General features: G+C 41.7%; 5 protein-coding genes across 17 annotated transcripts in view; 2 read left to right on the top strand and 3 right to left on the bottom strand.

Moving 5' to 3' along the window:
* Window positions 1-64,239: 64,239 nt before the first annotated feature.
* Window positions 64,240-64,908, top strand: LOC101287169 (60S ribosomal protein L13-like). Its single transcript, XM_004280180.4, has one exon. It carries the CDS (start codon window positions 64,280-64,282, stop codon window positions 64,892-64,894), a length of 615 nt encoding a protein of 204 aa, XP_004280228.1. The 5' UTR covers window positions 64,240-64,279; the 3' UTR covers window positions 64,895-64,908.
* A 29,637-nt stretch (window positions 64,909-94,545) lies between these two features.
* SOWAHB (sosondowah ankyrin repeat domain family member B) lies at window positions 94,546-98,563 on the bottom strand. Its single transcript, XM_004280179.3, has one exon. It carries the CDS (start codon window positions 98,234-98,236, stop codon window positions 95,846-95,848), a length of 2,391 nt encoding a protein of 796 aa, XP_004280227.2. The 5' UTR covers window positions 98,237-98,563; the 3' UTR covers window positions 94,546-95,845.
* A 90-nt stretch (window positions 98,564-98,653) lies between these two features.
* Window positions 98,654-216,911, top strand: SEPTIN11 (septin 11). Of its 10 annotated transcripts, none has more exons than XM_049709389.1 (11): window positions 98,654-98,782; window positions 103,388-103,461; window positions 169,769-169,883; window positions 179,320-179,515; window positions 188,238-188,424; window positions 191,544-191,705; window positions 196,510-196,606; window positions 197,825-197,993; window positions 204,810-204,942; window positions 207,613-207,800; window positions 213,601-215,464. In XM_049709389.1, the coding sequence occupies exons 2-11, from the start codon at window positions 103,447-103,449 to the stop codon at window positions 213,623-213,625; spliced, it is 1,287 nt and encodes a 428-aa protein (XP_049565346.1). In that variant the 5' UTR covers window positions 98,654-98,782; window positions 103,388-103,446; the 3' UTR covers window positions 213,626-215,464. The 10 variants fall into 10 exon arrangements, with proteins under 10 accessions (XP_049565346.1, XP_049565345.1, XP_049565344.1 ...); XM_049709388.1 differs by having other exon boundaries at window positions 98,675-98,782; window positions 103,354-103,461; XM_049709387.1 differs by lacking the exon at window positions 98,654-98,782 and adding an exon at window positions 98,811-99,268.
* Window positions 216,912-223,022: 6,111 nt separating this feature from the next.
* Window positions 223,023-254,838, bottom strand: CCNI (cyclin I). 4 transcript variants are annotated; one of them, XM_033406488.2, is made up of 8 exons: window positions 254,287-254,835; window positions 246,981-247,137; window positions 243,073-243,147; window positions 233,931-234,059; window positions 231,410-231,484; window positions 231,127-231,267; window positions 230,595-230,825; window positions 223,023-224,580 (listed from the first exon to the last, which is right to left on the bottom strand). In XM_033406488.2, the coding sequence occupies exons 2-8, from the start codon at window positions 247,092-247,094 to the stop codon at window positions 224,137-224,139; spliced, it is 1,209 nt and encodes a 402-aa protein (XP_033262379.1). In that variant the 5' UTR covers window positions 247,095-247,137; window positions 254,287-254,835; the 3' UTR covers window positions 223,023-224,136. The 4 variants fall into 4 exon arrangements, with proteins under 4 accessions (XP_033262379.1, XP_033262380.1, XP_012392335.1 ...); XM_033406489.2 differs by lacking the exon at window positions 230,595-230,825 and having other exon boundaries at window positions 254,287-254,838; XM_012536881.3 differs by lacking the exon at window positions 243,073-243,147 and having other exon boundaries at window positions 254,287-254,834.
* A 19,541-nt stretch (window positions 254,839-274,379) lies between these two features.
* The window catches only part of LOC101285807 (peptidyl-prolyl cis-trans isomerase A-like), a 790-nt gene continuing 519 nt past the window's right edge, over window positions 274,380-274,650 (bottom strand). Inside the window, exon 2 of the mRNA XM_012536875.1 lies at window positions 274,380-274,650. This exon is cut by the window's right edge and continues 64 nt beyond it. Coding sequence (XP_012392329.1) covers window positions 274,380-274,650 — 271 coding nt within the window.

Genomic DNA, 274,650 nt, shown 5'->3' with positions numbered 1-274,650 from the left:
GCTCTTGGTGCTGCAGCCAGGAGTCAGTGCTGTGCCTCTGACGTGGGAGAGCCAACTTCAGGACACTGGTCCACAAGAGACCTCCCAGCTCCACATAATATCAAACGACGAAAGTCTCCCAGAGATCTCCATCTCAACAACAACACACAGCTTCACTCAATGACCAGCAAGCTACAGGACACCCTATGCCAAACAACTAGCAAGACAGGAACACAACCCCACCCACTAGCAGAGAGGCTGCCTAAAATCATAATAAGGCCACAGACACCCCAAAACACACCACCAAACGTGGACCTGCCCACAAGAAAGACAAGATCCAGCCTCATCCACCAGAACACAGGCACTAGTCCCCTCCACAAGGAAGCCTACACAACCCACTGAAACAACTTTAGCCTCTGGACAGACACCAAAAACAACAGGAACTACGAACCTGCAGCCTGGAAAAAAGGAGACCCCAAACACAGTAAGATAAGCAAAATGAGAAGACAAAAAAACACACAGCAGATGAAGGAGCAAGATAAAAGCCCACCAGACCTAACAAATGAAGAGGAAATAGGCAGTCTACCTGAAAAAGAATTCAGAAAAATGATAGTAAAGATGATCCAAAATCTTGGAAAGAGAATAGAAAAAGTGCAAGAAACAATTAACAAGGACCTAGAAGAACTAAAGAGGAAACAAGCAACGATGAACAACACAATAAATGAAATTAAACATACTCTGGAAGAGATCAATAGCAGAATAACTGAGGCAGAAGAATGGATAAGTGACCTGGAAGATAAAATAGTGGAAATAACTAATGCAGAGCAGAATAAAGAAAAAAGAATGAAAAGAACTGAGGACAGTCTCAGAGACCTCTGGGACAACATTAAATGCACCAACATTCGAATTTTAGGGGTCCCAGAAGAAGAAGAGAAAAAGAAAGGGACTGAGAAAATATTTGAAGAGATTATAGTTGAAAACTTCCCTCATATGGGAAAGGAAATAGTTAATCAAGTCCAAGAAGCACAGAGAGTCCCATACAGGATAAATCCAAGGAGAAACATGCCAAGACACATATTAATCAAACTATCAAAAATTAAATACAAAGAAAACATATTAAAAGCAGCAGGGGAACAACAAATAACACACAAGGGAATCCCCATCAAGTTAACATCTGATCTTTCAGCAGAAACTCTGCAAGCCACAAGGGAGTGGCAAGACATATTTAAAGTGATGAAGGAGAAAAACCTACAACCAAGATTACTCTAGCCAGCAAGGATCTCATTCAGATTTGATGGAGAAATTAAAACCTTTACAGACAAGCAAAAGCTGAGAGAGTTCAGCACCACCAAACCAGCTTTACAACAAATGCTAAAGGAACTTCTCTAGGCAAGAAACACAAGAGAAGGAAAAGACCTACAATAACGAACCCAAAACAATTTAGAAAATGGGAATAGGAACATACATATCGATAATTACCTAAATGTAAATGGATTAAATGCTCCCACCAAAAGACACAGACTGGCTGAATGGATATAAAAACAAGACCCATATATATGTTGTCTACAAGAGACCCACTTCAGACCTAGGGACACATACAGACTGAAAGTGAGGAGATGGAAAAAGATATTCCATGCAAATGAAAATCAAAAGAAAGCTGGAGTAGCATTTCTCATATCAGACAAAATAGACTTTAAAATAAAGACTATTACAAGAGACAAAGAAGGACACTACACAATGATCAAGGGATCGATCCAAGAAGAAGATATAACAATTGTAAATATTTATGCACCCAATATAGGAGCACCTCAATACATAAGGCAAATACTAACAGCCATAAAAGGGGAAATCAACAGTAACACATTCATAATAGGGGACTTTAACACCCCACTTTCACCAATGGACAGATCATCCAAAATGAAAATAAATAAGGAAACACAAGCTTTAAATGATACATTAAACAAGATGGACTTAATTGATATTTATAGGACATTCCATCCAAAAACAACAGAATACACATTTTTCTCAAGTGCTCATGGAACATTCTCCAGGATAGATCATATCTTGGGTCACAAATCAAGCCTTGGTAAATTTAAGAAAATTGAAATTGTATCAAGTATCTTTTCTAACCACAATGATATGAGACTAGATATCAATTACACGAAAAGATCTGTAAAAAATACAAACACATGGAGGCTAAACAATACACTACTTAATAACAAAGTGATCACTGAAGAAATCAAAGAGGAAATAAAAAAATACCTAGAAACAAATGACAACGGAGACACGACAACCCAAAACCTATGGGATGCAGCAAAAGCAGTTAAGAGGGAAGTTTATAGCAACAGAAGCCCACCTTAAGAAACAGGAAACATCTCGAATAAACAACCTAACCTTGCACCTAAAACAATTAGAGAAAGAAGAAGAAAAAAGCCCCAAAGTTAGCAGAAGGAAAGAAATCATAAAGATCAGATCAGAAATAAATGAAAAAGAAATGAAGGAAATGATATCAAAGATCAATAAAACAAAAAGCTGGTCCTTTGAGAAGATAAACAAAATTGATAAACCATTAGCCAGACTCATCAAGAAAAAAAGGGAGAAGACTCAAATCAATAGAATTAGAAATGAAAAAGGAGAAGTAACAACTGACACTGCAGAAATACAAAAGATCATGAGAGATTACTACAAGCAACTCTATGCCAATAAAATGGACAACCTGGAAGAAACGGACAAATTCTTAGAAATGCACAACCTGCCAAGACTGAATCAGGAAGAAACAAAAAATATGAACAGACCAATCACAAGCACTGAAATTGAAACTGTGATTAAAAATCTTCCAACAAACAAAAGCCCAGGACCAGATGGCTTCACAGGCGAATTCTATCAAACATTTAGAAAAGAGCTAACACCCATCCTTCTCAAACTCTTCCAAAATATAGCAGAGGGAGGAACACTCCCCAACTCATTCTACAAGGCCACCATCACCCTGATACCAAAACCAGACAAGGATGTCACAAAGAAAGAAAACTACAGGCCAATATCACTGATGAACATACATGCAAAAATCCTCAACAAAATACTAGCAAACAGAATCCAACAGCACATTAAAAGGATCATACACCATGATCAAGTGGGGTTTATTCCAGGAATGCAAGGATTCTTCAATATACGCAAATCTATCAATGTGATAAACCATATTAACAAATTGAAGGAGAAAAACCATATGATCATCTCAATAGATGCAGAGAAAGCTTTTGACAAAATTCAACACCCATTTATGATAAAAACCCTGCAGAAAGTAGGCATAGAGGGAACTTTACTCAACATAATAAAGGCCATATATGACAAGCCCACAGCCAACATCATCCTCAATGGTGAAAAACTGAAAGCATTTCCACTAAGATCAGGAACAAGACAAGGTTGCCCACTCTCACCACTCTTATTCAACATAGTTTTGGAAGTTTTAGCCACAGCAATCAGAGAAGAAAAGGAAATAAAAGGAATCCAAATCGGAAAAGAAGAAGTAAAGCTGTCACTGTTGGCAGATGACATGATACTATACATAGAGAATCCTAAAGATGCTACCAGAAAACTACTAGAGCTAATCAATGAATTTGGTAAAGGAGCAAGATACAAAATTAATGCACAGAAATCTCTGGCATTCCTATATACTAATGATGAAATATCTGAAAGTGAAATCAAGAAAACACTCCCATTTACCACTGCAACAAAAAAAATAAAATATCTAGGAATAAACCTACCTAAGGAGACAAAAGACCTGTATGCAGAAAATTATAAGACACTGATGAAAGAAATTAAAGATGATACAAATAGATGGAGAGATATACCATGTTCTTGGATTGAAAGAATCAACATTGTGAAAATGACTCTACTACCCAATGCAATCTATAGATTCAATGCAATCCCTATCAAACTACCACTGGCATTTTTCATGGAACTAGAACAAAAAATTTCACAATTTGTATGGAAACACAAAAGACCCCGAATAGCCAAAGCAATCTTGAGAACGAAAAATGGAGCTGGAGGAATCAGGCTCCCTGACTTCAGACTATACTACAAAGCTACAGTAATCAAGACAGTATGGTACTGGCACAAAAACAGAAAGATAGAACAATGGAACAGAATAGAAAGCCCAGAGATAAACCCACGCACATATGGACACCTTATCTTTGATAAAGGAGGCAGGAATGTACAGTGGAGAAAGGACAGCCTCTTCAATAAGTGGTGCTGGGAAAACTGGACAGGTACATGTAAAAGTATGAAATTAGATCACTCCCTAACACCATACACAAAAATAAGCTCAAAATGGATTAAAGACCTAAATGTAAGGCCAGAAACTATCAAACTATTCTATGACATAAACTATCAAACTATTCTATGACATAAATCACAGCAAGATCCTTTTTGACCCACCTCCTAGAGAAATGGAAATAAAAACAAAAATAAACAAATGGGACCTAAGGAAACTTCAACGCTTTTGCACAGCAAAGGAAACCATAAACAAGTCCAAAAGACAACCCTCAGAATGGGAGAAAATATTTGCAAATGAATCAACTGACAATGGATTAATCTCCAAAATTTACAAGCAGCTCATGCAGCTCAATAACAAAAAAACAAACAACCCAATCCAAAAATGGGCAGAAGACCTAAACAGACATTTCTCCAAAGAAGATATACAGACTGCCAACAAACACATGAAAGAATGCTCAACATCATTAATCATTAGAGAAATGCAAATCAAAACTACAATGAGATATCCTCTCACACCCCTCAGAATGGCCATCATCAAAAAATCTAGAAACAATAAATGCTGGAGACGGTGTGGAGAAAAGGGAACACTCTTGCACTGCTGGTGGGAATGTGAATTGGTTCAGCCACTATGGAGAACAGTATGGAGGTTCCTTAAAAAACTACAAATAGAACGACCATATGACCCAGCAATCCCACTACTGGGCATATACCCTGAGAAAACCATAATTCAAAAAGAGTCATGTACCAAAATGTTCATTGCAGCTCTATTTACAATAGCCTGGAGATGGAAGCAACATAAGCGTCCACAATCGGATGAATAGATAAAGAAGATGTGGCACATATATACAATGGAATATTACTCAGCCATAAAAAGAAACAAAATTGAGTTATTTGTAGTGAGATGGATGGACCTAGAGTCTGTCATAAAGAGTGAAGTAAGTCAGAAAGAGAAAGATAAATACCATATGCTAACACATATATATGGAATCTAAGAAAAAAAAATGTTATGAAGAACCTAGGGGTAAGATGGGAATAAAGACACAGACCTACTAGAGAATGGACTTGAGGATATGGGGAGGGGGAAGGGTAAGCTGTGATAAAGTGAGAGAGTGGCATGGACATATATACACTACCAAACGTAAAATAGATAGCTAGTGGGAAGCAGCCGCATGGCACAGGGATATTGGCTCGGTGCTTTGTGACCACCTAGAGGGGTGGGAGGGAGGGAGACGCAAGAAGGAAGAGATATGGGAACATATGTAAATGTATAACTGATTCACTTTGTTATAAAGCAGAAACTAACACACCATTGTAAAGTAATTATACTCCAATAAAGATGTTAAAAAAAAAAAAGTAAAGATATATCCAGGGTAGACAAATCCATAGAGACAGAAAGTAGATTAATACGGGGGTTGTCAGGGGGTTGAGGGAATGAGAATTTACTGTTAATACATATGGGTATCTTTTGGGTGTCATGAAAGTGTCCGGTGATAGTTGTGCAACTCTGTGAATATACTAAAAACCACTGAATTGTCCACTTTAAATGGGTGAAATTTATGGTATATGTAATATATTTTAATAAGGCTGTTAAAAAAGAAAAATAATAATAATCATAAATACATATGCACCTATTAGAACATCAAAATACACAAAGCAAAACCAGACATAATTAATGAGAGAATACAAATTCGTAATCATAACATCTCTCCCTCATCAACTAACAGATAAACTAGACCAAAAACTCAGTAAGAACTTAGATAATTTGAGTCCTACCAACCACCTTGACCTAACTGCTATTTATAGAACATTACACCTAACAATAGAGGAATATAATTCTTTTCAATTACATGTAGTATATACACCAAGACAGACTATGTGTATATGACCATAAAGCAAGTTTCAATAAAATTAGAAGGATTAAAACCATACAGATTATGTTCTTTGACAATGGAATTAAATTAGAAATTAATAAGATACTTATGAGAACCCCAAGTACTTGTAAATTAAACAACATACTTCTATATCACAGCTGGGTCAAAAAAGAAATCATAAGAAAAATTTTTTAATATTTTATACTAAATTATTATGAAATGCATTTTAAAAAATCGTGTGACATATTGAAAGAAGTGAACAGGGGAAATGCAGCTTTAAATGCTTATGTTAGAAAAGAAGAATGGTCTAAAATACCTAAGTTTCCACTTTAAGAAGCTAAAGAAAGAGCAACTGTAAAATAAAAGTAAGGAGAAGGAAATAAAAAGGCAAAAGTAGAAATCAACAAAAAAAGAAAACAGACAAATAATTGAGAAAACTAACAAAGGAAAAGGCAACAAAATTGGGAACCTTCCAGTAATCCAACCCAGGGAAAAAAAGTGAGAATACAAATTACCTATGTCAAGAAAGATCTACAGATCCTATAAATACAGATCCTATAAATAAGAATAATAAGAGAATATTATGAACAACTATGCCAAAATATTCGATATAGATGAAATGAACATTTCCTTGAAAAATGCAACTAATACAAACATCTTATAATTAACATTATACGTAATGATAAAATATTGAATGTTCCCTCCTAAAACTGGAATTGAGGCAAGGATATCCACTGTAATCACCTCTATTTTAGATTGTACTGGAGGTCCTAGTCTGTACCACAAAGCAAAAAGAATAAAAGCCAAAAGTTCGCAAAGAAATAAGATTATCTCTATTTGCATTTAACAAAATTGTTTACACAAAAAATCCCAAGCAATTGACAAACAACTATTAGAACTAATAAGTGAATTTAACAATGTTTCAGGATACATGGTAAATATACAAAAACAATTGTATTCTTATAAACTAGCAGCAAACAATTGAAAATTGAACTAGAACTAGTGGATAAATGTCCTGGAGATCTAATGCACAGTCTAGTGATTATAAACAACAATACTGTATTATTATAAACATCAAACTTATTGATCTTAATTGTTTCCTCCACAGTATAGATATGGTAATTATGTGATATGATAGAGACTTTAGCTAATGCTACAACAGCAATCATAATGCAGTCTATAAATGTATCAAATCAACATGGTGTACACCTTAAATTTACACAATGTTACATGCCAATTATATCTCAGAAAAAAAGAAAATTGAACTAGAAAATTTAATTTATAATTATGTAAAAAAAAAAAACTAGGAATAAATTTAGCCAAAGACATGCAGGACCTCCATACTTATAAAACTTTGCTGAGAGAAATTAAAGAAGTTTAAATAAATGGAAAGATGTCAACTCTCCCCAAACTGATCATATATACAATACAATACAATCGTAATCCCAGGAAACAGTTTTTTAATTGACAAACTTGCTCTAAATTTTATATGGAAATTCAAAGCACCTAGGATACCTAAAGCATTTTGGAAAATAACAAATTTGAAGTATTTCCATTACTTAACTCCAAGATTTGCTATAAAACTAGATGAATCAAGAAAGTGTGGTCCTGGCTTAAGGATCAACAAACAGATCTATAGAACAAAATAGAGCCCAGAAATAGGCTGGCACTTATATGGTCATTTGGAGGGGAAAAAAAGTCACCAAAACAATTAAATAAGGGGAAAAGTCCTTTCAACAAATAATGCTATAATAACCAGAGGTCCATATGGGAAATAAATGAATCCAGCCCCTCTTCACCATACACAAAAGTTAATTTTAAATGAGTTGTTCTAAATGCAAAGGCTAAAATCATAAGTTTTTAGAGGAAACCTAAGAAAATATTTTTGTGAGTTGGGGGTAGGCAAAGTTTTGGTCACAAAACTCAATAAACATAAAATTTTTTTAATGCAGATAGTGGGGTTTGTTTTTTGTCTTTTGGTTTTTTTTTTTTTTTTTTGGCCATGCAGCATGTGGGATCTTAGCTCCAGACCAGGGATTGAACCCACGCCCTCTGCAGTGGAAGTGCAGAGCCGTAACCACTGGACCTCAGGAAAGTCCCAACATAAATTTAACTTCATCAAAATGTAAAAGTTCTGTTCATTACATACAATCATGAAGATAATGAATATTGAAGCCACAGATTGGAAGAAAACATTCACAAATTGTATATCTAACAAAAGACTAAATATATAATATTAAGAATATTCAGGGACTTCCCTGGTGGCGCAGTGGTTAAGAATCTGCCTGCCAACGTAGGGGACACGGGTTCGAGCCCTGGTCCGGGAAGATCCCACATGCCACGGAGCAACTAAGCCCATGTGCCACAACTACTGAGCCTGCACTCTGGAGCCCGTGAGCCAAAGCTACTGAGCCTGCATGCCACAACTACTGCAGCCCATGTGCCTAGAGCCTGTGCTCCACAACAAACAGAAGCCACCACAATGAGAAGCCCACACACCACAACAAAGAGTAGCCTCCGCTCTCCACAACTAGAGAAAGCCCACGCACAGCAATGAAGACCCAAAGCAGCCAATAAATAAATTAATTAATTAAATATATTTTTTAAATGTTTAAAAAAAGAATATTCAGAATACATAAAGAACTTTTACAACATAAGAAGACAAACAACCAATTTTTAAAATGGGCAAAAGATTTGAACAAATGCTTCACAAAAGAATACAAACGGCCAATCATCATATGAGAAAGTGCTCATCATCACTAATCGTCAGAGAATGCAAATTTAAAACACCATGAGTTATCATTACACATCCATCAGAATGGCTAAACTTAGAAAACCTGACAATTCCAAATGTTGATATGTGGAGCAACCGGAACTCAAATACACTGTTGATGGGAGTGGAAAATCGTACAATCACTTTAGGAAAAATACCTGGCAGTTTCTTTTAAAACTAAATATATACCTACCCTTATGACTCAGCAATTCCAATATTACATATTTACCCAGGAGAAATGAAAACATATGTCCACAAAAAGACTTGTAGAAGAAGGTTCATAGCATCTTTACTCATTAATCCCTCAAACTGGAAACAGCCCAGGTATCCACCGATAAGAGAACACACAAACAATTTGGTGTATTCATACAATGGAATTCTACTCAGTAATACAGAGACATGAAATACTGATACAAGCAACAACAGGAAGGATCTCAAAAATATTACACCATGTGACACAAGCCTTTCACGAAATAGTATATACTGCAAATCACAATCTACGGTGGAAAAAATTAAAACTGTGACTGTTTCTGGGGCAACTGAGGACAGGGGTTGGGTGGGAAGGAGCATGTGGAAACCTTCTGGGGTGATAGTAATGTTCTATACCTTACAGGGGTTTGAGATACACAGGCATATGTGTTCATTAAAATTTAGCAAATGTACATTTAAGATTTATGCAGTTTGCTACACATAAATTTTTCATCAAAAGAAAGAAAACCGTAAACATATATCAGTCTCTGATTTATGATATACATGCTGAAGTACTGGAGAGAAAGAATTTTTGAAATGCCTCAGAAATGAAGTAGACTGGCTTTTTAACATGTCCTGGGTTGGAGACAAGATGGTGGAGTAGAAGGGCTTGAGCTCACCTCCTCTCACGAAAACACCAAAATCACAACTAACTGATGAATGACCATTGACAAAAAAGACTGGAACCTACCAAAAAAGATATTTTACATCCAAAGACAAAGAAGAAGCCACAACAAGTCAGAAGGACGGGTGCATTTGTGATACAATCAAATCCCATACCTGCCAGGTTGGCAACCCACAAACTGGAAAATAATTATATCTCAGAGGTTCTCCCACAGGAGTGAGAGTTCTGGGCCCAGCATTACGCTCCCTAGTCTGGGGGTCTGGCATCGGGAGGAGGAGCCCACAGAGCATTTGGCTTTGGAGGCCAGAATGGCTTGATAACAGGAACTCCACAGGACTGGGGGGAACAGAAACTCCACCCTTGGAGGGCGCACACAAGGTCTTGTGCACACTGGGACCCAGGGCAAAAGCAATGACTTCAAAGGAAGCTGGGCCAGACCTACATGCTGGTCTTGGGGAGGCTCCTGGAGAGGCAGGGGTGGCTTTGGCTCATTGTGGGGACAAGGACACTGGTGGCAAAGGTACCAGAGTGTACTCATTGGGGTGAGCGCTCCTGGAGGCTGCCATTTTGAAACCAAGGTCTGGCCCCACCTCAGGCCAAACAACCAGCAGGGCGGGAACACAGCCCCACCCATCAGCAGACAGGCTGCCTAAAGTCAGCCTGAGCCCATGGCAGCCTCCAAACACACCCCTTGACATGTCAGAGGGACAAGACACAGCTCCATCCACCAGTGCGCAGGCACTAGTCCCTCCCACCAGGAAGCCTGCACAAGCCTCTTAGGCCAGCTTCACCCACCAGGGGGCAGACACCAGAAGCAAGAGGAACTACAATCCTGCAGCCTACAGAACAAAGATCACAAACACAGAAAGCTAGACAAAATGAGATGGCAGAGGAATATGTTCCAGATGAAGGAACAAGATAAAAGCCCAAGAGAAAACTAAGTGAAGTAGAGATAGGTAATCTACCTGAAAAAAGAATTCAGAGTAATGATAGTAAAGACGATCCAAGATCTCGGAAAAGGAATGGAGGCACAGACCAAGAAGATACAAGAAAGGTTTAACAAAGAGCTAGAAGATTTAAAGAACAAACAGAGATGAACAATACAATAACTGAAATGAGAAATACACTAGAAGGAATCAAGAGCAGAATAAATGAGGCAGAAGAATGGGTAAGTGATCTGGAAGGCAGAATGGTCGAAATCACTGCCACAGAACAGAATAAAGAAAAAAGAATGAAGGGAGGAAGGCAGCTGGGAAGATGGCGGAAGAGTAAGACGCGGAGATCACCTTCCTCCCCACAGATACACCAGAAATACATCTACACGAGGAACAACTCCTACAGAACACCTACTGAACGCTGGCAGAAGACCTCAGACCTCCCAAAAGGCAAGAAACTCCCCACGTACCTGGGTGGGGCAAAAGAAAAAAGAATAAACAGAGACAAAAGGATAGGGGCGGGACCTGCACCAGTGGGAGGGAGCTGTGAAGGAGGAAAGGTCTCCACACACTAGGAAGTCCCTTCACGGGCGGAGGCTTTGGGAGGTGGAGGGGGGAGCTTCGGAGCCACGGAGGAGAGCACAGCAACAGGGGTGCGGAGGGCAAAGCGGAGAGATTCCCGCACAGAGGATCGGTGCCGACCGGCACTCACCAGCCCAAGAGGCTTGTCTGCTCACCCGCCGGGGCGGGCGGGGCTGGGAGCTGAGGCTCGGGCTTCGGTCAGAGCGCAGGGAGAGGACTGGGGTTGGCGGCTTGAACACAGCCTGAAGGGGTTAGTGCACCATGGCTAGCCGGGAGGGAGTCTGGGGGAAAAGTCTGCACCTGCCGAAGAGGCAAGAGACTTTTTTTTCCCGCTTTGTTTCCTGGTGCGCGAGGAGAGGGGTTTAAGAGCGCTGCTTAAAGGAGCTCCAGAGACAGGCGCGAGCCACGGCTAAAAGCGCTGACCCCAGAGACGGGCGCAAGCCGCAGCTGAAAGCGCGGACCCCAGAGACAGGTGGGAGACGCTAAGGCTGCTGCTGCCGCCACTAAGGGGCCTGTGTGTGAGCACAGGTCACTATCCACACCCCTCTTCCGGGGAGCCTGTGCAGCCCGCCACTGCCAGGGTCCCGGGATCCAGGGACAACTCCCCCGGGAGAACGCACGGCACGCCTCAGGCTGGTGCAACGTCACGCTGGCCTCTGCCGCCGCAGGCACGCCCCGCACTCCGTGACCCTCCCTACCCCCGGCCTGAGTGCACCAGAGACCCCGAAGCAGCGGCTCCTTTAACCCCGTCCTGTCTGAGCAAAGAACAGACGTCCACCAGCGACCTATATGCAGAGGCGGGGCCAAATCCAAAGCTGAGCCCCTGGGAGCCGTGAGAACAAAGAAGAGAAAGGGAAATCTCTCCCAGCAGCCTCAGAAAGAGCGGATTAAAGCTCCACAATCAACTTGATGAACCCTGCATCTGTGGAATACATGAATAGACAACGAACCATCCCAAATTGAGAAGGTGGACTTCGAGAGCAAGATCTATGATTTTTTCCCCTTTTCCTCTTTTTGTGAATGTGTATGTGTATGCTTCTGTGTGAGATCTTGTCTGTATAGCTTTGCTTCCACCATTTGTTCTAGGGTTCTATCCGTCCACTGTTTTTTTTTTAATTTTTTTTCTTAATAATTAATTTTAATAACTCTATTTTACTTTTCTTTCTTTCTTTCTTTCTTTCTTTCTTTCCCTCCCTCCCTCCCTCCCTCCCTTAGACAACGAATCATCCCAAATTGAGGAGGTGGACTTTAAGAGCAAGATTTATGATTTTTTCCCCTTTACCTCTTTTAGTGAGGGTGTATGTGTATGCTTCTGTGTAAGATTTTGTCTGTATAGCTTTGCTTCCACCATTTGTCCTAAGGTTCTATCCGTCCCTTATTTTTTTCCTAAATATTTTTTAATTCAATAACTTTATTATACTTTATTTTACTGTATATTCTTGCTTTCTTTTTTCCTTCCTTCCCTCCTTCCCTCCCTCCCTCCCTCCTTTCTTTCCTTCTTGCCTTCTTTCTTTCTTCCTTTCTTTCTTCCTTCGCTCCTTCCTCCCTTCCTCTCTTCCTTCGCTCCTTCCTCCCTTCCTCTCTTCCTTTCTTCCTTTCTTTCTTCTAATTCTCTCTACTTTCTCTCCCTTTTATTCTGAGCCATGTGGATGAAAGGCTCTTGCTGCTCCAGCCAGGAGTCAGGGCTCTGCCTCTGAGGTGGGAGAGCCAACTTCAGGACACTGGTCAACAAGAGAGCTCCCAGCTCCACATAATATCAAACGGCGAAAATCTCCCAGAGACCTCCATCTTAACACCAGCACCCAGCTTCACTCAACGACCAGCAAGCTACAGTGCTGGACAACCTATGCCAAACAACTAGCAAAACAGGAACACAACCCCACCCATTAGCAGAGAGGCTCCTAAAATCATAATAAGTGCAAAGACACCCCAAAACACACCGCCAGACATGGACCTGCCCACTAGAGACACAAAATCTAGCCTCATCCACCACAACACAGGGACTAGTCCCCTCCACCAGGAAGCCTACACAACCCACTGAACCAACCTTAGCCACTGGAGACAGACATCAAAAACAACGGGAACTACGAACCTGCAGCCTGCAAAAAGGAGACCCCAAACACAGTAAGATAAGCAAAATGAGAGGACAAAAAAACACACAGCAGATGAAGGAGCAAGATAAAAATGCACCAGACCTAACAAATGAAGAGGAAATAGGCAGTCTACCTGAAAAAGAATTCAGAATAATGATAGTAAAGATGATCCAAAATCTTGGATATAGAATGGACAAAATGCAAGAAACATTTAACAAGGATCTAGAAGAAATAAAGATGAAACAAGCAACGATGAACAACACAATAAATGAAATTAAAAGTACTCTAGATAGGATCAATAGCAGAATAACTGAGGCAGAAGAACGGATAAGTGACCTGGAAGATAAAATAGTGGAAATAACTACTGGAGAGCAGAATAAAGAAAAAAGAATGAAAAGAACTGAGGACAGTCTCAGAGACCTCTGGGACAACATTAAACGCACCAACATTCAAATTATAGGGGTTCCAGAAGAAGAAAAGAAAAAGGGACTGAGAAAATATTTGAAGAGATTATAGTTGAAAAACATAGGCAGAACACTCTATGACATAAATCACAGCAAGATCCTTTCTGACCCACCTCCTAGAGTAATGGAAATAAAAACAAAAATAAACAAATGGGACATAAGGAAACTTCAACGCTTTTGCACAGCAAAGGAAACCATAAACAAGACCAAAAGACAACCCTCAGAATGGGAGAAAATATTTGCAAATGAAGCAACCGACAAAGGATTAATCTCCAAAATTTACAAGCAGCTCATGCAGCTCAATAACAAGAAAACAAACAACCCAATCCAAAAATAGGCAGAAGACCTAAACAGACATTTCTCCAAAGAAGATATACAGAATGCTAACGAACACATGAAAGAATGCTCAACATCATTAATCATTAGAGAAATGCAAATCAAAACTACAATGAGATATCATCTCACACCAGTCAGAATGGCCATCATCAAAAAATCTAGAAACAATAAATGCTGGAGACGGTGTGGAGAAAAGGGAACACTCTTGCACTGCTGGTGGGAATGTGAATTGGTTCAGCCACTATGGAGAACAGTATGGAGGTTCCTTAAAAAACTACAAATAGAACTACCATATGACCCAGCAATCCCACTACTGGGCATATACCCTGAGAAAACCAAAATTCAAAAAGAGTCATGTACCAAAATGTTCACTGCAGCTCTGTTTACAATAGCCCGGAGATGGAAACAACCTAAGTGCCCATCATCGGATGAATGGATAAAGAAGATGTGGCACATATATACAATGGAATATTACTCAGCCATAAAAAGAAACGAAATTGAGCTATTTGTAATGAGGTGGATAGACCTAGAGTCTGTCATACAGAGTGAAGTAAGTCAGAAAGAAAAAGACAAATACTGTATGCTAACACATATATATGGAATTTAAGAAAAAAAAATGTCATGAAGAACCTAGGGGTAAGGCAGGAATAAAGACGCAGACCTACTAGAGAACAGACTTGACGTTATGGGGAGGGGGAAGGGTGAGCTGTGACAGGGCGAGAGAGAGTCATGGACATATACACATTAACAAACGTAGTAAGGTAGATAGCTAGTGGGAAGCAGCCGCATGGCACAGGGATATTGGCTCGGTGCTTTGTGACAGCCTGGAGGGGTGAGATACGGAGGGTGGGAGGGAGGGAGACGTAAGAGGGGAGACATATGGGAACATATGTATATGTTTAACTGATTCACTTTGTTATAAAGCAGAAACTAACACACCATTGTAAAGCAATTATACCCCAATAAAGATGTTAAAAAAAATCCTAAAAAAAAAAAAAAAAGAGATTATAGTTGAAAACTTCCCTAATATGGGAAAGGAAATAGTTAATCAAGTACAGGAAGCACAGAGAGTCCCATACAGGATAAATCCGAGGAGAAATACGCCAAGACACATATTAATCAAACTGTCAAAAATTAAATACAAAGAAAGCATATTAAAAGCAGCAAGGGAAAAACAACAAATAACACACAAGGGAATCCCCATAAGGTTAACAGCTGATCTCTCAGCAGAAACTCTGCAAGCCAGAAGGGAGTGGCAGGACATACTGAAAGGGATGAAGGAGAGAAACCTGCAACCAAGATTACTCTACCCAGCAAGGATCTCATTCAGATTTGATGGAGAAATTAAAACCTTTACAGACAAGCAAAAGCTGAGAGAGTTCAGCACCACCAAACCAGCTTTACAACAAATGCTAAAGGAACTTCTCTAGGCAAGAAACACAAGACAAGGAAAAGACCTATAATAACGAACCCAAAACAATTTAGAAAATGAAAATAGGAACATACATATCGATAATTACCTTAAATGTAAATGGACTAAATGCTCCCACCAAAAGACACAGATTGGCTGAATGGATACAAAAACAAGACACATATATTTGCTGTCTACAACAGACCCACTTCAGACCTAGAGACACATACAGACTGAAAGTAAGGGGATGGAAAAAGATATTCCATGCAAATGAAAACCAAAAGAAAGCTGGAGTAGCAATTCTCATATCAGACAAAATAGACTTTAAAATAAACACTATTACAAGAGACAAAGAAGGACACTACATAATGATCAAGGGATCGATCCAAGAAGAAGATGTAACAATTGTAAATATTTATGCACCCAACATAGGAGCACCTGAATACATAAGGCAAATACTAACAGCCATAAAAGGGGAAATCGACAGTAACACATTCATAGTAGGGGACTTCAACACCTCACTTTCACCAATGGACAGATTATCCAAAATGAAAATAAATAAGGAAACACAAGCTTTAAATGATACATTAAGCAAGATGGACTTAATTGATATTTATAGGACATTCCATCCAAAAACAACAGAATACACATTTTTCTCAAGTGCTCATGGAACATTCTCCAGGATAGATCATATCTTGGGTCACAAATCAAGCCTTGGTAAATTTAAGAAAATTGAAATTGTATCAAGTATCTTTTCCGACCACAACGCCAAGAGACTAGATATCAATTAGAGGAAAAGATCTGTAAAAAATACAAACACATGGAGGCTAAACAATACACTACTTAATAACGAAGTGATCACTGAAGAAATCAAAGAGGAAATCAAAAAATACCTAGAAAAAAAAGACAATGGAGACACAACGACCCAAAACCTATGGGATGCAGCAAAAGCAGTTCTAAGAGGGAAGTTTATAGCAACAGAAGCCCACCTTAAGAAACAGGAAATATCTTCAATAAACAACCTAACCTTGCACCTCAAGCAATTAGAGAAAGAAGAACCAAAAAACCCCAAAGTTAGCAGAAGGAAAGAAATCATAAAAATCAGATCAGAAATAAATGAAAAACAAATGAAGGAAACAATAGCAAAGATCAATAAAACTAAAAGCTGGTTCTTTGAGAAGATAAACGAAATTGATAAACCATTAGCCAGACTCATCAAGAAAAAAGGGGAGAAGACTCAAATCAATAGAATTAGAAATGAAAAAGGAGAAGTAACAACTTGAAACTGCAGAAATAAAAAAAGATCATGAGAGATTACCACAAGCAACTCTATGCCAATAAAATGGACAACCTGGAAGAAACAGACAAATTCTTAGAAATGCACAAACTGCCAAGACTGAATCAGGAAGAAATAGAAAATATGAACAGACCAATCACAAACACCGAAATTGAAACTGTGATTAAAAATCTTCCAACAAACAAAAGCCCAGGACCAGATGGCTTCACAGGTGAATTCTATCAAACATTTAGAAAAGAGCTAACACCTATCCTTCTAAAACTCTTCCAAAATATAGCAGAGGGAGGAACACTCCCAAACTCATTCTATGAGGCCACCATCACCTTGATACCAAAACCAGACAAGGATGTCACAAAGAAAGAAAACTACAGGTAAATATAACTGATGAACATACATGCAAAAATCCTCAACAAAATACTAGCAAACAGAATCCAACAGCACATTAAAAGGATCATACACCATGATCAAGTGGGGTTTATTCCAGGAATGCAAGGATTCTTCAATATACGCAAATCTATCAATGTGATAAACCATATTAACAAATTGAAGGAGAAAAACCATATGATCATCTCAATAGATGCAGAGAAAGCTTTTGACAAAATTCAACACCCATTTACGATAAAAACCCTGCAGAAAGTAGGCATAGAGGGAACTTTCCGCAACATAATAAAGGCCATATATGACAAGCCCACAGCCAACATCATCCTCAATGGTGAAAAACTGAAAGCATTTCCACTAAGATCAGGAACAAGACAAGGTTGCCCACTCTCACCACTCTTATTCAACATAGTTTTGGAAGTTTTAGCCACAGCAATCAGAGAAGAAAAGGAAATAAAAGGAATCCAAATCGGAAAAGAAGAAGTAAAGCTGTCACTGTTGGCAGATGACATGATACTATACATAGAGAATCCTAAAGATGCTACCAGAAAACTACTAGAGCTAATCAATGAATTTGGTAAAGGAGCAAGATACAAAATTAATGCACAGAAATCTCTGGCATTCCTATATACTAATGATGAAATATCTGAAAGTGAAATCAAGAAAACACTCCCATTTACCATTGCAACAAAAAAAATAAAATATCTAGGAATAAACCTACCTAAGGAGACAAAAGACCTGTATGCAGAAAATTATAAGACACTGATGAAAGAAATTAAAGATGATACAAATAGATGGAGAGATATACCATGTTCTTGGATTGAAAGAATCAACATTGTGAAAATGACTCTACTACCCAATGCAATCTACAGATTCAATGCAATCCCTATCAAACTACCACTGGCATTTTTCATGGAATTAGAACAAAAAATTTCACAATTTGTATGGAAACACAAAAGACCCCGAATAGCCAAAGCAATCTTGAGAACAAAAAATGGAGCTGGAGGAATCAGGCTTCCTGACTTCAGACTATACTACAAAGCTACAGTAATCAAGACAGTTTGGTACTGGCACAAAAACAGAAAGAACAATGGAACAGAATAGAAAGCCCAGAGATAAACCCACGCACATATGGACACCTTATCTTTGATAAAGGAGGCAGGAATGTACAGTGGAGAAAGGACAGCCTCTTCAATAAGTGGTGCTGGGAAAACTGGACAGGTACATGTAAAAGTATGAGATTAGATCACTCCCTAACACTATACACAAAAATAAGCTCAAAATGGATTAAAGACCTAAATGTAAGGCCAGAAACTATCAAACTATTCTATGACATAAACTATCAAACTATCAAACTATTCTATGACATAAATCACAGCAAGATCCTTTTTGTCCCACCTCCTAGAGAAATGGAAATAAAAACAAAAATAAACAAATGGGACATAAGGAAACTTCAACGCTCTTGCACAGCAAAGGAAACCATAAACAAGTCCAAAAGACAACCCTCAGAATGGGAGAAAATATTTGCAAATGAAGCAAGTGACAAAGGATTAATCTCCAAAATTTACAAGCAGCTCATGCAGCTCAATAACAAAAAAACAACCCAATCCAAAAATGGGCAGAAGACCTAAACAGACATTTCTCCAAAGAAGATATACAGACTGCTAACAAACACATGAAAGAATGCTCAACATCATTAATTAGAGAAATGCAAATCAAAACTACAATGAGATATCATCTCATACCGGTCAGAATGGCCATCATCAAAAAATCTAGAAACAATAAATGCTGGAGAGGGTGTGGAGAAAAGGGAACACTCTTGCACTGCTGGTGGGAATGTGAATTGGTTCAGCCACTATGGAGAACAGTATGGAGGTTCCTTAAAAAACTGCAAATAGAACTATCATATGACCCAGCAATCCCACTACTGGACATATACCCTGAGAAAACCAAAATTCAAAAAGAGTCATGTACCAAAATGTTCATTGCAGCTCTGTTTACAATAGCCCGGAGATGGAAACAACCTAAGTGCCCATCATCGGATGAATGCATAAAGAAGATGTGGCACATATATACAATGGAATATTACTTAGCCATAAAAAGAAACGAAATTGAGCTATTTGTAATGAGGTGGATAGACCTAGAGTCTGTCATACAGAATGAAGTAAGTCAGAAAGAGAAAAACAAATACTGTATGCTAATACATATATATGGAATTTAAGGGGAAAAAAATGTCACGAAGAACCTAGGGGTAAGACAGGAATAAAGACAGAGACCTACTGGAGAACGGACTTGAGGATATGGGGAGGGGGAAGGGTGAGCTGTGACAGGGCGAGGGGGAGGCATGGACATATATACACTAACAAACGTAAGTAGATAGCTAGTGGGAAGCACCGCATGGCACAGGGATATTGGCTCGGTGCTTTGTGACCGCCTGGAGAGGTGGGATTGGGAGGGTGGGAGGGACGGAGACGCAAGAGGGAAGAGATGTGGGAACGTGTGTATATGTATAACTGATTCACTTTGTTATAAAGCAGAAACTAACACACCGTTGTAAAGCAATTATACCCCAATAAAAATGTTAAAAAGAAAAAATGAAGGGACTTCCCTGGTGGTCCAGTCGTTAAGAATCTGTCTTGCAATGCAGGGGGCATTGGTTCGATCCCTTGTGGGGGAACTAAGATCCCACGTGCCATGGGGCAACTAAGCCCATGTGCCACAACTACTGAGCCCACACACCACAACTAGAGAGACAGCATGCTCTGGAGCCCGTGTGCCACAACTAGAGAGAAGCATGCACACCACAATGAAGAGCTTGTGGCACTGCAAACGAAAGATCCCACATGCTGCAACTAAAACCTGATGCAGCCAAAAAAACCCATAAAATATTTAAATAAAAACCATACTTTAAGAGAAAGAATGAAAAGAAATGAAGACAGTCTAAGAGACCTCTGGGACAACATTAAATGCACCAACAATTGCATTACAGAGGTCCCAGAAGGGGAAGAGAGAGAGAAAGGACCTGAGAAATTATTTGAAGAGGTAATACCTGAAAACTTCCCTAACATGGGAAAGGAAAGAGTCACCCAAGTCCAGGAAGTGCAGAGTCACGTACAGGATAAACCCAAGGAGGAGCACACCAAGACACATATTAATCAAATTGACAAAAATGAAGGAAAACAAGAAATATTAAAAGCAACAAAGGAAAAGCAACAAATAACATACAAGGGAATACCCATAAGGTTATCAACTGATTTTTCAGCAAAAACTCTGCATGCCAGAAGGGAGTGCTACAATATATTTAAAGCAATAGAAGAGAAAAACCTACAACCAAGAATACTCTACCTAACAAGGCTCTCATTCAAATTTGACAGAGAAATCAAAGCTTTAGAGACAAGCAAAAGCTAAGAGAATTCAGCACCACCAAATCAGCTTTACAACTCATGCTAAAGAACTTCTCTAGGCAGAAAAGAAAAGGCCACTACTAGAAACAAGAAAATTACGAATTGAAAAGCTCACCAGGGAAGGCAAATATACAGTAAAGGTAGGAAGTCAGCCACATACAAATATGATATCAAAACCAGCAATCGTGAGAAGAGGAGAATACAAATGGAGGATATTGGAAATGCATTTGAAATTAAAAGATCAGCAACTTAAAACAATCTTGTTTATATATACACTGCTATATCAAAACCTCATGGTAATCGCAAACCCAAAATCGATAATAGATACACATACAAAAAAGGAAAAGGAATTCAAACACAACACTAAAGATAGTCATCAAATCACAAAAGAGGAGGACAAAAGAGGAAGGGAGGAAAAATAACTTACAAAAACAAATCTAAAACAATTAAGAAAATGGCAATAAGAATGTACATATCAGTAATTACCTTAAATATAAATGGATTAAATGCTCCAACCAAAAGACATAGACTGGCTGAATGGATACAAAAATAAGACACGTATTTATGCTGTCTATAAGAGACCCACCTTCAGACTTCTGGGAAGATGGCGTAAGAGTAAGACGCGGAGATCACCTTCCTCCCCACCGATACACCAGAAATACATCTACATGTGGAACAATTCCTACAGAACACCTACAGAACGCTGGCAGAAGACCTCAGACTTCCCAAAAGGCAAGAAACCCCCCACGTACCTGGTTAGGGCAAAAGAAAAAAATAAACAGAGAAAAATAAAAAGAGACAAAAGGATAGGGACGGGTCCTGCACCAGCGGGAGGGAGCTGTGAAGGAGGAAATGTGTCCACACACTAGGAAGCCCCTTCGCGGGCGGAGACTGCGGGTGGCAGAGTGGGGGAGCTTCGGAGCCGCGGAGGAGAGCACAGCAACAGGGGTGCGGAGCGCAAAGCAGAGAGATTCCAGCACAGAGGATCAGGGCTGACCGGCACTCACCAGCCGAGAGGCTTGTCTGCTCACCCGCCGGGGCGGGCAGGGTTGGGAGCTGCGGCTCGGGCCTCAGTCGGAGCCCCTGGAGAGGACTGGGGTTGGCGGCGAGAACACAGCCTGCAGGGCGTTAGTGCACCGCGGCTAGCCGGGAGGGAGTCCGGGGAAAAGTCTGGACCTGACGAAGAGGCAAGAGACATTTTCTTCCCTCTTTATTTCCTGGTGCGCGAGGAGAGGGGATTAAGAACGCTGCTTAAAGGAGCTCCAGAGACGGGCGCGAGCCGCGGCTAAAAGCACGGACCCCAGAGACAGACATGAGACGCTAAGGCAGCTGCTGCTGCCAAAAAGAAGCCTGTGTGCAAACACAGGTCACTATCCACACCCCCCTTCCGGGGAGGCTGTGCAGCCCGCCACTGCCAGGGTACCGGGATCCAGGGACAACTCCCCCGGGAGAACGCACGTTGGACCTCAGGCTGGTGCAACGTCACGCCGGCCTCTGCCGCCGCAGGCCCGCCCCGCACTCCGTGACCCTCCCTACCCGCCCCCCCCCCCCACCCCGGCCTGAGTGAGCCAGAGCCTCCGAATCAGCGGCTCCTTTAACCCCGTCCTGTCTGAGCAAAGAACAGACGCCCTCCGGCGACCTACACGCAGAGGCGGGGCCAAATCCAAAGCTGAGCCACTGGTAGCTGTGAGAACAAAGAAGAGAAAGGGAAATCTCTCCCAGCAGCCTCAGAAGCAGCGGATTAAAGCTAAACAATCAACTTGATGTACCCTGCATCTGTGAATACATGAATAGACAACGAATCATCCCAAATTAAGGAGCCGTGTGGATGAAAGGCTCTTGGTGCTGCAGCCAGGAGTTAGTGCTGTGCCTCTGAGGTGGGAGAGCCAACTTCAGGACACTGGTCCACAAGAGGCCTCCCAGCTGCACATAATATGAAAAGGCGAAAATCTCCCAGAGATCTCCATCTCAAGGCCAGCACCCAGCTTCACTCAACGACCAGCAAGCTACAGTGCTGGACATCCTATGCCAAACAACTAGCAAGACAGGAACACAACCCCACCAATTAGCAGAGAGGCTGCCCAAAATCATAATAAGTCTACAGACACCCCAAAACACACCACCAGACGTGGACCAGCCCACCAGAAAGACAAGATCCAGCCTCATCCACCAGAACACAGGCACTAGTACCCTCCACCAGGAGGCCTACACAACCCACTGAACAAACCTTAGCCACTGGGGACAGACACTAAAAACAACAGGAACTATGAACCTTCAGCCTGCAAAAAGGAGACCCCAAACACAATAAGATAAGCAAAATGAAAAGACAGAAAAACACACAGCAGATGAAGGAGCAAAATAAAAACCCACCAGACCTAACAAATGAAAAGGAAATAGGCAGTCTACCTGAAAAAGAATTCAGAATAATGATAGTAAAGATGATCCAAAATCTTGGAAACAGAATAGACAAAATGCAAGAAACATTTAACAAGGACCTAGAAGAATTAAAGATGAAACAAACATTGATGAAGAACACAGTAAATGAAATGAAAAATACTCTAGATGGGATCAATAGCAGAATAACTGAGGCAGAAGAACGGATAAGTGACCTGGAAGATAAAATAGTGGAAATAACTAATGCAGAGCAGAATAAAAAAAAAGAATGAAAAGAACTGAGGACAGTTTCAGAGACCTCTGGGACAACATTAAACGCACCAACATTCGAATTATAGGGGTTCCAGAAGAAGAAGAGAAAAAGAAAGGGACAGAGAAAATATTTGAAGAGATTATAGTTGAAAACTTCCCTAATATGGGAAAGGAAATAGTTAATCAAGTCCAGGAAGCACACAGAGTCCCATACAGGATAAATCCAAGGAGAAATACGCCAAGACACATATTAATCAAACTGTCAAAAATTAAAAACAAAGAAAGCATATTAAAAGCAGCAAGGGAAAAACAACAAATAACACACAAGGGAATTCCCATAAGGTTAACAGCTGATCTCTCAGCAGAAACTCTGCAAGCCAGAAGGGAGTGGCAGGACATACTGAAAGGGATGAAGGAGAGAAACCTGCAACCAAGATTACTCTACCCAGCAAGGATCTCATTCAGATTTGATGGAGAAATTAAAACCTTTACAGACAAGCAAAAGCTGAGAGACTTCAGCACCACCAAACCAGCTCTACAACAACTGCTAAAGGAACTTCTCTAGGCAAGAAACACAAAAGAAGGAAAAGACCTACAATAACAAACCCAAAACAATTAAGAAAATGGGAATGGGAACATACATATTGATAATTACCTTAAATGTAAATGGACTAAATGCTCCCACCAAAAGACACAGATTGGCTGAATGGATACAAAAACAAGACACATATATTTGCTGTCTACAACAGACCCACTTCAGACCTAGAAACACATATAGACTGAAAGTAAGGGAATGGAGAAAGGTATTTCATGCAAATGGAAACCAAAAGAAAGCTGGAGTAGCAATTCTCATATCAGACAAAATAGACTTTAAAATAAACACTATTACAAGAGACAAAGAAGGACACTACATAATGATCAAGGGATCGATCCAAGAAGAAGATGTAACAATTGTAAATATTTATGCACCCAACATACGAGCACCTGAATACATAAGGCAAATACTAACAGCCATAAAAGGGGAAATCGACAGTAACACATTCATAGTAGGGGACTTCAACACCCCACTTTCACCAATGGACACATCATCCAAAATGAAAATAAATAAGGAAACACAAGCTTTAAATGATACATTAAACAAGATGGACTTAATTGATATTTATAGGACATTCCATCCAAAAACAACAGAATACACATTTTTCTCAAGTGCTCATGGAACATTCTCCAGGATAGATCATATCTTGGGTCACAAATCAAGCCTTGGTAAATTTAAGAAAATTGAAATTGTATCAAGTATCTTTTCCGACCACAACGCTATGAGACTAGATATCAATTACAGGAAAAGATGTGTAAAAAATACAAACACATGGAGGCTAAACAATACACTACTTAATAACGAAGTGATTACTGAAGAAATCAAAGAGGAAATCAAAAAATACCTAGAAACAAATGACAATGGAGACACGACGACTCAAAATCTATGGGATGCAGCAAAAGCAGTTCTAAGAGGGAAGTTTATAGCAATACAATCCTACCTTAAGAAACAGGAAACATCTCGAATAAACAACCTAACCTTGCACCTCAAGAAATTAGAGAAAGAAGAACCAAAAAACCCCAAAGTTAGCAGAAGGAAAGAAATCATAAAAATCAGATCAGAAATAAATGAAAAAGAAATGAAGGAAACAATAGCAAAGATCAATAAAACTAAAAGCTGGTTCTTTGAAAGGATAAACAAAATTGATAAACCATTAGCCAGACTCATCAAGAAAAAAAGGGAGAAGACTGAAATCAATAGAATTAGAAATGAAAAAGGAGAAGTAACAACTGACACTGCAGAAATACAAAAGATCATGAGAGATTACTACAAGCAACTCTATGCCAATAAAATGGACAACCTGGAAGAAACGGACAAATTCTTAGAAAGGCACAACCTGCCAAGACTGAATCAGGAAGAAATAGAAAATATGAACAGACCAATCACAAGCACTGAAATTGAAACTGTGATTAAAAATCTTCCAACAAGCAAAAGCCCAGGACCAGATGCCTTCACAGGCGAATTCTATCAAACATTTAGAGAAGAGCTATCACCTATCCTTCTCAAACTCTTCCAAAATATAGCAGAGGGAGGAACACTCCCAAACTCATTCTATGAGGCCACCATCACCCTGATACCAAAACCAGACAAGGATGTCACAAAGAAAGAAAACTACAGGCCAATATCACTGATGAACATACATGCAAAAATCCTCAACAAAATACTAGCAAACAGAATCCAACAGCACATTAAAAGGATCATACACCATGATCAAGTGGGGTTTATTCCAGGAATGCAAGGATTCTTCAATATACGCAAATCAATCAATGTGAAACACCATATGAACAAATTGAAGGAGAAAAACCACATGATCATAGATGCAGAGAAAGCTTTTGACAAAATTCAACACCCATTTACGATAAAAACCCTGCAGAAAGTAGGCATAGAGGGAACTTTCCGCAACATAATAAAGGCCATATATGACAAGCCCACAGCCAACATCGTCCTCAATAGTGAAAAACTGAAAGCATTTCCACTAAGATCAGGAACAAGACAAGGTTGCCCACTCTCACCACTCTTATTCAACATAGTTTTGGAAGTTTTAGCCACAGCAATCAGAGAAGAAAAGGAAATAAAAGGAATCCAAATCGGAAAAGAAGAAGTAAAGCTGTCACTGTTTGCAGATGACATGATACTATACATAGAGAATCCTAAAGATGCTACCAGAAAACTACTAGAGCTAATCAATGAATTTGGTAACATAGCAGGATACAAAATTAATGCACAGAAATCTCTGGTATTCCTATACACTAAGGATGAAAAATCTGAAAGTGAAATCAAGAAAACACTCCCATTTACCACTGCAACAAAAAGAATAAAATATCTAGGAATAAACCTATCTAAGGAGACAAAAGACCTGTATGCAGAAAATTATAAGACACTGATGAAAGAAATTAAAGATGATACAAATAGATGGAGAGATATACCATGTTCTTGGATTGGAAGAATCAACTTGTGAAAATGACTCTACTACCCAATGCAATCTACAGATTCAATGCAATCCCTATCAAACTACCACTGGCATTTTTCACAGAACTAGAACAAAAAATTTCACAATTTGTATGGAAACACAAAAGACCCCGAATAGCCAAAGCAATCTTGAGAACGAAAAACGGAGCTGGAGGAATCAGGCTTCCTGACCTCAGACTATACTACAAAGCTACAGTAATCAAGACAGTATGGTACTGGCACAAAAACAGGAAGATAGATCAATGGAACAGGATAGAAAGCCCAGAGATAAACCCATGCACATATGGACACCTTATCTTTGATAAAGGAGGCAGGAATGTACAGTGGAGAAAGGACAGCCTCTTCAATAAGTGGTGCTGGGAAAACTGTACAGGTACATATAAAAGTATGAGATTAGATCACTCCCTAACACCATACACAAAAATAAGCTCAAAATGGATTAAAGACCTAAATGTAAGGCCAGAAACTATCAAACTCTTAGAGGAAAACATAGGCAGGACACTCTACGACATAAATCACAGCAAGGTCCTTTTTGACCCACCTCCTAGAGAAATGGAAATAAAAACAAAAATAAACCAATGGGACCTAATGAAACTTAAAAGCTTTTGCGCAGCAAAGGAAACCATAAACAAGACGAAAAGACAACCCTCAGAATGGGAGAAAATATTTGCAAATGAAGCAACTGACAAAGGATTAATCTCCAAAATTTATAAGCAGCTCATGCAGCTTAATAAAAAAAAACCAAACAACCCAATCCAAAAATGGGCAGAAGACCTAAATAGACATTTCTCCAAAGAAGATATACAGACTGCCAACAAACACATGAAAGAATGCCCAACATCACTAATCATTAGAGCAATGCAAGTCAAAACTACAATGAGATATCATTTCACACCAGTCAGAATGGCCATCATCAAAAAATCTAGAAACAATAAATGCTGGAGAGGGTGTGGAGAAAAGGGAACCCTCTTACTCTGTTGGTGGGAATGTAAATTGATACAGCCACTGTGGAGAACAGTATGGAGGTTCCTTAAAAAACTACAAATAGAACTACCATATGACCCAGCAATCCCACTACTGGGCATATACCCTAAGAAAACCATAATTCAAAAAGAGTCATGTACCAAAATGTTCATTGCAGCTCTATTTACAATAGCCCAGAGATGGAAACAACCTAAGTGTCCATCATCGGATGAATGGATAAAGATGTGGCACATATATACAATGGAATATTACTCAGCCATAAAAAGAAACGAAATTGAGCTATTTGTAATGAGGTGGATATACCTAGAGTCTGTCATACAGAGTGAAGTAAGTCAGAAAGAGAGAGACAAATACTGTATGCTAACACATATATATGGAATTTAAGAAAAAAAATGTCATGAAAAACCTAGGGGTGAAACAGGAATAAAGACACAGACTTACTAGAGAATGGACTTGAGGCTATGGGGAGGGCTAAGGGTAAACTGTGACAAAGCGAGAGAGAGGCATGGACATATATACACTACCAAACGTAAGGTAGATAGCTAGTGGGAAGCAGCCCCATAGCACGGGGAGATCAGCTGGGTGCTTTGTGACCACCTAGAGGGGTGGGATAGGGAGGGTGGGAGGGAGGGAGATGCAAGCGGGAAGAGATATGGGAACATATGTATATATATAACTGATTCATTTTGTTGTGAAGCTGAAACTAACATACCATTGTAAAGCAATTATACTCCAATAAAGATGTTAAAATGAAAAAAAACATGAAAAAAAGATAAATAAAAAAAATAAAAAAGAGACCCACTTCAGACCTAGGGACACATACAGACTGAAAGTGAGGGGATGGGAAAAGGTATTCCATGCAAATGGAAATCAAAAGAAAGCTGGAGTAGCAATGCTCATATCAGACAAAATAGACTAAAATAAAGACTGTTACAAGAGACAAAGAAGGACACTACATAAGGATAATGGGATCAATCCAAGAAGAAGATATAACAATTGTAAATATACAGCAGCACCCTATATAGGAGCACCTCAATATATAATCTAAATGCTAACAACCATAAAGGGAAAAGTCAATGGTAACAGAGTAATAGTGGGGGACTTTAACACTCCACTTACATCACTGGACAGAACATCCAGACAGAAAATCAATAAGGAAACACAGGCCTTAAATGACACATTAGACCAGATGAACTTAATTGATATTTATAAAGCATTCCATCCAAAAACAGCAGAATACACATTCTTTTCAAGTGCACATGGAACATTCTCCAGGAGAGATCACATACTGGGCCATAATGCAAGCCACAGTAAGTTTAAGAAAACTGAAATCATATCAAGCATCTTTTCTGACCACAGTGCTATAAGATTAGAAATAACTACAAGAAAAAAAATGTAAAACGCACAAACACGTGGAGGCTAAACAATATGCTACTAACCAACCAATGGATCACTAAAGAAATCAAAGAGGAAATTAAAAAAAATACCTACAGATAGGGCTTCCCTGGTGGCACAGTGGTTAAGAATCCACCTGCTAATGCAGGGGACACAGGTTCAAGCCCTGGTCTGGGAAGATCCCACATGCCATGGAGCAACAAAGCCCATGCGCCACAACTACTGAGCCTGCGTTCTAGAGCTCGCGAGCCACAACTACTGAGCCCATGTGCCATAACTACTGAAGCCCACACACCTAGTGCCTGTGCTCCACAACAAGAGAAGCCACCGCAATGAGAAGCCTGAGCACTGCAATGAAGAGTAGCCCCTGCTCACTGCAACTAGAGAAAGCTGTGCACAGCAATGAAGAACCAAAGCGGCCAAAAATAAATAAATTAAATAAATAAATTTTTAAAAATACCTATAGACAAATGAAAATGAAAACAGGAAGATCCAAAACCTATGGGACACAGCAAAAGCAGTTCTAAGAGGCAAGTTTATAGCAATATAATCTTACATCAGGAAATAAGAAAAATCACAAATAAACCTAATCTTACACCTAAAGCAACTAGAGAAAGAAAAACAAACAGAACCCAAAGTTAGTAGAAGGAAGGAAAACACAAAGATCAGAGCAGAAATAAATGAAATAGAAATGAAGAAAACAATAGAAAAGATCAATGAATCTAAAAGCTGGTTCTTTGAAAAGATAAGCAAAATTGATAATCCTTTAGTCAGACTCATCAAGAAAAAAGGGAGAGGGCTCAAATCAATAAAATTAGAAACGAAAAAGGAGAAGTTACAACTGACACCAAGAAATACAAAGGATCATAAGAGACTACTACAAACAACTATTTGCCAATAAAATGGACAACCTAGAGGAAGTGGACAAATTCTTAGAAAGGTACAATCTCCCAAGAGTAGACCAGGAAGAAAAAGAAAATATGACCAGACCAATCACAAGTACTGAAATTGAAACTCTGATTAAAAAATTCCCAACAAACAAAAATCCAGGACCAAATGGCTTCACAGGCAAATTCTTTCAAATATTTAGAGAAGAGTTAACATCCATCCTTCTTAAATTATTTCAAAAATTGCAAAGGAAGAACACTCCCAAACTCATTCTATGAGGTTACCATCACCCTGATATCAAAACCAGACAAAGATACCACACACACAAAAAAAGAAAATTACAGGCCAATATCACTGATGAACATTAGACTCAAAAATCCTCAACAAAGTACTAGCAATTGAATCCAACAATACATTAAAAGGATCATACACCACATCAAGTGGGATTTATCCCAGTGATGCAAGGATTTTTCAATAGCCACAAGTCAATCAGTGTGATACACCACATTAACAAATTGAAGATTAAAAATATATGATCATCTCAGAGATGCAGAGAAAGCTTCTGACAAAATTCAACACCCATTTATAATAAAAACTCTCCAGAAAGTGGGCATGGAGGGAACCTACCTCAACATAATAAAGGCCATATATGACAAACCCACAGCTAACATCATATTCAACAGTGAAAAGCTGAAAGCATTTCCTCTAAGATCAGGAACAAGACAAGAATGTCCACTCTTGCCACTTCTATTCAACACAGTATTGGAAGTCCTGACATGGCAATCAGAGAAGAAAAGAAATAAAAGGAATTCAAATTGGAAAAGAAGAAGTAAAACTGTCTTTGTTTGCAGATGACTTGACACTATACACAGAAAATCCTAAAGATGCTACCAGAAAACTACTAGAGCTCATCAATGAATTCAGTAAAGTTACAGGATACAAAATTAATACACAGAAATCTCTTGCATTTCTATACACTAACAATGAAAGATCAGCAAGAGAAATTAAGGAAACAACCCCATTTACCATCACATCAAAAAGAATAAAATAACTAGGAATAAACCCACCTAAAGAGGCAAAAGACTGTACTCCAAAATCTATAAGGTGCTGATGAAAGAATTCAAAGATGACACAAACAGATGGAAAGATATACCATGCTCTTGGACTGGAAGAATCAATATAGTCAAAATGACTACACTACCCAAGGCAATCTACAGATTCAATGCAACCCCTATCAAATTACCAATGGCATTTTTCACAAAACTAGAAAAATCTATTTTTGTATACCTTTTTCTAAAATTAATTTTTATTGGGGTATAGTTGCTTTACAATGTTGTGTTAGTTTCTACTGTACAGCAAAGTGAATCTGCTATACGTATACATATATCCCCTCTTTTTTGGATTTCCTTCCCATTTAGGTCACCACAGAGCACTGAGTTCCCTGAGCTATACAGTAGGTTCTCATTAGTTATCTACTTTATACATAGTATCAATAGTGTATATATGTCAATCCCCATCTCCCAATTTCTCCCACCACCCTCTTTCCTCCCTTGGTGTCCACATGTTTGTTATCTATGTCTGTGTCTCTTTCTGCTTTGCAAATAAGATCTATACCTTAGATGATTTTTTAAGAACAAAAAATCTTAAAATATGTCTGAAAACACAAAAGACCCCAAATAGCCAAAGCAATCTTGAGAAAGAAAACAGAGCTGGAGGAATCAGGCTCCCTGACTTCAGACTATATTATAAAGCTACAGTCATCAAAACAGTATGGTACTGGCACAAAGACTTATAGATCAATGGAACAGGTCAGAAATCCCAGAAATAAACCCACGCACCTATGGTCAATTAATCTACGACAAAGGAGACAAAAATATACAATGGAGAAAAGACAGTCTCTTCAATGAGTGATGCTGGGAAAACTCGACAGCCACATGTAAATAAAATAATGAAATTAGAACATTCCCTAACACCATACACAAAAATAAACTCAAAATGGATTAAAGATCTCAATGTAAGACCGGATACTATAAAACTCTTAGAGGAAAACATAGACAGAACACCCTTTGACATAAATCGCAGCAATATCTTTTTGGATCCACCTCCTAGAGTAATGAAAATTAAAAATAAACAAATGGGACCTAATTAAACTTAAAAGCTTTTGTACACAAAGGAAACCATAAACAAAACTGAAAGACAACACACAGAGTGGGAGAAAATATCTACAAACAATGCGACTGAATAGGGATTAGTCTCCAAAATGTACAAGCAGCTCATGCAGCTCAGAATCAAAAAACAAACAACCCAATCAAAAATTGGGCAGAAGATCTATATACACATTTCTCCAAAGAAGATATACAGATGGCCAAAAAGCACATGAAAAGATGTTCAACATCACTAATTATGAGAGAAATGCAAATCAAATCTATAATGAGGTATCACCTCACCTCAATCAGAATGGACATCATCAAAAAGTCTACAAACAATAAATGCTAGAGAGGGTGTGGAGAAAAAGGAACCCTCCTACACTGTTGGTGGGAATGTAAATTGGTACAGCCACTATGGAGAACAGTATGGAGGTTCCTTATGAAACTAAAAATAGAGCTACCATATGATCCAGCAATCCCACTCTTGGGCCTATTTCTGGAGAAAACCATAATTTGAAAAGATACATGCACCCCAGTGTTCACAGCAGCACTATTTACAATAGCCAAGACATGGAAGTAACCTAAATGTCCATCAACAGATGAATGGATAAAGAAGATATGGCTCATATATACAATGGAATATTACTCAGCCATAAAAAGGAATGAAATTGGGTCATTTGTAGAGAAGTGGATGAATCTAGAGACTGTCATACAGAGTCAAGTAAGTCAGAAAGAGAAAAACAAATATCATATATTAACGCATATATGTGGAACCTAGAAAAATGGTACAGATGAAGTGGTTTGCAGGGCAGAAATTGAGACACAGATGTAGAGAACAAACATATGGACACCAAGGGGGGGAAGTGGCGGGGGGTTGGGTGGTGGTGTGATGAATTGGGCGATTGGGATTGACATGTATACACTGATGTGTATAAAATGGATAACTAATAAGAACCTGCTGTATAAAAAATAAATTAAATAGATACATGTATTGATATAATTAAATCACTTTACTGAACACCTGAAACCAACACAACATTGTAAATCAACTGTACTCCAATATAAAATTAAAAAAAAAATTTAATTAGGGGATATCTTCCCTTTTCTTTGAATTATCAAAAATTAAAATATAGACTGACGGATGGGTAAGAGATAGATGGCATGGACAGATTAGCAATAAAACAAGAGTAAAATGTTAGTGGTAGAATCTAGGTAGTGGGTCTATGTGTTTTCACTGTAAAATCTTTTTGTTGTATGTTTGAAACTTTTTGAAATAAATTGTGAGGAAAAACTCAGTGAGGGCAAAGGTCCTCTATTACTAAAAAAGAAATGAAAAATGGATATTGGAGACATTTAACAGCATGCCTCAGTGGCTAATGTTTACTTGCTGACTGAGGTGGCCTATTCCCTTCCATCCCACCTTCCTTTAAGTTAACGGAGTGACTCCCTAAGGATGAAGTTTAACTCCCATCCTTAGAGAGTCACTCCTTTAACTTAAATTTGACCCTTGTTGAAATTCAAATAGCTTGACTGTTCCTTTTTGTCTCCTTTGGCTTTGTTTACTGCATGTCCCCTACCCCTAAAGCTCAGTGTTATTCTATTCTCTCCTAAGTGATGGAATTCATTCCATGACACTCATGACCAACATGCATTTGGCTCCCAAACCCAGCGCTGACCTCTGTCTTAAAGCTCCATCCACACACAGGCAGCTGATTTACATCTAGGTACTGGGATTATACTGATGCCACCTCAAAGCAAGATTTTTCAAAACCAAAACTATCTTCCTTCCTAAACCCATTTCACTTCCTGTCTCTATTTCTGTTATTAGCATTACCACTCTTCCCAGGACACAGACTTACCTCATTCATTCATTTATTCAGCAAATGGTTTTTAAGGTTGACTTTGAAATGCTTTTGGTAGGTATTGAACAAGACAGACATGATCACTGCTCTTATGAGGCCTGTAGTGTATTACTATCTAGTTAATTGCTTCTTCTCTCTTCTTCCCCTTTTTAATGAATAGATGAGTAATACTCATTTTATCTTGATGACTTCTAGGCCGACTCCCCTCCCCCAGCATCACCCTAAACTGTGCCAGGGTTCCAGAGGGCTTAGGCAGTGCAAAGGCCATAGAGGGAGGGGAGGACACCATCAATTAACTGTCACCCAAGTTACCACTGGAACTGCATGCATCACTCCTATTTGCCAGGCCCCTTCAGACCCAGTGGCCTGATGCTTCCCTGTCCTGCTTAGGGCACTCACTTCTTTTCTTTTTATTATTTTATTTTATTATTTTTTTAACATCTTTATCAGGGTATAATTGCTTTACACTGGTGTGTTAGTTTCTGCTTTATAACAAAGTGAATCAGTTATACATATGTCCCCATATCTCTTCCCTCTTGCGTCTCCCTCCCTCCCACCATCCCTCCCACCCTCCCTATACACTCAATTCTTTTCTGAGGCAGCCTCTGTTCCCAGGTGATACATCCCAGTGTACTTGGGCCAGTTCTGGTTTATGCTTATTGCCCCAATGTCATTATCAATAGTGCCCCCTTCACTGTCAAATGTCCTAATTGGATCAATAAACTAGAAGAGGGTGGTTACTCTCTCCTAACAGACACAGCAATTTCTAATCTGCGCACTTACTACTTCTTAGCATGAGTCAGCAGAACCACTGTTTTCAGAATCTCTTCCTAATCTGAGGGATTAGGAAGTAAGACTCCTCCTCTGCTCTTCTAAGGACGACTGTCTGTTCTGGGGCACTTCCTTTTTCTAAGAGTCTGGACTTTTTGACATAACAGCCAAAAAGAGCTGCAGCCTCCTCCCAGCTCCCCCATTAGGCCACATGCCCTGCCTTGGAATGGGGCGGGGGGCGGGGGGAAGAACATAGAGAAAGGGAAAAAACCTGACTTATGATCTCAAATTATTATCCAAGAGTTAGAACCCAGTTTTTTGCATATGTGCTTTATCTCCTTTAATGACTAAAAGTTCTTTGGGGACAAAGATCTGTCATTTCTTTCCTTACCAGTATCCCCCCACCTCCTTTCCCATATAGTAATCAAGGCCTTGTAATTTTTTGAAGATACAACAAAAATAAAGAATTTTTACAGTGAAAACACAGATGCTTCCTACCTGGATTCTCCTACTAACATTTTACTATTCTTGTTTTATCACTAATCTACCCATTCCATCTATCCATCTACCTATCTTTCAGGGTAGGCTCATTAAATGCTCGCTGAAGATTAAATGCTATTAGCTATTTGCACCTCAGTATGAATGAGTTGCAGTTCTGTTTCCAAGTACAGATCTAGACAGCGGGGAAGAAAGCAGTTAGGTACGGAAGAGATTAGAAAGATCTAGCGGGGAAATGTAGACGACTCAGTGGGGCAAAAACAAACTCCACTCGGTTCTCACTTGTCCAGCGGAATGTGGCCTCACCTCTTCGTTTCACCCAGAATATCATTCTGCACAAAGATACTAGAACGTAGTTTTCCCGTTTTTATTCACCCGCTGCCTCTCTGCACCATAGCCACCCGCTCCAGAATTCAGGCAGGCAGGCAACTGGCCCAACTCCCGCTAAACGGCGAATCCAAAACATGAAGGAGGCTTTTAGGGTGCCCTACTCTCAACTGCCTGATGAGCAGAAATGTGAAAATAAAAGCAAAGATCCTTCATCCTAAGAAAAACTCTCCTGGGTCCTGAATCAAATGCCCCCCAATCTCTGAAGAGTCGACTCTCCCCGGTAAATCAATTCCTCATTTCAAAATACCTCATTTCAAAATATTTCTCACCTATTTACAGAACTATGACTTAAAGCATAAGTTTTGTAGCCAGACAGCCTATATTCAAACCCAGATTCACTATGTGACCTTGTGCAAGCTACTCCACTACCCGATGCCTTAGTTTGATTATCTGTAAAATGGGGTCAATACCTCATACGATTATGCTGAGGATCAGACGACTTCATAAAGTATATATACACACACTTTACATATATATCATACAGACGTACATTATATATCTCATAGGCACTTAGTCAATGAACGCTCTCATTCTATTAATATTTCCCAGCAGTTATTCTAGGTGGGAGTGATAGAGCAGTGAGCAAAACAGACACAGTTGGCCCCTGCCCTCCTCTAGGTGCTTACAGCCTTCCAAAATCCTCATCATCATCATTAAATAAATAATTGTAGCAACAGTGACTTAAACTCCTCTGCGCTCTGACTGCCCTCTGTAAATAGGTCTAGAACGTCTACATTAGCACCCACGACTCCTGGTGCGATTCTCTTCCCACAGCCCATCTCTTCCCAGGCCCGCGGGCCCCTGGGCACCGAGACCCCGCGTTCCCTACCTTTGCGTCCCCGCCCCTAGAGCAGTGCCAGCACTGGGCCGCCCGCAGGCCCTCGGGACCGGCCCCGTGACCGCAGGAGGGACGCTGGGGCGGCGGCACTGACACGGGAAGGAGGCGGCCCTCCCCTCCCCTCCGCAGGCTTCAGTTTCCCGGCGGCGTCCCCTCCACCGTCAGTAGCCAATCGTCCGCTCCCGCCCTGACCCCTTCCCCTCTCCCCTCGGCCTGCTCTCAGGCACCCGAAAGATGAAAAGCCGCTAATCAAGGTCTCCAGCCCCGTTTTCCTCTTTAACTTGCCCGCATTTCCTCCCGGCCGCTGTGGTCAGGGTCGCCAGCGCCGTCTCTCCGTCTAACCCGCTCTGTGACTCCCCCAGCCACGTTGGGCACCTCCCCCCGGGCGTGGGCATTATCTCAAAGGGGAAACAGCCGTGGTTAATCACGTTTGATTTTAACAAGGACAGTCTGCTGTGATGCTCTCCTTGGTGGAGGAGGGAGCACAGGGAGGAAACCGCACGCCGGCGTGAGTGGGCGCTGGGCGCTGGGAGGATGCAGCCTCGGTGGGGCTAAGGGCGGAAGAAGCTGCGCGACTTTCTGCGTCTGCGCCACCTGCGCACCGAACCCACAGACTCCACTGGCAGCCCCGGAGAAAGTTGTGAAAACAGGCCAAAAAAAAAAAAGAAAAATCTTCCTGGAGACCAAGGGTGCCCCTACGATGTAGACTCTGTCATCTTCCCCTTGGCTTCTAAGTGGGGCGACCACATCAGGCGGATAATTTTTACCCTCCATTTCATCAAGGATGATGCTGTCGGCAGGAAAGATTACTCTCTGCTTGTGTGCGTTTGGTAACAGTGCACTCAAGTCTTCTCAGAGGGTGAAAGAGCCCTCGGTTACTTCAGTTGAACATATTTTTGAAATGAAAACATGCCAGAACAGTTACAAAAATTTTAATTGTGGTGTATTTGAAAGATCCTTTAACAAATCGATGCTCTTGACATGATGACTGCATGTGTAAGCTCATCTGGAGATAATGCCAAAAAGCCATATGTGAGGCCCTTGATGACCACGAGGCCAGAAGCAAGTGGTCCTTCTGCTTCTTGCCCACCCTGAGATGGGCTCCGTGCCTGCAAATGCCCAGGAATGGGAGAGGAAGTAGCCTGCGGGGGTTGGGGCGGCGGGGTGCGAATTAAACCTGTGCCAGAGGTAGTCGGGGCTAAACAAATTCTCCTTGAAACCAGGTTCATATTGGGACCCAGTCTGAATACTTCACCTTCTTCATGGCTCATCACCCATCTGTAAGCTGAAAAATGTTGAAAGAAGCTATAAAGAGAACAAAGATAAAAATAGAGTTCTAAGGAAGAAAGCCGCCCGCCCGTGGGCGTGGAAAGCAGGAATGCATTACAACATGCCCCCTAAAGAGGTTTCCTTCCTGCCTCTCTCCCTCCCTTCCTTCCCTCCTTCCTGAGCTGGAATCAAAATGCTTTAGGCAGTCGGCAAAGAACATCATTCATCCCAAACAAGTAGTTTAGTTTTTCATGTTTGGTATTTATTAAAATCTTGGAATGCCATGCCTCGTCCACATATCTATGTGGCTTCTCTTAATGCATAAAGATAAAAAAGTATGTAGCTGTTGTATATACTTGTTAGCCTGCAAATCCTAGCATTCTGTTTTCTCCCTATATTGGGGGGATGGGGAGAGACCCCCAAGAACATATGTTCATTCACTACCAAGAGCCCTGCCCAGTTTATAATCAAATTAATTAGGTGGTGCAAGTCAAAAATAGTTTTGAAATATTAAGAATTAAATCTGTGACACTTTATTTTTAGATTTCCGAGAAATGCATTTCTGATTTGCCACTGCTCATGTTCTCCACACTTGCTACTGGAAAAGAAAGGGAAAAAAAAACAAAGGCGTTCTCTCTCTTTTAGTCTATCCTCCCGCCTTCCCCTGCACACCCTCCACTGTGAATCACGTGCAGAGGAAACCATCACGGTTGCGTGTTGTTTGGTTGTCTAACCTTCAGCTGTGAGAACTGCTTCTCGGGCGACACAGTTGCCCGTCATTTAACCTGCCTGGATGGATGAGCTCATTAGCGAGCCGCCCCAGGGGGCGGGTCTCCCAGACGCTAGTTCTTTTTCTCCGCCCAACAGCCTTCACTGCCGAGGTCGGTAGGCCCTCCCTGTCTGGTGGAGCGAGTCCTCCCATTGTACATCCCCTTTCCTGGAGGAGAACTTAGAAAGGGCGGTGGGAGCAGTGTTCCAAGTATCCAGCTGACCTTGCAGTTTTCACAAAGGCCACCCTATCTCCAGGACACCACCAACTCACCAGAGCCTTCCCCCGTTCCTAGGGAGGGAGGGTCAACCTACCAGCAATTCTTACAACTCTCTTTGCCAAGGGGCTGCTTCCCCTCGCGGCTCAGCGCACCTACCAGGAAACCCTGAATTCCTCTCCTTGTTCCCCTGACCGTGAAGCTGGGCAGCGCTCCCAGGGATCTGAGAGGGCTCTGTTCAGGGCTGAGGGGCGGAGGGGGAGACGGAAGCCTCAGGGCGTTCCTTTTCTCCTAAGACAAGGGAATTCAGTCTCTCCCTCAGCATCCGTCTAGGGCAGGCGTCCTGGGATTTGCTTTAAAGTTAAAAAACAATTTAGTAAGACCGTGGCTTTTTCGTGCCCTGGTTTCTCCTTTCTAAGAAAGGCAAAAACATTTTGATTAAAGAAAAATCCAGATTTCCTGTCGTGGACCCCGAGACCATGGTACGCCTCCTCTTTCTCACAAGTCTGGTCTTAGAATGTCCACCCCATCTCTCTCCTCTTATTTTTTTCCTTGCTGTCTCTCCAACCAAATGCCTTGTGCCTCCTTACTCAATGGTTTCTTGGTCTTTTTTCCTTTTTTGCTACTCTTGGACCCAATTCTAAATTTGGCACTATTTCCATCAGCTTCAGACAGGAGCCACTTGTGAAGAAAACCTGGGGCAGCAGTGAAGAGAGCGTTTTCTGGATCCTTCTAACCACCAGGGTCTTGCAGAGGTCAAGAGCATCCCAGGCCCCTTCCTTTTGTTGAAGCTCCCAGAATATATTTTTAAAATTGATAAATACTAAGAAAGCCACAAGTTGTAGAATATTTTAAATGTTTACATTAAACAAATGAATCCTTAACACACAAGAAACAATATAATTGGACTATTTTCAAAAGACATCATCTGGAGTCTAAATGTAAGACTCGTGAATTTGTCAAAACCCAGTCAAAACCTTTGATCTTCATTTCCCTTCAGAAAAACTTCAGACCCAATTATCATCGCTCTTCTTATCTAGCTTTCAACCAGCCACTAATGATTTTGAGCAGAAAAGCAAAGAGTATTTGATTCCCCCAGCAGTCAGCCCAGCCCCCAGGCCAGGGCAGCCTGAGACCCCCTCTTCACTCCTCCCCAACAGATGCTTAGAGTAGGAAACTGTTGATTCCTGAGTTTAGGTGTTCACCACTGATGACTAGATGATAGCTGTTAATGTCTTTCTTTTCAAACCATGGCTGGTTTTGCAACATCACACACAAGGGTATTTTTTAATTAACCTAATTGCTTTTAGCTCTCTCTTTTTGAATTAATAAAAGTGTTTTAGAATAGGCATCATCTGAAAGAACAGCAGAATGTTGGTAACTGTTGGAGCTGGGTGATAGGTACTCAATCAGTGTGCTGGTCTCTAGTTTTGTGTATATTTCAATTTTCTATAATTAAAATAAAAACAAGTAAATATTCTTGAATCTATATTTACTCTAAATACTAGCATTTAGAATAAATTATTCTGAATTTCCCTTTATAAGTTGAGAAAACAACTTTTTACCCCATCCTATTTCCTGTCTTTTTTTTAAGTGTCTTTGTGGCTGTGTGTTTTTTGGGATTTTTTGTTTGTTTGTTTTTTTAGTATAATCTGAGATATAAGACCTAGTGTCTTACTAAGTTATGATTTTTACATTAGAACCATTATTGTTTTAAAGTATTTGACTTTATTGAAAAACATTTATTAAGACTTACTAAGGTACAAACTTTTGGTTATAAAATAAATAAGTTACCTGATGCAAGGTACAGGATGGTGACTATAGTTAATAATACCGTATTGCATATTTGAAAGTTGCTAACAGTATATCTTAAAAGTACTTATCACAAGAAAAAAAATTTTTTTTGTAACTGTGTGGAGATGTTAACTAGACTTATTGTGGTGATCTTTTCACAATGAATACAAGTATCAAATCATTATGTTGTACACCTGAAACTAATGTGTTATATATCAATTATATCTAAAAGAAAAAATAAAAACTTATTAAATGCCCCACTGAGGTCACAGCAAGTGAGACGTGAGAAAAGTGATAATAATAAAGATGTGAGAAAAAAAATTAACAGACTTATTGGTGAGTGTGGTGTAGAGCTAACTGTGAAATACCAAGAAAAGCTCAGAAGAAGCGTCATCCATTTGGTGGAAGAGACAATGGGAAAGGTTTCTCAGAGAAGCTGCCTCAAAGGATAGAAGGATAGAAGGAATTTCAGCAGACTGCATAAGTGGGAAGAAATGGAAGTGAATTTATTCCAAGAAGGAATTGTGTAAGTGCAGGTTCCAAGGTGAGAAACCAGCATATTGAACTATGTTGAGTACTTCTGTGTGTATCTGCAGTGTGTGCATCCATGCGCAGGCACTAGGGGGCAGTGGAGAGGACCAAGCCAAGATGAAAATAGATAGGAAGGCAAAGGCCAAATTGTGAAGAACCTATTAAACCATGCCAACAAATTCAAGCTTTAAAAGGTTTTGCATAGCAAAGGAAACCATAAACAAAATGAAAAGACAACCTATAGAATGGGAGAAAATATTTGCAAACGATGCCACCAAAAAGGGATTAAGTTCCAAAATATACCAACAGCTCACACAGCTCAATATCAGAAAAACAACCCAATCAAAAATTGGGCAGAAGATCTAAATAGACATTTCTCCAAAGAAGACATACAGATGGCCAACAGGCACATGTAAAGATGCTAAACATCGCTAATTATTAGAGAAACGCAAATCAAAACTACTATGAGGTATCACCTTACACCAGTCAGAATGGCCACCATCAAAAAGTTTACAAACAATAAATGCTAGAGAGGGTGTGGAGAAAAAGGAACCCTCCTACACTGTTGGTTGGAATGTAAATTGGTACAGCCACTATGGAGAACAGGATGGAGTTTCCTTAAGAAACTAAAAATAGAGCTACCATATGATCCAGCAATCCCACTCTTGGGCATATATCCAGAGAAAACTATAATTCGAAAAGACACATGCACCCCAGTGTTCATAGCAGCACTATTAACAATAGCCAAGACATGGAAGTAACCTAAATGTCCATCAACAGATGAATAGATAAAGAAGATGTGGTACATATGTACAATGGAATACTACTCGGCCATAAAAAAGAATGAAATAATGCCATTTGCAGCAACATGGATGAACCTAGAGATTACCATACTAAGTGAAGTAAGTCAGACAGAGAAAGACAAATATCATGTGATATTGCTTATATGTGGAATCCAAAAAAATGGTACAAATGAACTTATTTACAAAACAGAAATAGACTCACAGACATAGAAAACAAACTTACGGTTACTGAAGGGGAAAGGGGGGAGGGATAAATTAGGAGTTTGGGATTAACATATACACACTACTATATATAAAATAGATAACCGACAAGGACCTCCTGTATAGCACAGGGAACTATACTCAATATCTTGTAATAACCTATAATGGAAAAGAATCTAAAAAAGAATATTATATATATGTATATATACATATATATGTATAACTGAATCACTTTGCTGTATACCTGAAACTAACACAGCATTGTAAATCAACTATCTTTCAATAAAATTTTTTTTATTAAATTTTTTTATTAAAATAGTTCATGCTTTAGTAAGTCTGGCATGGGGCCCAGGACTCTGCATTTTAACAAGTACCTTAGATTATTTTGATGAAGGTGGTCCAGAGAGCATACTGTGAGAAATACTATTCAGAGGATGCCCAACATGTACTTTGGAGGTAAACAGAACTGAGTTCCAGTTTTACTTTGTCATGTACTAGCTGTGTGATTTGTGGCAGGTTACATAATATGTCTAAATCTTCTCACCTATAAAATGGGACTAATAAAGATGTTCGTTTTCTGAAGTTATTATGAGTATTAAATGAGATACTTAGCGCAGTGCCTGGAACATTAGAAGGGCTCAAAATATATTAGTTGCTATTGTTATCTTGCTTAACAAGTTAACCCTGGCAGCTCTGTGGTAGGCAAATGGAATTTGGAGAAAGTGACAGAAGACATGTATTCATAAAATGTCAGGCATGGTATTAGGTTTGAAGCACCAAAGACACATAAAGCTTGACCCTAACCCTCACACACAATCAAAGTAGGCTGATAAGACTTATTAGGGTCATTAGGTATGGTTGTGCAGGTTGTGCACTGCACCATGATGCCACATCTAAAAGGGTATCATTCACATTTTAGACATCACAAATTTGCACATTTACTACAATAATTGTTTTAAGCAGATGACAGTCAAGTGTCTTGTTCTAATAAAATGAGTACACTATAACAATTTTCCAACAGATGGAAATAAAATGTCTTAAGGAAGGGAATGGTAGATTGTTATATTAATGGCTCCAATGAATCATGTTTCCTGGTATCCACACTCTTGTGTAGTTCTCTGCCATATTGACTCTGAACTTGGCTTTAGCCACTGGGACATCAGCAAATGTGACATGAGTAGAGCTTGCAGAACTCCCAGTTATGAGAGCCAGTATCTCTGATTTTCTAGGACTTTCCCTCACCATCAAAATATGGCTGCTGCTGATCCAAAACAGCTATAGGCATCTTCATTCAAAGCAGGAAGGAGAGGTATAGGCAATGCCAACTAGAGCTTCACTTATCAGAAAAGCAAAAAAACTTTCCAGCAATATTTGAGCAGACTTTCATTTATATGTCATTGACCAGATCTATGTCACATGGCCATCCTTAGCTGCAAGGGAGTCTGGAGAGTAGAATACTTACCTTTTCCAGGCTCTGTAGTAAAATATGGCAAGCAAATAAGAGTCTGGGAAAGGTTGTTGGGTTGGCTAAACAGCAACGTCTGCTGTAGAACTTTTAATCATGGATCCCACATGCAGCCGTTCTCCCATTAATACCACAAAGGCATGCAACATGGAGATGGTAAGACACTAACCAATTTCCAAGTATACATGAAAACTTTTTAAGGTTGGAAGGTTGGTTATTCACCTTTGAGCCAGGCTCAATTCATTTCTATTGAACCTTCATAATAGTGCCTCTACAAAGAGATCAGAAAGCTTCTTTTAAATCAAAGGTGCCTGCTGTAAGCAAAATAAAAAGCCTGAGTTATGCATCACCAGTCCTAAGCCAGGGACTGTCAAAGTTTATGGACTGAGACTCATTAGTAAGAATTTTATTTTATATCATAATCTAGAATACATGTACCCACATACATATTTCATAAAACAATACCTATCCTTATTATATGGTATATTTTCTATTATATTTAATATATCGAATACATTTTCTAATATATTTAAATTTTTTTTAAATTGGTTATGACCCACTGAATTAATTTCGCCACCCACTAATGGGTCATGATCTGTAGTTTAAAAAGTACTATCATAAGCAGAGGCCAGGAACAACATTTTTCTAGGCAACGGGGATGGCAGATGCAAAGGCCCTGAATTTGGAGTTCTGAGAACCTAAGAAGGCCAGGAGGGTTGGAGCCTGTTGGGTGGGAAATGAAGTGGGAAAGCTCAGCAGAGACCTGTCATGAAGTCTACAGGCCACAGCAGGAAGTTTGGGATTTACTTTTACTCTAATGGAAGCTCCCAGTGGCTTTAAGCAGGGAAATGACATGATATAATCTACTTTCTAAAATAGTTTCTCCTGACCTCATGCACAGGCCAAGGATGATTCCAGACTGACCTAATTTCCTCTAAATTTAAACAAGCCTGGAATGACTTTAAGATCCTCCACAGAGGATTCTCTCACTCACCACACATTCATTCCATCAAACTCATTTCCTGGTTCCTTCCCTTGCATATGGGCTCCTGCCCTCTGCTGGGCTCCTCTGGAGACCAGAGTCTTGCAGAAATACCGAAGTTTTAGAATTCTCCCTCCATCAGGATGAGTACCTTTATTGTCCTCCCATCACTAAATATCCATGAATTTGAGGGCCACACTGCCCCGCTGACTGGAGTCCTGCACACCCAGAGATTTTTTTTATTTGCTGATTTGCAACATTGACACTTGGAAGGACATCTCTTCGTTTTGGCAGGGAGCTCCTTGCAGCTTGGAAGCACGTCTCCTCTACCAGTGGGGGTCTCCACGTCTGCCGGGACATCTGCAGCGCCTTCTGTTGGGAGATGCCACCAGGGGGCTAAGTCCTGGTGTCACACAGACTGCAGAGGAAGCTGGCGGGGTGAGGGGTTGCATAACAGCAGACGAGCAGATTTCCCAGGGCCTGGGCCTCCTTCTTGGCCAGTCCCCAGGAGATGAGTTCCAGCTGCTTTTCTTTTCTTAATCTTCCTCCTCTCCCCATCCCCCTTTCCAGCTGGGCCCCCAAACCCTCCCTCCTCTGGCCAACCCCCAAGCCGTACAAGATTTTGGGTGGAAAGCATGACTGTCAAAAGGGAGGAGTCCAGGGACTGGGCAGCTGAAAGGCGGAGGGGGATCCTCTCCTCTTCTGGAGACCTGTTCCACGGCTCTAGCATCTCCTGTCTGGGTAAAGACCATGAGGTGCAGCAAACACAGCAAATGTGTTTTCCTTCAGCCAGTTAACCCCCTCACGTCCCTCTGGCCCTGGAGAACATCCAACCAGATTTCTTTTATTTACCTGTAGTTTCCAAAATAGGCATTTTCAAGGCCTGGAAGTAAAGATATTTTAGGGAAAAGATAGAGGCAGGCAGAGGAGGAAGAAGGAAAGAAGAGGTTGCTTTGAAAAGGGAGACCTAAGTGAGTCAGTAAATTGTAATGGTTAAGGGCAGAGGTCCAGAGTCACATCAAACCTCGTTTACAAGACTGTCGTTGCCATGTGTTCACCATGTGAAATAGGGTTGGCTCTTTTCACCTTGCTGAGCCTCTGTTTCCTTACCTGTGAAATGGACATATTTATACCTGCTTTCAAGACTGAGAAGTAAATGGGGATTCTTAATGCAATTATTATCTACCCTGGTAAGAATTTGATAAATGGTAGCTTTATTATAGTTAATATTATTTACGTAAAAAGAGCATTGGAAAAGGAGCTGCCAGGTACTTTTGATGGAAAGAAAACCAGGAGAGCAGCTGTTGAGGAGTTTCAGAAACATGAGCTGTAAGTTTAATATTGTGTATATTTTTAAATCAGATTTGGTAGCTTCCCACAGACTCTGTATCTCTTATCAGTCATGATCTTTACAAGTGCTGTGATGTATGAAAGATGAGTAGATATGTTTATCCCCATTTCACAGATGAAGAAATTGAGACCCAGGAGGTGATGATATGATAATGAACATAAAAGTACCTGGTATATTGCAACATAGTACACAACAAGATTATTTCTTGTTTTTTGTTGTCACACAAACTGACAAGCAGTAGGACAGTGTCCAAAACCCAAATGTCCTAAGTCTGTCTTCAGTGTTCTCCGCACTGGGTCTCAAAAGAGGAAGGAAAACTAGGCTTACGTGCGAAGAGAAACTGGCCCAAGTTTAGGCAGATGGAGGAAGGCCTCAGGTATGAACTTGATGATTTATGGGGTTATATCTTCAAGCCTCCGAGGGCTGAGAGAAAGCAGGGCCAGGCAGGAAAGGCCAAGGCCAATCAGTGTTCCCAGAAGTAATGTCTGAAGTTTGCAGCCATAGTGATAATAGATGTAAAATGGGAGGTAAACATAATCTAAAAACAAAGCATATTAAATAGAAATATCTCCCCAGTGAAAAATCCTTTTGAAGGCAAGTCAAGCTTAGAAACAAAGAAACCATTCCCAATGACATAAAATTAGGGGGTTGCATTTTATAATACCAAACAACTAAAGGGTCTTATTCTTTCCTTTCAAGCCCTGGAAATCATGGCTTGGATTTCAACCAGGAAGACCACAGAACTGGTTCTGGATCCCAATCAGTGATTTCACTAATGAGAACCAAGAGAAGCAAACTGAGTGTGGGTTACTTGCTGAAAATAAACATAAATCAGAAATCACACTTGCACTGGCAGACGCCAAAATTATACAAGATGCACATCTGGTCCTGTATTGTCTTTGGAAGGTTTCTGAACACTACTTTTTTTCTTTACATATTTTGTAATCTCAGTTTGCTCTCCTACTGGATCCTTCTGAGTCTTCTTTGTATAAAATTAAAACTGATATTTCCTTTAGGGTAACTGGCTACCTGGATAGCTTGCAAGCCCCTTAAACTCAGGATGTCCAAAAATAGGAAATAGACATCATTATTTCCCCCCAACAAACACATATGTCCCCCTGTATTCCACCTCTCAGGAGCAGCTCTCCCATTCACCCTGTCACTCAAAACCAGAAACCTGGGTGCCCTCCTTGAGTGCCCTTTCCCCACATGCTGCTCTTCCTATCAGCCACTAAGCTCTCTCAAATTCCCTCAAATCTCTATACTTCCCTCCATCACTTCTCACCCACATCTGACACAGGCTCCCATCTTCACTTCTGTGGATTGTTAAGCGACAGACATAAAGGCTTCAAGCCTCAGCTTGAAGGCTGCTAGGCCCTGGACTCCCTGTGGTTTGCGCCCCCACCCCCACCCCGCCCCGGCCCCGTCCAGACCTCAGCAACCTGCACAGCAGCTGCAAGGTCCCTACAGCACCGAGCAACAAGCAGCTACCCTACCAGGCCAACCCCTCTAACGGTCCCCACAGGCCAGCGCTGAGGGCCAAGAGAAAGGAATGCTCCCAGACCAGCCAATGAGAAGGAGCTGGGGAGACAGACAAAGGTACGGGTGACCCGAGAGATGAGCAGACAGAGTTGCTCAGGTCATGTGCCGCTACTCTGTGGCCGCTAAGCAATTACAGCCAGTGTTTAAGTGTACAGTTCAGTGACCTTAATACATTCATATACCTGCGCCACCTTCACCACCATCCATCTCCAGAACTTTTCGACCTTCCCAAATTGAAACTACATGCCTGTTAAACATAGCTCCCCATTCCCCCCTCCCCCAGCCCCTGGCAACCACCATTCCACTCTGTCTCTGTGAATCTTACTACTCTATGTACCTCATATAAGTGGAATCGTATAATGTTTGTCCTCTTCTTTTTGGCTTATTTCACTAAGAATAATGCCTTCAAGATTCAGCCATGTTGTAGCATGTATCAATATCAGAATTTCCTCCCTTTTGGTTGAATAGTATTTCATTGTATGAATAGTATTTCATTGTATGTATATACCAAATTTTGTTTGTCCACTCATCCATCAATGGACACTTGGGTTGTTTACACACTTTGGCTATTGTGAATAATGCTGCTATGAACATGTACTAATATCTGTTCAAGTCTGTGCTTTCAAGTCTTTTGGGTATGTACTCAGAAGTCCAATTGCTGAATCATATGGTTTAATTGTCTTTTAATTTCTTACCTCCTCCAAAAGACTGTAAACACTTAGGAGACAAAGACTGATTTTTGACACAAATATTTGTTGAATAACTGATCATTAACCCAAGTAAAAAGGATTTTGTAAGAGACTGAAAGTTATGAAGATAAAGGATGGGAAAGGCAGGAGGGGTTTGGGGCCTTCAAAAGGTTCAGAGCCTGGTGAAATTTACAAATCTTTGATCAAGATCTTAAACAAATGACAGGATGGGTGGGAGGCTCCCAGGGACACCTTATCACTGGTGGCTAAGCTCACAGGCTTTGGAGCCAGACCACCGACCCCCTACTCTGCCACCCTGGGGGAGAAAAGAGCATAGACTCAATTTCCAAAAGTGCTTCTTGGCCTTGTGTATCTTTCATCATCTTCTTTTAGACATAGGTTAGTAGCCAAAGGACTAACAACTTTATTAGTCTGTCTACTTAGCAGAAAAAGAAAACATTGTTTCGCACGTGCCTATTAGGAAAGAAGCCAACTATATAAACCCACTCATTCTAGCTCTGTTGATTGAACAGTGATATAAATGAAATATTATTCCTAAAACTGAAAAAATGTTAATAAATGAGGACAGCCCTTTTAGCTTTCATCTATACCTGATTTTCCCCTTGGAAAATAAATGCAATTTTTTTGAGGAGCGTATTGTGATAGCCCACCCTGTAACCATTTGTTTGTTAATGTATTCGTTATTCATTCAAAGTATAGTGATTCATTCTTTCATTCAACAACTTTTGTTAGTATTTCAAAGTAAAATTTAAAAAAGCAAACAAACAAAAAACACTTACATATAACTCCTTTGGCCATCATGCTAGACACTTGAGGAATAAAAAAGCAGAAACCTCAGCCCCTGACAGTCCAGAGAAAGGTTTGTTGAGAAGAGGAAAATAATACACAGGAAGGAACCAGAGCTTATGATCCAGACAGGGCTGAGACTTTCCTGCTAAGAGCTGTTCAAATACAGGGCAGAGTTTACATATGTAAATGAGAAGGCTCCATTGAAATAAACTAAGTGGCTGCCCACAGGTAGAAAGAAAGGAGGGGCAGTGGGCTAGGCTAGAGGAACAGGCCTCCTGAAACTTACCTCCAAAGTACCCATCTTACCTGCTGAAAATTCTCTGAATTTTAATGTCTCTTATCCTTCCATTGTCTCCCCCCCAACCCCCGGAAGCCTGCTCCTACCTCCTTCCCCTAGATGGTAAGCCACTTAGTATTTTGATTATAAAGCATAAAGTTAGGTGTACAGGCGGAGGGTTGATTAAACAACTTCTAAAATTCCCAAAGGTTTAATGATCTAAAATTCACAAGAGGAAATTCCCTGGTGGTCCAGTGGTTAGGACTCTGCACTTTCACTGCCAGAGCCCGGTTCAATCCCTGGTCGGGGAACTAAGATCCCACAAGCCATGCGCCACGGCCAAAAATTAAAAAAAAAAAATTCACAAGAATATCATTTATTTGAGCACTTACTAATATGTCAGATATTTTACACTCATCGTCTCACTTGATTCTTACAACAACTGTAAGAGAGACATACGTTTTTTACGTCTATTGTACAGATGAAGAAACACAGCCATGGAGAGTTTAATATCATGGCCAGGTTCACAGAGAAGTGGCAGAACCCAGGACTGTCAGACTGTAAAGCCCATCTTCTAAATGCTTAAGAGTTAAGTATAGATGTCACTCTCTAAATAACTTCTTCCACTGTCTCACAGCCTCGGTAGCCCCTAAACCACACTTATCTATCCTCCCTGTTGTACATTTACATAAATATCTTTCCAGAGTATGAGTTCCTTGAGAGAGGGAACTTGTAGTGACCATCTTTGTAACACTCTCTGCTCAGAACACAGGACCTGGCACACAGTAGGTGCTTAAATGTTTAGTTAATTAATGATATCAGTCACCAGAAACTTAACAATCATAAGCACACTGCATACTCACCAAGTGTGCATGAAGATTTTGCACCTTTCTTCTGCTCTGCGTGTTATTATTGGAGACTACGTCTCTGAATATAACATTAGTTCTTTTTTCATATTTACTGAGCACTTCCTTTAAAAAAAAAAATTGCTTATTTATGGCTGCACCAGGTCTTAGTTGCGGCACAGGGGATCTTCATTGCAGCATGCAGGCTCTAGTCCCCCAACCAGGGATTGAACCCAGGGCCCCTGCATTGGGAGTGTGGAATCCTACCCACTGGACCACCAGGGAAGTCCCTACTGAGCACTTCCTGAAAGCCAAATACTGTGCTAGCTCCTTTAAAGGATACAAAGATAATTAAGACATAGCTGCTATCCTCCTGAAGCCTACAGTTTATGAGACAAGATAGACACATAAACAAGTGAGTTGGCTGCAAAGCGGATTGTGACAGGCAGTAAGGCAGAGACATAAATATAACATTGAATTTGACGCCCTTGATTGGAAGATGCATCCTGATTTTAGGTATTACTGAGAAAGAAAAGCTGCTGATAATTAACCCACACACAACAGTGATTTGAAGATGCATCCTTATTTCAGAGATGTTAAAATGTTTTAAAAATGTGCCTCTTGAATGAAGTACTGCTGATATAAGTAACAATGTGGATGAACCTTGAAAACACTATTCTAATGAAAAGAAACCAGTCACAAAAGATCACATACAGTATGATTCCATTTATATGAAATATCCTGAATAGGCAACTCTATAGAGACAGAAAGTAGATTAGTGGTTGATTAGGGCTGGAGAAGATTTGGGAAGGGGGTAGGGGTGTGGATTGGTGAGTGATAGCTAAAGAGTATGGAATGGGGGGGATGAAAGTATTCTAGAACTGATTGTGAGGATGGTCACACAATTCTGTGACTATGCAAAAAGCCATGGAACTGTATACTTTAAATGGACGAATTGTATGGTGTGTGAATTATATCTCAGTATAGCTACAGCTCAAAATAGCACAATGGGAGGGCAGGGGCTGGCAGGGGTGGGGGGGAGAGATTAAGTCACATGGGAAGGGATTGAGGGAAGCTTTTAGGCATGGGCATTGACGCTTAGAATATAGGTAGGAATCGTGCCATACAGAAATAGAAAATGGAGTCAGGGAAGGTGATCCAAGCAGAGGTAACAGCTTTAGCAAAGTCCAGGAAGCCAGGGTACTGGATAAAGTGCAAGTATTAGCTGAAGGAAAGGAGCCGTGGGTGGAGGAAAGGCTCGCAGGCAGACTGGCCCACCTGGGGGAAGGCATCGAACGTTGGGCTACAGACTGTGTTTTTTTTCAGCTTGTGAAAAGAAGCCTTGAAATTTTCCCCAAGTGCCAACCTTTAAAATTTTGGCAACCCCATACTCGAAGTGAGCGTACTTGGGCTTTTCTTCTAGCCACAGGGCACGGTTACTGACGTGACAGGCAGTAAAATCCCCTTTGGAATGTGGAGCCGATGACACAAAGGTTAGAAAGGCAAAGAGCATTGCCACTGGAAGAGCAGAACTTAAACAGATGCTGGGAAGAACCAGGGTTTGTGGCAGGGAGCCAGAAATTCCAAAGGTCACTTCAGCAGAGCCAGGAAGCTGAAAGCAAGAAGTTATCAGCGTGCTAGGACTCACACGGGAAGAATAGAATCGCACTCCTCTTCCAAAGAGCGTGAAAACTGAGAACACAATGAAATGGGGAGGAGGAAGTGTGCAGAGTTAAGGGAAAGAAAACAAGTGGCATCTCAGGCTGAGGAGAGCCAGCGAATTGAAGCAGGAGCTCCTGGGCTCAAATACTGTTGTCTGGGAGCCGAAGCCTGAATTTGCCTGCTCTGAGCTAAGTGACAAGAGCCTGGGGCCACGGAGGACACCAGCGTACAGAGGAGGCACAGATCAGGGTTGAAAGGCCCCCTCGCTGGGCGATTCCCCTGAGCCCTGCAGGTAGGAAACAGTCCTGGGTGCCCCCTTACTAAGGGGATTCCAGGCAGCTCTCCTAACTCAGTCCAGCTCCAAAGAGGGAGGTAAAGGAGTGTGGAGAGGAGTGTGGCGAGGTGGGGGGACTGCAGAAGGCAGAGCAGCTGGGAACCCAGGTGGGGGAGCATCGTACTAATAAACAGAGAAGAAAATCGAGAGGCCCACCTGGGTCTGTCTGCCCTTTGGCTCATCTCTTCCGTTTCCGGGAGAGCTTTTGTAAGTTTTCAGGGAGTCAGTTACTCAATTTAAATAATATGAACAGCACAGTCCCCTTTTCTTTTTTTTTTTTTGGCCACGCCGAGCAGCTTGCAGGACCTTTGTTCCCCGACCAGGTATCCAACCCGGCCCCGGCAGCGAAAGCACCGAATCCCAACCACTGGACCACCAGGGAATTCCCCACAGTCCTCTCTTGTTCTTCCCCCAAATGCTGACACAGTCCCCAAGATGGACACAGGAGCAGGAACTCAGAGAAGCTGCTACAGAGGGCCGCAAGCATGCCCAGGCCTACTTCCTCAGAGGAAACAGCCTTTGATTTAGAATAATTGTACCCAGGCTACTCAGGCAGGCAAAACATGTTAGCTCTTGGCAATATGTGCTAAATGGAAGTGTTTATTTACCTGGAGTGTAGACCCGCCCACTACTACAAAGGGTTGGAGGCCCCGGAACTGCAATTTGTGCCTGTCAGTACTCCCTGCCCTCAGAGATTAACTGCTGACAGACGTCATGCAGTCTGAGTCTTTCCAAACAAAATCTGAAACCTTCTCTTCTTGGTCTATACCTTTGTCCCCAGAAAGAGCAGTCACAGGAAGAACCGCTTGGCCAATTCTGTAGATCTGATAAGGCTCTGGTTTTCTTCCTTAAGGTCAAGAGAGGTCTGTCCCCTGTCCCCTTTCTGGATCCAGCTCAGCTCTGCTCTTCAGCCCAGAGGCTGTGACACCTGAGCTCTGGTTCCAGGCAAAGCCACAAAGGTAGGGCACAAAGGTAGGGCAGGGCAGGGCAGAGGAATTCTCCTCTGGATGGGCTGTGGGTTTTAAAGTGTAACTGGAAGTGGGTATTCCTGTCAAAATGGTAAGTACGGCTGAATGTGGGCTTAGAGGAAGTCCTGAAACCCACTTGGGCTCAGCCCCAGGCAAAAAGCATAAAGATCTACTCCCTCAGAGCCTCCGATTCTGTGAGGTCCGGGATCAGTGCAGAAATCGACAACTTGAAAAAGCATCCTGGGGCTTCCCTGGTGGCGCAGTGGTTGGGAATCTGCCTGCTAATGCAGGGGACACGGGTTCGAGCCCTGGTCTGGGAAGATCCCACATGCCGCGGAGCAACTAGGCCCGTGAGCCACAACTACTGAGCCTGCGCGTCTGAAGCCTGTGCTCCGCAACCAGAGAGGCCGCCATAGTGAGAGGCCCGCACACCACGATGAAGAGGGGCCCCCGCTTGCCGCAACTGGAGAAAGCCCTCGCACAGAAACGAAGACCCAACACAGCCAAAAATAAATAAATAAATAAATTTATTAAAAAAAAAAAAGAAAAAGCATCCTGGACCATACTTCCAGAAACATTGAAACAGAAGCTATGGGACACCTTCACAACTCCTGAAACTCACCCACCTGCAGAGGGCATTTTGCCTGGATGGGATGCCCACACCTACCAGGCACCCACTGTTCAACCTGACAGAGCACAGAACTTTCCTACACAATCTGGAGCAATTCTGGTAGACCCCAAAACAGGGACCCTTTCTCTTCTTCCCAATCGCAGTGTGTTTGCTTGTGCAGTTCCCTCCCCCTGCAGCATCAGCGCCTCTATCAAAACCCTACCTTTACTCAGGGTTCAAGTGCCACCTCTTCCAAGAAGCCTTCCTTTATCTTGTCAAACCACAGTAATTCCTCTTTCCTCTAAATGCACACAATTCCCATTCTCCTTCTGTTACTTACCTTGTTTGTTTGCTCATCTTGGTCATTTGTGCACATACCTATTCTCCCTGTTAGACTGAGTTCCTGGGTATTAGGCAGAGGCTATACATTATATCATCCATACTACCTGTTTCTTGGACATACATGGCACAAAGGAAAGTAACTTGGAGATAGGAGAAATCAGGTTGCCTCTTCAGTGGACATCTGTTGGTTTTGCCTTCCTGGAACTCATCTACCTTCTTCTGGTAACAGTATTCATCATTTTACATTCACTCTCAATCCATGCAGAAACCAGATCTCAGGAGCAGTCATGTCACCAAGGTCTAGACAATCCATTTACTCTATCTCCAGATACCATGATTGGTTCAGTGATGGGCACATAACCCAAGCTAAACCAATAAGATTTAACTGTAGGAGTTTTTATTGATTTCCTGAGATAAAGAGAAGCTCTTTTTCAACTGAACTTAAAACTGTGAGGATGGGGACTTCCCTGGTGGTCCAGTAGTTAAGACTCCACACTCCCAATGCAGGGGAGGGAACTAGATCCCTGGTCAGGGAACTAGATCCTGCATGCCTCAACTGAGAGCCCGCATGCCGCAAGTAAAGGTCCCGCACGCAGCAACGAAGATCCCGAGTGCCGCAACTAAGACCTGGTGGAGCCAAATAACTAAATAAATATTTAAAATTTAAAAAAAAAACTGGGAGGATGTGTGCCTGTGGCTGCTAGGGACTACTACCTGGCAAGAGCCTACTTGAAGGTGAAGCCAACATGGAGTAGAGTAGAGCAAATGGACTGGGTTGATGACATTGAACGTTTGGATCCAGATGTGCCAGAAACTTTGAAATTACATAAACAAACAAATTCTGAATTGGGTCTTCCGTTCCTTAGAATTAAAAGAACACAGCCTAATGCACCATTTGAACTTTCAATCAGTATAATCCACATACTCCAAGTGAATGTGATTAGACATCTTCCTGTCGAAAGATGGTGGAAGAATTTGACTCTAGTCCCAACTTCAATGAAGGAAACATGCATATTTCTACAGAGTTGAGACTAGAGTATCATGGTAATTTAGTAAGAGGTAGAAACATAATGAATTATATAGTGGCCTGAACTGTGCCCTATCGTGTGAACAGAAGAAAGGCAGCAGCCTGGAGCGTGGAGTCCAAAAGTCAGAAATCAGCATTGCCCATCTAAGCTCAGATAAGGAGAAAATGTGCCCTGGCTTACAGACTCAAGTGCTACTGGCAGACCTATACCTGTTGTGGATGAGTCAACTACAGCCTCTAGTTCAAATTTCAATATTCAACAAACAAATTTGTGATGATAACTTCCCCTTGAAACAGTGCCCAGGGAGAAAATATGTTTATCCCATCAATATCAAAGCTGCACATGGTTTGAGATCTCACTGTAAACAAATAAACTGACTTTCTGGTTTCATACACCAGACTCCCTAAGCTTGGTTAATTTCAGCTTTCCTCTTGTGCTGTGAGGACAAAAGTTTCTGGCCCAGGAAACTGTTGGTCAGATCTCAGATGATGTTGAGTTCATCCTGTGAGTTCTCTTTGTACACAGGTTCTAGCATCTGCAATTTATTTTAAAACATATCAGCATTTACAACGTGATATTACATGTGTGTTTCTTAGGTTAAGTCAAAACCCTGGGAGTCAGCAAGAAAGCACAGTGCGGCAGAAGGCAGCTAGCACTTCATCAGAAGGTGCCACGTTCTAGAGCCAGTCTCTGCATTATCACACCTCAACCAACAACCGATAGGTTGCCAGTAAATGTACTCAATGTCAGAGATGGGTTTTTATTGGGAAGGTAGTGACATTTTCATGCATATGACTGATGTTAGAAATGGGCTTTCAGTTGTGAAATTAAAGGAATTCAGGGTAGGTAGAGTGGTTAGAAAATACTGTAAAGGTAATCCCTATCCTTACACAAACAAGGTGTAAAAATCTGGTGAGGCCTGGGCCCAAACCTTTAGTGATAGTGCCTGAGGCTTGCCAGCTAATGGCTCCCATGATAAGCCATTGATTTACAAGAACTTCTGATTGTCTGATGCCCACTAGAAGCCATAGAAGCCTTCCTGGAAAAAACCTTTCGTGTGGAGCTGGTGGAAACCCCTCAAAGGAATGAGATCTCGGACTTAAGCTCCCAGAACAGTTGTATGAACTATGTTGTGCCTGCTGACTAGTAAATATTTATCTAATGATGTCTGTATATGTGGCAGGACTTGGTCTGAAACTTGCTTTCGTTATAAACTGGGAGTGAAGTATGGGGAAAGAGCCAATTTTTACCTTCCTTAAAACTTCTTTGGGGGCTACCATTCTCCACCAACAAGAACCTAAAAGTTTTCTTGACCTAAGTGTCTCATTTCAGATCTCACCACCAAGCTAAAATATCCACTATGCACCATGATGACAGTACCCCAGTCCTTTCACATGGCAAGTTAATGGCTGGTACATAGAAAGGCCCTTAGCAAAAACCGACTAATACATTTGATGAGTAAATAAATGAATAGATGATGTAAGTGAACGAATGGATGGACTTGGAAAGCAGTAAAATGAGCATTGCAGGTTCTGAGGCCCTACTGTCCAACTTCCTTTGTAAAACTCTCCCCTCCTAATTGGCTTCCCACCATTATAAACCAATGAGTATTACCCTTTGGGTTAGATCATCTTAAATCTCCTTGGATATAAATTCTTTGAAGGCAGAAATTATGTATTTTTATGTTCTGTAAAAAATCCAATGTGTCATTTTTAGATTCTATTATACAATATTTCTGAATATTTCTGTAATGTTATGTACAGTTATCCCTTGGTATTCATGGAGAATTGGTTCCAGGACACCCCCTCGGATCCAAATCTACAGATGCTTAAGCCTCCTATATAAAACAGTGTAGTATTTGCATATAACACACATCCTCTATACTTTCAATCATCCCTAGATTACTTATAATACTTAATACAATCTAAATGCCATGTAAATAGTTCTAAATACAATGTAAATATTATGTAAATAGTTGCCAACTCATGTAAATTTAAGTTTGCTTTTTGGAACTTTCTGGAATTTTTCTTCTAGTATTTTTGATCTGCCATGAGTTTCGCAGAGGGCTGACTCTATCAAAGAATATTTCTATAGTATCCTGTAAAACTCAATGTGCCAAACAGGATGTGTTTCATGAGGACTAACTGCTGATGATGTAAACCTAATAATGATAATAATAAAAATAGCTAATAATATGAAGCATTTACTCAACGCCTGGCTAACCAACTGCTTTGTAAATGCTAGGTCAATGTTTCACACAATATCCCCGTAAAGGTGGCATTATTATTTCCATTTGACCATTGAAAATTCCAAGAAGTTATATTACTTGCCCAAGGTCACATGGCTCATAAATTCCAGGGCCTGTGTAACCACAAGCCCGTGCCCTGGTCATTACGATTGTGGAATCTCTGGCTATGGGATGTTCACGAGAACAGCTGGTCCAGACTCTAGATCAGCTGCTGTACTGTCTTAAGGAGTTAGTCAGTCCCTGCCCCAATTCTCTAAGGATTTAAAGTTCCTGCCTATTCCTCTCCCTTCCTTGGAGAGTTCAGATTTCTCATGAAGAGCAACGTTCATAGACTCTGCCAGGACACCTGTCTGCATGATCTTTATTTTTTTTTCCGATACGCGGGCCTCTCACTGTTGTGGCCCCTCCCGTTGCAGAGCACAGGCTCCGGACGCGCAGGCTCAGCGTCCATGGCTCACGGGCCCAGCCGCTCTGCGGCATGTGGGATCTTCCCAGAGCGGGGCACGAACACGTGTCCCCTGCATCGGCAGGCGGACTCTCAACCACTGCGCCACCAGGGAAGCCCTGCATGATCTTTAAGTGTTGACAATTTTGGGATCCCTCAGGACCCCAAGTTTCAAAGAGAAGGTCTGTTGTCCTCTGGTAAAAGAGCCAGCCTTACCTCAAAGACTAATGGCTTTTTTTTTTTCTTCTGGATTGCTGGGAACTGGTTTGGAGAGCAAACAATGCCATGCTTTCTGAAGAGCGTTCCATAGGAAACAGATGTTCAAATTCAGCTTGGGTTCGTGTTCTATTGTGGTGGATAATTTCTTGGCTCACCTCTCTGCCTGAGGCACTGCTACCCAGCTGATGGTTGGTGGGGACTGAGTCGCCACAAAATAAAGGAGGACGACAGCCTTCTGAGCAGGGCATGTGAGGAAACCACCTCTGGCTTTCCCAGGCAGAGGACAGAGGTCCTCAGGAGAAGCCAGCCTCAACCATCGGGGTGTCATTGGCTGCCAGTCGTGCTGGTGGAGAGCCCCGAGCCTCGCACCAGGACTTTCAGCAGCAGGCTGGCAGGCCCACTGCACAGCCGTGACCTGAGACTACGCACGACCTGGCTCAGACTCAGGGGCCTATAGGAAGAAGGAAATTGGATGGGCAAGACACTTCCAGTGTTTCAGAACTGGGATGAAAAGCTCTCTTCCTAATTGATTGGAAACTGTAGAAGATAAGCTGCATTTCCTCCCATCTGCCAGCTGACCCAGGAAGCCCTCCTGTTTCCAGCAGCCACTTTTAGCTGCACTTTGACTGCCGAACACACATCTCTCTCCCAACTTACCATGAGGTCAACCTTTTTAACTCTCGTTCAGAATTATGTGGAGAAGGGAATAATGTCAGGGGCTGGGAGGGTCATGGCAAAGGGGACTATGTTTCATCAGGGTTTGTTTCTTTGCTTTTTTTTTCTTTTTTGAAGTTGATTGATTTCCTACGTTGCATTTAAACAAATTGCCAATAGACTTTTGAACTCCATATATGAACTTTCTAGCTATAGCCATTAACAGTCCATCTTATTGACCAAAAAAAACCTTTAGCACTACCCCCAAATCTCCAACTCTCATTTGAACTATCAGAACTAATTATAAGTCTCAATCCAGAAAAATCCTTTAAGACTTAAGAAATGATCAAAGCTTAACACTTATATAGTGCTAGGCACACTCATTTAATCTTTACAAAAACCGTATTATCCTGATTTTACAGAAGAAACAGAGGCACAGAGAAGTTAAGGGATTTGCCCAAATTCACACAGCTGATAAGTGAAAGAGCAGAGTTTCAAACCCTAGCAGCCAGAATCCAGGCTCTAAAATATCAATACTATACTCCATTTCTTGTTATGCTTCAGTTATTTGTGTTTTAAAGAATTTCTCAGTTTTGTCTAAGTTGTCAAATGTGTTGGCATAAATGCTCTAAGTTTGAAGTGATATCCCCTCTTTCATTTCTAATACTGGTCACTTGTGTTCTCTCCTCAGTCCAGCTAGAGGTTTATCAACTGTATTGATCCTTCAAATAAACCAGCATTTGTCTGGGCCTTCCCTGGTGGCGCAGTGGTTAAGAATCCACCTGCCAATGCAGGGGACACAGGTTCAAGCCCTGGTTCAGGAAGATCCCACATACTGCAGAACAACTAAGCCCGTGCGCCACAACTACTGAGCCTGCACTCCACAACTACTGAAGCCCTTGCGCCTAGAGCCTGTGCTCTGCAAAAAGAGAAGCCACCACAATGAGAAGCCCATGCAATGCAACAAAGAGTAGCCCCTGCTCACTGCAACTAGAGGAAGCCCATGCACAGCAACAAAGACCCAATACAGCCAAAAAAAAAAAGAAAGAAAAAAACACAGCATTTGTCTTACTTGATTTTTCTATTTTTGCCCAATTTTTGTGTCACTGATTTCTGCTCTTTATTATTTCCTACCTTCTACTTAATTTTGAGTTTAATTTAATCTTTTTTATCTCAAGTGGAATTCTTTGATGTTGATTTTAGAATTTTTCTTTGTGTCTTAATAATATCAGCGTTATAAATTTCCCTCTAAGCACTGCTTTAACTGAATCCCACAAATTCTAATATTTTGTACTTCCATAATCATTCAACTAGAGAGATTTCCTAACTTCTCTTATAATTTCTTCTTTGTCCCATGGGTTGCTTAGAAATGTTTTCTTTAATTTCCAAATATTTGGAGATTTTACAGATATACTTCTCTCATTTAATTACATTATCATCAAAAAACATACTCATTTTTAACCTATTGAGACATTTTACAACCTAGCATATGGTTTCTTGGTGAATATTCTATGTGTGCTTAAAAAGAATATGTATTCTGCCACTGTTGGGTATAGTGTTTCATCTATGCCAATTAGGTCATGTTGATAGTGTATTCAAATCTATATCCTTACCCATTGTTTATCTACTTATTTTATCAATTATTGAGAGAGGAGTATTAAAATCTCTAACTATAATTGTGTTTGTCTATTTCTCCTTTTAATCCTGTCAGTTTTTACTTCATATATTTCGAAGCTCTTGTTACTAAGTGCATAAACATTTAGGATTGTTATGTCTTCATAATGAATTCGCCTTTTATCATTATGAAATGTCCCTCTGTCTTTGATAATGGTTCTTGTCCTGAAGTTCAAATATAGCCTTAATATAGCTTTATTTTGATTAATATTTGCATGGTATATTTTATTTCATTCTTTTATTTTTAAACTTTGTCCTTATATTTAGAGTGTATTTCTTTTAGACAACCAATATGTATCTTGTCCTCTTCCAGTATAACAATGCCTGCTTTTGATATGTTTAGTCCATTTATATTTAATGCAGTTGTTGATATTTTTGGATTATTTACATCAAGCATCTTGCTATTTGTTTCCTATTAATCCCATCTCTTCTTTGTTCATTTTTTTCAGGTTTCCTGCTTTCTTTTAAATTGAGTATTTTTATTTATTTATTTTTTTGTGGTACGCGGGCCTCTCACTGTTGTGGCCTCTCCCGTTGCGGAGCACAGGCTCCGGATGCGCAGGCTCAGCGGCCATGGCTCACGGGCCCAGCCGCTCCACGGCATGTGGAATCTTCCCGGACCGGGGCACGAACCCATGTCCCCTGCATCGGCAGGCGGTCTCTCAACCACTGCGCCACCAGGGAAGCCCTATACTCACTTTTTAAATAATGATTGCTATAGGGTTTACAGTATGCATCTTTACCTTATCACAGTTTACCTTCAAATAAAATTGTACTGCTGCATAGATAAAGTTAGACCTTATAACAGTCTGCTTCCATTCCCCCCTTGTCCTGTTAAAACTTTTACTTATATATGTTATTGATCCCAAATATATTGATATTACTTTTTTTTAAAATACTCAATTATTTTTGAAAACACTTTTAATGAAAAACTTTTACCCACGTATTTATGATTTTCAATGATCTTTATTCTTTGGTGTAGAGCTGGTATTTTTTCCTCATAAACTAAAGAAATTCCTTTTCTATTTCTTGTAGTGTAGGCAATAATTACTTTCTAATAATTAGCTGTTGTTTATTTTAATCATTAGCTATTATAATGCAGGCAAGAATTATTTTCTAGTAATTAGCCTTTATTTGTCTAAAAAACCTTTGTTTCATCTGCATTTTAAAAGGTTATGTTTATTGCATATTAGAGTTCTAAGATAATATTTTCTTTCTTTCTATGCTCCTCCGTGTCTTAACATTATTTAACATTAAGCCTCTCTGGCTTAACATTATTTCTGATGTGAAATCAGTGGAAAATCTTACCTTTGTTCCCCTGAATGTAATGTGACTTTCTTTCTCTGGTTGTTTTAACACATGCACTTTATCACTGGTTTTCAGAAAATTGATTAAAATAAATCTTGATTTGGTTCTTTGTATTTATCCTGTTTGGGGTTTGCTAAGCTTATTGCATCTCTTGGTAAATATATATTTTTAAAATCAAATCTGGAATTTCAGCCGTTATTTCTTCAAATATCTCTTCCACACTCAATTTACATGTGTTAGATTGCTTGATATTTACCCACAGGTCACTGGGGCTCTATGTATGTATATATGTATGTATGTATGTATGTATGTATTTTCTCCCTCTTTTTCTTTCTGAGCTTCATTTTGAACTTTTTTTTTTTTGGCTATATCTTCAACTTCTTTTTTTTCTTCTGTTGTGTGCAATCATCTGCTAAGCCCATCCAGTGAATTATGCATTTCTGATTTTTAGGTCTAGAAGTTACATTTGGTTCTTTCATTATAATTTTCCACATTTCTCATTGTGTTCATTGAGTTTTTCTTGAAACCCTTAAGCATATTTACAATAGCTCTCTCAAAGTCCTTGTCTGCTAATTCCATCATTTCTGTCATTTATGTATCTGTTTCTACTGACTTTTTTTTCCTGGCTAAGGATCATCTTTTCATGTTTTCCCACATGCCTGGTAATCTTTTTACCAGATTGTGGACACTGTGAGTGTCCTATTGTTGAGTGTCTGGATTTTTGTTGCTTTCCCTTGGAAGGTGCTGGCTGAGCTCTTTTCTTGTAAGCAGTTAATTTAGTTGGGGATCAGCTTGGTCTTTTGAGGTTTATTTTCAAGTATTTCTTGGGAGGGTCTAAAGTATCCTTTATTTTAGGACGACTTTAGCCTTCCTCCTAAGGTGTGGCATTTCTGGAGCCTACTGAATTCTGGCTAATTGGAAGTAGAATGTCTCTCAACCCTCTGCAAGCTCTAGTTATTGTTCAGTTTGCAAGCTTGGTAGTTTTTCTTTCTCTGGTAATAGTTCTATGTGCCCAGCTTATGGAGTCTCACCTTACACATATACAGCCTAATATTTGGCCAAAGACTTAAGGGGATCCTATGAACACTGATACAGCCCTTTTTCTGTAAACCTTCTTTTGGTTTGGGAACTTGCCTCACAAATTCCAGTTGCCCCAACTGCCACAAACTCTGATCTATATCTGTCTCCTCCTTTCAGTGAGGCTGCCATGTTCTGCTTGCAACTTCTCTCCCTACTATAGAAAGCCTGGGAAATTAGAGGACTCACTAAATTCGTGTTCTTTCTCTCAGGAATCAAAGTTCTCTGTACCTGTTGTTCAAAGTCTGAAGACTGTTGTTTTATATATCTTGTCCAGTTTTCTAGTTACATATTTATTTCAGGGAGGCTAACCAGCTACCAGTTATGCTATTGTGACCACAGCAGAAGTCAATCTTAGGTTTTATGAAAATAACATTTACTGAGCCTCACTCTCCATTAGATATCATGTCAGAATCTTTATCTGCATTGTTTTATTTAATCTTCACTAAACCCCATAAAGTAGGTAAATTTTTTTCTTATTACAGACATAAAACTGAGGCTTAGGAAGGCAAAGAAACTTGCCCCAGGTCATGTAGCCAGTAAGTTACGAACCAGTACTAAGACCTGTCGGACTATCCGCCCTTCTTTCAAAAGTCTCTCCTCCCTTTTAATATTGAATTATTACTTTTGCTGATTATAAAAGTATTACAGGCTTATTAAATGGATGTTTGAAAATATAAAGAAATATAAAAGGAAAAATCTACAGTTTCTATATTTGCACCATCCAGTGACAGCCACTGTTAACATTACATAAATATATTTTCAATATATAAAATGAACAGAAAGGTTAGTTTTATTTTTACAAAACTAGAATCCTACAGAATCCTACCATCCATCAATACATACTGCTTGATAAATTGCCTTTTCCATTTAATAATACCTTATAAGCATTTTCCATTAGATGTAAACATCCTTTGAGATCAAGAGTTTTTAGTTTCTATTATCACAAATTTCAACTGTAATCCAAGGTATAGAGAATACCATAATTAACCCTCATGTGCATGCAACCCTCACTTAACTGTAAAATTATTAACATTTTTCAATCTTTGAATATAATTTTTAATGGCTCATATTCTAACACATAGATGTAGCATTGTTAATTTAACCAATTCTGTTGTTGAACATTTGTGTTGTTTCTCATTATTGTAAATAACACTGCAAAGATCTTTCTGAATAAGCCTTTGTGCAAATATAAGATTACTTCCTCAGGATAAATTCCTGAAAATAAAATTATTTGATTAAAGACAATGAACATTTCAAGGCTTTTGAAACATGTTCCCAAAATGCATACTAGAAAGTTTGTATTAATTTACCTTACTTCCTCCCAATAACAGTTTCCGAGTGCTATTTCACCACATTCTCAAATAACTAAATATTACTCTTTAAACATGTATTTGACTGTTGGACAGGTTGATTGACATGCTGTTATCGCTCTACAATCACCAATCCCCATCCTTCAAATTAGCTACAGAGAGACTGGCTCTCATATGAGTCAGAATTTACTCAGAGCGAAACATCAAAATGAGACTAGAGAACAATCACCATTGTTTGTTCCACGTATTTTTCCTATAAAAAAATACACCCTGCCTGGGACTTCCTTGGTGGTGCAGTGGTTAAGAATCAACCTGCCAATGCTGGGGACACGGGTTCGAGCCCTGGCCCGGGAAGATCCCACATGCCGCGGAGCAACTAAGCCCATGCGCCACCACTACTGAGCCAGCGCTGTAGAGCCTGCGAGCCACAATTACTGAGCCCGTGTGCCACAACTACTGAAGCCTGTGCGCCCTAGAGCCCGTGCTCCGCAACAAGAGAAGCCACTGCAATGAGAAACCCACGCACCGCAATGAAGAGTAGCCCCTGCTCCCCCCACCTAGAGAAAGCCCGCTCGCAGGAACAAAGACCCAATGCAGCCAAAAATAAAATAAATAAATTTATTAAAAAAAAACCCAACACCCTGTCTTTGCACTCGGAGGAGGCCAGTCGGCCGCAGCCGCGGCGTCCAGCTGGAATGGCATGATCCTGAAGCCCCACTCCCACAAGGGCCGTCAGGGGCGCGGGGCCACGTGGTTCAACCAGCCGGCCGGCAAAATCCGCAGACGCAAGGGCCGGCAGGCCAAGGCGTGCCTCATCGCCCCGCGCCCCACGTCTGGCCTCCTCCAGCCGGTGGTGAGATGCCCCACGGTCAGGTACCACACCAAGGTGGGCGCCAGCAGGGGCTTCAGCCTGGAGGAGCTGAGGGTGGCTGGCATCCACAAGAAGGTGCCCCGGACCATTGGCATCTCAGTGGACCCGAGGCGGCGGAACAAGCGCACGGAGTCCCTGCCGGCCAACGTGCAGCGGCAGAAGGAGTACCGCTCCAAGTTCATCCTCTTCCCCAGGAAGCCCACGACCCTCAAGAAGGGAGACAGCACTGCTGAAGAGCTCAGATTGGCCACGCAGCTGACGGAACCAGTCATGCCCATACGAAACGTCTATAAGAAGGAGAAAGCCAGAGTCATCACAGAGGAGGAGAAGAACTTCAAGGTGGTCGCCAGGCTCCGCATGGCCCACGCCATTGCCTGGCTCTTTGGCATCCCAGCAAAAAGGGCCAAGGAGGCTGCAGAACAGGATGTTGAAAAGAAAAAATAAAGTGCTCTTGGCAAATTGTGATTTAAAAAACAAAAAACACCCTACTTATCCCATATATGTGGTCCTGGTGCCTAACATTTGTACCCACTTAGAAAGGCAAGAATTCCTTATTTTGGCAGCAATGGAGGACAGATGATGGTCCTGGCAAAAGTGGCACCAGCCGCCTGTCTGGGACTAGACCAAAGCTAACACTGGCTAACACTGTGCTCAGCCTTGCATGTGCCTTCCTGTTCTCTCCGCTTGCATCCAGACTTACAAATCAAATCTCCAGAAGTTGGCTCCAACACAGTTTACAAACATGTTTCAATGGGCAGAGAGAAGTTCAGGACACAAGGATGGCTTATGTGAGAGAACCATTCTGTGAGAACTGAGATCCCCTCAAATCACTTCCCCCCCCCTCCTCTCTGGCCTTGGCACTCAAGCAGAAGATCTGAAAAGATGCCAGGATAGTCCCAGCATTGGAAACTGGCTCTGGACAATAAAGGGAGGGGAAAAGCTACAGAAACTAGTCTAAAATGTGCAGCTAGGCCATGTGAATTTCAATACAGAAACTTACATTCTCATTAGAGAGTAAGCTTCCTAAGACTGAATTTTGTCTTTTTGGTTCAGAGATTTATCCCAAAGGTAAGAAATAATGCCTGACACATTGTAGGCACTCAATAAATGTTTGTTGAGTGGATTCATTAAATGTGGATTCATTAAATGGAAAGAAAGAATTGGGAAAACCATATTCAACAATTATGTATTAAACACTTTATATATTGAGACAGGAAGGGGGCAGGGCACATTTAAAAGAATGACAGAGCCATTGAGGACACAACATAAACTGGTTAGAACCAACCAGTCCAAGATGGTGGACAAGTCAACCTCCATTAGACCTTGAGCCTCTTTTATGCTCATTGTGATACATCAGCATGCTAAATGACACACCCACAGGCGCCATGACAGTTCTGAGGCTGACCATAAAAGGCCAAAAAGTGGAAAGTGACCCAATTCCTGGAAATCTCCACCCCTTCCCTGAAATAGTTGGAATAATCTTCCCACTCATTAGCCTATGAAATTACCCAGCCCATAAAAACTAACCACCCCCGTATCTCAGGGCCACTCTCACTTTCTGAGATGGCCCATACTCTGTCTATGGAGTGTGTATCTCCTTGAATAAATCTGCTTTCACTCTACTTCGGCTCGCTCTTGAATCCCTTCCTGTATGAAGCCAAGAACCCTCACCTGGCAGCCATCCCAGGGACTCGCTGGAGACCTGGGACGTGACCATCCTCTCGCACCCCACTCTTCCTGCACCAATATCACTGAGTTAGGAGCTAAGCAGAAACTCAAGGAAGGATTAAAAAAGAAACTTTCCTCCTGGAGAAGCTGACACACACAAAATAAAAAGCTGAACCCTCAGGAATGGCACAGACAGCAAGTATTCTTGGAGTTCAGAGGAGGGAGAAAGACTTCTTTCTTAAATGATGGGGGAAGGCCATAGAAAGGAGGTCAATTTGGGGCCGGGTCTTGAAGGATGGTGTATTAGTTTCCTAAAGCTGCTGTAACAAATTACCACAAACTGGGAGACGTGGAACAACAGAAAATTAATTTCTCTCACAGTTCTGGACTCCAGAACTCTGAAAGAGGATCCTTCCTTGTCCCTTCCTGGTGCTGGTGGCCGTGGCAGCTAACTTCAATCTCTGTCTCTGTCTTTCCATGGCCTTCTCCCCTATGTTACTCTGTGTCTTTTTCTGTGTTTGGTAAGGACACTCTCATTGGATTTAGGGCCCACCCTAATCCAGTATGATCTCATTTCAAGCCTTATCTTAATTACGTGTGCAAAGACCCCATTTCCAAATAAGGTCACATCCCGAGGTTCCATAACCCGAATTTTTGAGTGACACTATTCAACCCACTACAAGTGAGTAGAACAATAGTCATGACAGGGACTTCCCTGACGGTCGAATGGTTAAGATTCTGCACTTCCAGTGCAGGAGGCATGGGTTTGATCCCTGGTCGGGGAACTAAGATCCCACAAGCTGCATGCCACGGCCAGGAAAATAATAATAATAATAATAACGAAAGAAACCCTCCTCCCAAACTCAGAGGGTGTTTGAGACCAGGTTTCCCCAAAACCAATATGCAGCCAAAGACGCAAAACTTTCCAAAGCCAGGCTACAGAGCAGCCCTAATGAATACACAAGAAAATAGAAAACTTCAAATTGTACGGTTCCCAATAGACATGTAATCTTCTGAACTGAACTTCCAAAAACTTAAAACAATTTAAAATGCACATGTAAGGCATAAAATTGTAACTGAGCAGGACCCCATGGGGCCTTCCCAGAACAGACTCCCCTGACCCCCATGTCCTCCGCCTGCCTCTTGTCTATAGAAAAACTGTAGCCTGCTAGGCCTTCCCTGAGTTCCAAAGAGTAAATTTAATCAGAGGAGTGAGAAAATGCAGAAAGAATGAAAAACAGTCAAGCAAGACAAAATAATAATAGTTTAGCCATTAAACAAAGTCAAGGACCTTTAGTTCCTCCTCAAGGGCTACAGGTAATCTTCTGAGCCACGTCCTTTCAGCTGTTTTGCAGATACTGAAACTCCCACCAGGTGGAAGAAATTAACTGTATGCTGCCCACAAGCCTGTAGACCCCAGACTGGTTGGAACCAGAAGGTTGATGATGTTGACTCCCGATGACGTCACCACCAACCAATCAAAAGAATATCCACGAGCTGATCACACACCTCACAACCGCCTCCCTCACCTTGTCTTTAAAAACCTTTCCCTGAAAGCGCTGGGGAGTGCCAGTCTTTTAAGCATTAGCTGCCCTGGACTCCTTGCTTGATGTCCTGCAATAAACACTTCACTTTCCTTCATCACAACCGGTGTCTTGGCTTTACTGCGTGCAGGCAAGCGGACCCAAGTTTGGTTCAGTAACAAAATGAGAAATTTTGCTTCGAAATGATACGTGAGCTTGAAATGAGCTACTTACTATTTAGAAAGATCAAACAATTAAAAGCATGAAGTCTGGGTTAGATTCCTGATTTCTCAATTTACTTACCCTGCAATTTGAGGCCCGTTACTGCCCTTCTCCAGGTCTCGTGTTCCTCATCAGTAAATTAGGGATAATAATATTACCTGTCTTCCGGGGTTGTGCAAAAAAACCCCTCAGTTTTCCTCTTGTGTTCTCCTTTAGTCTCACACTACTGCCACACTCAGAACACTTCTGATACCAGAGGTGTGTGGGTTTTTTCCCCACACCAAGTAATTCTCTGTGACACCAGCTGTGTGTGTCTTACAATTTAACTCAGTTCTGATACTGTCTGCCTGGAGATAGCATCAAATCCCACAGGTCCTACAAGACTGTTCCCACTCCACTTCAGATGCCAATCACAAGTCCAGGTTTTCACCTGTCTCCCTGACTGATGAGCTATACACGACCCTTTCCTTCCTCAGAATCAATTAATTTGCTACAGCAGCTCAGAGGACTTGGGAAAACAGTTCATTTACCGTTTACCAGTATATTATAAAAAGATATAATAAAGGATAGAGATGAACATCCAGATGGAAGAGATGCTTAGGGCAAGCTATGTGGCTTCCATGCCCTCTCCGGGTGTGCCCTTCCCCCAGCACCATCATGTGTTCACCAACCTGGAAGCTCTCAGAACCCTGTCCTTTGGGGATTTTTATGGCGGCTTCATCACATAGGCATGATTGATCACCAGCCCATTTCCAGCCCCTCTTCCGTCTCTGGAGAAGGGAGGGTGGTGCCGAAAATTCCAAGCTTCTAATCATGGTTTGATCTTGCTGGTGACCAGCCCCCATGCAGGAGCCCACCCAGAGTCACCTGACTAAAAGAAAAGACACGGCTATCACCCAGGAAACTCCAAGGGATTTAGGAACCATGGTTAAAGACCCTATGTTAGAACGAAAGATACTCCTAGTGCTCTTACCACTTAGGAGATGTCAGTGGTTTTAGGAGCTCTGTGCCAGGAACCACGGACAGAGACCAATATATATATTTTCTAACATCTCACAGGTCAGAATAAAGATGAAAAGAGATAATGCATGCAGAGTGCCTTGCCTAGGACCTGGCATGTGGAAACTGCTCAATAAATGTCAACTCATTGTTTTAGGAGGCTGTTAACAGTGGAGAATGAATTTGTTGAGGGGATGGAGAGAGTTATGAAGCTAAAGCCTAAGAGGATATTATAAGACCCAAGCAAGAGATTGTTTACATTTTTTAAAATTAATTAATTGATCTATTTTATTTTTGGCTGTGTTGGGTCTTCTTTGCTGCGCGTGGACTTTCTCTAGTTGTGGCGAGCGGGGGCTACTCTTCGTTGAGGCGCACGGTCTTCTCATTGCAGTGGCTTCTCTTGTTGCGGAGCGCGGGCTCTAGTCACGCAGGCTCAGTAGTTGTGGCTCGCGGGCTCTAGAGCGCAGGCTCAGTAGTTGTGCACGGACTTAGTTGCTCCATGGCACAAGTAAGGGATCTTCCTGGACCAGGGCTCGAACCCGTGTCCCCCGCATTGGCAGGCGGATTCTTTAGCACTGTGCCACCGGGGAAGTCCCAAGATTGTTTACATTTAAGAAGAAAAAATAATTTACATTTTCCAAGGCCTGGCCTATATTCCTACTAACTGCAATAGCTAGAGTGGCAGTTTTCAGAATGTATAATCGTTTGGGGACATCTGGGAATCCCCCAAACTCTTTGAGGGAGTCATTGAAGCCTTTTTCACTCTCGTGCCCTCATGAGGGTGCTATGGCATTTCCTAGAGGCTTCCTGACATGTGATGTCACACCTGACAGAAGCAGATATGAGAATCCAGCTGTCTATCTTTTTTTTTTTTTTAGCCTCGCCAAGCAGCTTGTGGGATCTTAGTTCCCAGACCAGGGACCAAACCCAGACCCCCAGCAGTGAAAGCACAGAGTCCTAACCACTGGACCACCAGGGAATTCCCCCAGCTGTCTTTTATTAAGCCAGACATTAACGATACTTGCCAAAAAATGTAAAACAATGACACTTCTATCGCTGAATTTTTTGGAAAAATATTTGTGGAAAAATAAATTGTCAACAATTTATTATTGTTATTTTAAAGAAAATAAAGAAATTAAAACGTTAAAGATTTCTGCTTTAAATCCAGGTACAGTAAATTTCAATAGATATAATCCAGATAAACAACAGCACTTGAATTCTCAATAATGTTTTAATAGTGCAAAGAGTCCTAAAACCAAAAAGTTGGAGAACCTGTGTTCTAGAGGAGCACATGATATGCCTCAGGGCCAAATAGTTTGGCATCGTACCAGGTAATCACTGGTTAGAAGTGGGCTCTACATTCACTTTCAGAGATTATTACATCATCGGCATAACTTTTAGGAGTTTTATGGGGAAAGCAATGTGGAATCCAAGTTTCCATAATATATCCATTTCATTTGCTTCTGAGCAATTGTTCCGATTAGGGCAGAGCTCCATTCGTTGCAAAAATCAGCTCTCCACTCAGGACAAAGGGGAACACGAAGTTCACCACCGAAAACTCAGACTGTGACATCTATTTGTGTTCTAGCTTCCAGCTCAAAGTCCCCTCGTTTCACATCCTTTCTTACTTCGTTCATCTTGGAATTGCCAATTTTATTTGCAATAAATTGAAAACTACTCAAGCCTTTACTCAGAAGTTAGATCACACCTTTGTTTTTTGTTGTCCTTGCTATGTTTCCAGAACTCCTGACATTTCTTTCCATGATATAAAGGGTCATATTTTATACCATGTGACCCCATCCTAACTGGCCACAGCAGACTGAACTGGAATTGGGTACTTAATCCAGAAATAGCCAGTTGTGGCTTATCTATGATGTGTGTTCTCTGCTAGTCTGGCTTCCCTGTCCTATATTTTTAAAATCACCTAGGAGCATGCTCAGACTTCTCTGATTAAAAGACAAAACAAAACAAAACAACACAAGGAGCTGGTTAAAAAGACAGATTCTCAGGCCTTTGTCTTGGAGATTCTGATTCAGGAGTTTGGATGGGGCCTGTGAACGAATTTGTTTAACGAGGTTCCACGTGTGTCTTATCAGGGCACTTTGCAGAACAAGTGCCTGTTGTATAAAGGCACTGGGAAGTCCCAGGTATGGAATAGACCAGGGATTTTCAGTCTTCAGTGACCATACCAGCTACCTGGATCTGCCGCAGAGATGTTGACTAAGTAGATCTGGCCCGGGGCCCAGGAATGACCATTTTACTCCCTCACGTGTCTGATGTGAACGCTCAAGTTTGAGAATGGCCAAGAGTGAGATCATTTCATCAGATTATTTTGCTTCTGCAATTCCCTACCATGAAAGAATGAAATTTTTTTTTGAATGAAAGGTAAATAATGGAGTGAGGACAATTTTGGAACAGACTCCCCTATCCCTGCTCCAGGGGAAGGTTGAGCAGGATGAAGGGTCCAGGGGAATTTAAGTACAGTTCTGGGATATTTAGGGCCTGAGCCTGGGGTAGGGGCGAGGCAGGAGGGGCACAGAGAATCTCCATTCCTTCCCTCCTTCGTGGCAGCTGCTCCATCCAAACTCTACCAAACACCAGCACTGACACTGACACTGAACATGTGCCTGACAATTAGAGCCGGTTGGAACAGTCACGCCACGTTGTAAATGCCTTTGTAAACTGCAACACAGACTGTCTTGGTGAAGATAACAAATTACACCCTGAAGCTTCCCATCCCTGGAATCTCATTAGTAGCAGCACGCAGGCCACCCAGCCAGAAATCAGGATGCTGGTTCTCAGAGAAGTACTTATCTTTACTATCAGACGATCACATTCACTTATTTTCTGAGAAGGTCCAATGACACTTTGCTTATTCTCCTTCCTGGAAAGAACTTAATCACTTGCACCAGCTTGATTTGGTGCAATAGGTATTTGTTTCTCCTACTGGAAAAGTATTCTCTGGTCACCTCTCAGGATTCACAATGAATCTCTACCTCTTGGTTTCTCTTAGTCCCAGTCACTTCCTCTTGGATGTGGACCCAGAAGCTCCGAGAGACAAGCTTTATTTTTCTCGGTAGCAATCTATCCCCATCTATCAGACTGTATATTGGCCTATTTATTTTGTTTTCTTCCTTCCTCCACTAGAATGCAGGTTCCATATGAGGGCATAGTTTTGGTCTGTTTTGTTCTCTGGGCCTAAAACAGTGCCTGGTTCTTAGTAGACCTTTAGTAAGTATTTGTTGAAGGGATAAATAAACGGGTTTTATTTCTGTCCAGATGGGTGAAGGGAAGGTAGAATGGCTGAAGTTTTGCTGAGCCAAAAGGAAAGGAGAGAGTGGTGGGTTCTAGGGTCCAGGGTTAGACACAGAATATTATTTAAGGAAACGATATACCATGGCAAAGACACAATCAGAACTGAATTTAATGTAGAGGAGCTTCAAGGCCCTCATCCTGGACAAACACAAAGCACTAAGACCAAAGGGGCCACTGGACAGGAACTAAGGATGGGATCACGGAGCCCAGAGATTGGACGTAATGTCAGCAGGTGACCAGAGGGAAAGGGTGAAGCAGGTGCATCAGCAGGGTTACACCTGAACCAAATTCTGCTTCCAACTGCTTTCCCCTTGTAAGAGTAGGGCTTTAAAAACTGATTTTTAAAAAAATAAATTTATTTTTGGCTGCGTTGGGTCTTCGTTGCTGCACGTGGGCTTTCTCTACTTGCGGTGAGTGGGGGCTACTCTTCATTGCGGTGCGTGGGCTTCTTAATGCGGTGGCTTCTCTTGTTGCGGAGCACGGGCTCTAGGTACGCGAGCTTCAGTAGTTGTGGCACGTGGGCTCAGTAGTTGTGGCGCACGGGCTTAGTTGCTCCACGGCATGTGGGATCTTCCCGGATCAGGGCTCAAACCCATGTCCCCTGCATCAACAGGCGGACTCTCAACCACTGAGCCACCAGGGAAGCCCGAGAAATGCGTTTATAAGGAAGGGAAGTAGTCACAAAAGGGGAAGGGGTGATGTAACAGCAGGGGGCAGAAGCAGGTCAACCCAGGTAAAGGGACTTCAATTATGTCGAAGGAAAAAGTCAGTCTTTATTCCTGAATGTGTTCATTAACATTTTCCTACAGTATTCTTTCTAGTCAGAATCAGTTAACTCTCCTTTTTACAGATAATACAATAGCAACTTTAAAGAGATTTACATTGATAAAGTTTTACTATGTCATTATAACAATATAGTGTGGTGGGGAGAAGCAAATTCTTCGATATCAGCCTCAACCAATTTTATTGCATGTTCTGCTACTTGCTAAGGGTGTAACTTTGGGCAGATGATTTGTCCTTTCTTTGCTTTAGTCTCTTCATCTATAAGATAGGAATGGTATAAGAGCTATTGCCTCCTAACGTTATTGTGAGAATTAAATGAATTAATATGTGTAAACACTTAGAACGTGTTAGCTATTATTATTATTACAATGTGGCATGCTAAGCCATATGCATTGCTTATGTCATAGAAATGAACATGGATCATTAAATTATACTGACATTTATTGGCCTTAGAGTGTCCACTGCAAGAGTTAATGAACTTTGGGCTCCGTCTTGCACTGGGTCTGACTAGGCCCCAGGCTCCATGCCTCTCCATTGTTGGGAGGAGACTAGACCTCAGATCTTTGTACTTTGGGATTATTTGAACCTGAAACTGCAACAAAGGGAGGGCAGTTTATTTGGGGAGGTTTTACTTATGTTGCCAGGGAAAGTGATTGTTTTTCCAACCTTCTATCCCACCCAGTCCAGAGTCACTACTGTTCAGTAGACTTTTAAAGACACCAGTGGATACCCTCAGAAGCATCTAAAACACTTAAACCAGGGCCTGAGACTTTCTGTGCTGCCCCTCTTGTAATCTACACAGATTCTTCCTATAGGACTTGTGAAATGTTGCAGCTCTATGTTAATAAGTGGAATGTCTGTACCTTATCCACACCTTGAAAGGGAAGGGCCTGTGATCCAAGCAGCAATGCCCAGCTGAGGTGGTCATACTGGAAGCCAACAGAAATGCATTCTCAGTTATTCAAGGGCCCAGAAAATCTACCACCTTTATACCATTTCTGTAAAAACGACTCCAAGGCACACTCAGCAAACTGAGGAATAAAGTAAACTTAATAACGAAAAAATTGGGGCATAAAAAGTGCTAGTGATGAACATTGAGACCAGTGAATTGAGGCCAAACAAGTGTCATACTAGGTCAAAAGGTAACAGTGCACTAATTATCTGGGCTATTTGTGCAATGATTCACGCTTTATGGGTTGAAAGGAAGAAAGTAATAGTGATCCTTGGCAACTTAGCTCAGCAGCTATAGACTTCTGGGAAAATTTCCCAGTCCACTTTGTAAGTTTCATTTGTAAGTTTCATCTTTCATTGACAATACACTCATTAGGAATTTTAAGAAGCCAAATAATTCCTTACTGACACTTACTAAGCTGGAACTAATCGTGCATCAATTCTAAATAAAATGTTACTTTTATTTTATAGCTTTGGGTCAGATTATCCACCTTTCCCCTCTGTCTCTAAAAATAATACACATGACGGAGAATAAGTTATACCAAAAGAACTTTGTGATTCCCACTCCCTAACCTTTGGCGAGACCAAATGACATAATGGAACTAGCAAGTCCGTCAGGCCAGGGAATCAGTACTGAGTCTACAAATTATTAGCTCTGTAACCTTAGACAAATCACTTTACTGCTCTTTGCTTCAAAAAATCTTGATTTATTCCTTATTCTACTGCAAAGGGAGACAAAGGAGCTTTCCCAATTCCCTATAGTCTGGACTCTAGGGTGAGAGAGACAATTCTCAATAATCAATACTGGGACTTTCCTGGCTGTCTAGTGGTTAAGACTCCGTGCTTCCAGTGCGAGGGGCATGGGTTTGATCCCTGGTCGGGGAACTAAGATCCCACATGCCACACAGTGTGGCCAAAAAATAAAATAAAAATAAATAAAATATTTATATTAAAAAATCAATACTATCTAAAATGATAAATTGTTTGAACAATCAAAAATAATGAGATGGATTCACACACCAGGAAAGGTTAAAGAACTAGGATTGACAAGAGATAGAATGTAGAGAACTTAAATCCTCCCTAACAATGGGCACAGCAATTACACTCGTGTGTGTGTGTGTGTGTGTGTGTGTGTGTGTGTGTGTGTGTGTGTAATTTGATCTTTACAATTTTCTGGGGAATTATTATCTTCTTTCTCCAAATGGAGAAATGGAGGTTCAGAGAAATTAAGTGATTTGCTCAAAATTAAACAGCAAGATAGAAGTGGAGAGGCAGTGACAACAGTGGGAATGGTGGAGTAAGGACCTCTGAAAAGCTGCTCTTCCGGGCAAAGAACGTGAACACTGGCAAAAATTGTCAAGATAACTTTTACAGAACTCCAGAAATTAACCAAAGGGGAGCATTTATTTATAAAAAATGGCTGAATCTTAGTAAGCACAGTGAGCTTTGTGGCATTTTCACTTGCCCTATTCCTACGCCTTCTCCCCAGCTCCACAGCAGCCTTGAAACAAACGGCACCGCATTCACAGTGAAAACCCGCAGTCTAGCAGCCACTGGAAGGGGAAGAAAGGGGTTGGAACTCCCCAGAACACCATTCTCAGAGAATTGTCATTATTTGACATGTCAGGCCGTTCCCTGGAAAACTCTGTTCTAAGGCCTTGTCTTTATTTGACCTGACTCAGAACAGCTTTTTCTGCAGGAACATTTGTCAAAAACAATCAAGAGCAATTGTTTAATATCACAGCTGCCTGAGGCAGTGATAACAATTGAGACAAACAAGAAACTGACCACAAAATTTAGAAGGAAAAGCTGGGGAGTAAGATATTCATAGGAGGCTTTGAAAAGGTCCAACGTATTTCTAGAAATCTAGAAGGATGCAAATGGTAAGGCTGGGCGAATGTTCCAGGAAAGATCTAAATAAATTGTGAGACATCTTGTGTTCATGGATTGGAAATTTTAATATTGTTAAGATGGCAATACTCTTCAAATTGATCAATAGATTCAATGCAATCCTATCAAAATCCCACGTGCCTTTTTTGCAGAAATTGACCAGTTGATCCTAAAATTCATATGGAAATTTGAGGGACCCAGAATAGCCAAAACATTCTTTTTTTTTTTTAAATTTTTTAAAATTTATTTTATTTATTTTTGGCTGTGTTGGGTCTTCATTGTTGCACGCGGGCTTTCTCTAGTTGCAGAGAGCCGGGGCTACTCTTTGTTGCGGTGTGCAGGGGCTCCAGGTGCGTGGGCTTCAGTAGTTGTGGCTCGCAGGCTCTAGAGCACAGGATCAGTAACTGTGGGGCGTGGGCTTAGTTGCTCCGTGGCATGTGGGATCTTCGCGGACCAGGGCTTGAACCCGTGTCTCCTGCATTGGCAGGCAGATTCTTAACCACTGCGCCACCAGGGAAGCTCGTCAAAATATTCTGGAAAAAGAAGAGCAAAGTTGGAATCACACTTCCTAATTTCAAAAATTACTACAAAGCTACAGTAATCCACTTAGCAAGGTATTAGTATAAAGGTAAATATATAGATCAATGGAACTGAATTGAGAGTTCAGAAATCAATTATTACACTTATGGTCAGTTGATTTCTACAAGGGTGTCAAGACAATTCAATGGGGAAAAGAATAGTCCTTTTAACAAATGGTACTGGGACAACTGAATACTTGTGTGCAAAAGAATGAAGTTGGAACCCTACCTATATTAGTCAGGGTTCTCCAGAGAGGAAGAACCAATAGGATATACATAGACATATAGAGATTCGTTATGAAGGATTGGCTCACATGATTATGGAGGCCAAGGTGGAGGCCAGCTGGAGGCCCAGGGAAGCCAGTGGTATAGTTCTAGTCCAAACCTAAAGGCCTGAGAATGAGGGAAGCTAATGGTGTAAGAATCCAAAGGTCTGAGGACTGCTGGGGCTGATGGTATAAGTCCAGCTTGACTCCAAAGGCCCAAGAACTAGAAGTGCCAGTGTCCAGGGGAATGAAAAGACTGATGTCCCAGATTGAACAGAAGAGCAAATTTGCCCTTCCTCTGCCTCTTTGTTCTATTCAGGGCCTCAACGGATTGAATGATGCTCACCTGATTTGGTGAGGGTGATCTTCTTTACTCAGTCTATGATTCAAATGCTAATCTCTTCTGGATACCCCCTCATGGACACACCCAAATATAAGGTTTTACCAGCTATCTAGGCATCCCTTAGCATGGTCAAGTTGACACATAAAATTAACCATCACATCATATGTAAAAATTAACTCAAAATCAATCAAAGGCCTAAATGTAAGGTCTAAACTATAAAAGTCTTAGAAGAAAACATAGGAGTAAACCTTCACGAGCAATGGTTTCTTTTCTTTTTTTCTGTCCGTGCCACACAGCTTGCGGGATCTTAGTTCCCTGACCAGGAACTAAGTGGAAGATTTGATTTGTGGCCCTGAACAGTGGAAGCCCAGGGTCCTAACCACTGGACTGCCAGAGAGTTCCCTGTAATGGTTTCTTAAATACAACACCAAAAGCATAGCAACCAAAGAAAAAATAAATTGCACTTCATCAAAACTGAAAACTTTTTTGCTTCAAATGATACTATCAAGAAAGTGAAAGACAAACTACAGAATGGGAGAAAATATTTGGAAATTATATATCTGATAGGAGACTACTACTTAGCATATATAAAGTACTTACATAACACGATAATTAAAAAAACCCCAATAATCCAATTTTAAAATGGACAAAGTATTTGAACAGATATTTTTCAAAGAATATATACATATGGCCAGTAAATACATGAAAAGATGCTCAATATCATTAATCATTAGGGAAATGCAAATTAAAACCACAATGAGGTACCACTTCATACCCACTAAGGAAAGCTGTAATCAAAAAGATAGACAATAACAAGTGTTGGCAAGGAAGGACGTGGAGAAATTGGAATCCATCATACACTGCTGGTGGGAATATAAAATGGTTCAGTCACTTTGAAAAACAGTTTGGAGTTCCTAAAAATGTTAAACATAGAGTTACCATATAACTTAGCTGTTCCACTCCTATGTATACTCAAGAGAATTGAAAACATACACTCACACAAAAACTTCATAGAAGCATTATTCAAATAGCTAAAGGTGGAAACAGTCCAAATGCCCATCAACTGATGAATGGTTAAACAAAAGTGGTATATCCATACAATGGAATATTATGCGGTCAAAAAAAGGAATGGAGTACTGGTACATGCTATAGCATGGATGAATCTTGATACATTATGCTAAGTGAAAGAATCCAGACACAAAAGGCTGCATATAACCACATATGATTTCATTTATATGAAGTGTTCAGAACAAGAAAATCAAATCTATAGAAACTGAAAGTAGATTAGTGACTGCTTTGAGTTAGTGGGATGTTGGGGTGAAATGAGAGTTGACTGCTAATGGATACAGGGATTCTTTGGGGAGTGATGAAAGTGTTCTGAAATTAGAGAGTGGTGATGGTTACACTCCTCTGTGAATATTTAAAAACCTCTGAACTGTACACTTTAAAAGGATGAATGGTATGATATGTGAATTACATCTCAATACATTTAAAAAAAAATTAAAACAATAAAAGAGATGCAGCCAAGAAGCAGGTATTCTAATTGTAAGACTGGAGGCTCTCCACTGCACTACCAAATGATATGCATTAGCCATCACAAACTACTGTTTAATGAAGACACACAAAAGAAAGGGGATTGCTCTTTTTCCTGGATGATGGGCATGAGTCGTGTGAGTTCTTATATGGTCCTCTTATATTCTCATTGCCCCACTGGGACCCACACAGGGGAAGCTCTTAAGAAATACCTGTTAATTGTATAAAGAACTAGGTGTTTCATTCTGTAAGAGAAAAATCTTGTTGGCAAGATACGTTTAACAAACTCTTTTTTGGTAATTGTCATCCCTTCCTGTCTCGGAATGCTTAGGTAAAAACGAGAAGAGCACCAAGGAATCAGAATACTCTGGTTCTTAGAGGGGAAAGTTCTTATAGGGGAAAGAAATCGGATTGGAAATCTTCCCATGTATGTGGCTTATCTGGCTTATTCTAAACTAATCTCTAAGAAAAGTTCTTCCCTTACTTCCAGGCATGACGTATTGACTGATTTTCTAGAGTTTCAGAAGAGAAATTCAACCTAAGCTATGTTTGTATGAGGAGCTACCAATTATTAAAATATACTTGTTTCTTTTTTAATGTTAATTTTGGGCAAATAATACATATGTCAAATATACCATATCTATTTACGTGAAACTCCTAACAAAAATAAAAATAAGGAAAACAATAACTAATGGTCAAAGTTTATTTCATATTTAAGGACTTAATGGAAATTCTATGATTCTTTGCATTCTGTTTGAATAATAGGGGTTTCTTAGCTTGTTTATTATTCCAAGTGTCAATTTATAAAAATATTAAATTCAATGTATGTCTTCTACGTTCAAAGCACTGTGCTAAATATGGCAAGATATATATAAACATGATAAGGGCATGGTAGACACTGGCATCAAGGACATTATAGTCTCCTTGGTAAGGTTTTTCTTGATCATCCCATTGAAAAATTTAAACCTCCGTACTACCCTGACCCTCTCTACTCTTGTACATACTTTTCCCCCCTTAGAAAAATCTAAAATACTAAGTATTTTACCTGTCTTTTTTGTTTATTGCCTTTTTCCCCCAAACACAGTATGTTTCATGATGACAGGCATTTTTGTGTGTTTTGTTCATTATGGCATCTCCAATGTCTAGAATGGAGATATTAATGTCTAGAATGGATATATATATTTAATTAGAGGTGCACAAATAAACATCTAACTGGCAAACTGACAAGAGTAAGCTAGATAGTTCAGCCATGGCTAGTGCATGGAGAGATTTCTTGAAAATCAGAAGATGGGTTAATTTTGGGTGTCGGTGATCTTGGACAAGGCATTTTTCTTCACCTATAAAGTGAAGTAATTAATTATCAGGAAACTCAAATTTTCTCATCTTACAATTCACCAGCCACTCCACTAAAGAATTTGAGCCCCTGAATGACAGAAACAAAAGTCCATTATTTTCCAAAAACAACATTACATGTGTGTCTGCATTCTGTTACATTTTTCAGGTATGACAAGGTTTAAGAACATAAAAATTATAATACCATAAAGAGGAATAAATTTTGTGGCTAGGATTTATACTGTAATAACTACAAATAATAACGCTGTAAAGAGCTAAAATTATAGCGATGCTGTTGAGAATATTTTATTGAGTGTCAAGTGTAAAATGCACTAGTGATAAATTAAAAATTGCAGTAATGGTATTAGCAGGAGAGACATCATGTATGTCTCCTGAAAATTACTGATATATTCTTATAATTTACTGTAAAATACTTCATACTGCAGTTATGTAAGGTGTTACCACCGGAGGTGAATGTGTGGGTCTCAAGTGAACCTTTCATGCAGGTTGAAGTGGTTGAAGCACCTAAAGAAACCAGAGAACTGGGAACCTCATTGAGCTTAATGGTGTTTATTGAGGCTTTACTATGTACCAGGCATTTTCTAAGGACTTTGTGTTAATTCAAAATCTTAAAAAAAAAAAAAAAGCCCATATTAAAAATGAAAAAACTGAGAAGCTGAAGGTTGTCCAAACCAGGACAGGAACCCAGGCAGCCTAACTCATTGCCATGAACCTAAGTACTTCATGATCCTACTCTTTCATTACACATTTTTTTTTTTTGGCTCCACCAAGAGGCTTGGGGGATCTTAGTTCCCCACCAGGGATTGAACCCAAGCCCCAGCAGTGAAAGCATCGAGTTCTAACCACTGGACCACCAGGGAATTCCCGTGTATTCTGCTTTCTAATGGGATTTTTCTTTTGGAAAATATGCAGCAGAATTTGGTCCGAGACTTACTATTATAACGATTTACATATCACGACTGAGTTGGGTGGATGGGTAGGTAACTTGCTCTCCCACCTTAAACTCCTTGAGCAATTATTGCTATCTTTCAAAAAGAAGCTAAGTGTTATGCATGACCAAGTTACCTCAGGTCAGTTTGCAATAGTCCTGAACTGATTGACAGCTCGTTGGTGAAAAACCTCTTTGTTCCCTTCCTTTGTAATCAGAAGATACCAGAAAACACAACATCAGGTCAGGTCATCTTCTACTAAATCTCCTCCAATGGCATCTTTTTGCCCCCAGCATAAAGCCAAACTCCCTAATATAGTTTTTACAGCCCTTCAAAATCTGGCCCAGTTACCTTTTCGGCTCATGGCTGACCACTCCCCATTCATTCTCTGTTTCAGGCTTTCCTGTAATTCAGTTTCATTCAGTTTCTCGAAAGTGCTGAACTCTTGCTCCAGGATTTTTTTTTTTAATTAAAAAAAGTGAGGTAAAATTTATGTAACACAAAAGTCACCATTTTAATCAAGTCTATAATTTATGATGTCATGTGACCATCACCACTACCTAACATTGAAAGAAACCTCATAGCCATTAGTGGACACTCAGAATTCTTCCTTACCCGCAGCCCCCAACCACCACTAATCTACACTCTCTCTATGGATTTACCTGCTTTAGACATTTCATATAAATGAAATCATACAACATGTGGTCTTTTGTGCCTGGATTCTTTCACTTAACATAACGTTTTCAACATTCATCCATGTTGTAGCATGAAACAGTACTGGATTTCTTTTTAAGGCTGAATAACATTCCATTGTATGGATAGACCACATTTTATTTATTTATTTGTTTGTTTGTTTATTTAGGCTGCATTGGGTCTTCACTGCTGTGTGCTGGTTTTCTCTAGTTGCAGTGAGCAGGAGCTACTCTTCGTTGTGGTGCACGGGCTTCTCACTGCGGTGGCCTCTTTTGGTTGTGGAGCATGGGCTCTAGGCTTACGGTCCTCAGTAGTTGCAGCACGCGTGCTCAGTAGTCACGGCACGTGGGATCTAGAGCACAGGCTCAGTAGTTGTGGTGCACAGGCTTAGTTGCTCCGCGGCATGTGGCATCTTCCCGGACCAGGGCTCAAACCTGCGTCTCCTGCATTGGCAGGCAGATTCTTAACGACTGCACCACCAGGGAAGTCCCGAATGGATAGCCCACATTTTCTTTATCCATTCATCAGCTGGTGGACATTTGGGTTATTTCCATTTCTTTGGCTATTATGAATAATGCTGCTATGAATATTTGTGTACAAGTTTTTGTGTGAACATATATTTTCAATTCTTTGAGGTATATACCTAGGAATGAATTGCTAAGTCATATGGCAACTCCATATTTAACTTTCAAAAAACTGCTCAACTATTTTCTTTCCAGGACGTTTTCATTGGCCCCTGGGATAATGTAAAGGTGCCAGGCCTTAGCATTCATCTTTTCAGGTCCCAGCTTAGACATTACTTTTCCCAGAAGCCTTCCCTGACTGCTTAAGTTGAAATTAGATATCCCTAAATCAGAGGTAAAGAACACTACCCAGCACTCACCATATTATCTTGTACTTGTTTCTTTCTCTCTTCACCAGCACTCTCCTAGTCTGTGAATTCTAGGGGTGTTCAGAGGGAATATGTGTATCTTACTCTCTTGCGCAGTGCCTGCCATCAGGGAGGCATGCAATAAGAAGCCGTTAGATTGAATAATCACAGCATTTATTCTATTCACAGCAGCAAAAGGCTCTGTTGCATGATTCTTCCACTAACAAGTCTACATAAACTGATTCATGGAGTTGTCACTGAAGGATGATAATTAGTGAATTGTTTATACACATGTATACACATGTACACATATGTGTATATATATATATATATATATATAACACTAAAATTCATGACTATTTTAGTGATTGATTCTTTAAGTGTTTAAGAATAAAGTTTAGGGCTTCCCTGGTGGCGCAGTGGTTGAGAGTCCGCCTGCCGATGCAGGGGACAAGGGTTCGTGCCCCGGTCCGGGAAGATCCCATATGCCGCCGAGTGGCTGGGCCCATGAGCCATGGCCGCTGAACCTGCGCGTCCGGAGCCCGTGCTCCGCAATGGGAGAGGCCACAACAGTGAGAGGCCCGCGTACCGCAAAAAAAAAAAATGAAGTTTAGGGGACTTCCCTGGTGGCACAGTCGTTAAGAACCTGCCTGCCAATGCAGGGGACACAGGTTTAAGCCCTGTTCCGGGAAGATCCCACATGCCGTGGAGCAACTAAGCCTGCGAGCCACAACTACTGAGCCCACGTGCTGCAACTACTGAAGCCCGTGTGCCTAGAGCCCGTGCTCTGCAACAAGAGAAGCCACCGCAATGAGAAGCCCGAGCATCGCAATGAAGAGTAGCCCCCGCTCGCCGCAACTAGAGGAAGCCCGCGCGCAGCAACAATGACCCAACGCAGCCAAAAATAAATAAATTGTTTTAAAAAAGGAATAAAGCTTAGGGACCACCTATTATGCCCAGATTGAAATTGCATTAATCTGTACAAATGTTTCAAAAAACAACTGCTACTTTTTGACCAAGTAATTCCACTTCTGAAAATCCTAAGGAAATAATTCTAAAGGCAGAAAATGTTTTATGTATAAAGGTTTGCCTGAAAAATTATTTATAAATAATTAAAGATTGGAAACAAGCTCCCTCAAAAGGTAATGGAGGAGTGGCTGCATAAATTCTACAGATATTTAAAATAATGTTCAAGAAGAATCTAGAATAATGTGGTAGAAATTGTAATATACTGTAACTGCAACTATTTAAAGAGGGGGAAAAAAATCCCAAACCTATGACAAGAAATATATCAAAATGCTAACACTGGCACGGTTTATGCTGTGGGACAATACATGGTTTTTCTCTTCTATTTTATTTTCTAAATTTTAAATGTGATTTTACTGCCATAATAATTTTTTTGGTACAATAAACATTGAAGCAAATAACATGAAAAGAAAAAAAAGTTAAAAGCCCATATCACTAAAAGTGACGTCTCTGATGAAGTTTTTGTTTAGGATGTTCACTTTGAGAGTACAGGGACAGACATTTATAATGCTTTATGAGATGTTGTAGGGCAACTGGCCATTCAGAAGCGTGAGATGGGGGTCACGTTCTTCTCCCCATTTGTCTCCTAGGTCACCCATGGGCCAGTGAGGGCAGGGTGTGGTCTCTATCTCCATCCTCAACAGGAGGCTTAGGTCTGGCAAAGAGCTGGCAAGACATGAAGGCTCAAAAGAGCACCTATTTAGCCCAAATCAACTGAGAAAATTCACTCTAAGGCTCACAGAGATATTGGTACTCATTTAAAGTTCTCCACATTTCTAATGATTATACAATGCCTGAGGAATGTAGAGCAAAGATCATCCTCAAACTTCAGTGAGCATAATAATCACCAGAGCCTCTGGATTAAGAGAGATTCCCCAGTCCTGGCCCAAAAGATTCACATTCACTAAATCTGGGATGGAGTTCAGGCATCCATCATTTTTATCTAACAAGCAAAGTAACAGTGCAGATGAGCCATTTCTCATGACATGTGAGAAAACATGCTTTCCATCATCTTCCAAGGTCTTGACCTATTTCTAATTCAGAGATGGCCAATTGTAACGGGCTCTGCAAAATTCTGCAAAATTCACCAAACTACAGTACAGCTGACTCCAGTGACCCCAAATTGGAAGTTTTCCAGAGCACTTCATCTTAGTTTGCTTGCTTTTAGGGAAAAATAGAGAAAATGCCTATGCTTTAAATTCAAACAAATGTCTTGTGTCTTGTCACCTTGGGACAATAATACAATAGGTGAGCAGTCACTTTTATCGTTTCTAAACTGGCTCCCTTGATAGGCTTGACATAAAAAACAAGCTAAAGAACTACTTTAAGCCTCCTTTCCTAATTCTGAGAAATTTTGCTATTCAGTCACTGTTTGGACTTAGACTTTGGATAAACAATGATAACATTTCATCTGCACTTCAATGTAATTTTATCATCTTAAAACTTGGAGAGTGCGATGAGAATCTGGCTGTCTGGCAGGGATTCCTCTCTCCCAGAGATGCCCTAGAGAAAGTAGGACATCCAAATACTCTGTGTGATCACAGTTCCAGCCCTTACCAAGTACATGTCCAACTGCTTGGAGTCTGTGATGAAAGGAAAGGGAAATCTATGCTGGAAGCTTTCACCTAATTCTAAAGGGAATTTCATTGCATTTGTAGACAGCCTGGAGTTCTACTCCTCCAGCAGACACGTAATTAAGGCGCAATGATTGGCCAAGAGTCAAAGCCACAAAGTAGAGCCTGTAAGAAAACAAACAAAAAAAATTGCTTCAAGAAACCTGTTAACTGCTCTTCGTTGCTCTTTTGATACTTTCTTTTAAAACCGTGGGCTAAGGTATTGGTCCCTGCGTGCAGGTCCACCTCTTCCCAGCCCCAGAAGGCACCTCTAAGAAGTTGGTGGTTACGGAGGAGATGGTGGGCAGCAGACTATAGGGAGTGAGGGGTCCTTCGAAAACCGATACCAGAGGGGACAGAGGCTCAAGATACCTTTTTAAAACCCAAACGGCTTCTAGGATATACCTGTTGGATGGCACTTGCACCTTTATTTACCTGGCTGGGGAACAGCCAGCCTCTGGCTATCCTTGGTCAGCCCTGTCCCCTTCCCGGATGTTGAGAGCCCGGATTCCACCGAGTAACAGGCCATTTGAGATTCCCATTGGCGGGAAAGAACCTTATTTAATAACAATGATAACATCCCCTTATTATAGTACATTGCAAGATTATTTGTGGGCATTTAGGGTAGATGTGGTTCAAAAGAGGGATAAGCAGTTATATATTTTTTAAATTTCGGGCTTGAAATCAAACTTAGAGAAAAGTTGCAAGAACTGTACAAAACTATTTACCCTTTACTCCTATTCTATGTTGACGTTTTACCATCTTTGCTCTGTACTCCCCTATCTTTTTTTTAAATTAATAAGCTTTTTAAGAACAGCTTTAGATTTACAGAAAAATTCAGCAGATAGCACATAGGTTAAAATACCAGCCTCCCCCCTACAGTTTTCCCTATTAGTAAGATCTTATATAGGTATAGTACCTTTATTACAATTAATGAACCAACATTGATTCATTATTATCTGAAGTCTATAGTTTATTCAGATTTCCTTAGTTTTTACCTCCTTGTTCATGTCACTTTAATTTGACTCAGTCCCTCTGAAGCACAGCTGGTAAATGTAAATATAAACTATTAAACTGCCCCTGGGAAAATAGCCAAGAAATAAAAGAACTTCGCAATTATTATTATTATTATTATTATTATTATTATTTTTTTTTTTTTTTTTGCGGTACGCGGGCCTCTCACTGCTGTGGCCTCTCCCGTTGCGGAGCACAGGCTCTGGACACGCAGGCTCAGCGGCCATGGCTCACAGGCCCAGCCGCTCCGCGGCATGTGGGATCTTCCCAGACCGGGGCACGAACCCGCGTCCCCTGCATCGGCAGGCTGACTCTCAACCACGGCGCCACCAGGGAAGCCCCCGCAATTATTTTTAAAAAGATATTCAGTACTATCTGTTATAGTGAGAAATCACCCACACGTGAAAGAGTAGAGAAATGGCTTAGCAAACTATTATATATTAACATAGTGATATACTTTCTGGCTATTAAAAATGTAAGCTAGGGCAATTGTTTTAATACGTGCAGTATGCTATTAATGAAAATAGCGGAAGGTAAAATAAAATATGCATGCCTGTTAGCACTAGTCAGCCCCAAGTTAAAAGGAACCCATGGGACTAGAAATGAGTAAAACTTATTACTCCCTAGGTTATATCTTTTGTGAGTATGTTTGAAGTGGTTTTAAAAAATTATTATTAAAAAATAAAACTAGCAGCAATTTTCATCTTCAGGAAGTGCTTTAAGTAAAAGATTTATATGATTAGAAAAAAAATCTTTTGGATTTCCTATATTCCCTTCCCCATTCTTATGTTGAATGATAAAGTCATTCTAAGATATTCTCCCTAGCGATCAAAAAACGAAAGAAAGAAAAGAATCAGACCAGTGATACTGACAGATCTAGCCCATTTTAAGTTGTAATCAAGCATAGTAACTGTTCTTCAATCATATCTGGCCCACACCTGTCTCATGTCTCCACTACCCCACAAGCAAACAGAACAGCCACAGGGTGTGAGATGGGTGGTCACAGCGGGGAGTTCCCATGAGCAGGCAACCAGTTTCCTGGAGGAGGGAACTCCTGCCTGAAAAGTCATGCACCCAGAACACTGGGCAAAAAAAAAGCAGATTAAAAACAAAAGAAAATCATTGCTTCAAGTCAAATGAAGACAAAGAATGATTTTTAAAATAATTTAAAACTTAATACTTTTAGGATCTAGCCCTGTATGGAAAAGGAAGTGACATTGAAGCAACACCTGGTCTGCAAATGAATTCTGAACTGCCCCATTTTCAGCCATCTGAAGACCTAAACTTTTATTTTATCTTGAACTTAATAAACAATACCCAATTCAAATGGAAAAATAACAATATATTAAGCAATAAAATAGGTTGGAAATTTCTATGCACAGTATGGTTTCTTTTTTCTTATAAATTCTGGAAGGATACACACCGAAGTATTATCAGTGATTACCCTAAGGTAGTGAAATTAGGGAAGATTTTGTTTTCTTGTTCTCTTTTCTTTATCTGTGTTATCTAATTTTTTTTTTTTACAATAAACATGTATCATTTGTATGATTTTTAAATTCTTTAAAATATGAAATAGATGTAAAATTTATAAAACCCAATCTTTCATCAACTGACTTTAGTTCTGTGTATCTAAATGCAAAGATAGTTGATATTTTCAATAATAATCACAAAGCATTAATGATCTTAGACAGTTTTTTTAAACCATAAATTACTTTGTGTTTAGTTTTAGTGCTGAGTGTATTTAATTGTAGTTCAGTTTTCTTAAACTATTTATCATGTGAAGCATATGTGAGAAATTCTTATGAACTAGAATAATTTATTATTCAAAGCAATCCATTTCCCAAACCTATCAGATAATGGAAGTATTTATTGTGGTATCTTCCCACATCACAAAATACTGCTTAACTTCTATATAAACTTCCTTTTTTTTTTTTTTAGGAACATCAAACAGTTTGTTACTTCAAATCCAGTTTCCATCATAAGCCAGTATCTGGATGCTGTGGCTTTACATTTATAAAGGATAAGGATTTCTTTCTTTTCTCAACTTATAGAAAGAAAATAAAGACATACGGAACTTTGAACCTGAGGAAATACCTCCAAAATGGAATTTGAGTCAGACGCTTAACACAATAAAGAGAAAACGTTAACTCTGGTAGAACAAGAGCAGTCCTGTGCCCACAATCCACGTAATACTTGTCTACCTGTTCCATCACTGTTGTTCCAGGTGGTCTTGAAGAAGCTTTTAGCAGGAAAACACCTGGACCCAAGAGACCACAGAACGTGTAAGGTGACACACATGTAAGGGACATAGAGTTATGGTCAGGTGGCACCTAAGACAACTTCTGCCTCCAGATGTATGTCTGTGTTTAGAGAATTAATCTTTTTCTCAAAGAGTCACAGGCTGCTCACAGGGTGAGGAGTTTTCGCAGTCACTCGGTCTGCTGCCTCATGCGGATGTCTTCCTTTATAAGAATCTGGGGACTTCCCTGGTGGTCCAGTGGGTAAGACTCCATGCTCCCAATGCAGGGGCCCCAGGTTCAATCCCTGGTCGGGGAACTAGATCCCGCATGCATGTCGCAACTAAATGAAGATCCCACATGCTGCGACTAAAGATCCCGCCTGCCACAACTAAGACCCGGCGCTGCCAAAAATAAATAGATAGATAGATAAATAAATAAATATTTTTTAAAACCTTTAAAAAAGCATCTGGGAGACATCTTAAATAAATACAATAAATCTTGTGGTGGAAGAATGTAAAGCCAATTCAGTTCCCTATTATCCATGCTTGAACATACATGGTGGAGGGGCGTGTTTTGGAGGGACATAGAATATCAACATTGTCACTGAAAATTTCAAACAATTTAAAGATCTTAACAAGCAGCAAGTAGTCTTGAGTTTCAACCCCTCTGTCAGTACCTGACTGAAAGCTGCAGTTGACTGAGAACAAAGATCAGAAGAGAAAATGAGTGTGAAAGATCATCTACATCGGATACTCCGCTCCTGGAAGAGAGGTGTATACCCCATATGTGAAAAGTGGTTCTAGGATTCAGCTTTCCCAAGATGTCATGATGGGTATCAGAAACTTGCCCAAGAAATCCAGGGCAATATTTCGTGATCTCTCTGCAGTCATAGAAAGATAGCTCCACAGGTAGGCTTGGTATACGTTATTATGAAATGTTACTTAGTTTATATGCCCCATAAGAATAGCTCTTGTGGGGCTTCCCTGGTGGCGCAGTGGTTGAGAGTCCGCCTGCCGATGCAGGGGACATGGGTTCGTGCCCCGGTCCGGGAGGATCCCACATGCCGCGGAGCGGCTGGACCCGTGAGCCATGGTCGCTGGGCCTGCGTGTCCGGAGCCTGTGCTCCGCAACGGGAGAGGCCACGACGGTGACAGGCCCGCGTACCGCAAAAAAAAAAAAAAAAAAAAAAAAAAAAAAAGAATAGCTCTTGTGAAAGATTTGGCCTCAGGATAAAGCAAAATCAACCTTCTGTTCTCTTTTTCCCCATTTCTGCTACCCATTAGGACTACTGTGCATTTTAGTGCCTTTCATCCTGAAGATCTGAGGCCAACTTGATGCTATTGGTATGTTTTTCTCCTTCTTCCCCTTTGCTTTCCTCACAAAAATCAAGGCTCACAGAGATTTCCTATCTGGCATATAACCAGTTAGGGTTAAACTAGGTGGAAAACTAATACTCAGTCAACATCCAAACCCCCAAGGGCATGTCTATTCCAATGAAGGTGGATATAGTCCAGCCCCTTCCGGAAAGAAAAATCAATGGGACTCTCCTTGGACCATCAGTTTAGGCAAAGCTACTGTCATCAGCTGAATAAATATTCATTTTGCTTACTTTCTTAAAGTTTATTTTAATTAGAAACTCTAAATACTCTGATCTAGACACCCTTATGTGACTTGGTAATCCTCTTTCCTCAAACCACTAAGGAAATGGGACTATTTCTAGCCCATGGCTCCCTGCCTTAGCCCTACTGTGGCCGGCCAAGGCTCGTAGGCAGTGAGACCGAGTGTGGGATTGTGGCAGTTGCTTGGTTCACTACAGTTGTCCCTTAAGCACTTCCCTAACTGACAACAAATGATAGGACTTCACAACAGAGCTAATTGTATTTGAGGATATAAGTATAATAGCAAAATCTTCAAGTCCTATAAGAGTAACAATTACAGTTTCAGAAAGAGTGATGGCGCAGAAACACCTGTTAATAGCTGCTAGACTTGGGAGTATTCACTCTTCTCAAAAAGAGAAATAGAACGCATGGAAAAATTAGACCCTCTAAAAAAAGAGTCCTGTCTTTGACCCCAACAGTCAAATTGACAAATATCTTTCTCCTTATTTGTCATCATTTTCTTGTTTAATTGAGGCACAATTTGCATACAGTGATGCCTTTTTAAAAAACACAAGTCTTAAAAGTAGAAAAGAGGAGTCAAACTTGGGAGCTAGGAATCAAGAAATACTATACCAAAGAGGAAGAATATTTCAATATGTCAGTAATTTTTAATCCAATTCAGTGAGACTTCATCTTGACAAAGTTAGTGGAATTTTGGTTAAAGTTTACTGCATGGTTGAATTGAGTTTATTTCAAATTTCCTGAGTGATGGTAGCTCTCCATAAGCCTCACCCCTTCAGGGCTCTGCCTGGATTTCAATTCCAGGCTAAACCAGAACTGCTGATTTGACTGATGTTAGTTTACATGACTTCAATTAAGCCTAATTCTGTTTAATGACATACTATAATAGCTCATGATTGTTCCACACAGACAGTCGAATGGTCTTTTTCATTTGAAATGAGAAACACAAGCATCTTTTTATATAGAAGCATAAAGAAAAATGTTTGACTTTATTGGCAAATCTCATTCTCGGAGCACTGTTTTAGTCAACCAGAGAATTTCTTTGTCTTCAGCATAGATTGAAATTTAAAGTGAACTGTATATTTTGAATGGTGTTTAAAATAATAATAGCTAACATTTATTGAGGATTTACTATGTACCAGGCATTTTTTTAAATGTTTATTTATTTTTTATACAGCAGGTTCTTATTATCTATTTTATACATATTAGTGTATTTATGTCAACCTCAATCTCCCAATTCATCCCACCACCACCACCACCACCCCCGGCTTTCCCCCCTTGGTGTCCATACGTTTGTTCTCTGCATCTGTGTCTTAATTTCTGCCCTGCAAACAGGTTCATCTGTACCATTTTTCTAGGTTCCACATATATGCGTTAATATACGATATTTTTTTTTCTCTTTCTGACTTACTTCACTCTGTATGACAGTCTCTAGGTCCATCCACGTCTCTACAAATGACCCAATTTTGTTCCTTTTTATGGCTGAGTAATATTCCATTGTATATATGTACCACATCTTCTTTATCCATTAGTCTGTTGATGGACACTTAGGTTGCTTCCATGATCTGGCCATTGTAAATAGTGCTGCAATGAACACTGTGCATGTGTTTTTTTGAATTATGGTTTTCTCTGGGTATATGCCCAGTAGTGGGACTGCTGGGCCATATTGTACCAGGCATTTTCTAAGGAATTTGTGTTAATTCATTTGGTCTTTAAAAAAAAAAAATCTTAAAAGTGAGAAAACCAAGAAGCTGACGGTTGTCCAAACAAGGACAGGAACCCAGGCAGCCTAGCTCATTGCCATGAGCCTAAGTACTACATGATCCTACCCTTTCATTACACATTCCCCCACCCCCTGACCCCCCCACCCCCTGAGAAAGGGATTGAACCCCGGCCCTCGGCAGTGAAAGCACGGAGTCCTAACCGCTGGACCGCCAGGGAATTGCCTCAATTACACATTTTTAATCATTTGTTTGATGTCAGCAAACACAAGCGCATACACTGACACTGCTGTGCTAAACAGCCTGTACAGGGATTGAATTTATACTCTTAGATCAATGCCACCTTGAACCTAGACCGTCATCACAGTAGTGAAGTGGTCTAATCACTGAACTGGAGCATTAGAGATGAGAGGAAATGGAGAGATCCTTTTGGATCTCACCTAATGTCTTCTGATTTTTATCAACTGAGTAAGCTCCTCCAACTAAAATTTTCTTTCCTCATTTTTACTCATCCAAACTTATTCACCTTATCGAGCTAATTGAGTCAATATTCCTATTTCCAATATGAAACCAAGACACTACAATAATTTACCTGATCTCTGCTTCTAGTTTGTCTCCCTTACTATAGCAAGAGGGATCTTTACTTCACCCCAGTCTATATAGGTCTACATTAAACTGTCAATGGCTCCCCATTGCCTGGGTCAGTAGTTCTCAAATATGTACAGGAACTTATTATGGTGATGGTTGCACAACTCTGTGAATACACTCAAAACCATTGACCTGTATACTTATTATACATATTAGTGTATTTATGTCAACCTCAATCTCCCAATTCATCCCACCACCACCACGACCACCCCCGGCTTTCCCCCCTTGGTGTCCATACGTTTGTTCTCTGCATCTGTGTCTTAATTTCTGCCCTGCAAACAGGTTCATCTGTACCATTTTTCTAGGTTCCACATATATGCGTTAGTATACGATATTTTTTTTTAGGTGAATTGTATGGTATGTGAACTATATCTCAAAGTTGTTACTTTAAAAAATTTAGTGAGGAAATCAAAGCACCTGGAAGTCATGGCACGCTATGTGTAAAATCCTAAAATGTTGAACTAAAAGCAGTTTTACTAGCAGAAAATAACAGTATGGTAGATATTATATATAAGATTAAAATTCATTACTTTACAACTATGTCTACAAAAAAGCAAGTGGTTGAGCTAAGATTATCACCAGTTTCTAATGTTTGCCTCTAATATTAAATTGCAATTTGTTCAATTGCCCACCACTGTTTGCCAGCAAAGAAGCATTAACATCAAAGACAAGGAAAATTTGAAAGGGAAACTTTAAAATTGAGTACATCCTATACAATACTTTTTCTTTGTCTTCAAATTAAGACTTTACGAAAGTTTCCATATTTGGAATTACACTAAGGTTTTCTGGAGGGAAAAATTGGACCATCCCTGGCTTCCTAGAAAATGCTTATTTTTCTTGACGTATCATAAAAGATACTTTTTTTCAACCTGACCTTAAATTCCCTTTCTATCTTCACCTCGTTCCACAGCGCCTTAGGCTGCCACACAGCAGAAGCCACCTATCTCCCACAGCCATAGGAGCTAAGTATCCCCCAAACACACCCAGCAGCTTTGCCCTCACAGAGGCTTCGATGTCTGAGCTGTCCTTTGAAACATGAAAGTTCTCCAGGAAAAGAGCAAAAGGGATTCTAAGCTGAAAGAATTCAGCACCACCAGGACAGAAACTGAGAGGGTAAGGGCATTCACACCCCAATGGGTCTGGCCTCAGTGTGGGGGAGGTTTGTGGCTGGCAGGAGGCTGGGACTGGCTGTCCTCCTGGTCTGTGCTTTATGACATGAGCAAAAGGGTGACTCCACCAGGTCTGTGCTGTACTCTGCTCTCAACACCCTCTTCTGCCCCACCCCCTCCCCAAATACATGTTGACCACGTAAGAAGGTTGACCACAGTCATAGGTACGATATGGGGACAAAGGACAGACGGACCTGATGGATCCTCCTAAGAATGAACCTGGAACCCAAGACTGTGTCCTAACCATTGAGCAATCAGCCAATGTTGTGCTATGAAATCACACACTGAAGCCAAAGGCAAGAATGTGGTAGAACCAACAAAGCTGGTTTCTGTGGAAAGCCAAGATCATTCACCTAAAGATGCCTGGCCTCCCAGTAGCCGGCCCAGATTTTCTTAGCCCAAAGGACTCTCTCCTCCGAAATCCTCTGGAGCCCTTAACTTTGTACTTACGACACTCTGAAAAAAATTTTTTTTCTTGTATTGCAGTTGTTTTGTCCTCATTCCCGGTACCTTGTTTTTCCTTTGCCTCATTTTAAAAGCTTATACCTAGTACAATGCAGCTTTAAAAGACATCTTGGGAGTAAGGTATGGTATAAATCAGTCAACAACAAGTCTTGTTAGATTTTAAGTTCAAGAGGGGAGAAGTCATGTCCCATTCACCTTTATCAATCCCACAGCACTAAGGAAAACATTTGTTGAATGAATTGACATTGTGATAACAGTATGGTAAAGTAAAAACATTCTTTGGCTTTTAAAAGAAGTTGACATTTTTAATTTTTTTCCCCCCCTGGGAGATCACCGCCTGTACTAGGGTATTCACATAAATGTTTATCTTTTATGTTTAAAAATTTCATCTCTCCTAACCATACACCTGCTGTCCGTACTTGTAGCTTTTTTTCCTTGATGTGATTTGCCAAAGTTTCATCCCTTGTATAGGTCTTTTTGGAGAAAAGCAACCCTTAGATTTATTTATTCTGCCTATTTTTTGTTTGTTTTCTAATAGAACAGATATAGTTATTTCAGCAAAATTATAAAGTAAAACTACAAAGAAACAAAAATATTTGATACTCACTGAGTCACAGTTTTGTAAGGCAGAAAGTTAACAATCATCAGCATAAGTACAATAAATTATAAAGATCTGTTGATATTTTAATGGGGGAAAATAGCCAGAAGAAACACAAAAATACTTTAAAATACAACATCATTGCCACAGCGCATGAGAACATTTCCATAAAAAATTAACTATTTCCTCTTAGACACTTCATCTTTCAGCCCTCTTTGAATTTACATTCTGAAATCTTGATTTTCTACTGCAGTTTATAAACTAGCCATTCTCTCATTCCACAGACCCACAGAGATAAGTCCCACCACGAGCAAATAAAAGGACCACTTCCTGTTAGAGATACAGCACTTCAAACCTAACATTTAATCTTAATTGGCAAAATGTTTAGTGCAAATAAAATTATATTTAGCAGCTTAGAAAGTTCCTGGTGGGGAGGTATTCACCTCATAACCCTTACTGCATCCCCAGAACAAAATCATTTCTCACTTTTCATGAGTATGAACATTGGCCATTCAAACCTACTGAAAACTACTGATGCTAATTCTGCTGTTTGTTACACAGGGAGTTTCCATAAAAGATGGTTTCAGTCACTATGCAAATGAGCCATACAGTTTTTACATTTGGAAAGTTCCCCTCAGGTTGATGTTTTTCTTAAAAAGCAGGGTCTGAATGTCAGTCACAACTGGATCTTACCCAACTGCTTCTCTGAAACGAGGCATTAGTCATTTCTTGTGCTGGCTACCAAAGGTTGCATTCAAAGAAAGACCTGACGATGGGGCAGAGGAATCTCTTAAAGCAACTTCTACTCTCCAGTAATAATTTTACTGCACAGATTTGAATGCCAAAAAAAAAAAAAAGGGAAAGAAGAGGAGCCATCTGATTTCAAACCTGGTGTTTTCCACTCTTAGCCAAGATTTGTTCTCCAAATGAATGGAAGCCAGAGAGCTCCTAGCCAGAGAGAGGATCTTGTTTGAGCTTCATCAGTTCCTTGAATTGCCTCTCTTCTTGTTAGACATCTGTTTCCTCTCTAGCCAAGGCCTGGGGTAGCTGCTTGGGAGAATAGTGTGGCCTGCTGTGCCCAGATCTGTGATGGCAAGGGAAGGAGAAGAACAGCCGGGTTTTAAGCACCTGACTCTGCTCCTTGTCTACGTTCACTGGCCCAAGGACTTGAGCCGTCAGAAAGCTTGGACGACCTCTGAGGCCCAGGATGTGCTGACGCAGAATCCAGGGAGGTAAACACTAGGTAGGCCATCTCACTTGGCCTGTCGACCAATTCCTCAGCAATTTTTCCATTCCCCCTGGATTCTCTCACTGAAGAGCTCAAGGATGGGGGTGTGGAGGCCATGTTGGAGAGAGGGGCTCCCCTCAGTCACTATACTCTTCTCTTTCCCTTAGACTGGGGAATTTCTCATACTGGTTGGCTGACTTCCATTTGCTGTGCTGACTTTTGAGCAGTGCAGCAAAGGAAGTCTTTCGAGTGACATTTCTAGATATTTCCCGGCTCTTGGCCTTCCTGGTGGGGGAAGAGCTTCGAACCAAGGGATAGGTGGAAAAGATGGGCTTGCCCCGTGGGGCTTCCAGTAGCTGCCATATTTCCCCAGAGGTATTACTGGTCAGATACTGCCAAGGCTTCTTCCCACTGCTGTCCCGGACGTTCACACGAGACGCCAACCTTTGCACTAGCAATTTGATGATCCCCTGGTGGCCATGAATGGCTGCAAGGTGCAGCGGGGTATACCCACAGCTGGACTTCACATTTACATCAAGAGCAATCCCTGCTTTCTGTGCGCCTGAGACCAAGTCCTGAAGGACCCTGAGGTCACCGTGTTTGGCTATCCAGTGCAAGGCAGTGTACCCGGTCAAAAAGTCTTTGTGCAAAGCCAGCTGGGGGTCCTCCCAGAACAAAGTCAACACCTGAATCCAAGAGCCACTGGCAAGCTTCACAATCCATTCATGCTCCCTGGCATCAAGGGGGACCAGGGATGACTTGTGCTCGGAAGATCTGGGGGGGATCAAGGCTGCAGGCCTCTCCCCTCCAGGGGCCCATGAGCTGTGTGGATGACCACACTCAACAACAGTAGCCTTAATGTCTGCAGGTTTTGGTGTCAAAGCGGCATCCACCCTTGGGCTGGACATTGCTCCCACCTTCGAGGGTTTCCTGGACCGGGGAGGGCGCCGGCTCCTTTTCAGCAAATCCTCCTCAAGGCACTCCTCATCAGAGGAGGACAATTTGGCTCTCTCTGCCCTAGAGCTCCTCCTTAGGGATCTCCTTAATTTGGGGACAGGCCAGGGCAAAGGCTGAGGGTGGCCTGCAAGGCCACCAGCTCCTATTGGGACGGGCTGAGAAGGGTGACCATCCTCTATGTTCCTGAGGCCCTGAAGGCTCCCGCTGGGGCAGCCCTCCTTTGGAGAAGGGGCCCCAGCTGGATTCCTGAGCCTTCTCCCATCTGGGGCTCCCGGGGCAAGGTGCAGCCCTTCTTCAGAACCCCCAGGGGACTCTTTGGGTCCACTGCTGCTCTCCTCGCTGCCGTGGCTCTCCTGGTCCACAAAGTCCTCCAGATCTTGTAGGGACAGCTGACAACGAATGCTACGAAAGACTGCCAATGGAGACTCCCCGAGCCAGGATTCCGAAACAGCGGGAAAGAGAGAATGAGGGGGAGGAGGGAGGTCGGGTGGTGCTGGCTTAGATACCGGGACCCAGAAGCCCGGCTCCGAGGGCAGCTGGGGGAAGTTGTCTGGCAGCATCGACCAGGCTCGGATGGGACCCTGGTTTCGGGCCTCGGGTATCTGGGGGTGTCTGGCCACCCACTCTCGAGTGCGCTGCTGCTGCTTCTGCAGGGTCGAATAATGCAGAGAGCCCGGGATCACCAGCTCGGGCGGCTCTCCGGGGGGAGTGGGGCAGGACAGGAGAGCAGGTGGGGAAGCCCCGCTCCCAGCAGCCTCGACGGTTGTGGTAGGAGAGCGGGGTGCGGCGCACACCGGCGGGGGCTCCGCGGGCGCACCTTCCCGCTGCGGCCTGGGAGCCCCGCTGTCGTCCTGGGCAGGCGGGGCCGGCGCAGGCTTCTCCCAGGCGCTGGCGGTGGCGGTGGGGGCGTCGGGGAGTGAGCGGAGCAGCGGCTCGCCCGGGAGTCCCCCCAGGCCGTTCTGGAGGCATTCCCAGCAGCGGCGGCCCTGCGTCTCGGCCGCCACGCACCTCGCTCCGTCCTGGGCGGCTGCGGGCACCGGCGCCCTGTGGCCGGAGCTGCCCCTCCGCTGGCCGCCTCTCCGGGCCGCCTCCCGGGCCCCGCTGGCCGGGAGTCCATTGCAGCCTGCCTCGGCGGCCGGGCCTGCGGCACCTGCTTGCTCCTCCTCTAGCTCCTTCTCGCGCCGCCGCCGCCGGGGTTGCTGCGGCGGCGGCAGCGGCGGCGGCGGCGGCTCCCCCCTGCGCGCGAGGAGCGGGAAGCTGGGCGCAGCTCCCCCTGCAGGGGCGGCGGCCGCGGGCGGGTCTCTGGGTCGCTGCAGCCCCTCCTCCCCCAAAAGGTCCCTGTACCTCCTCTTGAGCACCACGTACTTGGTGCCGTCGGGGTCCTGGCGCACTGCGGCCACCGAGTTGACGAAGCCCTTGAAAAGCTCGCGGCGGCGCTGGTGCTGGCTGGGGGGCGTATCGGGGTCTCGGAGGAAGCTCTTGAAGTGGCTCAGCAAGGCGGCGTTGGTCACTCGGCCCCCGGCCTGGCACAGAAAGTCCAGTAGTGCCTCCTGGCTCAACTCTCGGGCCATCGCTGCCCCGTCGTCCCCTGGCCCCGAGGTGTCTGCGTCTCGCCCTCCCTGCGCTCTCCCCCGCCAACAGAAACCCTGGCCTGGCGTCTGTCACCTGCGCCCGGGGCGGCGCCACCCGCCTCCATCAGCCACGGCCTGCTTGCAGCCCCAGAACGTGCCAAGAGGGCCGCGGGTCCCCGGGGAGAGGCCCCGGTGCTGAGCCCCGCGCGCAGCCCAGGGTGGGAGAGGGCGGCTCCCAGGCCGCCCCTGCGCGATGCGCGCCTCGCGCAGCGAGTCCCCGCTGCGAAAGTTCCCGGGATAGGCCGGAGTCGGTTTCACCTGCGCCCTGGCGACGCCTCCTCCCCGGCTCTGGGGGAAGGGCCCGGCCCGCCTCCTCCTGTCCCTCCTCCCTCTGAGGTCTCCCCCACCCCTGCCACCCATCCCAGATGAGTCAGGCTGGTCCGAGCCCGGAAGAGCGCCGTAGGTGAGGTCGCCAGCTAGCCGGAGCCGGCAAAGTACAGCTCGGCAGGTCGCGCAGCCGCTCCCGTGCAGGGGAATGGAAGGCAGGTAGGCGACCAGCCGCTCCTTTGGGTTTCCGCCACGTAGGAAACGAAAACAATAGACCTGTTCTTGCCCTCTCCTTTAGCTTCGTTAGTCACGGCTGAAGCCGCTGGGTGAGGAAGAAGGTGCAAATTAACCAGCATCTTGCTGTCTCTCCAAAACATACCTTTATTAACGATGTAGGCTATTAATTTCAGATACCCTGAGGCAGTATCGAGGTCGGGGAAAACTCATTTTGCATTCAAAACAAGCCTATCTTGATCTGGGGATACAGCCGGGGCGGCTCCTCCGGACACCGGCTCCTAGGGATCTAAATACACCCAAGTCTGTACCGAAAAGAGAAATCACTCTGAAGATTACAGGTTGGTTAGAGGGAAAAGGAAGGCATTTTTTCCTTCCTGACAGTCTCACGTTAAGGTGCCGGAAAAATCTAATTTGATGCTGAATTCCCTAGTGACTGAGATGAAGAGGAATTACGTCTCGACAGTTAAGGTATTTGGTGCCTTTGTTTTTATCTAGTCCAAAATTTATGAACAGAAGAGATTTGTACAGTCTCTTTTGTGTTAGCTTAAGTGGTGAAGTCTTTCCCTCCGAATGTGAGGTTTCCTCTACACCTTCAGAATGTTAAGCATTACAGGCTCCTTGATTTGACCCTGCTGCTCCCAACACTGGAATGTCTGCTTGACTCTCATTCTCCACTGCGGGGCCGAGAACTTCCTAATTCCACGTCCATTTGTAGACTAGAGCTTGAAAAACTCTAGTTTCAAAACATTGGCCTCTTCAGGACAGTAGAATCACAGCACGTTTCCTAACAGCTGCTTTCCCCCTACATTTCACTTGTCCACATGTTGATCCTGCCCTTTCTGTAATAATCCTTCTGGTCTTATCCTGTTTCTTTATCAGTCCTAGTTACATGCCAAAAATACTTTCCGTGTTTTATCTACTTACCTATCTGACTCCACGACCTCTCCCATTCTTTTCTTTAGCTGTCTTCTTATTTCTTTCCATTGTAACTGGTTGTTTATCCTCAGCCCCAACTGTGACAGCAAATATGTTTATTTTGGGGAATGCTCTGTTGGCTATATTTCGTATTTTCTCCTGCCCTGTCAATGCCAGTCTTCCTTCCTATACTCCCCTCATCTTTCCACTCTTTCTTCTTTTGCTCTACTATTTCTAATTGTTTCATGTGTCCCTGTTCTTTTTGCTGAGGGAGGGTATTGAAAGTATGTTGGCCGCACAGTTGTCAACATGTGTTAGCGTGGGCCAATTTTACTGATGCCGCGTAGGCCACATTAACTGAGCTTTGTTTTACGTCTCCAACATACCCTGGTACTTTTCCATGAATGAATTGCAATCCTTGGCTTTAAATTATTTAGGTCAGAAAGAAGAACTGGGAAACATTGTTTTCTATTTTCAGCATTTTCTTGAATCCAAACCCAATACTGGGTTAAGAGGGGGTAAGTGTTTTCCACTGAGGTCTCTACCTTAATGTCAAGCCTCTAGAATAGTTATTAAAAATAAAGGTTTTGTGTTAAACTTTAGCTTCCTTTTGTGTGTGTCTGTGTGGTTTTTTGTTTTTTCCTGATGGAGGCTTATGGAACTTGCCAGGTGTGTCCACAACTGGGGCAGGAGGGAGTCCAAACAGAAAACTCAGGGGGGCACTGAAGAGTGGCAAGTGGAAAGAATCCCCCTTTGGTACTTTCCAAAACTCTGGTTACAAAATAGGGGACTTGTGGCAAGAGGGGGTGATGACATAGAGGTTTGAACTTGAAGCACTTAGGACTAGAAAGAAAGGAAGGGGTCATCAAAGTCATGGTTGTTGAAGTCAGATTATCTTTAGTTGAGGGTGGAATTAGCAGGTCTGGAGGAGTAGAACACGGGGAAAGGGAAGAAAAAAAAAACCCCATTGCTTTAGCTTTCTGGATGCCCAGGTGGTTTGGTGTCCAGATCTTCTCTCTTCCTTTTTCTCTCTCTTGTCTCAGGTTAAGGTGATAGTCAATTAGAATGCTCTTCACCTTATCTCAGGGAACATTTTTATGCTTCTCTCATGTATAAGTTCCTCATCTTCAGAAATATTTATGGGGCACCTGTGTTGCCCTGGCAGTGCTGGAAGTGGGTACAAAGAACACATGCTTGAGAGCTCACTATTTACTGGGAGCAACAAACAAGAGAAATGGCTTAAACTTGTGCATTAAGTGCATCAGATGCTGGAAAAATTGAGAAGCAGCACATAAAGGAAGAGCCTAGACTCAGTTGGGGGGATTGGGACAATTTTCCAATAAGAGGCAACTTGGAGTAGAGGATGTGAGGAAGAGGCAGAGGAAACATTGGTGCAAAAGCAGCAAGATCTGGCTCAGCAGAGTCTATCTGGGGAGCTAACTGCAAACAGATCTACCTGGCTTGAAGGAAGAGGATGTGTGAGGATGTGCTAGAAACAAGACTTGCAGAAGTAGGAGGGAGTCAGAAGAGGAAGGACCTGGGGAGTGGAGGTGGAGTGGGGAGTGGAGTCTTTGAAGAATTTTTGGGAGGGTAGTGACCCGACCAGATTTGTACTTTAGAAAGATTATCCTGGAGGTAATTGCTGGTTTGGAATCATGACCCATATTAACAAGTAAAAATAGCACTTTGCAGAGCAATAATGAATTTAACCAAATCTAAGACACTATTGACTATATGATACAGTTTGATGTCAGAGATGTTAAAATGTGTGTGTGTGTCGGGGGAAGTGCCTCTTAAAGTAGAAGAAATACAGCATGTTTAATAAAATTATATTTTTAGAAAGAAAAGTGTATTGGGAATAAGATTTGAGGATTGGATCGGGGTAACTAACTTTTTCTTTACAGCCTTATGAACTATTGGCTATTTTACAATGAGAGTATATTCCTTTTTAGTTTGAAAAAGACACTAAAGGAAAAAAAGCCATAAATGAATAACAATGACAAGGGAAAAAAAGTAATATCAGATCTTTAGACTGGAGGAGGGAGATGGAGGCCAGCAGGAAGAACAGTCTGGAAATTACTGAGATGATCCAGAAAAGGGAGCCAAATGTCTACGTTCAGCAGTGTCAGAGAAAGAGAGATGAATGGATGGATTGGAGAGATAGGGGGCCAAGTCAAGAGGATTGCGAGCCAGAGGAGTCTGGGGGTGAGGAGTAAGCTGGCTTCTCTCGTGCATCCGGCCTGAGTCTCTGGATGGACGGTTGTAACCATATACACGAATAGTGAATGTAGAACAAAGTCAGTTTTGGAAATGGGAAAGATGATCAATTCAGTTTGGGACATCTTAAGTTGAGGTGCCTACAGACCATAAAAACAGGAACGTCTAGGAGGCAGTTGGCCATAGGTTGGAGGCTCCAAGAATGTATGACTTTAGTATATATAAACAGTCATCTAAGTCACAGGTGATGATAAAATTGCTTAGAGAGAGATATGCCAGCAGTGGGAAAGGAGCAGGGTGGAGGGTGAATCCACATTTACCAAGAGGAAAGAGGAAAATAAACCTGTTAGGAGACTTAGAAGGAGCAGCTAGAGGGGGAAGAGGAACACCACTGAGCGTGGTATCATGGAAGCACAGAAGCAGAAGGGGGAACAGCTTTCTAGAGTTGACGCCAAGTTAGATAAGAAGTGAAATGTGACCATAGCCTGTTAGGTCGCTGGGGCCAGGTCTGGAGCAGTTTCAGAAGAGTGGTGGGGACAGACATCAGGTTACAGAGGGGTGCAGAGTGAGTAGGGTAAGAAAGACTTGACCATGAAAGGAAGGAGAAAGAGAATTCTAGATATGGAGAATATCAGATCATGTAACCTAAGATTTGTTTTTGGTAGTTGTTAGAAGAGATATGATCATGTCTATGTGCTGAGGGAAAAAAGCCAAGAGAGGATAAGTTGAAAGACCTAGAGGAGAGGGTAAATAATTGATGAAACAGGGCATGGGGGTGGGGCTGGAGTCCGGAGTCCAGGTGGAGAGATTACCTGGGACAGGACAGAGAGAAACACTTTTCCCATCGAGAACAGAAAGAAGAAAAATGGCTATTGCATTAATTAGGGGGCTAAGAGATCAGGAGAAAAGGTTTGAAGAAGTCTTGGTGGGGCTGAAAAGTAGGTACAAAGGCAGTAAGTGTATATAGAGCTTGAAGTTTAGGTTACTGTAAGCAGGGCATCAAATATTCTTAGGTCTTGGGGCTTAAGGTTTCCAAAGTGGGATCATTTGGAAGTGATGACAAGATTCAGAGTGTGACCATATGTAGTGGAAGTGAGAGGCACTGGAGGAGATAACATCACGGAACTGTGAGACAGGGTGTTGAATGAGTCACGCAGGTTACTGAAGTCATCTAGGATGGAGAGGATAACCATGAATCATGTAGATAAGTCTTTAGTCCCATGGTATGAGTAACACAAATGGCATTTTGCCAGGAGCAATCGCTCTGCTAACAGTGTAGTATTGTGACTGACACGTGTGTGTCATGTTCCAGATTACTGTCCTTTGATCCTCAAAACAAGTATGGGAACTGTGTAGGACAGAGATCATCGTCTTGCAGGAAGTAGCTCTCCGTGCTATCAATATGTATGTATGTTTTGTAGGATGTATTCTGATGTGCTTATTCTTCGCCTTCAGTCCAAACCTCTACTGTGGATGTAGAGTGGAATCTCCACCCAAGAAGGTGCAACTGTTCAATGTCAACCCTCCAGGTAGGTGGACAGATCCCCAGGTGAAGCTAGAGCTAAGAGGTACCACGGAACGGCAGGAGAGAAAACCAGGGTGCTGGCCCACTCTCTCTCTCTCCCTCCATTTCTTCCCTCTCCTTTTCCCCCTCCTCCCCCTCCCCCTCCCCCTCCCCCTCCTTCTCTGTCTCTCTCAGGTTTGGATTCCACAAGTCTGGGTACTCCCGAGGGTGCTCTGAAGTAGCAAGGGGAAAGCATTTTTGTGCTGGGCTACAAGCTGAGGTTGAGGGTGCTAAGTTACAAGCCAGATAATTGAATGATATGGGGCTCTCTGGATTTATTTCCTTTCTCCTGTCCTGAGCCTTTAATCATTTATTTATTCATCAATATTTATTGAGGGCCTACCATGTATGCGCTTTTCTGGGGCTGGAACACAATGGTAAAGCAAACAGACAAAATCTCTTTTGGGAAACTTATACTCCAGTAGGGAAAAGAGACAATGAACATAAAAATAAACAAGAAAATATCACCAGATAAGTGATGAGATGCAAAAGCCAACTGGTATGATACTGACTGGAGAGCTACTCTGGCCAGGATGGACAGGGAAGTTCTCTCTTAGAAGATATCAGGCAATAGGGACCTCAGTGCTAAGGAGGAGACAAGCCATGTGAAGGTGGAAGAGAGGGGAGCAGGGTGGGAATTCCCAGACAGAGGGAATAGCTAATGTTTGTCAGAAATGAGTGTGATATTATAGAAAGCTAGCGAAATGCCACAAATCCCATATAAATTAGCATAATATGTTTATAAATTAATTGCCTAATAAACTTTTATGACAACTTTGTCTATATTGTTTAGTGCATACCCTTTGATCATCTCATCAAAATTTTCACCCTCCTCTTTAGAGAGAATAAAAAGATAATTTATTTTCTTCTCTTAACATATGGTTGAAATTTACTTTTTTTTTTTTTTTTTTGCGTTACACGGGCCTCTCACTGTTGTGGTCTCTCCCGTTGTGGAGCACAGGCTCCGGACGCGCAGGCTCAGCGGCCATGGCTCATGGGCCCAGCCGCTCCGCGGCACGTGGGATCTTCCCGGACCGGGGCACGAACCCGTGTCCCCTGCATCGGCAGGCGGACTCTCAACCACTGCGCCATCAGGGAAGCCCTGAAATTTACTCTTTAATATTGATAGCTTGGAGCTCAAAGCATTTTACTTCACACACAAATGTGCTGGTTGTTTGTAGAACTGCTATAGATTTGTGCCATACAAACACAAGAATTGTGATACATTTATTTCCCCAAATTCTTTTAATTTATTTTATTGAAGTATAGTTGATTTACAATGCGTTCATTTCTACCATACAGCCAAGTGATTCAGCTATACATACATATGTATTTATATTCTTTTTCATATTTTTTTCCATTATGGTTTATCACAGGATATTGAATATAGTTCCCTGTGCTATACAGTAGGACCTTGTTGTTTATCCATTTTATATACAATAGTTTGCATCTGCTCATCCCAAACTCCCAATCCATCCCTCCCCCACCCCACTCCCCCTTGGCAACCACAAGTCTGTTCTCTATGTCTTATTTCACAAAATTCTTATCAAAAAAGGAAAAAAATATGTGTTTATAATTGTTCATGCTTTATTATCAAGTATATTCCTAACAAGGAAAGAAACTCTGTTTTGTTTTGTTTTTTTAATTGGGGGAAGTTGCCCAAGCCTGAAATATTTTTCCCCAGCTTTATTGAGGTATAATTGACAAATAAAAATTATATATATTTTTAAAAGAAAATGAGAGACTTCCCTGGTGGTCCAGTGGCTAAGACTCTGTGCTCCCAGTGCAGGGGGCCTGGGTTCGATCCCTGGTCAGGGTACTAGATCCCACATGCAGCAACTAAGAGTTAGCATGCTGCAACTAAGACCCGATGCAGCCAAATAAATAAATTAATATAATTTTTTTAAGTTTGAAAGAAAATGAAAATAAAATAAAATAAACGAGTATGGTGTATTTGAGGAACAGAAAGAAAACCAGGGGCTAAGCTGGAGCACAGTGAAGGACGAAAGTGTGGAGTGAGAAGAAGTCCAAACAGTGAGCAGGGTCTCAGTCCTGCAAGGCCTAATGGGGTTTGGGTTTTCGTCTAAGCGTGATGGGAAACTATTGGAGGTTTATAATCAAGAGAGTTGCATGTGATTTATGTATAACAGAACATCTGGCTGCTGTGTTGAGGGTAGATTATAGGGGATGCCAAAGTAGAAACAGAAAATCCAGTCAGAGACGACTGCAGAGGGCGAGGCAAGAGATGGTGGTAGCTTGGAATAGCAAGGTATTGGGTGTAGAGTACTGAGATTTGGAAAATATTCTAGAGAGAGAAACTAGAGAATGTGCTAGTGGGTTGAATATAAATTTACCAAGATTGGGGGTAGGAAGATGAGCATTCCCTTTTGGAAAGGTTAAGTTTGGGATGAGCATGAGCCATCTAAGTAATGATCTAGAAAAGGCAATGGCTCAGAAGTGAGGTCAGAGCTGGAGATATAAATCTGAGAGTCTTGGGCATTGAGATGGTATTTGAAAGTTATGGGATTAGATGAATTTATCTAGGGAGGGAACCTAGAAAGAGAAAAAAAGACATTCTTAATCAGCCTCAGCATTCGGGGTCTAATCTTTAGTAGTATCTTGCTTAAATATTATGACCTGTCTCAGTCATACTATGGCAATGAGAGAAACTATAAAATCCTGTTTTGTCCCCCTAAGGCCAGTCTGCTGCTTGTGGCTGTAATAGACATTAGTGGGAGACACCCAGCGAGTAAGGTTAATTCCAGGGTCTGGAGTAAGGTCCACTGACCCCTCCCCGAATGGAAAAGTCTCCCTCCATTGCCAACTTTACAAGATTTAGAAGTTTAGGGGCTTCCCTGGTGGTGCTGTGGTTGGGAGTCCACCTGGCGATGCAGGGGACACGGGTTCATTTCCCGGTCCGGGAAGATCCCGCGTGCCGCGGAGCGGCTGGGCCCGTGGGCCACGGCCGCTGAGCCTGCGCATCCGGAGCCTGTGCTCCGCAACGGGAGAGGTCACAACAGTGAGAGGCCCGCGTACCGCAAAAAAAAAAAAAAAAAAAAAAAAGTTTAAAATTTGTTAAAGGAGTCAGCAGGTTTTACATATAGGAAAACCAAGTTTCAGAGCTTAGTGTCTTGTGGAACTGGTGCTCAAATCAAGCTGACCTCAAATCTAGCATTTTGCACCAGAGTCATAATCTTTCCTCAACTCTCTGGAGTACTTGACTCAGTTGACCATTTTCTCCCTTTGAAATCTCTGTCTTGGCTTCTATAATCATTGCTCTTTTCTGGCTCTTCTCTTACCTCTCTGATCCAACTCTGACCCTCCCTTGCTAACTCTTCTTTCCATTTCTTCTTTCCATGTTCTCTACTCGTTCTCTGGGTTCTACCTGAGTGATGTTGTCTATTTTCCCAGATTTAATTACCACCTGTATTCTTAGGATTCCCAAGTCTATCTGTGATGCTCACCTAGAAAAAGCGCAGACTTTCAAGCAGTTGCTCTAGTCTTGACTCTGCCTGTAACTATCTCCTTAAATTGGCCAATATTCAAACTCTCTGGGTCTCAGTTTCTTCATTTGTACAGTGAAGGAATTAGATCAGATGATTCTGAAGTTGCTTCCAGTGCTCACATCCTGATTCCAGACTTGATGTCCCTTCTCATGATCTCTATAGTAATAATGACATTGATTGCATGCTCTGTGCCAGACATGGAACCAAGTACTTCACACATATTAACACATTTAATTCTCCGAACAAATTCCTATACGGTAGGAGCTATTAGTATCCTTATTTTATAGTGGAGGATATCAAGGTCCAAATAATGTGATTTCCTATTATATTGTAACCAATAAGTGGCAGAGCCAGGATTCAAACTCCGACAGTTTGAGTTTTGAGTCAGCATCGTTTAGCCCCCGCTCTCTTCCTGCTTTTCCCTTCGAGGACCCTGATCCCTTAGTCTCACATCACTTCTGCCTCCTCGGGACCCTTACTCCTTCTGTTACCCCTCCCCCTTGTATCTTCATCCTCTTCCTCTCTTCATTCTCAAGGGCTGATTTCCTTCCTAAAACAACACAAAACCAAAAAACGAGCACTTTGCTCTGAACCGCCCTCGTTCAGTCACTGCCTTAGCTCACCCTCAGCATTCCTGCGTGTGTCACCTCCTCGCAGAGGCCTTTCCTGACCGTGTGGATGAATCAGCTTCCACTGCGAGGCACCTCCAGGCACTTCTATTTGGGGAAAGTTAAGTTTGAGATACCCATGCGGTACTTAAGTAGAGATGGCAAGTGGACGATTGGATATACAATTCTGGTGCTCTACTTTCACAGCACCTAACACTCCACTATTAAAAATAAATTTTGTATTTGTTCATTTTTATGCGGTCCCCTCAACAAGAACACAGGTTCCGTGAGAGCTAGGCCTGTGTCCTCTTCACCACTAGCGAGGAATTAGCTCAGAATAACAAGGTGTATTGTTTCCTGGGGCTGCTGTAATGCATTATCACAAACTGGGAGGTGGAGGTGGAGGTGGAGATTTTTTCTCTTGCAGTTCAGGGGGCGAGACCTTGGAAACCAAGGTGCTGGCAGGCCAGACTCCCTCTGGAGACTCTAGGAGAGAATCCTCCTTTCCCTCTTCCAGCCCCTGGTAACTGTCTACATTCCTTAACTTCCTTGGCTTATGGCCACATCACTCCCACCTCTGGCTCCATCTTCACATGGCCTTCTCCTCTTCTGTGTGCTTCTCCTCTTCTGTCTCTTACAAGGACATTTGTCACGGGATTTAGGGCCCACTCGGATAATCCAGGATGATCTGATCGTAAGAACCTTAATTTAATTACGTTTGCAGATCTTTGCCTTTTTACAAATAAAGTAACATTCGCAGGTTCCAGAGAGTTGGACATGGACGTATATTTTGGGTGGCCACTATTCATCTCACCATACAAGGGAATAGGAGGAAGTTCGGGAATGTCTCCCCAGCCCCACCCCTTCTCCGTTTATCCTGGCTAACTTAAATGCTCTTCAAGATTCAACTCAGTGGTTGCCCGGTCAAGGGAGCCACACCCCCAGCCCCAGTACCTGCCTCTCTTATAATAATAATAGCTAGTGCATATTCAGCACTGTTTTAAGGGCTTTATGTGTACGAACTCACTTACTGCCTGCTACAACCCTATGAGATCGTCCCCATTACTATCTTGATTTTATCCAAAGCTAATGGTCTGTTTTGTTGTCTCTCTTCCGCAGTAGACCTCCCCCTAGGGCAACAGCCAAGACTTATTATCTCTGTCCCCAACATATACCATGGCATTTCCGGCTCTATGTGAAGGCTGGTGGGTTGAATAAATGACTGAGCAGGAGATAGGCTTGTACTAGTCTGGGCAGGGTTTTGAATATCAGATTAAGGTATTTGGAATTGGGGACTTCCCTGGTGGTCCAATGGTTAGGACTTGGCACTTCCACTGCTGTGGCCTGGGTTCAATACCTGGTTGGGGAACTAAGATCCCACAAGCTGCGCGGCACAGCCAAAAAAAAAAAAACAAGACATTTGGAGTTTATCTTGTAGATCATAGGTGGCCAACAGTTTTAAAGGTGAGTAGTGATAGCATGGACCCATCTTTCAAATAGATCCTCCCCTTGGGAGAAACGTCATCAAATATTGTTTTAATTATCATCTCCAAATACATCCCTCCCCCTCCATCCCCTGGGCCTCCCTCCTGAGCTCTAGTCTCACATTCCCTGATTCTTGCTGGGTCTCTCTAGGCTCAAATTCAGCATGTCCAGGCCAGCCTTCGTCATTTTTCCCCCCAAAGCCACTCTTCCTGTTTTACTGAGCTCAAAGGCATCCAAACTAGACAACTTGAATTAATCCCACTTTCCTCACCCCAACAGTCAATTAGTCATCAAGTGCTGTCAACTCCATCTCATGAACTTTATCTCATATCCATTCGCCTGGTCTCTGCCATAGTTCAGGCTCTTGCATCTTTCTTTTTTCTTTAATTAATTAATTTAAAATTTTTTTAAAATTTATTTTTGGCTGTGTTGGGTCTTTGTTGCTGCTTTGTCTAGTTGTGGCAAGCAGGACCTACTGTTTGCTGTGCTGTGTGGGCTTCTCATTGCGTTGGCTTCTCTTGTTGCAGAGCATGGGCTCTAAGTGCATGGGTTTCAGTAGTTGTGGCATGCGGGCTCAGTAGTTGTGGCTCGCGGCCTCTAGAGCGCAGGGTCAGTAGTTGTGGTGCACGGGCTTAGTTGCTCTGTGGCATGTGGGATCTTCCCAGACCAGGGCTTGAACCCGTGTCCCCTGTATTGGCAGGCGGATTTTTTTTTACATAAATTTATTTATTTATTTATTCTTTTGCTGCATTGGGCCCTCGTCGCTGGGCGCAGGCTCCCTCCAACTACAGCAAGCAGGGGCCACCCCTCGCTGCGATGTGCGGGCCTCCCACCGCAGTGGCCCCTCCCATCGCCGAGCGCGGGCTCCAGGTGCGCGGACCTCAGCGGTTGCGGCACACGGGCTCAGCAGCCGTGGTTCACGGGCTCTAGAGCGCAAGCTCAGTAGCTGTGGTACACGGGCTTAGTTGCTCCGCGGCATGCGGGATCTTCCCGGACCAGGGATCGAACCCATGTCCCCTTCACTGGCAGGCGGACTCCCAACCACTGTGCCACGAGGGAAGTCCAAGGCTCTTGTATCTTTCACCTGGACTATTGCGCTAGCCCCCTGACCAGTCTCCTCACCTCTAGTTTCCCCTCTCCAACTCCAGTCTATCCTCCACTCTGCTGCTCATTTTATAAGCCTAAAAACCAGATCTGATCATTCACTTTCGTGTTAAAACAATAAACAAACAAAGCTCCAAAACAACTCTGCAATGGTTCTTCATTGCGTACAAGATCAAGATCTTCGAGATCTACCTACAAAGGTTTACTTTTCTTCCTTATTCATTCACTTAACACATGTGTATTGAATGCCTACTCTGTGTCTGGTACTGTACTCATTGCATTCATATACTAGTGAGGGAGGTGCCCTACATATATACAGATGGACATAGCTGTTCTTACTTGGGCGGCTCACGTCACAGGCAGTGAGAGAAATACCCTAAGGAAGATTCTACAACTAGAAGAGGTCGATAGTGGCATCCTTGCTGTTTGCGTTCAGGATATACTGTAACTTTTTTGCTATTTGTATGCCTGTTGAGTGGATTTACAGATTATATTTATCAGTATCTAGTTTCAAATTAATCTTAACCAAGAAGGAAAGTAATTTTAAAAAATTCTCACAAGGAAACTATGAACTAAAGATAATACTAAACTTTAAGCCAAGGAAATAATACCATAAGCCCAAGGGAGTGGGGCTACACCTAATATGAGCCTTAGCAACATTAGACTTAAAACAATATCTAGGGACTTCCCTGGTGGCGCAGTGGTTGAGAATCCACCTGCCAATGCAGGGGACACGGGTTTGAGCCCTGGTCCAGGAAGATCCCACATGCCGCGGAGCAACTAAGCCTGTGCGCCACAACTACTGAGCCTGCGCTCTGGAGCCCTAGAGGCACAGTTACTGAGCCCGTGCTGCAGCCACTGAAGCCCGTGTGCCTAAAGCCCATGCTCCGCAACAAAGAGAAGCCACCACAATGAGAAGCCCGAGCCCTGCAACGAAGAGTAGCCCCTGCTCGCCACAACTAGAGAAAGCCCACACACAGCGAGGAAGACCCAAGGCAGCCAAAAATAAAATAAGCATAAATAAATAAATTTATTTTTAAAAATAGTCATTATATTAAAAAAAGAGATAGAAGTGTATTTTTCTTTTTTTAGGAATACAAGTCCAAGTAGACTTGAGTTCAGATTTTTTTTTTTTAATTTTATTTATTTATTTTTGGCTGCGTTGGCTCTTCATTGCTACGCGCGGGCTTTCTCTAGTTGCAGCGAGCTGGGGGGCTACTCTTCGTTGTGTGGTGTGCGGGCTTCTCACTGCGGTGGCTTCTCCCCATGCTACAACATGGATGAAACTTGAGAATATTGTGTTAGGTAAAAGAAGCCAATCACAAATAACCATGTATTGTATGATTACATTTATATGTTATGTGCCGTGTGGGCAAATCCATAGAGACAGAAAGTAGATTACTGGTGGCTTGTGGGAGGGGAGAATGGGGAGTGACTGCTAATGGTATGGGGAGATTGAATCCAATCATGACCAATGATTTAATCAATCATGCCTATATAATGAAACCTTGATAGAAACTCTAAGGAGGTTCAGAGTGTTTCCTGATTGGTAAGTATATCAATGTACCAGGAGGCTGGCACAAGCTCCCAAGCCGCCCCCATTGCAGACTTTGCCTTATGTATCTCTTCCATTTGGCTGTATCCTTTATAATAAAACAGTAATTCTAAGTACAGTGCTTTCCTGAGTTCTGTGAGTCATTCTATCGAATTATCAAACCTGCAGAGGGGTCATAGAAACCCTCAATTAGTAGTCAGGCTGGTCCATCAGAAGTGCAGATGGCCCCCTGAATTTGTAGCTGGCGTCTGAAGTGGGGGGCAGTCTTTTGGGACTGAGCCCTTAATCTGTGGGCTCTGCAAAGTGTCAGATTTGAAAGGAATTGTTGGATACCCATTTGGTGTTGAAGATTTGCTGGAGAGCTCCGGGGAAAGTAGCATTTGCTAAGTGGGCCATTATCTAAGAAGTCTGAGAACACTACAGAACAGTACTTAGTACAAAATCTTGAATACAGATAGAAAGTAGCAACTGTGCTACTTTGAGGCACTTCTTAAAGTGAGAGATAAAAGTATTGACATTTTTAGAGTTGAATTGTACTTTACCATACAAATGTTTACTAAGGGTACTATTCAAAATACACTTTCTCTTCTTATCAACCTTTTCAAAGATAATGAAGCCTGTCTACCCAAAATTACTTAGGGATAGGTCTTTCTGAAAGCGAAAGGATGAAATTGGAGACTCTCTTTTAGCCATATGATTATATATATTTCCATCAGGGAAAAAATCTCCCTGGATCTTGAAACAAACCAGCTGCTGCTATCCAAATATGTATGAATGCAACACATTCTATTTCTTTAAATAAGTATTTTTATTACACTGATTCTTTTGGAAAGGTTGATTATTTCCATACTTGCTCTGCACCGTCCTCTCCTCTTTGGTCTCCTTCTTTTGTTCCCTCTTCCCCCAGATGGGAAGAAGGACATTCTCGGAAATTCACATATACAAAGGCAGAAATACTCAAGATTATCCAGGGACAAGAAAAAGTCCACTATGAAAAAAAATTACATCACTCCAATAAGTTGGGAATAAAGGATGTTACGTCCTACTCTTTGTGGCAATGAGTAGGGGAAAAGAAAGACAAAACTTCAAAGCAATTCATCTGGCATAATATAAACTAAATATTTATAAAATGAATATAAATAACATAGGATTTTTTTAAACAACTGCAAAAATGATAAAGAAAATAACTAGTCTGTGTGTGGACATAGGGTCTTGCTTGTGAGGACTCATCATTATCAGATGTGTGACTTTGATTGTACTAAATCATAATTCCTGCATATGGCATTAATTTGCAAGTTAAAATTTTGATAAAAGATTTGTTTTCCCCTAGACACAAGCAATGTGTCTAATTAGTGTCTACACTAATTTTTGTGTAATATTTAGTGTACACTAATCTACACTAATTTTAGTGTAATTTTAAATGAGAGTATTTACTGTGCTTCCTTGAATTAGTTCATCGAATCATGATAAAAATGGTATAATGACTTTTTTTCTCATTTTAAATGATTGCCATTACAGTCTTATGATGGGTCTTTATAGATTGCCTTTTGCACTAGAGAAAACATCTTATATTACTTTCCTCATATTTTAAAACTACAGGAGTCCCTGTTCATAGCACCTGAGGAAATGGTGAACATGAGTAAAATTATGCAGGCGAGTTTTAGTTTGCTAAATGAATAACACTTTAGTTCATCCAGAGTGGCTCCTAGAGACTAAAACAAGTAGTTCATTTATTTTTAGCTGCTGATTTAACTTCAGTTATAACACTTTTATTTAGGAAATGACTTCCTAGGAGAAAGTGTTAGGCAGCAAGAAGAGAAATAAATATGGAACAATCTTTAAGATTCCATTAGACAGAGGGCTCATGATACTAAGAAGAAACGAGGCCATTCTGTAATTTTACCTTTAAAATGTATATTAGATTTGTAATAAAAATAAATATGTATCTTTTAATTTTAGTAATGAGTTAAATATATTTACAAAGCGGGCCGTGCACTGTAGTGGAAGGAGCAGCGTGTGGCAGTCTGCAGTGCTGGTCCTACGCTGAAACCATCCAGCTCTATGATCTCAGACTTACAAGTTAATATAGGCTTCCTGACTCCTGATTCCTCATCCTGGGGAACCGACTCAAAAATGTATAATAGGGCTTCCCTGGTGGCGCAGTGGTTGAGAGTCCGCCTGCCAATGCAGGGGACACGGGTTCGTGCCCCGGTCTGGGAAGATCCCACATGCCGCGGAGCGGCTGGGCCCGTGAGCCATGGCCGCTGAGCCTGCGCGTCCGGAGCCTGTGCGCCTCAACGGGAGAGGCCACAGCAGGGAGAGGCCCGCGTACCGCAAAACAAAACAAAACAAAAAATATATATATATAACTGAATCACTTTGCTATACATCAGAAACTAACACAACTTTGTAAATTAATAAAATAAATTAAAAATATATATATTTTGACTACTATTCAATGATTCCACAAGTGTTTAATCATGAAAAAGTCATTTATTTGACTTTATCTCACATTACAATTCTACAGAAGAATGCCAGATACTTTGTATTTCCTTCATGCCAGGAATGAATCCTTTAATCATTTCTTAGTCTATGTCCTTCCTAGGCAGATGTATTTAACACCTATGCGTAGTTTCCTGTTAATGTCTCTGTTCAATTTAAAATGCATTCTTGGCTTGTAAGAAATTCCATGGATAAGGACACAGCTTATGTGGAAGTTCTAAAAAATGATAAAATGGAGTAGAATGAATGTTGTAGCAAGCAGCTGTAGGTATGTCAATACTACCAATTCTTAGTTGCACAGGCTAGCTGAAAAGACCTCTCTAGGACTTCTGTATTTATCTGCACAGGCTTGAACCCTCTGGGCTCGCTCCAAGACCAAAAAGGCTTCCCTTGGGCAGTGTCGGGTATATGTGAAGGGAATATTTTTTCTTTTATGTTTTAGAAGTTAGTTTTATTGAGATATAATTGATGTATAACATTGTGTAAGTTTAAGGTGTACAATGTGTTGGTTTGATACATGTATATATTGTAGTATGATTACTATGATAGCATTAGCTGGCACCTCTATCACATTACATAATTATCAGTTCTTTATTGTGGTGGGAATGTTTAAGGTCTAGTCTCTCAGCAACTTTTTTTTTTAATGCTTTTTTTTTTTTTGGCCGTGCTGCGTGGCACGTGGGATCTTAGTTATCCTGCCAGGGATTGAGCTCATGCCCCCTGCAGTGGAAGCACAAAGTCTTAACCACTGGACCACCAGGGAAGTCCTGCAACTTTGATTTTTATAATACAGTATTGTTGTCTACAATCACTATGCTGTGCATTAGATCTCCAGGACTTATTTATCTACTGGTTGCAAGTTTGTACCCTTAAACGTCTCCTCAATTCCCTCACACCCAGTCCCTGGTAACTACCATTCTACTCTCTGTTTTTACAACTTCAGTTTATTTTTGGTTCTACATATAAATGATATCATATAGTGTTTGTCTTTTTCTGTCTGACTTATCTTACTTAGCATAGTGCCATTAAGGCCCATCCATGTTGTTGCAAATGGCAAGATTTCCTTCTTTCTCATCGCTGCATAATATTCCATTCATCCATTGATGGACACTTAAGTTGTTTCCATACCTTGCCTACTGTGAATAGTGCTGCAATAAACATGGGAGTGCATATATTTCTTTGATATCCTGTTTTCATTTCCTTTGGACACTTACCCAGGAGTGGAATTGCTGGATCATACCGTAGTTCTATTTTTAAGTAATTATTTTTTTTATGAATGTATGGTGACTTGGGTATTCCAATATATTGGTAGTGGGAATATAAATTTGATGGTTCTTTCTGAAAAATAACTCTATGTATCAAGAGTTTCAAAATATTCACCCTTATAGATTCAGTAATTTCGCTTTCAGGAACATTTCTTAAGGAAATAATAGAAATGTAGATACAGGTATGCAAAGATGTTTATTGTGCTTTGTATAATAGCAGGAAGGAAGAATGAAAGGAACAGAGGAAAGCAGGAAGAAAATAAAGAAAGGAGGTAAGGAGGAAGGAAACAGAGAAAAGAGAGAAAAAAAATGAAAACCTAATATTCAATAACCAGGGAGTATTACATAAATTTTGATGTGCTCATATGATGGAGTATTTTGCAGCCAGAAAGAGAATCTTATTTATCTATAATAAGGGTTGATATATTTTACACTTAAAAGTTAGAAAAAATGTTAAACTAGCTCAAGAAAAAAAGTTAAACACTCCTTATGGAAATAATAGGCAAATGATATAAGTAGGAAATTTATAAAGAAAGAAAAAAATGGCTAGTAAAAATATTTTAAAAATTCAATCACTAATTGTGATATAAATTTAACTTAAAAAACTGTAAGTTATTCTTTACTATAAAAATGGCAAAGATTTTTTAAAAAAACTATAAGTTATCCTTTACTATAAAAATGGCAAAGATTTTTTTTTGACATCTTTATTGGAGTATAATTGCTTTACATTGTTGTGTTAGTTTCTGCTGTATAACAAAGTGAATCAGGGACTTTCCTGGTGGTGCAGTGGTTAAGAATCCGCCTGCCAATGCAGGGGACATGGGTTTGAGCCCTGGTGTGGGAAGATCCCACATGCCGCAGAGCAGCTAAGCCCACGAGCCACAACTACTGAGCCCGCAAATCTAGAGCCTGTGCTCTGCAACAACAGAAGCCACCGCAATAAGAAGCCCGCGCACCACAACTAGAGAAAGCCCACACGCAGCAACGAAAACCCAATGCAGCCAAAAATAAATAAATAAGGCAAAGATTTTATTTATTTCTTATTGAAGTATAGCTGATTTACAACGTTACATTAATTTCTGGTATACAGCAAAGTGATTCAGTTATACATATATATTCTTTTAAATATTCTTTTCCATTATGGTTTATTACAGGATATTGAATATAGTTCCCTGTGCTATAAAATAGGACCTGTCATCTCTGCCCGAAGGGGTACAACTCTGTTGCTCCAGAACTTCCCACTGTGTTAGCTGAGGCTTTTTTGGGTCTATATTACAGTTCGGATTCCCCTTGTGCCCAATCTGGCTTCATCCCGTTTCTACATCTCTAATAAACATCTTGCACCCCAAACTCCACTTTAGAATTTGCTGGAGGGTCACTGTCTACCCATCATGGGCCTCCTCTCTTAACAGAAGAATTTTGCTTAGTATTAAGGATCATCTCCCTCTGAGCCTTACCTGGACCCCTAACTTATGCTTAAACATTGAAACATATTTACCTAATGCCTTGTCTGTTATCATTTGAAGAAGTCTACAGCCATGAACTTATGTCCTTCTTTCATATACGTATTTGAATACAAATAGCATCCTGATATACCCACTGTTGCTCTTGCCTGTCCAGCTGCCGTTACCCCTTCTTTTGGAAAGAGTGTTTACATTTTTCTTCCAAACCCAACAGATATTGATAGATGAAGAAGCAAGGAACTCAGGTTGAAATAAGTAAAGAAAGTTTTACCTCATTCAAAAGGAACAAGTCTACAAGAAGAGAGATGAGCGTACAGAGTAACCCCATGCACTAGAGAGTTATTCAGCTAGTGGACATTGAGGATGGTAGAATGATGGACAGCGAATAGGTTGAGACAAAACATGAAAATGTAGAAGTGATACGGCTGTTCAAATATACAGGTATGTATGTATGATTCTGTTCTAATTCAGTGGCAATATCTAGTGGTTGAAGGGACTTCAACTACATAAATTTTCTAGGCTCACAAAAAGAAATAATAACTGATACCACAATAACTGGCTACAGGGAGAAAGGAATTATCTGAGAATTAGAGATGTCAGAACTATGGGACCGGACCCCGGCTGGCTGCCAAGGACAGTGACCAGCAGGCCAAGTCATCATACTCCAGGGAGCATGTCATTTCACAGGATGCTCCTTAATGAGATCAGATTTTAAAAAGAGCATGTATTAAAGAGTAGCAAAAGCCTACAAGGATTGATACTTTCTTGTAGGCTTAGATAATTTTTGCTTTTAAAAAGAATACCAAGAAATTTTCAAAATTTGTTTTTTGCTTTTCAAGTAATACTTGCCGTAAGAGGATGAAAAGAAAGGATGAAAATCACCACTTGATGCTGATGATATAATGCTATTAGATGACCATGAAAAGTCAAAACTACACAACTTTTTGTCTCCTCTCTCAAAGAGAATTTTTTTTAATGAAAAATGTAGTATAAACATGATTAAAAGGTTACTGAAATCCAATGTGGTAAGTGAACAATCAATTGCTTTAAGTGAGTTAAACTTTCCAGGCCTAAATGAATTATCCCTGAAAGACTTTGCATAAGTGATTATGGGTTAGCATTAGTCAGCTTTGGGAAACCAGAGAAAAATAAGAAATGCCAAGGATTGAAGAGGGCATATATTGTCCTGATTATCAAATAGAATAAAAGCAGCAGGAACAGGGCAGAGTTTGAGAAATATTGGTAAATTTAACATTATCTAGAACGAACTTCTAAACAACTCTTTTAACAGGGAAAGAGATTGAGCTTAAAAATGACAATTTCAATTTTTTTTTGTTTCCACATATATCTACCAAAGTCTCAGTGGGGAAAAAAAAAACAAACATTACAAAAAAAAAAAAAAACAAACATTACTGCAGATGTTTCAAATGAAAAAAAAAGATACCTTAAATAAAGAGTAGAACTGTTAACACTTGCTAGTCTAGTATGATCACCAGATCAGCAGTATCAGCATCACCCGGGAGACTGATGGAACTAAAGACTATCAGGCCCCACACCAGACCTACTGATTTTAGAATCTGCATTTTAACAGGATCTCCAAGTGATTCCTGTGTACTAAAATTCGAGAAGCACTGAAGTATAACAAATAAGGGATGGCAAGGCACCCAAAGACTAATAACATTTAGAAGTCATTGGGGACTTCCCTGGTGGCGCAGTGGTTAAGAATCTGCCTGCCAATGCAGGGGACATGGGTTCGAGCCCTGGTCCGGGAAGATCCCACATGCCGTGGAGCAACTAAGCCTGTACACCACAACTACTGAGCCTGCACTCTAGAGCCCGCGAGCCACAACTACTGATCCCACGTGCCACAACTACTGAAGCCCGCGTGCCTAGAGCCGGTGCTCTGCAACAAGAGAAGCCACCGCACTGAGAAGCCCACGCATCGCAACGAAGAGGAGCCCCCCTCTTGCCACACTAGAGAAAGTCCGTGTGCAGCAACAAAGACCCAACGCAGCCAAAAATAAATAAATACATACATTTATTAAAAAAAAAAGGAGTCATTACCACTCTTAGAACTGAAGGAACAAAGGGAGGAAACTGTGAGATTGGAACTGGTGAATATATTAAAAACCATTGAATTGTACACTTTAAATTGATAAACTGTACGGTATGTGAATCGTATTTCAATAAAACTATTAAAAAGGAAAAAAACCAAAAAAATACATGCAAAATCTGTATGCTGAAATCTCCAAAATATTAAAGAAAGCAAGCAGTGGAAATAAATGGAGTGATATATCATGTTCATGGACTGGAAGATTCGATAGTGTTAGGATGTTAATTCTCCCTAATGATTCTAAATCCCACTATGATTTTTTGGTATAAATTTACAAGCTTATTATAAAATGTACATGGAGAGGCAAAGGATTTCGATTAGCCAAAATAATTTTGAAAGAGAATAAAGTTGGAGAGTTCATTTTCCCTCATTTCAAGACCTATTAGAAAGCTACAGTAATCAAGGCAATGTGGTATTGGCAGAAGGATAGACACATTGACCAATAAACAGAAGAGTTCGGACAAGCACATATATACTTAAGCAATTTTTGACTGAAGTACAGAGGCAATTCAGTGGAGAAGGGATAATCTTTTCAACATGTGAAGCTGGAAAAACTGCATATGTGAAAAAATAAGCTTTCATCCTTATCTCACACCATATACAAAAATTAACTCAAAATAGATTATAGACATAAATGTAAAAACTAAAACTACAGACTTCTAGAAGAAAAACAGAGATTTGACACATTTCTTTATAGACACCAAAAGCACAATCCATGAAAGGAAACAAATCAATGTTATACTTCATCAAATAAAGATTTCTGCTCTTTTAAAAAATTCTAGTAAGAAAATGAAACGACAAACCTTAGAAATACATGTGAAATATATATCAAGCATCTATAAGAATAAATAATAAAAATAAACCAGTTTAAAAAACAGGCAAAAAATCACATAACCAAAGAGGTATATAAATGGCAGATAAGCAAATGAAAAGATTCTCAACACCATTAGTCACTGGAGAAATGCAAATTAAAACTACATTGAGGTACCACTGCAAAACTACTAGAATGACTAAAAAGTTAAAAATTGAATATACTTACTGCTGGTAGACAGCAGAACAACTGGAACCTCATATATCACCATAATGAATTTTAGAACATTTTTATCACTTAAAAAGAAATCCCATACCCCTTAGTTATTACTTCTGTACCACTTCATCCCACCTCAGTCCTGAGCAGCTAGCTGTTATTTTTTTCTGTATAGATTTGCCTATTCTAGACATATAAGATAAATAGAATGATATAAGAAGTGATCTTTTGTGGCTGGCTTCTTTCACATAGCATCATGTCTAAAAGATTCATCTATGTTGTACCATTTAACAGTATTTAACTCCTCTTTATGGTCAAACGATACTCCATTGAATGGATCTACCATATTTTATCTATTCGTCAGTTGATGGACAGTGGGATTATTTCCACCTTTTGGCTATTGTGAATACGTTTTTGTGTGGACATACGTTTTAAGTTCTCTTGGGTATATACCTAGGAGTGGCGTTGTGGAGTCATATGCTGACTCTATGTTCAACCGTTTGAGAAACTGCCAAACTGTTTTCCAAAGTGGCTGTGCTACTTGACATCCCCACCAACAGTGTACGAGGGATCTAATTTCTCCACATCCTTGATGAAACTTGTTACATGATTTTTTTTAAAGATTATAGCCGCCCTAGTGGATATTAAGTGGCATCTCTTTCTAATGATGTCAAGAGTCTTTTCATGATCTTTTACGGCCATTTGTACATCTTTTTGGACACATGTTTTTTTCAAATCCTTTAACCATTAAAAAATTATCTTTTATTGTTAAGTTGAAAGAGTTCTTTATATATTCTAGATACAAGTCTCTTATCAGATATATGATTTGCAAATATTTTTTCTTATTGTGTAGGTTGTCTTTTCACTTTTTTTGTGTCCTTGAAGCACAAAAGTTTTAAATTTTGGTAGTCTTTTGTTGCTTGTGCTTTTGATGTCACATCTAAAAATCTATTGCCAAATCCAACGTCATGAAAACTTAGCTCTATATTTTCTTCTAAGAGTTTTATATAGTTTTAGCTCTTACATTTAGATCTTTGACACATTTTGAAATAATTTTTGTATGTGGTAGGTGATAAGGATTGGAATTTATTCTATTGCATCTGCCTAGTTTCCCAGTACCATTTGTTAAAAAGATTATTCTTTCCCGCATTGAATGGCCTTGTCCAGTTGACCATAACACTTGAGTTTATTTCTGTCAATTCTATGCCATTGATCTTTATATCTATCCTTATGCCAGTACCACACTGCCTTGATTACTGTTGCTTTGTAGTAACATTTGAAATATGGAAGTGGGAGTCCAAGTTTTGACTATTCTGGGTCCCTAAAAGTTTATATGAATTTTAGAATCAGATTGGTTTCTACAAGTAAGCCAGCTAGGATTCTGATAGGGACTGTGATAAATCTGTAGATCAATATGGGGAGTACTGCCATATTAACAACGTTAAGTCTTCCTATCCATGAACATGAGATGTTTTTCCACTTACTTAGACTTTGAAAAATTTCTTCCAGCAATGTTTTTAATGGAAGTTTTGTACTTTTGTTAAATTTATTCCTTAATATTTCATTCTTTTTGATGTTATTGTAACTGAAATTGTTTTCTTAATTTCATTTTTGGATCGTTTATTGCAAGTGTGTAGAAAAACAACTGATTTTTGTGTAATGATTTTTTATCAATACAACCTTGTTGAATTCATATTAGTTCTAATGATTCTTTAGTGGATTTCATAGGATTTTCTATATACAAGTTTATGTGAATAGAGATAGTTTTACTTTTTCCTCTCCAATATGGATGTTTTAAAATATTAGAACATCTTTATATATTATGTTGCAGGAGGGGTTCAGGATCTGTTGTCAGTTATACTGTTTGAAATGAAAGTGGTAATGGCTTCTAACTTATTCCCTGTCTCTTATAGTGTTCCTAATTCATCATTTATCATTTTTTACTGGAATCAAGGTGATGTGTTAGTTAGGGTTGTTTGACTGCAAGTCACAGAAACAAGCAATAAAAATTGATTATGGAATGCATAAACTCTAACAATTTGTACTGACTTTGGGTCCTTAATTCAAGATTCAAACTTAACAGTGTCTGACTGACCAAGCTTAGATCACATGCTCTCTTGGATATACTTTGGTGGTAAGAGGAAGGATTTGATGGAAAGCAACTTTAGGAACCTCTCTTGTAGAGGCATTTACTTTCCATCAAGGTGGAACATTCGTTGGAAAATCTCCCCAAGCAAATTGGGGTTCCATTAAGAAGGGAACAGATCTGGCATAACTAACAATGTCAAATATTCAGTAGAGATCTTTTCTATTTTTTTTTTTTTTTGGCAGTTCGCGGGCCTCTCACTGTTGTGGCCTCTCCTGTTGCGGAGCAAAGGCTCCGGACGCGCAGGCTCAGCGGCCATGGCTCACGGGCCCAGCCGCTCCGCGGCATGTGGGATCTTCCCGGACCGGGGCACGAACCCGTGTCCCCTGCATCGGCAGGCAGACTCTCAACCACTGCGCCACCAGGGAAGCCCAGTAGAGATCTTAGTTCTAAAATGCAAATATATGGTTAACCTCCTTGGCTCTTCATTGCCCACAGGATCACATTCCAAATCCTTAGTAAGGCAATAAAGGCTTTTGGTAGCATAGCTCCTAGCCTCATCTCCATTCCAATGCAGCTCAACATTCATTGAATATATCAGACTTTGTGAAACACGATAAGATTATAAATGTCTCAAGGCAAGAGTGCTTATTCGCCTTGAGACATTTATAATCTTACTCATAATCTCTGTATGTTAGTATGATCATCTCTCAATTAATAACTTGTAATAATAGCTAGGGTGACCATAAGTCCTGGTTTTTGCCTATTGTCCTAGTGTAGTTACTAATGGCACCAATGCTCTTTTTCAGTCTCTAAAGTTTCTAAGTTTGGACAATAAGTTATAGGTCATTCTAATAATAGCATACCTATGTTTTCTCAGTTATCTCTGAGCAAAACAATTCTCTGATGGACTGAATCTGTTAAGGTTGAGATGGTACATTCCTATTGGATAATTTCAGTAGAGTTTAAGAAAAGGCTACTTGCAAAGGTGTGGGCAAAATGTAGAGAAACCACAAGGGGTTTACCCTAGAATAACCTAGAGTAACTGTGACCTTCAGATGTAGCCAGCCTGCAGTCATGCCATAGCAAGGGAGCCTTAGGGAATAAATACCCAGACTCTTTGTTGTATTGCTGTTGCTCCCCATTGCCTGAACTCAACTAACTGAATCTAAGGGAAAGAAAGCCGTTTAAGTTCAGGTTCTCCTGTGGGCAGGAACATGGATATCCTCCATCAGAACTCACGATCACTACCCTATTTTGCAGTAGGAAAAAATGAGATGAAGAAAGGCTCACATGCTCCATGTCACAAAGCTCATAAGTGATAATCTGGAGTCCAAGTGCTGTGTTCTCCCCACTCTACCAGGCTCCCTCTAAGGCTGCTACATGGTAGCAATGCCAAATGACCTATCCTTCCCATAGCATCATTACCTTTGAAATCACTGAATCTTTGCTCATTCTCTTCCCTTGTTTGGAATGTCTTCCTTGCTCTCGCCCCTCCTCCAACTCTTTGATGAAGCCTTTCCTGTTCTGACAGGGAGTGAATAGCTCCTTCTACTGTGCTTTGAAATCCCATAATTCATTCATCTTTTCTAAGATTTGGCCTATTTATTGGAGTTGTTTAAACATCTGTCTCTCAGCAGACTGTGTCAGAGAGGCATCCTCAGTAAAATTTTTTTTTAGCTCCTAGCGCAGTGCTGGGCAGAATTAAAAGGTAACCTAATCTCTTATTAATTCTACTAGGGAGGAGCTATTACTAAACAGGTTTTAAAGATGAGATAATTGAAGCACTGAAAGGTTAAGTAATTTGCCCAAGGTCACACAGCTGTGAAGTATCGATAGTAAAGCCAGGATTTTGAATCTAGGTAGTCTGGTTGTAGAATGATACTTAACTTCAAAATGAGAACTGAAATTCTGAAATAGCCTTCCTTGGTTGAAAGGATTTAAATTGTATATTTATTAAATACACACACACACACACACACACACACACACACACATATATATGCCTACCTGCCAAAAAAACAAGGAAGGGGGTAATTTAAGGCACTGCTTGCTCCTAGTCAGTGAAAAAAAATCAGGCAGAACCTGGGTAAACTGATGATTTTATCCTAAAAGGTTTTCCTCAAACAGATTAGATGTTGGAATAAGTGACTTTAAGCTTTGTGATAAGCATAAATAAAATAACCTACCAACAAAGGTAGGGAGTTCACATCCTTAAAAACTAATCAGCTGTTTTCAACCTAAGCATTTGCAAACAAAATAAGTAAATAAAATTAAAAACAATGAATGAAATCCTGCAGTCTGGTCTGGTCTATGTAACATAAAATGGAGAGTTGGTTTGTAACTGCCCTTATCCAGTTGGCAGCCTGTGGAGCTGTCTTTTCATAGGGTTTACCTGAGACCTCTTGTCCATGGGCAGTGCCGCTGTGTAATCCTCTCTCTGGGAGAAGGAAAAAAATGTCCATATACAGACAGCTGCAGACCGAAGTATTTCTTTCCCCCTCCCTTTACAAAGCACCCACGCACCTGGTAATCGTAACTCAACGCTTACAGAGTGCCTAATGCATGCTTGACGTAAAATGGTGGTCCTCGTCTTCAAAAGATTTGAAGTCTAGGGGTAGAAACTGGTCCAAACTGAAGAGGTTAGGGCTCTGAGGGTCTGGGCCACAGGCTGAAGAGCCCCTCATCTTTCTTTCACCGTGTACTTTCATCGTTTTCTCATTCCTGGCGGTCCCACCAGGATGCTGCGGGTGTAATTCATTTTGGGTGGCCTCTAGCCCCCTGACCCCTCCCGGGGCAACCCAGCGTCTGCCTCGCAGCAGCTGGATGCGCGCCCGGAGCCCACCCACCCTTAGCCAAAGGCGACGCGGCGCGCGTTTGAATCCTGCGACTCTTCGGGGGCAGAGACAGCAGGAGCGGCAGACGCAAGGCCTCGAGGAGCCTGGGTGCTTGAAGTCTCAGGTCAGGCTCTGAGGTGCCCCAGGCTAAAAGAGGTGGTTTGTCTGTCACCTAATTCAATAGGCCAGGGTTTTCCCTAAGGGCGCAATCCCGTGGGCTGATGACAGCCCTTCATCGCCTCACCACACCTTCCTTGCGCTTGGATCCAACTGGCTCCCGGCCCCCGACCGGGAACTATCCTCAATCACCTTGTCGTCGTGGACCCCTCCCTCCTCAACCCTAAGAGAGGCCGCGGGGATCGACAGCACCTCCCGCACACCTCACCGCCCAGCTCTTGCCGGGGTGCCGCGCCACCCGGCCTGCACCAGGACCCTGCCATTCTGCGCTCCACACAGACACGCAGCAACGCCCCCGACATCTGCGGGAAAAGTCCTTCCCCACCGCGGAGCAGTTTCCCATTCCCACGCGCTCGGAGTCGCACAGACTGGCGCCGTCGCCGCGCCCCACAGCCGCAGGCCCGCGCGCCCGCCTACGGGTCGTCCGGTCAGTCTCCAGCGATCAAAAAGAGTAGTCGGCGGAGCTCTCACGTGTGCCCAGCTCTCGGGTTACAGCCGAGGGAGGCCTCGGCCCCCACGCTCTAGGGCAGTCAACAGCTGCTTTAATTCTCCGGCGGGGGCGTCCTTTTCCTCCTCTGCGGCAGGCTAAGGTTAGTCGTCCGCCGCAGCAACTTCTACCGCCTCTTCCTCTCCACTGTGGTCGCCTACCCGGCCGCACGCTACAGTAACAGCTTCCAGCTCTCTGCCTTTTAATCTTTCCCTTAGGAAGAGAAGAATTGTGGAGGGGAACTCTCCCTCGCGGGGGTCGGCCCAGCCCGCCTCGGTCGCCCACCGCTCTCCCTAGTGGCCCGCTCCCCTTCCAAGCCGGTTCCTCCGGTTGGGGCGTGCTTGCCTGGGGCTAACTTTCCGCGAGATGCTGTCCCCGTGGACCTGTCTCGCCCGTGTCCGGTCTCCCTCTCCGCAGCCGCTCCAGCTACCAGCTTGGCGAAGCGCGTGGCGGGACCCGGGGCTGGGACCTCCGCGCCCAGGCTTTTACTCGGACTCCAGCACTTGGTGGAACGGGGGTGGCGGCCGGCCCACAGGCTGGGGGCTTTCGGTGGCACGGGAGACGGTCATTTCGGGACCGCCCGCTACATTTGATGAGGGCGAGCTCTGCAGCCTGGGCCTGCGGACCAGGGCTGGAGGCCCGCCCCTCTACCATCTTCCCTCCCACCGCCTCAGCCCGGGCGCGCAGGCTCACACCCCTTCCTGGGGAAGCAAATGGTCCCTTCCAGGCGGGTGGCCATGTTGTTCTAATAAAGCGGGAGGGGCGGCGGCGTGGGGAGGGGGGAGCAGATGCCGCTGGTTGCGCGCGGGAGCCGGGCGCTAGCAGAGCGCAGCCGCGAGGGAGGCGCGGGGGAGGCGAGCGGGAGCCCGAGCCCAAGCAGCAGCTAGTGTTGGCGGAGGGCACCCGGGCGCAGCTGGAGCAGCAGCCGCGATGGCCGTGGCCGTGGGGAGACCATCTGTGAGTGCTGGGGCCTCGCTTCCCTCGGCCGCTTCTCCTCCGGCGCTGGGGGTGTTCCCGCTTGCGGGCGGGGGCCGGCGGGGAATACTGGGGGCCGGGAGCGGGGGCCTCGGGACGGCTGCGGCGGTAGCTGTGGGTGTGTGCATGAATTTGGGCGCGTGTCTGGGGCTGAGGGGAGGGCGAGGATCCCCGCGGCTCGGCTACTACGTGATGCAACAGTGTATCGCCTCGTCGCGCCCCGATTCCCGGGATGTGGGAGAAAAAGGACCCCTCGCCTATTTTTTCTTCAAGAGGATCCTTTTGGCCACGGTGTTTCTCGGCTGCCTCCTTCTCCCCGCGCACACCTTTCCCCTCGTGACAGTCGAGAAAGGCGCCGGGTGCGGGGGGGGGGCTGTTTCCTCCCGGCTCCCCCGCGCCGAGGGGCGACCAGGGCGTGGGAATTGTTAACCCAAGCGTTGTGTCACGCGGTTGTAGAAGCGGGTCAAAAATGAAGGGGTGGGATTGCTGGGTCGTATGGTAGTTCTATTTTTAGTTTTTTAAGGGACCTCCATACTGTTTTCCATAGTGGCTGTATCAATTTACATTCCCACCAACAGTGCAAGAGGGTTCCCTTTTCTCCACTCCCTCTCCAGCATTTATTGTTTGTGGACTTTTTGATGCTGGCCATTCTGACCGGTGTGAGGTGATACCTTATTGTAGTTTTGATTTGCACTTCTCTAATGATTAGTGATGTTGAGCATCCTTTCATGTGTTAAAAAAAAATTAAAAAGGGGTGGGATTTCCGTGGTGGCTTCCCCTGTGCACTGTGAGATCCCGGACACCCTCAGGCACCCACGCTGGTGACCGGGCCCTGCCCAGGATGTGGACAAAAGCCTTAGATACACAAAGTTTTCAAAGGGCCCCGTTGTCGGGGTGGGTGGAAGTTTAAAAATGCTCTGCGGTTGGAAGGTCGGGGGCGGCGGGCCGGAGAGGCGGGCGCGCGAGGAAGAGGAAGGGGTGGCGGGTGCGTGGAGAATCGGGTGCCCCGGGACGGGGTGAGGGAGACGGGGAGGGAGGGAGGGGGATGCTTAGTCCCCGAGTTTGCCGGCGGGGCAGGGGCCGCGCCTCCGGCGGTGCAAAGCTCATTCAGCGACTCTGGACCCGGCCCGAGGGCAGCCGGACTTAAAGGGTGCGGTTTCAGCCGGGGCTCTGCATCCCGGGTGAAAGGCGGAGGCCAGGGGCGGCGGCGGCCTTCCCTTTTTACTGAAAGGAGCAGAGCCGGTGGGGAAAGGCGGAGTCCTCTTTCTTTCTCTTTCCTCTTTCCTTTGTCACTGTTCAAAGTCACTTTCGCCCCACGGGCTTTGTGGGCTCCTTGAGCGAGTTTCTTCCCGCTCTACCACCTCCTTTTCTTTTCCTCTTCTTCCCCTTCCCACAACTGTGTAGCTGCAGGTGGTGGCTTGAGAGATTTTGCAGGTACAGACCAAAGTCTCGCGGAGATACTGGAAGCTCTGCAAGCCCAGAAATGCAAATTGCAAGACTGTGCTCTCAAACCCGCAGCCCTTCTCCCAACTCTTCCTCCAGATACAGTCGCTTTTTGCACCCCTCCCCCATAATTAGCGGAGTCCTTCAGCGTGCTCTAACCCGGTTTGGTGGTTCAGCTGCCGCGATGTTTTCAAAGACGTTCTCCACCGTCAGAAGGTGTGCAGTGGTCATATTGAAGTGTAACTGTGGGTCTTTTAGGTAGTTTAAACTCTAATATTTAATGACAAACACTTAAGAATTCAGGTCTCCTCTTGATAATTAGTGGTCATATATTGTTGTTACTGCGGGAAGTTGCATAGTCTCTGGGCTGATCCCTTTATTTTTCTGGTGAGAATATTGAGGTCCAGAGAGGTCAAGTTTATCTGGTTAAATTACTACTCCCACCCCCCTACCCCACCCCCCTTCCCCAACACACACACACACACACACACACACACACACACACACACACATTTACAGAGCACAGATTCAGATAAATAACAATATCTGCTTTAGATAATTGGACAGTGGCTATATGCAAATGTTCTGTGTGTGTGTGGGCAGGGTGTCTTTCAGTAACACCTATTGCTGGTGCATTCTTGAGGCATGGGGGAGGTGGAAGAAATAATTTGCTGCACATTTTCTATAAATTAGTTCATATATGTCAGTTAAATAGGAACAGTATGTGGATTTAAGATTTAGTTGTGTGGCCACAATCATGTCCAACACCAGGTCTGCCAACCAGATGTGAGCTTAATTCCACAGAATTCTTGTGTAAGACCTCTCTCATTCAAAAAATAGAGGCGATTTTACAAAGTGTGTGTGTACAGAGGAGGTAACTGCTTTCTCTGCACATTCCCTGTTGTCATTAGAATTAAGATTAAGTTACTTACAGTTTGGAAACAGAAGACTGTTTTTTCTTTGGACCGAGTTGTAGGGGTGATCAGGAGTTGACTACAAAGTTAAAAAGTCTTTTCAGACATTTTCCAAGGAGTTGTTGAACTGTTTCACTTTGTTCATTCGGTTCCTGTTTTAAGTGTAGTGTTTGCAGTTAGGTCTTCAAAACAACCCCAGTGAATGCAGAAGATTCTCCAAACCCAGGCCCAGGATCTCTACACAGAATCCTTCATGGTAGAAATCGCTGCCCCTCCTTTTCCCGTATCTATTCTACCATTTGAACAAAAGAAAGGAAGGATGTGTTGATAGAAAAGAATCACTCCAAAGTTGATTGTGAATGGAGTTTCCCTAGTTACTCCTTTAGAATTAGATTTTTTTTGTTTAGGAAAACGTGAACATATCTCCTTCCCCTACAAACTGCGTCTCTCATTCAGATTGAAGAAAAAGTTCAACCAGAATAACTTGCCCTCAACTTTAGACAGACATTCTTGAACTTGAACCTCTGAGTGTGATACCTCAGGTACATATGACATTTCACTGGGCAAAAATCCTTATATATCAAATGCAGTATTTTCTATCTTATGACGTGGTTATCTTCAGTTATAACCATTTTAACTTCAAGGCTAAATTCAGACGTTTCTTAAATGGATTTGTTGTTGGCTGGGAAACAGAAGCTTCAGTCTGGTGTGATACTGTTTATTTCCATTTTAATCTCGACCCCTAGCTTCTCCATTTTCCCAGGAGTGGGTTTTGGACTTGGCTCCCAGAAGCCCCTGAAGCACATCTGCTGTTTCCAGAGTGTGAGTGATGATTAGCAAGAGCATTTCTCCCCTAGGGATGTGTGCACATTACGGATGAGTTAGTATTTTGGCATCCAAGTCCCAGGGCCGCTATTATCTTTGTTTTAATCAGAGCATGGTCATTTACTCTACCTGGGAACAGGCTTTAAGTAGCTGATCCTCTCTTTTAAGGAGTGGTGTTCATCAAGTTATAAGGTCTGGGGGTTTAAAGGGACTTGAGAGGTCATTTGGTTCAGCCTCCTCCCCAATGCAGAAAGAAATATTTTCTACATTATCCCTAATAGAAGTGTTTAAGTCTTTCCAGTGGTGGAGATTCCCCTATGATATCGTTCAAGAAACAAGTTTAATTATCCTTTTATCCACTGCGCCGAAAGGAATGGAAATCCAAGTTCATTCATTAGCTTATTTAACACTATTTATCGAGCACCTCCTGTGTGCCAGGTACTGTTCTAGGTGCCAGGGCTACAGTAGTGGACAGCAGAGAAATTCCTTCTTACCTGGAGCTTTTATTTTCTGAGAGATTTAGTGTCCGTGTGTATTACAAAAACAAACTTCAATAGCGTATGTAAGCCATTTCGGGAGAAAGGAAATTATGTGTCTATTGCTGAGTCAACAGCTATGATGCAGGTTAAAGGATCTTATCTATTCGAGGATCATTATAGGCAGTTCCTAAAGATATGGTCTGTCTTCAGCAGGAGGGTGAGGACTGACAACGAAATGTCATTTTCCCTTGTTGTAAAATTGCCATTTCTATGACTTGAGGATGTGGCCCCTACATGGAGGGCTGTGGCTTTTGGACCTGGAGAAGGATTAAATCTTTTGAAAGCTGTAGATGATTTCTCTGTCTTCTAAAGTATCTTCTTTAAAAATGATGTGTCTACATCACGATGAAAAACTGACCCAAGGGATTGATTAAAAGATGAAAACAATACTCATATCCCATCGTCCTGATGTAACAGTTCTTAGATGATTCTCATCAACTTTTTGAGGTTTACAGCAGGAAGCATAACCCATACCATATAAACTGCTACTAAGAAGCCAAACTGTGTGCCCGGGAGTACTCTGTCTGACTATTTGGACATTTGTATAACCGAGGAAACAGATGCTTAGTGCTTTCATAGGGGCCCCGCTATGTCTGTGTCCAGACAAAGGAATGAATGATTTGGATGCGTGCTTTGATTGATTACCAACAGACCCAGTGTTTATTACACTGATGATGCCACAGCTGATGATGACTTCGGATTTAGGCTCCCTGCGGAGCAAGCTACAATCAGGGTTTTCTGTGCCTGTGTTTGTCTTTATAGGACCTTAAACTTGGTTGGGGGGGAGGGTAGGGGCTGCTCTTGGATTTTATCATTTATTGGGAACTGTCTTTCCTCGCCTTAGCTAAACTGTCTCAACTGGGGTCAGCCAAGCTGAACGATTATTTAAACAAAGACCCAGTAGATCTAAAGCTTCAGTCCTTTTTCCCAAAGAGAACTACTTTACAATATAATTGATACCCCCTTTGTTTTGTTTTTTTTTTAGTTTGTTTGTCTTAATCCAGATTGACAGAAAACCCCCTTTCAACTAAACAATACCTCTCCTATCCGCTCAGGCCTTCTGGCAGCCCATCAATGCGGCTGCTGTTGAACATAAAAACAAGACTTGGGCTAAGGTGAAACAGACAGATTTCTAAAAAGAATGCTGGTGATCTAAAAATCAAGTTTGCATTGTCTCACGCCTGGCCTGAGGGAGAAATCAGGAGTCTGTTGCCTGATATGACCAGAGCCAAGGCATTAGAAACACCTTTTCAGGATCCGTGCTAGTGAGGGTGAGCGCATCGCTCAAGTCAAAGGATGCAGAAAGTTGAGTTGTGTGGATGCGTTCGGTCCACCTGCTGCACTAGGACCCTGTGGGTTGGAGGGTGATGTGTTGACTCAGGGGCCAGGCTGGGGTGGAGAGGTAGGAATGGCTTCATGCTCCAAAAGAACATCTTTGGTATCCAACAAGGGGGAGCTTGGTTCCTGCTTTTTTTTTTTTTTTAATTTTTAAAATTGTTGTGAAAATATACCTAACATAAAATGTGTCTGTTGTTTGTTTTTTTTTCCACACACACACACTGTATTTTATTTTTACAAGAGATAAATAAACTGACACCAAGCATTGTAAATGGGTGACCACAACAAAAGCAACAATGATTGCAATTACCAAACACGAAACACACTCATACTATGTCATAATATTGACATTCAGTCCAGGAATCCTCCACGGTAACAGCTCCTTTACTTTGCAGTGAAAATTGATTTGTATATTTTTTGCCTCTGAGTCCTTGTGGAGTTGTGTCTGTTTTTGATAATTAAGTAACATTCCTTTGGGAAGAATTTATGATTTTCTTACTTTCAAATTCTTTTTTCTTGTAGAAGTAGAATTACAATAATATAGATAGGTTAGAAATGGAAAAACAGAACAACTGTCAACACCCTAATGCATCAGTAGTCATTCTTGGCTTCCTAATCCATCTGCTTTATCAGATACATCTTGTGCACTTTCTTTGTGTAGGTGCTGAGGTCATGACGTAAGTCCTTGAGATGCCGTCCCCGATGCTCATCAAATTTCTCTGAAGGATGAGCAAGCACTAGGTCTCAGCAAGGAAAGTGAGGTGGGGCGGTGGCTAGGGAAAAGTGTTCCAAGCCAAGGGAATAGCATGTGCAAAGCTCTGAGGTGAGGCAGAGCCTCTTAAGGGAATCCAGTGTAGCAGGGACATCAGCATTCATGATGGCTTAGAGTGGATGGACGTGAGGCCGAGAAGGTGGTGGGAAGAGACCACATCACTTTTGCAGTTCATTCTTCAAGACACGGGTACTTACTACATAGCTCTTTAAATATTTTATACGCTATCCACCCGACCCACAACGTAGGATATCCCAGATTCTTAGACTTGGTTGATGGAAGACACTGAAAATCTTCAGAGCACTAATTCTTCAGGTTTCAGGGGAGGCTCGGGGAGTTGATTTCTTTCATGGCCAAATCAAGCCCTCAAAGAACAGAGGAAGTAAAGACTGAGGAAGGGCACAGAGAGGAGTGACAACATCACCAGGCCTTCCTCTGTCTAGTTTTCTGTATGGAGCTCTTCCTCAAGATATAGAACTAAGAGTCTTACTTCCTTACACACCAAAGCAATTGAGTCCTGAAGGGTGGGGTGGAATGCTAGGACTCCTCCCACCTTGGACTGCAAGTGTCAGTTGGTGTTGTCCATAAAGAAAACTAAAAACCCACTGGATCCTATGAAAACAGGAGGAGAGTCTTTTAAAAGCCAGGGTTCTGTTAAGACTTAATCCTTTTTCATTCATCTTCCTTTGTGTACCGTCTTCATGCCAATATAAACTTCATGAATCTCATTAAGGATGCCCATTAAATTTACTCAGACCTGCTGTTGGAAGGAAAAGGCTTGACTCCCAGCTTCTTTGTCAGGTATAGGAAACCTGTGCAGCGTCTTGATTTTTAAGTGTTTTCTATTTAAATTACTGTCAAGACAATGATCTCTCTTGATCCTCACAAAATTTCTGAGAAGTAATATAGGCAAGAAAACTGAGGCACAAAGAAGTTGTCACTTATCTAGTCAGTTATCTAGTCAGCCAGTTAGTGGGAGAGCTTGGCTTTGGAACCAGCAGTTCTTAGACCAGTGTGCATACAGACCTACCATTTGTATTGGTCAGTTAGACTAGATTATGTTGAGGTAACAAATTGGTCCCAGGATCCCAGGCTTACACAGCAAAGGTTTATTTCTCACACAGGGTCCTTGTCTGTTCCATCCTCTGAGATCCGCTCCATGCTGAATTCACCCTAGGACCCAGGCTGAGGGAACGTTCTGTCCTCTCTCTGGACATTGCCAATCTGGTGGCAGAGGAAGAAGAGGCCTGCTGAACCCTGAACTGACTTTTCAAGCTCTTGGGTGGGTCACTTGCACATGAACATCATTGACCAAAATAAATGGTTACTCCTAAATTCAACAGGATGGAGATAGATAATCCTTCTGCAGAGAGTGGCTCTGCCAGTCACTTGGCCAAGCTGGATGGGATGGGGAAGTGAACCCTCCCCTAGGGAGAGCCAGTGATGGTGTTGAATAGTAAGAGTTCACCATAGCTTCGTAGTCAGGGCATCTGCTAGAGAGCTAAGCGTCTTTATTTGTAAAATTGTCTCCCTGTCTGTCATGATTTTTCTCAGTCTATTTGGCCTACTCTGATTCTAGCTGGACATGGTAGAATGATGAGAGAGGGAGAAAGAGTGTCTGTGTGTGTTTAAGCCGCCAGAGTGAACTGAAGGCAGAGAGTATGATGATTCCTATTCTTTCACAGTGAGCTTCCAATAGCACCGTCACCAAATAAGGGATGAGTGGTGACCTTCTCAAAGACCTTCTGTGCTAGTCTCTGGTGGCCCCAACTCTGGGACTGTACTCTCTGGGAAATGGTTTTGAGGCTATTAGGGCTTCCAACTGCTTGATAGAATTATTTCCCTTAGGATGCTTCCAAATCAGTCTTTTCCCAGCCTTGTCTGTTCCTAAATGCAGATGCATCTATGACACCCTTCTTTTCTGTGCTTTGTTTTCTCTCTGCTGAGAGGTATTAATACAGTCATCCCTCAGTATCTGCAGGGACTGGTTCCAGGATCTCCGCGGATACCGATATCTGCAGATGCTCAAGTCCCTTATATAAAATGGCCTAGTATGTTGGCCCTCCATGTCTGGATTCAGCCAGCCGCTGATGCAGTCCCTGCAGATAGGGATAGAGGACTGTATGTAGCATTTTGGTTGAGAATGTGGGCTCTAGAGCCAGACTGCTGGCCTCCTAGTGTATCACCTCTGCCATTTGACCACCTCTGTGACCTTAGACAAGTTACCTCGTGTACCTCACATTCCTCATCTGTAAAATAATTACAGTACCTTCTTCAGAGGTTTACAGGATTAAATGCGGTATTACACCAGGTGCTTACGATGATGCATGAAACATTCGTCCTCGGTAAAAGGCAAACGAATACTGAAATAATCACTGCTTTATACCTAAGGCTGGGCTCAAAGCAGAACTGCCACCCCCCACCCCCCCACTCTACCCAGTAGGAGGCGAGCATTTGCCCCTTCCCTTGTTCACACACCTGAAATGTGCACTCTTTCCTCTTTCTTGTCAGGGCACACTTTTGAGGCACAGATCCAACATACCCGCTCCTTGAAGCCTCCGTTCACCAACCCAGGTTTTGGTGACTTTTCTGTCTTTGAATTCCAGCAGCAATAATGCCTACCACACTTATGTGCCACCTACATAGTGTTCTGGTGCACCTCCAGCCCCAGGTTACTTTTTTTCAATAAAGAGGAATGATCAAATCTAGTTGTGAATGTTTACAAAAGCCTCATTACCTTAAGCAATATGTTCTGATAACCTTGACCACGTTCATGCACTCTTAGCTCTAACTGACAGGCTTAAGGGAGGGGCTGGCGCTGTGCACAGACCCCACAGCCCAAGAGACCTTTGACCGAAGGAGTGGAAACTGCTCCTTGGATCCGTTGGATGAGATGTGTACCGGCTCCCCTCCTCTCAGCCACCTTTTTATTCCAGCTGCGCTGTGCTAACCTCTGGCAGGTGTAGACCTCATCTCTACAGCTTTCTGCCCCAGGCTTCTCGGCTGTAGTGTTCTGACCTATGTACATATCTGGACGTCCAAGGGAGTTACCATTGCATGGCTCACCTCTGACTGCTGGGGGATAGAAGCCGGTAGATAAATACTTCTCTCTTTTGTCACCAAGTTGGACAATTCTGAGGCACAATCAGAGGGTCCACGTGGGCCCCAGCCCTCAGGGGTTACTGGTCCATCCTTTAGGATAGCTTTCCTCTTTCGCTGTTAAACTTCTCCCAGTCCCCACTTCTGTTTCACATTAGCTGCATGCATGCAAACCCTTGCCTCAGGCCCCTGCGTTTTGGGGAAACCCAGGTGAAAACACCTTGTTTCCTGGTTTGGGGGTCTTCTTTTGCCTTATGCAGATGAGGGAGCCTGCATGTTGCTTTGGTAACATACCAGATTACTCTGGACATCAAAAAAAAAAGGTTCAGAACAAGCTGATCTTTCATCGGGTTTTTACTATTTACTGGAGGACAGACTTCAAACTGCTGTAAAAGCTAGACTCCGGGATTTCCCTGCTGGCACAGTGGTTAAGGATCTGCCCGCTAATGCAGGGGACACGGGTGTAAGGTCTAGCTCATGCTCTCAAGAAGCCTGCAGTTCAGTTGGGGGAAAAGTCTGAGACTCAGGTAATGCTCCACTTCCATGATTTTGCGGGGAGGGCGGGGTGGCAGCGTCTTGTCAGGCTCTTCTAACTACTCTTTAGCCCTCCCTTTTCCCTTAGATAGTAGATGTCAGGAGCTCGGTTCCGAATTCAGAAAAGTAGGGCCCGTTTTATTTCTCTCCTCTTCTCATTTTATAATGTCATTTGAGGAGTGCTAGAAAGATAACCTCAACTTTATTTCCTTCTAGGCTACCGTTAGAAATTTATTCTTTTGGTGTAAGGTGAGGAGAAAAATGGCACAACAAAGGGAATTGACAAATTGTATCAGAGTCTGGAGGGGATGTTTTCAAAATTTCTGCCAGATGAGTTTGTATGCCCCATTCTGTCTTCAAAACATAGTGACTGCCACAGCATGCCAGATGCTTTGACTAGTAGACTAATATTCTATTCTAGGGCACGTGGGCATTTCTGTACCTACCATGCCTACTGGATCAGTAAGCCAGTACCCATGCTTACTGGGTCAATTGTTTCCAAACCCGCTTCTGCCAGTTGTAGTCTTCATCATCATGTGCATAATTTAATATTATGTAAATCTATGAAATATAAGTGCAAAAATAGAAAGATTTAGTAAAGGTGAGAATTTTGCTAAAGTAAAACTGCTGTGAATTTAATATGGTTAAGTTGGAGAAAAAAATTGTAAGAATCTAAAGGAGTCTGAATTCAGATTACATTGAAAGTGTTTCAAAATTCTGACTCCACTTGAGAAACAAACTGGAAATCATAGATGATGCTTATGGGTTTGTACCAAAAAGGCACCTCTAAATGGAATTTCTCTAAGTCATTATGATGAAAAAAAACCTTGGCCTTTTGTCAAAAAAATTGGTGCATGAATGTACGTTTATATGTTTTAAGGTACAATAAAATGTTTAGGTTATAACGATTGTTTTTTTTTTAAATAGTAGTTTTTATTGTGTATGAAATTTGGAGTGAGTTTTATTAATTAATTTATTATTTTTTGCTGTGTTTGGTCTTCGTTTCTGTGTGAGGGCTTTCTCTAGTTGTGGCAAGCGGGGGCCACTCTTCATCGTGGTGCGCGGGCCTCTCACTATGGTGGCCTCTCTTGTTGCGGAGCACAGGCTCCAGATGCGCAGGCTCAGTAGTTGTGGCTCACAGACCTAGTTGCTCCGTGGCATGTGGGATCCTCCCAGACCAGGGCTCGAACCCGTGTCCCCTGCATTAGCAGGCAGATTCTCAACCACTGCGCCACCAGGGAAGCCCCGATTGTTTTTAAAATCCTAGTCTTTAAATGCTTTTTAAGATAAATTATCCAATCCTGCTCCTAGTAGCTTTGGATAAAGGGACTAGTACATAACCACCGTTCCTCCCAACTTCCCCATTTCAATATTCTAACACATATGATAGATGGGGAAACAAGTTGAGAATTACTGGTTTTTCCTGGGTTAGATGTGAATGTCTCTGGAAGAGTTAACTCACTTGACATGATTTACCTTCTTTTACACCTGATGTAAATGGTTATCAATGTTGGGTTTTTGTTTTTGTTTTTTAAATCTGATTTGAAAGAGGTGAAAGGACACTAGAAAATTTACCTGTTCCATCAGTTTCTTTTAGGTTAGTCCAGAATAAAGGGAAATACGATTTTGGGAGCAAAATAATCTCAGTTTGGAAAGGTGAGGTTATTTTAGTGATCATTTAATTTTCTCTTTGAGATACATGAGCACATGAGAGAGATGGGTTACTCAAAGACGTACTCTGGGAAGAAGAAATTACTTCATTAGATGCAGATGAAAGCTTAGACTATAGTCTTAGTAGTCAGTCTGGACTTTTGCATTCATTCCTTCCAAACGTCCTTGGATAATCTTCCATCAGCAATTTGATTTAAGTTTTAATCCCAACCACGAAAAAATTGTGTTGAAAACAAGTAGAAAGTTGTTTTTCTATTCCAAAATAAAGGTAGTGGGAGGAGAAACTTAACAAATTGGAAGCTGAAATGTGTGATTTCTCCATTTCTCAAACTAAAACTGGAATTATTTTTCAGGTTTTTTTTGGTCTTTAAATACACATTTGAAATGTTGTTGCTAATTTGCACATTGGCTTTGCCACTAAACTTATTGCACACGCAGCAGTCGTGTCCTAATTGAAGTTGTGCAATTCCACACATTTTTCCTGTGATAAGACTTCAGTGTGTAAAAGTTGATTTTTTAAATAACGTTGTAAGGAAGTTTGATTAGATATTATTCTTTTTTTATATATATATAGATTTTATTTATTTATTGACTTTTGGCTGTGTTGGGTCGTGGCTGCTGCGTGCAGGCTTTCCCTAGCTGTGGCGAGCAGGGGTTACTCTTCGTTGTGGTACAAGGACTTCTCATTGCGGTGGCTTCTCTTGTGGAGCACGGGCTCTAGAGCGCAGGCTCAGTAGTTGCAGCGCACGGGCTTAGTTGCTCCACGGGATGTGGGATCTTCCCGGACCAGGGCTCGAACCCATGTCTCCTGCATTGGCAGGCGGATTCTTAACCACTGCTCCACCAGGGAAGCCGCGATTAGATATTATTCTTGACCCAAGCCCGTCAGCCCCTATTTGATGGATCAGGACTCATACTTGATGATCTTAAGGCCAAGTGTTTTGGCTGTTGGTTATACCTCTTCTTACCAAATGGAGATAACACCCAAGGCTGCAGAGCAGTGCTGTCAGGTGGAGCTTTCTGTGATGATGGAAATGTTCTACCACTACATTGATCAGTATGGTAGCCGCTAGCCGTACGTAGCCGTTGAACACTTGAAATGTGGCTGGTGCAACTGTAGAATTAAATTTTTTATCTTTAATTAATTTGCATTTAAGTTTAAATAGCTGCATGTGGCTAGTGGCTATCATACTGAATAGTGAAGCTTTAGGAGTGTAATCTAGAGGTATTTACAATCTGATATCTTTCTCATTTTTTTTTTTTTTTTTTTTTTGCGGTACGCGCGGGCCTCCCACTGTTGTGGCCTCTCCCGTTGCGGAGCAACAGGCTCCGGACGTGCAGGCTCAGCGGCCATGGCTCACGGGCGCAGCCGCTCCGCGGCATGTGGGATCCTCCCGGACCGGGGCACGAACCCTGTACCCTGCATCGGCAGGCGGACTCTCAACCACTGCGCCACCAGGGAAGCCCTCTTTCTCATTTTTTAGAAAACTTTTTTATTGAGAAAAATATCAAACATACACAGAGTAAGGATAGAGGTGTTCATTATAACATTCTCTCATCACCCAGGCCAATCTTATGTCATCTGTTTTCCCTTTTCTCTAACCTCTTTTCTTCCCTACCCATCAACCCCCCAAATTATTTTGAAGTAAATTCCAGGACAGTCTGATCTCATTTTGTTTTAAAAGCTAAGATGGTGATCTGGGGGAAGGAGGGGAATGGTATTAGAGAGAGGTACTCAGGGAGCTTCAAATGTATTGGTGATTAAAAAAAAAAGACTTCAAGTACAGAGATGGGAAAAGTTATGGTTTGACAAAGGTAGGTAATGAGTATACAGATGTGCTATGTTTTGTTTGCTTGAAATATTTCGTCACCATCATCATCATAAGAAGCCAAGCTTGAGCCCAGAGATGGAACAGTCACTGTACCAGGCCTCACTTACCTGTGCTTGTAGTGAACCTTGAGTTCATGGATAATTTAAACATTCAAACATTATTCGTATGCGATATGTATCATTGAGCTTAATTGAATGCCAACAGTGCTATAGAGTCATAGGATCTGTAAAAAGATGGAAAGCAAGCTGAAGATCTTTCTCTTTAGCCCAGTCTCCTCCCAACACTTGGTTTCAGAGAGTGGTAGCTTGATTGGAGCTCACGTTGAGTCCAGAGCTTTCTGTCACACCACACTTACCAGATCGACTGATTTGCTGAGTTAAAGCTTGCAGCGCTAAGTCACTCCTACCTACTTTTAAAAATGGCAGACTCCTTTTTAGAAATTAATTAATTAATTAATTTTTGGCTGCATTGGGTCTTCATTGCTGCACGCAGGCTTCAGTAGTTGTGGCTCGTGGGCTCTAGAGTGCAGGCTCAGTAGTTGTGGTACGTGGGGTTAGTTGCTCTGCAGCATGTGGGGTCTTCCCGGACCAGGGCTCGAACCCATATCCCCTGCATTAGCAGGTGGATTCTTAAGCACTGCACCACCAGGGAAGTCCTAACAATGGCAGATTCTAATGATCTCTTTTAGAGCAGATACATTATTTCTAAGTCTACTTGCAGTTTTGCAGGTACTCTTGTTGGAGGGAAATGTTTTTGTAATTAACAGTATAAAGAAGTCATTTGTGAAATTTTATATTTGGGGCTGAGAATTGATGCCTGTTACTGGTGGAGAGTATTATAGGAAATGCCTGTTTGCTTTTTACATTTCTGTTTATAAAAGAAACCCTTGTAGCGAGCACATTTTGGTCATGTGGACACATTGAAGGAAATAGTGCTTGCATCAATGATATTTAAAAGTGCAGTTTTCCTTTACTACGTAAAACAAAAATTGTTGCTGTGCTTTTGTAGTTCAATTTAGAGGCTAAAAATGATTTTCTTCCCTTCTGATAGTGTGCAGAATATGTATATTCTAAATTTGGAATGCTATACTTAGTTCTCAGGATTTAAGGGGAATGCATTTGTGATGGTAAAGGATCTTGTATCATCAGAAATGCTCCCAGGCCTTGGCTCAGCTGTCCTATTGATGGAGAAAGATAATATGCTTTAGAAGAAGAGCGATTAAAATTTTTAGCAACGTTCTGAACAACTGCAAGCCCCTGGTTGCAACAGGATGCTGTTCCTCTTCCATGGTCAAGTCTCTAAAAGCCTGCCCTTTGTGTTCCCTTGGTCTTTTGTTAACTCCATTCCTAGGAGGGAGGGAAGAGCTTTGTCTAATCTCATCATCTGCATTGCAGTTTGGTCCAGTTTGTTTTTATTCCATGGTTTGTGGAGATAGTGAATAGTTGGTTAACACCCTACATATAAATGTTACCAGGAGTCAAGATTTATGCCATTTTTACAAATAATACTCCCGTGAAATGAGCCTTCTTATCTCCACTTGACAAGAGGTAGTTGAATCCATGGTAGGGCAAGAAGATTTAGGGAAATGTTTTGTCAAGTCAGTTGCTCTGTCCTTTTCGTGTGGGATAGAGACAAGAAACTATTAAGGCTTTAAAAATGACTGTGACCTGATTAGGAGACGATAGCAACTATTTTCAGTAAAGAGGGCACAAGATTAGTGTGAGTAGCAGATTTTTTTCTTTTTTTAAATGTATTAAGTTTATAGATTTTGAAAAGCTTTTATATTAGATGAAATTTAAATCTAGCGATAACACATCTTGAAAAAAAATAAATTCATATAATCGAGATCTCAATTAAGCATTCTCACACTTAATTACATTTAGAAAAATGTTAAACTTGATGTAACCATAACACTAGTAAGAAATAGAAGTTTACCATATGTGTTCTCTTTAAAATAGTTAATGAGCCATGGTTTACTAGCAACCTGGCAATCTTTGATAGGCCTCAGTTTGGTTCTGGAGTGAATTATTTCTGTCATGGTAAGATAGTAAGGGAGAGAAATATGTCAGACTGTCTTTGACCAGGGTGAGCTTCATTGTTTGGCTTATTTACTTGAAGGGAAAAAAGTACCAAAAGGGACAACTCTCAGATTCTTCTAGTTAAACTGCTATAAACGGGCAAGCACGTGCCACCTCTTGTTTCTGGTTGTTGAACTAAGGGTGTTTGTGGTGACATAGTTTTTCAAGAGAAGACGGACATTTAGAGTTTGAGGCGAAATTTCCCCGTCTGAAAATGTTGGCAACGAAATCAGATCTTTTAAAAATACTGTGTGGGCCACATACACACATGCTCATGCGCTGAGTCTGCCAGTATGCAGTCTGATTTCCACTGGAAATGATTCATTTATTTTTCTTGTATTTGAATAAAGAACTCATTAAAGTTTTTAAATTTTATTTTGTTTTGGTAGGCCTTTTAGAATGCTTTAACATTTGAGCAATTACAGTGCTTTGTGTGGAAAATACTCTGGTTTTTTGAAACAGAAGCAGTGCCTTGAACTCTGGTATGAAAATGTCTAGATTGTTCGAGGGCAGCATCAACACTTGTAAATTGTTGGGCTTCCCTGGTGGCACAGTGGTTGGGAGTCCGCCTGCCGATGCAGGGGACACGGGTTCGTGCCCCGGTCCGGGAAGATCCCACATGCCGCGGAGCGGCTGGGCCCGTGAGCCATGGCCACTGAGCCTGCGAGTCCGGAGCCTGTGCTCCGCAACGGGAGAGCCCACAGCAGTGAGAGACCCACGTACCGAGAAAGAAAAAAAAAAAAAAAAAAAAGAACTTGTAAATTGTTTCCCTCACAGGATATCTCCAAACAGGTTTGATCACATTGGGAGAAATGGAACCGGAGGTGTATGGCGTGACTAGGACCCACAGCAGAGAGAGCGGGAGGGATTCATGAGTGTGTGGGATCCAATGTAAATATCCCTCTGCAAAAACATGTGCTGTATATAGTGAATGGGGTTGGATTTTTTTTTTTCTTCCTGTTTGGTTGAGGTCCAATGACAGTTAATGGCTGTTTCTTACAGGCTGTGAAATTATTTATGAGTTTGGCAGTAGGATGATGTAAAATGCAAGTGAATATAGGTAGAATAAGGGCTGTTACCAAATTCCAGTAAACTGTTAGTGCTGGAGCTGGGAGGGAATTTAGATGTCATCTCATCAGGGCCTGCCTTTGAGACGGGGAACTGAGGCCTGAGTTCAGCTGAAACTGAAATTCCCTATTCACCCTTCCTTGCCCGGCAGGAACCCAGCATTCTCCCTTCTTTTCTTCTCCCTGCCTGTAGGAAAATGTATCTTCCAGGAACTATTTGTGACAATTAGAGAGTCTTGGAAAACAAACAAACAAAAGCAGATGTTTGGTGAACAGAAGTTTTAGAAAACAACTTGCGAGGAGGTTGTCTTTCCGATTGTTAGAACGTTTTTATTGGTAAAGTTTCTGTGGTTGTTTTTTGTGCGTCTTGATACCCTTCTTTCTAAAAGTCTACTCTTCCATAATGGGTATAAGAAGCAAAAAAACAGATCATCGACAGAAAAATGTGGCAATTAATTACCTTTAAGTCTGCAGAATTTCCTAGTGGTGGGTTTAACCACATGAACTAGTTGATGTCAACTGTTTCTGAACTATGGAACCGCTAGTTTCACATGGTTCAAGATAGTAGCTTGAGCAAAAGGGTAGTAAGTACAGTTGACCCTTGAACAACAGAGGTTTGAACGGCACAGGTCCACTTAGAAGTGGATACTTTTCAATAGCAAATACTACAGTACTACGTCTGTGGTTGGTTGAATCCAAGGATGCAGAGAGACCACTTGTATGCAGGGCTGACTACACATTATACGAGGATTAACCCCTGTGTTGTTCAAGGGTCAGCTGTACTGGGGTATCTTCCTAGTCCTCTAAAAACATCCTTAGCGTTTTACACGGTCACTGACCACTCAGCCCTTCTCAGTTTATCCTGCTCAAACACTGTTCTGCTGGGGTACTTTTACTAAGAAATGTGGAATTGAAAGCTCCATGTGCACACGTGGAACAGTCTTCCTTCCACATGTTACCTTTGGCTCAAAAAGCCTCCCTTGCCTTGAAGAAAAGACTACCCAGCTAAAGTCAGATGCTGGATTTGTTTCTAATTGTTCAGGCCAACAGAAGCCAGTTGGAGTGGAAGTCTTGGTCAACAGCAAGATAGTTTTGGGTGTTTTTAAATTAATTCATTTATTTTTTAAATTTATTTTTGGCTGTGTTGGGTCTTCATTGCTGCACGCACGGGCTTTCTCTACTTGCGGCGAGCGGGGGCTACTCTTCGTTGCGGTGGCTTCTCTTATTGTGGAGCATGTGCCCTAGGCACGCGGGCTTTAGTAGTTGTGGCACGCGGGCTTTAGTAGTTGTGGCGCACGGGCTTAGTTATTCCGCGGCATGTGGGATCTTTCCGGACCAGGGCTCGAACCCATGTCCCCTGCATTGGCAGGCGGATTCTTAACCACTGCGCCACCAGGGAAGCCGCCAGCAAGATAGTTTGATATGCAGTTATATTAATGTTACAACTTGTATTGAGGCTCTGAGACTTTTGGAAACATTGCCCTGTTATTGTAATTGAATCCTAATTCTGATTTGGCAGTGGTAGTGGGGGGGGCGGTGGTGAGTGGGCCCACAGAAAGCAATGTTGTAAACTTCAGACCTTTTCTTCCTCTAGTTTTCTAAATCGAATCCACTGAGTATTGGCTTTGTCAAACCGACTTTTGTTAAACAAGTGGCATTTTAGCATTTTGTAGATTCGGAAAATAAGTATAAAATACGAGACATTTGGGCTTCCCTGGTGGCGCAGTGGTTGGGAGTCCGCCTGCCGATGCAGGGGACGCGGGTTCGTGCCCCGGTCTGGGAAGATCCCACATGCCGCGGAGTGGCTGGGCCCGTGAGCCATGGCCGCTGAGCCTGCGCGTCCGGAGCCTGTGCTCCGCAACGGGAGAGGCCACAGCAGTGAGAGGCCCGCGTACCGCAAAAAAAAAAAAAAAAAAGTCAGCAGTAACAGGCCCAGGTTTTTGCCTAATGTAGAAGGACTTAATCAGTAAAAATTACTGTGGCAGAACATCCTAGAAGGAGGTTAGGGAACAAAGAATTTAACAATCTGCTCAATTTTCCCCAGGAATTCTCAATTATCTTTATTTAATGGTTGAGCACCTGACAGTAGTTTGCTGTGGAGGGCTGAGACGTGAACACAAATGCAGCGGGCTGAAGGTTTTCATTTTCACTTCACCTGTTTCTTGTCTCAGCTCAATTTTTCTCAGCCCTGGGTTGCTCAGGCTATACCAGTTGGAGTTGACGGAGCATGATATAATTTACTCCTGCCCATCAGAAAATATTGCAGAGTGACTGGGTGAGGCAGCCTCTGTAAATGGTACAGGTGGTTCTCTTTGATGCTGTACTCAGGGCCTTTTCCTGGGCGTATTTTTCCTAATTATTGAAATTGTATGAATAGCAATGATCCCTGAAGCTCTTCTATGTGGAAGTTGGTGGGCTGCTTTCAGTATTTCCACTTTCATTAGTTATTATCTTCCAGAGAGCTGCCAGGTGAAAGTTCTAGAAATAATAGCATGTGAAGTGGTTATTCATAGTTGTCTTTCCTGTGGAAGTGAGGCCACGGAATTCATCAGGACAATAAATATTTACACTTTTTAAAGTTTATATATGAAATCTATATGTGTTTCTTAAATAAACATCCTTAAATGGCTAGCAGAATTGACAATGAATTGATAGGGAAAAACGTTTTAAATCTTGTTTACTGTGGAATTGCTTAAAGTGGGCAAGACTGTACCAGATGCTTCCTATTGTCTCTGTGGAAAAACTGTCACAAACCTGTGATATAGACATCTGTACTTTTCAGTGAAAGGAAAAGAGACTTAGAAGTCACCTGCCCCAAAGTCCTTCAGCTCAAAGGTGGCAGAGCTGGAATTTTTATTCCCAGCTGGCTTGCAGCCAATGCTTGTGACACTCTTCCAGGCTGCTTTACTTTTTGTATTAATTACAGAGAGATTTTCTTCCAAGCCTATCATTTAAGATACTGATATTTAAATATTAAATTAAAAATGGCACCACCAGCTTCATGCAGACCTGCCTCAAATGTATGTTGGTGAAAGGTAACACTAATTACTTTAAAATTTTAAATCATTTTATGCGTTGTTCTGGAACAGAATATTGCAGTGTATGTTTCAGCTAAATGCTTTAGTTAGGAGTTTTGAACGTTGGCTCCGTGCAGCACAACACCTATGAATATGCCAAGACTTTTATGAGCTTTTGAGAAGGGTAGTATTTGCTTGGAAGAAAGAAAACCATCTGAAAATAGATAGAACTTCGGGGTTATTCAGTGGTGACGGTGCTCATCTTAGAAGATCAGAATGAGCCAGTGAGGGTCTGGGTGTGAAATGCCAAGTGGTTGTCACAGTGCCTCTTTTCTGTCCAGCTTCACACGGTATGTAAAAAATAGGTCTTTTAAAATATGGAGACATAAATTACTTTTCTTAAGTAATTCTTAAGTAAAGGTGGCCAATGGCTCCGCAAGATACAGCCACCTCTAGGTGGTTATGATACTCAACTGCCGTGATTGTAGTGAGGTTGGACATCTTTTCATGTGGCTATTGGCCATTTATGTTTATTTCTCTGCGAATGACTTATTCACCTCCTTGCCTTTCCCCTCCTCTACCCCCGAGTTGGGCTGTTTCTCTCTGTCCTGTTGACATTCGTCCTTTTTTTATGTGCAAATAATTTTCTCTCAGGCTGCCATGTTTCTTTTCTTTTGTTTTTGGTGTTTTGTTATATAGAAGCTTTAACTGCACCATCTTTTTGGTTTGTATTTTGGTGTCTTGTTTTGGAAATCAAGCTCCCTTTTCACTGAACTTCATTTAATTATGTTTAACAGCTGTTTTGTCTTTTGCTCAGTACTTTACAGAAGACAAGAATGTAGCAACTGTTAAGAAACAGAGCCTATTCATCCAGTGGGAGATGTCCTGAGCTAATAAATTAGAAACAACTCAAAGAGGAGACAGAAAGGGAAGAGCTTGGAACCCAAGATGTGAAAAGGAGCTCAAGGATCCAGCCCCTGTATAGGGGCACAGGAATTTAATGCTCTGTGATTTGAAGAAACTTTTATGAGATAATTAACACCTAACTTGTAATTAGCAGTTGAGTACACGCTGAGCTAGATGGAGGACAAGCAAGGGAGGCCTTGAGTTAGTGATTGGGTCTTTGAGTTAGAAATGTGTTGTTTGGGGGGAGGCATCCCTTTTTAACATTCCTTTCAACTGGGTTATTTCCAGGTTTATAGATCAAAGTATTTTATCGGTAATAATGAGTAAGAATACTGAACACTCACTATACAGCAGGCGGTGTGTCTAAGTACTTTATGTGCATCGTCTCATTTGGTCGATAAACTTGTGAGCAGGTGATAAACTTGTGAGCAGGTGTTATTATTATGCCATTTTCCAAATGAGAAAACAGGCTCAAGAAGGTTAAATAACTTGCCCAAAGTCACATAGCTGGTAAGTAAGTGGTACCAGGACTTGAATTCAATTTTTTTCTGACCTCAGGGCCGTCCAAATGTGATTGTGAACACATGTAGAAAAGTATTTGTGGAGATTCTGAATGATGAGTCCTTGAAGTCAATGACAGTGTCTGTTCTGCTTTAAAATCAGGCTCCATCAGGCATCTGCTGGCAGGGCCTGACTTAGTTGCTCTCAGTGGAAGTCAGAAGTCTCTGAAGGACTTTACCACTGGAAACCCTTAAAAAAAATCAAAGCCGCTTCACTTCTGGGGGCCCTGCTTTTCTCTGCAGCCTTTGCTGTTTTCTGCCAAAGAGATGAGCGGGTCATTCTGCTCTTTCGGGCCCTGGCTTTGCTCTCCAGCAACCTTTTACTAAGTCAGGTCACAGGTAAACCTACATGTTGCGGTGGTGCGAGGGGACTGGATAGACCTTGTACATGACACACACATGTGAGGGGAGGCTCAGAGCATGGCCATCTCCTCCCCAGGGCTCCTCGTCAACAGTTCCACTCCCCAGCTCAGCACGTATTTCATCAGGCTGTCCCAAACATAACCTTCTACTTCAGTGAAAATGTGACACATGTCAAGCAAACGGGACAGAGACTAAAATCTCTTTATACGGAACAAGTGCTGATGTGAATCGCTGATATAATTCCATAGTGATAAAGCCGGTTAAAAATCCAGGTTTTGTTACTTACTTCCTCTGAGACCTCGGCCACGTTTCTTTGTATCTCCATGACTTAATTTCCGCCTCTGTAAAATGAGGACGATAATATCTATCTTACAGGGTTGTGAGGATGTAAACGTTCATGCCTGTAAAGCACTTAGAGTAGTGCCTGGAGGATAAATGGTGCCTTATGAATGTTAGCTATTTTATAGATTTAAAGCAGTGAGCCACTATTTCCAGAGTGGTGCTCCTGGTACTATTTCAGTGCAGTTCACGGACATCTTACATTCTTGTCTCTGACAGTTTGGCGCACTGATATCACACTTACCTCCCCTGGAGGTGAAGGCATTTCTGTGGTCTCTAGAAAAGTAGAAAAGTTTATTTGAGCCCCAGGAATACTGCTGCTGGCTTTGAGTCATCCTTTCTCACCACGGCCATGTTCCTTTGATCACCCAGATGTAGTCCCCCATTTAAGCCTAAAGAATGGGTTCTCTGCCTTCTAGAATCGGCATGTGTTCATGAGTTATTACCCTAGCAGCTGAAATCGAGATGAAAACATCCTCACTGTCCTTGTGGTCTCTCCCTACCTCCTCTTCCTTGTTGAAGGTGCCCCTTAGCTATGGTCCTTGCGGACTGTTTACAGCTCAGTGGCCCGTGTCGAGCACTGACACTCCTCCAAGCCCTGGACTAGATGCCGTGGAGGCACAGCGAACACCACTGCAGGTTTCTGTGGCTTGGGTTTTCAGAGAATGTTCAAGCAGGAACGACTTTTAAAGAAATCATCTCATCCAGCTCTTTCATTTTACAGAGAAGGGGGCCAAGACCCAGGAGAGTCAGTGACCTGCTTAAGGCCCACAGACTCAGAACTGGAGCCAGATCCTCTGACTTTTGCTCATACTACAAACCCAAGGACAGTTGAACGGAGGCCTTCCTGATAGGTAGTTAGTAGGCAAATTCTTTGGTGGTTTCCCATTGCCTAGCGGAGAAAACCCCAAATCCCTTTCCAGTTACTGATCTCATGTTTGGGACCCTGGTCACTGACTATGGTGAAAAAAATCTTAACGGTTTTGGAGCTATACATGTAATGAATCAAGTTTAACTTGGGCCCTCAATGCAGTTGGGTATTTATGGTTAGTCCCCCTTCGTAAAAAAAAAAAAAAAAAAAAGTGATTCCTTATAAAAGGCTTACATAACACGACTCGGGTTACTGTTGGTGGTGCTTGTGTGTGCATCTCCAGCCTGTGGACTAGAAAATAACTAATGCCTTACCGACAATACAGGACACCATTTGAAAGCTCTCTACCATCCCAAAGTGCTTACTGTGACAGTGTCAGTTTGGGACATTTTTTTTAATTATTAGTTGCATACTTTATGCCAAAACAAAGTACTCCCCGTAGCCATTCCTGTGGTGTTTTGTTGCATCATCGATCCACTTCTATTATTCTTTTTTTATGTTTTAAAAATATTTACTTATTAATTCATTTTACATAACAATAATCGTATTACCTGTTAACATTAATAACAGTTTTATGAAATGTAAATTTTTCAAGTCATTCAACGAGTGAGATGAGATACAATTGTTTTACATTTCTGTGATTCTTTTTAATGTCTGACTTAATAGAAGACAGCTGGTCTTCAGGTCCGCTTTTCATTTACTCTGATGCAATGTATTGTTTTGGTCGAAGTGCATCAAGAAGTCCCAGCGTCACAGATATGTGGTTGGAAAAGAACTTGTACACTCCTAAAAGCTTCCTGGAAAGGCCTCAGGGAACCCCTGACCACACTTTGAGAACTGCTTTACTTTAGAGTAACTCTCTCAGATCTGTATCCTCATTCATTCCCCTCTAGGGAGGAGCATTGCATTTCCTGATAGATGACATGGATGGAGAAGGGAGCGGGCAATGCTATTACTGTGAAGTTAGGACTCTTAGTGACTGTGCGCGGATAGTGGTGTATAAGGTAGAGCTATGGTAAAAAACAAAACAACAAGAAAATGACTCAGTGCCAATTCAGGATAGTGTTTGCAGCTGGTGGTGGGCAGGAGGGAAAGGGTTACCATCACATGTGGGGAACTCTGGGGCTTCAAAGCTTTGGTGGTGTTCTGTCTCTTGGGCTGGGTGTTGGATATATGGGCGTGTGTTCTTTTCTCTTTGCATGATAAGGATATGTTATAGACACTCATATATATATATATATATATATATATATATATATATATATTTTTTTTTTTTTTTTTTTTTGCGGTACGCGGGCCTCTCCCGTTACGGAGCACAGGCTCCGGACGCGCAGGCTCAGCGGCCATGGCTCACGGGCCCAGCCGCTCCGCGGCATGTGGGATCTTCCAGGACCAGGGCACGAACCCGTGTCCCCCGCATCGGCAGGCGGACTCTCAACCACTGCGCTACTAGGGAGGCCCGACACTCATATATTTAAAGAGAGCTCTGGTTTCTAGGACGTGGGGGAAACAGTGAATCTCTTTTTTCCCTCATTCAGTCTCTTCTGCTTTTTTGGCTTGGAGTTCTTGAATCTTTCCAGTCTAAAAAACACCTGTTTGGATACATGAATTATGAGTATATCCATCACAGTTATTTTTCACTTCAGGTACTTGTGTTCACGCAAGATCTAAAGCTTATGATTCCCTCATTGTTGTAAGAATAAGGAAAATCAGAGACTCTCAAGCTCAAATATAGGGCTAGAGTCATGAGAGCTCTTGGTGTGGGAATGGTCTGGTGACAGGGGCCCCCCCTTTGCTCTGAGCCTTCAGTGTCACGTTGATCTTGGCCCACAAGGGCTGATTGGTTTTTCTGCTTTCTGCTAGATAATAGGCTGGCTTTGTGGTCTTAAAAGCTAAAGTTGTGCTTCTTGGACCGGCTAACATACTGTTTGACTTGCACTTGGATCCATTCCTCTGTCTGTTTTGTCTTCTCCTTTGGCTTCATATTTTCTACTTCTGTTTTGATGACTGATTACTTCTAGTTGGATTTTATTTGAAGCCTGATATCCACTCTAATGTAGGCACTGGCATCCTTTCTTTTCTTACCCCGTGGTCAGTGATAGAAGCCTGTGACTGAAGAACTAGAGAGTGTTCATGCACCCTTCCTCAACAACGCCTGTCCCCTCATCAGTGTTACAGAAGATGAAACTGAAGCCCAGAGAAATGGTAGTTGCTGTCATTTAAAGCAGCCCCTAGCTGGCATAGGGTTGCAAGCCCTGGAGGATTCTTAGCTGTGGAATGTAACGGCTAAAGTAGCTTTGTTTGCTTATTTACTTTAAGGTAGGTAAGTCCAGCTTCAGGATATAATGTGGAATGAGGTGGAGGGAAGAGTATAGTATTCTACAGAAAGCGTATTTGGTGGGAGAGAAATTTAGACGATAGGACAAAGCTCAAGCAACCACCAATTTTTATTGGCGAGGGAGAAAATGGTATTAAATAACATGTGACTTTAAATTTATTAAAGTTTGATTTTAGAATGCTTTGCCATTTGTTGCACTTGCCGAAATATTGTTGCCTAAATAGATGACATCTGAATATGGTTTCCATGGGTCTGAGTAAGCTATTAGTAATTACCTCATGGATTGTTAAGAAATCAAAGATCAGGTATTTTGTGTTGATGCCACAGTGGCTGGTGGCTTGAACATGTGTTCCAAATTGTGAGCTGCAGACAAGTGCATGTAAAGGAATGTGGGTGCAATTAAAATGCCTTCAGAATGGAAGTCTAAGTAAATATTAAGTGAAACAACATAAGTGAAATTGCCAACTAATGTCTAGCTCAGAGTAGGCTTTAGAATCATGAATGTTAGTTTCCCTGAGGAAACTAGTTTTAAAAGTTTTATTTTTTAATATAAGCTCAGAAGTGGATAGTGGTGTTCCATCAATAAATCAGGAGATAATCATTCTCTCTTTCATCTAATCTTTTTTTCAATTAATTATTTTAATTTATTTTTGGCTGCGTTGGGTCCTCGTTGCTGTGCATGGGCTTCCTCTATTTGCGGCGAGCGGGGGCTGCTCTTCACTGTGGTGCGTGGGCTTCTCATTGCAGTGGCTTCTCTTGCGGAACATGGGCTCTAGGCATGCGGGCTTCAGTAGTTGTGGTGTGTGGGGCTCAGTAGTTGTGGCACACAGGTCCAGTTGCTCCGTGGCATGAGGGATCTTCCCGGACCAGGGATCAAACCCATGTTCCCTGCATTAGCAGGCGGATTTTTAACCACTGCGCCACCAGGGAAGCCCTCTCTTTCATCTAATCTTAAATACCTGGGTGATGAGCCTTCCCCTCTAGACAGGATGAGGGAATGAATCTGGAGACGTCCTCTCATCCCAAAAGGTGCATCTCTTTTTAGGATAATTAAGTTGATGTCTTGCCAGTTCCTTGCACGTGGGAATAGGGGTACAGAAAATATTTGTTCTTCTCTATCCCCTACTCCTAAAAGTTGTTTAGAGTCCAACCATATGTGTGTGTGTTCCTCAGTGCTCTCTGAGAAGCTAAGGAGGAAGTGATGGGAATTTCCGATGTGTTAGCCATGTGGTTTTAATCAGTCAGGACTGCATCCTGTCTTTCTTCTCTATCTCCAATGCATTTTCTTTGCATCTTCTATGTGAGCTTTAGTTGATTTTTCTCTACAACTGGTTTTTATAGCATTTTTCATAGCTTCTTAGAGAAAACTAAGAAGGGAGGCTTGCTAATCTTTGCTTTTTGGATGAGTGAGAGAGTGACTACTGTAGGTTGCTCAACTTTAACCTGTAATCTTTCGGTTAGACATGTTCCTTCTGTGTGAGAAATACAAGAATCCATTCCAGCAGCTGGCGGTGGAAAGGCATCTCTTCTCAAATCCTTCCTCCTCTTCCTTCCTTAGTCTCCCCTTTACTTTCTTTGTGTGCTCCACCAGGTGGCTCAAGGCACGTATGTCGTGGTAGAGCTGCCTCTCCTACTCTTACTGACCTTAGGAGATGGTAGTGTAGTGTGCTGGTGTGAGGCTGTGGATGTCCCCTGATGGCCAGCACACACACATCATTCTGTGGTTTATAAAACGTTGACTGGGGGCTTCCCTGGTGGCGCAGTGGTTGAGAGTCCGCCTGCCGATGCAGGGGACGTGGGTTCGTGCCCCGGTCCGGGAGGATCCCATATGCCGCGGAGCGGCTGGGCCTGTGAGCCATGTCCGCTGAGCCTGCACATCCGGAGCCTGTGCTCTGCAATGGGAGAGGCCACAGCAGTGAGAGGCCCGCGTACCGCAAAAAAAAAAAAAAAAAAAAAAAAGGTTGACCAGAAGTAGCTTTTCTAGGCTCTTAGGCCTTACTAATTCAGTGGCACGGGTTTGGAAGCAGCCTGCCTGGCTTTGAACCACCACTTACTTGCTGCATGACCCTGAGCAGCTCAATCTCTGAGCTTCAGTTGCCTCAACTGTAAAATGGGAATCATATCAGAGGTGGTGGTGAGAGATAAGTGAAATCAGTGTAAAGTACCCAGGATGGTGCCTGGTGCTGTGTGCGCTCACACACACACGTTCACACGCACACACACACACACACACACACACGTTTCCCGAGACCAAGTGCCCTACAGTGTTTGACTTCTAACTATGCACAATGAGTTGCCACTAAGTGCCGGGAAGGGACCATACTGATGCGTGTGGCTGGAGTATTAATGTCTAACTTCTCCAGTTTCCAAGGGCATCGTCACCCTTACTTCCTCCATCCCACATACCCTTCCATAAGGAATGCTCCTTCCCGCATGGCAGTTGTTTTGGTTGGGGAAGGCAGGGGAAGACTGTTAACTCTGTGAGAACTGATTCCCTGCCTTTGTTCATCCTAAACATACAGATCAGGCTACGTGTGACATCGTGATAAGTGAGGTTCAGAGTAAGATGAGTAAGATGGGGTTCCTGTCCTCAGGAAATCTACATTCTTCTGGGGCCTAACCACTGGAAAACTAAGTATACTGCTGGGTACAGGACAGGCTGAGTGGCCCCAATACAGTGAATGTTTGTAAAATAGAGAGCAATGGTGTCTAATTCAAGGAACCAGGGGAGGCTTAATGAAGAAGGTGACATTTTGCCTGGGGTTTTAAGGATGAGTAGGATTTGACAGGTGGCATTGAGGATAAAGCATTCTCTGTGCACAGGTGGTGTGCTTTGAAAAGAGTCAGCGTCCAGCTTAAAGCCCAGGTGGCTGTCCAGGTGGTGGTGGACTTGGAATCTGGCACAACTGGTTTGAATGCTGCCTCTGCCATTCATTTGAGCTTTGGTTTCCTCATCTATAAAATGGAGCCAAAAATATCTACTTCACAGAGATATGAGGATTAAATGGGAAGATGTTTTAAAGGTCCAGGTATGGTGTGTGGCACAAAAGTGCCCAGTAAACTATTATTTATGTGATGGTTGTAGTGGAAGGAGGATAGTATTGAAAGCATAACCTAATCAGGGGTTGAAGTAATTCAGATTTTTTAACCAAGGGTTCATTTTTTCTTTTTTGCGGTACGCGGGCCTCTCACTGTTGTGGCCTCTCCCGCTGCGGAGCACAGGCTCCGGACGCGCAGGCTCAGCGGCCATGGCTCACGGGCCCAGTCGCTCCGCGGCACGTGGGATCCTCCCGGACCGGGGCACGAACCCGCGTCCCCTGCATCGGCAGGCGGACTCTCAACCACTGCGCCACCAGGGAAGCCCAGTATTGTGGTCTTTACGTAAATGTTCAATGGTTGCTTTTTGGTTGATCGATCAAGGGAAATGTTAGATCCCCTCTTTTTAGTTCTCTGGCTAAAAGAGTGGTAGAGCCTGTTTCCTCTTTTCCCTACTATGAATATTTTAACCTTCACTCTTCAGGTATTCCAGGCAAATTTGAATTGATATTTGTAAAAGATATCAATCTACTTTTCCATCTTGAACCCAGAATATGAGGTGGAATAGAAGGTACATTTCTTAGTGCTCTAGTCTCCCTGAGGACTGAACTTTCATTCATTCCACTGTCCAGATAGAACTGGTTTTACAGTGGTTATTCCTCGAGTATTTGGGCATGCTAGCAGCCAGATGACTTGTGGCTGTCACACTGTCTTCCGAATTATTAATATCTGGGCTAAAGAGTATGAAATTGGACTGAGGAGGAATCCGGGGGCAGAGCTGCCAGGCCTTATTTCCTTACATTGGTGGTCGCAGCTGCCACATTGCGCGAAACCCACTCCTGGTAATAACCAACCTAAGTATGTACAGTTGGTGCACTTGTGGCCAAAGGGGTTTAACTCTGTGTAGCCATGATTATAGTAAGATATATGGTCTGACCCTCTCTATGCAGGAGGGATTTGAGGCTTAGATCTTTCTCAAATCCAAATGGCCACAGTTGCTTTTCTTGTTTTTGCCAGTGTAATTAGCACTTGTCTTCCCTGCCTGCCTTTCATTTTCACTACATGAAATAATAATTATTCTAATGAACCATTAAGGCTTTGGAAGAGGTTAATGGTGGCAGCTTGGATCAGTGACCAAGACTTTTGCTAATTCTGTTCTTTCTTTCACCCTGGGTCTCATTTAACTTGCTTAGTTTCTCCCTCCTACAGAATGTATGAATTATAGCGAGGATCTCTTGCCAAGCTATAATCTTTCAAGTTTCGATTTCAGTTTAATGCTTTCCTGTAATCATGCTATCAAAGACTGTCAGAAACATATTCCCATTCACATATCCCGCAACTCTTAATCTATTAATCTAGGAGCATAGAGCTGGGACTGGACTCCATCTCAGTGAGAAGTCTGGGCTGCCAACCCAACTCCTTTGTGCTTTGTGGGAACAAGATGCATGAAAGTGTAACCTCTGCTGTTGCATATATTCTGTCATCTAGTTTTGAAAGCTGATGGGATTTTGTAACAGATTGTAGTCAAGATTTCCTGGTATCCGACTTGGGTCCTACTTGATTGTTTAGAAATAACATGATGATAATTATAATGAAAATGCCTCTTTAAGAGGCAATAGAGGGGGCGGAGGGGACTGTGGGAACATTCTTCTGTGACAGCATGTGAGAAGGTTTGTTTTTCATTGGCTGATCAAGACAAGAAAGCCAGCATCTAAAATCATCCAACAACAGGAGACTTTTGAGAGTAGCAGAAAATTGTAACATAGCCTCTTGGGTTTGCTTTCCTAAGTACAGCAATATGTGTGAGAAAACCCCTACACCAACTTTTTCTTAGAGCTAGATGGACACTTCTGTGATGTGCTACTAGAAGGCAGGAAGTTGTCTGTTCTGCTGGAGTATTTATATTTTTAGGGGTTAACTGGCTCCATTTTTTTTTTTTTTTTTTTGCGGTATGCGGGCCTCTCACTGTTGTGGCCTCTCCCGTTGCGGAGCACAGGCTCCGGACACGCAGGCTCAGCGGCCATGGCTCACGGGCCCAGCCGCTCCGCGGCATGTGGGATCTTCCCGGACTGGGGCATGAACCCGTGTCCCCTGCATCGGCAGGTGGACTCTTAACCACTGCGCCACCAGGGAATTTTTTGTTTTTTTGTTTTTTTTAAATGCTCTGAAGGACGTTTGCATCAAATAGCTTACCATTTGGATGGTTGCCCAGGCTGGTAATCTAGGTTAAAACACGGGCTAGAAGGCAGTTCTATACCCAAGATCCCGTGGGCTGCTGCTCTGGTTGGAAGATCTGTTCCTAAGTGCACTGGGTGGTAGGAAACAGAAAAAGCTTTCATGATGTGACCGCCCAGTGATTGTTCCTTGACTTCCTCCCTCCCTCAACACTGGGACACCCAGTGACAGATCCTGGGTATGTGTTTAGTTATGTGTCGCTTATATGTGTCTTTGTAATGCTTCACTTTAAGGGATATTTCCAGTAAACTGAAATGTGAACCAGTTTTATTTAAAGTCTTATATTCTCTACGCTGAATTATTCTTTGGTTTTTCCAGTTCATTGATTTCCATGCCCTTTTGGACCTCTTTCCTTTCCTGTTGCCTCCCCTAACAGACTCTACTTCTTTCTCTCCTCCCATCTCCATTCCTTCTCTGTAGCTGTCCAAATTGATTTCCCCTTATCATGAGCTAGATGAGGTCTGACCCCCTCAGAGAAAGTCTTAGTTTTTTGCCATGGTCCGTGTTGCTCTCCATTGTCTCACACTGATAAACTTTGTACTATATTTCATCATCAAACCGTTTGCAGTCATCTTCTGTTTTGTCTTAATGACTTTTCTCCCTAATAATGCTTAAGTTCCTTAAAAAGCTTCTGCATCTCCTAGAATTCTTACATAGCAGCCACCTAAATGTTTGCAAGGTTTACTTTCATTGTTGGAAGACTTCCTCCAAAGGCAAAGTGACACTCCAGCTAGTTTGTCGTTAGCCCTCTTATCACTTTTGGTCAAGAGAGGGTGGAAATGCCTTGGTAACCTGATGGAGATCTAGTTTACTATGGTTTACTAATTTCTGTCTCCCCCCTCTCCTCCCCTGCCCCCAGAGACTTAGTTGTGTTTTGTTTTTAGTTAGGGAAACTCTAATATTCATTATTTTATTCTATCCTAAAGTTACCTGGGAGAACATAGGAATATTAGAATGCACATGTGGTTGGCAGAATCCTAAGGTGGCCCCATGATCCCAGCCTCTTGTGTGCATGCCCCGTATAACCCTCTGAACTTGTGAGTACGACGGGTTAGTCACCCCTTTGATGAGGTTATGTTACAGCACAGTTTCCTCTATGATATGAAGATTATCCTGGGGACATCTGATCCAATCCGTCCCTGAAAAGGGCCTGGACTCTTTCTAAAGAAGGTGATTTGAAATATGAGAGGGACAGAAGGGATTTTCTGTTGCTGCCTTTGGAGATAGGTGGCCATATGGCTAGTAACTGTGGGTAACGTTTTGGAGCTGAGCACAGCCTCTGGCGGACAGTCAGCAAGGAGAGGAGGCTCTCACTCCTACAGATGCAAGGAATGAATTCTACCGACCTGAATGAGATTGGAAGTGGAATTTCCTCCAGAGCTTCTCAGCCTGGCCAGTGCCTTGATTTCAGTGATGTCGTGGGCAGAGAACCCAGCTATGCCATACCCAGAGTTCTGAGTTACAGAACCGAGAGCTAATGAATAGGTGTTTCCAGCCGCCAAGTTTTTTGGTAATTTGTTGCATGGCAATAAGAAACTAAGACATACCCCAAGTGTATGCAGACAACCTCTATTCCATCCTGATCGCTTTTCATCCAGGGCTGAGGTTAAGATGCAGTGCTATTTTATTTTTGGAAGGCTTGAGAGTTTTGGCCAGGATTGTTTAGTCATATTTGCAGAGTGATATCAAATGTTAATTTGTATTGTTTATTTCCTAAGAACGTATTTACCATGTCTTTGGTCATTGTTGGTATAGCCCCTCAGTTTTCAGGTGCTAGAAATGAAGTCCTGCACTCAGAGATGTTCTAAATCAGCCGGGCTGAGCAACTGAAGATGCTTTGGGAGGAGAAATCCCTGGTGCTTTTGTTTATGACTGCCACAGAGCCGGTTTGGATTTTTTTCTTCTTTCTCAGAGACTGCCATTATGTGGTCATTACAGTAACTGAAAGTCCCTTCCATCTTCAGAAAGGGACAGAAATAAATAATATCTTTCAAAACGGAAGTGGCTCATTTATATCCGGTGATAGAAATGGTGGCAAAGGAAGGAAGTGTCCCATCCATATTTCACTTTTTGCTGATGAATGCTTTCAGCGAACAGAGGTACATGAACTGAGACACAATATTTCTCAGATAGGAAGCACGGAGGAATTGATGTGTGAATATCAGGAGGAGAACCGTACATAAAAAGTTGAGAACAAAGCTTCCAACTGATATGGGCCCCTTCATTATCTTTGACCTCCTATTCACCACTGTTTTGAGAAAGCTTGTCTGAAAGATCTGCACTGTAAAGGCAGGGCAGAAGGCACAAAAAGGAGCCACACAGCTGTGAGGATTTGGGTGGTCTTCTCCCCGGCAAGATAGGTGATATGTTGGAGATGGCATTGGGTTATTTGGGGTCCCACTGGCAAGCTGAGGGTCTTGAAATGATTAGTGACTCTCCTCTGTGGTTTTTTCATTAGCTTTCCTTGGTGTTTGCTGAGTGAAGGGCTTCTCTCTGTCTTGGTGATGTTGAGTGGTGTGAGAGAACAGCTGTAGCATGTGTTTCTAATCGGAATGTGCCTTTCTAAATACTTCTTGCCTATCTGTCAGTCCCCCTCCCCCTCCCACCCGTCTTCCTCTGAGCCTGCAGAATTTGTCAGAGTCCCTGGAATGCACATGTGGGCCTCGTTATTCCCAAACAGGAGACTTTCTGTTGATCAGCACTTTGTAACTTTAGGCTCTCACAGGCATGAGTCACTTTGACTCCACTAGAAAGATTGATCTTTGGAAATGTAAGAAAATGTCTTTTGCTGTTGTTGTTATTAATTCTTGGTATCCAGTTAGATTTAGCGTTTGAGAATTTACGTGGACTTCTAGCAAAAAAGTATTCTGTCTGTAAGAAAAAAAAGTGCTGCCACTTTTTACAGTTTTGGGATTGTCACACTTGGTAGTTATCGCTGCAAGCCTATTTTACTAATAAGCCAATACCTCCCCCATCCTGCCTATCCTTCCCCCACCTCCCCAGGATCCAGGGTTGTGGGCAGCAGCTGGGATTTTGTTCACTTCAGATACCCGTTTCTGAGGACTGCTTTTAAACAGTGTATTTCCTAATTATGAGAGATCTGATATCTAACCGGACAAAGGTGAGACTCTAATCCCAGACAAAGCAGCAAGATCTTGGAGGACGTGTGGGCAGTGACTGTTTTCTGTGAGGGGAGGCTGTAGAGAAGACAGAAAGGCCGGTGGAGGAGCAGAGGCAGGACTGTGTCCTCAGCCCTTTGGTGTCAGGCTTCACTCGGCAACAGTGTGAATTTTCACCTTGCAGCTGGCCCAGGCGTCATGGAGGGCGGGGTGGACCAGGCGCCAGGGCGCTGGGTGCCGCAGCTCTGTCTCTCCACATGGCCCTGCGCGTGGGGAAGACCCATCAACCGCTGGACCTCTCTCCTTCTCCGAGAAAGATGAGGTTGGAAGATAACGATTTCTGTGAAACCTCACCCGGGATACAAATTTGGTTGAGGTGTAAAATAGGGGTGGTGTTAGGAAAAGAGGGACATTCAAGTCGTGGATTTCCAGGCTCAGAAATAGAAATCAGCTGGTAGACTGGATGCACTTTTGTCAGTTAAGAGTGCTGGGTGGGCAAGTTTCAGCCAGAAAAGGATTGATGGGAGGTTATTAACATCTGGGCACAGAGGAGAAAAATCTAACCTGAGACGGACAGGCTTCAGGAAACCTTCACCGTCTAATTCGGAGGGTAGCGGAGGGTTTAAGATGATTAACCAGTGGACTTTTTTCTTCTGCAAGAGGGCGGAGGCCTATACATTTATGCATGTTTTTAGCAATATGCATATGAATTGATGTTATTCTAGAGGCCACCAATACCTTGAAGTAGATGCTGTTGCCATTTGACATAATAAAATCGGAGGAAGGACAGATTTGAATTGAGAATGGGGGATAGGGTGCGTTCTGTTGGAGATGGTGGCTTAGGGGTGCCCAGGCACCCCTAAGCCTGGAGGCGGGCAGCTGGTTATAACCAGGGAGTTGTTAGCTTGGGGTTGTCATGGGCAGGGATGGGGTCATCCAAGCAAAAATGTGTCAAAAGAGCTGAGGAGAGAGAATTATGTTCATTCTTGCAACAGCTTGGTGAGGTAGTTTATTTTAAAGTTGACACGACTGATACAGCCACTATGCAGAACAGTATGGAGGTTCCTTAAAAAACTAAAAATAGAGCTACCATATGATCCTGCAATCCCACTCTTGGGCATATGTCTGGAGAAAACCATAATTCGAAAAGATACATGCACCCCAATGGTCATTGCAGGACCGTTTACAATAGCCAAAACATGGAAGCAACCTAAATGTCCATCAACAGAGGAATGGATAAGGAAGATGTGGTATATATATATATATATATATATATATATATATACAATGGAATGTTACTCAGCCATGAAAAAAAGAACGAAACAATGCCATTTGCAGCAACATGGATGGACCTAGAGATTATCATACTTAAGTGAAGTAAGCCAGACAGAGAAAGACAAATATCATATCATATTGCTTATATGTAGAATCTAAAACAAACAAACCAAACCAAACCAAAAAAAAAAAGTACGAATTAACTTATTTACAAAATAGAAATAGACCCACAGACAGAGAAAACAAATTTATGGTGGGGGAGGGAGGGGGGAGGGACAAATTAGGAGTTTGGGATTAACATATACACACTACTGTATATAAAGTAGATAACCAACAAGGACCTCCTGTATAGCACAGGGAACTATACTCAATATTTTATAATCTATAAGGGAAAAGAATCCGGAAAAGAATATATATACATGTATATAATTGAATCACTGTGCAGTACACCTGAAACTAACACAACATTGTAAATCAAGTACAATTAAAACAAGTTGATAAAACTGAGGCTGAGAAGTTAAATGAGTTACACCAGGTCATACAGCTAAACAATGGCAGAGTTGCCCCGTGTCTCCTGACTTCACGCGTCAGGTACCTTCTACTGTACTAATCTGCGTTTTTGCTTACTCTCGTCGCTTTCTATGTAACTTCGTTCTGTTATTAGAAAAGAAATAAGTACACATATTTTATCTTACCACCCACCTATTAGCTGCAGTAAAATTGCAGGCTTAGCTACTTTGAAAAGATTTTTATTATTATTGTTATTCACATTTCCTGATTTTTATTTATTTATTTAAATTCAAGTTGAGACTGTCCTTTAATATAAAGTCACGAGTAAATTTCCTGTGGTCCTGACACAACTTTTTTTTTTAAAATTTATTTGGAGTATAGTTGCTTTACAATGTTGTGTTGGTTTCTGCTGTACAACGAAGTGAATCAGCTACATGAATCAGAATATAGACATATATCACCCCCTCCCTTGGACCTCCCTCCCACCCCAGCCCCCCAATCCCACCCATCTAGTTCATCACAAAGCACCGAGCTGAGCTCCCTTTGCTACAACTTTTAACAAGAAAAAATGTTGAAGTTTTGGTTTTCTTAGGTTATACTGTCCGCGGGTAGTATGAAAGAATTCACCCTAACATATCAGCACGACTTATCTTACCGTTTCTGCGTCTCTTTATATCACGCAGATAACTGGCACCCCTTTCCCTCACTGTACAAAATCTGAATACGATCTATGTCCTGATTTTTAAAATCTCATATTCTATTATAAAAGTGTGAGGGTTTTTTTTTGATAATTAATTCAAATATTACAGAAACATAACAGAAAGTAAAATTTCCCTATCATCCTACCATCCCCAAAGAAAACCCCTACACCATATTATTTTTGCAAGGATCTAGAAAAGCAAAATCTGTCCCTCTGCTGGGAATCTTTTGGAGAAAGTTGCTTAGAGATGGTGCTTACTATTGGAGCAGTTACTTAATATTAATCAAGATCTTTCCTGGTTATTTGGTGGTGTTTCGAGAGTGGCTCCTGGGTTTGATAGAGCTGACATTCCTGGCTCTGTGACTTGGGGACTGGCCCCTGGGTGCCTTTTTTTTCTCAGTCCCAGCTTCCAGCTGGGCTGCACTCAAGCTCTTTCCTCATATGGTTTTCCTCCTAAGAGTTCTCTCTTCTTCCTGGCTCTTACTCTTCTGCTGCTTGTGTGAGACAATTTCCTTGGGGGCTTTCTTGGCTCTGACCTTGGGATTTCATGGATAGATGACAAGCAGAGTAGCAAATGTTGTCCAAGTCATTCTTAAAGAACGCAGTCCTCATTGGTAGTGAGATGCTTCAGATGTTTTATATTATGGAAGTGGCCCTAGCAATGCCTAGCCTTGAAAACATCCCAGTGCAGGCTTCGTAGTTGTGGTTTGGGTTGATACTTTGCATACCAGTGTTTTCCTTTTTGCATGAGAACTAAGGGCGTGTCCCATCTTCCCACCAACTTTTCTTTCTTTAAAAGAGAATATGAAACCAGTTGAATACTCTCTAGAATGTATTTAGGTAAGTGTATGTATTTACAAAAATGAACGATCGGGCACTTGGGAAGCGCTTACTTCTTGGACAGTTTGTGAGGCCAGGATTTCTCCAAATACTGAGAAGTGGCCGGTGCTCAATCAGTGATTTTGTGTGAGGAGAAGCACGTTCTTCTCTTTGCCTGTCTCCAGGTGGCTGGCATCTGTACTACTGAAACAGAGCCTCAAAAAAAAAGACTCTAAGATGCAGGGATGTGTACTGCTCCTCTTCTCTAAGTGGACATCTCCTTTATGAGAAAAGACAGAGCGTAAAGGGAATATGCCCCATGGTTCCATCTCAGCTCTATTTTAAATTGGACATTCATTTTCTTAGGACTGGAGTCTTAATTATTTCTACCTCCTCCCATCAGGCAATGCTGGTCAAAAAGACTCTTGGTTTTCACCTGAATACATAAAACCTGCACATCAGTTGTACATAGGAGCTGTCTACTAAATTAATATCAAACAATGCTGCAGACTAATACATGTTTTTATATCCTATAAGCTGGTGGATCTCCTGCAAGAATCACATGAGTTATAAGGTTGCATCGAATTCTGTACTTTGGATAGCTTGTGATTATACGTTTGGATTGCTTGATTAACATCTGTCTGTCCCACTAGACTATGCGTTCCACGAGTTAGCAATGCTTTGCTTTCTCACCATCGTCTCCTTAGCATTTATCACAGTATCTGGCATGTGTTGGTGTTCAATAAATATTTGTTGAATGAACGAAAGCATGAAAAATTTGCTTTTCTTCTTGAAGAGATGATTAACTTACATAGAAGAATTTTCTACATTTTGTTTTGAGGCTATAAATCCACTTTTCAAAAAATTTCTTGAAGACTGCAGATATAGCTGAAGAAAAAAGTTTTTAAGCAGGACAGTTGTAGGGAGTGGGTACGTACCTTTTGTTTTAAAACTAAGTCAAATTATTATAGTTAAGCAAGCAAAAGTGAAAAGTTCATGTGGAAGACACGGCAGTACACACACAGATTTCTGTTCTGTTTGGAGTTAACCAGGGTAAATGACAGGAACTCCCTTTCAAGGGTCATGTAAAAACTGAGCCATCTTGGATCTGACAATAGAAAACATACTGCCAAGGGCTTCCCTGGTGGCGCAGTGGTTGAGAGTCTGCCTGCCGATGCAGGGGACACGGGTTCGTGCCCCGGTCCGGGAAGATCCCACATGCCGTGGAGCGGCTGGGCCCGTGAGCCATGGCCGCTGAGCCTGCGCGTCCGGAGCCTGTGCTCCGCAACGGGAGAGGCCACAACAGTGAGAGGCCCGCGTACCGCAAAAAAAAAAAAAAGAAAAGAAAAGATAATTTACCGCCAAGAAGATCTTGCCCTGTGTTGGCTTTCCTCAAGCAACATGACAAGATTTAGATTTATGCATCTCTGATTTCCAAATGCAAGAAATCTTAGAATTAGCATTAGAACCAAAGACTTTGCTTAGAGGTCATTTGGTTAAATCTCATTTTACAGGTGAGGAAACATAAGCCCGGAGATTAAGTGACTTGGATCAATGTAATTCATTCTCCATAAAATGAGGCTTTGAGAAGAGTGTAACTTCCAGTTTGGTAATACATAAAAGAAGTTACCTGTTAAATTTAAAAAATAATACTTTAAATTTTAAAGAGGCAGAATCTCTCTAAACTTAAATTGTAATGTCTGTCTTTAAAGGTAAAAAAATGAAGTCTAATTGTTTTCAACCTACGTGAAAACAGGTATCACCTTGGTAACTGCTCTCCAGCTCCCCCTGACTGATGAGGGTCCGCAGCTGTAGACTACCTACTCGCCACATCTACCGAAGCCTTCAGTTTTAAAAGGAAAGGACTGGGTTATCCCTTTGAGCATGGCGAATAGAATCCATCTGTGCACAGCCAGTTTGTTAATTTCAGGAGGCTCTGGGCTGGACGAAAATAGAAGGAAGAGTGAAGATGAGGAATCCTTAATGGCTTCCAGCCGGGAGGATGTGGATGCCTGCAAACAGGAATGGAATTCTGTGGCTTTCCCCTCAGCCTTGTAAATGAGCTTCCTATTTAGGGTGGATTTTCTTCACACTAGAGTTCCCCATTCTCTCTTCCATGTTCTTTTTTTCCTCTTTGTTCCTCCGTGAGTGATTCTCCCTCCCTGGTTAGTCTGCGGGCTTTGCCCATCCCCAGTTTCTCCCCGGGCTCTCAGCAGCAATAGGAGGGCTCCTCATTTTAAAATGACAGCTGTCTTACTCCCACCTAATCTAGGGAAAGGAAACCCAGGTTTCCTGAGGACCTATTAAATGCTGGCCCTCCCATAGGTACCATTTCCTTAGCTCCTCCCAGCCACCCTGCCAAGTCCTCCATTTTTACTGATGGAGGACAAAAAGTAGGGAATCAAACCCATGGCTGTCTGACTCCAAGTCTTTTTCCATCCTACTTGTGGTTAAGCAAGATTTGGAATTGTGGAACATATTTTAAAGCAGCACTCAGAATGTAGGTGTTGGCACACATTCTTATATAATTTGTTTTATAATTATTTCCATAATGAAGTCAGCTAGATAGCTTCTGAAAAGCTTGTCGATTATGATCTCCAAAGTACACATTCATAATAAAGTGACCCTTTGTGTATAGACAACATTTATCTGGAAGGCTTCTGCAAGCTGGACTTCTTTTCCCTGGTAGATTTGGAGAGCTCCAGCCTTCCTGAAAGATGCCCCCCTGACTTTCCCTAGCCAAATGCTACCTGTTCCCCCTTTGTCATTCCCACAGTTAAAGTGATGGTATGTTATCACTTTTATCCTTAATAGTATTACATTTACTTGTGTCCTGTCTCTACTGCTACATTGTAAACCCCTCAAGAGCAGGAAGAGTGTTTAATCAATGAATAACAAAAGTAATGTATTTTTGCTCCCTTAGTGCTTTGAGCAGTGAGGTTTTTTTTGAATGAACAAATAATTGTGTTCATGTCAAGATGATCTGGAAAGAGAAAAATGAGATGGTCAAGTTAAAGACTGGTTATTTTATACTATAGAATTGTGTCATTGCCCATTTCAAGATGCAGTGGGCCTAGAAGTTATCCAAGTACAACCCCTCCCTAGATAGATTAGCAAATGGAGGACTGAATCAATTAAGGTCTTATAGTTACTTACTTAGAGGCTCCAAGGTGGCACTTACATCTCAAAAATGGTCCAAACTAAACCCTTTATTATTGGCTTCATGTGCCATAGATGCAAAAATCAAAGTCTCAGCATTGCCAGGACCAGTGAAAATATACTTAGAGCTACGTTGCCAATTTCAATTCTCAACTTCCGCCTCTTACGGTTGCCAAAGAATTATGATTTTAGAGAACGTTTTTTTCTTTCTAGTTTAATATATTGGATTTCAATAGCAGCTCCAATTACTGTATTGTCTGGGGCTACCTAGGAACTTAGATCATCATGTGGTAATAGTGACTAAGTGGGAGGACTCTGGACTCTGGCACCTGACCTCCTAGGTCCACATTTCAGCTTCTCACCTTATTGGCTGTGAGACCTTGGGCAAGTTACTAAACTTCTGGGCCTCTGTTTTCTCATCTGTCAGTTGAGATTAGGTAACAATAGTAACTACCTCATAGAATTGTTAAGATAAACTCATTCATTCATGTTTAGGGCTTTTCTGGAACCTTGGTCCATAAATGTTAGTTAGCTGTTATGATGATGATGGTGGAATACCAAATAGCTCGAGCTACTTGTATCCAATTCTTATTTTCCTTTTATTGGTGGGGGGAATGTTGACTGAAATTCTCCCTGAGATTTCGTAGTAAAGACAAGCCTGGAGATAAAATTTCTGTGGGATCTGGAAGGTGTGGATATGTAAACACTGGCTGTAAGTTCCTTCCAGTTAGAGGAAATAGTATGAGTAAAGTCTGATGAAGAGAACCCTGGGGTTTTCTCCCAGGAACTGTAATTCCATTTCACTGCAGTGGAAGGCGCTCCCTGGGAGGAGTGGGGATAGAGATTTGTGTTTAGCCCATGGAGGCTCCTGAGATGGCAGGCCAAGTTTGGATTGAGGGCCTTTGAGTACCCTTTGAGTACCCTTTGGCAGCAAGGTAGAGCGAGGGAAGATTAGAGGGGGTGGGATGGAGGCAAGGTGACAGTTGCAAGGCTGTTGAATTAGCATGAAGAGGAGGAGGGTGTGGCATTGATAACAGTTTTGGAATTGATGCAGGCAGGTGGGTTTCACGTATAGATAAATGGCACTAACAGAAACAGGGAACCCGGGAGTAGGGGTGGGTTTGCAATAGAAGAAGATGATTTCAAGTTTCTTGAAGAACAGTTAGAGGGACAGAAAGGACAACCCGGGAGAACTGCCCCTTTTGGTAGAAATTCAGAACTGGAATGCAGAGTTCAGTACTTAGAAAATTCTGAGAGTCGTTGCTAGGTGTGTGATAGCGGTAAAGACATGAGACTATCTGAGATTCCCTGAGATCACGCTTGTAGACTCAGGAGCCCCGCACACATTCTTTGGATAGAGACATCTAAGGCATGAAGCCATAAGCGTGGTGCCGAGAAGTGCTGGGGTGTAGGAGTTCACTTTAGCTGCTGTGTGTGAGATAGAGCTCCCCTCACACATCCTGCAGTGCTTTCAGTTTTAAGCCTGTTCATGAACCAGAGGAGGAGCTTCCTATTTCCCCTTTCCCCATCACTCACCAATGGGCAATAGCCCAGTAAAGGATTCCTTTACTGCTGGGCAGAGAAATAGGCTCAGATTATGGAATTTTTAAATGGCATTATAAAATTGACATATTTTATATGACAAAGAAGAGAGAGACTCTGAAGACATAAATTTAAATTAAAAAAAATTTTTTCAAGACCAAACTGTTTTATAACCCTTCATTTTGTATGTGGTTTTCAGTGGGTATAAAAATACTCGGTGGGTATGTGGGTGGTTTCTCATGTTTTGGAAATGGTGAGAATATGAGATGCTGAGCATTGGGTTCTGGGATGAGAGCTATAATTACTAACTCTGATTCTTTCCCCGGATTGGCTCCCGGGTGGATATCTGAACCTAAAAACCCATCAAGAGTCCAGAATCCAGAGCAATAAACCACTCTCCTCCCCCCACCGCGCCCCCCCCAGAAATTGAATTATTGTGGCAAAGAGGAGAGGGAGGGCGGGACGATGGTTCTAACTTGCCTCGTCCCCTTTTCGTGCTGCTCGCTGACTGTTCAAGGCTGTGGTGCATCAGGAAAGAGGCTGGTGTGACGGCTTCTCCTCGCTGTCTGCACAGCAGCCCCTGTGCAGCTGGGATGGAAAGAGTTCTAAATATAACCCAGACTCCTTTCAAATCTTCCTCCCCCAGTCTTGGCGGATGTGGTAAACACCCTAAAAATACCTGCTGTCTGAACCTTTGAGGTCTTTGGAGAGGAAGGGGCAGGTGGTAGCCCTGGAGCCACGGTGTGCTGTCAGGAGGCCTTGTCAGGCTACCAGGGCTGCTCCCCAAGCTGTTTGGTGCACTGTTGGCCAGTCCATCCTGCTCAAGGATAAGAGCCCACTCTTGAGTCTCATAGTCACTGCTGGCAGGTTTCAAGGAGACTATTCATAGACTAGACATCTGTTCTCTGTCCCGTTGACCTCAAACCTGCAGCTGCCACCGTGGTATTCAGGCAGTGTTGTGTCTTCCAGTCTTGTTTCACAGAATCAGAATTGTAGAGCTAGCGAGGCCCTCAGGTATTACATTGTTCATAAAACATTCCATTAAAATCACCACATTTATGGAGTTACATTTCCCTGCCTCCATAGTGACTTAGGGATTTGGAAATGGAGTCTCAGTCTTTGATTATTAAAAGACCTTACTGTCCTCATTGTTTAACACACATAGGAGGGTAACGAAAACCAGTCTTTTTAAAAATAGTGACCAGATGATCCTGTGCACGGCGTTTTCTTCTTTATTAAAAAATGGAAATTTGAGGCTCATTTTCTCACCCAAAATTCAGTATCTCTAGTATAGAGCTCATTGGCAACATAGCCAGACATCAGGAGTCTCATTTTCAGGCAGGCTTTCAAGATCTAGTTTCTGGAATCCCATACCATGACTGTGGTGTTTAATTGAAAGACCATAGCTGACCTCTGCTTTCCTGGGAAAGAAAGGTTTCACAGATGATCTCCAATACCCACGGAATGCATTCAAAGTTGTGGAGGCAGTCAGCACCATCTAATGAAACAGCATAAATCATCCAGCTTTGAAATGTATGATAACTACCTTAGTCCCAGTCTGCTTCAGGAGACTCTTGAGAAGGTGCGGGGAGTGCAGAACCTGTGCTAGGAGCTGTGTGAGGGAGAGAGCAGAGTAGCCCCAAGAAGCCCATCCAGATGATGGAGAAGGAACCAAGTCCTGTGCCATGCCATTTTCAGTATGTTCATCATGGTAGTTACAGAATTTCCATAATTGTAACGGGTATGCATCCTCCCCTGTGAGCTTCTCAGAGCTCCTTCCTGTATCTGGAAGAGTGTCATTTATTTTTTGCCACTGGGCTGAAAGTAAATTGAAGGGTTTTCTTGAGTGCTTGAAGCTGTCAAAATGGTTGAAGTTTTTAATGTCACTTAATGCATGTCTGAATCAGCCACTGCTAGAAGCTTATTTCCCCTGGACCAGTGCACCTGTAACCAGACCTGAGCTGCCTGGGAGGGGGATTGGTGTACTTAGGGACTCAGTGTGATTTTGTGGAAAGAGCGTAGCTCTGGAGTTGGTAGCTTCCGTTGTGTAGAAGCCGGGGACGGGGTGGGCACAGAGGGGTCGCCTTTTTCCATGCGTGTCAAGAAGAGAAGATGGGAGGGGGAGGGGTACCCAGGTGGCACCGTCATGGGTTATCAAATGTTTCCTTTCTGAAATTCCAGAATGAAGAGCTTCGAAACTTGTCTCTTTCCGGCCATGTTGGATTTGACAGTCTCCCCGACCAGCTGGTCAACAAGTCGACTTCTCAAGGATTCTGTTTCAACATCCTGTGTGTTGGTAAGTGACTCATCCCTTGCTGCTGAGCAAGGAATCTGACTCTTAGGTGTTGGCAGGTGACTGTCAGAGGGGCACGTTTCAGGAAATACGGGGAATGATATTTTTTTTACTCTTTCATTATCAGTAGAGCAGGGCAGTGATACCCATTCATGTATGTCACACAAAGATCGAGACTTGTATTTAGGTAGAACGCTCTGTAGGCTTTGTGACGTTACTCAAAATGTTATTTTCATTTGTGTCACATTGTCAAGCAGTGATCAGTTTAATATTGCTATTGAACCACTTATTTAAATTTTTTTGGGGGGGCGGGGCTTAGACTCTAGCTAGACTATAGGAAGTTGAAAGAAGGACCTGAGATGCACATACATAGGAAGATCATTCAAAAGCATTTTAAGAATTTGTTTCCAGGGTCTTTGACTGTGGTGCAGTAGGAATCTCCACTGGAGTCTTTTTAACGATATGCTGTCTACAGTAAGTAAAATCTGAAACTACTTTAACCACTTCGATAAACTTAGAATAGTTAAAATTTTTGCTTTTAGAGCAAAAGACAATTTAAAATTCTATTTTATATTTTTGAAATACCTTTTCTGCCTGAATTAATAAATTAACCTTTTGTCCTTAAATTGGAATCTGAAATTGACCTCAGTTTATTCCTGGTAGATAAATGGAAAAGGCCAAAGAGATACAACTTACATATCTGCATTCTCAGGATGTGTTATTCGTATCCTTCAGATGTTATGCATTGACCTAAGCCTCTGGCCTTGGTATTTTTCTTCTTCTTTAGCCATATCTTTCTTAAACTAAGACAAGGAAGGTAGGAAAGGAGGTGGAGAAAAAGAGGAACATAGAAATAGAAATCTCCTGTTGGTTTGAAGCAGATGTGTCCCTGGAACAGATGACGGCCTTTCCTTCACCCTCCCTGTCACTCTTGATGAAGGACCAGGCTAAACAGCAGTGAAGTGGCTCGGGCTGCATTGTTTTGTTGCCATTGTCCTCTGGGCACAGACTTCAAGACAAATTAAAAGGAATTCTGTATGTATGCGATATGTGTTCTCTGTGTATCCTCCCCCGACGTTTGGCAGAATGTCCTGACTTCTCTTGTCTTAAGTAAAATGAAGTGACTTTAGAAAAGAAAGATGTGCATTCAATGTAAGTTAGTTGTTGGGGGAGGGCCAGGTATTTTCCTTTCTTTTTGTTTTTTTTTTTTTGTTTTTTTTTGCGATATGCGGGCCTCTCACTGTTGTGGCCTTTCCCGTTGCGGAGCACAGGCTCCGGACGCGCAGGCTCAGCAGCCGTGGCTCACGGGCCCAGCTGCTCCGCGGCATGTGGGATCTTCCCGGACCGGGGCACGAACCCGCGACCCCTGCATTGGCAAGCGGACTCTCAACCACTGCGCCACTAGGGAAGCCCCAGGTATTTTCCTTTCTGAAAATTCTTCGAGAGGAGCATATTGAACGTGGCCCCTGCACTGGGCATTCGCTAGTAGAAAGCCGCCGCTGACTTGCACACCAGATGGCTTGCTGTCTGGCATTATGTCTCAAGCACTGGAGAGAGAATGACTGGAGAGAAACGTGACCAGAGCCCATCAGCTCTCCTGCTTTTCCCTTTTCCCCACTTGAAGCCCATTAAAATTCAGCAGGGGACCCCCCTGGAATGACAGCTCTCAGAGTGGCATAAATGAGTCGTCTTTTCTCTTCTGCTAAATGCTCACTGCAGAGCGGGACAATTCTTCATTAGCATAGCAATTTGTTGGCAATTTGTTGATTTTCTATTGAAAAATGTGCTAAATTGTGGGCCAGTTACTATTCTGGCTTCTCTTCTCTGTCTCCCCCAGCCCTGTCTTCAAAATCAGTTTCAAGAATCTATGTGAGAGCTGTGGCCCAGCCCCTGCAAGTAGGATTAAAGCCTTCCAGTGGGCCTGGGCTGGAAGGACCTGGTTTGACCGGGTGTGTGGTGTGCAAGGGGGAGTGTTGGCTGGTTGGCTGACCCTTGTGTTACTAGCACAATTATGGTGCTAGTTGGAATTCCTCACAAGCCACCTCCTTGCTGTGCTGTTGGATTTGTAAAGCAGCTGCTATTCTGACTCTCCTGGGTGGGTGATAATTCCTATGATTCTTAGGTTTTTATTCTTGTTCCATTCTTAACCAGGTTGAAAATCAGTTTTTCAAGTTATTTACAATAATGCATATTTATGTTAAAAAATTATAAAATGTCCCCCCTCCTCTCCTGCCCTCATTTCCATTCCACAGAGAAAACACTGTGGAATCCTAGGAACTTTCTAAACTTTTCTGTACTTGGAAATTATTTTCGGAGGCTGAAAACAACACTCATTATCTCACCTTTTTGTAGAAGTCCCACGTGTGTCTCACCAGGCTAAAATCAAGGCATCCGCAAGGCTATGCTCCTTTCTGGAACCTCAAGGGGAGAAGACATTTCCTTGTATTTTCCATCTGCTGGAGGCTGCCCACATTCCTTGACTCTTGGACCCTTTCCTCCATTCTCAAAGCCAGCAATGTTGTATCTCTCTCTGACTGTCCTTGAGTTAGGAAATTTGCCACAGAGAATTGCAGAAATCTAGTTTAAACTCAGTTAAGGCTCTTCCTCAACCTCCAGACACACTAAAAAGGTAATAACATTGAATTGTGTAATTAAGAACAGCTGGCTCTAGGGATGCAGCGTGTTTGCAGGGCTCTGTTTCTGGTTTTCGAGCCTGTTTGCTGCTGCGTGGCTTCATGGTCGGGCTTCTTCTTCAAGGAGGTGGTACAGCCCCCAGCAGTGTTGCCAGCTGAGCAACCCCAGAGGAGAGGGAGGCAATTCCTGACAAGGCCTTCTCAACAGTCATAGGATCTCTGATCAACCAGGCTGGGGTCATCGGCCCGCCCAGGGTGGGAGATGGGGATCAATCACCCCGAAACATACAAAGGTCCCATAGGAGAGAAGACATGGGCAGAAAGGAGAAAGACCATGAGAGAGACACACACTGGACAGATATAAACAGGTCTCTCATGACTACATAAGTACTTTTTTGTTTTGGTGTAACGTAAATGAGATCATGCCCTTCTATTCTTTTGCATTGTCTCCTTTCACTCTACAGTACGTCCTGCCTATCCTTCCATGCCCGTATATCTAGCAGGTTCTTTTCCATAGCACTTTGGAGCTCTTCCGTTGGAGCCAACATTAGCCCTTTGGGAGATAGGGGTGTCAGCCTTAAGGTAAACGTACATATCCTCAGAGGGTAGGACACATCAGATCAGCTGTATACAGATGTTTACAGCAAAACATCTGTATAAGGAAACAACTTTCGCTGTCAATTAATGCTCTGTTTTTTTTTTTTAAAGAAGATGTTGGGGGTAGGAGTTTATTAATTAGTTTATTTTTGCTGTGTTGGGTCTTCGTTTCCGTGTGAGGGCTTTCTCTAGTTGTGGCAAGCGGGGGCCACTCTTCATCGCGGTTCGAGGGCCTCTCACTGTCGCGGCCTCTCCCATTGCGGAGCACAGGCTTCAGACGCGCAGGCTCAGTAGTTGTGGCTCATGGGGCTAGTTGCTGCGTGGCATGTGGGATCCTCCCAGACCAGGGCTCGAACCCGTGTCCCCTGCATTAGCAGCAGGCAGAGTCTCAACCACTGCACCACCAGGGAAGCCCTGCTCTATCTATTTTTAAAGTAAGAGTCTATGAAAAGCATTCTAGTTGGTCAAAATATTTTGACAGCCACTTAGAGGAGTTGGTGTCGTATTTAACTCAAGAGTATCCATGGTGCTTGTCATCCTACTGTGCACTTCTGTTTTTTATGCGCATGCCTGGTGTTTATAGCATCATTATTTCCATGTGAAAAGTATGGAAGGGAATTGAGGATTTATTTTAAAAAAGAGTTATGATCCCAGTAAGGAAGCTGATGATGTTTTTCAAAAAGGCCTTAGAATTGTAATTTTGTTTTGTGGCAAGATCCTACAGGTTGCAAACAGAGAGGAAACAAACCGGGACAGAAATGAACCCTGGCGTGCACCTAGTTTAGTTTTAGAGGCCCTGAATTAAATGCTTTTAGAACCTATCTCTCTCGAGTCCTGGATAGAAATGTAATAAAGAGTGGGAGCGTAGTGTTCACTTAACTGGGAAGAGAATTCTTGATGCTGAATCGGGTACCAGACACCCAAGATCATAGTTCCCCTACTCTCCATCTTGCCTACAACACAGCCGTTCACCCACAAAATTGCACTTTGTTTTAAATAAAGCCTTTCTTTCTTACCCACGCTGTATTTCTCCAAAGAATCTAAATTAGTATTCAGCCTTTCTTCACAATTTTAAATTTATACATCTTTGTCATTCACTTTCCAAAATGACACCAGCTCTGTGAGAAACTCCAGCATTGATCCAGCTGTATGTGGTTCTTTGTGCACCTACACAGATGGATAAAATACTGTGACATCCCTGCTTTTGAAGAGGAACCAGTTCAACAGCAGGGTCAAAGTAAATGAATAACTTTTTTTTTTTTTTTTTTTTTTTTGTGGTACGCGGGCCTCTCGCTGCTGTGGCCTCTCCCGTTGCGGAGCACAGGCTCTCCCGTTGCGGAGCACAGGCTCCGGACACGCAGGCTCAGCGGCCATGGCTCACGGGCCCAGCCGCTCCGCGGCATGTGGGATCTTCCCGGACCGGGGCACGAACCCGTGTCCCCTGCATCGGCAGGCGGACTCTCAACCGCTGCGCCACCAGGGAAGCCCTAATAGCATATTTTGAAAATAGAATTAAAAAAAAAATAATTCCACTGTATTGTTGTGAGGGGAAGGCAGAAGAGGAATAGAAAACAGACAAGTTTAAGATCATTTTAGCCGAGGCTATAGTGTCAGCATAAGCTGTAGAATTTTACAATCAGATCTTAAACATTTTTATCCCATCTTGCTTTTCCAGGAAAGGCTCTGAGGTGGTTTACAGGGTGAAATGAATAAAAGATAAAATTAACCACAGAAAATAAAGTGAAGCCAAGGTTAGAGTCAGAACTCAAAGCCATCAGACCTGCCTATAGCAGTTGATTCTCTCAGGAACGCATGTGCCTCTCCGCCAGTGGTCAGAGCATGGAGGGACCCATTCATTCAACAGATATTTGTTAAAGACATACTATGTGCCAAAGACAAGTTAAAAGTTTAATGATGACAGACTTACAGTAGCTATAAAGTAAAAACAAAATAGTTGCTCCAGATGAAACACAGTTCACTGGGAAAAATCTCTCCCATGGATTTTCAGAAAAAAACATACGGTGGCCGTCCCTCCATTTAAGCCTGGGTTCCTGAGCGTCCCCCACTCAGTGCCACTGAGCCAGGCAACGCCGAGGGTCACGTGCTGGTCTTCCAAGGGGACTTGAAAGACCAGCATGCTTTGGCTAATACCACCAGCTAATACCGCGGCTGGTGGTATTAGCTAAAGCATGTCCCACCAGAGGCGATTCTATGAGGAGTTAAAACAACACAACGTAGCTCTCTGATTATCTGGCTTCATCCAAGAATAAAATCCAGAATGTTTAGAGGAGGCAGTCAGACCTTCATGCACAGCTATTTGAATAAATATGATAATAATTATCCAAGGAGCCAGTCTTGGCAGTCAGAGTCAAAATGCTGAATCATAGATCAACTATTTACTCAGTTTACAATTAATTACCTTCTAATTCATAATACATTCCTCTGTGTGTTGTTTTGTTTTTGTTTTGTTTTTTTCTTTTTTAATAACGTCCAGCTTAGAGCTTGCGGTTTAAACAGAATGGAAGGGGCAAGCCTGCTTCCCACGGTGCGATGGGTGTTACGCTCACCAGCACTGGCAGACACGGGAGAAACAGAAGCCCCAGATAGCGCTTCAGGAGTAAATCTCTAATTATTCTAACAACTGTTCAGGCAGATGAATTTATAACAGAATAAGCAACAAACTCTGAAAAATCTACCGAAGTGGCAAATGTCAATATAAATGATCACCATGATCATTTTTCTTTTAGTTAACTGAAAAGAAATGCCTGAAACTGAATGCCTGCTCTGTGCCAGGGATTCTGAAATGTTTCAGAGTTGCTGCCAGTCATTAATTGTCTCAAAATATTGTAGTTGTTGGGTTTAAATTGGAACCTATGCCAGGTAGGCTTTTGGTTACTCAAGTCAAAAGAAGCCTTTGTGCTCTTGTGTGTCCTCAAAAATATAGAAAATGCCTTCTTTTCTGATTGACCTCAACAACAAACGCATTGAAAAGCTCTCCTAGTTCTAGAATTCCTTTTATTCCAAAAGCTGTCCTTTCTTAGTGAACTGCTTGTGGTGAATTGCACTGCTGCTAGAGTAGCTGTGTCTAATTAGGGCTCTTCAAAGCACAGAGCATAGGAATGGAAAGCAAAGCACTCTGAAATTTAGAGTAACAGTGGTTTTTCCAACCCATGGATTAACCCTGTGCTGTAAGTAGGCCCTGGAATGCTAATTGTTCGTAATTTCCACCTTAATGCAAATAATAATTAAAATTACCTTGCCTTTGAAAACAAAACAGAACATGGTGTTCTTGATACACATATGCTTAACTAATTCCCAACTTAGTAAAATGTGATGGTAATTTCAGTCCTGTCCAGGTAACCTAGAATCCTTGCCATGTAAATGGAAGTCTTTATTGCTGTTTTTACGGGAAGAGATGAAAGTTAAGTGGGTCACTTTCCACTGATAGAACCGTTACCTTATAGGGGAAATTTTATAAATAGTTCTGCTGTTGTGCCTTTTTCCCTGTTCTGAAAATAGGTAAATTCTGAAAAGAAGTTTGCTCTATTGAGAAAGTACTGAATGACTGGAGTACCTTCAGTGTAGAATTGCCTTGCAGATTCTGTGTATCTTACAAGTGAGAACGCTGTTTTGTTTCTGTGTCCATTACTTCGTAACTTTGTTTTGTTCCAAGTTATTTTGTTAAGTCCCCAATGGTCGATATCAGCTTGGTGAGCATTAGGGAACAGAGACTACTTTAGGTTACTTTTATTGATGGGTCTTTTTTTGTAAGAATATGAAGGAAAGTAAGGAAGACAGGAGACAGTCTCAAGTGCTACACAGCTAGACTTCATGGAGACCTGGAATGACATTCAGGATATTACAGAAGTTCAAGAAGTGTCAGTTGCTGTTTTTCTTCACCATTTTATCCCCAGCACCTATGCTTGTCACATAGTAAATACTCAAGTATTATTAATGAATCAATTTCAGGTACTAGTGTCTACCGTATCTATCTGCTCTCTTTCTCCTGTATGTCCAGCTAATGGTCCGTCAGCAACATGTCTTCTATTTATTGACAGCCTTTGCTGCCTCATGGCATCTGATTTTTCGCTTCTCTCAGCATATCTTTTCTTTTTCATGCCATCGTGCTGCGTGCAGGTTCAAACTCCCAAAGAGAGAAGTTTGATTGGATAGACAAGTCACTGTCCAGTATAGAGCATTCTCACAGCACTGGCGTCCATGGGTGCCTTCGGACAGGGGGCTAGCCCTGGGCCAGTTATCTGTGGTCATTAGCAAGGTCCATGTTGTAAACTATGGTCTTGCTTGTGAGGGGAATGTGGTGATGGCAGACATTTAAAATATCATTCCCATAATAGTAAATCAGAGTCTGGCTAAGTATTCAGTCATGTTCCAGGTCAGATTCTAAGCTATGGGAGATCAGGCCAGTTCGTTGTTGTATTCCCAGAACTTGGTACTAAGCTGGAAAGGAGACTGGCTGAAAGAAGACTGATGAAGGAGGAAATTCTTTGATCTTAGATGTATCGGGTCCAACGGGTAAAGCTAAAGAGTTAGGCAAATGTCCTTGAACAACTTTTATCCTACAAGTGAATCCCGGTAGTCAGGGGCAAACCACATAAGGCTTCTAATTAGAGAAAGCTCAATTACAGGAAGATTCCATTCTACTTCATGTTTGTACTGTGTTGGAAAGCAAGGAGTAATACAGAACTTCTAACTAGCAGAGGTATTTTGTCAGTGGGAAAGTTGCCCTAAGGCTATAAATCTCAGAGCTGGTTTTCCCCCCATGGAATTGTCACCATCCTAAAAGTCATTATGGCAATTTTTCAGAAGAGAGGTACTGTTCTAGGACCATCATGGGGTTGGGATTTGTTGAAAGGGCCGCAGTATATTGGTATGTTTAAATTGAGCTGAAAATCTAATTGGGAAATTTTCCAGAGTTTTTTCTTTAAAGGCATTCCTATAGATAATGTTTCTCGATATCTACCATCACACACTCGACCACCACCCCTGACAAGGGTGGGTTCTTTCTCATTGCCAACTAGTTTTGACTCAAGAATTAGTATATAGAGAGAAAATTTTTCTTGGTCTTATTTTGAAGACCAAGCTAAAGTTCTCCATGGCTCCACATTTGGGTCTTACCATTTGATTGGTGTAGTGGTGCTAGGTACCTGCCACTCTCCTTTGCATATATTAGGGGCTCAGTAAGACTTAGCGGACTTGAATTATCAATGTGAATTAATAAGGCCAGTGTTGCAGGTTATTTAACATCATTCAGTTTCATTGTCACAAACATCCGCTTGAAACTGGGAAATCTAACAAGTGCTTGCCATCTGCTGAATAGGGAGAGAAAATGGAGATAATGGAGGATTCTCACAGATTCATAACCATACCTAAAAAATATTAGGCAGTCAGTTTTCTCTGTAACAGTAAAGTCAGGATGCTGTGTTGGTTGAGTGTAGGTGTTAGAACCACACAAACTTGGGTTAGAAGCCTGGCTCTGCCACTTAACAGTGTGACTTTAGACAAGTTACTTAGACCTTATTTAAGCCTTAATGCCCCATCTGTAAAAGGAGGGAGGAAAGAGCAGTACTTATTCCATGGGGGTTAGTGCTAGGGTTTAAATGAGATAGTGCATTGGAAGCTCTTACCACAGGGCCTGGTACAAGGTAAGCGCTCAGCGGCTGTAGCTGGGTTTGTTATGATTGCTATTGTTTGTCAAGTGTGTTGTTTTGAAAAATGTAATTCTTTTCCACAACAGTAGATGGTATCAAGTAATTCAATACAAATGAATCAGCCTTTTGAATTTTCTTTGTAACAGAAACTCAGCAATATAGAATTTTTTTTAAAGCAAAAATGTTACATGCCAACATTTAGGGAAGGAGGAACTATGGTTTATGTCTTTGAAATGACCACAGACTGACCACAGGCAAGCTTATAGGTTCTAATTCTCTATGCAGAGGTAAAGAAAAGCATCTTGATCTGTAAGTTCAAGATCTTTTCTACTGAACGGTTTTGGAAATTCATTAAAGCGTTTCTCGGGAAGTATTCCATAGATCACACATGGAAAGAACTATCTTTTTGTGGTGGGATTTTTGGTGATACTGACTTTTCAAAAAATTTTACTGTCATGATGATGAAAAGCTCCTGATGATGTGAACTGGTGCCTCAGAGGCACTGACACATTCTTTGATTTCTCCCTTGTGGTCATGCAGGCGAGACGGGCATTGGCAAATCCACGTTAATGGACACTTTATTCAACACCAAATTTGAAAGTGACCCAGCTACTCACAATGAACCAGGTGTCCGGTTAAAAGCCAGAAGTTATGAGCTTCAGGAAAGCAATGTACGGCTGAAGTTAACCATCGTTGACACTGTGGGATTTGGAGACCAGATAAATAAGGATGACAGGTACATCTTGGGATTTTGTGGGGATGTAAATGAGTGAGAAGGTAACAGGATCCGTCCCGGGTAAATGCAAAGACTAAATGTTCGCTAGTTATGGGGCTTGGTCTCCTGTCACCTAAAAGATAAGACATTCTTGTCCTCTGAGAAATTTTCTTAGAATGTTCTTGAGGTCAGAATCAGCTAGTGTAATTGATTCCAGCTAGGGTAAGGAGAAAAGGGATTTGTTAGAAGGCATAAGCTACCTGATGGCATTTTTCCAGGAGAGTCATGGAACCAGGCTTGGGCGCTTTCCCACCTGGAACAGCAGTCTAGAGAAACACGTGCAGTTAGTGGAACCCCTGCCGCAAACTACCTTATATAGTTTGGTACCTGTGACACTGGGGAGAGGTCTCTAGAACCTTTACCCAGTCTGTCTCAGAGAGCCAAATGCCTTTACCATCGCTTGCAAGAAGAACCCCTTTCCCTGTGTGGGCCTCTGCCTCGTGTGGCTCCCTTCCTGCTTCCAGGTCTTGTATGGCTGCATCTGCTTGGTAGAAAGTAGACCAGATCCAGAACACTAGCTGCAAGAGAGTCTGGGAAGTGTGGTTTCTCGTTTTTGTTGTTGTTGCTGTTTTAACTCTGCCAAAAAAAAAAGCGGGGGGAAGCATTAAAAAGTAAAAGGAGTTTGGAATGAGCGTCTGCCACACTCTCCTAGTCTCTGAGGCAGATTGGGATATTTGACTGAATCCCCAGATTCCTACAGATCTGAATGAAAACTTGGAGTCAACGTGATTTTCCCAAGAAGCCAAAGCCCGGGATTTAGTAGACCTGGGTTGTGATCTGGATTCAGCCCATGAGCAGCTATGGGACCTTGGCAATTTATCTCACTGTAAGGGAAATGACCTGGGTACTCTCAGGCCTCTTCCAGTGGGATCTTCTTAGGTGGAGTCTAAGGAAGGGCACTGGGAAAGGCTAAGCCTGGAGGAGGGGTGTGGTAATAATACACAGCTGATACAGTGCTATCACCTCCTAAAACCGCAAAGTGAAGAAAGCATGTTTGTGAAAGATCGGTTGGAAGAATTGTCGCTGACTTCCAGCCAGCGCAGGATCTTAATATCGATGCTAGTGCCGTGGCCTGAGCACTGTGTGTCCTTTGTGCATTGTCTGGGTCTTCCTGTGGGCTGCTCGTACTTGGGTGGCCCGCTGGGTGCAGAATGGCCACATTGAGTCTGAATATTGAGTGTGGTTTCAGTGGAGCCTAGTGAGGAATTCAGATTGCTCTCTATCCAGCAAGGGTTTGTTAAGCTAATTTGATAATATATATAACAAACTTCTTTGTCAGTGTAGAAGAAGGACATGTTTAAGCTGCTTAAGAAATAAAATGTCTTTTCAGAATTTTGGTCCTGTAGTTTGTGTGTCGACAGAAGCTGTTAGCTATGTCAGTCTCACGTATTCATTCACTAAAACTGGTTTACATAGACTTGATGATCTAGTTATAAAAGAATATAGTGAGGTTTTTCTTTTTTTCTTTTTTTTTTTTGAGGTGAAGCAAACAGTCATTTTGTTGACTCGAGTTCTTTCATTTACATCTTATCTCAGGCTATTTTGCTTTAGTAGTTTAGCACCCATCAGTTAGTAGAGAAGGCTGTCCACATCCAGAGGCTTTACTTTTATAAAACACACATAGTCATTTTATAAAGCCAAGCAAGTCTGGCTTTTTTCTCTGAGTTGCTGTGTGCCCTTATTTGAGGGAAGCTGTTAAGCCTTAAACCTTCTTGGTGTTAATCTCAAGATCACCCATCCTATTCACTAATCTTGACTTTAAATGCCTTATGATTGTTTTATTTTACTTTTTTTAACTTTTATTTTTTTTAATTTTTATTTTGTATTTTTAAATTTATTTTTGGCTGCTTTGGGTCTTTGTTGCTGCACGTGGGCTTTCTCTAGTTGTGGTGAGCGGGGGCTACTCTTCGTTGCGGTGCACGGGCTTGTCATTGCGGTGGCTTCTCTTGTTGCGGAGCATGGGCTGTAGGTGCGCAGGCTTCAGTAGTTGTGGCACATGGGCTCAGTAGTTCTGGCTCATGAGCTCTAGGGTGCAGGCTCAGTAGTTACGGCTCATGGGTTTAGTTGCTCTGCGGCATGTGGGATCTTCCCGGACCAGGGCTCGAACCCATGTCCCCTGCATTGGAAGGCGGATTCTTTTTTTTTTCAACATCTTTATTGGAGTATAATTGCTTTACAATGGTGTGTTAGTTTCTGCTTTATAACAAAGTGAATCAGCTGTACATATACATATATCCCCATATCTCCTCCCTCCCACGTCTCCCCCCTGCCCTCCCCATCCCACCCCTCAAGGTGGTCACAGAGCACCGAGCTTATCTCCCTGTGCTATGTGGCTGCTTCCCACTAGCTATCTACCCTACACTTGGCAGTGTACTCATGTCCATGCCACTTTCTCACTTCGGCCCAGCTTACCCTTCCCCCTCTCCTTGTCCTGAAGTCCATTCTCTGCGTCTGCCTCTTTATTCTTGTCCTGCCCCTAGGTTCTTCAGAACCATTTTTTTTTTTTTTTAGATTCCATATATATGTGTTAGCATACAGTATTTGTTTTTCTCTTTCTGACTTACTTCACTCTGTATGAGAGACTCTAGGTCCATCCACCTCACTATAAATTTCGTTTCTTTTTATGGCTGGGTAATATTCCATTGTATATCTGTGGCAGGCGGATTCTTAACCACTGTGCCACCAGGGAAGTCCATTATGATTGTTTTAAATACTTAAGTTCATTCTCAAAAACCGTTTGAGAAAGTTAAAATTAAACTGTCCCAGGCCCAAAGATAATTCCAGAAGGAGGCTTCCAGAGACATTTTTGTGCAGTGACAGCTTAATGGGAATAAGACACCAAATCATTAAGTTACATTATGTTTGCTTAGGGCTCAGAAACTTCATGAGTACCAGGTTTTTTTGTTTTTTTGTTTGTTTGCTTCATTTTCCTCCAAACTGTGTATGTTGTATGTGTGTGTTTTGTAAAGAGGAATTTGAACCATTTTCTCGAGGGCTATGTATTGTCTAGATATATTTTAACTATCTGTGATAGAAGTATGAGCACATAGTAACAGCAGAGAAATATTTAACTCATGCTCTAGCTGAGCAAGGAGCTCTATTTTATGTATAGGGCAATTTAAATGCTCTTCAGTAAGCATTGGCCTGTAATACAGGAGCAGTTGTTAGACATAGTAAGAAAGATTTCATTTTGCATCTGTCAAAATGGACTATCTGTACATTGTGTTGGAGTGGAGGAAAGCTAAGCACAGCTGAGCAGTTGCTCTTAATTTATGACCTCAATGCCAGGGAATGATGGAGAGGTTCTTGCCGGAAGGCTGTCTGCAATGCCCACTGAAACAGATGAAGAGAAAACCCTGATGACAGGCAAAAGTGCACGCTGGTCCTCGTGTGGTCACGGAGCCCCCGTCCGAGCAAGGCGGGTGTTCATCTCTGACCTGCGCAGGTCTCTCCCTGGGGTTGGGGAGTGCCATGCTTGTGCACTCCCTGATGGGAAGACATCAGCTGCACCTTCTCAGGGTGTATTCCTGCAGGAATGAGAACCGTCTTCCTGCATTTTGCTGCTCAGTTTCCATGAGCTGTTCTAGCTCTGAGTCATCGCCTCAGCACTGCCATTGCATTTTTACTTCTCCCCTAAATGGGGACTTTGCCTCAGTCTGATGGGTTTTCACTCACCAGCCCTGAACAGCAGGTGGCCAGTGCAACGCGATCCACACGTTTGCAGCTGGAGGCCTCTTTAAGAAATTATCTGACTCATTTGGGTCAAATAATAGTTTCCAAGGAGACTTAGAAGAGAGGAAGTGTGATATTAACCTAACCTACATACCAAGTATTTTTTTTTCTTCTGAAATTTCTTGACAGCTGTTGCATAACCTCTTTAAGTGGCATTTAGAACTCTGTGCCCCAGAATGATTGTTGACACTGTTGACTATAAACCCAAATGTCTGTTAAAAAAAAAGTCATTTGGATAGGGTCTGCTTCCTTCAAAAAATTGGAAGTGGGATTTGCATTTTTGTATCGATATGTAAACATATGGAAGGGGATGTGCTGTTTCTCTAAACCCATGATTATTTTTACTACTTTGAGGATTAGGCAAGCTTTTCTGCCATCGATGCAAGACTTCAAGAATGTCCCAGTTTGTTTATGTAGGCTTCGGACATGTCAGCATTCCTGCATCATTATCTGCCTGGGACCAGGCTAGCTAGAAGGAGGCAGGAAGAGAGATCTGGTAAGGTTTCCTGTTTTGTTTAACAGCACGATTAACTCTTCGTGATCTAAGGGCCTCCTTGTTTTGCTGTCTGTACTCTTCAGTAAAGAAGGAAAGAGGTCTGGAGAAGAGACCAAATTTTGCCGTAGTGCTGGAAATAAAAACATTTGTTGGCCTCACATTTGGGAGGTGGGAGATAGAATGTCAACGGCATATTACAAACTATAATGGTAATCAGTCCTAAAAAAGCATGGATAATTGAAATCCACTGAGAGAATCCTCAAACTCACCAAATCTTTATCAGAGTTATAAAATGGTAATGGAATGGACTGTTTGGTCTTCAAATTCTGTCTTAATTACACTTTCTGGTAGATGCAGTTGAAGGATAAGGAAAATTAACTTTGGTTAATAGATAGAAAGATGGTAGGTACCTGGTCACATATGAAATGGAGAGTCAGTCCCCGAACAATGGCATTGGCTCTTTTGCAGGTGGGTGGCTTGGGTGGATAGAAAACATTGCATAAAATATTTTTTCCCCATCAGTTTTAGGGTCAACCTCTGTCAATTTTTTTGTGTTTTTTAATGGCTGCAGATTTATGGGGGGAAAAAAAATAAGTGGTAGATAAAAAGGAATATCCCATGCCTTAAAAAGAAATTATGTGAAAATGTAAGGACTTGATTTGATCTGCCCTATCCCCCCTCCTTCCCCCACCCTGCCCTTTCCTCTGCTTGATAAGGCTAAAATCCACAGAAGTTTGAATTGGCAGAACAGAATATAAATAGGTATCCTTGCTGTAAGAATGGAAACTAGCAAAAGGCAAAATAGGAATGAAGTTTCCTTATCTTTATGACTTTGGGACAGGAGTAGGAGAGAGGGCAGAGAGTCTGTTCAAAGGATGTGAAGGGGAGTACAAAGCCACTAGGCTGACTCATTATGCATCAGGAAGAAACTGTTTCATCAGCATAATTAAATCTTGAACACAAGGCATAGTGGTTATGGTAAATTGTTCTCCTGAAATACATTTATTTGTTTATAATGATATAGAGGGTAAAATGGATGGGATTTTGTGCATGTGTGCTTGTTGTGTGTAGGAGGTAGGAAAGGAGGTCTCTGGGTTGAACCCCGGGGTTCTGACACGGCCAGTGGTCTAGATGCGGGTGCAATTTGCTGACCTGAGGAATACGGGGGAGTGTGGGTCTGGGGACAAGATGAAGAGTTTGATTTTGGACATATTTAGAAGAGCAAGTGGAAATATCTGGTAAGCAGTTGGATGGATTGGTCTGAAACTTGGGTGAAAGATCTGGTTGAGTGAAACACAAGAGTAAATGTGATTTTCCAAGGAAACCACATACAGGGAGAAGAGGGAGATTGAAAAGATTGGCCCAAACTCCTTAACAGGTTATGGCAGAAGGAAGCCCGAGGTATAGAGGAGAACAAAAGATGTCTTTGGATATACCAAATACAGGGCAGAAAGCATGCCTCACTGGAAAAGGAGAGGTGCTATGCCTCCCAGAGAAAACCATAATTCAAAAAGAGTCATGTACCACAATGTTCATTGCAGCACTATTACAATAGCCAGGACACGGAAGCAACCTAAGTGTCCATCGACAGATGAATGGATAGAGAAGATGTGGCACATATATACAATGGAATATTACACAGTCATAAAAAGAAACAAAATTGAGTTGTTTGTAGTGAGGTGGATGGACCTAGAGTCTGTCATACAGAGTGAAGTACGTCAGAAAGAGAAAAATACTGTATGCTAACACATATATATGGAATCTAAAAAAAAAAAAAAAAAAGCTCTGAAGAACCTAGGGGCAGGACAGGAGTAATGACTCAGATGTAGAGAATGGACTTGAGGACACGGGGAGGGGGAAGGGTAAGCTGGGACTAAGTATGAGAGTGGCATGGACATATATACACTACCAAACGTAAAATAGATAGCTAGTGGGAAGCAGCCGCATAGCCCAGGGAGATCAGCTCAGTGTTTTGTGACCACCTAGAGCGGTGGGATAGGGAGGGTGGGAGGGAGACACAAGAGGGAGGAGATAAGGGGACATATGTATAGCTGATTCACTTTGTTATAAAGCAGAAACTAACACACCATTGTAAAGCAATTATACTCCAATAAAGATGTAAAAAAAGAAAACAACAAATGCAGAAAGGAAATGAATAGAAAGCAGCAGCGTACTTGGGCCACTCTTGTGGGGAGGTGCTCAGAAGCTGCAAATCAGGAACTGGGGAGGCAGGAAGGAGCACCTGCTGTGAGCTGCTCTCCTCTCCTTGGGGCTAAGAGGGCGCAGGGGGACCTTGATTCCCGCAGTCACATGCCTCAGTGTCAGGAGACCGAAAGCTCAGGCCCTGGACTGACAGGGCATGGGTGGGCCTCGCTGGAGTGGCCTGATCCACTGCCCTACAGGGCATGAGTCAGTAGCAGAGCAGTTACCATGGAAAGGGGGTCAGTGTAAAGTTCCTTTTTTTTTTTTCCCTGTCTTTTTGAAAAGTCAGGCTTGCTTTTCTCTTATTTGTTGTTTATTATATTACTATGAAATAGTTATATCTCACAGTTTTATGGGCTAATTCTTTACATATGTTAGCTCCCTTAATTTGTCACATTAGCTGTCTGATATAGGTAATATCTTTGTCCTTGATATTACCTATGAGGAAATGGAAACACAGAGAGGTTTAGCAGCTTGCCCAAAGCCACACAGCTAGTAAATTATGGATTTGGAGTTTGGTCTTAGGTGGTCTGGCTTGAGTCCATGCTTTTAACCCCCATTTTATGTCACTATCCTATCATAATAATGGCTATTGTTATTGTTATATAATTCCTGCCTATATTTTAAAATTGGAAAATGGAGGAGAATCTTATTACTTGCTCATCCTTTCTATTGGAATTCATTGGGATTTCTACTGTCGCGTTTAGAATTTTATTTAGGCACATTCTGCTTTTTCTTGAAACCTCTAGAGATTTCGTCTGCTCGCATTGAAGCAATGGATTATGATAACTCACCAAGGAAAAACATAAAAAAACTTTTTTCTGTTTTCAGTTTTGGTCATACATTTTTGTTTGTTTGTTTTGTTCTGTTTGTTTTTTCTTTTAGGGCATCTGCTGTCATCCTCATTATAAAAGATTTATAGTTCTCTTTCAGGGATTTCAGTTTAATTTATGGATCCGAGAGTTGACTGTTGAGAGATTTTTATTTTTCTTAATGCCTAAACCGCTCCTCAGCAAGGTAGTAGGTTTGGGGAAGAATTAACCCATTTTATTCCTAATCAGCCCGTGTCATTGCTGCTGACCCTTACTTCTGAGCAGTCCCCTTGGAGACCTGGAAGAGTTCATGGCTTTTCCACAGTGACCTAATGTACTGTTTAATCCCTGGAGAACATATGGTTTACTGAATATGTCTTCCCAATATGCTATTAGTGATTGTGTTTTTGGTCAGCTAATAGAGTCATGTGTAATTATTCAAAATGGATTTGAATTATGATTTGGTGAGAAGAGAGGGTTACAGAGTTTACCTTCAGATCATAAAATTTGAGAGCTGGGGAGAATCTTGATCATAATAGACCAGGCAGTTCAGTTTATAGATGAGGTTATGGCACGCGCAGGGCTTTATGAGAGTACGGAGAAGCCCTCGTCCCCGGGGGATGGGGGCGCAGGAGCAGGGAGGGGCTGCCAGCAGGAGGAGGTGCTGCATCCTGAAACTGCAGAGCAGTTTCATCTTGTGCACCGATGCTAATCAGCTGGGAGAGGCTGTCAACATCACTTTATTGAGACAGATTTTGAGGCTCAGTTTTGGCCCAGCAGGAGAGAATGCCACAGTCTCTAGCAATACCTTCATGGGTGCCATGGGGGAAGTGACAGTGCGTCTCACCTATTTCCAGTTGCTGTTTTAAAGGCCGAATGTTAGCCAGGGGAATAATAGGAAGAAGACCATTCCAGGATGGGGTGTGGGGGGATGGGATGGCTAGCACGAGGAAAGGCACAGAGGCAGGCGAGAGCTTGACATGTGGGACAGAAAGGGTGAGCCCCGGAAGGGGTTGGAGAGAGGGCCTGGGGTGATGTTCAGGGGCCAGATGGCTAAAGGCCTGGGCTGCCAAGGTAAGGAACTTGGGCCTTAGCTCTTAGGGAAGAAGGAGCCACTGAAGACTTTCCTGGAGGATTGTACAAAGAGGTTTGAGACTAGCAACATGCTGATTTGAAAATGTGTTTTAAAAAACCTTCTGGGGGCTTCCCTGGTGGCACAGTGGTTGAGAGTCCGCCTGCCGATGCAGGGGACACGGGTTCGTGCCCCGGTCCGGGAAGATCCCACATGCCGCGGAGCGGCTGGGCCCGTGAGCCATGGCCGCTGAGCCTGCGCGTCCGGAGCCTGTGCTCCGCAAGGGGAGAGGCCACAACAGTGAGAGGCCCGCGTACCGCAAAAAAGGAAAAAAAACAACTACAAAAAAAACCTTCTTCTGCATCCTAGCTATAAGCCGATCGTGGAATATATCGATGCCCAGTTTGAGGCCTACTTGCAAGAGGAATTGAAGATCAAACGTTCTCTCTTCAACTACCACGACACCAGGATCCACGCATGCCTCTACTTCATTGCCCCCACTGGACATTCGCTGAAGTCCCTGGACCTGGTCACCATGAAGAAGCTGGACAGTAAGGTACTCACTGCTGTTCTGGGTACCGTCCACTCTCCTGTAAGATCACTTCTATCCGGGGGCCCCAATTTAACTCTGCTTTCAGTGTAACTTGGTGTTTTGTTTTAAAGACTATGTTTTAGAGCAGTTTTAGGTTCACAGCAAAACTAAGAGGAAGGTGCAGAGATTTTCCACATACTCGCTGCCCCGTGACATGCATGGCCCCACTCCCACCCCATTGCCAACATTCCCATCAGATGGTGTATTTGTACAACTGGAGAACCTACAGTGCCACATCACTGTCACCCCAAGTCCATAGTTTACATGAGGGTGCACTCTTGGTGTTGTACATTCTGTGGGCTTAGACACATTTATAATGACATGTATTCATCACTAGAGTATCATACAGAGTAATTTCACTGCCCTAAAAGGCTTCTGTGTGCCACCTGTTTGTCCCTCCCTACTTCCTAACCCTGTGTTTGTTTTTTCTGGTTGACGGAGCCATAGGGTTTTGAAAAAAATGGTTCAAAACCTCTCTGGATATTAGGACAAAATAAAACAAACAAAACCATGTAGCTTATTACAAAGTATTTTTAGTTCTTAAATTAGCACTAGTGTATGCTTTGTTGAGGGTTGGGGAATTATACAGTGGAGACACCTAAAGGGTCGTAGGAAGCCTTAAATTTAGTGAGATTGAACTATAATTTCATGCTTTGTTTATTTTCTTAAAAACTTTCTTTTAAATCTCTCTTTGAAAGGTTTTTACAGGCTTGGCTTTAATTTGAAGTTTAACATGGAAAAAAAACTTTATTTTTTTTTATCTATGTGATAAGGATGGTCCAACTTCTTAGATTTTAAAACTGAGCTGCACCATTTGTTCAAAAGAAGTGGAGTCTCAGATCAAGCCTGACCCCTAACCTTTGCACATTTATAACCTTTCTCCTTCACAACATTTGGAGGAAGGGACTGATGAGTTTGACAACATTTGATGATCTACTTTATGATTAATTGAGCTATAGTATTTCCTCTTAGATTCTAACCTCCTTTTGAGTTCAATACAAAGTCTTACCTTTAGAGGGCTTTGTTGGGTGTTATTTTCTGTCCGAACAACACTGTTTAAAAGATGCCTTTGCTCCGGAGGGACGTAATACTGAGAGAATGCTGAGAAGATCAGCCTGTCCCCAAGGCCTCTGCCTGTACCAGCCCAAAAAGGGGCCTGCGGGCTGACACCGAGCCAGGCATCCGGGGCCCCCAGCTTGTGCAGACGCACTGCTTTACAGAAACATATTCTACCAGCCAGAAAGGAGTCCTGCAGCTAGAGCACTCTTGGGAGAATAAATGGAAACCCTTCCTCGTCTCATTTGATTCAGCTTCAGTGAACCATCGATGGTGGCTCACTGGGCAGGGAGGTCTGCTTCCTGCCTGTCGGGTCCTTGAGGGCAGGGCTGGGAAGCAGACAGCGGGAGGTGGCTTCCTCTCTGAGGCTGAGCTTGTAGACCACGCCAGGGTGATATCCAACAACAGGAGTATGCTTCAATTTAAAAAGGGAAAGAAAATAAGGCAAAACAAACAGCTAATCAAAACAAAATAAAACAATCGCTACAAAGCTGGTTAAACTGCTTTCAAAGAACTATTATTGTTGTAGAGCTGAAGTGCTAGGGAGTATCTGAAAACGGTATTGTCAAAGGTTTGTTGATACAAGTAAAGTGAAGAGTTAAGGCAAACAGATGACAATTTCAGACAGGATTTCCAAGCACCTGCCACTGAGGAAGAAGAGATTTTAAATCTAAATTTGCTTGGTTCCTCTATCTACTCTAATCAAATTGGCCAAGAAAATACGAACCTCTGCCATTTTGTCCATGTTGATATTAACCCAATACTAAGTGTGCACAAAAGTTAGCCAATACAAACCATAGGGAGGGGTTTGTTCCCCACGTCCTGGTCCAGGCGTTCTCCCACCCTCAATGATGTCTGTCTCGCTGAGGCAACTTGCTGCAGGAAGCCCATCCATGATAAGGTTAGGATTGGGTTGAGGAATAGGGCAGAACAGATTTTTCCATCAACGGGTCATCTCACTCTGGTTTATCAGGGATATTTGACTTGGCTCTTGGGATAAAAGGAGAAGCAAAGGAATGCAGATGTGACCTGGAAAACCCCCCCAAAGACTCCCTCTTCTCTGGCTGGGACTGATCGCTTTCTCACGGAGCCTGTTCCCTTTTCACCTGAGCTGGGTGGAGAGCATGGTCCCCGGTATCAGATGTCAGTAGCAACTTGTTGAAACCTCTGTACCAATCAGGGAGTGGAAGAAAGTTAATTGTAAAAAATCGATTTTAAAGAATGTGTCCTGTGGACAGTGCTGGGGTAAGTTGGGAGCAGAGTGTCCCACCTTGGGCTTTGGGGCTTGCACTTGAGGGTCCTTGGCCCTCATTCTGGGCTTTCTGCCAGTGTTGTCAAACGTCAGAGTTCTCACCTGGTCTTTGTATCTGATGCTCTGAAAGTGAGCCTTGTTGTTTGGCACTAGGTCTCATTCTGGCACAAAGAAGTAATGTGATAGAAGCTGATTTTCAAGAGAATTAGTTGGTGTGATTTTGAAAAATTTAAAAGTAGGTGAAATCAATTTTGTTTCGGTTAATACTTAGGTTCTCTGCTTCCAGCTGTTCTCAAGTCATCAGAAGAAAGAAAGGATGCTGTCCTGCATAGAGCTGAATATTCCACTATTCTAACTAATGAAAATCTTGGTATTAGACTGTTAGAAACATGCAAAAATCAAACTCCTAAAGTAGCTGGGAGGAGTCAAAAAGGAGTGGTTACTCAAAGAATAGGCTTCTTTGTTACCGCTCTTTGTCATAGAGTAACACTTCCTTTTACACGGTAAAGAAGAATGAGGTGGCATAGAAGAGGAAATTATGAGGATGCTTTCTTTCAGTGCCAGATGGGAGCGAGTAAAAATGTTCAGAGATGGAACTAAAAGATTATTCCATATCTTCTTAATTTTGCATCTAGGTAAAAAGTCCAATATTTAATATCATCTCTATTTCTAAGGGAAGTCTTACAATTTCTGCTGCTTTGTTTTCTGTATTTTATTCATTTGTCTATTTTTCTTACGTTGGAATCGTATAAAAATGGATGTGTTTGGTTTATAGGTGAACATCATTCCAATCATTGCAAAAGCTGACACCATTGCCAAGAACGAATTGCACAAATTCAAGAGTAAGATCATGAGTGAACTAGTCAGCAATGGAGTCCAGATATATCAGTTCCCCACAGACGAAGAAACGGTGGCAGAAATTAATGCAACGATGAGTGTAAGTCCTCAAGTAAGAAAGGACCAACCAGTGATTTTCTTGAAAGCTTTTCTTAGTAGCAGCATTGTGCAGTGGCTAGAACATTGGACTAGCATCTAACATACTCAGTGGGGTCCAGCTCTGCCACTGTTTCAAGTCATTTAATCACCCTACTCCTCAGTTTGTCCATCTGTCAAATGGGAGAGTTAGACAAGATCTCAGATCTCCTTCCTGCTCTAACAGTTATGATTTCCACAGCAAATCTTGTGGGAAGGGAATGCCAGCCCAGCACCATTTCACACAACGCAGCTTAGAGGAACTAGCTCTCTGCTTGCTTCTGCCAGTGTCAGCAGAAATATATCCACCTGCCTCTCTTTTGCTTCTGTGATTGGTTCCTGCCTTTTTCTCCTTTCTGCATTCCCCACCCGTTCCTGAATCATGAGGTAAACTGGCAGTGGAGGGTAGAATTTCCACATCACAGGGAGGAATGGTCAGGAGATAAATGATGAAAGCTTCAGCAATCTAGGTGTGCCTGTGATATAATCTCTCCTGCTGACACTCCGTCCTGCTAGTCGATACCCAAGTCTTTCCCACTGCTCCTGTGTGTCTCGTGGCCGTGGCTCACCTCTGTGTCACGTACCTGTACCCATCTTTCTTCAGTTGGGAATGCCCGACTTCCGTAGAAGAAGCAGCATTCTTCACACATAGTTGATGCCCACTGAGGGTGTTTGGAATTCTTAAAACTGCAGGTTAGTTTTCAATGGAATGTAATTAGAAGCTGTTAAATAGCTTGGCCTTCCCTGAATACGTGCTCGAAATTGATTCAGAAGTGTGCTGGTGGCAGCGGAAGCCAGTCTAGATTTTTTAATTTGTGGTCCGTTGAGGTATGTTTTACTTTCCTCAGATCTGATCATGACAAGTGTCTAATCAAGTCATTATTAAAGGCACTAGAGGTGCTCTTTTTTTTTTTTCCCGGTACGCGGGCCTCTCACTGTTGTGGCCTCTCCCGTTGCGGAGCACAGGCTCCGGATGCGCAGGCTCAGCGGCCATGGCTCACGGGCCCAGCCGCTCCGCGGCACGTGGGATCTTCCCGGACCGGGGCACGAACCTGTGTCCCCCGCATCGGCAGGCGGACTCTCAACCACTGCGCCACCAGGGAAGCCCCAAAGGCGCTCTTTTAATTAACAGCTTTGTTGAGATATAATTGATATACTGTATGACACCCATTTAAAGTATACAATTCAGTGGTTCTTAGCGTATTCACAGAATTGTGCAACTATTGCCGCAATCAATTTTAGAACATTTTCATCACCCCAGGAGGAAACCATATACCTTTTAGATGTCAGCCCTCTAACCATCAAACACTGGCAACCACTAATCTACCTCCTTGTCTCTGTAGGTTTGCCTGTTCTGGACATTTTATATAAAGAAAGTCATACTGAAGCTTGTCTGGAGAATTAAATGACTTGGTCAAAGCCTTCCAGTTAAGAGCAGCACTGGGATTCTGACCCAGTCCACCTGGTCCCAGTCTCGTTGCTGTTTGCCATCGTAAATAGGAGACCAGACTAATTCCACAAAACTGCTTCTTCCTTCTTCCATTCAGCATATGCACTTTTCTAGATATGGCTTTTATCATTTAAGGAGGAACTTTTCCCATAAATCACTCCCAACATGATTAGGGCTTTGGAAGGGAATGTAACTTTCCCCTTCTCTGGGAAATTGTTGAATTTAAAATTTTATGGGGCGTCCCTGGTAGCCCAGTGGTTAAGAATCTGCCTGCCAATGCAGGGGACACGGGTTTGAGCCCTGGTCTGGGAAGATCCCACATGCCGCGGAGCAACTAGGCCGCTGCACCACAACTGCTGAGCCTGCGCTCTAGAGCCTGCGTGCCATGACTACTGAAGCCCGCGTGCCTAGAGCCCATCTCCGCAATAAGAGAAGCTACCGCAACGAGAAGCCCGCGCACTGTGACAAAAAGTAGCCCGTTCTCACTGCAACTATAGAAAGCCCGTGCACAGCAACGAAGGCCCAAAGCAGCCAAAAATAAATTTAAAAAAAAATTTTTTTTAAATAAAATAAATAAAATTCAGGGATCTCATTAATGCAGAGATAGACCAGCTAGGCTCTGTCCTAGTCTGGTCACACTGAGTCATGTGACCCCCCCAGCTGTCATGCTCCTGTGTCCAGGATAGTAAAGGGTCTGGAATTCTTGGAAAGAACTGGAGAGCAGATTCTTCCTGGGAAATGGCCATGAGGGCATGCGAAAGGAAGGTAATCATAGGGGAGAGCGACTAGACTTACTTAAAAGGTAGAACCAAAACCAGAGGGCAAAAGAGCATTGCGGGCTTTGGGCCCAGTGAAGTGCACGTTTAACTCTTGGTACCTTCATCACAAGTAGTTGGTGGGCAACAGATTCTGCTTCAACTCACTCAGAAGAGATACCATGGAGGGAATTCCTACATAAGGCTCCACCCCTAAAATTCTCTGGTTCTGGGTACTGAGAACTTGGTGATAATAGTAGTGCCTGACATTTTGACATTTATGGAGCACTTATTACTATGCATCGGGCACTGCTCCAGGCTCCACATTTAATGTTCACAACAGTCCCACGGACCCAAGCGGAGGAGCGTACTTGGTTATAGCACCACTAAAAGCTCAGGCTGGGACGGCACGTGTTTATTCGACCGTAGGACTGCCATTTGGGGTCAGTGGGATTCAGGAAGTAACATGAATGAATACCATCCAATTTTTCTCTGTATATCCCTTCCTGTCCTTTTAAATAATTTTGCATGGCCATGAAACTAAATTTGTGTTACATTTCTTGGAAAGAAAATACCCATGAATCTTTGCTCTTTTTCTCTCTTTATCAGATTCACAGAACTGATATCCCCAAATTCATTGTGCTCTTTATCAAGGAATTTTCTTCTAGGGTCTTCCTTGCAGGCAGTTCCTGGTGATGAAATCCCGTATGATAAGTGGAAAGCAGATTTCATTGGCGGTTGCTTTCGTCACTCAGGTCGAGTGGAGGGGGCAGTTCCCTGGGTCGGCACAGCAGAACGTGGGCTGGAAGGGTCCTATTACCCCTCAGCTCCAGGGAACCGCATTTCAGTTCCAGATGCTGAAAAAGAGAACGTGCTTTCTTTCCTTCCTACAGAGTGTGAGATGAACTAGAAAATATAAGTATCTGGAGCGCCAGACCAAATACCAGTTGGGCGGCCCGGGCTGAGGATTTTGCTAAGCTCTGGGAGAGGATCTGGCTTTAAAACACTCTTGTCTGCCTCAGTGTATCTGTAGTGGAAGAGCACTGGGTCAGGGAGCCCTAAATAATAATTCTCAGAGCAGCCATTTCAGATGTTATTCTCACGTGCTAATAGGAGAAAGATAGAATTACTGTTTTCTCCCCGGAATGTAGCCATAGTTACCAAATAAACCAACGTGGCACAGCCAGTTGTCTTGAATAGTAGCTCTGCTCAAGGTAAGTCGGGGTGCAAGGCTTGAGCCAGTAAGTGGAGCTAAAGTATATTTGACTTGAATTTTGTGCAATGATCAACTGTCTAAAGCAGTGCTGTTCAGTAGAAATATAAGCCACACGAGTAATTTAAATTTTCCAGTAGCCATATTTTTTTAAAATAAATTTATTTATTTATTTATTTTTGGCTGTGTTGGGTCTTCGTTTCTGTGCGAGGGCTTCCTCTAGTTGCGGCGAGCGGGTCCACTCTTCATCGTGGTGCGCGGGCTTCTCACTACCACGGCCTCTCCCGTTGCGGAGCACAGGCTCCGGACACACAGGCTCAGTAGTTGTGGCTCACGGGCCCAGTCGCTCCACGGCATGTGGGGTCTTCCCAGACCAGGGCTCGAACCCGTGTCCCCTGCATTGGCAGGCAGCTCAACCGCTGCGCCACCAGGGAAGTCCCAGTAGCCACATTTTTAAAAAGTAAAAAGAAACATAAAATTAATTTTAAGACCTTATTTAACCCAGTATATCAAAAATATCATTTCAACATGTAACCAATATAAAAATTATTAATGAGATGTTTCCATAGCAGGGCTTTGAGGTCCTCTGTGTGTATGTGTGTGTGTATTCTTTTTTTGTCGTACCACGTGACTTGTGGGATCTTAGTTCCCCAGCCAGGGATTTAATCCAGTCGCTGGCAGTGAGTGTCGAGTTCTAACCACTGGACTGCCAGGGAATTCCCCCAATGTATAGTTTATAATTACATACATCCCAACTTGGACGCATACCTAACTTACTGCTAACATATTTAAAAGTTTTTCAATGTGAAGTAAGTACCAAAAAGATAATTTTCCTTCATGTTTGCATCTACGTTAACAAAACTGGTTCTTCTTTTTTTTAAGAAGATCTGAGTTTGAAGCAAAGTGAAATGCAGTCCTACCAAAACAATAAAGTGATAATTAATGGAAAAATATTTCACACTGCTTCCCTTTAAATGTAACTTAATTAAAAGTAAATAAAATTTAAATTTTCTTCGTTTTACAAGCCTCCTTTCAAGTGCTCAATAACCACATAGACCAGTGGCTAGTCTCAGGCAGTGGACATCCCACGCTTACCATAGAATCGCAAAGACTCCTAGTTTCCCCCTGAGTCCAGCTCATGTCAGATACTTGGCATCTGGTTGTAGGGGGGCTCGGATACACGAAGCCCAATCCCACTGAACTGTTGAGCCCCTCGCTCTTCTGCCCTCCCTCGCCCTTTTCTCTTGCCCTGAGCAGAGGCCTGCGGGGGGAGGGGGCGTGTGGAAGCGGAGGAGAGCACGTGTTTGCAGCACGGGGAGGATAACCGCTCTCTGTCCTGTGTTGCTGGCAGGTCCACCTCCCTTTCGCAGTGGTCGGCAGCACCGAGGAGGTGAAGATTGGCAACAAGATGGCAAAGGCCAGGCAGTACCCCTGGGGTGTGGTGCAGGGTACGTGCGCATCGCGGGGAAGGGCTTCCTCGTGTGTCACCCCCAGGGTGGCTGTCCCCGTGGGGTTTGGGCGGGTCCTTGACGTGGGCAGGTGGAAGGGGGTGGCAGGGTTTTACACCTGGCAGTCGTGGAGGCCAGAAAGAAGCAGGGAGGCTGGAAGCAATGGAGAGAAGTGGTTGCAGAGCCCTAGTGCCGATGAGGCAGCCCCCCAAGAATGCTGGGTTGTGTGGGGAATTTCGTATAAATTCCTGCTGGAAGAGAGATCTTCCTTGGGAGTTTGAATGAGTTCTTCATCAGCAAAGAATAAGAAAAGCTGCAGAAAGCTTCTTGCGAACAAGAGGATACTTGTTTCTCCATTATCTCTGGAAAAATTGTCTTCTTGGTTTTTTTTTTTTTGGAAATTGTCTTCTCAGTAAATATCTGAGAACAAGGGACCTATAATTGTTGTGGGACATGACCACAATCTGTAACCTGAAGACATTTCCTATGTCACTTTGATGGGCAAGGTCTCAGATTCTATTACCAACCCTTGTGTGTTGTGAAGGAGGGACGTCCAATGCTATGGATTAAGTAGGGTGGCTGCAGAAAGTTCCCTCATTGGCTTATGATATATCAGTCCTCCGTTTCCTTTGTTCTGAGTAAAGGCAATAAATCTGTGAGACAGGAGAAAGCACAGTACCTTTGAGATCTGTAGGAAAATTATGGTTTTTATCAATCTTCCCAAATTCTCTACAATAGAAAAACTTGCTTTATAGTGTTGTTGATAAAATTAAAGGAGATGATACATAAACACTGCCTTGTACAGGTCCCGACAGCACGGAGGGGTAGAAATCGGCCTGGCTTTGGAGCCAGAGGTGACGGGGTCTGAATATAGACTCTGCTGCCTCTGTCTGGGAGGTCAACCTGCTCATCAAAGCCACGCTCTGCATCTGGGAATCCTGCTAGGCAGAACTGCTACCAAGAGTCAAGACAGTATTGGCAAAGCTCCTCCCACGGTGCCCCGCCCTCAGCAGCCACCCTCATCATCAATCATGGTCCCTGCTGTCAGAAATCCTGTCTCTGTAGGGGTGTAAGGAGGATCCAGTGAAGGATCTTCGGGTGACCTTGAGGCCTCCGAGATTTCAGGGGCAATGGTAACTACGTCTTAGAAAGATCACTTCAGATTTTCATGACATCGCTGCTGAGAGCCCTCCCCGCTCTCTTCCCCATCTCCTGCAGTTGAGAATGAAAACCACTGTGATTTTGTGAAACTTCGGGAGATGCTGATCCGTGTGAACATGGAAGACTTGCGAGAACAGACTCACACCCGCCATTATGAGCTGTATCGGCGCTGTAAGCTCGAAGAGATGGGGTTCAAGGACACCGACCCTGACAGCAAGCCCTTCAGGTATGTGGGCACCTGGCAGTCAGGCCCCCCAGGCAGCGGTGTGAGTGGCGTGCTGGCGCATCACAGAAATGCTCGTTGGATTGAGATATGGGTGGTGGAGGGACCTGGCAGGGGCAGATTAACAGCACGGATTGCCAGGCATTGCGATAACCGCTTTATTTGTATCATCTAGAGTACCCGATGTAGCTGATGTCATTATTGCATCCTCAGTTTACAGATGAGGAAATGAAGGCGCTGCACGTGTGAACAGCCTGCCCAAGTAGGAAGTGACAGGTGTGAGTTTTGAACCTCTGTTCTTAACTGTTATACTCACAGAGGCACAGAACCTGGTCCAGGCATTTACAAAGGTGTGGATGCCCACTACAGTTTGTCCCGTTCATTTTTGCCAAATAGGTTTAACTTGCCGTGTCTCCTACTTTTTGACGTGCTCTTACTAGGTTCCAGTGAACCAGTACAATTCTAACAACACAAATGAGTACTGAAGGAAACGACTTACAGAACATTTGCTATGTCTTTTCCCACACCGCTGATGGACTGAGAGGAAGAGGCAAAACGTGAAGGGGAGAATATCGAAGTTAAAGTAGAATTAGTGGCCCTGCAAGGGCCAGGCCCTGTTAGAGCCCAGTGGTGGGGAAGGGCTGGTGGGGGCAGAGTGCCGGGGCCACTCCAGGCTTGGTGAACGGTCAGAGGAAGGTTTGCTGCCACCTGGTACAGGACAGGATTGCTTCACGGGCATCTGAGTTGAGGTGATGTGAGGTGTGTCTGTGCTTGGCGCCTGTACTGATCGGGGGCCACGGTTCCTTGGAGAAGACTGTTTTCCTCCTCTTTTGTGGCTGGCCTGGACTCCCACTGAAACGTCTAGGAGCGGCTGGCCGCGGTGCCTGAGGCAGCCTGTGTGCAGTGCCAGTGGACTCCCTCCGCTGGATCTGAGCTGCCATTGCAGCGGCAGGGAGGTTATTTTCTTGGAATCTCTTTAGTTTGGTGAAGTCTGGACTGGTCTCCCAGTGAAGTGTTCCTGTGGAATGTATTTGGTGAGAACAAATGGAGACCCCAGACAGAGGGCTTCTAACCAAAAAGTTAGCTTCTAGCTAAGTTTGCATCATTTAGTCCTGCTCTAGGGGCTTGTAAAATTGGCCCTCTTCATTCACGTGAAATGTGCTTTCTGAGGCTGGGTAGAGGATGCCCTTTTGTATACACAAGTTTAGGGGATTGAACCTTGAAATGCATTGACCAAAAAATAGCCCCTACACAATCTCTGAGGAAAATGGTTTTTGTGTGGCAGAGACTCTCTTTATTTTTTCATAGAGTTTTGTTTTTTTTTTCACCCATGCATAGAGATGAAACGAAAGGAACCACAGTAAAAATGGAACCCATGTGCCCTCCGCCCTCGTTCAAACCCAGGCGATGTTGAAGGGTGAAGGGGCAGCAGTGTGGGTTCAAGTCTTAACCCTGCTACTACCCAACTCCTTAACCTGTCTGGGCCTCAGGTTCTTCATCTGTAAAACGAGGAGCTGGGCTAGATCAGGGGACAGTCAGATCTAGTAGGAGAACTTTTTCCAGAATGTGCCACAGAGGAAATGCTCTAGGCTCTGTGGACCATGTAGTCTCTGTCCCAGTGATTCAACCCCACCCTGGTAGTGTGAAAGCAGCCAGAGACCCTAACGTGAAGGAACAGGAGTGGCTGTGTTCCAATAAAAAGGTATTTACAAAAACAGGCAGGGCCAGAGTTTGCCCTCCGGCTGTAATTGGCCAGCCCCTGGCCTAGATCATCTCTTGGAGCCCTGAGCTGCCTGCAGAAGTTAGAATGCATGTGACTGTTTCTTAAGTCTGTGAGAGGTAATTTACATCCCCAAATGTTAAGACCCATTCAGCACAGCTGTGTTTTTTTCAGCTCTGGAATTTGGAGTCTGTCATGCAGGCCCCTTCACTAACCTTCCACCATCTCGACCAACTGGGGTTCCTGGTTCCCGGGAACCAGGGCTGGTGAGGATTTCCTGCTGCTGCCCATGTCTCTGCGTTTGAGTTACAGTTTCTCCTGCAAGGCCAGGGTAGCTGCCGCCAGGAGGAGGGTTGCTGGGTGGGTCCAGCCTGTCCTGCAAGGACCCCAGGGGCTTCAGGACCCGTGGTGGGCGTCGCTGAGGCCTGACTTGTAGAGAATGTGCTTTATTCACACATATCCCCCTCCCCATTTGGTTCCTTTTCTACTGGCCTGAGGGTTCCTTTTTGAGGATGAAAAGGAGGGAAATATATTTTATATAAAATATATTTTGTAAATGTAAATATGTTATATATAAATATATTATATATATAAAACCAAGGCCTTTACTCTTTTCCCTGTATAAGAAAATAAGAAACAGAGAAAAGTAGACCTTCTAAAAATAAACACCTTCTATCGTCTCAGTTCCTGGGAACCCTGGAAATAGTTTCTCCTCTTAGAAACCCACTCAGTCAACCTCAGGTGGCCCTCTTGGTATAGGCAGGATCATTTGGAACATGAAAGTTGGCTTTGAGTCACATGTCTTGGCAGATAGCAAGGTGAAATAAACTTGGTCTTCCTCTCCTTGGAAACCACTGCTTTACAAAGGGCCCAGCCTCTCCCTTGGAGGAGTTTCCAGCCTCCCCAGCACTTCTTGTGAGCCTGACACTGAGGGTGCAGGAGGGGACCTGCGTGAATGATGACACAGTTAAGGAAAAGCAAAAGCCACAGTTAATTGAAGGGATTTCCCATTTCAAAGTCGTCATGCCTGGATGCTCATAGAAGACTTTTTTCCCCTGTGAATTTAGGGTGAGCTTGGAGGAGTTATCAGTGGAGGACTCAAGGCTTTTATATTCTCAAAGTAGATAGAGGATCCCTTCACGGGTGTACAGTGAAGTCCGTCCTCCCCTCTGGGCACCCTGTGTCCACCACTTGCCCTCTGGGTGCCACTTGTGTTTATACCATGTGTTTATAAAGCAGAGAGTGGCCTCTACAGCCGAGGCCCGTTAAGTGGGAGCTCCCCTGAATATATGACACCGTGTGAAACCAAACCAGAAGCTGGGCGAGCACAGGAACAGGCCGCATTTAAGCCTTGGAAGTACGTCCCGGGCACAAAAGCTGAACCTGTCCCTGGTGCTTTCCTTCAACCTGCCTGTGTCTCTCTCATCTTGCAGTAGAATCTTTCTCTCTGTCCCTACACGTGTATATGTCCAGGCGTCAACCTGCTTTTTCTTGTGCGCATCTTTCCCACCTGCTGCCCTGCAGCCTCAGAGCTCATGCCTCACCCCAGCCAGAGCGCCCATGCCTTCGCTGGACCCAGGCCCCCCAGACCCTGGCCCCTTTCCGGCTGGCATTGGGGGAAGATGGGGTCGGGGATGGGTCTTGTCGCTGCTGCTTGTCTCCTGAGATGCCACCGCCCTCTTCCTAACACTCCATCCTCACCTCAAAGCACCACCTTCTCCTTGACTCTGCCTGTCAGGTCACAAAAAGTGCTCCTTTACTCCCCTCTCTCAAGAAATCACAAAGGTTTCAGGCCCATGAGACCATTCATTTTTAGGAGCATGGAGGCCTCACTTCCCCAGCCTTGGGAGGTGGGGCTCCCACCTGAGCTAGGTGGCCCAGCTGAAAATCCCGGCTCTGTCACTTCTTCACTGTGTGACCTGCACAGGTTAGGAAGCCCCTCTGTGTCCGAGTTTCTCCATGTATAAAATGGGAGGTGATAATAATAGCTACCTCACTGCGCTGTTGTAAGGATAACACATTTGCGTGTGTAAGTTCCTCCGTAAACCCCGGTGGTGTGTGGTGCTCTGGCCTGCCCCCCACTGGGTGGTCTGGGAGACGTAACAGGGAGACAGCTGTGCTACGTGAATTACTGGAGTGCACGATAAACTGGAGTGTCAGTGCTCATTTTCCCTTCCCTTGACCTCCATGAGCAAAGCCTGCCCCTCCCAAAAGCTGTTAGAAGAGAATGAGAAGATAAAAGCCTCAAACCAGCCCAAACCCTCATGAAAAAATTGTTCACTTCTCACTTGGAAAAGGGTGTTAATAACTACAATTAAAAATTAAGTTGGAAGAGCTAGAAATTGCAAAAGGGATCATCACTTTAGGTATCTGAGAGGGTACTATAGATGCAGTTCCTTCTGGACTGGTTTTCACTGACTGGAAGCATAGGGGAGGGTGTCTGCTGTCTCTCACTCACATGTGGACTTCTGCAGGTGCCCAGGGAGTAGGATCTGTGACTGCATCACTAAGAAACCTACTGCAGGTCACTCCTTGGAGTGGGGGGTTTATGATTTCTTTCTCATACGTTGCTTATGAGTTCCAGTGTCAGAGTTGCAAAGCTGGTTCCTATCCCCGGATGCAGCCATCTAATAAGCAGCGTGTGTTGAGGCCATCTGGCTGGTGGCAACATTGCTCCTTAACCTTTCTCTAGAACATGCGCTTTCCAGCTTTGGGCTGCAACCTTCACTATCACATGTGTTCTACATCGTGATCCAATATACACATATCGTGAAGCGATACCTGCTCTTAGAGTTTGCACTGCATTCTGGTTTCTCCTATCCTGTTCTCTAAACTTTTTCTTTTAACATACTGGTTAAAACCCTTGATTGGGTCATGACCCATAGTTTGAAAATGGATCTCCAGAAACTGGAGCCTAAGCTAGGTTGTGGTTGGGACTGGATCAGGTCGAGTCAATGCTGAGAGGTCGCAGAATTCCAGTAGCATTACCCAAAGGACCTTCTCTCTGTGGGTCACTTAACAGAAGTTTCCACAATTAAACAAATTTGGTTCTAAGTGAATCAACTTAAACAGGTTTTGGTTTTTTTTTTGTAATTGAGGGACTTTTCAGAGCACTTAAGACAAGCAGTGGTTGGCAGACTAGGTACATCAAGTCACCTGGAAGCATTTTAAAAATACAGATTACTTTTGCCTTCGCCTGACATCCTGCGTCAGCAGCTCCAGGAGTGGAGTTAGGAAACTGTGCTCAGAAAAGTCCAGTAAAACACGCGCAGGCGACCCTGACGTGCTGCAGGTCTTGGGAGCCACCGTGCGCTGTGGCTCTCCTAAAGGGAGGTCACACATTGCATTTTCCTTTTGTTCTTTTGGCTTGGGAACCCCACTTTTGAAGATTTCTTGAAACTAGCGATCTCTGGAACACACTTTGGGTCATGTTTCTTGGTAACGTTTCTCTACTAGGTGTTCCACTGCTTGTTAAGAAAGAAGAGGAAGATGGATTCATTATCTTAAAGTCAACAAAAACTGGGTTCCCCAAAAATTTCATAGCAGGGACAAGTCATCTTCTGCCTTTGGCCATTCTGACACAAATGATAGTGATAAAGAGTTTATTAGAAGCTAACAAGCAAAATCAAACTCATGAATTATTTTATAGTTTCATTATCCGTGCATTTCTCTATAGCTTAAATTTCAAGTCCAAATATTGCTATTAATATTAGCCAACACTAATGTCGGCCAAACTTGCTTTTGTCTCCTAAGATAATGTGAAAGCCAAATATACCTCCAGAAACTCCAAACTCGTGATTGTCCATTACCCAGGCAGTGTTGACACTCTTGAGGGCAGGAGAACTGATTGTTCAGCAACCAATAAGAGCATTGATTATAGAAGTATAAACAATCCTAATTAATGCATTTTGTAAGTATGCTGCTCTATATAAACGTATATCCACATGCACACGCCCCTCCACCACCTGAATGTCCTTCTCCTTCTACATGGACAAGTGTGAATGCTGGGGTGGCTCTTCATGGAGCCTGGGCTCACCCACAGGCGCTCTTCATTTTGGAATCAGCACTTTGGATGAATTTGGTCCCTGGGTAAAAGTGGATAATCCTGCTGCAGACTTGTGTAACTGTAACAACCCTTGTTCTAGGGAAACTGCAAGGGAGAGAGAGAGGTAGCAATTACCGGCAAATGTATCTCTGTTTGTGTAAGTGTGGGTGTGGGTGTCTGTTTTTTTTCTAAGTTGTGTTACCAAAGGTGATTTTTCTGTAAATATATCTCTTCTGACTTGGAGGTAAAACAGTGATGGCCTTTGCTTTAAAATATTGGGCCCCAAGTTCTGTAGACAGTCAGGGGGAGGATAAGGTTTAAAATAAAAATCAAACTCCTCCCTGCTCTATTTACAATTGTTAATACCACTTGAAGAGCAGCAATTTTCTGTAATACCTTTAGATACACTATTGTCTCTTTAGATGGTTCACTGAGTCTGTTTTCTAAATTGGGGGCTGGAGGAAGACGAGTGCGGGGGTAACATTTATTAAGCACCGATGTTATCTCAAATGCTTTACTCACTCTGCCCACATTTACCTCCCGAAATCATGGGCCCCGGAAGGCACTATATTCAGAGAACACTGAGGCTGAGAGGCCGTGCCCTTCCGAAGATCAGTCAGTAAATTGCTGTGAACCCCAAACCAACCCTGGTGGATCTGTCTGGCTCCAGTGCCGATGCATTTCTCTCTCTACACCCCCTCCATCTTCTAAAATTCTAAATCACGTCTTCTGTATCTACGTGGTGCTGAACTGGGAGATTCTGGCCAGCCCAGGCTTCCCCTGTGTGAATGCATGTAGCATACAGCTTGGCCAGCAAGAGACATCCCATTAGTGCTACACTGTACTTACGGCCGCATCTCTGGTTCCTGATGTGCTTGTCTTTCTGATCGCCACATAACTAAAAAGAAAGATGATGCCATTTTGTGTGTCCTGGAACCTGGTGAGTTGGCAGCCTTATTTATTTTGAGGAAGTGGCTGGGTAGGAATTGTCTGGACTGAAATTTCTTATCAGGCAACTCCATGACACTGTCCTTGGTTTGTGGCTTTTGAATAGTCTTCAGGAGACATACGAAGCAAAAAGGAATGAATTTCTGGGAGAACTTCAGAAGAAAGAAGAAGAAATGAGACAGATGTTTGTCATGAGAGTGAAGGAGAAAGAAGCTGAACTTAAGGAGGCAGAGAAAGAGGTAAGCCACCTGTCCTTGCATCCGGGGGAGATACAGACAAGACAGGCCTTCGTGCTGCTTTAAGCACTTGCTACATATGTTCTGTCACACGAGGGGCCTAACTAACCTGGTACGAAGAGTAGGGTAGCCAGTCTTATCCCCATTTCACAGATGGTAACACGGAGTGTCGTAAAGCTTAAGTTATTTATGCAGTCACATACCTAGTTAGTAGCAAAGCCAAGACTAAAGCTAGAACTTAGGTTTCCAGACCTGATCCCACATTCCTTGTAACTCCATATTTCATCAATTTACAAGTGATGAAACATAAGATTTGCAATTCTGGGACCATTATTGTCTCAGTCTACCAGTCAACTCAGTGAGCTAAACAGTGGGGGGCCCTTCGCCCCTGTCTGATGGGGGACGGGCTCCGTCTGCCATGTCTGTGCTCTGACTTCCCTCTGGGATGCACACCCCGGCTCCAGTGTCCCGCTGACTCTAGTTCCCCGCGCCCAGCCCAGGGTAGCTGCATCCTAGAGGTTACCTTGGATTCCTTTTTTATTTCTAAAGAAGTGTTTATTGATTATTTAAGTTTTATTTTGAGAAGTTTCTTGAAACACAAAGTATAGTTTTTGGTGTATCACTTTTTTTTTTTTTTTTTGCGGTACGTGGGCCTCTCACTGTTGTGGCCTCTCCCGTTGCGGAGTACAGGCTCCGGACGTGCAGGCTCAGCGGCCATGGCTCATGGGCCCAGCCGCTCCGCGGCATGTGGGATCCTCCCAGACCTGGGCACGAACCCGTGTCCCCTGCATCGGCAGGCGGACTTTCAACCACTACGCCACCAGGGAAGCCCGGTGTATCACTTTTGATATGGAACAAAGTTGTTTCTAATAATTAAGCACAGAGACACACAAATTATCACTTTAAAATATTTTAAGCACACAAAATCTGCCTAAAACTGCACAGATGAATGTATATTTCATTATAAGGTACCCATTATTTAAATTAAACCAAGAACTTAATTTAGTTGCCATTAGATTAATGAAGTGTGGAAACTTTTAAGGTCACTTGATTAAATGTAAATGCATCCTTTTTACTTATATTTGTTTCTTATATGTAATACCCTAAATACACGGCTAAACGTGTGCATAGAATAAAGTGAAATAACAATGAGTATTTTCAGATGTACAGATTATTTCACATTATGATGAGTAGTAATTTGATCTCATTTTAAGTAATATTTTCATTATAATAAGATACAGTTTTAGCAGAGTTCAGAATTAAAAAGTCAATTCTCTTCAGATTTTAAAATGACCCAATTAATTCTTTAGCTGATATAGCTCAATGAATATTACTCATTTTACCCTGTTAAGAGATAAACTGAGGGACTTCCCTGGTGGTCCAGTGGTTAAGAATCTGCACTTCCACTGCAAGGGGGCATGGGTTCAATCCCTGATCAGGGAACTAAGATCCCACATGCTGTGCAGCGTGGCCAGAAATTAAAAAAAAAAAAAGATAAACTGAGGCGCATTACAATTTATAAGAGTTTATCTGAGCAAACATCAATTGGAATCAGGCCCCATGGATTTCTGCTGTAACAGTCACCCCAATGAGAGCAAGAAATAGGTTTGCCTTTGATGGTAGATAATAAGAAACTTAGAGGTTATTTAAATAGCTAAGTACTCACCCTAGTTTTGCTGCAGAGAAAGGAAAGTTGAGCCTTATTTGCTGTTGGCTTTAAGTATCAAGTTGAATGCTAGGTAAAAATTCTAGAATTATCTAAATAGTAAGGATTTTCCCCTCCCTCCCTCCCAGTTTTTTTTTAATATAAATTTATTTATTTATTTTTGGCTGCGTTGGGTCTTTGTTGCTGTGCGCGGGCTTTCTCTAGTTGTGGCTAGCAGGGGCTACTCTTCGTTGCGGTGTGTGGGCTTCTTGCAGTGGCTTCTCTTGTTGCGGAGCACGGGCTCTAGAGTGCAGGCTCAGTAGTTGTGGCGCACGGGCTCTAGGCGTGCGGGCTCAGTAGTTGTGGCTCGTGGGCTCTAGAGCGCAGGCTCAGTAGTTGTGGCGCACGGGCTTAGTTGCTCCGCGGCATGTGGGATCTTTCCGGACCAGGGCTCGAACCCGTGTCCCCTGCATTGGCAGGTGGATTCTTAACCACTGTGCCACCAGGGAAGCCCCCTTCCAGTTTTTGTTTCTGCATTGTGATAATTTTCTAAATTCAGTTTGTCAAGTGCCCGAAATTTCTCCACATACTCTTCTTATTTGAATAGTATGGGTACATATATCTGTAGTCACTGTGTAAGTCTCTAAGTAAATATAGATTATACTTTTCAAAAAAGGACCAGAAGTAAAGAACTTTTCTTACCACTAGGGTGAGTTTCTTATTAGGAGCATGGATAATTTTTATTTTCTTCTTTATGCTTTTTACAATGAACACGTATTTTATTATCAGAAAAAGTGCACAGAGGTTCCCCTTAGTGCTAAGGGGTCCAAGTTTCAACAGTGTGTAGGGCTCCAAGGGGTGCTTTTCACCACCTCGGCCTGGCTCAGCACCAGACGGTACCTCAGTCGTGTAACTAAAGCACGGGCAGCGGCACACACACGTTCTGCTTCTGAACGGATCCAGGTAGCCTTACGCCAGTAAGCGTACCATTCCCTCCACCAAGCTCGTCTTCCTCCTCTTCTCTCCAGCTCCACGAGAAGTTCGACCTCCTAAAGCGGACACACCAAGAAGAGAAGAAGAAAGTGGAAGACAAGAAGAAGGAACTGGAGGAGGAGGTGAACAATTTCCAGAAGAAGAAGGCGGCAGCTCAGTTGCTACAGTCCCAGGCCCAGCAGTCTGGGGCCCAGCAAACCAAGAAAGACAAGGATAAGAAAAAGTAAGCAGGTGTCACCCCCATGCAGCGGGGCCCTCTAACAATTTATTCCTCTTGCATGTCTCTACTTTTCCCATTTACAGACTGGAAACTGGTCTATTACCAGAAAGATAAAAGCAAGAATTTTCTCTACAGTGCAGGGGAGACGACAAAGGTTTTTAAAGTATTTCTAAAGGGTACACAGACACTAATTTATAAAACTTGACCACACGATCAAGCAATCAGGACTGGAGTAACCTGTCATCTCCAGTAGTATCTTCTGCACCAACACTAGGACTCTTGAGAAGACAGTGCGTTTCTCTTCACTACTCTCTGGAGACAATCCTCATGGCTCTTGATAAAGGGCATCCTAAAATTACGATTGTTAGAATTATTTTTCTATTCTCCGTTGTAAGGCTTAAGAAGCCAGTCGTTGAAAGTCTTGTTCCCAAAATGAAAGATTTGGAAGAACTCCTAGTGGCCACTAGTTTTCCCTCTAAATTCCACAAGACGATGAATCGTTTTATTGTGAAAATGGGATCAAAATGCCCGTTAAGACACCTCCACCAATTCTCAAGACACACCTGTACCCGCACAAAATTTTTTTTAAATATGGCCTTGATTTAATGTGCCAAAGGGTCAGATTCTGCTTTTGAGTTGTCGCTTCCTATGACACCCCAATAGCAGCGGCCTGAATCCAGTGGGAGATGTGGGCCTGCCTTGAAATTCTGCTGTGATTTGAAGCTTTACATCAAATCACCTGAAAGACTAGAGGGTGCCATTTTATGACAATTACTATTGGTTTGACAGTAAGCACAGTGGTCAGTAAGATACCTTTGAAGAAACCTTAGTGCTAGCTGGGTGGTGAGCCCATGGATGCCACCCTGCTTTGTCTGTTTAAGGTGTGGTCCTCTGAGGGCGTGTTTCAGGATTCCTGCTCTTCATCCATTGCTAAGGTTCTAGGGCAAAGGCTGACAACTAAGTAAACAAAATGTTGGTACTGGAGTAAGCAAAGAATTACATTCTTAGACATATATGGCAGATAGGATTGAGCCTGCACAGTAATCGAGTCCTATCCCGGGGGAGTGAGCTCCATAGTGGTGTTCACTTAATCTGAGTGAACGTGCAGACTTGTCCCTGAGGAATCTTGTTACGTTTCCTGTGGTAGAAACCAAAATGCACTGCTACAGTGACGTGCAGAGAAAGTTTGAAATTCTGCTTTGCAGACCTTGACTTTCCAAGCTTTGAGCCAGCAGGAAATGTATGAAGAGAGCAGGGGAGCCAGCAGATTTTCTAAGCAATAGAAAGTTGGTATAGGTGAGCTGTGAGTTAAATGGGGTTGGTACAGACCCACGTGGTCAAAGGACTCCAGGGGCCGAAAATTTAGTTATGCTGGATTAATTCTGAGAGTAACAACTGCCTAGATTATAATCCAGTTCAAGAAAGCACTTTGTAGCTACACATGTGGGGAGGGCATCGGTCACAAATGGTGATGTTCCCCATGCAGATTCAGAGATTAGTGACTCTTCCGGGGAAGACAAAACGAAAGCCATCTGGCATCATTCCTTGTTGATCCAAACTAACCCAGGATAAAAACAGGTGGAGTGTGTGTGTGTGTGTGTGTGTGTGTGTGTGTGTGTGTGTGTGTGTACACATCCATAGGCATGAATGAAACAGGAAGCTGCTGACTCACGGTTTAGGAAACCCAAAGTCGAGTTTTTCTTACCCTGAAGCACTAAAGTGCGTAAAGGTACATGTTTCAGAACTTAAAATGTTTATAGAAGACCAGCAATGTTCCAAGGATATTTCATGTGTACTGGATGTGCCTTTAAGCAATAAAAATTCCGAGAGCTGACCAGTATTGTGCCTCCACTTTAAAAAGTACCTAATAACGGACTTCTCCGTGCAAGGAGGTTTTCCTTTTCCTATAGAACATTTTAGGTTATTTTCTTCCCAGCCTTGGGCCTTAGCAGTGTATAATTCATTTCACGTTTATGTGAAGTGTGTGCGAATTCTATTTTAGCCTTATTTATACATTCTCATTTATTATTAATGGAATTAGACTTTATTTGGTGAGCAGTAGTCACCAGATTTTGTGCCTGACGAGGGCGCGTACTTTTCGGTAACTTCTATGTTCTTAAGCTTTTCCACACTTTCCCATTTGAACAGTGAAAGCAGTTGCCAGTTGGAGGCCTGAAGTGTCAAAGTTTAAAAAAAAAAAAAATCACTTCCCTTGCTGCCAGTGGAGAGTTTTGGTTAGAGAGGACCACAGACAGACAGTAGTCAGGGTAACCAGAACAGTACTTGGAAAATAAATGCGAGGCTCTTTCCTCCTCGTGTAGCTGGAGGAGAGGCTGGAGTCATCACACTTGTCGCTTAGGAGCTGCTCCAGGGAGAGAGTTTAAAAAGAGATGCGTATTGATTCACCTGCCATGCTTCCACCTCAGAGCTTCACTTCGTTTTTCTAATAGTTTTAAATTCCGTTTTTTTCTATTCTAATGACACGCTCCCTCTTTAACGTAGGTAAGGCTTTGTACTTCTCCTTGACCTGTTAGTGGCATGAGAGCATATAACATTTCCTAAGATTGCAGACAAGGTAGAACTAACCCTGGCACTGCCATTAGCTGGACCCCCGCTTCCTGCCATCTCTGGCCACCAAGTCACTTTCCTTGTTTGCGGCTACACCTCAGTGGTGGGAGTGCCTGAGGGTAAGTTGTTTGGTAGTTGTTCAGTGTTCATCTTTTCTGAAAACTTTGCACAGTTGCCAGCCAGCAGTTTGTTGGTTAAGATGAATCCATTCCAAAAACAAAGTTTTAAAAATCTATCATTTTAAAACGGTACCTGGCATCTGATAACTATAGTTTACACAATCATCCACTCATCTTTTCTTTTTTAAAATAATATTTTGATTCTTCCTAAGGAATGAAGTTGCATGTTTTGGACTTGCCTCAAATTAGACATGTGAATCTTGGACTTGGCATTGCTTTATACCTAGGAGGGGGAAGGCTCCGGGCATTGCTTTAGCTGTAACCATATAATGATTGTCCTTTTTTTTTTTTTTTCCCTCCCAAGTAGATTAATAGCATGTCCTCCATCCACTATATTCCAATCCCCAAGTTAATTGTTGAAAGACATTTATTGTATATTCAGTACCGATGTGATACCCAAATCTAATAGATAATGGTTTTGTGTTATTTGAGAAGATGAAAGTCAAAGAGCAAATCCTTTCACTAGAACATGTAGTGGTTTCAAGAAGTCACTCGTGAATTCTGAATTACCTGCAAATGGAAACTAACCACGTGTTCTTTAATTCAATATTAAAATTTTGCTTTTGCTTGTCATGTAGAATAGCTTACTCAAATTTTTGGTTTTAATTTCTGTCAATTCCATAATCATTGCATGAGCATACACCATCACCAAATGCTGGTGCTGGCACTCCTAATTTTCCTTCTTTTAATTTATTATTATTTCTAACTTTTTTGTTTTGTTTTTTAACTTGCAGTGCAAGCTTCACATAAAGCCTGGCAAGCCAAGGATGGTCCGCATTCACCTGCTTTTGCAGTAATATTATATCTCTGCCATCTGTGTCCTTTTATTTTGTTTTATTTTTATTTTTTTCCCTTTCCCAGACACCATATAACTATTAACTCATTTTGCTGAATGTTGTTTGGTGGTGGAAAATGATAGAAAAAGGGGATAACAGCAAAAGCTATGTGCAGCCGGACTTTGTTTCTGGAAAGCAAATCATTTGCCTTTTATGCCTGTTCAGAGTGGCAGCAGGAAGCATGCCTGTTCTGTTACTTTTATGTTGCTTTGGACCAAGGGAAGGAGGCTAAATTGCTACATGTACGTCTGACAGGAAAACTTTTCACCGCCTCAGCAGCTGACTATAAACCTGAATAGCCATGACAACTTGCTCTCCTTGATTATTCGTCTCCATGACGCAAAAGGCCCTGAACTCCCTCTGTCTCTTTTCCACACCTGCCCCGAACCAAGGTAGCTTTGTATGTAGGCAGAACGGTGGGTAAGCTTTACCTGACTTTTACCCTTGCGTGGAGTTTTTTTATTACTATAACAACATCATTTGGCCTGGGTTGTGGGTCTGTTCAGACTGACTGCCTCCTCTTATGGCTTTAAAAATGTGTCTGAACCCCTGTGTCTCGAATCCTGGCCAAGTGGGGTTGTAATAAGAAAATGATGAGTCTGTTCCCTTGTATCAGGGCAACCATGGCCCTCTCACAGATCATACAACCTTGTTTAGTAGAAGAATCTTCTACTAAGGATGACGGGCTTTCCACAACCTGCCTACTACTTACAAGATCCAGTCTTTTCATAAACACACCTAAATCTGCTCTCAGTAGGCTGAGAGAGGAGGGCCTAATGACTGACTCCAGGGTATCGAGTGCTTCTAATAACAGTTTTCAATAATTATGAGGAGAAATTTTCCAGCAATATTTAAAATAGAAAATCTGTTATAAACTGTATCATCTGCAGCACAAGTTTGAGGGGGCCTTGTCAACTTAAGGTAGAAGTGGGAAGGAACATAATATAAACCCACAAGTCAAGAAAGCAGAAATTCAGCTTCACATCCAGTTTCCTTGCATAGTCTCTTTTTGATATTTGCAGTAAAGGCATGATGGAATAGAACAGCTGGTGTTTCAAATCCACTTGTCTTGAAGGAATTTCCTCACCTTTTCCTTCACGAAGACTAGCTCTACCTGCTCTTTGCGTTTAAGGCCCCAGTGCCCCATCGACAAGGGTTAGGACTTAACCATATGGCAGGACATAGACTACATGCCAAATTTGTATGGAAAAGGGCATATCTAATTTCTTTTCTGTACTTTTCCTTTTTGAGGCTTATCCTTTCATTTCCTTGATTTTTTTCCCCCTCTAATAACAAGATACTCGCAGCTTTCTCTCTAACTCCGTAGTCTCCTGTTTCTTACTTGAAAGAATAACATTTCTCACGAACCTGATACTTCACCTCTGCATTTTCCTTTTGGCCTTCACTAGTCATACATTAATCAAATAGGATAGAATACACACACACTTACACACACTTTTTTTTTTTTTTTTTTAATAAGTCTCTAATTGATTCCAATGAAGACTTTTTTCCCTTCTCTTTATCCTCAACCACACTATTATGGGACAGAAGGAATGGTCGTCCATGAACTGATTTAGGCTTAATTAGGCAAAGTAAGAAATCAGTTTCATGGAAGCCGAAACTAAGCTGGGATACAAACTGCAAACCAGAAGCAGCAACAGTGATATAAAGACAGGCTTAGGAGCTACTGGACCAATGTTTTTGTTTTTGCTTTTGCTTTTTTAATGATTCTAGTCTGAAGCTGGCTATCAGGCAGCATGCTGATTCTAACCATGGGCCGAGTTTGCTCAGATGCTGTGCACCAGACAGAAGCTTGAACACTTGTGTTGTATGCTTGTTCCAGCCATTGCTTGTGTGAGCATTTTCATGCCTTGTAACAGGAAATACACTTCTAAATTCTAAAAATGCATCACTTTAAAATTTTCATTTTACGTGCATCACTAAAGCCTTTTTAAAGTGAGCCTAGCCACGAAAGGCATCCAGCTGACTTTTTGATTCCAAGATTGTTGATTGACTGGATTGATTTTTCTTTTCCCATTAAATTTTTCACAGAAAAATAAATCATGTGGAGAGTCAGGGAATAAAAAGTCAAAGAAAACATATAAAAGCTTTTTTAAAAAATGCATTGCTTCTGAACTTTTTTCTGCCCCTGCTCCCTGGCCCTGTTTGGTTTGTTATTGCTGCCCTCTCTTCTTTCTGTATCTGTGCCTTTTTTCACAGTAGTCCTTGGCTCTGCACGGAATAAATGATACCCTCAAATCTAATTGGATGTGCTTTCGCCTTTGCATGTAAGTACGGCAGTAAAAAACCTTTGAGACCTTTCTGACTTTTTAAAATTAGAGAAACAAATGGGATAGATGGATTTTTTTTTCCCTGGAGGGGGGTAGGGAGGTATTGGTTTGAGTAGTCTTTGTTTTTTTAAAAAACAAACAAACAAAAAACCTAAATATATTTTAAATGGCTCACATTTATATCTTTTTTTACAAGAAACACAGAGATTTGACTTTTCCTTGATATCCGTGTGCAAGTCAGAAATTACTAACCCCAGTCTGTTCTACACAGCATTGTGGGTTCATTGGATATTAGAGGGTCCTTGGTTTGGTTTTTTTTTTTTGGTTTTTAGTGTTTCATTTTTTTTTCTAGGTTTTTTGTTTTGGTTTGGTGTTTTTTTGTTTTTTGACTGCACCGCGCGGCTTGTGGGATATTAGTTCCCTGACCAGGGACTGAACCTGTGTCCTCGGCAGTGAGAGCGTGAAGTCCTAGCCACTGGACTGCCAGGGAATTCCCAGAGGTTCCTTGGTTCTGACTGTGTAAGTAAAGTTAGAATGAGAAACTACTGCCTTCCACTAGAGAAAAAGCAAGAGGAAAATTTTTTTTATGCTAGGCTCCCTTTATGATTGCTTAATTTTTGGTGATCTTGGTTTAATGGTCTTTCCCTTGTGCTAACTACTGGCAGGGAGCACCTTTTTTTTTTTTTTTTTTGGTGAGCTCTTGCTGGCCTCTCCCCACATCTTTTGTTCAACCATAATGACCATCTTTTTGCTTCTTGTGGACTTTAGATGCCCATAACAGTTGTTAAGTGCGGTAGGATGTGATGGAAAAGCACTTAGGAGAATTTACTGGCAGTTTAGAGACTATGTTTTCCCAACTTAAGGCTCTTTATTAATTGGTCAAGGTTTTGTCCAGAAAGGTCACCTCAACCAGGGGAACGTTTAACAAAATGCTGGGCACAGGTTACTCACCTTCCTCCTCTGCTTTGTGATCTCACCAGCAGTAACACTTCATATCTTGTGCACCTCACAAAGACTCGGTTTCCTCACTTTCTTGACATATCCATAAGTGTTTCATATACAAACTGTTGAATCGGGTTTTTCAGCTGTTACCAACCCATGTCATACTGTCTCTGTGTGGTCCTACCAAAACTGTCCATTCAGATCCCTTTGCTTTCCCATTTGCAAGTGTCTGAAGTTGTCAAGTCTCAGCTTCCAGAAGTCTCGGTTCCATTGACAGGATACATGTGTGATGACTCTTTAGGGGAAATGATGACGTACAAAGTCTAGATTGTATGTAGGTATGAAGGGAATTTTTAAAATAAGTTGAAGATTAAGCTGTGAACAGCATTAGAACTTTGTCTATTTCTTAATTTTAAAATATGCTGATATGCCTTAAACTGTAGTTGTAGATCATTGTCATTTTGCTGTTTGAAAATAACCAATGTGTTTTTAAAACTGTTATGTAATCTACTTTCAGTGTTAATGCAGAATTGTCATATATGTAAACTGCATGTTAGACACTTGTCTTTTTTAAAAAACTAAAATAATTGTATTAATGTGAAGCATATCATTTTTTCAAGTATGAAAGTAATCACTTAGCAAACTTGCTTGGTAATTTGGTGTCTGTTAAGGTAGGAGAGTGGCGGACAGGTAATCTATGCATATGTCACTAGTGCCAAGACATAAAGTGGGGGAAAATATATTTTTACCCAAACATTGTGTGCCCTTTTGTGAGTTCTTTTTAGTGACTGTTTGACATGCAAATGTACACATGCTTATAATATTGGATAAAAGAAATAGGGATGAAAGAGTCTCGTGTTTTCCTACCTTGTCTGGACTTCAAATGCTATCATCTGGGCAGCACCAGCTCCTCCAAGATGCTTGCCACGTGATGTCCTGTACGTCATATTACTGTCTCTGCCACCCTTTCTCCCTGACTCCCATCCCTTTCCACCCTGACTAGCGCCCCACTGCCCCAGCCGAGGCGTCCTCTTCTTCCCCGGCCTCCGGTGCTGGCGCTGCAGCTCACCCCCCCAGCTGGGCTTGAGGAAGTCATCCCTTTACTGACACACTGCTGTTCTTTCACAGTTTGTTGTAGAGAAGCTCCTTTTTTTTTTTTTTAAGCCTTTTAAGAATCAAATTTGAATCTGAACCTTTCTTTTTTCTCTTCTGTAGCTTCTTCTTTATGTAACCATCCTGTTGACAAGCCCTACTCTCTCCTAATGGACATAGAGCATTAGAAGAGCAGGAGCTGTCTGTTCACACGTGTTGGGGAAGAGTTACCTCATTTCCACCATCGCCTCCTATTCTTTTAAAGTCTGGGTCAAATATTGCACTGCTGTTTGTATTTGTCAATGTCTGTTTACAAACCACTGCCCATAGTGGTTACTTAAGTGACTTATCACCACCAAAAACAGTAATACCTAATACTACTACTTAAAAGGAAATTGAGTGAAACAGAGAACTTGGGCCAAAACCCAAGGTAGCCCTGTGTTGGGATCCTCTTGCTTAGCTGTCATGTTCTTGAAGCTGCTGACACAAGAACTCACGGACTGAAGACAGCATGGACCCTAATCTGAGGGTCCACAGACTTGATCTCATGTTAACTCCAGACCTCTGTCCCATGAGTGACATTCTGAACAGCCCGATCAGGACCCTCTACCGTCAATCAGGTCATAAGATCGGGGCAACAGTTTTCCTTCCTTTTGTTAGCTTTGTGGGTTGTTTTGAAGTTTGGGATTTTTTTTCTAAACATTTGATATTGCATGAACAAAGATGGCTGCATTTTTTTAATTTGGAGTGTTCTATTGATACAATGTTTTTATTTTTCAGCTGACCGTCTGCCTCTTGAGAGAGAGAAGTGGGCATCCTTCCTTTAAATTCAGGAACCATTGTTGTTTTATTTGACTCTTTTTCTGTTACCTGCACCCCTCATCTAAGTTTTCGGGGTTTGGGATTCTGTTTTGGAAAAAAAAAAATTTTCCTACTTAGCCAGTTCTGTTTTATGTATTGGTTATTCAAACTTAGTTTTGGTATCAAAATTATGCCAATTTTAAGCTCAAGGGGAAATTTAAATGAAGTTTTAAGTCACAGAATTCTGTTTAAGATGCTCTCCTCATCTCAGATATAATAACAAAATCCCTGTGCTGTCACTGGGATTTTGACCTACAAGTCTTAATCATGTTTAAAATGTGCCAGTGTTAGGTAGATGACTTTTCTGCCTCTGGGACTCAATTTATATTTAAAGGTACCTTAAAATAACTTTCTGGCCCATCCCTGCCTTTTTATTTATTGCGAAGCTCTTCTTTACCTTGTGTCCAGTTTTTGTGTCCTGGACCATGGAAACAAACCCCCGACAAGTACATATCCTGTCCCAGACAACAGCAACAGTGACTTAACGTTGGTTCTGATCAGGTGGCTTACTCCACTGTGTCTGCAAAAAAAAAAAAAAAAAATCTGGAAATCACTTAAAATACACCCACATGCAAACACACACACTTCTGCCAGTTGAGTCTGTGAGTTCTAATGCTGACTCGTTTGTGACAGGCTATTTTATTAGCAGCCACCTCTTAGGTGCAGTTTTTGTAGTCAAGGTACAATTTTCAAATTCATTTCTATTTTAAGGCATGAACACGCATTTTAAGTTACCTTTTCATTTCATTACTTGTCAATAGTCTGCTTATTTCCATCATTTTTTAGCCCTATAGTAGGTGGATATTGGTGGCGTGAATTGCATCTGGTAAAGATCTTAAGAGTGTTCCCTTGTATTTAAGAATGGTAACATATGCTTCTGTTGAAAGGTGAAATGATGAAGCAACAGTCCCTGCTTCTTGAATCATTTGATTCTTGGAAGAGGTTATTTAGACCAATTGGAGGAGCTTGCTGGCAAGGGGCCTTCTTTACTTAGAAAGACACTATTATTAAATGCAATAAAATCAGGTTCATCTGAGCCATTAAATGATTAAAATATAAGAGTCAAGAGCCATCCCCTCCATACTACAGTGTAATCTGTAAGGACAGAAATTTGCTAATGATGTGACCGCTGGTTTGCGCGTGGATGGTGGGTATCAACTCCTTAACTGATGCTACAGCATGACATACTGTCAGGTTTGTAAGTTAAACACGAACATCCTGTTGTGTGAAACCACTGTGATTACTAAGTACAACAATTGGATTTAGTTTTAAACTCCTTTTAATATTTTAATATCAACTTTACCCTATCACTCATATTTTAAAAGTAAATTCTGCATCAGATTGTAAAGACATTTTTGGCAATATTTAAAAAGCAAATTAGGCAGTATTTTTTTTGTTTGTTTAAGTAGAGAAATGTGTAATCTATTTCTGTTATTCCCTTTTTAATCTTCATGTTGGAGGAAGTGTAATGGTAATCATCTTAATGGGAGGGGCGAGGGAACTGGCTATTACACGCAGGTTGGCCTCTGTTCAGTTATCTAGGGAAAGTGGATAAGACACCACTGGTCAAGTACACAGCTATCCTCCATTGATTTGGCATTTTACTTAAGGTGGTTCCTTTTCTCAAATGTTGATAAAACTGGTAGGTTCTCAAGTTCTCTTGGCTGACCAACTAAGAGATACGAATAATAAAAACTACTCGTTTATCTCAAGCTAGATTGTTGGAAAGCAGGGAGAACTGAGCCATCTGAACCTATTTCCATTGGTGATAGGCTTTTTATTTTTCATAGTCTTTAAAACAAAAACCTTACTTGACTTCAGATACAGACTCGGCCTTATTGCTGAAAAGTGAGTGTAGTCTAGATGGTCTACTTGAGATAGGCACAGCACATGTATAAAGGAGAGACCTGATCTGAATTAGTATGTGCTGAGCTGGGTCAGATAAAATTAGGTCATCTTCCCAATAGACTTGACCATACTTTTCCCCATAAACTGTACCTAAACGTCCTTCTTAGTTATTTTGGTTATTTTTCTGCCTATCATTCATTGTCCCAGCTTATGGGTAAAAGTTCTGGATATCTGAAAAACTAAGTACATAATTTTCACTGTATTTAAATGACATTTCTATGCAAAACCTTTTGCTTTGCAGATGACTGTCATCTTTCCACCCTGGAGACTGACAGTGTTGGCAATGTGGGTCATTTTGAAGATCCTTGTACTTGAATCCTTAAGACCATGGTATTTAGTCCTTGAGACTGATACCACCTGGCTTTCAGATCAATCTCTAGCGAACAACTGGCACCCTCAGGGCTGGTGTAGAGGTTGAATGTGTTAATCTAAAAAGACTAATTGCGAGCCTCGGTATCTGCTCACCTCGCTTTCCAACCTTCCTATTCTGACAGGTAGCTGTTTACAAATGAGATCTTTTGGTTGTTAGTGGAACATCGTGGGAGGTACAGATGAAGACTTCACATCTGCCTCAAATCAGTTATTTGCATGCTGTGAGTTGAATGGCATTTCAGTCCACTATGGAAACTTCCTTTCAAAATCATGGCATCTAGATCAGAGGAGGCAGAGGCTATTATCACAAGGTTGGTCCCTGTCAAAAAGAAAACTTGTGTATGGTGGGGAGGGTGCAGAATAACATTCCACGAAGAACTCTGCTTAACCATGCCTTCTCTGCACGGTGCGTTGAGAATACTGAAGGGTTGCAGTTCTAGCTCTCCTTGCCCTTTATTTATATCCATCCATCTTTCCCACACACCCCCCCCAATACGTTTTTTTATTCTATATACTGCACCAGGCCTACATTAGGTACTGTGGATGTAGCCACGCACTATGAATTGCATGTCTCTCTGCATACCTCAAACACGGCAAATTCTGGGGGTAAACAGAAAAGGTAAGCCCTTTCTATGCTAAATTGTGAGAGAGAGTATTCTGAAAAGCAAAACCCACCTCCACCCCCAATTGCTTTTCAGTGGTTTCTTTCTTAAGGTTGCCCTTCTTTCTGGAGTGTTCTCTTGCTAACAAAATAAGCTGTTTCTGAGAATGAGAAACCAGTTGACTGGGCCTATGCTTTTCTACACTGCCCTACTGTTGTGTAACACAATAAGGTCAAGTTTTGGCATCTGATCTGCTATGAAGGTTGTACTTCAAGAGTCAAGAGAAATGGAGAGGTTCAGCCTCCTGGAAACTTCAACACTAGTGTTTTGTGCTCTCTTCAGATTTCTCTATCTGATAAGACGTTCTTGGTTACCTCTCATGACACCTTTTCAATAATCAAGAGATGGCCCAGGGAGAGTTATGTCTGTGTGCTACACATGGGTCTTACATCATAAAAACCACTGCAGATGGTCCCTGACTTAAGATGGTTTGACTCACAATTTTTTGGTTTTATGATAGTGTGAAAGTGATATGCATTGAGCAGAAACCATATTTCCGAATTTGGATCTTTTCCTGGGCTAGCAATACGCAGTTTGGATGCTCATTTCGCTGGGCAGTGGCAGCGAGCTGCAGCTCCCAGTCAGCCAATGCAATCACAAGGGTAAACAACGGATACACTTAGAAGCATTGTTTTTCAATTCAGTATTCAATAAATTCCATAGAATATTCAATACTTTATTATAGAACAGACTTTGTGTTAAATGATTTTGCCCAACTGTAAGGTTACTGTAAGTGTTCTGAGCACATCTGAGGTAGACTAGGCTAAGCTGTGATGTTCAGTAGGTTAGATGCATTAAATGCATTTTCGACTTAAGGATATTTTCAACTTACGATGAGTTTATCGGGATGTAACCGCACTGTAAATAAAGGAAGGTCTGTAAACTCATCAGTATGGTGAGGGAAAGCTTTCATTTTAACTCCTTAATGCAAGCTGTGCTACAAAGCCTGTACTTCATCTTTTCTGTCCTAATGATTGGTCAGATCCAGCTCAAAATGAAAGCAGCAAGCTTTTGGGAGTTGGCTATTTTCAAGTATTCTCAATTCGAAGTTATCTTGCAGGACCAAACAATGAACGAGTATTAGGATTTTTAATTTGCAAAACTTTTTTTTTTTTTGGTATGAGACATACTTAGCCACCATCTGTCCCAAACCATGGCAGATACTGCTAATTTCCCTCAGTCCCACATGCACAGGCCTCCCATGGCTTACGTGATGTGAACTTGTAACTGCAAATGATGCTGATGCATTGCTTAGCAACAAGAGGTGAGCGCTCAACTGCTCATTCCCACACAGTAAGCCCAGTTTCTCCCTGAAACTTAAAAAGATGTTCTATTTTTTCTAAAAGCACCATCTAGTGGCCAAAGCTCAAAACATTATAAATGAGCATAGGAGACATTCTCCTGTTAACAGTTTAAAGACTAGTTTCAACAATTTTGGAGGCTTTAGAAATAACATGTTAGACAAAACATCATATCTCAAAGCTTTATCCTTTGTATTTGGTAAGTCAGAAATTGAACCTTGTTAAAAATTCTTGGCTATGTGGACAATTCTCTAATCTTCAACCTGCTGTGTCCCAGGAGGGTTGTGAAGACACCTGGCACAGTATCTTCCCTTTCCAGTTGAAAATGTACAAACTACCTTAAGGATGAAGATAACAAGGCTCCCCGTTATGCCTGCTGAGCGTCAGTGGCTTGAACCACATTGTGCTGTTTCGGGCAGTGATGTTCAAGGACAACTTACTTTCTTGTTTCAGGAACTCCAAAGGAGTGAATTAGAAATCCTGAAAATCCAGGTATGTAAAGAGAATAGACAGGACATACGTACGTGTTGGTTCTAACAACATAGGAGAAAAGAAAGAATACTTCTTCGGGGGCAGACGCCAATGTCTTAACTCCCTCAATGGCAGGACTGTAGGCTCCGATTCTCATCAGCTTGGCCAAGTGAGGAACTACGCTATAGCTTCTTTCAGAGCCGAAGGCATGGGGTCAGGAACATTTCTGACAAATCAGTTTTATCAGTCTTTTTAAGTGGCATTTGAGAGCACTCTCCTTTCCCAGCCCTCCCCTCCACACTAATGTAAGACATCATCTGCAGAACATTCAGTTCTCCACAGGTAACGAACTTCAACCCTGAAAGACAATTATTCGGCTACTCCTAGTAAGAGCTTCAAGAGCTAGAGCATGCACTTTCACTTCTGCTGAATGGAGGATTAGAGAATAACTAATTTCTCCCATCATGTTTATTCCCTTGCCTTTGCAGAGCCTTTGTGGAATAACAGGTTTTCTCACCACCAGGAGGCACCAGGCAATCGTGATCCATAAAGCTCGAGTTTCCAAATCTTGGAAGAGAGTAATTGTGGTGTGATGCCAAGATTTAAGACAGGTATCTTGGGACAGGCTAATGAGAATAGTTTCTGATAAAACAGGATCTAATTGAACAGTAGGAACATTCTTAATGAAAAGTTCCACACTGTTCAAGAATGTTCTGCTTTTTTCTGTCTCAGTCCGTGAGTTCAGGCCCCAGAGAGCCAAAGTTCTCCAAGAGCTCATGGTAGCGCAGGTCTCTGGGACAGTGGCAGGGAGATGTAACTGAAAGGGTGCTCAGGAGGGGCTGGTCTCCAAAGTACTATCATTTAACTGATCTATGGGTTAAATAAGCTTTGAGGCATGAGACCTAGCAGCAGCCCAACCATTCCAATTCAGTTTCCCATGAAAATACTTTTTTCCAAACGGACTTACCATCCATTTTTGATTAGAAAGCCTCAAGATCAAGAAATTAGAATATTATTTCTAACTTGTGTACCATCTGTATGTAGCAACTGGACCACAAATGAAATATTCTGATTCTAGACTCAACTTTATCCCTAGCTTTCTACATAACAAAAATGTTCCTCATTTGTTAAGTGGAAGTGGGCAGGGGGTTACGTAGCATTTATTTTAATGATGAACATTTGTAGTTGTGGACTTCCTGGAGCTCCCACAATTCAGGAGAATTAAGAAACAGAACCAGATGAAGATTAGGATAAGTGGGATTTTTTTTTTTTTTTATGTGTATCTGCAAAGCCAGCCTCATGCTGTCTTCACCCCCAAAATAGTTCATTCTTCTATATTCCTTCTTACTCCCTGTACTTACTTACATGTAAGTTTCCCCCTTGACTGGACTACAGCAGGTAGCCAGCCCTACCATAAAAGAATTTAAAAGTCAAACGTTGACCGGAGAATACTCTTGCTCTGCTAAACCAGAACAAAATCAGTGGCTTAAAAGTGACAGGTTATCTAGATATGGGTCTGTGTCTGCCCTCACAGTTCCTTAAGCTAAGAATTTACTGTTTGGAAGGTCACAGTCCACCATGTCAAAACCTAAACTCAGTCACATTTAAATCCCCCCTTTCTTCATGTTTTATTTTCTGCAAGCATATTAGGATTTTTATCATCTTCCGTAGTTGAAATAGCAGTGCCTAACTAATCAAGAACTTGCACTTCTTCACAAGCAGGAAAAAAAGAGATAAAAAGGTTAAGGACAACTTTTATTGCTACCAATCAGTACATGGTTCTGACTGCAGTACCTTCTTCAGGCTGCACAGGGAGCTCAGGACCCAGAAGTCATGAAGAGAATACAGGTAGGCTGGGGAGGCAGGGGGATTAACTTTTATCAAGTAAATCCTGATAGCTTAACATAAAACTAGGGTACTGAATTCAGTTATTACATGTTACAGACCCAAATCATAGAGCTGCCCCAACATCTAGACAGTCTCTCCTACTGATTATAAATGAGTGAACTGAACAGTTTTTTTTTAATCTAATTTTAGTTGTTACATGTTTCTTTGGTGAGCACCTGGATATATTAACTTTATCACAAATTCTATTATACAAATGTCAAAAATGCTTCCAACAAATCTTAAGAGTATCCTAATCACATGCCACTTTTAAGCTTCAATTTAAGATAAAAATGAAAATATTTTGTTTCCAAACTCTAGAAATTGAAAGGAGACAAACAAAAATCAACATGGTAATGGGAGTCCTTTTTCTGTTACCAACTCTGATTCACAGACAATTTTGAAGTACCTTTTTCAGATTAAGCTGAATTTGAATCATGGATTATAAACATGGCTGTCACTGAAATAATTTGTTCACTAAATTGCTAAAAATAAATTTTCAGGGTTTCCTCATCAGTGGAAGTCAGGCTATAGGTCAACATGCATAAAATTCATTTAGTATTCAAAGAAGCAGCAAGCAAAAGCAAGAGGAAAATTAAATCAGGATTCTGGGACAAGGTTTGCTAGCTAGGAATTTTGGAACTTTAAAAAAGAAAAAACACTGAACGTGAATTTCTGACACAGGGTAATCTACATTACATTTTAGCAGAGAAAAGGGTGGAACTGACAAACACTACAAAGAAATTTTTTACTTAAAAATTTTTTGATCTTGAATTTTACACTTTTTTTGGTCTTTAAGTGCTTAAATAATGTTGAATTATAATTAGCCATACAAGTCAACAGGTTTTTTTTTTCTGGCTCATTTCGAATCAGCCTGGTAAGGTATATACCTTTATACAGCCTATCCTGTTTTCCATGTTCCCATTCCCACAGTAGTCTACCTTAGTTTGCGCTTGAAGGTAACACCTGGAGCTACATGACAGAAACAGGCTGCAAAGGTGGACAAGGGGAGGTATGTCCCTCTTGCCTTGATAAATCAGTGCCACACACAGAACCCACATTTTCTGAAGCATTATCTTCATTATAGAGCCGTTTGATCCCATCATAGAAGTCGTCCACTTCCATTTCCTCTACTTTGCGTTTAGCAGAGGTATGCTTGCACCCACTGGCAGCTGGGAGATGATGGTAGAAGGCTGCTGTACCTCTGACTGGCACTTCTGGTTTGCTGTTGTCCTTGGAGAAATCTGGGCCTGGGGCAGAGGAGGGATGTAATCTGAACACTCCTTTGTCACAGGTCACCAGGGTGTGCTTGAGGGGACGGTAGACATAAACGGAATTTAGAGGCAGGGAAGACTGCAGAGTAGAAAGGTGATGTGCCACAAGCTCCCGACAGTGGATCAACCGGGAGCTATCCATCTGAGCCCGGGGGAAAGAAAACACAAAGTTGATAATTAATATAGGCTGTCTGTCGTCTTTGCTGGCCACTTTTTCTCCCCGTGCCCTCTGCCCCCCAAGATTTCTCTCCCCACATCTTTTACCTCAAACTCGTCTACTCCTCCAGCCTACCTATCATTTTTAGAAACTGTGTCCAAATCTGTATTTGTATTATAAACTTCTTTGGAACTTGAATTCTTTATTGCAATTGTATGCTGTACATCTTCATGAAAGCTGAAATTATTCTCTTTTGTTCACTGCTATATATTCCAACATATGCTGTTCAGGCTATCTCCCCTGTCTAGAAGGCCTTTCACCCTACCCTCCTTTTCTCTTCCAACCTCCTTAGTGAAGACCAAGGTACAGATAAACATAAAATCCATTAAGCATTTAAAGAAGCAGACAGAGGCAAGAAAAAATTTAAATAAGGGATGGGGAAAGGCTGACTAAGAATTTTGAACAACTTAAGTATTATTTTGTTTTTAAAACAGTAAATGGGAACCTTTGACAAGTTATATTTTTGTAGAAAACAGCAGAATTGACAACAATAAGAAAAAACGTTCTTGCTAATGTTTTTAAATCTGGGAGTTTCACTAATTCCTTCTTATCCTTCAGGATAATTCAGGTATCGGTCCTTTTTGAAGCCACCCTTGACTCCCCTTAACCCCCCGACAAACCCAAATTTCAGGGTCATCTGTTTTTGTATCAACCTGTCATCATACTTACTACACTGTATTACAATAATCTATTTAACCATTTAAGCTTTTCTACTATAGACTACAAGATCCCAAGAGGTAGGCACTGTATCATGGTTTTGTTTTGTTGTTGTTGTTGTTGTTGTACGCGGGCCTCTCACTGTTGTGGCCTCTCCTGTTGCAGAGCACAGGCTCTGGACGCGCAGGCTTAGTGGCCATGGCTCACGGGCCCAGCTGCTCCGCGGCATGTGGGATCTTCCCGGACCGGGGCACGAACCCGTGTCCCCTGCATTGGCAGGCGGACTCTCAACCACTGCGCCACCAGGGGAGCCCTCATATTCATTTTTATTCCCTAAGTTTCTAGCACCACTGACTGTACCTGGAAGGCCTTCAAAATCTTACTTGTGATAGAGAGTCCAATTAGTTGCTCTTTGCCTTACTTTCCCTGCAATTATAGCTCTAGTCAGAATTCCTCTGGCAACATATATTTCTCCCTATTCAAATTTCTTTAGCGGCACCCCAAGTGCCTGCCGGAAATAATCTAACCTCTTTAGCTTGGTATTAAGAAGGCTCTCCACAATCTGACCCAGCCTTATTTCCTCCTACCATATCCCAATTTGTGCTCTACATACCTGCCTAACAGGCCTGCTCTCTACTCTGCACAAATCTTGCCCTTTCTTACTTTAGCCTTGCTCATCCTGTTTCTACACGTTGAAACTGTATTACGTATTCCTTCCAGGTCTGGCTAACTGATGCCACCTCCAGGAAGCCTGTCCTGACTATTTAACCATCGGGGATCACTTTCCAGTCTTACATATTCTTTATATAATCAATTCTTATTCATACCTATAAAACCTGTAGCACACAGCATGACTTCGCAATACCACAGAGAAAATAAAGGAAAATAACATGCTCTGCAAGAACATATTTGGTGACAAAATTATTTTTATCTCTAAATATACTCATTACTTGTTACCCAGGTCAGTGGAAAGGAAGACGAAAGGCTGGTGTTAGTCATCACATAGTACAAAGGTAAAAATGTCTGCAGAAACTATACCTGAAAATGACCATTTTTAATATCTACTATTTTGTTCACTAAATTTTTTCCCCTAGTTTGAAAGGCACTAGATAACACCCTAACAAACAGGTTAAGATATTATTAACTAGTATTAGAATTTCTTTTCCTCTCTTAAAAACAATGGAACAAAGCACACAGGATAGGGATGGGGCTTCAAAGTTCTTTAAGGCAACTGGTACTCTAGGCCAGGTACCACGCTTCTTCAAAAAGCCTACAAAAGAGAGGTAACAGGAAAAAAGACAGAAATTGGGAAGTGAAAAGGCGGCTACAGGGTAAAAATTATTATAAGTATACCTAGGTTTAATGAACTGTTCTTTAACAAATGAATGATACTCAATGGCCTAGAAAAGTAAAAATATCACAAATATTCTAATGCCTTGGTCACTGGGCATAGTATCACAGAAGAATCCTGAAGAAGGACATGTATTTCAAGTAAAAGGAAGACTATTTATGTCATTATAAACTTCCTCTGTGAAAATAGTAAATAGGGAGTTCTATTTATAGGTGAGGACTGGCAGAAAACGGGGCTGGAAAGACAATGAAGATTATGCAAACCAATACCATCTAATGAACTCTACTTCCACCCAAGTCAAGTCCTTTGTCTAAAATAATGCATCAAAATAAATTTCTTCTAATCTACTACAACCTAAATTTGTTCTAAGAAAAAAAATAATATGGTCCTCATTGAGACGCAGTGGAGGAAACAAAATAAGCACACATATTGGAATTGCTGCAACTTTAGACAACAGACAAGTCCTCTAATGAAATTGTTATAAAAAGATTTAAAATGAACTTGTTCTGATTGCAGAGTGTCAAGAGAACATTTAACTATCTCCCCAAATTCAAATACGGTAACCATTTTAAAGCATCCCCTGCAACAACAAACAGAACTATAATATAGCTCACCAAGGAGGTAGGTAAATAGCACTGAAAGTTTACAGAGCAGACATCCAAATAGGTTACTGATGGGAAGAGGGGATCAGAACAGCATGATGTAACTGGTTCAGATGGACCCATAAGGGTCAATGGACAGCATAAAGCACGGAAAATACCGTGCAGTGCAGTAAGTAGTCTGACTTTAAGCACCTTTAAGAAGAACTAGAAGACCCTGGTGGGGAAGGTCTGCTTCCTTAACTCCATACTCTAATTTTAAACTACACCACAGCAGAAACATGTACTTTGACTAGTGCCTGAGTAGGGTCTAGGAAGACCACCACACTAATCTGGGTAGATTTAACATCCTGAGATAATCAAGGTGGACCACGTCAGTCAGAAAGAGGAGAACATGAGCATAGCCACAGAAGCAGAGCAATGAGAGAAGGGGTAAGAGGAAAGAGAGGGTTAGCTATCCCAGGATGATGAGCAACAACAGGTAGCAAAAGAGATGAGGGGTGGTGATCGGGGCGGTGGACTGGGGAGTGAGGGGACAGGGAGGGACAAGAGGAAGCTTGCCTTTCAAACCAGGGAACACTCACTGTACTTCGTCTGAAGTCCAGAGGGAACACAGGCAGAGTTGGTGATAGTGGGCCCCCTCACAGCATGAGATGTCTATGATGGACCACTAAGCAGTCCTCTCAAACCAGGACCCTGGGAAACATGTCAGAAGTAATTCCAGCATGATCTTACCATCTGATGCAAGAATTTTCTAAACTAGAACCAGAAATCCAGGAGAAACATCTGATATTACTATGGCCTTGTCATGGGTCTAATTACAAAGATATTAGACTTGGTGTTCCTACATGAACACAGGTGAACTTAGCAAAAGGTAAAAATGTCTGAGTCTTAAAGAATAAGGAGCCACTCAGATTTGGGCCACGAGGGTTTCAGAGAATTGCTAAAACCAAGTCTCAAAATCTCTGAAGTTCTGTGACCTTACTTGTTTTAAACTGTCTTCCTTATTATAACTTGACTATTACATGAAGCAGAGACTTTTTAGAATCACTGTATCCCCAATGCCTTGATCATAGATTTCTCAATAAATGTCTGTGGAATATAACTATATACATATACAAGAGAAAGGAACAGTGGTTTTCAAACTATGTCCAAATAGCTTATGAAAGGGAAGAGGCCATGTTATATAGGACTGCATCTGATAGGCCTGTGCCCCAAACACACATTACAAAGTAATACTTTACTACTTAGGATTTTGGGATTGTGTGTGTACAAGATTTTGTTGGGGGTGAGGGAAGGGTTCCAGTTCTAAAGGAAACTCTTAAAACCACTGGACTAGAATCTTCAAGGTTTCTGTGGTACAGAAAAAGCACTGGTTTTTTTTTTTAGTTTTCTTTGCTACTAAGTTCTGTGTGTCTCTGAGAAAGTCCCAAGTTCCCTGGACTGCAGCTATAAAATAAAGGAGTTGAATGATATGATTTCTAAGAAGGTTCCTTCAAATTCCAAGCTTATAATAATACTTGGGGAAAACAGTTTCAGTGAACACTTTCTTCTAGCACCAGAAGACTTATGAAAGAGAATAAGCAGATTCTCTAGTGTTCTTCAGTAGAGAACAAGCCCTCAAAGCTACAGAATATACATGCTATTTACATTCTTACTATTTATGCTTCGAAGCCTGTCCTTTCTCTGTGACAGTAACTCTTCATATAGCAAATTTTCTCTGTACTAGATTGGAAACAGGCACAGAGACCAAGTCATGGAGGCGTTTAGAAATATGTCCTTTGTTCCAATAAAAAGATGAAAAATGTAAGAGGTAGGATGTTCTCTTTATGTCCCTTCCCCTCCTTCTGCAGTCTAATGTAAAAGATTAATATTCAACTTCATTTTCCAACACTCTAGGTAGGCAAAGTAAATGTTCTGTGCTACACTATTCACTTATGTGGTAGTTTATGTTAGTTTCTAAAAATTCTCACTAAACAGTAACTATCTCCTTGGGTTTATTTTCATTATAGCATTTATTTCAATGCAAAGAAGCACTTCTCAATTATTTTAATCTAACACATGCAATTAAAAGAACATAAAGGAGAAACAGCCTTTGTTACACTACCATCGTTTCCCAGGGATACAGAACAAGCTGAGCCACGCTAAGAACAGTGGAACAAGACACATATAAGAGGAACGGAGCTCTAGTTGATATACTGATCATCATCATCATCATTCTTTTTATGAAAAGACTCTCAGCCCTTCTCTGCTCACAAACTAGGGCATGATATTCTCAGCTGAGAGGTTGCACTGGTATACCTTACATGTCTGGGTCTGCTAACTTTTATAGCTCATATCTATAAAATCGTCAACTATAACTATCTTACAAAACACCAAATTCAAGTATTCTCTTTTCTTTTGTAGAATTATAAGTTTTATTAGCTCAATAACTGCAGCCCTTTGCTCAAGTTAGTTCTTTTTATATTACAAAATGTTTTTAAGCTCAGAATTTAACAGACTCTGCTCTAAATAACACTCAGTGAAACAAATCAGAATAACTACTGCCAAATGAGAATAAATAGGGACATATATATTTAAAAGGAAAGTAGGTTCATAAGTCTTTGGCCGAGGAGTATGGTTTGCAGCAGATCTAAGCTTGTAGGTTCTATTTGGTGACATGAATAGAAGCAATAAGGATTCTCTCCAAGTTGCTGCTAACATACAGCACCATTACTAATTTTTCATTTGAATGAGAATTTTCTCCACTAAACTTTTACTTTTTATATAGACAGTTGAAAAAAATTTAACTGACTGCTAACATTTTGTATCAATTTGCAGATACAAGTTATTAACCAATCTTAAGCAAGAGTGAAAACTACCAGGACTTCAGAAAGTCCTGGAACTTCAGGAATATAGTTTCTATTTGCCAAATACTTCCCTCTCTAGCCAACGATAAATTATCTGCTTGTCTAAAAAAGTAACTTCTTGCAATTTATGTTCTTGACTTTTATAAAATGAGTAAGTCAGAAGTACTATAATGAAACCTACAAATATAGCTAGGAATGTTCTTCATACAAAACTAATGGAGAATATATTATCAAGAATCTTACTTTTAAAGTAATCTAGAAGGGATGAAAAGAATCAAGAAAATACTATCTGAGCTTTAAAAAAGGAAAAAAAGACATCTAACACATAAATTTAAAGTGTGTAAAACTATACTCTACTCTTAAAAATGAGTTGCCATTACAAGATTAAAATGTCTCTTAGTTTTATAACTATCTGCTAACCCTATGTATCCCAATAGGAGAAAAACTTTAAAATGAACACTATTTAATTAGACTGACACCTACCTGTGCTTTCTGAAGCAGTTCAATTGTAAGAGGAAGCCAATCAGGAATGAGTTTCTCCATTTCCAAACTAACCATGGCCAGGGCAAGCATGGATCCTTTGAATTGCAGAAGTTGGCTGCAGGCCATACAGTGAAGTAATTGCTTGGTAAGGACTGCCAAATGTTGAGATGGGCTCAGTTTGGGCAAACTAAAAAGTAACTGAGGCCTAGTTGACACTGCAATGGCATGGAACTAAAAAAAAAAAAAAAAAATCACAAGAACATCATTCTAGTTTTACTCAAATGTCTAGATAAGCTATATACAGAAACTGATGTAACCTCAGGTATTACTCAATTTCTAAGTTTGCAATTTTAGCTTCAATGATTTGACATACACCCCAATTTCTCATTTTTCCTTGGCTAATTGCAATAATTTTCCTTTTCCTAAAAATCAGAACAACAACAAAAAAAATGAGTGGGCAATCTACTTTTCAAGTTACTGAAACAGGACTACACATTCAAATAAGAAACTAAAAGATTTCAGGTATATTTACAATGTGAAGAAAATCCAATGGTGTGGCTGTGTGAAGATCCCAATTCAACTTATCCAGAATAATTCTCTCCATCCTCAGAATTTCAGATGAAGAACATCCACAGAAACTATCTCTTGCCAACACCTTCAGTACTGGTATTCTCTATCCAAAGCAAAGGGGGATGGGGCAGGAAGACAGGACAGAAAAAAATAAACTCATTTTTCAGTTTTTGTTTTGGTAAACAGAGAATAAAAGGATAATTTCAAAAAAGAGACATGACTAATCTTTAAAGGAAAATATTTACCTCATCTTCCTCAACAGTCTTGGCAGCTAGGAAAAAACAGCTGATTGCAATACAACTCAGGTATTTTGGGTGGGCCTAAAATGGGGAAGAGAGAAAAAGCAACTTCAGTGATTCTTCAAAAAGTTGAGTTAAAAGTATGCACACAATTCTATGGAATTCAATTAATCTGATTCCTACGCATTTTTTTTTAATTAATTTATTTATGGCTGTGTTGGGTCTTCGTTTCTGTGCGAGGGCTTTCTCTAGTTGTGGCGAGTGGGGGGCACTCTTCATCGCAGCGCGCAGGCCTCTCACGATTGCGGCCTCTCTTGTTGCGGAGCACCGGCTCCAGACGCGCAGGCTCAGTAACTGTAGCTCACGGGCCCAGCTGCTCCGCGGCATGTGGGGTCTTCCCAGACCAGGGCTCGAATCCGTGTCCCCTGCATTGGCAGGCAGATTCTCAAGCACTGCGCCACCAGGGAAGCCCCCCTACCCACTGCTTTCTAGATCAGAGCTAACTTTTAACTTCATAACCTCAGCCTTATACTCTATGGAAATACTAAGACCATTCCATTGTTGGAAGTTCAACCAATGCTAGTTAGCCAAAGTTAATTTCTATCCAGCAGAGATGAGCTTGATTTTACAAGACATTTTTTTATTTAATAAAATTCCCCAAATTAAAAATATATTTGTATATTTTTAAAGCTAGTTTTATTCTCTTTGCCTGTTATATCAGTTAGATTAACATACTAGGTGTTAGGGGAATTAAAGAGAAAGAAGGGAAAATAAAATAAAGGCTATTAATATATTTCACATGCTTTAAAAAATTATAGGATGCTAGCAGATGAAATTTTCTAATTAAATGTTCACCCAAAAAATTATATATTCAAGATCCATGATAAGAATGAAAGGCTCCTAAATATATACAGAACCAATTAGTGGGGAAAAAACCTTTCTTGGGTTTGACACCCATAGGAGGGCTTGAATTTGCCTATTTTCCTTACCTATAATGAGCAGCTACACTTTCTACATCATTGGTAGAATAGGGTTTGCCAACCCAGCATCAGAATCCAATTTTAAATAATCAGGACAGGGATTTCCCTGGTGGTCCAATGGTTAGGATTTGGTGCTTTCACTGTCATGGCCTGGGTTCAATCCCTGGTCAGGGTACTAAGATCCCGCAGTTGCTCGGTGCAGCCAAATAAATAACCATGATAATTTAGTCCAATTATATTGAATGACACAGAGATAAGTTATATAACACAAAGAAAACCTGTTTCAACATTTATTTTATACCTAAATATTACATTCCCATGAAGCCTTGGGGAAGGCTTCTGATGACCAGAGTATGGCCTTGATTAATTACTTAATAAACATGCCAACTAATGACCATTGTGCCTCAGTATAAGTGGCAGACTGTCTAGGAATCTTCCAATTCTCTGCCAGTATGAGAAATAAAGCTAGTTCAATACTATCAATGTTTTTAAATAATCATTGATATTAATCAGAATATTACTGTTTAGAAAGCACTGCCATAAATATATCTTCTTTTACAGATGAAAAAACAGTCTCAGAGGTTAATGGACACCACACAAGTGATATAGAAAGTGAAGTCAGATCTTGTTGCTAAGACAGTTTTCCAGGTTCCCTTATTTCTCCATGTAGACAACATATCAAAACCATATCCCTGAGGTAATCAGAGTTCATTACAAAGAAAAGAGTCCAACAGTTAACAACTTTGGGTAGGAAATGCAACCCCCAAATCAAGGGCACCAATAATAAATTTAGTACTGAAATGAATCCCAACAGCAAATATGTGGGGGTGTGTTTTTTAAAGAAACAGTAGTTCTCAATCCTGGATGTATACCAGAATCATCTATGTAGTTTTTGTTTATTTCAATACAGATGTCCAGATCTCACCTACTAGAGATTCAGATTCAGTGTGTCTGGGATAGGGCTCGAGGTCTATTATTTTTAAAGAATTTCATAGTACCTTCTTCTGCACAGCTGGGATTGAGGTTCCATTCACTGTTGTAGCCCTTTAATGGTCTGCTTTAAGCACCTTTAAACTATGAATACATTTTAGATGAATTGTTTCAATATAGATTAACCATATCTAAGTATCTGATGCTAGTAGTATGATAGGACCCATTAAATAAGCAATATGAAAGAAATGATATTTTATTTGGCAAAATTCTCTAATTGTTCCAAAAACTTCCCCTAAATCTGTTTAAAATGTTTAATAATGTTAAAAAGATGACTGAACATTTTGCCAATGCTATATGGTTTGTATTAAAATCAAGAGATCAAAACTTTCAAAGGTTAAGTATAAATTATGAATACTTGTAGCCAAAAGAAAACTACAGAATATAATTAGAAACATTTCCGAAAACTCAAAGCAATAGCTTATAAGTATATATATAATCTTTAGGAAGGTTTTCCACTCCTTCCCACTTTGTAGAATATTTTACTAATAGTCCCTGGTGTAGCATATAAACCCTCAAAAAAGAAGCTGTATGTAAGTGTATTCTAAAATATTTACCTTTACAGTAGCTAAGAACCTGTCCAAAAGACTGCTAGCCAGAGCAAATGTTTCTGGGTAAAGGTTGAATTGGTACTTGAGTTTGGCCAGCCACTGGATCACTTCATCTCTCTGGGATGGAGAAACATTCTATAAGGGAACAATTAAAAAATAAAAATAAAGTGAACAAGTAAAGTTTCAAGTTATCATCAAGGATATGTTTGTAATTCTTGTTTATAAAAGGTTAGCAAATGCTATGGAATATGTATTTATATGTTAAAAAATGTTTTAAAGTTTATTCAAAATCTATCAAACTTGAGATAAATGAAGATAAAACCTTATGTACTACTTATAGCATTTAATATCAATATCCAATATTCTCTTATTTATTAAATAAAATTTTCACGATGTCATCTCACTATATATCTATACTTTAATTAAGCTGAGGTTTTAAATTTTAGGTAACACTAATATCAACTGATAGTAATTTTGGAAGTAAGTTTTCTTAATTCTTGAGAATAAGAAAATATACTGAATTTCTTTCAAAGGCAGCAAATAGCCATTAAACTATTTTAGGAAACACAAATGGACTATGATAACAGAATGATAGTCCATTAAAAACAAAACTAAAGTCAAGAGGAATAAATGAAAAATATCAGGAACAAGAGACAAATTACACATTTAAAGATGATGAAAGAATATTGAAGGGGAAATTAACCTGAACCAACTTATCATTACAAAGATCACTGCACAAACACTAAACATTACTGGCATTTTAATCTTCCAACATATTATTTTAAACTGCTGGATATAGGCTTAATTTTTAAAAGGTACACACTTTAAAGCAGTATTTAACGATTTACTCTTCAGTTTTGTAAGCACCATAAAAAACAAAACAAACCTAGTAATACTTAATCTACTACTAATAAAACAGATCTATGTAAGTACTACTTCTGCCAGGTAAACACAACAAAGTACAGAAATAACTCTGTGATTAGTGGGAAAGACTATTTTCAATAAGTGAGAGTTCCAGACAAGTAAAGGTTTAATCTAAGCACTGCAGGATTTATCATCATAACCATTTTGGATAGAAATCTCCTTAAAAATAAATATAATACTTATCTCATTCCTCAGAAAGTACAGAGACCACAGCTTAAACCTTTTTCCTGATCATTCAACTTAATGAAATTAATTCCTATATCACAGAAAGATGCCTCAAGAGCTACTAAAGCACGAAGGGCTGTACATCTTGACAATATATCTCCTCAAACAGGTATTTCAGTTGGAATTTCTTCTCTCCTTCCTCTTGGCTTTCTTTAGTTTGTAAGGAATGAGCGCTTTGATGATCATTATAATCTCTACTATTGCACTGGCTAGTTTCTCTTATTTTAGTCCAACTCCTCTTTCTGTCAGTTTTCAGCTTTGACACAACAAAATAAAGTGTTTCTGTGTTGGCCAAACCAACTAATCACACATGTAATTTTTATATTTAGCTCTAAACTTAGTTATAACTGGTATTTTAGAAGGTTAACTGCCATACATTCACCTTCTGGTCAATTCCTTTTGTCAAATAAAGATTGAATCTAGAATACTGCACAAGAAATACTGAGAAGAAAATGAGATAAAGATGGTTTACAACCTCTTATATTTACATCTCACCACCAAGCTGGTGTTAAGACTATGAACAATAATTTGAAAACATCTGACAATCAAGACATTTAACTGAGTTCATATTAATGAACATTAAGTGTCAGTCATATGATAGGTCATGGGAATACAATGAAGAATGAACTCTGGGACTTCCCTGGTGGCACGGTGGTTAAGAATCTGCCTGCCAATGCAGGGGACATGGGTTCAATCTCTGGTCCAGGAAGATCCCACATGCCGCGGAGCAACTAAGCCTGTGCGCCACAACTACTGAGCCTGTGCTCTAGAGCCTACGTGCCGCGACTACTTAGCAGGTGTGCTGCAACTACTGAAGCCCGCGTGCGTAAAGCCCATGCTCCGCAATAAGAGAAGCCACCGCAATGAGAAGCCCGCGCACCACAACTAAAGAAAGCCCGCGCGCAGCAACGAAGACCCAATGCAGCCAAGGGGGGGATAAAAAAAGAATGAACTCCCGCTTTAAACTTTAAAATTTAAAGTCTCACGGTGAGAAGAACAACCAGAAAATGTTAATAAAATATGGTAAGCATTAGAATAGAGACATACACAGGGTGCTAGCAGACCACACTGGAAGGGCACCTGGCCCAGTTTGGGGGTAGAGTAAAAGGCTCTTGAAGGAGACAGTAACTAACTTGTATCTTAAGGTGAGGGGATGGGGCGATCATTTGTGAGGCAAGGAAAAGAACCAAGTATTTTAAACCTGTGAACTTTACTCTGAAGGATAGGACCAATGTCAACCTGGAGGCAATAACCTATTGTTAAGTTCCTCAGATTTGCATATAAAAATCAAGATGGATGGAAAAGACTGCTAGAAACAGATACTCTGACAACTAGTGAAACTAGTGATACAATTCAATGAATCAAAAAGAAACAGTAAGTTTCTTTTGTTCATGGGACTGAAATTGTGGGCTTGACAGGTTTGGGGTATATAGAGTAGCAGGGAACTGTATGTCCTGCAGAGACTATTATCCAACTTGACAAGAGGAAACTGGAGTTACGCTATTAAAGCCACGAGTTGGATTCTCACTCTTACAAAAGGAGTCTGAAAAAGGCAGCAAAATACTATCTGGGGGCTTCCCTGGTGGCGCAGTTGTTGAGAGTCCACCTGCCGATGCAGGGGACACGGGTTCGTGCCCCGGTCTGGGAAGATCCCACATGCTGCGGAGCAGCTGGGCCCGTAAGCCATGGCCGCTGAGCCTGCGCGTCCGGAGCCTGTGCTCCGCAATGGGAGAGGCCACGAAAGTGAGAGACCCGCGTACCGCTAAAAAAAAAAAAAAAAAAAAAAAAACCATCTGGATTCTATGGCTTCTCCAGAGGTGGGAGGAAGCAGACACAGCCCTACAGCTAATCCCTGGGTCAGACAGCTCTTAGTATGGTCATTGGTTTTACAATATTCCATCTTCCATAGAGCCTTGAGGTGCTACTTTAAGAGCTGGACTAGGGGCCCCTAAAGGTCCCTGGGAACCAAGTGAAGCAATCACAAAACTATTAGATGGAGAGAGTTAAGTATTCAAGAGAAATTAAATTTCTACCAAGTTGAGCTTTTATCTAAAAGTGCCAAAAAGAAAAAAAAAGTAATGTTAAGTAAGCCATCCGAACAATTCAATTACAAGGAAATAAATTCATACAGGGAAAGGCAGATGGTGATACAATCTGATGAAACTGGGGACGCTTTTAGGGAGGTGAAAGAACAATGATCTAGAGTAGCAATGAGGAACAAAAACACCATTAATTCTACCTTCAGGTCAGAGATATAGGGGAAAAAAAAATCCCTAAATAACAGATTATATTATGTAATGTGATTATCTGGTGTTTGACATTAAACAAATATATAACACAAACATATAACTGTAAGCAGTCCCACAGAAGATGAACATAATGTTCTCTAAGTATGGGTGTAACACAAGGGAACACAGTTAAATAGAGATTTCCATACCATATTTATAACTAAATGATATAACTTATGTAAAATAAACAGAATGCAAAAGGCACTTAAATATTAGTTTTGTCCTTTCCCTCCTCTAAAAATACCTGGTACTCTGTGATGCCAGAAAAAACAAGTTTACAAAATATTAGATATAAATAATTCTCTTAAACCAGTTACAATGCAATTAGTTAAGAAAGAGATCATGACAATCTTTGGACTTTAACTTATATTAAAAATTTGAGAATAGAACCAAGAAAGCATTGTTGCATGGCTAGTATTATCAACACTAGCCAAAACTAACAATAACCAAAAAAACCCCACAGAAGATAATGGTTTGAGAAGACTCACTCTTAAGTGAAGTGATACTGATCCTAAGATCACTTTTTCAAATCAATTAAAACCTGCACTGAACAGTAATATTATCAGAATAGCTTTAAACAATTAAGTTCTGTGCATAAGTAATCCCATCAGGGAGGGAGGGAGGGAGGAAGGAAGGAGGTCTGCCTACCCTAGATAGTATTCCCTGATCAAGGGATCTGTTTTCTCTTATTTGGATTTCTCAAATAGCGTTAAGAGAGTTCAGTAAATTGGTTGAACAACTAATCCCACAGAGAATTTATAATGGTTTGACTCAACCTGGTAAAACACAGGGCTTTATATTCCACTGCTGCTATTCTGATCATTAAAACACAAATCCTCCCCAGCTTTAAACTCTAAAAGGTTCACCATTACCGAACAGATTAAGTATGACTCCCCAGGCATGGCATACAAATCCCTCTTTGACCTACCTCTCCAGCCTCACTCACCTTTCATCACTTTCTGCCTTAAAACTCATAACAGCAGTACTTGTATTTATGTTCTTCCTTGTTCCTGTAATGCTACTTACATCACTGCTCCTTTGCTCATACTGCTCCCTCTGGTTGGAACACACTCTCTCTCTTTTCCCTGTCTTATTATTTATCCTTTAAGAGATATTTCAATGGTCAGTCCCCACCAGATACTTTCCCCGATAAGTCAGGCTAAGTACCTTCCTGTGCTCCCACAGCATCCTTGTCACAACTATTAAGTTCAACACTTCTTAAAAAATTACCTTACTGCTCTTGCCTATGACTGAGTAGGTAGCAGCAAACCTACACTCTAGCTGAGAACTAGAAAAGCTATTAACAACAGCAACAGAAAGGCATGAGAACTGCTAGGATAACCGGGCCTTGAGGAGCCAAGATTCTGGAGAGGAGGTAACAATAAGAGAGGAGTCAACACTCTGCACAGCTTCCCCTTTCAGGCATCTGCCCATCCTGTGAGTACGGCAAGAGGTGTAAAGTATGAGCAAAGAAACCAACAGAGCTTTGGGAGTCTTACAAGGCAAGAGACAAAATTTGGAGACCTGAAGAGCCAAGAACCTAGTGGGAAGAGGGAGGGTCAGAGATCTGAATGTGACACTCAGCTGACTTTCCTCTTAACTCATTTTCTGAATGAAATTCTGAAGTTGGGAAGGACAAGGTTCTCAGAGGCTAAGCAGAAAGCCTTTGAAAAGCAAGAATGAGTTCAGGAGGAGTTTAGCACCCTTCAGGAATAAGGGGCACTAGTAAACACTCCAAGCTCTCAGCTGGAATCCTTGGCTACACTCTAGGAGTTGGGGGCAACCAGAGGTGATGAAGCCATACCCAACAGCAACCCAGCCTCCAATCAGCACAGTCCCTCAGTGGATTAAAGTGATTAACCTCCTCTTCAGTTTGCCCACCAGAGGGAAGACTGAACCATCCTGCAGAAAGATAGCATCTAGAGCCTCTACAATTTTTCATAATGGTCAGCAACCAATCAAAAATAACGAGGCATGGGCTTCCCTGGTGGCGCAGTGGTTGAGAGTCCATCTGCCGATGCAGGAGACGTGGGTTCGTGCCCTGGTCCGGGAAGATCCCACATGCCGCGGAGCGGCTGGGCCCATAAGCCATGGCCGCTGAGCCTGCGCGTCCAGAGCCTGTGCTCTGCAGCGGGAGAGGCCACAACAGTGAGAGGCCCGCGTACGGCAAAAAAAAAAAAAAAATTAAGAACCCAATACGGGACCTAACAACAAACTAGGCAAGGGTGGACAGCTATGCTTTGAAGAAAATTTATAGCTCTAAATGAGTGTATTAAAAAAGAAGAAAACTGGAAAACCAATTATTTAAGCATCTATCTCAAGATAAAGAACAGCAAATTATATAAAGAAAGTAGACAGAAATAACGAAAAAAAGAGCAAAACTAAAAAAACAAAAGACAAATGTATAATTGGGAAAATCAACAGAACTGAAAGACTGACAGACCTCTAGAAAGGGTGATTAAGAAAGAAAAAGCACAAATCAACTAAGAAATGAAAAAGGGAACATCACTATGGACCCTTTAGATGTTAAAAAGAGGATATGAGTAACTTTACACAAATAATTTGAAAATTTAGATGAAATGAATAAATTCCTTGAAAAACGCAACTCACCAAAACTGAGATAAGATTTAAATGAAGACCTGATTAGCCTCATATTTACCAAAGAAATGGGACTGATTATTAAATACTTTCCCACAAATGAATTTGTAGGCCCCAATGGCTCTGCAGTAAAACCTTCCGACATTTAAGAAATAATATTAATCTAAACAAACTGAGAGCACTGAAAAAAAAAGCAGGAATACTTCCCAACTCATTTTACAAAGCCAGCATAACTTTACCATGAAAACTTGACAAAGGCATTACAAACCAATCTGACCCATGACCACAGATGCAAAATGTCTAACCAAAATATTAACAAAATCCAATGATGTATAAAAATTCAACACCTATTAATGAAAAAAATCTCTTAGCAAACTAAGGCAGAGAAAGGAACTTCTTAATCTAATAAAGATTAAGAAATATACAGCAAATATTATAGTTAATGGTGAAATACTGAAAACTTTCTCCTCAAATTCAGACTTCAGCAGTGTTCTGGAAACCCTAGCTAATTCTGTAAAACAGAAATATAGAAAGTATAAGGACTGGAAAGAACTAAATAAAACCATGATTATTCACATCTGACATGACTGAGTATAATACACAGAAAATCCTAAAGACTCGGCAAACTATTAGTAAGTTAATTTAGTATGGTCTATATAAAAATCTATTTTATTTCTATATACCAGCGTATAGAAGCATGTAAAAAAATAAAAAATTTAAAACAATACCATTTGTAATAGCCTCAACAAGACTCAAATACCCAGGAATAAACCTAAATCACCAAACGTTAAAAGAAACTGAAGACCATCTTTAAAGAAAAATGGAGAAATACTCTATGTCAAGGGAATAGAAGACTCATATTATAAACACGTTAATTCTTCCCCAAATCAATCTACAGACCAAAACCCCCAAATTTTTTTATTTTTCAAAAACTGACAACTATATTTAAAAATACATATGGAAGAACAAAGGGCTTAAAATAGCCAAGACAATCTTAAAAAAAAGAACAAAGTTTATGCCACCAAAGGCTTATTATAATGCTACAATAACTGAGGCAGTGTGGTATTAAATAGAGGCAAACAGACCAATGATGAAAAAAGGGGCAAGAAACTAACCCACAAATGTATCTACTCATATACAGCAGTCACTTGATTAAAAACAAAAGTATGTATCACAGGGGGACTTCCCTGGTGGTTCAGTGGCTAAGACTCCACACTCCCAATGCAGGGGGCCTGGGTTCGATCCCTGGTCAGGGAACTAGATTCCCCATGCTGCAACTAAAAGGTCCCACGTGCCGCAACAAAGATCCCGTAAGCGGCAAAGAATATCCCACGTGCTGCATCTAAGACCTGACGCGGCCAAATAAATAAAGAAAAAAGAAGTACATTGCAGGGCAATGGCGAAAAATGTCTTTCTAATAAATGATACTGGTTTTCCATATGGAGAAAAATTATTCTTGACTCCTCCTACTTCACACCATACCAAAAAGGAAAAACAAAATCCTATCTTCATTACCTTGGATTAGGCAAATTTTTTTTTAGTATCTTTATTGGAGTATAATTGCTTTACAATGTTAATTTATTTTGTACAACAAAGTGAATCAGCTATATGTAGACATATATCCCCATATCTCCTCCCTCTTGAGCCTCCCTCCCACCCTTCCTATCCCACCCCTCTAGGTCCTCACAAAGCATCGAGCTGATCTCCCTGTGCTACACAGCAGCTTCCCACTAGCTATCTATTCTACATCTGGTAGTGTACATAGTCATGCTACTCTCATTTTGTCCCAGCTTCCCCTTCCCCCTGTGGTCCTCAAGTCCATTCTCTAAGTCTGCATCTTTATTCCTGCCCTGCCACTAGGTTCATCAGTACCGCTTTTTTAGATTCCATATATGTACGTTAGCATACGGTATTTGTTTTTCTCTTTCTGACTTACTTTACTCTGTATGACAGACTCTAGGTCTATCCACCTCATTGCAAATAACTCAATTTCATTCCTTTTTATGGCTGAGGGATATTCCACTTTATATATGTGCCACACCTTTATCCATTCATCTGTCGATGGACATTTAGGTTGCTTCCATGTCCTGGCTATTGTAAATAGTGCTGCAGTGAACTCTGTGATACATGTATCTTTTGAATTATGGTTTTCTCCGGGTATATGCCCAGTAGTGGGACTGCTGGGTCATACAGTAGTTCTATTTTTAGTTTTTTTAAGGAAGCTCCATACTGTTCTCCACAGTGGCTGCATCAACTTACATTCCCACCAACAGTGCAGGAGGGTTCCCTTTTCTCCACACCCTCTCCAGCATTTATTGTTTGTAGATTTTTTGATGATGGCCTTTCTGACCGGTGCGAGATGATACCTCATTGTGGTTTTGATTTGCATTTCTCTAATGATTAGTGATGTTGAGCATCTTTTCATGTGTTTGTTGGCAATCTGTATGTCTACTTTGGAGAAATGTCTATTTAGGTATTCTCTGCCCATTTTTGGATTCAGTTGTTTGTTTTTTTTTGATATTGAGCTGCATGAGCTGCTTATATATTTTGGAGATTAATCCTTTGTCAGTTAGGCAAACATTTCTTTCAAAGGACTAAGCAAAAAAATTTTTTTGATAATTCGGTCATTAAAAATTAAGAACTTCTATTCATCAAAAGTCAACACAGGGCTTCCCTGGTGGCGCAGTGGTTGAGAGTCCACCTGCCGATGCAGGGGACACGGGTTCGTGCCCCGGTCCGGGAAGATCCCACATGCTGTGGAGCGGCTGGGCCCGTGAGCCATGGCCGCTGAGCCTGCGCGTCCGGAGCCTGTGCTCCGCAACGGGAGAGGCCACAACAGTGAGAGGCCCGTGTACCACAAAAAAAAAAAAAAAAAAAAAAAAAAAAAGTCAACACAAATAGAGCTGAAGATATGTGTAATACACAGAGCCTGCAAAAGAAAGAACTCTTAACAATTTAAAAAGGAAGTCAATGGAACACAGGTGAAAGATTTGAACAGACATTTAACCAAGAAAGGATATCTAATGGCCAAATAAGCATATGAAAAGCTGCTGAATTTCATTAGTTATCAAGGAAATGCAAATTAAAACCCAATGTGATACTACAACACTCACCGTGATAACTAAAATGAAAAAGACAATACCAAGGGTTGGCAAAGATGCAGAGGAACTTGGGACTTTCATATTCTGCTATAAGGGGTAAAAAAAAAAAAAGTGGTGTAAACGTGGTATAACAACTTTGGTAAGTAACACAACTGGTGGTATCTGCTAAACCTGAGTATACACATATTCTAGGTTCTAGGAATTCTACCCCTAGGAATATACTCAACAGTAATGTACACATATGTTCAACAAATGACAAGCACAAAAAAAGACTCTAATGACCATCAACAGCAGAATGGATAAATGAATTCATATGATGGAATAATACATGGAAATGAGAATTAACTATGGCTACAGGAAGTACCATGGATGCATCTTACACCAAAGAAAATGCTGAGCAAAGGAGGCCAGTACACACTTTATGATTCCATATACAAATATAATTCAAAACAAGGAAAAACTAATCTGTGATATTAGGATAATGGTTTCTTTGTGGAGAGGGGACAGATGGTAGTAACTATAAGAGGACACAAGGAGGTGCTAGTAATGTGGTGGTTACACAGTATTATTTTGTGAAAATTTATACAGTTGTAAACTTATGATCCGTATACATATACTTTAAGAAACTGTTTACTTAAGGAAAAGAAACAAAACCTATGGGCAAAATAGATTTATTTGTTTACGAAGTCTACAGATGGTACAAAAAGGACAAAGTCAATACATTACATAACAATCATAATTTTAAAGCCAGAAAAATGGGCCAGCATCAACAATTTGAAACTTAGTAAGAATAAATATGAAACAGTGCACCTAAGTTAAAAATTTTTAAAGTACACCTAGGATAAGGGAAACTCTGCTTAAAAGTAGAGAAACAAAACCAACAAGGTTTTAAAAACAAGTTCAGTATAAGCCAACAACATGACACTGCTGCTAAAGCATAAAACTTTTTTTAAATTTAGGGCTATATTAATGAAATTATCAAGCCAAGATAAAGTGAGGTAATAGTTGCACTTTATTGCTCATTAATGACCACAACTCTAATGTCACAATTTAAGAAACACAGTAAATTAAAGAGTATACATAGAGAAAGAAAAACTGAGAGGCACAATCTTGTCAAATGAAAAATGGTTAAAGAACAAAGGATATTCAACCAGGAGAAGAGATGACTTTGAGAGCTTAACACCTGACTGTAAGTAGATAAAGGGCTATCATTTAAAATATAAAATGAATATTTTCTGTACGGCTCCAGCGGAGAGAACTAGAACCAGTAAGTAGCCACTAGAAAGCAGCAGTTTTCAGGTTCAATTCAGGAAAAACTTTCCAATAATTGATAGAGCTTTTCTATGGTGGAATGGACAAAGTATCCAAAGTAGAGGATCACTTATCCTAGATGTCAGAACTTTTTCTTTTATTTTGTGGTTAGACTAAATCAGTGTTTCCCAAACCTAACACATATCAATAAAACTGAAGTTTTTTTAAAATACAAATTCCATAGTTGCCACCACAAGCAACGTAGGTCTGGGAGGGGCCTGGAATCTGTAAGAAGCCTCCTGGGTGATTCTCATACACCTAGTAGCCTAGTGGTTCAAGATCCTGTTATTTGAAAACCACATAATTAGATGGCCTTTAAGGTTCCTTCTCAAATTTCTAATGGAAATCATCTTTATATAAACAGCTTGAGGCAAGGTTTACCTTTGTATATCAAAAGCACTCTGTACATCAAAATAAATTGAGAATATCCGAAAATACATGTCACTGTAACCAGTCTTTAATTTTTTTCCCCCAAATTTGTAACAAAATTGCTGTGTACTTGAAAATACTATTATTATATAAAAGAACTCCTCCAACCTGGATGAATTATAAAGAAATGATAATCAACGTTCATTTAACAAGTGTTTACTGTGAGCCTATTATATGTCAATAAACAAAAATGACAACTCTACCTCAATGGAACTTGGTCAAATCATCAGAGAATTATAATATTGTGTGCTATCATACAGGAAGTATAGAGTGCTGGGGGAGCAAACAGAAGGGGAGTGATAGGTGTGTAATATTTTTGCATGACCACTCTGTCCTAAACTGCAAGATAGGATAATGTAAATGACAAGAAAACTGTGAGAGAATGACCCTGAAGTAGAGTTTAGGTGAAGGAAGCGGTAGGAATAAGAACACTGGAGGGAAAAAAGCTTAAAAATATTTTATTTTTCTGTTTTAACCAGCACCCCCTCCCAAAAAATTAAAAAGGAAAGTTGGAAAAGATACATATATGGTTTAGATGCTAAACTTTAGAGACAAGATTGTTTCTCTTATGCAAGGAGGAGTCAAGAAGGAGATAAATCATGGTTAGAAGCAATATTGGAAAGGGAAGTAGAAAAGCCAGTCCCTGAGAGTCACAGAAGAAAAAAGAATTAGAACTAGAATAGAGAAGTGTCCCTGGGGTTACCCTGTCAAGTGGCTCAAGCCCCTATAGCTCTTTACTCCAATCTCTATCTTATCTCCTATACCCAGCAGACCAAGCCCACACACATTTTACAAGAATTAAGTATGGCTTCTACCTGACATTACTAAAGGCAAAACCTTAAATAGATCCCTCTTAGAAGTTCCGATAGTGTTCTGTTCTCTGGTCTAACATCTTAGTAATATTTGTTAAAATACCTATAAAAATAGCCCAGATTAAATGATAATATAGCAACATACTATAATCTTGGTAGAATATCACCTTCAAAGACCATGTTATAAAAGTGTATCATTGTTGGTTGCATGCTGACTCAAGGAGATAGTAGGAGAAAAATGAAAGAAATGGTTCTAAAAGCAGCTGTAATAAAGCTTTGAGGCTTATTAGAACAGTGTTCAGAATATGGCAGATACTTAATAAATATTTACTGAATGATTGAATCCCCAGTCATCTAAAAATCACACAAGCATACAAAAATAAAAAATGAAAAACAAAGTATAATGGGAAGAGAACTGCCTCAGGTTCAAAATTATAACTCTGCTACTTACTAGTTGAAGTCTTGAACAAATTGGGACTACTGCCTTTTTCAAAGGATTAAATGAGATATTAAATGTGATAGCACATGCAAATGCTCCTAGTATAAAAGGCATTCATTCAGGCTAACTAATCTTCAATTCACTAAATGACAATTAGATAACAGTAAACGGAAGACATGTATTTCTTTAGCTTGTGGGAAAGAAGATAAAAGTAGGTTGGAATTAGAAAAAGCATTCAGATATCAATAACCTATGAGCAAAGATTAACCTAAACCAACACAGGAGGAGATTAGATACTGTCATTTGCCTACACATACCAAAAATTTCTCGGCCATTACTTTTTATCCCAAACACAATGCTAGGTACTAGGGATAAAAAGATGTGTAAGACATATTACATAGTAAGCTTTTGGGATAGACAAATTTCATAGTTATTTGGAAAAAATAACTCTATATGAAATTTCTAAAAGGCATACAGCCAACAGTAATTGAGAGGTCAGCTGCTGATTATCTCCCTATAAGCTTTCAACATTGACATTACAATAGCAGTTTAAGTGAATTCCTTATATTCATGAAAGAGAAAGTTATTGATCACTAAAGACAAGGATTTGACTGTGTTCAGCCTCTGTGGCAAACTATATATCTAGAAATAAAGAAGGCTTATTATTGTAAGTATTGTACTACAAGAAAAGAGAAGGGACATACCTAGCTTCCTAAAGGTGTAACTCAGATAAAACAAAACAAACAAAAACAGTTCATTTTTGTTTTGTTTCAGAATGAAACAAGGAGATGTTTCTCAAGTAAAGAATAGAGCATATATTTAATGGTACATATTTCTCCAATACAGTGTCAAGATGCTATTACATATGATAGTAGTACACTTAGTTCTAATAAAAGTCACCTGTCTACAGTGAAAAGAGAAATCATTACCTGATTTGTAGGCATTTTCGGCACATTCACTTTCCACATCTGGGCTTCCCTGGAGATTGCCTTTTCCAACAGGAAAGACAATCTCTGGTTTTCCAATGGCCCTGGAAACTTCATGATATCCTTTGGATCTGCCTGCCGCCCAGCTTGATGTAGCTACCTATAAAATCAAATATAAAACAATGCTCTATATTTAATTATATATATAGTAACTGTAGCATAATATAAATATGTTGGTACTTATGAAGCAATTCATAAAACAAAATAAAAATGTTATGAGCCAATATAGGATTTTACAGCTCTTTAAGATATCATACATTAAAATGTTACCATAATCATCACTTATCTAAAACATTCTCACTTTAAATCTGAAATTCAGTTGTAAAGAGAATAAAAACATGACCATATAATTGACAGAACCTTAGGACTTTGATCAAAACATATTATCACTGTGTCAAAAAATTTTAAGTCACAGGCTTTTTAGACTAGGAATTCTTAGAATATTTGTCCCAAATATTTCTCTTAAAAATCTACACAGATAAGGGCTAAACCCTCTTTTCATTAAAAAAAAGTTACATCGGGCTTCCCTGGTGACGCAGTGGTTGAGAGTCTGCCTGCCGATGCTGGGGACACGGGTTCGTGCCCCTGTCCGGGAGGATCCCACATGCCGCGGAGCGGCTGGGCCCGTGAGCCATGGCCGCTGGGCCTGCGCGTCCGGAGCCTGTGCTCCGCAACGGGAGAAGCCACAACAGTGAGAGGTCCGCATACCACAAAAAAAAAAAAAAAAAAAAAATGACATCAATTACATTAAATCCCACCCATTTCTACTGAATCAGTATTAGACTATCCCCCCCTTTAAGTATGAAACCATCTTGAATTGTGCTCCCACTACAGTGTCCACTAGCTACACGTGTAGCCATTAAAATTAGAATTGAATAAAATTAAAAAATAATTCCTCAGGCACACCAGCCCCATTTCAAGTGCTCAGCTGTCACATGTGGCCAGTGGATACTGCACTGGACAGTGCAGGAAAGGAACATTTCTATCAATGCAGTAAGTTCTACTGGACGATGTTGATCTAGAAAGCTCAACAGTAGAGTAACTGGCAATCTAAAATGAGCAGCAAGTCTAAAGAGCAACACAGTACAAGGCATCTCAGAGTCCGAGAGACGTTTCTATGTTTCTTAAAAAAAAAGGAAACTACAGAGGTTTGACTGTGTATGGAAAATTGGATTGAGAAGCTGCTGAAGAATGTGAAAAGACTTAACTAGATTGATGAAGCTAAGCAACTGATAAGGTTATTAAATTCAGAGAAAGAGATTATGCAAGACAATAAACATAATAATATACCACAATATTTACACAGCAATAATAATAAAATACTGGATAGAGATTTCAACACAAACGCTGTAATAAAACTACACTGGCAGGATGAGGGGTGTTGGGAGAAGGTAGAATGAGAGCCTCATGTTTATACTTCAAAGGAAAACCATAAATAATATCTAAAACTTAAATATCGAAAAAACAGCAATAGGTAAGTTACTTGAAAATATGATCTTAAATAACAAGAGAAATAGGTAAGAGCTGAGAGTGATTAACCTCTGGGGAATGAGAAAAGGGTGGAGAAGCCAAGCAGCAGAGGAATGTGGTTTTTCATTATAGACCTCATATAACTATTCCCGTTTTTCAACTCTGGACCTGTATTACGTATATGCTTCAAATTCCAGGGATTCTTTTTAAAAAAATTCAATGTCTAGAATTAACATGTGAAAAGTTCCTAATTTTTGATAAAAATTTAAAATTTGAAAAAACAAAAAATACAAACCTAATCTTCAATTTCCATGTTCCCTCTGCCCCAACTTCAGCTACTATCCTCTTTCCTATTTATCACCCACATACTTCACTTACTATTCAACCTATTGCAAACTGGTTAACTGGATTGTAATTTTTTTTCTTTTTGCTTCTTTATAAACTCCTGGGTTTTTGCAATTTTTCTGTATCAAGCATGAAGTGCTTTTCATACTAAGCAGAATAAAGTTAAATAACTTAGAAAGTGGAAAATAATAACTATCCGGAAAGGTCCAACTCAAAGGTAATTTCTTCCAAGAACTATCTCCCCTAATAAATTATAAATTCCCTTGCAGTCATATCTACGAATATCATGTTTTTATTACTCACAGTGCCCATCCCACGGTATCCTGATGAAACAGAGACACAACCAAAGGCTCATTTCAACCCTGGGGCCAAAAACAAAAAACCATAACCAAAACAAACAAACCCAAGTCTAATCTCTTTCACAGGTGAATTCTTCAATGTTTAAAGGCTGCTATCATGCTCACCAGTTCATCCACTGCATTGCTGAAAAACCATTCAAGAGTTTCTCACATGACATGGTTTTTGCTCTTCTAAATTAGCACGTTTAATTATTAATGCAGTCTAAGATCATTAGCTATTTTTTTAAAGGCTACACCACATTATCAATTCAGATAAAATTAATGCTCAACTAAAACTCTTAAGGCTTTCTAAGGTAACTCTTAGGTGAACTTCCCCTCCACCCCCACCTTGTATGGGTTTTTGGTGCCTTTGGGCGGCGGGAGGGGCGTTACATCCTTGTTCAGGACGTTAAATGCGTTTTTTCCTTTAAAAAAAGTCATCTTGTTAAGTTCTATCTACTGTTACATTCTGCTTAGATGTTCTGAGATTCCAATTTTGTTGCACTGGTACTTTTCTCAAATTCTCCACAATTAGATAAACAGAGTCACTATAACTTCATCGAATGCAAACGTAAATATCAACCTCAGAAACAGAGTATAAACTAGATGTTCACCTGTCTAGACGTATTTAGAAGAAACACCTATATTGGATGGAGACTGAACTTCATAGGTTCTAAGAACTTCTTCTAAACCTAATTTTGGTCTGTAATTGATTAACTCCTGTCAAAACTTACTTATTTCATTCCTTTAGCTACTCTCAACAGGGTGGTTCACCAGGATCTGCCAGCCTTCTCAGCATACCCCAATGGGTGGCTGCCCCTAGCAATTACTCTTCCTTTACAACGATTCCTTTGAAGATTACTTTTAGGGTAGGATGGGTGGGGGACCTGACAGGAACATATAGGATAGAGTCATGTAAAGAAGTATAAGATCAGGTTCAAGGGATTCTTGTTCTTCAATCTTCTATAATTAAGGCCCGTAATAAGACTTTCAAATATTTAGATGATACAACAACTTTTTTAAAACAAAGGAATCTGCGTCAAAGAAGAAATCATAAGGGAAATTAGAAAATACTTTGAGATGAATAAAAAAGATCAAACATACTAAAACTTACAGGAAACAATGAAATACTTGTAAATGCCTATATTAGAAAAGATCTCATAGGTATAACTGAATCACTTTGCTATATACCTGAAACAATACTGTAAATCAACTATACTTCAATAAACAAGAAAAAAAAAAGATCACAAGTTAACACTCTAACCTTCCACTTTAAGACACTGGAAGAAACAGACCAAACTATACCTAAAGCAAGTCAGAAGAAAGAAAATAATAAATATCAGAGTGGAAATTAAGGAAGTAGAGAACAGAAAAATAGAGAAAAATCAATGAAACCAAAAAAGTTGGTTCTTTGAAAAGATCAACAAAATTGGCAAACCATTAGCTACACTGACCAAGAAAAAAGAGATCAAGTACTAACATCAGGAATAAAGAAGGGACATTACTACCTATGTTACAGAAATAAAAAGGATCATAAAGAAATTTTTATTAACAATTGTATGCAAATAAATTGGACAACTTAGATGAAAAAGACAAACACCTAGAAACAAACTATCAAAACTGACAACAGAAAAAGCTGAATAGTCATATACCAAGTACTAAAGAGACTGAATTAGTAAAGAAACTAGTGTCAAAGAAAAGCCCGTGCCCCAGTGTCTTTGCTGGTGAATTCTACCAAACGTTTACAGAAAAACTAATACAAATTCTTCACAAATTCTTCCAAAAACTAGAGGAGGAGGCCTTCTCATTTTATGAAGCCAGTTATTATCCTGCTACCAAAACCAAAGACAACAGCACGAAAACTACAGACCAGTATCTCTTAAATACAGATGCAGAATTCCTCAACAAAATACTAGCAATCTGTATCTGAAAACATAAAAAAGGGATTATACACCATAACCAAGTGGGATTTAGCCCAGGAAGGCAAAGTTGGTTTAACATTCATAAATCAGTGTAACACACTGTATCAACAGAAGAAAAGAAAGCAATCATTCTTTGCTCACAATAGGGAAATGTAACAAAGGAAAAAAAAAAAGAAGAGTTCAAATTTCCTTAAACTTTAAAAAATGAGGTATAAATAATACAAGTGAGAAACAAAAAGGATGGAGGACACCTGTGGAGATGTTCCAGATTTTCCAAGCTACAGAAAAATAAAAGTGCAGTACCTTACCCTAGACTGGATCCTGTACTGCAGAGAAAAATGCTATAAAGGTCATTTTGGGGTCAACTGACATAATGAGAATTTGGACAGATTTGACAAAAGTAAATTATCAATTTAAAATTTACTGAAGTTGGTAACTTTACTGTGACTCTGTAAAAGAATATCCCTATTCTCAGGAAATACACACTGAAAAATTTAGGTGTAAAGGGCCATAATGAATGCTGTAGAGAGAGGGGGTGGAAGATGAGGGGAGGGAAGACACGATAAAACAAATGGAGTAAAAGGCTGAAAATAAGTGAATCCAGGTAGTTTCATTTTGAAATTATTTACAAGTTAACAACACAGAAAAAGCAAAACAAAACAGAAACCATAATTTATGAGAAACTGTTCTACATTCCTTTTTTAAAATATGATATGATACAGTGGAGAAAGCGCTGGCTTGAATTCTACTTCTTTTACTAACAATCCACAAGGCTGCTTTCTAATGTTTTAAAACAGATTATTTGAGCTAGATGAAAAATGAATCCTGCTAAGAAATAAAACACAAACATTAAAAATATAAACTTCCTGTTTTAAATAACAGAACTTTATAGTTTTATGTTGTTATTTTATGCCCATTAATGGTCACATTCAGAATTCTGAACACTCAGAAAAGTCTCTAGGAACTAAAAAACAAAAAGACTGTATTTTGGTTGGCATATTCCATAAACTTTGACCTTGAGCGTTTCACATTTCTCCTCCCATTCTTTCAATTGCTGCTTCTGCTTCTTCCTCTATGTTTATCAAATACCTTAATGTCTGAGTGAATAGTTTATAAAACAGTTATTGTACAGCATTAACTATGTTACAAATCAGCATACAGGGCCTCTTGCTCTTCTGAGGAAAAGTGCTGCACAGTGCTGGGTATACAACAGAAACAACTTCATTAACATGGAATTACTGTATTTATTATGTTCAAAACACCAACTCCATTAATAATTTTGTACTGGTGCTGACTTCCGGATCTTAGTTCCTCTTATAAGAAGAGGGATTTATTAATGTGACCATACAAAAACCTCATGTTCTATTATTATCTCCTTGACTTTACGCCCTTAACCTAATAATGAACTACAGGTACTTATAATTCCAAAACACTCTGCTTTATCCCAATCTCCATGACTCTCCACATACTGTTCTTTCAACTTGAAATGTCCTTCTCTAGCTTGCACTCTCCTTCCTACAGAGTTGTCATTTGCATCATATGTACTTGAACATAATTCTACTTTTGCATTTAATCGCTCCGTGGGAGCTGACTACTTGTAGGCTGGTCTCTCCTACTAACCATGAGTTCCTTGATGGCAAACACTCTCCAGAGTTTAGCACTGTGCCAAATAAATAATAAGAGCTTACGCCTGTTAAGTGCTTAACAACTAAAAACAATGAGTGCTTACTACTTGGCCAGGTATTGTTCAAAGTACTATGCCATATTAACTCCTCGAACACAAAGGAGGGTATAATTATTAAGTCTGTATTATTATTAAGCCCCCTTCAAAGATGAAGAAACATGGACAGAAAAATGAATACTTTTCATTTTTAAAGTAGTATACAATCAGAATAGAACATGTACACACACTTTAAGCTTCCAATCTTGACCAAGAAACATTTTAGAGTTCCATTCTAAACTACTGACACTAGGACGTCACATTGCCACGTAAACTCACTTATCTCAGTTTAACCGCAAACCATCCCGGTGCACCTTCCCGACACACGCTGATTCTACTAGTCTGCTCTTCATCAGTATTGAGAAACTTCTTCTAGTCCAGAAGTTTAGAATCTCTGATGCGTATGGTCCCAGACTAGCAAATCTGAATCCTGTCCCTTCTTTCTTAATCTATTTGTCCGTTCCCTTCTATTTCCTCTGCCTTTAATCTGTTCCGGGACAGAGACTGTATAGCACAGACTGCCTGGCCTGGAATTCTGGCCACCGGGTTCTAGCTGCCTTCTAGTGGGAAAATTAATCTTACGGAGCCTCAGTTTCACTCATCCGTAAAATGCTCCTGAACTACCTGCCCCGTGAAGATTCAATAAGTTGCAAACCACTTATAACGATGCCTCTCCGATAATAAGCCTCAACAAGTGTTATTATTAACATCCTAAAGCCACACTGCTGCTGCTCAAACGTTGAGTGTCTCCCGCTGACAGAATAAAAGCTAAATATTTTAGCCTAACAAAGATCTCCAGTCTGATTCCATCCTACCTCCGGAGCGATACCTTCCACTATTTTGCCATCTAATTCTCAACTCCTAACAAAACGATCTGCAGTGGAACTTCTAGCTCGGCAGAGGAGCTTCTGCCCTCTTTTCAAATTTCCGGTATTATCTGCCCTACAGGGTGCAATTCAAAGCTCACCTCCTCTCTAGATTCCCCCGACTCACCCCAACCCCGGGAAACGTGCCCCTCCCCCGAGCTCCCGCAGCGGCTCACCCCATTCATCCGTCCTCCTCCCCCACCCCGCCCGCTCAGCAATGTGAATGATGTTCCCGCGGGTCCCGCGGAGGCGTCGAGATCTAGGGGCGGGGGTGTGTCCCCTTCTTTGTGTACCGCACAGGCTCGCGGGCCCTAGAACGCGCACTAGGAGGCAGCTTGCTGTTGCTGCAAGAAAGTTAGTCGCCGACGGAAAATTGGCCCGAAAGGGAACCCAGCGGCGCCGTTTCCAAACTGGGCAGGTGCCTGAGTTGTAGGCGCGAGGAGACAAGAGGGGCGTCCAGGAGGTTTCCCGAAGGGGACGGCGGGGGCGGGGCTCAGCCGAGGGGCGCGCGCCGGCGGCGCGGGGCTGCAGGGGGCTCGCGCGCGGGTCGCGGGGACGCGTGGAGCCCCCCCGTCCCCACCCGCTCACCTTCTCCTCCTCTTCCTCCTCCTCCTCCTCCTCCCCGGCAGAGCTGTAGGCCTCACAGTGGTGACGAGGGGTCATCCGGCGGCCCGTTACCACCTCATTTTCTTCAGCGCGCGGCGACGGGGCGCGCGGGACGAGGACTGGGCCGACTGAGGAGGGAGAAGAAGGGGAACCGGGACGGAGAGCGCGGGCGCTGGCGCTCGAGCGGGACGCACGGCTGCGGCCTGTGGGTCGGTCAGCGAATTAGTTCCATGACGCCCCCGGACCTGAGGCCGCCGCCGGTCCCGCTCCTCCAACCGCCGCCGCTTGTGCCCGGGTGGGGAGGGGGTTCCCTCTCGCCATAGGGCGGCGGGGACCGGGGAGAGGCGGGGGGTGAGACCGGCTCTGCCCCTGCCCGGGGGAAGCGCCTCCGAGGGGAAATGGTGAAAGGGGGGAAAGGGAGAAAAGGAAAAAAAAAGGAAGGGGAAAGGGGGGGAAAAAATAAGAAAAAACGAGACAGAGGCGCTGCCGCGTCCGCTCGCGGGGAAGGCTGGGGAGGGAGGGGAAAGAAGAAAGAAGTGCCGGTTTCGTCAGCTCCGCCCTCGCGGACCGATTCCTAGACGCGCTCACTCCTTGTAAACAACACTGAACTGGCCTCTGGACCTTGTGCCGTTTTCCTCCCCGCAGCCTTCTCCGTCCAGCGAACGTACAGAGAAGTCCGGCAAAAAGCTGGGCTGTTGGAAACGGGCTGGGAAAATCTCTGGCATTGGGGTGGGAGGAGGGCTAAGAGAAGCTAAATGTGCATGGACTCGTTTTCCTTGGAGGAGAGGAAGGGTTCCTCTTCGACTGCACGGTGACGTAAGCGCCTCCTCAGCTCGCTGGAAGAGGCGTGCGGTGGCCGGAGAGTGCGCTGCGCATGCGCCCCAGGGAAGAAAGAAGCAGCTGAGCGCTTCGCTTGGGGGTGGGGTCTTATAGGGATGCTCCTCTGACCGAACCGAGCGTTACGTGGTTTTATCCAGTCTGTCTTTGTCTCTGGGGCTTGTAAAAGGATTTGTTAGAAAGGGCCGCGATCTGTTGTGTAAAGATCTTGCGTTCTTTGTTGACCTCGCAAAAAGTTCTGTGTTCTCTTCTTACCATTGACGTGTAGATAGAATTGCGCGTTTTTTCGCTGCCACGTCGTGGGTGGAGGGAGATTTTAAAGCGCATTAGAAATCGGGAAATTGCAGGGAGCATAGGCTCAGGCACCTTCTAAAACAGTAAATTATATTGCTGGCAGCAGGGAACCTGCTTTGTAACGCGCCAAGGAAATTCTATTCACTTAACCAACACATCTGAGTATTTCCGAGTAGGTTTTATTACCAGGTCTTTAATGAGTGAGTGGTGACATATACATGTGTTTTATTTGGGGTTCCTTTACGAACCTATGGTAAATTTTGCTCATCTTTTAATCGTTTTAGTTATAAAAAGAAGAGTAGAATTACAGAAAGTTTTGAAAGAGAAGAAAACCCTCAAACTCAACCATTTACAGAAGTAGTTGATTTGTATTTCCATTTGTCTTTTATATGCCTATTTTAAGTCACTTAAATTTGTTTTAAGCTTATTCAGCGAGCCAGGGGCTAATAAGCTCTAGCAAGCTGGAATTAACCAGGACAAATAGCTTCTACCTTCATGGAGTTTACAATCCAAACACTGAGCTAATTATCACTATCTAAAATCACCCAGTACGTTGATTTGCTTGCTCGTACACTGTATTCTCTCCTTAGAATATAAGGTCTAGGATGGCAGGGATCTTGCATGTTTTATTTCACCCTGTATTCCTGCATGTAAGAGGCTCTCAGTATTTTATTACTGACTGAATAAACAATTACCAGTATCAAAAGTATTAAGATGGAAAATTGCAGGCTGCTATGGAAACACTTAATCCTAGCCTAGTCAGGGATATCAGAGGAGGTTTCTGTGAGGAAGAGACATTTAAGGTGAGACTTGAAACCACTTGGGCATAGAATTGGGGAAAGAGTGTTACAGGCAGAGGAAACAAGTGCAAAGACTCGAGCTGAGACATTCTAAAAATCTCGGAAAGGTAGTGTGGCTGGTCCTCAGAGAATTGAAGGCTGGGGCAGGGGGCAGGTACCTATGACAGAACAGGGAAGGGAAGCCCAGGAAGGATTTTAGGTGGATCGTATTTTGCTTTTTTCACCTCACGTAGTCTTTCTTACATGGGCTTTATTGCTGCATGGTCTTCCTTCTATAACACATTGGCAACATTGTTTTGCACAATACCATTCACTGCAGGACCATGAAATTGCTTCTGATTTTCACTACTTTAAGAATAATACCAATTCCATTCCCAGATATGTAGTCAAGAGAAATGTAAACCTGTCCACACAGAGACTTGTACATGACTGTTCATAACAGCATTATTCATAATGGCCAAAAAGGTGAAACAACACGAGTGTAAGTCAAATGTGGTATATCTATAATATGGAATGTTATTTGGCCATAATAAGGAGGTACTGAAATCTGGTGTAACATGAATGACCCATGAAAACAATGTGCAGTCCTTTGTGGCTGGCTTCTTTCACTTAGCATAATGATTCCATTTGTATGAAATGTCCAGAATAGGCAAATCTATCGATAGAAAATAGATTAGTGGTTGCTTGAGACTGAGGATGGGGATGGGATTGGGAAATGATAGGTAAAAGTTTTGGCATTCCTTTTTGATGAAACTATTTCACAATTGATTTTGGTGATGGTTGCAAACTAAATATACTAAAAACTATTGAATGGTACACATTAAATAGGTGAATTGTCTGAGAGGTCAATACAGCTGTTACCAAAAAAAAAAAAAAAAAAGGGAGAAGCGGAAAAAACCAAAAAGAATACAATTAACATCTTCATGTGTAACCTTTTGTGGGTTATTCCTGGGTCCAACGGTATTTATACTTTTATGGCTTTTGATGAATACCCATTTGCCAAATTGCTTGGCAGAAGAGTTGAATCAATGAAAATGTAACCTGAGTATTTAAGAGTTCTCACTGTGGCCTCTCCCGTTGCGGAGCACAGGCTCCGGACGCGCAGGCTAAGCGGCCATGGCTCACAGGCCCAGCCGCTCCGCGACATGTGGGATCTTCCCAAACCGGGGCACAAACCCGCCTGCATCGGCAGGCAGACTCTCAACCACTGCGCCACCAGGGAAGCCCTTGAAACTTAGTTTTAACAAAACTGCCTTACTGCCTGTGAGATTACCAGTGACAACTTAATCTAGAATACTGTAAATATAATTACAAGTAATTAATTGGTGGGTAAGGAACTTGTTCCAGTTGTCCTAACAAAATATATGGACATTCTTTTTCTTTACTATTCATTCAAAGACCTTACTTTTAATCAACATCTCTTTTTTGTTAATAACTGTAGTAGTTTTTTAAAAAATTAAGTGTAGTTGTAACAAATGGAAAGACTGAAATTCCCTGAGAAAATAAATAAGCCATATAAAGAAAACATTAAAATCCTTGTATTGGTAAGGAATTCATATTTTTTCATTTTTAAAATATTTTTAGGAATATTTTGTCACAAATAGTAAAAATTTTACTAAAATTAAAAAGTTAACATTTAATAATAATATTTAATTAATAAAATAGCAATTGATTATTTACTAATAAAATAATATTTATTATTTAATTAATAAAACTACCACCTTTCTATGTGGTATTTAAGAATAATAATAACTAAAATATATTGATTACTCACTGTGTACCAGGCATTGCACCAAGCACTTCTATTGCATTCTCTTCTGTTTATTCCTGCAGCTCTCCTCTACTGTAGGTATTTTTGTTATCCTCATTTTTCAGAAGATAAAGAGGTAAAGTAAAAATAAACAACCGAAAGAGGTAAAGTAAATCCTCAAGACTGGTCACACAGCTTGGAGAGGCAGAGCCAGGATTCAAACCCAGTTTGCCTGACTCCAGAGCCTGATGTGCTTTTAGTCACTACCCTTTACTGCCTCACCCTGTGGGTATTACTGGCTTGCGTGGAAGTCTTCGAACAAAAATACCCTATGGTTATTTTTGGCTTGCCTTTAATCTTAGAACAAATATTAAATAAAAGTTTTTAGTGACTAGTTAATATTTGTGTTACTAGAGAGTTGATTTTTGCTTGAAAACAGGTTATTAAAATTTTCTTACACTTGTTTTATTTCATGACTAGAACATTGAATCTTGAAATATAAACATGTCCTGCTTCAAATGCAGACTAAGGAGGAAGCTGAGGGCTTCCTTGGTGGCGCAGTGGTTGACAGTCCGCCTGCCGCTGCAGGGGACACGGGTTCGTGCCCCAGTCTGGGAAGATCCCACATGCCGCGGAGCGGCTGGGCCCATGAGCCATGGCCGCTGAGCCTGCGCGTCCGGAGCACACGGGAGAGGCCACAACAGTGAGAGGCCCGCGTACCGCAAAAAAAAAAAGAAAGAAGAAAAAAGGAGGAAGCTGAGAAACAGTGTGCTCTCAGAATAAAAGCTCTGTTCTGAAATGCAATATAATGTAAAGTGAGACCCCCTCCAGAAGTCTAGGGCAACTGAAGGGAATCAAGTTGATGAACAAAGTGGTTTGCTATCTGTAATCTTTCAAGAAAAATAATTAGAAATGGACTGCTTACCTTTTTATGAGTATAGAAGATAAGGTTATATTTAATCTCTAATGACAAAAATTTCTAGTCTCCTTGTCTTAAATGAAATTTTAGGGTAATGTTCCCAGCAGACAATCTATGAAGGTACTATCTTGTCGGAGAAATACTAAGGCCTACAGGAACAAAGAAAGTGATTCATTGTCATTATAATCACTTACTTTTAGCATTTATGTACACTTAAGGATCCTTTTTACAGCTCCCGAAATACTTGTTTTCTTTAATCTCTACAGAGACACAAACTGAGAGGAGTAAGCCTGTCAAATAGACATTAAGAGAAAAGGAGTCCACATTCACCAAATAATATAAAGACCACCTACTTACTATTTTTTTTGTTGAAGGGTAGTTGATTTACAATGTTGTATTAGTTTCAGGTGCACAGCAAAGTGATTCAGTTATATATAGATATCTATTCTTTTTCAGATTCTTTTCCATTATATGTTATTACAAGATATTGAATATAGTTCCCTGTGCTATACAGTAGGTCCTTGTTTATTTTATACCTCCTACTTACTATTAAGTGGGGAGAAGTGCTCAAAGAAAAGTCAAAAATTCTAAAATAGGAAGCCGCAGCTGCTTTCCAGATTTTGACCAACTCTGAATAGAAACTGGCTTTAGGTTTCTCATACTTGGGTGCTTATTTAGAAAGACTTCACTGGGAGGGATCATTGGTTGCATGCTTTATTAAAAGTAGCCCCAGACGTCAAATAGAGGCCACTGTTTGAAATTTGTAAATCAAAAAGGAACATTCTTTCCTTCCTCTTGGGAGGAAAATACATAATTAAAATAACACCATTTTACTCTCACAAACTGTTTTGAATGCTCAGCTACCAAATTTAGTAAATTTGGAAAAAAATATTTTTGTATATCTTACATAATCAAACTACAAATACATTATATTTCTTGTCGAGCATTATGTGTATGTGGGAGGTGTGGAGAGACAGGTAAACATCTTCCAAAGTGTATTTTTAGTCTCATCACAACAAATGTTTACTGTAATCTTTACTTCTTCTCAGTGAAGGAAAAGAATTATGTTTGGGGAATCGATTTAAATTATCCACGATCAGGGTTTCCAAGACTTTTTTCTCACATACATAAGCTGCTTCTATTACCAGACAGTGATTTAGTAAATATTTGGGACCCATTTGAATACTGGGGTAGGCACCATACGAGATTCTAAGAGTCATATGTGGTCCTGTTTGTAAGAAACTTCCATTCATTCATTTCTTAAGTCAACATTTACTAGCTGTGTGACCATGAGCAAGTGAACCATCTTCTCTATAACTTGACCTCAGTTTCATCAACTGTAAAACAGGGGATACTAATAGTATATCTTCAAGGTTTTTATGAGGACTAAATGAGGTAATATTTACAAAAGGCTTGGACCAATGTGTGACACATAGGGAACACTAATTGTTAGCTTAACGCTTGTAACCCTTTATGTGCCAGGCTTGAGTTTAATCTTTTTTTTTTTTTTCACTTAATACAGTTAAAAATGGCCCACTCTCTATCAGCTCCCAGCCTTGCACAAGGGAAGAAACAGAGAGGAGAAATTCTCTGTGTTGGTCAGGAAAGGCTTTATAGACTTGAATGTGGCATTAATTAGTTTCTGTTGAACAAATTACCTCAAAACTTAGCTGTGTAAAACAATAAGTATTTAGTACCTCACATGGTTTCTGAGCCTCAAGAACTGTAAGTACCTTAGCTGGGTGGTTCTAGTTCAGGATCTCTCATGAGGTTGCAATGAAGTTGTTGGCTAGAGCTGAAATCATGACGGGACCGGAGAATCTGCTTTCAAGTTCGGTCATGTGGCTGTAGGCAGGAGGCTTCAGTTCCTAGCCACTGGGTCTCTCCATAGGGCTGCTCATGACCAGGCGACTGGCTCCTCCATCACAAGTGATGAGAGAGAGGGGGAGAGGGAGACCAAGATGGAAGCTGCAGTCATTTTATAGCTTAATCTGGGACATGTTCTACTATCACTTCTGTTATGTTCTATTTATTGAAGCAAGTCAATAAGTCCAACCTGTACTGAAAGGGAAGGGAATTAAACTTGAAGGGAACAGTATCAAAGAATTTGTGAACATATTTTTTATATTTTTAATCTTTTTTTAAAAAATTATTTTTATCTTTGTCTACGTTGGGTCTTGGTTGCGCGCAAGCTTTCTCTAGTTGCAGAGAGCGGGGGCTACTCTTCGTTGCAGTGTGTGGGCTTCTCACTGCGGCGGCTTCTCTTGTTATGGAGCACAGGTTCTAGGCGTGCGAGCTTCAGTAGTTGTGGCATGCGGGCTCAGTAGTTGTGGTGCATGGGCTTAGTTGCTCCACAGCATGTGGGATCTTCCCGGACCAGGGCTCGAACCTGTGTCCCCTGCATTGGCAAGCAGATTCTTAACCACTGAGCCACCAGGTCCCATGAACATATTTTTAAAACCACTGCAGGTGTGGAAGGAAAAGTAAGGTTTTGCTAGGTAAACAGGAACAAATTTACGACAGGCAAGGGAGCAGCAGAAACAAAAGAATAGAGATACTAGATTACATGCCATGTAATCTGGCATGGCTAGAGAATTGAGGCGGTTGTTTTATTCCTTTCTTTTTTTTTTTTTTCCTGGTATGCGGGCCTCTCACTGTTGCGGCCTCTCCCGTTGCGGAGCACAGGCTCCGGACGCGCAGGCTCAGCAGCCATGGCTCACGGGCCCAGCCGCTCCGCGGCATGTGGGATCTTCCCAGACCGGGGCACGAATCCGTGTCCCCTGCATCAGCAGGCGGACTCTCAACCACTGCGCCACCAGGGAAGCCCTATTCCTATTTTTAAAATGAGGAAACTGAGGCTTAGAGAGGTAACTTTCCCAATATATATTATACAGTTAGTAAATGGCAGAGCTGGGTCCTAAATCCATATAATTCTGATTATAGAATCCATGATCTTATTACTACCTGCACTGGGCAGGGTTCTCCAGAGAAACAGAACCAAGAGGATGCATCTATGTCTCCATCTCTACCCTCTATATGGAGAAAGATTTTGAGAGAGAGAGAGATTTATTTTAAGAAGTTGGCTCATGGTTGTAGAGGATTGGTAAGTCCAAAATCTGCAGAGGCTGGCATACTGCAACTTTATGGAAGAGTTGCAGTTCAAGTTCAAATGCAATTTGCTGGCTGAATTCCTTCTTGCTCAGCCTTGGTTATATTGAGACCTTCAGCTGGATGGATAAGGCCCACCCACATTACAGAGGGTAATCTGCTTTATCCAAAGTCCACCAATTTAAATGTTAAATCTCATCTACAACACACAAAAATACCCTTCACAGAAACATCCAAAATAATTGTTGACCAGGTATCTGGGTACCATGGCTCAGAGAAGATGACACATGAAATTAACACATGAAATTATACTACCCTCTACAATAGTGACAACTTGGGGACCAGACTGCAAACAGCCCTGAATGTCATACTAAGCAGTAAGCTGGACTTATGAAAATTAACCAGTGGCTCTGTCTGAGAGACATGACCTTGAACAAGTGACATTGGATGGGGTGTTCCCATAGAATATTGTAATTCCTTTAGGAAATGTATCTTGGAATATTTGTCTATCATGCTTGATCTTCAGTCCTGTTTTGACAAATGACAAATACGGTTTTTATTAACATTATATTTTTTCCTTTCAATATTTTCCTTTTCAGGCCATATATTTTTAGTAATTAGCCTTTCACATATTTTGAAATGATGACTTTCATTTCAAAAATATTTTTCTCTATTATTTATTCTCCCCTATTTGGAGCTTTTCTCTTAACTTTTTCATTCACTTTGATGCTTTATTTCAAGGTTTCCTTTTAGTCATGTCTCCTATGAGAATGAAATGCGAAATTAGGGAAGAAGACAAAAATATGGGTGCAAACTAAAGAACCCAGTTTGTACATCAGCTGGACTTGATGATTCCAAAGGTATAAATATTGTTCAAGTATCATTTCTTTGATGACTGTGAATAAGAAAAGCTGTTTCAAACTTGCTGCTGGAGATATTTCTCTTTGTAACTAACATAGAGCAGGAAACTCTTAACTTTTTTTGTGGAGCCTCAGAATTGAAAATTGCACTGGTCCCAACCTGTTCTTTTGACCCACTCCAGTCTGGGTCCCCATTGAGGACATGACACAGATAGGGGGTGGGCTGGAGAGTGTTGTGAGGACACGTGAAAGTGATGTGGCGTATACATCTATGGATACATCCTATGAGGAGAGAACAAGAAGCAAAATCTAGAAAACCAGTAGAGCAAAAGGTACAACAAGTTGGAAAGGAAAGCAGAACTGGACTTGCAGAATAAATAGGGGTTGAGACCTGCTGGTAAAGCATAAAACAAGGTTAGAGAGTTTGGGAGCTAAATTTTGGGCTATGGATTTAGCCCATTTTAAGCTTTCCTTCTTAAGAACAGCATGATATAATTTCTGAGCTTGAAAACACGGGGAGGGGTGGATAACACCACTAGATGGTTTGGTGAATTCTAGCAGATGAGCAGATTTTGTGTGAGTGAAGAAGACAGCACCATTCAAAGGAGAAGCTAGTTTCCTAAAAAAGGAACATTTAATGCATCAGTGCTCTTCTGTGTTCCTTTCTCTCTCTCCCCTATCTCCTGTTGCTATACTGATCATTCTACAAGCTCAATCAAGTGTGATTTCCATCTTTAGTGCTATGAAAAAAGGGCTTCATTAATAGCATGAAAGAACAAATAAAGGTTTTAGCAAAATCAGGTTCTTTTATTTTCTAACATATCAACACAAATATTATGTCAATGACATAGTGGAGGTTTTGATAGTTTATTTATCTTTCTATCTTTAATAAAATTATACCTAAACCATCTTGGAAAAATAGTTTTCTTATTTTACCTTGAAAGATTGCCAGTGGAGGTATACTTATAAATTCTCTAAGTAATCCATTCCAAAGGAAAAGTCTCCTTTTAGTTGTGTTCCTTTGCATATATCAGAAAGCTATTCTTAATGTGTTGCTCATTTGAACTGTGTGATAGTGGAAACTAAGACCCAAAGATCTGACCATATGAAATACACTTTGGATCAACCCAGCTAATTTTGACGTAAATCTTAGAAAATGATCTGCTAATTTTGACTTAAATCGTATTTATACTTATAACCACTTGCATTTTAAAGTGAAAAAATACATACCCGAAATCCACTACTCTAAAGTATAAGATAATTTCCATTCCTGAATCCAAAATGTCTTCTGAATGCTTAAGGATAATGTTGTCTAAGGAGGAAAGATAATGCTGGAGAAATATGGTGAGAGAAATCAAGCTTTATGCTGAAGAAACTGCAGTTTTCTATGGACCTTCCCTCCCTCCCACAATAACAGATCTCCTCCTTCAGACCTCTCAGAGAGGCCCACTGATCAGTTTTTACAGGTCCATTGAAACTTGGCCTCTTGACCACTATCAGGAATTTACAATCTACATATAAATAGGTAATGAATATTAAAAGATTAATTTGAATGCCAAGTCAGTTTTTTTTTAACTAGAAAATTGTTGAATATAGAACAGACTTCCTTTGACAGCTACTCCCGCATACATTATATGTACCATATTCCTTACTGTAGAAAGTTACAGTTAAGGTCATAGAAACTGTCTTGTCCATAAGAAAAAAACAAGGCTATCGATGTTACTAATAGTATTGCTCTTATGTTTATACATATATCTTGTATGTGTAAGTATCTTGCTCTTTGCCTTTGCCTTTAAAATATATTACTGCTTTAGTTTTTAAAACTGTTCAGGGCTTCCCTGGTGGCACAGTGGTTGAGAGTGCACCTGCCAATGCGGGGACACGGGTTCGTGCCCTGGTGCGGGAAGATCCCACGCGGAGTGGCTGGGCCCGTGAGCCATGGCCGCTGAGCCTGCGCGTCCGGAGCCTGTGCTCCGCAACGGGAGAGGCCACAGCAGTGAGAGGCCCGCGTACCGCAAAAAAAAAAACAACCCAAAAAAACCCCACAACTGTTAAAAGCCAAGGGGTTATTCCCTAAGTTCTCATTCGTCACTAAATTCAAATTGAATTTATAAAATGATAGTGTCAGAAAGCATATGTTGATTTTTATAAGTTTAATATACACTAAACAAAGGAAGCAAGACAAAATGCAATTTTCTATGCTAACAATACCAGGATCCTTTATCATAATACTAAAATTATCCCTAATGTTAGGAGTTAGAGTAAAAACCAACAATAGGAAAGGTTTTCAAAAGATTCTTTTGAGTACAGGGCCTTTTTTGTATTGAGTCAACAATTTTACATTAAAAAGTTCAGTAAAAAACCAAAAAACAAAAACAAACAAAAAATTCAGTGAAGTGTGCTGTAATCAGTACATATCCCCAGCTTCCACAGCAGCTTGAGAGGGTAACCGAAGGGGTAAGTGTCATGACAACAGTGCTGGCTCTGAGCTCCCCCTGTGTAATTGTTGGCACCTCAATTCTCCCGGCACTCCAAGTTCCTCTTTTCCCTTGGCAGGTCCTAGAAGAGTTAACTTGATCTCTCCGCCAGTCTTTAAAAGAATCCCATCTTTTTGTCTCTGCCTGGTTGCTTTGGCACAGCTGCCCTGCTGGCTCTTCAGGTGTCTACTGACCTCGGCATGACACATGGGGGTCACTGCCTCACAGTTTGTACTTAAAATCATCCCTTCCCAATGGCTGATTGATGTTGGATTAGGTCCCTTGCGGTCAACATCTATGTTGTTATAGGGTAAAGGGGGAGTGAAGTGAAGAAGGGGCCCTCTCTCTGCTGGTGCTTCAGTCCTTTCAATGAATTTGTAAGTAGGGTGGTCTTGCTTTCTATTTTTATAGAGCTCACAATGTTGCATTTTATGTTGACACATTTCCTTACGGTTCTTAGCTCTTAGGCTCTCACCAACTTCTGTGGATACTGAATCCGGTAATATTAAATGTGACATTACTTCATCAACACCTAAAGTGTCTTGACTCTAACTTGTAGCTATTCAGGTGAGTTCCCTACCCACTCTGGGTCACCCCAAAGAAATCAGGGGGCAGCCTTTGTCCCTCCTCTGCTCCCTTCCTGTGGAGACCACTCTTGAGTTCCAAAGTATTCTCTCTATCTGAAGGCCCGGTAGAGCCTCTGGTGGCCCTACTTTCTAATGTACGTAAGTAAAGACAGCCCCCATGTTAAATGTAACTTTTACTTTTTAAGAGAAAAATTCACTTTCTGTCGACAAAGAAGTAGAAACATAAAATTCTATTTACAATAAACATAATTATTCATTCATAGACTTATTAATATAAATAGTACTATGACTTTTCATTTAATATTATGGTTAGCTAAGACAGAGATGAAGAAAAAGCACTGTATCTGAAGATTACATTTTTTTTTCACTTTCATAATTTTTTTTTTCTTTTTTTTTTTGCAGTACACGGGCCTCTCACTGCTGTGGCCTCTCCCGTTGCAGAGCACAGGCTCCGGACGAGCAGGCTCCGGATGAGCAGGCTCCGGACGTGCAGGCTCCGGACGTGCAGGCTCAGCGGCCATGGCTCACGGGCCCAGCCGCTCCGCGGCATGTGGGATCTGCCCGGACCGGGGCATGAACCTGTGTCCCCTGCATCGGCAGGCGGACTCTCAACCACTGCGCCACCAGGGAAGCCCTTCACTTCCATCATTTTAATTGGCTTTTTAGTTTTAAGATTAAATTTGCAATCAGTCTTTATTATTCAATTTTCTAAGTTTTTCTTTTTCTTATCAGAAACATTTTTGTATATAATTTTGTAAATACAACATTTTTGAATTTAGTTAGATGGAACAATTCAGTTCTTCAGAGTTAACTGGGTTCTTATAAACTGTTATTTACTATCATTCCATAGCATCTTTTGTCAAGCGTCTTTTCTAAATAAGACCCTCAGAGAAGCTCCTGGGAAGAATTATTTCCTGGGATGAAGTATCCTGGCCAGAGCAACATCTTTCCAGGTTGTATTTGCTGGTAAGTCGATGAAACTATGTCTTTTCAGTAGAGTCTCTGTTTCTTCTTCCATGAGTAGACATTTTAAAAAGTGAATTTTAAGTAACTTTCAAATTCTTTGAGACTCAGAGTGCAATCAATTCTCAAAGGCACATTTAAACACGACACGGTACATTGTATGGTACAGGCCGATGCTGGCGTCAGTTGATTTTGCCTGCCACGGTTACTAGTAAAAGCTGGGGTTATGTGAGACTCTATCTGACTCAATAAACAAATAGCCAAATGTTTACTGAGCATCAGCTCTCTACAAGGCCTCGGACTGAATTGAAATATCAAGCTGACCACAAAACCAGGAGAAAATATTACAAAAACGAGTATGTCTTTTGGGAAATATGCAGTAATGGTAATTTTATGGGAAAATTGGGAACAACTATACAGATATTTTGTGCAACAAAATTAGAAATTTCTGTATACGTCTGGAATGAAATCATCCAGGAAGTCATAGAGCTCTTCATTTGGAGGACATTTTTGATCTGGGGAATCCTACATTGGATTAGGCTTGTACTTACTATTCTTCAGGATTGGAGTAGACCAGATGAAAGGACGCAAATGCCCCAAAATTCACAGGCTAGTCTACCATTTTCCAGTGGTCTGGTGTGAAATTTTTCTGACATAAGTAGAACAAATACTTCCTATTGCTTTTCTAATAGCTAGAAACTTGGCCTTTAGGCTTTACTAGATTGCACAGTTTTGGAGATTCCCAAATTATTTCTTCCCCTAGGGAAAAATCAAAACACTGTCATCATCAGGAAACTCTGTCTCTTGTCAGCTGTTTTGTGTTTTTATTCTCATTTCCTTATTCTCCTTATTTAATCATACTGAACTTACAGTTGTATATCTCCTCACACGTTTCATATATATTCTTAGGAAATACTTAGAGTTCCTATTTTCTTAAGTATTCTTAAACACTCTTTTATTCTAAGATCCTGCTGAGAGCTTAGTGGATCTGTCTCACTGCCCAGACCTCTGTTTACTGCCCTTGTTTATTGCCCTGCACAGGTTCACTGTGCAGTGGGGTATCTATCCCCTCTCTAAAAATATGCTGTGCTCTTCTCCTAGATTTGTGTCAGGTTCCAATATATGTGGAGAGAATCACATGAAAGGTCTGCATAATGATGGCCTTATTTAGGATACTGGTTAGGCTGCTGAAACAACAGACTCAAACATACAGACACCAGGGTCTTCCCTGGTGGCGCAGTAGTTGAGAGTCCGCCTGCCGATGCACAGGAACCCGGTTCGTGCCCCGGTCCGGGAAGATCCCACATGCCGCAGAGCGGCTGGGCCCGTGAGCCATGGCCGCTGAGCCTGCGCGTCCGGAGCCTGTGCTCCGCAACGGGAGAGGCCACAACAGTGAGAGGCCCGCCTACCGCAAAAAAAAAAAAAAAAAAAAAAGTGATACACACACACACACACACACACACACACACACAATGGAATACTATTCAGCCTTTTAAAAAGAAGGAAATCCTGCCTTTGTGACAACATGGATGAACCTGGACAACATGGATGCTAAGTGATATAAATCAGATAAAGACAAATACTGCATAGTATCACTTATTTGTGGAATCTAAAACAAAATTCGAATCCATAGAAACAGAGAGTAGAATGGTGGTTGCCAGGGGCTGCAGTATGTGGGAATTGGGGAGAGTTTGGTAAAAGGGTACAAACTTTCAGTTATGAGATGAATAAGGCTTGAGGATCTAATGCATAACATGGTCACTATGGTTGATAATACTGTATTGTGTACTTAAAATTTGCCGAGATAGTAGAACTTAAATGTTTTCACCTCTCCTCTGCCCCCAGAAAAAAGGTAAATATGTGAGGTGATGGATGTGTTAATTAACTTGAGTGTAGGAATCTTTTCACAATGTACACATATATCAAATCATGTTGTACGCTTTTAATATATTACAATTTTATTTGTCAGTTATACCTCAATTAAGCTAGAAAAAACCCCACACATGTTAAAAATGATGGAGAGTGCTACTCACTTGCTACACTGAGAGACAAAAAACAGAAAACAGATTCCTGGGTCCACTCCTGACTTACTAAATCAGAATTTCTGAGGTGAGATCCTCAAAATTTCTGAGGTGAGGATGCATGTTAGCACCTGCATCCTCAGGTAGTCTGAAGACCATGTTTTGAGATGCATGAAGTGACTACTGTAGTGAATTAAATAAGATTTTAATGATATATTTTTGTGTGTGCATTTACTAGGAATTTCAATTATTATTGCTGTATGAAAGAAAGAATACAAATTTTGTATACAAGGTTTAATGGGAATTCATCGTAAGCTTATATTTTTATTTAGCTGTTTTATAACCAGAAAGAATAAGCCAATGAAGAGAAGGAAAATCAAAAGCTGAAAAAGATAATAATGAATATCATAATATTTCACAGGATATTTACATTATTTGCAGGAGAAAATGCCCCAAGGATGTCATTTTTCCACATCAAAATAAGAATTAAACATATGAATGCTAAATGTAACTTTTAAAAAATGAGACTAATCAAAAAAAATTACTCCAAATATTACTATGATGATTGTATTTTATGAAATAAGTGTTTCACAAAGTGGTTATGTACCTGTATAATGCATACAACACACAGAGCAATTTACTAACAGTATAAATAAACTTTGGTTAATCTCATGAGTTAAGAACACTTTTGTGAGTGAATTAATGGTCTTATCACATTAACTGATTTTTAATACGCGTAAAGTTCAAAACATATATATCTGAAGAGATCACCTACATAGTTATTATTATATTATAACGGATAGAAAAATAACAGTTAATTGAGTTTACTGAATTAAATTGCAGAACTAATTTGACCGCCTAAACTGTAGTACTCAAGCACAATCTCTGTAGAATTCATATTTTCAATTAAAACATTCTCGTGTTAAGGAAAAAAAAAATAGCCTGACTTTATAGCTTTAGGGAGATACATTACTGTTAAGTAAATTTAGGGGACTTTCAGAGGTAGCAAAATGAGATGGGGTAAACTACAGAATTATCACACTTTTCTGATAATTAGAGCTCAAATTCTTGGGACATAGCTGCATCATTTCTACCCCGAAGACTGGTTCCTTCCTGGCCCTCGAAAATAAAGGGCAGAGCTATCAGTTGGGAATCAGAAATCAGATTCTAAGAAGGTGGTGGGGCGTAGGGCAGCTAAGGATACAGAGTTCTCTAGAACGGAGCTTTCTTATTTATTTTAGACAGAAAACTTTCTACCTCCAAATGGAAAAAAAATCATTCTTTATAAAAAACGTGTCTCTCTGCCAGAACATTAGGAGACAACTGAGCCATCCAAGCCCTGAGGCTCTGTGGCTCATTTGCAAAGTTCACCTTCTTAATCTGCTCTCCGCGCCTCCCTGGTCCTGGGCCAGACCCCGGTTCTCAGTCCTGCCTTTGTGCTAAGGACAAAAGCGAGTTCGGAGCCTAGGCTGCTTTCTCCAGTGAAACTGTCTACCTACTCCAGGTAAGTCAGGGTGTCCCAGGAGAATCCTTGGAACACAAAAAGCGTATTGTGCCCAATGAATGCAGCCCTGTTGCAGGCCTGCTTCAGAACCTGTCATTAGACAATACCATAGCTCTCTGCTGCCTGGAAAGGTTCCTGCATGAGTTTTAAAGCTGTAATGTGATTTACAACCTTATTAATTTCAGCTGCAAACTTGAGCACATACAGAGTGCTCTATTTAAACCATGAATAAGCCTGCGCTACACTGAGTGGGGCTGTGTCCGTTTGCACAGTTGCACTTTGCCATAGTGTTGTCAAGTTCCACTCTAGGCTTTCAAACAAAAATTTCCAAAGGTAGTACCTCTGCTTGCAGAGCCTATTTGGACAGTATCCATATATTTGTCACTGTCGCTTTTAAAATTGGTTTCCAATGGAGTTTGAGGCCCTGGATCTAGAGTAATCTGATTTGTCTTCTAAGACATAGAAACTGAAGCTCGAGGCAGCCTCCGTACAGAGACGGGTTTCTCAGCTTCAGCACTATTGATGTTTTGGGCTGAGTAGTTCTTTGTGAAAGAGTTGTCTTGTGCATTGAAGGATGTTTAGCAGTCTCTGGTTTCCTTGAGGCCTCAAGCATGCTAAATGTAGCCCAGGCAAGCAGTCAACAATAGTTTTATTTCCACCTTCAAGCAGTAAGAGCTGACCTCTGGCCCTTTCCCTTCAATGGAGGGCTTTGAGCCCATTTTCCCTTTAGGAGCTCTAACCAATCACTGCCAACTTCCATCCTGAGCTCTCAGCAGGCCAGGAACTTCAACTTGCTGCTTTACATTTCTGCCTTTTATTCCACTCTGTGAACCACCCCCTATCCTTCTAATGAATTCATTTTACACTATTGATTTTTTTCCCCAATTCGGTAAATAGCAGCCCTGTTCTTCCAGTTGCTCAGACCAGAAACTTTGGAGTCATCGTTGACTCTTTTTTTTTTCTTTCCACATCCTGTGTCACTCAATGTCCTGGCAGGATACAGATAGCACACTAAAAGCGGTATCTGAGAAAAATTCAATGGATTATATACAAATGTGTGGTCAGGTTAAGGGAGGCTAATAAGAAATGGTGAAGCAGCCGTGGGAGAGTCACGGTGAGAAGCCATTACTACCCAAGGCTGGAAGGAGGCAGGGGTGAGAAGGGCTTACCAGAACCAGCAAGAGCTGTGGTCATAAAAGGTGGCTGCCAAACTGTAGCCTGGCAGGGCAGGAGCCAGGAGAATAAATATTTCTGTCTTGTTCTCCTCCTGCCCTCCAATTTCCTTTCACTTCATTTCACTGCCTGAACCCAACCAAAGCAGGACAGGAGATTCCAGATGTGTGGTCTGCGGAGGTCAGATTTCCAGTCCCCGGGAAGGAGTAGAGGGTGGATCTGAAGGGGCAATCAGAATCCCTGTGTGCCCTCATCAGCAAATCTGTCAGCTCTGCCTTGAAATACATCCAGAATCCAACTCTCACTCTCTATTTCCCTTATTACCTTCCTAGTCCAAGCCGCTGTTTCTCACCTGGACAACTGTATCAGCTTCTATCCCTTTACCAGGTTAATATTTTTACAGCATTTATGACCCCCTAAAATATTATGCATAGTTTGTTTATTTGCTTATTGTCTGTCTCTCTCCACTAGAGTGTAAATTCCATGAAATCACAAACTTAATCTGTGTTTTTACTTCTTTTTTTTTTTTTTTGCGGTACGCGGGCCTCTCACTGTTGTGGCCTCTCCCATTGCGGAGCACAGGCTCCGGACGCGCAGGCCCAGCCGCTCCGCGGCATGTGGGATCTTCCCGGACCGGGGCACGAACCCATGTCCCCTGCATCGGCAGGCGGACTCTCAACCACTGCACCACCAGGGAAGCCCTAATCTGTTTTTTTACCTGCTATGAAATTCCTTATACATTGTAGGCAGTCAATAAATATTTAATTAATTAATTAATACTTAAGTTGATCTGATTTGGTTTCTGTTGCTTAGTATTTCCAAAGAACTTTAGATGATTTCAGGGTGTACACCCCTGAATGTAATGTAAAAACAAAATTTAATCTCATTTTGTTTTTTAAAAAAATTTTGTGTGTGTGCATATAAAAAAGAATGGGAGTATATTCAAAAATTTTAGAAGTGATTACCATTAGAGAGTAGGATTGGGGGTAGTTTTCATTTTCTTTTTTGATTTTAACACTTCTGAAATTTTCTACAATGACTACATATGATCCTTGTAATAAGATAAAAGTAACTTTATTTTATTTTAAAATTAAAAGAAATATTTTTGATTTACAGTGTTTTGTTAATTTCTTCTGTAGTGCCTTTATTTTAAAGTACTGACTAGCATCAACTAGATCTTCTAGAAAGCTTGGCAGGTCTTTTTCATCCCTTGGCTCCCTGTCCCTGTTCCAACAGTGGCACTGCCAAACCTTTCCCGCTCTTTTTAAGCAGTCATGCTGGATCCATTTCCCACGGTATCTATCCTGCTCTGTGCTGTAGGATCCATGAGATTGTAACAATCTGGCTCCCTGGCCCTCTAGCTTCCAGCTTGGTTCAGCTAATGGCTTTACCTGAAATCTAGAGGGCAAAAGGAGAGTGAGGTCAGACCACTTATTCCCCCAGATCCCTCCTTACCAGTTCCTGCAGGTTGGCTATGTCCCTTTACCTAAAGGCCACAGCTCCTGCCAAGTGGTCCTCTCCAAACAGCTTTCTCTGGGTCCCAGTAACTGCTCTCTCCTCTCTCTTCTCCAGGCCCAGGGATGGTAATAGTTTTCCCAACCACTAGCCCTGGGGTAACGCACCATCCCTTTTTCTTCCTAATCCTTGCTCACAACTCTATGAAGTCTCCTCAGATTACCCAATTCAAGAATTTCATATCTTTTCTTCCAAGGTCCCAACTAAGAACTAACTCCATCTTCTTCCGTCATTCTCAGCAAATGACCTTGCCTCATTCTTTACTTTTTACTGAGAAGGTCTTCTTGTATCAGCTCTCTTCTCATTCCTCAGATGGCCATTCATCATCACGTTACTAAGAGTAGTCTATATAGTGGCCTGCTCTCATGCCTAATATTGCCTCTCAGAGTACATAGCATATCTTGCTCATAGCAGGGCTCTACCCTGTCTTCCTCTTGCCTCTGAGAACATTTTTCCTTCATTGGCTCTTCTTCTTTCTTCCATCATTTAACTCTGGATGTTCCCAATGTGTCAAATCTTGGTTTTGCCCCATGACATAATTCTTTTAAAGAAGTAAGTTTATCGATTTTTACTACTTTAATTACTTTTATTCGGATAATTTTTTAAATGTATACTTGCTGTCTTATTCATTTAACTAAACTCCAATCCTTTATCTCTTCAATCAGATTAGATATTTTCCATGGATTTCCAATTATCTCCTCCTCCTCAAATCCAGTATCATTTCATTCCCTTCAATTCGATTTTCTCCCATTGTCTGTATTTTTTCCAATGGAATCTACATTTCTTGAGCTGAAGAGTTTAAAACACTGAAGTTATTTGTTAATGCCTCCATTTTCTGTGCCCCTCAACTGCAATTACTTTGTGAATTCTATAATTTTTTTTCTTAAACTCATTTCTCAGAGTTCTTTCTTTCCATTCTCATTGTTGTAATCAAAAAAAATTTTTTAACTATAGGCCAAGATTATTTCAATAATCCCCTAACTTGTCTTCAAGTTCCAGTTTCCCCCATTCCTACAGAAGGATTAAGATTTCTAGAATATTACTAACATCATGTGGTTCTAGAATGTGGCTCCCATTAATAATATTCAATAATTACAACATTAACCACTAATATATACTGAGTATTTGCTCTGTGCTGACTGCTACACTAAGTTCTTTTTTACATGGGTTAATTATTTTAATCCTCAGAAGAGTCCTGTAAATATTCTTGTACAACTGGAAGATTTTTTTTTTTCCTACAAGTCAAATTTATTAGATTTGTCCACAGTCAGCAACGGCGATATTCTTGCTGGTCTTTGCCATTCTTGGGCTGCAAGTACTCTATGACTCCCAAAATATTTATGTCCTCTCTCACCTTGCCAAAGACCGCATGCTTGCCATCCAACTGCTCAGTCTTGGCAGTGCAGATGAAAACCTGGCAATCGTTTGTGTTGGATCCAGCACTTGCCGTGGACAAGGTGCCAGGACTGGTATGACTCAGGATGAAAGTCTCATCAAATTTCTCCCCAGAGATGGACTTGCCACCTGTGCCATTATGG

The sequence above is a fragment of the Orcinus orca genome, chromosome 4, assembly GCF_937001465.1.
Source record: "Orcinus orca chromosome 4, mOrcOrc1.1, whole genome shotgun sequence".
Classification (NCBI taxonomy): Eukaryota; Metazoa; Chordata; class Mammalia; order Artiodactyla; family Delphinidae; genus Orcinus; species Orcinus orca.
This window is presented reverse-complemented; position numbering and strand designations above follow the sequence as displayed.

Excerpts from the sequence above, each read along its gene's own strand:
- SOWAHB (XM_004280179.3), bottom strand. The coding sequence starts at position 98,236 with ATGGCCCGAGAGTTGAGCCAGGAGGCACTACTGGACTTTCTGTGCCAG.
- CCNI (XM_033406488.2), bottom strand. The coding sequence starts at position 247,094 with ATGAAGTTTCCAGGGCCATTGGAAAACCAGAGATTGTCTTTCCTGTTG. Across the intron at positions 243,148-246,980 it reads CGAAAATGCCTACAAATCAG|CAGAATATGAAAGTCCCAAG; the intron begins GTAATGATTTCT and ends TACCCCTTATAG. Across the intron at positions 234,060-243,072 it reads TTTTCATTTTAGTTATCACG|AATGTTTCTCCATCCCAGAG; the intron begins GTGAGTGTTGTA and ends GTTCCCTTATAG.
- LOC101287169 (XM_004280180.4), top strand. The coding sequence starts at position 64,280 with ATGATCCTGAAGCCCCACTCCCACAAGGGCCGTCAGGGGCGCGGGGCC.
- SEPTIN11 (XM_033406484.2), top strand. The coding sequence starts at position 102,690 with ATGAAACAGGGCATGGGGGTGGGGCTGGAGTCCGGAGTCCAGGTGGAG. Across the intron at positions 103,462-169,768 it reads GTTCAATGTCAACCCTCCAG|AATGAAGAGCTTCGAAACTT; the intron begins GTAGGTGGACAG and ends CTGAAATTCCAG. Across the intron at positions 196,607-197,824 it reads CCCCTGGGGTGTGGTGCAGG|TTGAGAATGAAAACCACTGT; the intron begins GTACGTGCGCAT and ends CATCTCCTGCAG.